Source organism: Dendrobates tinctorius, unplaced genomic scaffold, assembly GCF_039654945.1.
Source record: "Dendrobates tinctorius isolate UK_male_01 unplaced genomic scaffold, ASM3965494v1 ptg000165l, whole genome shotgun sequence".
Classification (NCBI taxonomy): domain Eukaryota; kingdom Metazoa; phylum Chordata; class Amphibia; order Anura; family Dendrobatidae; genus Dendrobates; species Dendrobates tinctorius.
Window position 1 is genome coordinate 3,515,881 of NW_027361832.1, and position 288,358 is coordinate 3,804,238.

The 288,358-nt window shown below is 45.0% G+C and overlaps 4 protein-coding genes across 12 annotated transcripts; 2 read left to right on the forward strand and 2 right to left on the reverse strand.

Annotated features, from left to right (window-relative positions):
• Positions 1-76,003: 76,003 nt before the first annotated feature.
• Positions 76,004-102,966, reverse strand: UQCRB (ubiquinol-cytochrome c reductase binding protein). Its single transcript, XM_073550417.1, has 4 exons — positions 102,809-102,966; positions 90,034-90,105; positions 89,789-89,955; positions 76,004-76,210 (listed from the first exon to the last, which is right to left on the reverse strand). The coding sequence occupies exons 1-4, from the start codon at positions 102,921-102,923 to the stop codon at positions 76,133-76,135; spliced, it is 432 nt and encodes a 143-aa protein (XP_073406518.1). The 5' UTR covers positions 102,924-102,966; the 3' UTR covers positions 76,004-76,132.
• Positions 102,967-107,220: 4,254 nt separating this feature from the next.
• On the reverse strand, positions 107,221-141,842 carry MTERF3 (mitochondrial transcription termination factor 3). Of its 6 annotated transcripts, none has more exons than XM_073550422.1 (9): positions 141,689-141,832; positions 139,401-139,488; positions 129,007-129,311; positions 127,379-127,531; positions 124,035-124,224; positions 111,113-111,260; positions 109,727-109,798; positions 108,872-109,033; positions 107,221-107,605 (listed from the first exon to the last, which is right to left on the reverse strand). In XM_073550422.1, the coding sequence occupies exons 3-9, from the start codon at positions 129,293-129,295 to the stop codon at positions 107,411-107,413; spliced, it is 1,209 nt and encodes a 402-aa protein (XP_073406523.1). In that variant the 5' UTR covers positions 129,296-129,311; positions 139,401-139,488; positions 141,689-141,832; the 3' UTR covers positions 107,221-107,410. The 6 variants fall into 6 exon arrangements, with proteins under 6 accessions (XP_073406523.1, XP_073406526.1, XP_073406524.1 ...); XM_073550425.1 differs by lacking the exon at positions 141,689-141,832 and adding an exon at positions 141,588-141,608; XM_073550423.1 differs by lacking the exon at positions 141,689-141,832 and adding an exon at positions 140,545-140,569.
• On the forward strand, positions 111,113-183,277 carry PTDSS1 (phosphatidylserine synthase 1). Of its 4 annotated transcripts, none has more exons than XM_073550419.1 (15): positions 111,113-111,250; positions 115,929-116,011; positions 141,955-142,068; positions 157,649-157,740; positions 159,365-159,409; positions 160,955-161,079; positions 164,873-165,031; positions 165,883-166,034; positions 166,573-166,714; positions 169,718-169,830; positions 171,986-172,051; positions 175,912-176,011; positions 178,243-178,311; positions 178,785-178,851; positions 181,342-183,277. In XM_073550419.1, the coding sequence occupies exons 1-15, from the start codon at positions 111,224-111,226 to the stop codon at positions 181,428-181,430; spliced, it is 1,443 nt and encodes a 480-aa protein (XP_073406520.1). In that variant the 5' UTR covers positions 111,113-111,223; the 3' UTR covers positions 181,431-183,277. The 4 variants fall into 4 exon arrangements, with proteins under 4 accessions (XP_073406520.1, XP_073406519.1, XP_073406522.1 ...); XM_073550418.1 differs by lacking the exon at positions 111,113-111,250 and adding an exon at positions 114,127-114,376; XM_073550421.1 differs by lacking the exon at positions 111,113-111,250 and adding an exon at positions 131,817-131,879.
• Positions 183,278-186,936: 3,659 nt separating this feature from the next.
• On the forward strand, positions 186,937-188,781 carry LOC141053055 (uncharacterized). The gene is made up of 2 exons (XM_073550383.1): positions 186,937-187,077; positions 187,191-188,781. Exons 1-2 carry the CDS (start codon positions 186,986-186,988, stop codon positions 188,395-188,397), a joined length of 1,299 nt encoding a protein of 432 aa, XP_073406484.1. The 5' UTR covers positions 186,937-186,985; the 3' UTR covers positions 188,398-188,781.
• The last annotated feature ends 99,577 nt before the right edge of the window (positions 188,782-288,358 follow it).

Genomic DNA, 288,358 nt, shown 5'->3' on the forward strand with positions numbered 1-288,358 from the left:
CTGAACATATGAACTGTGTCTAAATGAGCAGGATTAAGACAGGCGCTTTCTGGTATGGGCACGTGATGCAAGACAGCTCCTTATGTGCATGTCACACAAGAGAGGGGTGGGGTCTCTCAAATCATGCATAAGCATGAAAAAAACTGGATTAAAAACACACATGTGACATGCAAAAAAACGTATAGACTAAATACCCTGTGTTTGTTATTACCTTTTATCAGCACTTGCTGACTACTGTTATGTGTCTTATTGCAAGGTATTTTTGCACATTTGTCATTCTGTGCTTTTTGTTTGTGTTTCAGTCAGGGTGGAGTGAACATGGTCCAACAGACTTGTTCACATTGTGCATGTCACATGTGTGTTTTTAATCCAGTTTTTTTCATGCTTATGCATGATTTGAGAGACCCCACCCCTCTCTTGTGTGACATGCACATAAGGAGCTGTCTTGCATCACGTGCCCATACCAGAAAGCGCCTGTCTTAATCCTGCTCATTTAGACACAGTTCATATGTTCAGGTATTAAATACATTAGATAGGGACTGCTTCAATACGGGTTACCTTGACGTTGGTGAGGCAGCTTGGTATACATTTTTTTGCAAAAAAACGTATAGACTAAATACCCTGTGTTTGTTATTACCTTTTATCAGCACTTGCTGACTACTGTTATGTGTCTTATTGCATTGCCAAAATGATGAACGATGACGACTACTGGTTGGCCAGCATCCTGGATCCACGATATAAAGGCAAATTACAAAACATCATGCCACAGGAGAACCTTGACCTAATATTGGCTAATAAACAAGCAACTCTGGTAAATTGGTTGCTTGAGGCATTCCCAGCACACAGCAGCGGTGATGGTTCTCACACGAGCCGTACGGGCCGGGGGCAGCTTGGCAGAGGTGTTCGTGGTGCACACAGCAGAAGTGGCGTTGGAGACAGGGGTTTCATGACAATGTTGTGGACTGATTTTTCAAATACCGCTCACACAACTGGTAATACTGCATCGATGGAAAGTGACAGGAGACAGCAGTTGTCAAATATGGTTACAAACTACTTTTCCTCCCATATCGATGTTCTCCCACACAGGTCATTCCCCTTTGACTATTGGGCTGCTAAACTGGACACCTGGCCTGAATTGGCCCAATATGCCTTACAGGAGCTCGCTTGCCCAGCTGCAAGTGTGCTATCGGAAAGAGTCTTCAGTGCAGCTGGATCAATGCTGACAGAAAAAAGGACCCGTCTGTCAACCCAAAATGTGGATGATCTAACCTTCACTAAAATGAACCACGCATGGGTTTCCAAGGATTTTGTCCCACCTTCCCCTGATGACACATAGGGTGACAGAAAAATGGCTTGCTTTGGTCCACCTCTTCCTGGTACTTCACTTATTTCGCCTTTTGCATCAGCTGAATGTCCAACATCAACATATGCCACTTTCTAAAACTCCCTAACTGTGCTGCCTCCCCCCCCATGGCTGGGGTCAACACCTAGCGCACGACACCGTGCGAGTGCCGTTGCCCTGGACAGGTGGGTAGGCCGACTCTTGGGCGCGGGCACTGGCACAGGGTCCCTCATAGTGCAATCAAGTGTCTCTGACGGTGGTGGTGCACACCCGCCGTCAGACACACCGCTGTACTATGAGGGGCCCAGTGCCAGTACCGACGCCCACGAGTGGGCCCCCCTTGCTTGGGCAGGGCCCCAGCATTTGCAATCTTTACCTCTCCCTGCTCCTCCGCTGTGTAATCTGGGCCGTCAAATCCATACTGGGCCTAACACCGTCTGAGCCTGCCTCCTGAGACATATATTTTGAATGTGTACGCTATCCATACATGTTATCCAGGGATACGGTACCCTTTCTAACCTTTGTGCAATCACGTGCAATCCATACTGGGCCTAACACCGTCTGAGCCTGCCTCATGCTGTATAGACATATATTTTGAATGTGTACGCTATCCATACATGTTATCCAGGGATACGGTACCCTTTCTAACCTTTGTGCAATCACGTGCAATCCATACTGGGCTTAACACCGTCTGAGCCTGCCTCATGCTGTATAGACATATATTTTGAATGTGTACGCTATCCATACATGTTATCCAGGGATACGGTACCCTTTCTAACCTTTGTGCAATCACGTGCAATCCATACTGGGCCTAACACCGTCTGAGCCTGCCTCATGCTGTATAGACATATATTTTGAATGTGTACGCTATCCATACATGTTATCCAGGGATACGGTACCCTTTCTAACCTTTGTGCAATCACGTGCAATCCATACTGGGCCTAACACCGTCTGAGCCTGCCTCCTGAGACATATATTTTGAATGTGTACGCTATCCATACATGTTATCCAGGGATACGGTACCCTTTCTAACCTTTGTGCAATCACGTGCAATCCATACTGGGCCTAACACCGTCTGAGCCTGCCTCATGCTGTATAGACATATATTTTGAATGTGTACGCTATCCATACATGTTATCCAGGGATACGGTACCCTTTCTAACCTTTGTGCAATCACGTGCAATCCATACTGGGCCTAACACCGTCTGAGCCTGCCTCCTGAGACATATATTTTGAATGTGTACGCTATCCATACATGTTATCCAGGGATACGGTACCCTTTCTAACCTTTGTGCAATCACGTGCAATCCATACTGGGCCTAACACCGTCTGAGCCTGCCTCATGCTGTATAGACATATATTTTGAATGTGTACGCTATCCATACATGTTATCCAGGGATACGGTACCCTTTCTAACCTTTGTGCAATCACGTGCAATCCATACTGGGCCTAACACCGTCTGAGCCTGCCTCCTGAGACATATATTTTGAATGTGTACGCTATCCATACATGTTATCCAGGGATACGGTACCCTTTCTAACCTTTGTGCAATCACGTGCAATCCATACTGGGCCTAACACCGTCTGAGCCTGCCTCCTGAGACATATATTTTGAATGTGTACGCTATCCATACATGTTATCCAGGGATACGGTACCCTTTCTAACCTTTGTGCAATCACGTGCAATCCATACTGGGCGTGAGAACGGCTGGCGAGCTGTTAAGCAAGCTACAGCACCTGTCCAGACAAGTACAGGGATTCCCTAGCGAGGAGACTTATTTGATTGTTTTCAATGTTGGGACAGCAATTTTTGGGGAGCACTATACTCTGGAGAATGATAGATGGGGCCCACCATACACTGGAACATTCCAAAGGTGGACATCAGACACTGGAGCAGCATTTACAGGGCCCATTATACTCTAGAGCATTAGAAATGGGGCCCATTATGTTTGGAGCATTATTTAGGCCCATAAGACAGTGGAGCTTCATCCATGGGGACCAACATATACTGTAGCATTATGTGGAGCTCATCATATACTGTTTCAAACATTATATGGGACCAATGATTCTGTATGGAGAAATAGATGGGCCTCGTCATGAGATGTAAAAAGTGAGGTATTTTTCATTGTACTATACCGCTATTTATCTGCCGTATCGGAGCATGATGAGTTGTGGTATGTGTTAAAGGGGCGCTCTTTCGCCCAGGGCACATGAAAACCTGCAGCCAGCCCTCCCCCCCCCACAACTTTAGCCAAATAACCCCCATTTTTCAGTGCGTAACTTGTATTATGAAGTTAATTAAGGTTGACAAGCTTAAGTAAGAAGAATTGATGCTTTTGGCATTCAAATGGGCACTGTAGGTGTTTCCTGTCCTCCTCTCACTGCCGACTTTTATTCCCCATTGACTTACATTGGGTTTCGTGTTTCGGGACGACCCTGACTTTTCCCTATAATCGGACGATCTTGCTCAACCCGACTTTTGGAAAAGTCGGGTTTCACGAAACGAAACGCGACCCTAAAAAACCAAAAGTCGCTCAACTCTAACCGCCACCATTCCACCACGTGTGGACATGGCCTAAAAAGACGTTGCACATAAGCTGTAGGCCTACGGCCAATACGCACAAAATCGCCCAACGTGATCCTGGCCATAGGGGATCCACTTTAATGTCCCCACTTTAATTTGAAGTCCCCTTACTTCATCCATTGCAGTCGCCTCTCACCCACTCACTTCATCTGCAGTGCCGCTTCATCATTTGCAGCCCCTTATCCCCCCTTCCATTTCATCATGTGCAGTCCCCTTCCCCCCCAACTTCATGTGCAGCCCCACTCCCCCATCATCATGTGCAGTTAATTTTACCCCCACATCATGTGCAGTCCCCCTTACCCCCACTTCATGTGCAGTGCCCCTTACCCCCAATTCATCATGTGCTGTCCCCCTTACCCCCAATTCATCATGTTCAGTCCCTCTTACCCCCAATTCATCATGTTCAGTCCCACTTACCCCTTAATTCATCATGTGCAGTTCCCCTTACCCCCAATTCATCATGTGCAGTCCCACTTACCCCTTAATTCATCATGTGCAGTCCCACTTACCCCTTAATTCATCATGTGCAGTCCCACTTATCCCCCACTTCATCATGTGCAGCCCCACTTATCCCCCACTTCATCATGTGCAGCCCCACTTATCCCCCACTTCATCATGTGCAGCCCCACTCACCCCCCACTTCATCATGTGCAGCCCCACTCACCCCCCTTCATCATATGCAGCCCCACTCACCCCCTTCATCATGTGAAGCCCCCACTCATCCCCCCTTCATCCTGTGAAGCCCCCACTCACCCCCTTCATCCTGTACAACCCCAGTCACCCCCCTTCATCATAAACAGCCCCCAGTCACCCCCCGTCATCATATACAGCCCCCAGTCACCCCCCTTCATCATATACAGGCCCCAGTCACCCCCCGTCATCATATACAGCCCCCAGTCACCCCCCCATCATCATATACAGCCCCCAGTCACCCCCCGTCATCATATACAGGCCCCAGTCACCCCCCTTCATCATATACAGCCCCCAGTCACCCCCCTTCATCATATACAGCCCCCAGTCACCCCCCTTCATCATATACAGCCCCCAGTCACCCCCCTTCATCATATACAGCCCCCAGTCACCCCCCTTCATCATATACAGTCCCCAGTCACCCCCCTTCATCATATACAGCCCCCAGTCACCCCCCCTTCATCATATACAGCCCCCACTCACCCCCCTTCATCATATACAGCCCCCAGTCACCCCCCCGTCATCATATACAGGCCCCAGTCACCCCCCCTTCATTGTGTACAGCCCCCACTCACCCCCTCCCCCATTTAATTCATTTTATAAATTAAAAAAACTAAAAAAAGTTCCCCATATTTACCTCACAGCCGGCTCGCTCCCCAGCAGCGCCTCTGCTTTCAGCATCCTCCGGGACATGTCGGCGCGTGCACGATGACGTCATCGCGCACGCCCGACATCTGACCCGGAAGTACAGCCGGAGGGAGCCGGAGCTGAGCAGCCGTCAAGGTGACGGCCGTGCACAGCTCCCGGCCCCTCGTAGAATGTGACGCGGGCGGCTGTCTGCTGCCGGCGGTGTCACAGCACAGGGCACGGCCGGCCCTGTACAGGTGCTGGGGGAGCGGTCCGGGTGGCATTTGCCTCTCTGCCACCCGGCCCAGCCCGCCCCTGCCCCTGCCCCTGGGCCCCCAAAAAACCTTGGGCCCGGGGCGACCGCCCCATCCGCCCCTATTAAGATCCGCCATTGCTCTTCCTATCAGTCCCCTGGTCGAGCTCTCCACTGTTGTTAGTCCTCCGTACTGAGTCTTCTCCTCCTGAGCTCCTCCCGCGACTAGCCTAGCCTGGAACACTGTCCAGTCCTATTTATCCCCTTCCTCGTGAATTTCCCTCCTGGGTTCCTATCTCCCCGCCCCCCATGACTAAGTGGTTTCTAAAGCCCTAAGCTGCTGTCAAGTCCTGAACTACGCTCCCCCTGCCATCTTGTGGTCAAATCTAGGTACTGCACTCCTTTTCCATCTTCCCCAGCTGTTTCCCTTCTGTCATTGCCAATATCCGTCTATAGTGCACAAACCGTCCCTTCTTCCTTCAGTCAAGTCTGTCCGTCAAGTCACCTTCCCCACATATCAGTTGCCAGCAGGTGGTATATTAGGCAGCTCTTCCCTCCACATCTTTCCTGAACTTTGCATCTGTTGCAGTTAGTAACTTGTGATCTGGCAAGGTGATATTTTGCTCTGTTTATCCTGTTACCGACTCAGCTTGCCTTCTTGTCTTGTCTGATCTCTCTGATCTGTAACAAATATGTAGGTACTAAGGAATCTGATAGCGTGTCTGACAAACAAGTCTGAGAACAAAGCTGCAGCAAACAGATGTATTTAAACAAAACAGAGATGCAAACAGAACTAACATAGATATTCCTGCAATTGTAATTAGATGCTCAGCACAATAAATCACAGCAAACTGAATAGCGGGACGCAACCGCTAATACGAACCAGTCCAGCAAGGATATGACGCAGACAGAGTGCGCAAGACACTTAAATGAGGAAGTCCATTAAAGATATCAGTGGGTATGCATACAGTACTTAAACGTGGTTATCCAGCAAGGGGGTTAGTGGAAATGCACACAGTACTTAAACAAGGGAGTCCAGCAATAACTTGATCACACGCTGGTACAGCACTTGTTTGTGGGAGTCCAATAATACGTAGAAGAAGTATAGACAGGGGAAGGGCTCTAATGGTACCTTTAAGGGTTGACAAGTCCCGCTCAAGTCACGCACCACAGCCCAACAGATGTAGTCCAGAAGATGTAAAGAAGTTACACTCCTTATTGACCGCAGCCACTTCTGAGGCGAGAGACAGAACCCAAGTATTCTGGTCAATAGGAAACCCTGGTCAGGATCAGGAGCACACAGAAAATGGAAGACAGCTGAACGAGGCGAGGCAGCCCACAAAGTAATGGACATCAGTAGCATTGAGTTCACCAGCACAGCGGGCAGGAGCTCATGAGCCAACAGCACAAAATACTCAGGCAAGGAGGAACACAAGACCTGGGACTTAAATAACAGGACAGACAGGAAGTTCCATGACAGAGTGAGATAAAAGACTCCATCTTGGATAAGGGCAAACAGGCTCAAAAGGGAAATCCGGAATCCTCACACTTGTCTACGTATCCTGAACCTGTGCTGCCTGCCCCGAACTCGGATCTCCTGTCTTCACCCTTCTGTGCCCCGCCATTGCTGACTTGACCCATGGGTCAGCTGCTGCAGGTTTGTGGACTGCCTTAGAGTGGCACCTGGTGACTAGCTATGACCCAAGCCTAACCTCACCATCAGAGGCTCTAGTGAAATCCGGGTAATCACTTAGTCAAACCCCTCCAAGATAAGCCCAGCCAGTGGTGCAGTGAGTCCACACCCACACACAGTAAGTTCTGTTCATGTACCCCACTGACCAGTCAGAGACCCCAAATAAAACATGTCAGGACTCATTTTTGAAGTTGTGACAGCTCTGATTCTGCTTTAATTTAAATGTTGCTTTTATTTTTGGGCCAGCAAGGGTTAATGTCAGCTTCGTTGCTGGCAGCTGCTGTGTTTGCTGGTCAGCTGATATGGGTGGTGAACACTCCCACTATCCTTTAAATAGCCACATGATGCATCAGCTGACTTTTGGCAATAGAGTTTTTCTCTGGAGAACAGCCTAGGAGTTGGGAGCACTCTGATGCCAGCTGCTTGAGGTCCTGGTTCCATATCCTCTGCTGTGTGCAGCTTGCAACAAAAGCTTAAGCTACGTTTTACATTGTACCTTTCCTTTTCTGTCTCGTGCTTGTCACTACCCCCTGTGTTGACACCATATGCAGTGGTGATGCTAGCATCCTTGCCGACCAGTGCACTAGCCAGGGTATAGTGATGTGACAGCTAGGGACTAGGCACATGATGGAGGTGGGGGAAGGACCTGCATAGGGCATTAGGGGAGCTTAGGGATAGGCACAGATTGTTGGTTAGGAGGTGCCCCATCCCTCGTTCCCTATTGTTAGGGCCTTCCTCTCCCTTTTTCCATCCCGTTGAATGAGTGTTGTGCCATCCACTGGACTGCTCCCTGTTGGGTCATGACATATGAATGTCCTGTATGAGGAGATTAATTCTCAGTGTGAGCATCAACATTAGCTGATGCAGGCAATTTTTGTGATGCCAACTCAACTGCAGGATTTATCCACCTCTGTTTCCACTCTGTCTGGTGAAGTACCAAAGGCTCCAGATTCTGGTGGAGCTGCTGAGCTCCAGCTTCCACTCCTGTTAACCCCTTAATGTCTATGGACGTGCAGAGTCCATCATGGCAAGAGGTAACTTCCCGGACCATGACGGACTCTGCACGTCCTGCCTTTGAACTGTCACTGCGTGTAAACACGCAGTTTCAGTTCAGTGCCGACAGCTGTCTATGACATCTGAGAGGCACAGCAAGGGGGGCAGGGACCCTTGCACTCGGTCCCTGCACCTACAGCGCTGTGATTGGTCAGTCAATCTGACAGACCAAACACAGCAGTGATGAGCAGGAGAGGCTGAAATTTGAGCCTCTCCTGCCCTATATCAATGTAGGAGCTCAGTGCTGCAGTGGCTGAGCGTCCTGCACTGACAGCTAGGAGCGGAGCCCCCACCGCCCCTGGCTGTTAACCCCCTCACTGCTGCGATCGAGCGCGATCGCAGTGTTCAGAGTGGGAGGCAGAGGGTAGGGGGCTCCCTCTGCCTAAGCTCGGTGTCCCCACAATGTAATCGCAGGGCCCGACCTGTGCCATGATGACCCGGAGGTGTCATGACAACCTCCAGGTCATTTACCTATGGAAAGCTGGTGAGACCACACATGGTGTCACCAGCTTTCAGCATTGGTATAATGCATTACAATGCTGGAGCATTGCAATGTAAACATTTTTTAAAAAAAAAATGTAAAAAAAAAATTATTAAAAAATTATTAAAAATAATGAAATAAAAAAACCCTTAAAATTACACATTTTTATGTAAAAAAAATAAAATAAAATAAACAAAAAAATACACGTTTGGTATTGCCACGTCCGTAAAAATCCCATCTATAAAAGTGTCACCCTAGTTAACCCCTTCAGTGAACGCTGTAAAAAAAATCACAAAAAAGTAGCAAATTATACTTTTTCCAGGCGGTATCATCATACCGCTTGGAAAAAGTGCAATAACACGCGATCAAAAAAACGGATATAAATAAACATGGTACCGCTGACAACGTCATCTTGTCCCGCAAAAAACGAGCTGCCATACAGCATCATCAGTGAAAAAATAAAAAAGTTATAGCTCGCAGAATAAAGTGATGCAAAAATATTTTTTCTATAAAAGTTTTTATTGTGCAAAAAACACCAAAACATAAAAAAAGATATAAATGAGGTATTGTTGTAATCGTAGTGACCCGAAGAATAAAGCTGCCATACTAATTTTACCACATGCGGAACAAAGGGGGGAAAAAAAGCATTCCTAAATTGCTGGTTTTTGTTCATTCAAAAAATTAACAGAAAAATCAGAATAGAAAGCTATCAAAAACGTTATGTGCACGAAAATGGTACCAATGAAAATGTCAGCTCTTCCCGCAAAAATCAAGCCCACACATGACTCTGTAGGCCAAAATGTGGAAAAATTATAGCTCATTAAAATCATTTTTGTGGAAAAAAATATGATTTTTTAATTTTCACAGCTCTGCGTTATTAACTTCTGTGAAGCCCTTGGGGGTTCAAAGTGCTCATCACACATCTAGATAAGCTCCATGGGGGGTCTAGTTTCCAAAATGGGGTCACTTGTGGGGGGTTTCTACTGTTTTGGCACATCAGGGGCTCTGCAAACGCAACATGACACCCGTAGAACATTCTATCAAAGTCTGCATTCCAAAACGGCGCTCATTCCCTTCTGAGCTCAGCCATGCGCCCAAACAGTGGATCCACCCCACATATGAGGTATCAGCATACTCAGGACAAATTGCACCACAACTGTTGGGGTCCTATTTCTCCTGTTACCCTTGGCAAAATAAAAATTTGGGGGCAAAAAGATCATTTTTGTGGAATTTTCACAGCTCTACGTTATAAACTTCTGTGAAGCACTTGGGGGTTCAAAGTGCTCAAAACACATCTAGATAAGCTCCTTGGGGGGTCTAGTTTCCAAAATGGGGTCATTTGTGGGCGGTTTCCACTGTTTAGGCACATCAGGGGCTCTTCAAATGTGACATGGCGTCCGATCTCAATTCCAGCCAAAAAAGTCAAATGGCACTCGTTCCCTTCCGAGCTCTGCCATGTACCCAAATAGTAATTTGCCCTCACATATGGGGTATCAGTGTACTCAGGACAAATTGCACAATAACTTTTGGGTCCTGTTACCCTTGAGAAAATATAAATTGGGGGTGAAAAGATAATATTTGTAGAAAAAAATATGATTTTTTATTTTCACGGCTCTACGTTATAACCTTCTGTGAAGCCCTTGGGGGTTCAAAGTGCTCAACACACATTTAGATAAGTTCTTTGGGGGGTCTAGTTTCCAAAATGGGGTCACTTATGGGGGCTTTCCATTGTTTAGGTACATCAGGGGCTCTCCAAACGCGACATGGCGTCCACTCTCGATTCCAGCCAATTTGACATTCAAAATCTCAAATGATGCTCCTTCCCTTCTGAGCACTGCCGTGCGCCTAAAGATTGGTCTTCCTCCACACATAGGGTATCGGTGTACTCAGGAGAAATTGCACAACAAATATTGTGATTCATTTTCTCCTGATACCCTTGACAAAATAAAAAAAATTGTTTCCAAATAAAAATTTTGGGGAAAAAAGTTAAATGTTCATTTTTTCCTTCCACATTGCTTCAATTCTTGTGAAGTACCTAAACTGTTAATAAACTTCTTGAATGTGGTTTTGAACACCTTGAGGGGTGCAGTTTTTATAATGCTGTCACTTTTGGGTATTTTCTGTTATATTGACCCCCTAAACTCACTTCAAATGTGAGGTGGTCCCTAAAAAAATGGTTTTGTAAATTTTGTTGGAAAAATGAGAAATCGCTGGTCAACTTCTAACCCTTATAACTTCCAAAGAAAAAAAAAATTTGGTTCCAAAATTGTGCTGATGTAAAGTAGACATATGGGAAATGTTATTTAGTAACAATTTTTTGTGACATATCTCTCTGATTTAAGGGCATAAAAATTAAAAGTTTGAAAATTGCAAAATTTTAAAAATTTTTGCCATATTTCCATTTTTTTCATAAATAAACGCAAGTCATATGGAATAAATTTTACTACTAACATGAAGTACAATATGTCATGAAAAAACATTGTCAGAATCAGCAGGATCTGTTGAAGCGTCCCAGAGTTATAACCACATAAAGTGACAGTGGTCTGATTTCAAAATTAAGGCATGGTCTTTAACCTACAAAATGGCTTGTTCGTTAAGGGGTTAGAATGGAGTCCCCAAAGAGAGCCGCAAGTTTATAAACCAGTTCCAGGTTCACTTCACTCACCATGCTCATCTATTTCCTTTGGAACAAACCAAGATTGCCTTTATAGTCTCTTTCCTATCCAGACAAGCCCTGGTTTGGGCAAAATCCTATTTGGAAGCATGGAGGTCTAATTACCTGCGATTTAGGGAATTTCCTGGAGATGTTCTGAGTGGTGTATGAGGATCCTGGCTGTACTTCCTCAGCCGCCTTGTCCCTTTTGACCTTTTGACCCTTTGACAAGGCGCAGACACCATAGCCCAGTATGCTTTATGCTTCCAAACTCTAACTGCAAAGTTGGCTTTGAATGAAGAAGCCCTCATGGCGAACTTCTGGAAGGGTCTGTCTGGTCGTATTAAGGATGAATTAACAGGCAGGGATCTAGTATCTTCTCTGGATGTCATTATACAGTTGGCTACAAAGATTGATCTCCGTTTCCATGAGTGAGCTCTGGGACATGCTCAAAAATCACCTCATATCAGAAGACCACCCAGGCTGACTCCAACCTTCCAGTTCCCCTTGCTGTCACAAGCCACATCACCTACCATAGAGCCAATGCAGTTAGAGCCGACCAAACTGTCTGTTCAAGACTGACAGTGAAATGTTAAAGAGAACACGTACTGTGGTTGCAAAAAACATTGTTTGTCAGTGCCCAGTGAGGCCACCTAGGGTTGGTTGGAGAGATGTCTGTAGGTTAGAAAGCTTGCTCTCCAAAACTACTGACTAAAGTCACCCTGACCTGGCAAGGAGGCTCTATCTCCACAACAGCCCATTTAGACTCCAATTCCACTGCCAACTTCATCCATCAGGACCTGGTTTGTCAACTTCGGTTTCCTACATGACAACTACATCAACTTCTGGGGAGATTTCAAGTGCACAGTTTATTCTAGACAGCCCAGGAATTTACAGGAACTGGAGGTTTCTTGCCAAGAAGAGTGGGCAGCTTTACCATCTGAGAAAATAAAGAACCTCATCCACAACAAAAGACTTCAACCTGTCATTGAAGTTAGAGGGGGCACTACCAGGTATTAAGAAATAGGGTATGTAAACTTTTGATCAGGGTCATTTGGATGTTCTGGGTTATCATTATGATTTAAAAAGAGGAAACACAGTAGTTTGACAATAAATGGCTTTACCCAACCACTAACCATGAGCGGAGAGGAAGTTTTGGTGTTATCATTCATATTCTCTGAAAAAACGCCAAGAAAGCAAACATTCTGCTAGGGTAGGTAAACTTTTGAGCACAACTGTATTATCCTGTTTTTGAAGACCTCTTTTGTGAAAACACGGCAGAGGTCTTGCCACCCCCACAGACCTTACGATTTTACTATCGCCCTTCAGTCAATTACCTTTCCAGCCTGGGGCCGGATGCATCACTCCATTCCTGCCAGTGACTCGTACCATGTCGGAATACAACCAAGAAAATTTAGCCAAGGGTTTCATCTGTAAGTCTTCCGGTGCCGGCTTTTTCTTCATGACAAAAAGTTGTGGGTCCTTATGTTCCAGTATTGACCTTCGGGGTGTTAACAAAATCATCATAAAGAACAAGTAAACTCTGACTTTGATCTCTGAACTATTCATCAAAATCTGTGGTGCAAAGATCTTCACTAAATTGGAAGTGCAAGGGGCATACAATGGATTTGTATCTGCAAGGGCATTGGAAGACAGCCTTTGATACCCGTGACGGTCACTATGAGTATCTCGTCATGTGTTTTGGTCTGTGCAACACACCGGCCGTTTTACAGGAATTTGTGAATGATATCTTCCAGGACCTCCTCAATTTTTCCATGGTTGTGTATTTGGATGACATCCTGAATTTCTCATCTGAATTAACTACCCATAGAAGATACGTCCGTCAGGTTCTGCAGCCATCGTTTATGGGAGAACAATTTGTTTGCCAAGTTATCCAAATGTGTCTTTGAAAAACTCTCCTTGCCTTCCCTCAGCTACATTGTTTTCAGCCTCGTTCTCAAAATGGATCCTGAAAAGGTTTTCTGCTATTCTCTCCTGGTTTTGTCCCCAATGCTTGTGTGCCAGCCAGCAGTTCATGAGTTTTGCCAACTTCTAAACGCAATTTGTTCTGCACTTCCCATCCCTCATATACCTATTTCTACCTTAACCAAGAAGGTGGCTAATTCCAGAGTCAGCCATATTGCCCTTCCAGCATTTGAAAGAGGCCTTCACTCGAGCTCCAGTGATGCACCAATCCCGATCCTAACAAACAGTTTCTCCTGGGAATAGATGCCCCTGTATCGGTGTTGGGGCAGTTCTTCTACAAAGAACTTTTTTTTAGAGACATCTGGTTCTTGCGATTTTTGAGCTAAACTGTTTTCACCAGCCAAGTGAAATTATACTATTGGAAATCATGAAATTTGGCCATTAAGATGGCACTTGAAGAATAGTGACATCTGATGGAAGACTCCAGCTCTCCTGTAATAATTTACATGACCATAAGAATTTGATCTTTCTGCAGTTCACCCAACGATTAAATCCTCTTCAAGCCAGGTGGGCACTTTTCTTCGCTTGTTCAAGTTGCACTTCCATCAGGCGAAAAAGAATGTAAAAGCAGATGACTTGTCTTGAGCCTTTGACATGCCTGATTTCATGGAGGAGTCACAGCACATTATTGACCCAGCCAGGATTGTTGAAGCAGCCTCTGTTCTTCTGAAAGACATTTCCCCAGGTAAGACCTTTGTTCCTACTGCTAAGAGATGGAGTATTCTGTCTCTCAGTGCCTGCTGCCAATAGGTCTTGGTGCAGGTCTTTTACAGTCTCTCAAGAGTTTTTCTCCATTTGCGTCCTCAAGAGTCTGATGGTAACCAGTGACTGTTCAATTTTGATTTCATATCCAAGTAGTGTTGCTATTGTTCCTTTAAGTTTGCACTTCTGAAATATTCTCCCATCTGTGTCTGTAGGAACATTCACTACATTTGTATCTTTTGTATCCTTTCCCTTGTATGTTTGTCTCTTAACTTTTTGGACCACGCTCTTGACAATCCAAAATCATTAGAGAACTGGAGGATATTGCCCAGAAGGAATGGAATCTCCGTCGTAGGTTACAACAGCAATAGGGAGGTCATAGGTGGAGACATGGGGACAGAATGGAGAGACATGGGGCAGAATGGAGAGATGGAGTAGAATTGAGAGACATGGGGGCAGAATGGAGTCACATGGAGCCAGGTTGGAATGAAATGGGGCCAGGAATGGAAGAACATAAGGTGCCAGGAATAGGTGAACACAAGGGGTCAGGAATGAGACATGTGGGGTCCAGAATGCAGTATATATGGGAGCAAAATGTGGGACATTTTTACTGTAGGGGCTAATTAAGGGATATTTTTGTTGCTATGATGTATTTTATTTCTGAGGATACTGTTTTCAATGAAGGGGGGCTGTTACTGTGCAGGGTGACACTGTTGCATAGTGTAAAAGTTGGGGAAAAATGGGGAATGTGCTCTAGATAACTGTTATTTTCTGCAGCAATGAGTTCTAGCTGGAAGATGTGATGGCAGTCTGGACTGAATGAAGAAGTAAAGCGAAAATGAAGGACTTTGACTAGTGATGTACTGGTGAGTCAGTGTGTTACCTGTATTCTTACACTATATACAGGGCTCCTGTGTATAATGTCACTGGTGACCACTGTATTTGCTGTACAATAACACTATATTCAGAGGTCCTGTGTACAATGTCACTGGTGATCATTGTATTACCTGTACACTGACACTATACACTATATACTATATGCAGAGCTCTTGTGTATAATGTCACTGGTGATCACTGTGTTACCTGTATACTATACAATATATACAGAGCTCCTGTGTATAATGTTACTGGTGATCCCTGTATTACCTGTACACTGACACTATATACAGAGCTCCTGTGTATAATGTCACTGGTGGTCCCTGTATTACCTGTACACTGGATATATTTTACACATCCTCATCTTCTTGTGGATGAACATTCACATAAGGCTAAAACTATGTTTTCCTGCCTATGGTCCTAATTTACACAGAAATTAACTTCCAAGACAGAGTCGCCCCAAGCGTCTACTCAATACCTACTGTTGGTGAGGATGGAGCATTGTGCACAGTGTGGAAGGTAGGAGGCCCATTGATCATGCTGGATTTACATTGACATCACGTAAAAAGTTGGGTGCAAGTAAGACCCCAGGGACCATAGTTTGTGGCGCATATTCCCTGCTACATTTACAATGGTGAAAATTACACTTCATGTAGAAGTGGATACAGCTCAAACACCTGCAGATTGAGATAAATGGCAAAAGCAAGATAATCAGATATTTTAGATCTAGAATTGAGACATCAGATCCCAGACGTCTAATTGACCCCTATTAGTAACTTGTTCTTCCTGTACGGTGGAACAAAAGGTTATTTTATATCCCAGGATTAGCGCAGGAGTGGACAGTGATTTCATTCTTCACGGATGTCAAGTAACATAATAGTTTATCTAATGTTACAGTTATCAAAGCAGATTGCAATATCACCCCATTGAGCTTGCATAAACCATCATTTTGTTTGTAAAGAGATACTAGAACTAAATTCTATGTTATCTATATACTGTATGCTTTACAGTTTAATGTCATTTATTACTACCTCTTATCAAACTTTTCATTCTGTGGCAAGGACATAAAAGAAAAATTTCTCACCCCATAATTTTTCTATATTTCACACACAAAAAAGTTTGGCCACTTTAACAGAAACATACAAACTATGGCCCCGATTCATTATTTGTACTTTTTAAGTGACTTCTCTTTTGTCATGTTATATTCATTCCACTTTCTGTGCCACCTTCTTCAAAATAATATACTAGGGTTGATTTTTTTTCTTCACTAAATCAGATACTCTTTTTTTGGCACCTTTTTGGAGTAACCCGGTAGAATGTCACGTGCATTGGTAAGGTTTGAGCATGACTCCAGGCAGGGGTGAATGGGGTAAATTTGCACAAAAATTTTGTAACTTCTTACAAAGTTGCAAATGATGAATGGGCCAGAGACAAAGAGTAAGTTAGAATAAGAATAAGAAAAAAAACAAAAACTGCCTAGAAAAAAAAAAGCTAGACAAAAAATAGGCACAAATGCATTAATGAATCAAGCCCAATGGGTATTAATTAAAAGGGTATATCAGATTATATAAATGATCGCCTATCCAGTGCATAGGTGTTGTTACAACAGGATGGATTCACTGAGGCCCATACTGATCACCAACACAGGGGTAACTTCTTACCCTTTTTTCCCCAGCAGGAGCTCAGCTATAGTCATCAGTCTTATTGACTTTGAATGGAGCAGTAGTGCATATGCATGACTTCTCTGGGCCATGGTCTTGCAGTTGGGGCTAACAGGGACAGGGGTCCCCTATTTCTGCAATTGCTGTGGGTAACATTTGCAAAAAATTCCACCTGCACATTTTGACACAAAGCCTTCACAAATGAACCATATGTGAAACCACAGTGGTGAACTGGCCTGGTGGTCACGGACTGCCGATTTTTGCTGCTGGACAAGTGTTCTGCTAATATTTTTGGTCAATTCTAGTGAAGTGATTTCAAAAGCTGCAAGAAATTATTGTGTGCATCAAGATATTGTCGAAATTTCATTGATTCCATTCTTCCTTTTACCTGTGAAATCTTCCTTGTGCCTTTGGCTGCAACATAATCCCAAAACAAGATTGATCCGCCCCATGCTTAATGGTTGGTGAGATGTTCTTTTCCAGAAATTCTGTGCCCTTTGTACTGCACACATACTTTTGATCATTGTGGCCAAAAAGTTTTATCTTAACCTCATCAGTCAACAGGACTTGTTTCCAAAATGCATAAGGCTCATTTAGATATTCTTTTGCATACTTCTGACTTCTGATGACTCTTCCATGAAGGCCATATTTTTGCAGGTGTCTCTGAACAGTAGAACAATATACTGTACCACAACTTTAGAGTCTGTAAAATCTTTCTGAAGGTGTTTTGCAGTCAAGCGGGTTTCTGATTTGCCTCTATAGCAATCCTACGAATAGCTCTCAGTGAAATTGTGCTAGATCTTCCAGACCTTATCTTGACCTCCACTGTTCCAGTTAACTGCCATTTCTTAATTACATCTTGAACTGAGGAAAGGGCAACTTGAAAATGCTGTGCTATCATCTTATAGCCTTCTCTTTGATTTGTGGGTCTCCACCATTTTCCTTTTCAGAGTGCTAGGCAGCTGCTTAAAAGAACCCATGGCTGCTGTTTTTTGGCACAAGGTTAGAGGAGGCTGGGTTTTTATAAAGCTGGGAAATTTGCATCACCTTGCCTTTCCTAACAATGATAGTGAACAAACCTTAACCCTAACAGGCTAATTATGTTCTGAAACCTTGGTCAAAGTTATCTGAGCACACAAATCTCCAAACTTTTGCATCAACCCATTTTCTTGTTTGCAATTTTTAAAATGTAAAAAAATGACAATATATTTTTCTTTTTTGTTTAAAATACAAAGGAATCGTGTTATCTTTAACTTTAGGACTTTTAGAGATTATTTCATCTTTAACTTGCTTAACTGTTCTCAATAACAGTAATTGTGACCAAGAGTGCCAAAACTTTTACATGCGACTGTAGGTACCAGCATCAGTGCCAGATGAAGTGTGATTGACCAGTCTAGCCAGAGCCGATTCTAGTTTTGCTGTTGCTAGAGGCAAAATATCAAATGGCACCCCTTCCCACAGTGCAATTTAAACTTGCAGTGAACAAACACTTTTCAGTCATTGTACAGGGTGGGCCATTTATATGGATACACCTGGGTTGGCCATTTATAAAGTTGGATCCAAAGTGGCCGACTTCAAAATGGCCGCTATGGCACCACCCATCTTGAAAAGTTTTCCCCCTCCCATATACTAATGTGCCACAAACAGGAAGTTGATATCACCAACCATTCCCATTTTATTTAGGTGTATCCATATAAATGGCCCACCCAGGTATATCCATAAAAATGGCCCTCCCTGTACTTTGGGTTATGATTTTATGGCATTCACTCATTCATTGTTATTTAGTCCCTTCAGGGGACTAAGAATTGTCTGATTGCTTATAATCTATACTGCAATACCACAGTATTGCTTTATATAAAATAAATCATGTCTCCTATGAAGGAAAGTAGCATCAGAACTTCTATCAGTGCAGAAATACAGCACCAAAACCACCAAAAGTACATGACTACAGCACCAGAGCAACCATCGGTACATAAATGTGTAAGGAGAAGACCCGGACCAGGCCTACCTACTTCGTGTCGGATCCGGAACTGTCGGGGCTGTCACCCAGGTTTCACTGGGGAAGGCTTAAAGCCCCGGACCGACCTCTGCACCTAGGAGTAGGGGGCATGGCTAAGATAAAAGGGCCACAACGCACGGAAAATCAGCTAGTCGCCGCGGGAATGTGCAGCGTGCAGGAAGGCAGTGTCAGGGCTCCTGCGGGAAAGCCAACTGCCAGAGCAGGCCTAAACCAGCAGAGGCTAAAAGCCGCTATCAGAGACTGCTGACAACGTACCTGGTCCCCGCTGACATTGCTGACTGTGAGTGGCAGGACGCCCAGTCAAGATATAAGTGCGCGCACACACCGATGGGAGAATTGGAACACCCACTGTAAGGGGTTTCCCTTTGTACCTGAATCAAGTTGCTTGTCCCTGTACACCAGTGGTCCCCAACCTTTCTGACCTAGAGAGCTACATTCAGCTCTGAGAGAGGGTCACGAGCCACATCCCAGCTCCCTCCTCCCTCACAGTAGTGGCAATCAGAGCCCCCATTATGGGTATAATGATAACCAAAGCTTTTCCACAGAAATCCCCCAGAAGCAGTATAACAAGATCCAGTGGTCCCCACAATTCCTCCATTCAGTTTGATGCCATCCAGCATTCCCAACACACTGTCACATCCAGCTTCAGGCACCACCTCTCACAGGTAGTATCATCTTGTCTCCAGCATACCATACTTAAATTAAATCGAAACTTCTAGTACCAGTACTGTATATGCGCAACCAGATCTGCTCTTCTGTGCAGGGCTACTCACAAAATTCACCATTTTGAGATGTGCTCCTCATACCTGTTTGCTAGACCTGGAGCTATTACACCAAGTTGGCAGACTGCCGCGAGCCACAATTCATGGGACCGCGAACCACATGTGGCTCACGAGCTACAGGTTGGGGACCCCTGCTGTACACTGACGGGGATAGACTGTGCTCTGCCCGGCTCGTCGTTTCCTGACCACGAGGAATCACTGTCGCTGCCAGGGGCCAACACGTCATCTTTTCTAGGACTACACCAGACCACGAGGAATCACCGCCGCCAGGATCCAGGACGCCATATTTTCCAGGACCATATCGGACCCCTTACATGCCACAGCTTTGGCGCCAATATCCACAACCTGAACAAATTGCATTCTGAAGTCATCAGACTGAAAAGTTTGCTATTCTTGAACTTCCTACCCTATTCTGCACACCCATTTCCCCTGAGTTATGAACCATGTGTTTCTTTATACTGTTTTCCCTATTTTCTCACTGCGAGGAGTATACCTGTTAATTTAAACCCCAAGTTCACCCTTGCTCTGTCTCCGACCTGTTACTGCATCTTGCTACCTGCTCACAAATGCAACACTAGAGCAATCATCAGGGCAGAAATATAGCACCAGAACACCATCAGTGCATGAATACATTGCAACAAACAACATCAGTGCAGAAATACAGCTTGCTGTATATACATCATATAGGGGACATTGAGACTGCTGGATATACATCACATAAGAGAAACTGAGACTGGTGTATGCATCACAGAGAAGACACCAAAACTGCTCTATACATCACATAGGAGACACTGAGTCTGGTATGCAGTCATACAAACAAGAACCGTTGGCACTACCCTTGAGATACCGGAATGGTGCACAAGTAGGATCCCAATCCCAAAAACAACCTACAAAGAGGATGCACATACCGTTAGAATGTACTGTGAGCACTTTGTGAATAGGTTTTAAGGAAAACCTGAAAAGAGGGGAGGAATGGAGCTGATAAGACAACCATCCAAATTAGGTGAAGGTGAATCATATGACACCAGAAGACTGATCATACCAATGCTGCAGGGAGGTAACTATCGCCGTCCCACTGTGGGAAAATATAGAACGCTTAGTGACTGGCAGCAAAGTAATGTCCACACTGTCTACTAGTGTGGACAAAAAGGCAATCTTACCGTGCAATACTGTGGCGTGTGGATGCGGTATCCGCCGCGGATCCTATGGCGCTATGGTATGGAGGAGGTGGCAGTGTTAAATAGCCCGGGTATATTGCTGCTTAGCCTATCAGACGCGCGCCACAGGAAGTGGGTGGGCGTGTGTATGACTTTGTAGGTTGTTTTTTGTCTCCATGACTGTGTCCTCATTAGTACATTGTATCTTGTGCCATAATGTGACCGATGTCTCAGCATATTATGTAATTTTTTCTGTAAAAAAAACCCATGTCTTTCCATTGTAAATACTTTCTTTCATTTTGTTATTTTTGTTTAATTTTTCAGTACATTGATGAAGGTCATAGACCGAAACGTTTATGTATGTACTGCCATCTATTAAAATCACCAATTTTGCAACATCATTCGTTTGGGTGTGTGCCAAGTTTATATGCATTGATAGTCACGGATTGGGATCCTACTTGTGCACCATTCCGGTATCTCAAGGGTAGTGCCAACGGTTCTTGTTTGTATACTGTTAACCCTTACGTTGTGCACACCCTTTTGGGCGATGTCATCCCTCACATTCTCATACAATGCAGAAGAGACATCCAACATTATAGCACAATCTACTCTTCCTAGTGATTTTCTCAGACTTCCTCCCAAGGAGACCAGAGGTCGTGACTTGGAGAGGACACTTAGGCGGTGCACCAATCTGGAGTTACACTGTGTCACTCTCACTGAATACCTTAAAGTTCAGAGGATACCCAGGGGACTGCGCTTTCCCCTGCGTCCCACTCTCTTCAGCGAATCTAGTGATTTCTGTTCTCGTTTCGAACAAATCATTAATAAATGTTCATTTGATCTCATTACTCTTACTTTGGAGCATCTACATCTAGGAATCGCCAAGTGCAAAGAGGAAATCTCTAATATAGAAACCCAGCTCTCATCTTCCATCAGTACTGAGGACTTCAACAATCTGAAGAGAAAAATCAACGGGGCTATTGAACAACATCGGCGGGATACTGAGACAAGGAAAAGGAATAAATTTGCCCGTGATACGGACGACTACGAACGCAACAGAGTCTATAAATGGCGCGAATCCTACAGTTCCGGCAACTTCAACTCCCAGTCCAATTACAGATCCACTACAGACATCTCATCCTCAGGTTCGGATCACGACAGACACGGCTCGTCCAGTCATTTTTTAGGACAACGGCGCAGAACGACAAAAAGAAGAGGACCCGCAGGGGGAAGAGATATACACAGAAATACGGACTTCGGTCGCATTACTCGCTCACAGGTAACGACCCACTGGTAATTAACATTTCCTCAAAAAGTATAAGTATAGCTGAACACCGGGTACTACAAAAGGGCCTCTCCTTCTGCCCTAGCTACAGCTACAATACATTTAATCTAGACATGGACCTACAAAGGTTCTACAGGTCATTGAGATTGAAGGCGCACTTCTCTAACATCACTGATACACATTATACATCCGGCCCTTCTCATCCCCTTTTGATATCTTCAGATAATTTGGGCCTCAGGAACAAAAGCACCTTCAGACCACCCGTAGGTTCATATGCTTTGGAGACTTTTATTTCTTTTATAGATAGTACTTTCCAGAATTTACGAGACGACATCCATAAAAGACATTTACACTTTCCACCCAATCTCACTGCACTAGATCAACAAGCTCTAAAAAGCTTACAGGATGACAAGGATCTAATCATTAAACCGGCAGATAAAGGGGGAGCCATTGTTATTCTAGACAAGAGTATGTACCTGAGCGAAGTATATCGCCAATTAAACGATACATCAATTTATGAACCACTCAACAGGGACCCCACTAACGAAATTAAGCGTCTCATCCAGACCACCTTGATTAAATATAAATTATGCGGAGTCCTGGATAGCAAAACGTGCGAGTACCTAACCAAACAATTCCCCATCATGCCAGTCTTCTATATACTACCTAAGATACACAAAAACCTTGTTAACCCACCCGGCAGACCAATCGTGGCATCCACGGAATCCATCTTCTCTCCTATTTCCAAGTATTTGGAAAAAATCCTTACACCCCTCATCAAATTAACACCATCATTCTTACTGGATACAGGAGCCTTCCTGGACGTAATCCGTACCCTAGATCATATTCCTATAGATGCTATTTTAGTCACACTGGATGTGAAAGATCTTTATACGTCCATTCCCCATACTGAGGGCATTCAATCTGTACGGAGGCTATTGGAAATGTCCAACTTTCACCCTGAACAAATTGATTTATGTTGTGAACTACTGTCCATCATTCTAACCAAAAACTTTTTTCTCTTTGAGGACACACACTACCTGCAGACTAGGGGGACCGCGATGGGCTCTAATGCTGCACCCCCCTATGCAAATTGTTATGTGGCTCACTTTGAGGACTGTATTATCTATCGTGATGACCTCTTCCGCACTCACGCTATAGTGTGGAAGAGGTACATCGACGATATTTTTTGCATCTGGGGAGGATCATTAGAAACAATACACTCTTTTTTCTCCATGCTACAAACATCCTGGCCAGGTTTAAGCTTCACTATGACACATCATCTTAAACAGATTAACTTCCTGGACACACTCGTCATCAAAGATGAGACAGGTCATTTAACTACTGACCTCTACAGAAAACCAACTGACCGGAATAGTCTCCTTCACTATACGAGTTTCCACCCTACTAAAATGAAAGATGCAATTCCTAAGTCACAGTTCAAAAGGGTGCAAAGAATAGTGTCAGAGACAGAGACTCAGAAAATACGCATGGCAGAAATGCGTACTAAATTTCTTGAGAGGGGTTACCCCACAGACACTTTGAATAATTTGGATGCTCCTTCCCCCCGTAAACCAAAGGCTATGAATCGCATTGCCTTTGTTCATGACTACCACCCTTTCGCCTACCGTATACATTCCAGTATTAGGCGTCACTGGCATCTTTTAACAACAGCCCACCCACAGATAGAGGCTTTTAGGGAACCTTTCCTACCTTGTTTTAGGAGACCACGCAATGTGCGTGACATTCTAATTAAAGCCGACATCGGCTCTCCTAGCCCCCCTAAACATCAACGCTTTCTCTCTAATCCCAAATTCAGTACCTTCCCTTGCCTACAATGTGTGCAATGCAATAATGTACAGAAAGGTAATATATTTCATCACCCCCACACAGGCAAGAAATATAATATCCGTGAATACTACACTTGTGATAGCTCGTTCGTTATATATCTTATTAAATGTCCCTGCGGCCTTTTATATGTGGGTGAGACAACACAGCATGTTAGGGATCGCATATCAAAGCACAAGTCTACTATCAGGTGCAAGAATATGCTTCTTCCGATCCCTTTCCATTTCATCACAGCTGGTCACTCTATTGCCCAACTCAAATTTCAAGTTATAGAGCAAATCCATTTGCCACGTAGAGGAGGTAACCGGATCAACATCTTAAAAAGAAGGGAGGCCTTCTGGATTCATGAACTTGATACCCTGGCACCTAAGGGGTTAAATAAAGATTATGATATACAGGCTTTCCTCCAATCATAATGTTCTGTATTCCTACCAGTAGTTTCACTATGATATATCAGTACTATTGTTACTGTATACATTTTGCTATTATTCCCTCTCCATTTCTATTTTCATTACTATTTTCATGATGTCATTTTATTGTATTTGGACTAACGATGTTCTATTTCAATTACAGAACCCACAACTGTGAACTCTTGTTGAATCTTCACCACCTATCACTGAACAACCACTTTTGGCACTCCTGTTATTAACGCTGCGTCTGTAACCACGGTAACCTATTCCTCCTCACTACATAGCGCTCTAGCCTGACAGGCTGTGACACACTTCCGGGGCCTAATACCGACACGCCCCCATCCACGCCTCCTCTCAGCGCCTGGAGCGCCGGATGACGCTAGTCATACAAACTCCCACCCACTTCCTGTGGCGCGCGTCTGATAGGCTAAGCAGCAATATACCGGGGCTATTTAACACTGCCACCTCCTCCATACCATAGCGCCATAGGATCCGCGGCGGATACCGCATCCACACGCCACAGTATTGCACGGTAAGATTGCCTTTTTGTCCACACTAGTAGACAGTGTGGACATTACTTTGCTGCCAGTCACTAAGCGTTCTATATTTTCCCACAGTGGGACGGCGATAGTTACCTCCCTGCAGCATTGGTATGATCAGTCTTCTGGTGTCATATGATTCACCTTCACCTAATTTGGATGGTTGTCTTATCAGCTCCATTCCTCCCCTCTTTTCAGGTTTTCCTTAAAACCTATTCACAAAGTGCTCACAGTACATTCTAACGGTATGTGCATCCTCTTTGTAGGTTGTTTTTTGTCTCCATGACTGTGTCCTCATTAGTACATTGTATCTTGTGCCATAATGTGACCGATGTCTCAGCATATTATGTAATTTTTTCTGTAAAAAAAACCCATGTCTTTCCATTGTAAATACTTTCTTTCATTTTGTTATTTTTGTTTAATTTTTCAGTACATTGATGAAGGTCATAGACCGAAACGTTTATGTATGTACTGCCATCTATTAAAATCACCAATTTTGCAACATCATTCGTTTGGGTGTGTGGTATGCAGTCATGGCTGAAAGTGTTAGCAGCCTTGAAATTGTTCCGGAAAATGAAGTATTTCTCCCAGAAAATTGTTGCAAGTGACCATGTTTTGCTATAAACATGTTTATTTCCTTTGTGTATTGGAACAACACATAAAAATAAAGACAAAAGAGCAAATTGCATAAAATTTCACACAAAACCCCAAAAATGAGCCGGTCAAAATTGTTGGCATCTTTCCAAAATTGTGTGTAAACAACTTTTTTCAAGGATATGATGCTCATTCAAACTCACCTAGGGTAAGTAAAAGGTGTGGGCAATATGAAAATCACACCTGAAACAGGATAAAAAAAGGGGAGAAGTTGACTCAATCTTTGCATTGTGTGCCACACTAGGCATGGAGAAGAGAAAGAGAACTGTCTATGGACTTGAGAACCAAATTGTTGAACAATATCAACTACCTCAATGTGACAAGTCCATCTCCAGAGGTCTCGATGTTCCTTTATCCCTGGTAACAGTCATGTAACAACGTCATAGTGGAGTGGTGGTATATAAATCTTTAAATGGAATGTCCAGGCATACATTATTGATGACTTATCAATGAGAGTCCAACAGCAAGCACCCCCACAGTCAGTTGCTTACTCCGGTGGAACTCTTCAGCGCAGCGCCGTCCAAAGTACAGCTTCTGTTCTTTTGAATACAAGCCATGCTGCAGTACCAGCAGTGACTGACACAGTCCACTACACTCTGACTAGTGCTGCGCTCGCTCCTGAACTTGTACGTAACTGTTAATCAGTGGGGGCACTAGGTGTCAGACCCTCACAGATCTGCAATTGATGAGCTATCCTGCAGATGTAGATAGGTAATCGATATGTACAGTATGCCTGGACAAACCCTTTAATCTCTTATAGGGGTTTTCTCGTTGCAAGAAAAGTCTGTAGTTACTTTCGGTGACTGTAGACTGTTATTTTTTTTTTTCAATTTTCATCAACGTTTTGTCAGTTTTTACCATCAGTATTTCACCAATGAATGTTCGGTTAATAATAATTACATAAATAAATGACAAACCTCCTCTTCTCTATTACAAGTTAATCACGGACAGCACACGGATAGCACACTGATACCATCCATGTTCTGTTTGCGATTTTCACAGACTCATTCAAGTGTATGGATAATTTAAAAAAAAAAAAAAATGGACATAATATCCATGATTTTTTGTGGACCACTCAGTTCCCAAAAAGACATGGAACATGTGCACAGCCCTATAGACTTTAATGAGCATGCGTACACATCTGAGGCCTAAAAATGCACTGTGCGTCGGGACATTTCTCAGCATACATGCAAAGCATAAAAAATAATATCAACAGTGACTTATGCAGCGCCTTGAGAAAGTATTCATACCCCATGAACTTTTCCACAATTTTTCACATTACACCCACCCACAAGTATATATATATATTTTATTAGAATTTTATGTGATATACCAACACAAAATAGCAAGTATTAGGGATAAAGTTGTAGAAAAGAATAAAGCATGGTTAAACTTAAAAAAAAAAAAATTAGCAGAGCACTGTTCAATCCATCATCTAAAAATGGAAGGAGTATGGCACAACAGCAAACTTACCCAGAAATGGCCATCCAACTAAACTGGCATCCCAGGCAAGGAGAACACTTGGACACATGTTCACTCTGGAGGAGCCGCAGATATCCACAGCTTAGGTGAGAGAATTTGTCTACAGGACAACTATGTTAAGGACTGCGGAACGCACCAAATAATATGAAAGGAGTTATGAGGTGCGTTTGCAGTCCGGGGTCCACCGTGCAGAGATGGAATCTGCTGCTGAGTAATGGCGGAACTAGATGGTGGGTAAACGCTTGCTCACACATGGGTTAACTTCACCCAGTGTGAATAGAGGCGAACTCTGTTACTCCACAGAGCCGCTGAAACAAACGCCGGAGCCTGTTGAACTCACAGAGCTCGGCTGAGTGAGCGCTAATTAGGGTCACAGAGCCCTGTCCTAGAGACACCGGACTAGAGCTCCTCTAGATCATCAGCGCTCGGTGCCGCGGCTGCGGTGCCAGCAAAAGGTAATAATATATTTAATCGCACCAAGTGCACACAGTGCCACTTCGGTGGGCGCCACTAACCACCCAGGACGGGGAGGAAAGCATTCGAGGTGCACACGGTGGTCACAACTACCTGGTGTGGTATGACTGAGAAGAGAGAGAGAGGATTCAAAAAGATTTAAATAAACTGGAGAAGTGGGCAGCAACAAACAGAATGGTTTTTAACAGGGAGAAATGCAAAGTACTACATCTGGGCAATAAAAATGGAAAAAGCATATATAGAATGGGAGGAATAGGGCTAAGTGACAGCACATGTGAAAAAGACTTGGGTATACTAATAGATCACAGACTGAATATGAGTCAACAGTGTGATGCAGCAGCAAAAAAGGCAAATGCAATTCTAGGATGTATTAACAGAAGCATACAGTCTAGATCACGTGAAGTCATTATTTCCCTCTACTCCTCTTTGGTCAGACCTCATCTGGAATATTGTGTCCAGTTTTGGGCACCACATTTTAAAAAAGACATCAACAAACTGGAGCAAGTTCAGAAAAGAGCGACCAGAATGGTGACCGGTCTGCAAACCCTGTCTTATGAGGAAAGGTTGCAGGATTTGGGAATGTTTAGTTTGCAAAAGAGAAGACTGAGAGGAGACTTAATAGCTGTCTACAAATATCTAAAGGGCTGTCACATTGTAGAAGGATCAACTTTATTCTCATTTGCACAAGGAAAGACTAGAAGCAATGGGATGAAACTGAATGGGAGGAGACACAGATTAGATATTAGAAAAAACTTTTTGACAGTTAGAGTGATCAATGAGTGGAACAGGCTGCCACGAGAAGTGGTGAGTTCTCCTTCAATGGAAGTCTTCAAACAGAGGCTGGACAGACATCTGACTGGGATGATTTAGCGAATCCTGCTTTGAGCAGGGGGTTGGACCAGATGGCCCAGGAGGTCCCTTCCAACTCTACGATTCTATGATTCTATGATTATATGATTCTATGACTGTGCCCGTAGCAGGGAGGCACAGTCGGACGCTAGTGTGCGTAGACTACTGGGAGCACAGTGGCTTGAGCATAGCCACCCATTGGCGCTGACTCTCACTCTGAATCCCTAACCAACTTGCGTATCAAAGGTAGGGGAGTCTTAATGAGTCAGTCACCAGATACATGCATACATCATCATACACACAAATCAGCATAAGAGTCTATACTAGCATGCGGCCATGCGGCTCTTTTATAGCAGCGTCCTTCTGGGACCTTCCTGACCTTCCTGATGGTCCAATCTGAGCTGGAGAAGGACTTGAGCATGTGACCTCCGATCTCCAATGAGAGATCATCCCAAGAGCATGTTCAGTGGACGAAAGGAGGACTTAGTCCCTGGAGTGGCTCGCTGCTGACCAGCATGCGTTGCTATAGCTGGGCCAGAGGTGGCAGCAGCAACCAAACCTACAGAGCTGGTCTGCGCAGAGCGCCTGGATCGACGAGTCTGCTGAGTAGCCTCCTCTGCGGCTGGAGAGGAATGGGAGACTGCCGGATGCAAGGCTCTGGATCTCTGCTGTGCAGCTACAGAAACTCGACACCTAACAAACTATTAGTCATATACTCCACAAATTTGGCATTTATGGAAGAGTGACAACAGGAAAGCAATTTGTAAAAAGCCATGTAGTGGACACAGCGAGCAAGTGGAATAAGGTGCTCTGGTCAAATGAGACAAAAGTAGACCTTTTTGGGATAAATGTAAAACGCTATGTGAGGTGGAAAACCAGCACTGCACATCATACTGAAAACAGCATCCCCACTGTCAAACATGGTGGTGGCAGCATCATGCTGTGGGTTACTTTTCTTCAGCAGGGACATGCAAACTGGTCAGAGTTGAAGGGAAGATGGATGGAGTAAAATACAGGGCAATACTGGAGGAAAACCCGCTAGAGGCTGCAAAGGGATTGAGACTGACACATAGATTCACCTTCCAGCAGGATATGACTCTAAAAATACTGCCAGAGCTACAATGGATGGTTTATATCAAAGCATATTCATTGTGTGAATGGCCCAGTCACAGTCCAGACTGAAATCCTATTGAAAATCTTAGTCAAGACTTGAAAATTGCTGTTCACAGACGTCTCCATCCAAAGTCACTGAGTGTGCAAAGAAGAATGGGCAAAATTTCAGCCTCTAGATCTGCAAAGCTGGTAGAGACCTACTCCATACGACTTGCAGCAGTAATTACAGAGAAAGATGTTTCTACAAAGTATTGACTCAGGGGGGCTGAATACAAATGCACGTCACAATTTTCAGATTTATGTGTTTTAAAATATTTAGAAAATCATGCATTATTTCTTTAACACTTCACAAATACTTGCTACTTAGTTTTGGACTATATCACATAAAATCCAAATAAATGACATTTAAATTTGTGGGTGTAACAGGAAAAAAAAAGTGGAAAAGTTAATGGGGTATGAATACTTTTCCAGGGAGTGGATGTAACTTGGGGCTTGGACCTCTGATCTTTTAAGGCCCTAGCAATGCCCCCGGTCCTCGTAGGACATCATAGGTCCATTTCCATATTCCTTACCTAAAGTCATCCAAAGTAAACGACCCTTTATATATATTGTATATAACATACAGTATATGTACTCTCGGTGACCGATGCAAAACATTCCCAGGAGAAATGTAAAGAATCTAAATTCCAATTTTATTTACCTTTTTTTTTTTTTTTTACAAATTAAAGACGCCTTGATATCACGTCTCGTCTGTCTGAGGGTCGCAGCCGATCGACATCACTAAACGAAAATGTTTATTTTGAACTTGTTTTTGTGCTGCAGGAATCGGCTTCATTAGGTGTTTCTCTATAATATCACACGGTCATCTGGTATGTTTAAAGTGTGAGTTCTCATATAAAAGGAAATATGGTCATAACTGATTGGAGTAATAAAATCCTGAAACCAAATAACATCTCATAATTCATTACACAGCATATATTACATTTCATTACATCAGTACAGGACTTAGTTGTAAATTCTCCTGATGCTCATAAAACTCAAAGGTGTTGTCATCCTGAAAAACGCCGGTTGGGGTTGGGGGGGGTGGACGGGGAACAGGGCGGCTATCGGGAAGTAGACGGTGGCTGGCGGCATGGTCCAGAGTTTGATGCTACTGCCATCTAGTGGTCAATATTGATACTGTCTAAAGTAAGAGGAGCGGATGTATGGATTTCAGGCCAATAATAAATGAATGCGTATACATTAAATATGCAAATTGCCTCTTCAGAGAGGAAGAGGACTTGAACTCTATAGTGCCACCTGTTGGTAGTAGCGATCCTACAAGTCACAATCAACCCTTTAATGAGTCTTGTAATATGACTTATATATTAAATATATTTTTAATGACTGGTGGCTTAAATATAAGGATCCAAATGGGACAGGCCAGCAAAATACCTAAGATGTGTGAATTTACCACGGACTTGTCCGGACCATCCCTTAGGTTTGGCTCACTGTTTGAATTTTTTGAGCAGATTTTAGGCACAGATTTTACTGTACATAAAATCCGCAGCATTTTACAGTACCACCAAGTGGATGAGCTTTATCTTAATCTCATGTATTTGCTGCCTCATATCTATTTGGTGCGAATTCCGTGCAGAAATTTGTTTTTTGTTACATTTTCCAAATCTGCAGCGTGTCAATTTCCGTAGCAAAAATTCACCTATCTGCTACGGATTTTACTCATTCATTTCAATAGAGGCCCTAAATCCCCAGGTTATGCCTTTCCTGGCATTGTTTTGTGGTGGGTTTGCTTTTTTGGGTTTTCTTTTGAGCATTTCTGTGGCAAAGTGACAAGTCAGTGTGGAAAATGTGCGCAGATTTTAGATGAAGAAACGATTTTGATCAGTGTTTTTGATCTAAAATTCATCAATATTTGGTCAGTGTTACATTTTTTACCCTCAGTGATTTTTTCATATGAAAAAGCTTCTCTTATCCATTACAGTCAATGAAAAATAAGGGTCGTGTGCAACAATCTCAGGACAGCAAGAGCAATTTTAGCCAATAAAGCAACAGGGAACCATTTTGGGGAAAATATCCAGCAAACATTTACCAATGACAGCGCGCACCAAATCCAAAAGTAGAAATAGCTTTTTATTCCTTCATACAAGTGTAGAAAATCAGTAACATTTGCACCTGGTCTTTGGCAAGCTCACAATGCCAAGCGTAAACCGTCGCTTTAATTTTTAGTTCAGAAATCAATGTCTCGGAGAGATTTGCTTCTTTCTCCTCCTGGACTGATCATTCATTCTCAAAGTTCTCAATGGGTAAAATCTGTATTCAGTGAAGACAGATGTTCCCCATTACTGAGACAAGAGATGGCAGTTGTTGCCCATAAGATTCTGCTGCATGTTCTCCATAGAACTTTAGGTGCACCAACTAGAGTTGAGCGACTTTGGTTGGATCGGGTTTCATGAAACAAAATTTGTTTCAGATGAAACTGGTCCGACTAGGGCAAAAAAAAGTCGGAGTTTCGTCCGAAACCCGACCCCAATGCAAGTCAATGGGAAATAAAAGTCGGCATTGAGTGGATGACATTCATCCACTCAATGCCGCCTTTTAATCCCCATTGACTTGCATTGGGGTCGAGTTTCGGATGAAACTCCGATTTTTTTTGCCCTAGTCGGACAAGTTTCATCTGAAACAAATTTTGTTTCATGAAACCCGATCCGACCAAAGTCGCTCAACTCTAGCACCAACTGTCATCCCCTATCTCACTAATAGGAAACACTGCATTATTTGAAGATGCATTTTACCCATGTTGGCTCAGTGGTTAGCACTGCAGCCTTACAGTGGGGTCCTTGCTTCAAATCCCACCAAGGAATGGTACAAAAAACATCAGGCTAAAGCTAAAAGATTGTTTCTCCAAAAGTTCCCGCTTGCAACCATGATCTGCCTCCATGCTGTTACCATATGGGATTTGCGGTGCAATAACTTGCGCATTGACATTTTTTTTCCATAGCAGGAAAGGTATTCGCCATATGATCGCTCCATATTAGTAATTGATAATAATTGTGATCACTGTCATTAAATAAGTACATGGGAAGCATAAGGATTATAATGACCTGTGACAAATACTGAAGAGGCTGCACCCAAAACTGTATGGAGCAGACGTATTACACCTCTGCGTTATACAAGCCATTCATTTAGTGGCCTTGGCCTTCGGTACCTTGATTTCATACAAAGGTATTTTCTCACAAATTTTGAGAAAATCTTACAGTATGGTGGAATAGCATATGAGAGCGGTATCCAGGGTGTACATAGAAATTATGGTGCTCCATCATCCTAATTTGGCCTCCTGCCCCCCAAAAAAGTTGGTGGAATAGACCGGGTCATGGCACACATTTATAGTCGCAGGAGATCGTATCTCCCAACTTTTAAAGACAGTAAGAACGTCATGTATTGCTGCACTTACAATGTAATTTTCCCCTAATGAATCCCCTTAGTGATCTGACCCACTACGATAACCGTTTCATTGCCTGTATAATATATGATGCCAACAAAAATGCCCAAAAACACAGTATGATACCCCAACAGTAAGTTTCTACACCATAGCTTACACACACAGTGCCCTTGACACATTGCTGTCCTCCCTGTGTCCCCTCCCCACACACACACTGATCCCAACATAGTAGGACTGTCCCCATAGTCTTACCACACAGTATGATGGCCCACAGAATTCCATAAAATAGCTTGGTAGCCCTCACTGTCCATAAAACATAGTATGATGGCCTCCACAATTTCACAATAAAGTATTATTGATCCAACAGCCCTCTACACAGTACAATGGCACCCACACAGTATAATAGCCCTCTGCATATTATAATGACCACAAACAGCCCTCTACACAGTATAGTAGCCCCCACAGACTTCCTATCTTTCAGGACCAGAGTTTTTGGGTGGGTGGAGGGTTACTTTCTCTGTCTCTTCAGTGTTTGGGGAATGGACAGCTGAACGCTTTCATGGGAAGGTGTGGAGATACTCGGTGACACTGCTGGTGGTGGTCTTGTTGATTGAGATAGGGAGGAAGAGGCCGAGATCACCGCAGAAGAGGGAGCAGGAGGAGCCTTAGATCTTTCCTGGATTTTCAGGTGTGTACTCCACTGAAGCTTGTGATTTGAATCCAGATGCCTTGTCATGCAGGTGGTGCTCAGGTTTATGCCTTCGCTTCAGGCTCTGATGGCACAGCACGCAAATCACACGTCTATTGTCGTCAGCACATTGCCTGAAGAAATGCTACCCCAGGTAGCTCCTTAAAGCTGGCTTTAGTGTACTCAGTTCGTCAGCACAGTGGGCAGCAGCAGCCGACATCCTGGACAGGGGTCGGCTGCTGCGCTTTTGCACCATGCTCCCTCTTTTTCTGCGCAGCTGCGGGAGCGTGACCACCTCCTCTTCCCCCAATCTGTGCACATCACTCGAATGGCCTTCACTCCACGTTAGGTTGAGTAACTCATCAATCCCTTGCATCATCTTCCACCCACTCCTCACCAGTGCACTCCTTGTCGGCCTGCACAGCAGAAAGCCACGGAAGTTGGCACCTGTGTTTCGTCATCATTAGAGATGAACTGCAATGGTCGGCTGACCTAACACTAACCCTCCCAAGTATACGTTCTCCAACAGAACAAGTGGTTAGGCATCAGGGCACTCAATAAGAACAATATTAAGTGCCTGATGATAGAGGAGTCCCTTGTAAAAGCTGCGTCGAAACGCGCGTTGTGCACTGCGGTCTGAGTGGTAAGCAGTCTCCTCTATCATCAGGCACTTTATATTGTTCATATTTTGGCACTAAGCATTTTATTTCATTCTAAAATTCCTTTCAGTTTGTGTGCCTTGTTGGTAATTCTATGAAAATGTTGCTACCTGGCTCTTTTTTCATCCTTGCACTGTAGTATATCCAATGTGGATTTATATTTACATTTAAGGGCATAAGTGCAATAATATCTTCCGTGGTACTATTTTATTTATTTATCATTACCTGTCATCTTGTTTTTTACTTACATTTACCTTAGTACCCGGTATTATGCATTAATTCACTTCTGTGCAATATTTATTCTGCTGGCTGCTTATGTAACAATGTATTATACACTAATTTTTAAATTCTTTCCACTCACCGCATTTACTTTCTGTTGAGAGATTTTATGCTATTGTTCACTATTTCTTGTATGATAATAAATATATATGAAATTTACTATAGTCGCGTCTCCTCTATATAGGCTTGTCAGTCCTTCTATAGGTTTCACAACAATTTTTGATATATTTTTGTATATATATATTACTCTCCATTCTCCAAGCATGTGACAACAGAGCTTCTTTATTCAGGAACAAACAGAAACAATATATGATAAGCTTAATAGATCAGGAATAAATAATTTGTGTGTTTCTATCTGTGCAGTATCTACAGCAGGCTGCTTCTATCATACACAGACACAGGAAACCAGGAAATACAGTCACATGCTCTCCCTGTGTGAGCCTCTGGGAGTTTTTTTTACTTTTTAAGCAGCATACAAATGTAGCAACTAAACACTCATAGACAGGAATGGAGTTGTTGCACCAAACATATTCCAACAATCATTTATTTTGCTGGAGCTTATCTTATCTCTTACTGACTGCTCCATAGACTTACATTGTAAAAACCAGAGTGTGCAGGGTGATCTGGAGGGTCTGCAGAGGGGTTCTGTCACTGAGAAGAACAATGCTGGATCCTGGAGAGAGCGGTGGTAGGTGAGTATATTACTACACTCACACTACATTACATGCACATATACACACTTAGGCCTCATTCAGATGTATCATTTTTTAACGTACAAGAAAATAAGACAAATTATTCTGATCAGAGTTGAATCAGAGTTTGACCAGAGTGTCGTACGAGTGTCATCTCATTTTCTCATATGTGGAAAAATTAAAAAACAAAACAATTTCTCCACCTTCTAACATCTGATCGTCTGTAAAAATTAGATGACACTCGGATGTCATCTGAGTGCGGTCTGATTTTTTTCACAGACCCATTGACTTGCATTGCTGAATTTGATCCAACCCTCGGAACAAAATTGGACATGTTTCCGATATCTTCCATGGAACCCTTGGTCCGAGGAAAAAAATCGGTCATGTGAATGGCCCCATAGACTATCACACGTGAGAGTCTTATCCATCAAAAATACGGATAGCACTCGTAAGCAAAAATTAGACGTCTGAATGAGCGCTTAATAGAAAAAAATACAGATGAGTGCTTTAACCCCTTAATGACCGGAGCTTTTTTCGGTTTTGCGTTTTTGTTTTTCCCTCCCCTTCTTACCAGAGCCATAACTTTTAAAATTTCCATCAATATGGCTATGTGAGGGCTTTTTTTTTGTGGGACGAGTTGTACTTTTGAATGACACCATTGGTTTTACCATGTAGTGTACTCGAAAATGGGAAAAAAATTCCAAGTGCAGTGAAACTGCAAAAAAAAGTGCAATGCCACACTTGTTTTTTGTTTGGCTTTTTTGCTAGGTTCACTAAATGCTAAAACTGACCTTTTATTATGAGTCTTCAGGTCATTACGAGTTCATAGACACCAAACATGTCTAGGTTCTCTTTTATCTAAGTGGTGAAAAAATATTTCAAAGTTTGCTAAAAAAAAAAAAAAAAAAGGCGCAATTTTCCGAGACCCTTAGCGTCTCCATTTTTTGTGGTCTCGGGTCGGGTGAGGGCTTATTTTTTGCGTGCCGGGCTGATGTTTTTAATGATAACACTTTTGTGCAGATACATTTTTTTGATCGCCCGTTATTGCATTTTAATGCGATGCAGAGGCGACCAAAAAAAACGTAATTCTGGCATTTTGATTTTTTTCTCGCTACGCCGTTTAGCGATCAGGTTAATCCTTTTTTTTATTGATAGATCGGACGATTCTGAATGCGGTGATACCAAATATGTGTAGGTTTGATTTTTTTATTGTTTTATTTTGATTGGGGCGAAAGGGGGTGATTTAAACTTTTATGTTTTTTTTTACTTCTTTTTAATTTTTAAGCACTTTTTTTTTTTTACTTTTGGCATGCTTCAATAGCCTCCATGAGCGGGGTTTAAGGACCTTTGATAGTTGAGGGCCCATATGGAGATTTCACATTGGGGTCCATGAGCTTCAAGTCACATTGCTTTTCAATTTTTTTAGTAAAAAAAATATTGGGGGACAATTATTTTTTTTCCTGACAATTTTTTAAAAAAAAATCACTAATTTGTCAGAGATATGGAAAGACAGACATTGATTTTAGTAGGAACCATGCACCAGTATTGCAGGCGCTTTCATTGCATTTTCCCAAATATACTGTATTTTGGATACATAGAGTAAAGCAAAACTCAGCACTCTAATCAGAGTTATTTCATTGGGACTTTAGTCGCTTGACTTGTGTTTCTTTTCTTTAATCCACATTATTTCCTTTTTTCAGACTCCAGATCTTAATCTTATCAGTACAAAGACAGCGTATCACTAACGAAATCCCATTACTTTGTTGGACCTTCTGTGGTAGAGGTCTAGTTCCGCTTCCCATCCTGGGTCTGTGGGTTAGCAGGTTATCATACATCTCCCTAGGAAATGTCTAGAATTGACTTGCCTAAATTTGAAAAAAGTTGGAGCTCGGTTCCCACATGCAGTTGCCTAATTCAGCGTGCCATAGTAAGGGGGGAGCCTGATTTCAACTAATTAAGGAATAATAGCTGTGACCTATCCTCCTTTATGACTCGCGGGGAGGCTAGTGCCCCATCTCGTTGCTCCGTGGATTACAGTGTGTAGCACATTCAAGATGGGATTCTCCTATAATCTTGTCAGCAGGGGTTTTATTATTTGTAGGGCGCCCACTGAGCGGTGTAGATATTGCCTAGATGGGATTTTTCCTTCAGTTAGTTGTTTTCCCAAGATCCTAAGAAGTCAGCTGGAGGACATGGTTGCAATATTTTGTTTTGTCACACTATCGGCCCTTTAGGCAGAAGAGCCAAGTGTGAAATTAAGAGATCTTATTTCTGAGCTATTCACTTCCTTGCAAACTGTTAATGCTAGTGTCCCGTGATCCATCACATATATCCCAATAATTTGTGGGTTTGTATATTAGAGGATGGCATCTATAACATATACTTCCAGGAGTAGCTCCATGTGTAAGGGTGCGACAGAGGCTGTCGTATACCTGCCCCTGAAGACATCAATTTGTGTAGACTTTTATATGCGGTTTTATTGTATTTTATTGTGAAATGTGTAAAATGTGATAAATACTGATTCTGCTCTGTGGGTACTGTAAGGTAACACCTAAGGTAACTGTGTACACTCAGCTCAGGTGCAGGGAAAGTATAGAATATAGATTAGCGCTTAAGATAGAAATAGATAGTGATTGTACATACAGTGAGACAGGATACAGTTAATGTTTTGGGAATAGCCTATAATGGGAGGGGTAAGATTAAGTAAAAATGGGAACCACTTCCTGGTTTAGTTAAAGAAAGTGTGAGGTTCGTGTCAGGATCAAGCTCAAGGTGCGGTGGGTTGTACCAAACGTCCTGCTGATGTTCCTGTAACGTCTGGGTCCTATGGCCCAGACTAGGCACTGAGGAGTGTGCCTTAATTCCTTCCATACAGAGAATTCACAGTATTACTTAGATCATATAAGTACAAGTATCAATTGGACAAAAGTTTCACTGTTAACAAATCTGTACTTGCAAGATATAGTAAAATATAACTTTTATTAATTATTGAAAGCAAATAAATAAAATTTAGAAACACACCAACTTAATAGAACAGGATAACAAAAAAAGAGAGACTATGTCTCACCCTATTAATTCACTATGAAAACCCTGACTTGCCAAGGAGGTTGCCAAAACTAGGCACATCATCTGAGGGGAAGAGGAAGTCAGACGGGAAAACGCGAGAGGGAAATGGGAGATGTAACGGCTCTCGGGAGTGCTGTGGGGCTGGATGGTAAACCCTAAGGCTGATGAGAGAATATGAGGAGGGACATTCTGAGCTAAACCTAAGCAGAGGCAGGAAATGTTCTGTGTTGATAGAACTGGCATCGGAGGGTGCTGTGCTGATACTGCGTGTTGAAAACTTATATAATTGACCTGTCCAGTAAAGTGATCTTATTAAAATGAAGCGGATGTCCTCTGGTGTGTGTGCAACTGATACCGCAACCTTTCAAATCTTGTAATGGATGAAGGCAGTAGCAGAGTCATTAATTTACCTGCAATGCTCTGCAGCAAGAATACCGACCAATGCTTAAAGGAGTTGTCCACCTTTTGGGGATTTTTTTATTACTTAAATGCATGCAATTCGGTTGCATTTAAAATGTTGCCCCGCTTTCCTCCTATAGCCGCAGTATTACTCTGTCTATTGTTGGCTGTAGGGTCGGCCATATTATCTTTATTTTATCAGTGTGTTGGGGATATGACTTTGTGGTACTTACTCTTATACAGGTATGACAGCATTACTGCCATAGAGAGGAACAGAGGAAGCATTATTACTGTATAGGGTCACACAGGGGACACAAAAGAAGGGTACTTTTTTGTGTAAAACATAGAGGGAGAATTATTTCTGTCTAGGTCACTGATTGTAACATAATTTGATCTGTGTAGAGGTGGGAGAATGTGAGAAGGGATCCAGAAAAGCCACGGATACCAGGAGGTAGGAAGCGATTCTCAGAACTTTACTACGGAGAAGTGCAACCTGTTACAATTGTAGGTGGAAAAAAATGAAGCGTCCGTCAAATAGAGAACATGCTTGGTTTGGAATACCAGGCCTGACACTGGGTTCCGAACCTGAGCCAACAATGGTGATGAATAAGTGGAACAGGCTGCCACGAGAGGTGATGAGTTCTCCTTCAATGGAAGTCTTCAAACAGAGGCTGGACGGATATGTCTGAGATGGTTTAGTGAATCCTGCATTGAGCAGGGGGTTGGACACGATGTCCCTGGAGGTCCCTTCCAACTCTGCCATTCTATGATTCTATGATTACAACAGCCTTGCAGATGCCTATGAGGTTGCTAGTTCACGTCAGAAGACTTGAAGGTTGGCTGAAAATTATGATCCAAGCATACCTGTTTAACGAACATGTGAAATTAGCCAAAAAGAATGACTAACAACCCATGCAGTGCTAAGCTTGGGCTGGAAATTGGCAGACTGGATCATTGGAAACAGGTTTTCTGGAGATATAAATAATGTTTCAATATCTGGCAGTCTGATGGATCTGGGTTTAGCAGATGGTGCCTAGTGAAATGCATAGCACCTACTGCAATATTTGGTGGATTAGGGAAAAAGTAAAGAACTGTGTCTCAAGAAATGAAGGGCAATGTTAACACCTCAGCTTAACAAGACATTTTGAACACTTGCTTCCAACTTTTCTGCAACAGAGATGGTGATCGTCTGTTTCACATAGTGAACTCCATAGAGGCTTGGAGTGATTGGTTTTGGGTGGAAGAATTTGTTTAGCGATGTCCTCAAACCCATTTAACACATTTGGAATAAAGTGTTAAGCCAGATCTTCTCTTCCATCATCATTAGATGACCCAACAACTAATCTTTTAGTTGCATGGGCACATATTCCCACAAACACCTTCCAAAATTTGTGGAGAACCTTCCCCAAAAGAGTGGAGTGTACAAAAAGGATCAACTCCATATTAACAGTCATGATTTTGTTACGTCATGTCCAAGAGGCTCTTATAGGTGTTCTGGTCAGGTGTTCACATGCTTATGGCCAAGAACATGTAGATGTATAGACAAAGAATCAATATAGAAATGCAAGTCTGGCTTCACACATACAGTACTTGACCCCAATCAGATGGAATTACAGATAATTCATTATTGGGATGTTTGCTGGAGTTTGCTTGCCTAATACAGAAAATCTTTGACAAGAAATGTTCCTAGAAAAACAAGGCTGTGTTATTCTCCATAATTAGGTTTTCCCCTCTAATCCCCATCAGAGAGTCATCATTTGGATATAGCAATTATTACTAGAACCAGTCATTTCACCAGAATTATGGTAAATATTTTGTTTTGTAACTTACAGAACATGACCTCAGTAATTCTATGGGGTGCTATCCCTATAGCAAATCATGGCCTTCGCAAAGTTTGTGTCCCCAAATGAACTTGGACATGTGTTTGGATTTCCATGACCTTTCCTCCCACTGGAGTAAGGCTGGTTGCACAATTATAATGATGCTATAAAGAAGTAAATCCCTCTAATCAATTTAATGGCAGAATATCTCTACTATTTAAAGCCTCAACAAGAAACCCTTCAGAATGGAATTTTAAGCACCTATATCCCTCCACGTTCTATGGGATCACAATTCTGCATGGTACTGTACTGTTTATAAAATCGGCTTTCCCCCTCCATAAAGTCAGCATGGCAAGTGACCAGACTCATGATCGCAAAAATATGTCTCAAGTGCCAAGGTACTAATAAGGCAATGTTCACATTGAAAGGTTTTGGAAAACCGCTTTAGGTATGTGTACAATGCCTTTTTCAGACAGATTCTGCCTGGAATGTGCCTGACAAAGCACTGCAAACTGCCACAAAAATGAATATGGTGCACGGAAATATGAAAACCACATTTCTGTGCCCATGTTCAGTCTTTTGTTACTTATTTTAATCACTTCAGGTTTCAGAAAAAAGTTTGGGAAGAGGTTAAAAGTAGTATGTTCATCTGTATGCTCATCTGTGAGTGGCTTCCACTAGGAAAACTCTTACTAGCTATAGCTTAAATCATAGTAGAAAGATGCCAGGGACAGAAAAATCGACACAGGGCTGTTTCCTGAAGCTGCTTCTCCTAGGAAAACCTCAGCGAGCCAACTGGTGTCTTAAAGATGACATGTGCACCCTCAAAACCACCTGGAAAACTCTTCCAATTCATTGTTATGGGAAATCCACTTAGCTGAGCATACGAGAAGTATTTTTAGCCTTTTTTTTAGCAGAAGAGTCTTTAAACCACTTCTGATGGAAAAGAAAAGTGCACGTCACATCTTTGAGAAGATCCTGAAGACTTCACCAAAATTGTGGAGTAAAATTGGTCAAAATTTGCAACTTTTTTCATTTTTACACTACCTTTGGCCAACTCTGGCATGTTATGACCGAGCTGCTGTCTGGTTATGCTCCGGCACATTAGGAACAGTGTCCAAGTCCCAGCGTGCTATCAGGTGTGGGGTGCACCAAATTCACTTGTAGGCCGTGGGCCTCTGCTGTATCTGGGCCTCCATCCTAAGTTGCCACTCAGGGGACTAGTTCATTGCAACAAGCAAACGCTTACTAGTCAGTCCAAGTTCATAAAGTGGTAGCATGTGGGACAGGGCACAGCAAATCATATTCCTTACTTTCTTAGTACAACAGATCTTCAGTCCTACCATTCGTTCCTACTTAATGCCATCTCTTTTCCCACTGGCTCTGTTAGCCCCAGGGATCTCCCTTTCCTTTCAGCAGTGCACCCATGATCCATTAACTTCTGTCATGGCGGGCACCTGTCCATCTTCCCTGATACGCCAAAGGACATGATATGCCCAGCAGCCCCTTTATCAAACCTTGAGTTCTGGGCGCGAAAGGAGAGTACTCTCGGGATTCCAATATGGCATCCCACTGCCTCAAATGGTAGACGCATGCTGAATCTAGCAGCCCACTGGACTTGAACTTTGACTTGTTACTGCACTTCTCTATCTCTCTTACTATCAGGAAGTGCCCACCTTTTATTAATACCCACCCACTATTAGTTCCCACCCACTGGGCTAGTTCTATTATTAACTATGTCCTATCCAATCCTATACCTTTGCAAAACCACTTACTAATTAAACAGTACTTATATTATCCCTAATCAGCGTCGGACTGGAACACCTTGGGCCCACCAGAGAAAATCATTCTTGGGGCCCACTATGTAGCTGCATAGAGTTAAATACCAGACCACCAATTGTGCGGTAAAACACGCTAATATCCGGGTATAATATAAGGTTGTACATGTCTTAATTATGTAGCAGGAGTTGGGGTAGCCCCCTCATAGAATATAAAGCAGCCCCCTCATAGAATATAATGTAGACCCCTCATAGAATATAATGCAGCCATCTCATAGAACATAATACTGCCCCCCTCATAGGGTATAATGCACCCCCTCATAGGGTATAATACTGCCCCCCTCATAGGGTATAATACTGCCCCCCTCATAATGTATAATACTGCCCCCCTCATAGGGAATAATGCACCCCCTCATAGGGTATAATACTGCCCCCCTCATAGGGTATAATACTGCCCCCCTCATAGGGAATAATGCACCCCCTCATAGGGTATAATACTGCCCCCCTCATAGGGTATAATACTGCCCCCCTCATAGGGAATAATGCACCCCCTCATAGGGTATAATGCTGCCCCCCTCATAGGGTATAATACTGCCCCCCTCATAGGGAATAATGCACCCCCTCATAGGGTATAATACTGCCCCCCTCATAGGGAATAATGCATCCCCTCATAGGGTATAATACTGCCCCCCTCATAGGGTATAATACTGCCCCCCTCATAGGGAATAATGCACCCCCTCATAGGGTATAATACTGCCCCCCTCATAGGGTATAATACTGCCCCCCTCATAGGGAATAATGCACCCCCTCATAGGGTATAATGCTGCCCCCCTCATAGGGTATAATACTGCCCCCCTCATAGGGAATAATGCTGCCCCCTCATAGGGTATAATGCTGCCTCCTCATAGGGTATAATACTGCCCCCCTCATAGGGTATAATACTGCCCCCCTCATAGGGAATAATGCACCCCCTCATAGGGTATAATACTGCCCCCCTCATAGGGTATAATACTGCCCCCCTCATAGGGAATAATGCTGCCCCCTCATAGGGTATAATGCTGCCTCCTCATAGGGTATAATACTGCCCCCCTCATAGGGTATAATACTGCCCCCCTCATAGGGAATAATGCACCCCCTCATAGGGAATAATGCTGCCCCCCTCATAGGGTATAATGCTGCCTCCTCATAGGGTATAATACTGCCCCCCTCATAGGGAATAATGCACCCCGTCATAGGGAATAATGCTGCCTCCTCATAGGGTATAATGCTGCCTCCTCATAGGGTATAATGCTGCCTCCTCATAGGGTATAATGCTGCCTCCTCATAGGGTATAATGCATCCCCTCATAGGGTATAATACTGCCCCCCTCATAGGGTATAATGCTGCCTCCTCATAGGGTATAATGCTGCCTCCTCATAGGGAATAATGCTGCCTCCTCATAGGGTATAATGCTGCCTCCTCATAGGGTATAATGCTGCCTCCTCATAGGGTATAATGCTGCCTCCTCATAGGATATAATGCATCCCCTCATAGGGTATAATACTGCCCCCCTCATAGGGTATAATACTGCCTCCTCATAGGGTATAATACTGCCCTCCTCATAGGGTATAATACTGCCTCCTCATAGGGTATAATGCTGCCTCCTCATAGGGTATAATGCTGCCTCCTCATAGGGTATAATGCATCCCCTCATAGGGTATAATACTGCCCCCCTCATAGGGTATAATACTGCCTCCTCATAGGGTATAATGCTGCCTCCTCATAGGGTATAATACTGCCCCCCTCATAGGGAATAATGCACCCCCTCATAGGGTATAATGCTATATAGATATATAGATATAGTTAGATAGATATAGATAGAAAGATAGATGTAGAAATAGATAGATATAGAGATAGATAGTAGATAATGGATAGAAAGTAGATAATGGATAGATATAGATAGAAAGATTCATAGAGATAGATAGAGATAGATATAAAGATAGATATAGAAAGAAATATAGATAGATAGATAGATAGATATAGAGATAGATAGAAAATAGATAATGGATAGAAAGATATAGAGATAGATAGCTATAGATAGAAAGATATAGAGATAGATAGATATATAGAGATAGATAATAGATAGAGATAGATAATAGATAGAGATATACAGATATAATAATAATAATAATAATAATAATAATAATAATAATAATAATAATATAGACATATATAGATAGATATAGAGATAAATATATATAGATAGATGGCTATAAATAAAAATAGATATAGAGATATATATATATAGCGATAGATAGATATAGAGATAATAGATATAGAGATAGATAGATATAGAGACAGATAGATATAGAAAGATAGATATAGAGATAGATATAGAGATAATAGCTAGATATAGAGATATGTATAGAGATAGATAGATATAGAGTTAGAAAGATAGATAGATATAGAGAGAGATATAGAGATAGATAGAGATAGCTAGATAGATAGATGGATAGATAGATATAGATAATAGAGATAATAGATAGATATAATAGATAGATCTAGAGATAGATATAGAGATAGATGGATAGATCAATAGATAGATAGATAAAGAGAGAGAGATAGAGATAGATAATGAGATATAGAGATAGATATAGAGATATAGTGTTAGATAGAAAGATAGATATAGAGATAGATATAGAGATAGATATGGATATAGAGATAACAGATAGATATAGAGATAGATAGATAGATATAGAGATAGATAGATAGATATAGAGATAATATAGATAGATATAGAGATAATATATAGATAGCTATAGAGAGATATAGAGATAGATATAGAGATAGATAGGTAGATAGATATAGAGATAATAGATAGATATAGAGATAGATAGATATAGATATAAAGATAGATAGAGATAGAGAGAGCGGTAGATAGAGAGAGAGAGATAGATATAGAGAGATAGATACAGAGATCGATAAATAGATAGAGATATATATATATATATATAGATAATAGATAGAGATAGATAGATAAAGATAGATAATAAATATAGAGATAACAGATAGATATAGAGATAGAGTAAGATAGAAAGATATAGAGAGAGGGAGATATAGATAATAGAGATAGCTAGATATAGACATAATAGATAGATATAGATATAGATAGATAGAAAGATAGATATAGAGATAGATATAGAGATAGATGTAGAGATAGAAAGATAGATATAGAGATAGAGCGATAGATAGATAGAGATAGATAATAGATAGAGATAAATAGATAGATAAAGATAGATATAGAGATAGAAAGATAGATATACAGAGAGATAGATATAGAGATAGAGATAAATAGATAGATATAGAGAGAGATATAGAGAGAAATAGATATAGATATAGAGATAATAGATATATATAGAGATAGATATAGATATAGAGAGAGATAGATACAGAGAAAAGATATAGAGATAAATAGATAAAGATAGATAGATATATAGATATAGAGATAGATAGATATACAGAGAGATAGATATAGAGATAGATAGAGATATATAGATAGATAGCTATAGAGAGAGATATAGAGATAGATATAGAGAGAAATAGATATAGAGATAGATAGAGATAGATATATATAGATATAAAGATAGATATAGAGATAGATATAGAGATAGAGCGATAGATAGCGAGATATATAGATATAGAGATAGATAGATACAGAGAAAAGATATAGAGATAGATAACGGATAGATAAATAGATAGATAGGTATAGAGATAGATAGATATAGATATTAGATAGAGATATATATAAAGATAGATAGATATAGATGGTAGCTAGATAGATAATAAATATAGAGATAATAGATATAGAGATAGATAGACATAATAGATATAGAGATATATAGAGATAGATAGATGTAGAGATAGAAAGATAGAGCGATAGATATAGATATAGATAGATATAGATAATAGATAGAGATAGATATAGATATAGATAATAGATAGAGATAGAAAGATAGATAGATATAAGAGAGATAGAGAGAGAGATATATAGAGATAGATAGAGAGAGAGACAGATAGAGAGAGCGAGAGAGATATAAAAAAAAAATACAAACCACAATACTCACCTCTCCTCCTCGCTCCCACGCTGATCCCGGCTTCAGTGTCAGGAGCTGCCCCCTCTGCCAGACACACAGCGGGTGCGCGATGTAGTGACGTCATCGCCCACCGGCTGTGAGTCAGGAGCAGAGGGGACTGAGGGCGGCGCCGGCCCTGATGCAGAGCGGCTTACTGGGCTGGGGGCGGGGCCTCTGGGGGTGGAGACCTGAAATGATATTCACTGCTCCGCAGTGAATATTCATTTCTCTTTAGCAGCGGGGACAGGGGCTCCTGCCTCCTGACACCCGCTGCTGCTCCGCTGGCAGGGGCCCCCATAGCAGCTGCATGGTGTGCGACACACCACTGGCTGGGGGCCCCTGGAGCAGCGGGGGCCCTAGGCAACTGCTGGCCCTGTATGCCTGCAGGTGCCAGGGCCCACCAGATGCCAGGGCCCCCCGGAGAATCCACCGGTTCTCCGGTGGGCCAGTCCGACGCTGTCCCTAATCTAATCCCATGAATATCCTACACAATGCACTACTCACATGATACAATAACACTTTACATTACTTACATGCTGTACATTACCATAACACATTATATAAGATCTACATCACAATTTACATTACATGTAAAACCGCATGACACTATACACATAGCGCCATTGGTAGTGGTGCCAGTTCACCAAATGGGATAAAACAACTGAAAACTTCTGTGTGCATACCTATTCACCCCCCTACAGTAAGTACTTTGTAGAGGCTCATTTTGGGGCAATTACAGCTCCATGTCGCTTTGTATAAGTCTTTATGAGTGTTCCACATCTTGCCACTGGTTTTTTTGCCCATTCCTCAAGGCAAAACTGCTCCAGCTCCTTCACGTTAGATGCAAGAGGAAAAAAAAAAGTGATCCAGCTTGAGACGGAGGCGGCTGCAATTTACAAAGCTTTATTGGACAACTTAAAAATATGTTGGTTCTTTAAAAATTTCTTATAGCAAACACCAAGCACACCAGTGAGGAGGATCAACGCATTTCAACTAAAAAATAGTCTAAGTCATGATCACGCGTTTTTTTTCCTCTTGCTCCTAATTCATGTGGATGCTCACCACAGTCTGTGCTGGGCATTGGCAGGCTTGGGGATTGCTTTGCAGACGGGTAAGCTGACAACACTTTCTTTACTTCACGTTAGATGGTTTCCTCTGGTGAGCAGCAATCTTCATGTCTGACCACAGATTCTTAATTTGATTAAGGTCTGGGCTTTGACTAGGCCATACCAAAACATTTACACATTTCCCCTTAAACCACTCGAGTGTTGCTTTAGCAGTATGCTTTGGGTCATTATCTTGTTGGGAGGTGAACTCCCGTCCCAGTCTCAAATCACTGACAGACAAAAAGGTTTTGCTCAAGAATATCCCTGTATTTTGCACCAACTATTTTCCACTCGACTTGGGTCATTTTCGCCGTCCCTGTTGACGAAAAACATCTCCACAGCATGATGTTGCCACCATCATGTTTCACTGTGGGGATGGTGTTCTTAGGATGATGAGCTGTGTTGGTTTGGCGCCAGACATAGCATTTACCTTGGTGGCCAAAAAGTTAAATTTTGGTCTCATCTGACCATGCCACTTTCCTCTATACATTTGGGGAGTCTCCCACATGTATTTGGCAAACTCAAAAAAAGTCTTACAATTTTTGTGTGTAAGTAAAGGCTTTTTTTCTCCCACTCTTCCATAAAGACCACCTCTATGGAGTGTTCAGCTTATTGTGGTCGAATGGACAGATACTACAGTCTCTGCTTGGGAACTCTGCAGCTCCTTCAGGGTTACCTTTGGAGTTTTGGTGGGCGGCCCTCTCTTAGCAGGTTTGTTGTGGTATCACGTTCTTTCCATTTGATGATAATGGATTTGATGGTGCTTCACGGGATCATCAGCGATTGGGATATATATTTTTTTTTATAACCCAGTCCTGTGGCTTTTCAGGAAAGGTAAAGTGTATATACTGACTGACATGTGACGCTTTCACTAAGAATGTGACTTATGAAAGTAATTGCTTGTACCAGTAGATACAGAGATCGATAAATAGATAGAGAGATAGATATATATATATATATATAGATAATAGATAGAGATAGATAGATAAAGATAGATAATAAATATAGAGATAACAGATAGATATAGAGATAGAGTAAGATAGAAAGATATAGAGAGGGAGATATAGATAATAGAGATAGCTAGATATAGACATAATAGATAGATATAGATATAGATAGATAGAAAGATAGATATAGAGATAGATATAGAGATAGATGTAGAGATAGAAAGATAGATATAGAGATAGAGCGATAGATAGATAGAGATAGATAATAGATAGAGATAAATAGATAAAGATAGATATAGAGATAGAAAGATAGATATACAGAGAGATAGATATAGAGATAGAGATAAATAGATAGATATAGAGAGAGATATAGAGAGAAATAGATATAGATATAGAGATAATAGATATATATAGAGATAGATATAGATATAGAGAGAGATAGATACAGAGAAAAGATATAGAGATAAATAGATAGAGAAAGATAGATAGATATATAGATATAGAGATAGATAGATATACAGAGAGATAGATATAGAGATAGATAGAGATAGATAGATAGATAGCTATAGAGAGAGATATAGAGATAGATATAGAGAGAAATAGATATAGAGATAGATAGAGATAGATATATATAGATATAAAGATAGATATAGAGATAGATATAGAGATAGAGCGATAGATAGCGAGATATATAGATATAGAGATAGATAGATACAGAGAAAAGATATAGAGATAGATAACGGATAGATAAATAGATAGATAGGTATAGAGATAGATAGATATAGATATTAGATAGAGATATATATAAAGATAGATAGATATAGATGGTAGCTAGATAGATAATAAATATAGAGATAATAGATATAGAGATAGATAGACATAATAGATATAGAGATATATAGAGATAGATAGATGTAGAGATAGAAAGATAGAGCGATAGATATAGATATAGATAGATATAGATAATAGATAGAGATAGATATAGATAGATATAGATAATAGATAGAGATAGAAAGATAGATAGATATAAGAGAGATAGAGAGAGAGATATATAGAGATAGATAGATAGAGAGAGAGACAGATAGAGAGAGCGAGAGAGATATAAAAAAAAAATACAAACCACAATACTCACCTCTCCTCCTCGCTCCCACGCTGATCCCGGCTTCAGTGTCAGGAGCTGCCCCCTCTGCCAGACACACAGCGGGTGCGCGATGTAGTGACGTCATCGCCCACCGGCTGTGAGTCAGGAGCAGAGGGGACTGAGGGCGGCGCCGGCCCTGATGCAGAGCGGCTTACTGGGCTGGGGGCGGGGCCTCTGGGGGTGGAGACCTGAAATGATATTCACTGCTCCGCAGTGAATATTCATTTCTCTTTAGCAGCGGGGACAGGGGCTCCTGCCTCCTGACACCCGCTGCTGCTCCACTGGCAGGGGCCCCCATAGCAGCTGCATGGTGTGCGACACACCACTGGCTGGGGGCCCCTGGAGCAGCGGGGGCCCTAGGCAACTGCTGGCCCTGTATGCCTGCAGGTGCCAGGGCCCACCAGATGCCAGGGCCCCCCGGAGAATCCACCGGTTCTCCGGTGGGCCAGTCCGACGCTGTCCCTAATCTAATCCCATGAATATCCTACACAATGCACTACTCACATGATACAATAACACTTTACATTACTTACATGCTGTACATTACCATAACACATTATATAAGATCTACATCACAATTTACATTACATGTAAAACCGCATGACACTATACACATAGCGCCATTGGTAGTGGTGCCAGTTCACCAAATGGGATAAAACAACTGAAAACTTCTGTGTGCATACCTATTCACCCCCCTACAGTAAGTACTTTGTAGAGGCTCATTTTGGGGCAATTACAGCTCCATGTCGCTTTGTATAAGTCTTTATGAGTGTTCCACATCTTGCCACTGGTTTTTTTGCCCATTCCTCAAGGCAAAACTGCTCCAGCTCCTTCACGTTAGATGCAAGAGGAAAAAAAAAAGTGATCCAGCTTGAGACGGAGGCGGCTGCAATTTACAAAGCTTTATTGGACAACTTAAAAATATGTTGGTTCTTTAAAAATTTCTTATAGCAAACACCAAGCACACCAGTGAGGAGGATCAACGCATTTCAACTAAAAAATAGTCTAAGTCATGATCACGCGTTTTTTTTCCTCTTGCTCCTAATTCATGTGGATGCTCACCACAGTCTGTGCTGGGCATTGGCAGGCTTGGGGATTGCTTTGCAGACGGGTAAGCTGACAACACTTTCTTTACTTCACGTTAGATGGTTTCCTCTGGTGAGCAGCAATCTTCATGTCTGACCACAGATTCTTAATTTGATTAAGGTCTGGGCTTTGACTAGGCCATACCAAAACATTTACACATTTCCCCTTAAACCACTCGAGTGTTGCTTTAGCAGTATGCTTTGGGTCATTATCTTGTTGGGAGGTGAACTCCCGTCCCAGTCTCAAATCACTGACAGACAAAAAGGTTTTGCTCAAGAATATCCCTGTATTTTACACCAACTATTTTCCACTCGACTTGGGTCATTTTCGCCGTCCCTGTTGACGAAAAACATCTCCACAGCATGATGTTGCCACCATCATGTTTCACTGTGGGGATGGTGTTCTTAGGATGATGAGCTGTGTTGGTTTGGCGCCAGACATAGCATTTACCTTGGTGGCCAAAAAGTTAAATTTTGGTCTCATCTGACCATGCCACTTTCCTCTATACATTTGGGGAGTCTCCCACATGTATTTGGCAAACTCCAAAAAAGTCTTACAATTTTTGTGTGTAAGTAAAGGCTTTTTTTCTCCCACTCTTCCATAAAGACCACCTCTATGGAGTGTTCAGCTTATTGTGGTCGAATGGACAGATACTACAGTCTCTGCTTGGGAACTCTGCAGCTCCTTCAGGGTTACCTTTGGAGTTTTGGTGGGCGGCCCTCTCTTAGCAGGTTTGTTGTGGTATCACGTTCTTTCCATTTGATGATAATGGATTTGATGGTGCTTCACGGGATCATCAGCGATTGGGATATATATTTTTTTTTATAACCCAGTCCTGTGGCTTTTCAGGAAAGGTAAAGTGTATATACTGACTGACATGTGACGCTTTCACTAAGAATGTGACTTATGAAAGTAATTGCTTGTACCAGTAATTTTTAGAGGCTTCATAGCAAAAGGGGAGAATACATATGAGAATGCAAACTTTTGGTTATTTGATGCCATAAAATACATTTATGCCTTTATTATTCTCACTTCACTAGCTTAGACTATTTGGGGCTGTTGCATCACACACACAAATGAGATTACAGAAATATTTAAACACAAGTTGTAATGTAACAAAATAGGAGAAAAATCAGGATGGGGGTTGAATACTTTTGCAAGCCTCTGTATTAATGTGTGTGAATGGCCCAGTCACAGTCCAGACATAAATCCCATTGAGAATCTGTGTCAAGACTTGAAAATTGCTGTTCACAGACGCCTCTATCCAATCTCACTGACTTAGAGCAAGTGTGCAAAGACGAGTGGGCAAAAATGTCAGCCTCTTGATGTGCAAAACTGCTAGAGACATACCCCAAAAGACTTGCAGCAGTAATTGTAGCAAAAGGTGGTCTTACAGAGTATTGACTTGGCGGGGCTGAATACAAATGTACATCACAATGTTCATATTTATATTTTTGAAGTAAATCGAAAAACTTGCTGCATAGTGTACATTTAAGTTTGGGGGTGTAACGTGAAAAACTCCATGGGGCATGAAATATATATATACTGTACTGTATGTCAGCTCTTTTTCTTTTCCCTCTTGCCCCACGTTCTAATGATGTGGAGGATTTTACACCTGTGCTCTATATGGAAACCTCTGAGCTTATCCTGCAAAACTTTAGGTAATAAATTAAAGTTCTTTTGGAAAGCTTTTTCTTGATATTCCTGGCTACAACACCAAGAATCAAGTTCAACAGCTTTCACCGGTGTCCTGGAGAGGAGGGACGGAGTTATCTGCAGAGAGAAATCTATCTGCAATATTTAGCGCTACCTGTCACTTTTAATAGGCCACGTTCCATGATCTAAACACGAAAATGAGGTGTACGCTGTCAGAGCTTCTACCAAATGATGTACGATTAACACATTTTATTCCTGAGCTATCTTTCTTACTCTCCAGAGGAGGACTTATAATCAGTTTCTGGCGGCCGGGATAGCAGGAACACATCATTCTCGGGGTATGAGTGCTTACACAGGCCTCGTCCTCCATAGAGGAGCTGGAGATGTGTGAGGGAGAAGGATGACTAGCAGATGGATCTGCTGTGGCTTATGGGCTCACAACACTCATCCGTCCCATGGGAACTATTTAGTTGCAGGAAATGAGGCAATCAGAAACAACAGGTACTTTATTCCACGCAACCATTTAATATAATATCATTCTACAATTTATGGCCAAAGAACGGCCAGGAATCACCGCGAGAACCAGCAAACAATTATCTTCTTCCACAACGTAATTTCATATTAGTTAAAGGAGCTGTTCCCTTCCAGTTATAGAGTTTAATTTATTTTTTCCCCTTTAAATCAATAGTAAACGTGAAAGTAAAAACCTTTGTAATATATCTTACCTAAGAAATCTGATTTGTCCAGCTAAACTGTTCATTAATTCTCAATTCACGGGTAGAATGTGTCTTCCGTGAATAGAGATTTTCCCATATGACAGTTGGTGCTCATAAAATCCTATGGAGAACTGTAATTGTCACTTCAGGAGAACATGCAGCACAATATCTGTGTACGCCTCTAGCTCCTCCCCCCTCCATAAAATCTTATGAGCCCCAACTGCCATCTCAGTTATGTCAAGGTCTGTTTTCACTGTGTGCAGATTTTACACATGAATTGAGGGTGATAAATCAATCCAAGGGGGAGAAAGAAGCAGGTTTTCGTAATAATATAGATTACAAAGCAACTTATTTTCATGCGTACTCTTGATTATGAATTAAAAAACAGTGGCACTTGGACTGTCCTTCCCTGGTGAGCCCCTGCCACTGCTCCCATTCTCTGGGACTTATGTCACGTTGACAGCCCAGGAGCCCAATCACAGAGCTCAGCAGCTCTGCTAATATAGACAGAATGGCGGCACTGTTCAGATCAATGATTGGTTGCTGCACCATCGACATGCTGTCAGTACCACAGCCAATGCCAGATACTGGGAGCTGCGGCAGAGACTCGCCGGCGAACCTGGGGAAGGAGAGTATAGCAATTTTTATTTATTTTTTTTTTCATACAAACAGCGCTCAGGGATGAACTTGAAGTGTAACCACTTTTAGACAAGAGTATGGAGACTTCTTGTCGGCAGACATTTCCCTATGGCTCTGTGGTAGAGATTCCACTTGTCATCATAGGTGCATTAAGAGAGACCTGCATGTTGGAGAAATTTCAATGCAAAAAGAGTTGTCATCTGACATGTAAGGCCCAGGCCCCGAAATATTGATCAGGATCTGAGGATTTAATAAGTATAAGCTATAATAGCACGAGACAAACACTAAGTGACATTATTCAATGTGAAAACCTCCTACATCCTTCAACAAATTAAAGCATAAGAATTCACCGGACAGAAATCGAATGAAAAGAGCAGGATAGAGAATGGAGAGAAAGGAAGAGCAAAGAACAGATGAAAGACTAGGTAGCAAGAAGGGAAATGTGGAGAGTGTTTCTCCGATTCCAAACACCTGACTGAATCGCCCATCAGTTCACTACAGAAAGCAATCTCATCCTCCGAAAATTGGATCCGTGTACTGTGCATGTCGTGCCTCTCCCTTTGATGTTGGCTCTGGCACTGAGCTCACATCTTTCCCGGCACATGTCAGCTGTTTTAAACAGCTGACATGTGCCCTTAACAGCTCCAAGTGGAATCATGATTCACCCGCGGATGTTAACCTGTTAAATGCCGCTGTCAATCTCTGACAGCGGCATTTAATGTGATCGCGCCAGAAGCACATCACTAATCCCGCTCATCGGTGCCCGTGTCACATACCGAGGGGTCACCGATGGGTTGGCATGCATGGCAACCTAGGGTGTGCAGCAGACCTCTGTGGTTGTAATTGCAGGATTGCTAAGAGCATCGCCCAGTGGTTGACACTCATTTTCTGCTACACACAGGCGATCTGATCATCACCTGTGTGTAGCAGAGGCGATCGGATGATCGCAGCTTCTAGTCTCCCATGGAGACTATTGAAGCAAGTGAAAAGTAAAATAAAATTATTAAGAAATAAAAAAAATAAAAGTTCAAATCACCCTCCATTCACACCATTCAAAATAAAACTATTACAAAATTAAATGTACACATATTTGGCATCGCCGCATTCAGAATCACCTGACCTATCAAGATATAAAAAGAATTAATCCAATCGGTAAACAGTGCAGGAAAAAAAAAAGTCAAAACACCAGAAATAAATTTTTTTGGTGTCCGCAACATTGCATTAAAATGCAAAGATGGGCGATCAAAAGCTCGCATAAGCATCAAAATGGTGTCATTAAACACATCAGCTCGGCACGCAAAAAATAAGCCCTCACCAACCCAAGATCATGAAAAATGGAGACGTTACGCGTCTCGGAAAATGACGCAATTTTTATTTTTTTTAAAAAAACTTTGGATTTTTTTCACCACTTAAATAAAAAGAACCTAGACATGTTTGGTATCTACGAACTCATAATGACCTGGAGAATCATAATGGCAGGTCAGATTTTGCATTTGGTGAACATGGTAAAAAAAAAATCCAAAAAACAGACGTGGAATTTCACTTTTTTTTGCAATTAAACCAAACTTGAAATTTTTTCCCGTTTTCCCGTACACAATATGGTAAAACCAATGGTGTCATTCAAAGGTACAACTTGTCCCCCCAAAAAAACAAGCCTCTCACATGGCCATATTGACAGGAAAATAAAAAAGTTATGGCTCTGGGAAGAAGGGGAGCGAAAAACAAATGCAAAAACGATAAAGGGCTGCAATGTGAAGGGGTTAAAGCGCTAACACGTTATAATTAATTAATATACACTATATACAACAAAAGGTAAGAAAAAAACTAATACCTCACTGCTCACCTCTCCGTCCACCTCTGCTGCTTGCCATCCCCAAAGGTTCCTCCATGCCTCTTCTTTTCGTGGCTGCACGTTGAAACCCAGGGCTTCTTCAAGTTATGATGGGACATCTCTGCACCCGACATGCGCTGCAGCCTTACAACACACTCTAGGCCGGGCGGTAGTACAAGGATCGTTTGGGGGTAGCAAGATGCAGGGGAATTGACGAGGTGACAGATGGCGTATTAGATCCTTTTCTACATCCTACACAGACCCCACAGCATAATGAGAGACGTTCAATTCACAGAGACTCAGTTTGTTGTGAAAAGACTTTCCTGGTAAAATCCACATGAATCGGGCAAATTCAAATCAGGTCTGATGCGCCTCATCTCTACTCTTCATTGACCCGGATCCATGACTTTCAATTTTACTCAAAGTTAATTGAAGGACTCCTGAAATAGTGTTTCAGGCAGCAAAGAACATATGAGATTAGTTTTTGGGTGCATGTCGGGATATCAGGTATAGTTCTTTTGAGTAACGCCTCCGAGAGATTGGGGAAGGGAGACAATGGTGACTGTATAAGGTAAAAAAAAAAGCATATCCAAAAGCATTGTACACAGGAACAGCAGATATCTAAGAGCAAACCTTCATGCTATCCTTTCAAAGATCAATACTTAATAACATACCATGTGTAGCATGACTGTCATCCTATCGCAACTTCAAAAGAGATAAAGCATTAAAAACTTGTCCACAGTTTATCTGTGAGGAATGAAACCCATCTGTTTGGGATGAATACACTTAGATATAAAGGAATTCAAACAAGTGGAAAATATTTTGGCACAGATTTTAATTTTATTGCTAAATAAATTGGCAGATCATTTTTTTGGTCGGAGTGTTTTTGAATGCACATTTTGATCAAAGCATGCGTGCCCACCTGCCAGAGGCAAACGAGAGTGCCCACCTTCCAGATGCAAGCGTGCATGCCCAGCTGCCAGAGGCAAGCGAGAGTGCCCAACTCCCAAAGGCAAGCGAGAGTGCCCAACTCCCAGAGGCAAGCGAGAGTGCCCAACTCCCAGAGGCAAGCGAGAGTGCCCAACTCCCAGAGGCAAGCGAGAGTGCCCACCTGCCAGAGGCAAACGAGAGTGCCCACCTGCCAGAGGCAAACGAGAGTGCCCACCTGCCAGAGGCAAGCGAGAGTGCCCAACTCCCAGAGGCAAGCGAGAGTGCCCAACTCCCAGAGGCAAGCGAGAGTGCCCAACTCCCAGAGGCAAGCGGGAGTGCCCATCTCCCAGAGGCAAGCGAGAGTGCCCATCTCCCAGAGGCAAGCGAGAGTGCCGAACTCCCAGAGGCAAGCGAGAGTGCCCAACTCCCAGAGGCAAGCGAGAGAGCCCAACTCCCAGAGGCAAGCGAGAGAGCCCAACTCCCAAAGGCAAGCGAGAGTGCCCAACTCCCAGAGGCAAGCAAGAGTGCCCAACTCCCAGATGCAAGCGTGCAAGCCCACCTGACAGAGGCTAGCGAGAGTGCGTATCTCCCAGATGCAACCGTGCGTGCCCACCTGCCAGAGGCAAACGAGAGTGCCCACCTGCCAGAGGCAAGTGAGTGCCGACCTGCCAGAGGCAAGCGAGAGTGCCCATCTCCCAGAGGCGAGAGTGCCCAACTCCCAGAGGCAAGCGAGAGTGCCCACCTGACAGAGGTAAGCGAGAGTGCCCACCTGACAGAGGCAAGCGAGAGTGCCCACCTGACAGAGGCAACCGTGCATGCCCACCTGACAGAGGCAAGCGAGAGTGCCCATCTCCCAGAGGCGAGAGTGCCCAACTCCCAGAGGCAAGTGAGAGTGCCCAACTCCCAGAGGCAAGCGAGAGTGCCCACCTGACAGAGGCAAGCGAGAGTGCCCACCTGACAGAGGCAAGCGAGAGTGCCCACCTCCCAGATGCAACCGTGCGTGCCCACCTGCCAGAGGCAGTAAAAACTAGATTTTGCCCTGCACAAACAAATCTCTGAACAGCTACACTGATGTTAAAATAAAAAAGTATTAATGCAATACTCCTCACTTCCAGGCAGATGCCCACAAATGTGTTATAGTGGTCAATCTACAGTGCATTGATGCATTTTTTCTAAAAAAAAAAATGCCACCTGTGTTTTAAAGGGATTTTGTCAGCAGTTTTTTTGTTATGTAATCTGAGAGCAGCATTATGTAGGGGCAGAAATTCAGTAATGTGTCAGTTATTGGGCTGCTTGCTGCAGTTTTGATAAAATCCCGCTTTTATCTACCACATTTCTGAATGCTGAGCTGTGTATATCCCCGCCCACACAACTGATTGGCTGCTTTCTGTGTACATTGCATATTGACAGAAAGCAGCCAATCAGTGGTGGGGGTGGGGACTAGGGGACACAAGACACCTAGTCCTGTAGTGATAATCTCCTGCTGACAAAACACCGATTTTATTGAAACAGCAAAACACAGCGTAGGAATTTTAACAGCGCTGGGAATCAGGGTTTCATCTCATACCTCATGGTGCTCTCAGAACACGTAGCAAAAACCTGCTGACAGATTCCCTTTTAAGTGGCTTAAAACATAGACACTTTTACATACATATTAGCAGCCAAAAAACACTAACAAAAATGTGTGTAAAGGCAGCCTTATGGGCTGGCTGTTGGGGATGTCACTGTAAGGCCAAGATCACATGACCATATTTTCAGTCCATGACACAATTGACAACACTTGGACCAATGTTATCAATAGGACTATGCAAATGAGTGTTTTATGAAAAAAGTAGCATTCACTAGTTTATTCTTTACGTTGCTTGAGACTCATCCATTCAAGTCTATGGGAGCACAAAAAAAAATAACCATACTGATCATCCATGTAGCATCTGAATTTTACAAGTACAAAATTGCAATGTAACACCGGAAACTATACTTTGTTTTATGTTAATAACTGATTATGTATAAAAACGGAGGCCGTATGGATGACAATACAGAGGAAAAATTGTCCACGTTTTCTGGATGAAAAGTGGATGATTTTTTTCATACGCTCGTGTGAATTAAACCTTATGGGGGCGCTCTGTTACATGTGATCGCCATTATCGGAAAATAAGTCTGCCACGCTCACTTAACCCCATGACCACCCATGGGTATGTCAGAAGGGTTCGAGACAACAAATAGAACACAAACTCTGACTACATTAGATCCTATACATTATACTCAGACTCCTGAGCCATTTACAGCCCTCGATGACCTTTTATCAAACCCTCGGGCAGATTCCCAAATTCCTTCTTGTGAGCATGAGCACGCAGTGATAACTACTGAGCACTATGCAATGAAAGATTACGTCCTGACACCAGTGACAGCATCAGGATGTACTTTGTAGGTGGAGTTGGCTCACAATTTGTACAGCCCCTGAGGGATGGTATAAATATCAAAATGGCCCTTGGCAGGAAAATAAAAATAGAAAAAAGGAGATTCCCCATCCCTTTTATACAGGGATTGAATCACCATCAAATATCACCTGATCCAGGTCTAGAAGGAAATACCCATTACACTAAACATATAGACATGACACTCCAAATCATGATCTAATCATCAGACGTCGCTACAATACAGAAGCGATTAAGGGTTTGTCCAGCATTTTAAAAACAATGGCTACTTTCTTCCAAAAAACAAACAAACCCCACAGCGCTGCACTGTAAACAGGTTGTGTTTGATATTGCAGCAAGGGCCGGCGTTAGGGGCAGGCAGCCCAGGCAGCTGCCTAGGGCCCCCGCTCCCCCAGGGGCCCCCAGCTAGCGGCACATCACGCAGCCACTGTATGCCAATACAGTTCAAAGCAATGATGGAGGAGAGAGCGTCAGCTGACGCTCCCTCTCCAGTCATTCCCCGCTCTGCCTCTGACACACAATGGGTGCGCGATGACGTCATCGTGCACTCACTGTGTGCCAGGCAGAGCAGGAGACAGGAGCAGCGCGGGCACAAGGAGAGGTGAGGAGTGTTTTTTTAATGTAAGGAGTACTGGACTGTGGGGCCATTCTCTGGGGGGGAGAGATGGCTGTATACCACAGTTCTGTGCTGTATACCATGTGGGGCTGTATACCATGTGGGGCTCTGCTGTATATCATGTGGGGCTGTGCTGTATAACATGTGGTGCTGTGCAATATGCCATGTGGGGCTGTGCTGTATACCATGTGGGGCTGTGTTATATACCATGTTGTTGTGAATTCCCTGGCTCAGACTTCTGAGCTGAAGCTCCCCCTGCTCCCTCCGGTGGTTACTGGAGGTAGTAAAGCTGACCTGATTGACAGAGGTCTGCCACCTGGTGATGATGATGACTGGGGATCTGGGGTTACCGACTAGAGTATTTAAGTCTGCAGACTTCCTGCAATCCCTGGTGGTGATAGCTTTCCTGTTCATTCATAGGTCTGATGTCTCCTGCCCTGATCCTGCATTTGTTCATCTAAGTGGTTCATTTTCTAATCCATGCATCTGATCTGGTTTTGTCTAACTCTGCTTTGTGCGTGTCAGCTTGCTCCTCTGGGTCTTTGCTGGATCACCGCCCATATGTTACAGCCTGAGTTAGTTTGTTCAGTCCCCTGTTATATTGGTCTCTTTTGCTTTGCTGCCAGTTCATACCAGAGTGCTGATATAGTGGGGGCGAAGTCGTGTGACTTCAGTGTTTTTTTGTACATCAGACGTGTTGGATTTTTCAGGGCTTTTGCGTGATTGCAGACAGTGTCTTTCCTTTCCTATCCTGCCTAGTCAGTTTGGGCCCCATCATTTGCTAAGTCTATTTTTCTGCCTGCGTTTGTGTTTCATCTTGTCTCACCGAAAATATGTTTGGGGGCTATCTATTCCTTTTGGGGTCTGCTCCGGGGCAGTTTAGATTTCACCTTTCTTGCTTTAGGCTTAGTTAGCTCTCCGGCTGTGCCGAGGCGTCTAGGGCATTGTAGGTACGCTCCACGACTACTGCTAGTTGGGTGGATAGGATCAGGTGTCTGCAATCCGCTTAGTTGCCAACCTCTCTGGTTTTCCGGTGGCTTAGCCTGTTCCTGCAATCCTCCTTGGTGACCCATTCATAACACCATGTGGGCTGTGTTATATACTATGTGGCTGTGTTACATACCATGGGGGGTACATTATATTCTATGGTGGAGGCTGTGTTATATAATATGGGGGCTACATTATATTCTATGGGGAGGTTGGCTGTATTATATTCTATTTGGGGCTACATTATATTCTATGGGGGCTGTATTATATTTATTACATTCTATGGGGGGAGTGATCGCATCATACTCTATGAGGCTACATTGTATTCTATGGGGGGGCTGCATAATATTCTATGGGGGCTAGATTATATTGTATGGGGGCTTCATTATACTTTATGAGGGGGCTACATTACATTCTATTGGGGCTGCATTATACTATATGAGGAGGGCTACATTGTATTCTATGGCGGGGCTATATAAGGGGCTGCATTATATTCCTTGGGGGGCTGCATTATACTCTGAGGGGGCTGCCATGTATTCTATGGAGGGGCTGCATTATACTATATGAGGGGGACTGCATTATATTCTATGGGGTGGTTACATTATATTCTCTGGGGTGGCTGCATTATGCTCTAAGGGGTGGCTGCATTATACTATAAGAGGGGGCCATGCAATATATTGTATGGCGGGGCTGCATTATGCTATATGGGGTGGCTGTATTATACTATATGTGGGCTGCATTATACTGTATCGGGACTAGGGGGAATACGTTATACTATGTGAAGAACTATGGGGTGCATTATACTATGGGAGCTTATATAAAATGGATGACTGGCAGTGTATTATACTATATGGAGCACTATGAGGAGTGTATTATACTATATGGAGGACTGACCAGTGTATTTTAATATATGAAGAGCTATGAGGAGTGTATTAGACTATATGGAGGACTATGGGGCACATTATATTATATGGAGGACTATGGGGTGTAAACTGTAGATGTGCTGCTGATAACATGATACTGTATGGGGACAGATTGATCCATTAGTGATTGTTCTGTCCCCATCATTCTTTCTCTGACGGTGGAAAGAGGCCGGGAAACAAGTGTTGAATGACTTCAGTATTGTCAATCACACTCATTTAGCAGCCTGAACTCAGCGCATATAAATACAATTAAAATGCTTCTGTGTGATGTGCAATATGTTAGCATTTGGGGCCCCATTTTAAACTTTGCCTAGGGCCCCACTTTGCCTAAAACCGGCCCTGATTGCAGCCCAGCCCTATTCGCTACAATGGAGCTGAGCTCCAATACCAGACACATCCCATGGACAAGTATAACTGGATCCTATTCTTACCCAGGTCATTTGTGGTCTAGCCATAGAGATGAGGCTTCAGAATAGTTTCCTATTCCAAGTGTTTATCTGGCACATGGGCATACAGACTTTGATCAAAATGTCTCCAAAGAATCTTTTGATTTTCCCTGTAACAATAGTTGAATTCATGTGTAAAACATGTGCAAAGTGTGATACAGTGGGTATTGCAGCCACAACAAAATTGCAGCTTAACTTGGATGTATTCTGTTAAAAATGTTAAAAATAGCTTTAACGTTACAGTAATTACTACTGATAAAACCACAGCAAGCAGCACAGTTGGCGACACATCGCTGGAATCAGGGTCTCTGTCCTTATATAATGCTGTCAGATTACATAACAAAAACCTACTGACAGATTCCTGAAATATCACGTAGTAGAAAACCCATTCAATGCTGCATTCATGCAGAAAAGGTTTACCAAAATTGGCTGATTTAGGAAAGGTGTAGAAAGAAAAAAAAAAATAGAATTAGACATAGGCTGAGTCAGACAGCCGTATAACTCGTGCGAGAATCACATCACACTGCATGGACTGGCCCGGTACCTCTCCTGACCTGAGCAAGACAGCATGATGGATTACTATGTAGCTGTTAAGCTCAGGTCAGGAGAGCCGACAGCCAGTACGAGGTTTACGAGGCCAGTCCATGCAGTGCGATGCAATTCTCGCACGAGTTATGTGGCCATCTGACCCTGCCCTTAGTCTAATTCTGTTTTCTCTAGTAAACCCCCACGACAGCACACCTAGAGCAGTACCCAAGAGTAATGTTTAGGGAGGGACTATAGCTCGGAGGATTCTTCTCCTGAAGGCCCAGTCCTCTTCAGGCATCAGGTCTAGCCTGTACTGCTTGGAGAACGTATGGACCAAAGACCAGGTAGTAGTTCTGCATATCTGCTCGATGGAAGCCCAGGAGACAGATGTTTCTCTGGTAGAGTGAGCTGTAAATTTCTCTGGCGGTGAAAGGCCCTGGATGTGATGTGCCTCCGAGATTGCTCTCTTGATCCAGTTGGTGATCGTAGACCTGGAAGTCGTCTTCCCCTTATTCTGTCCTAGAACATGAACAAACAGGTTTTGGTCCTTAGTAGTTTTTTCCATCATCTGAAGTTAATGAAGTACAGGTTCTCCGAGCGTCCACTGTGGAACTCTCCTTCTTCCCTACTTCCTGATCTTGATAGAAGGAGGGAAGAATTATCTCCTGAGACTTGTGAAACTCTGAGACCACTTTGGGAAGAAATGATGGATCCTGTCGCAGAATAATCCGGTCCTGTAAGATTTTCATGTAGGGTTTGTTGATCGAGAGAGCTTGTATTTCACTCACTCTCCTGGCTGTATTTATTGCTACCAGGAAGGCTGGTTTCCAGGAGAGTCTGTCTACGTCTATGGATGAGAAGGGCTCAAAAGGTGGTATTGTGAGCCCCTTCAGAACCACATTGAGGTCACAGGACGGTACTAGATTCGTAGCTCTTGGACGTACGCGAGATGCTGCTGTCATAAACCTTCTAATCCATCGGTGGTTGGCTAACGTCAAGTCAGAATATGAGCTTAGAGCTTCAACCTGGACTTTGAGGATGCTAGGTCTGAGACCATTCTCTAGCCCCTCTTGTAGAAAATCTAGGATCCGTGCTAACTTTGGTTGGTGTGGGTTAGATTGTTCGGGTGCAATCTATGAGATAAAGGTCTTCCATATCTTTTGGTATATAGCGTTTGTTACTGCCTTTCTGTTTTTCTGTAGTGTCCTAATGACCTTTTCTGACAACCCTATGGTCTTCAGGATTGAGAACTCAGAAGCCAGTGTGAGGTAGCACTGTCATTCAAGGTTGGGGGACACTCGCTTGGCAGCCACACAATCAGATCCAGCACGGGTTTTCATAAGCAATAACAAAGTCCATGAGGTTTATTCGTCATCATAAACCACAGAAGCAACATAAAATGCATTACAGCATAGCGTCCATTATAGCTTCACTCTGGTTAAGCCTGTGGTCACACACAGGTTACTCAATGTCCATACTCAGTCTCATCATTATCTTACCCACGTCAGGGTTCTCTCATGGCTGTTGCTCCACGCTGCAGACATCCACTCTCTCCTCTGGGACTCTCAGACGCTGGCAGCCATTACACCGAGCCAGATCCTTCTCCTCGCGGGACCTTCCAAACTGGACCAATCAGGTCCCAGCATTCACTACATGTAACCTACCCTAGCCACATTATATGGTCTATAGTCATGCCCACCGGGTCACGTGACTATGACCTTATCACAGGTCCTTCACACACTCATAGCCTTTTAATACAGGCGTTTTCAGACACACCCCTGGGTGGGTTTGTAGGTAACCAGAACCCACCCATCTCTCTAGTTACCTGAAGACGTCTCCCTTATACTTAGAAACAACACCTCAGCAATGATATTGCTGATCACACATACCCAAGTCTCCATCTCAAAGCCACCCACTTTGAGATACATAACTATCCTTCAGGATTCTGCCACTCATCCGTTCTCTTGGGACATCCACACAGCGCCCCCTAGTGGACACAGTGGTCATTACACCACATGCCTCGCCCCTCTGTTCAAACTTGTGGGGTTGAACACACAATCTTACACCAGGATCTCGAGATCGGGCACTCATTACACCTTGCCCCATAGGTCGACAGAACCATCTCCATCTGTCATACGGCCTCATCTCTGCGTTAGGCCTCCCCCGCCCCCAGCGCGTCAAAATATCGGTCATTGTCTTTGACCCTCCAGTTGCTGTCTGTCTGCGTCATCAGACACTGTTTAGTCACCACCCTCCTAGAGTGTGCGTCGTCACCTGACCGTTCTCCCACTGATCGGCTCTCCCGGTTGGTACGGTCATCAGTCTTAATCGGTCCTACTGTCTGGCCTGCGTCTGACTCATTCAGCGTCTCACAGGAACTAATGTCTCTCAGCTTCGCACGGCCCATTGAACTGCCACTTGCTGACATTCTTCGGCCACCTGTCCTGTCACTACTGGGAGGAACCCTTCGGGTCCTTACATCTTGGGTTGGAGGCGGCCGCCACCTGGTATTCCATACTTCTTTATTAATTCGCTGACGGTCCAGCCTCAACTGCTCAATTTCTTGCAGGTACCCCACTCGATACTCCACGAGCATTCGAAAATCTCTCAGGCTCTCCATGTAGCCAACCACGATGATGGGAATTCTACCCACTTCACTGGATAGCGGGTCTTCATTATCAGGAGGGATCCTCACCCTCACCACACTGGAGATATTAACAAGGTCTTGCATCACCTTCCCGGATCTTCCAATGACTCTCCCAATCAGAGCTTTGGGTACCGGAACCACATCTTTCCGCAAACCCCGCCGATCCATAGCCTCCCTGGCTAACTCCAGGCGTCGAGCAGCTTTCACATTACTCTGCCTGACCAACTGTTTGACATGGAGACACTGCAAATGCATCTCTTTCAGGACAGCTACTCGGTTTGATGTATCTTCTCTGGCGGATATTATCACTAACTGCCGAGTCTCAGGTGCCCAGTGCACCTCACACGCCTTGACCGCCTCCTTGAAAGCCTCATGTACACCTTCCTCCACACAGGCGTCTTGCATGTCTTCTGGAACGTCAATCACAGTCTTGAAGGACGTGGTCTTGCTCTCTTCCAGGCCAGGAGGCTCTGGCCTTACCACGGACACTTCCCTCACTACAGTTGACCCGACCGGGTGACTGTCTTCTTCAGTTCTTAACTCATCAACTTCACCTGGTTGGATCACTTCATGACCCTTGGCCACTGGCAGTTCTGTCTTATTATCACTCACGCTCACCCGTGGTAAGTCTTCGTCCAACTTCTCTCACAGAAGACTTTTTATTACTCCTCTGAGTTCCTCCATCTCTTCCTTGAGGTTCTTGTTCACACTTTGCCAGGTGGACAGGTGTCCTCTGAGCTCCAAGATCTCTTTCTTGAGCTCCTCGACCCTGTGCTCAGCTGTTTGTCTCAGGACTCTTTCTCATTTGACACACTCATTCACCTCCTCTCTGAGGGCCTTATTCAGTCCTTACCACATTACCATGTGGCCTTTGAGCTCAGAGACTTCTTTCTCTAGCCCTGCTATTCTGTGCTCCCTTTCTTTCTTAGAGCCACAGTCACCCCCAGAGATTAAGTCATCCCACCAGTTACTCACTAACCGTGTGACTACTTCTGCCGTCTTATTATCCAGGTCAGTGTCAGTTTTGTCACGAGTTTCAGTCAGCACAGCACTAGATTCTGTCCTAGTGGTGGCTACTGGCAACAACACGTCACAGTCACACCACATCGTACGGTGAACCCCCAAGACACTCTCAATCCGTGTGTCAGCTCCGCTCTTTTTGTTTACCACACCATTCTCATTCACACTGTGGTACCCTTCAGTTGACGTCAGGTCAGTAAATTCATCTGACGCAATTCTTTCTCTGGTCGCCCCTACGTCTGGCCTGTCCATGTTAGGAGGCGTCAGCGTCTTCGTATTGGCTAGTCCAACAGTAGGAACGTCTCCACCCTCGTGGCATATATCATCAAACCTGACAAAGTCCCGGCCCCACTCCAAGGCATACACTAAGTCTGATGGTATACTGCCCCCTTGGCACTCACTGCCTTCGAGCGCCTCAAACATTATTCTGTCTACCGCATAGTTCACTGTAACCCCATGTGCACAGCGAACCTGGACCTTTTTCTCGGTCAGACAGAAAGTGAGAGGAGTTCCTACCAGCGTCACCTGACTCGTTGAGTCCAACCGTCCCGAGATCCCTTCCCGGCGTAGCCTCACAGTGCACACTTGCGGCCAGTCATCACCCGGAAAGAATATCCCACATTCTGGAAATGACATACATGAACACTGCAGTTTCCCAGATATATCCACTGAGCCAACCAGTGCTGCCATTTCTTCAAACTCGGCCCCTTTCTGGACCACCACCCCAATTTGGGTTACTTCCTCCTTCTGAGACTCCACCCCTTTTTGGGTTACCACCCTAATTTGGGACTCCACTCCCTTTTGGGACTCCACTTCTTTTTTGGTTACCACCCCAATTTGGGACTCCACCCCTTTTTGGGCTACCACCCCGATTTGGGTCACCGCCCCCATTTGGGACACCACCCCCTTTCGGGATCTCCCCATGTCTGTTATACCGGTCTTCTCAGAACACAGTTCACACCACACAGTTTGTCTCTTACGATACCACACAAGTCTTTGTTGGCACCACCATAGCTCCTGCTGTTACCGATCACCGGCACCACCGGCTGCTGTTCACACACAGCGGCTGGTGTCACTGCAGCTTCTGCTGCGCCGTCTTTGTGGACCCGCCAATCCGCCGGAAGCCGCTTGTCACCTTCGCAACCCCGCCGAGTTACCGGAAGCCGCTTGTCACCTTCGTGACTCCCACTGAGCCACCGCAGGCTGAGTCGAGAAAAAAGAAGAAAAAAAAACACACCACAAAACTCACGTGTCCTGACTGTGTGCTATCCAGGACGCTCCTGTCTCCACCTGAGACCGTAACACACAGGGCGCACCGGGTGAGATTCAGGGAGCGACCCTCCTCCCAGGGTCACCCCACACATCGGCCTCACCAGGTCCAGGGGCTCGTCGGGTGCTCTTCAGGACATCTGTCTCCGCCTGAGACTGCCCAACACTCGTGCCTCACCAGGTCCAAGGTCACACCACGTGCTCCTGGGATCCGACTCTTCTCCCAGGGCTGACCCTCCAGGACCTTACCTCACTGAACCCTCCAGGTACTCTGTCCTCCTCACTGACCCAGGTCAGTACCACATGAACACCTGTCCGATACCTGTCGGCCACATGGGTCACCGTTTTACTCATTGACCCAGGTCAGTACCACACGAACACCAGTCTGTTGTGAGTTCATTTTCCCCTTCACCGTCGACGTCTGATGAACTCCCTCTTCTGGTGAAGGAAGGTAGTGAGGCTGATTACTAAACACCTGATCTGGTAGATGATGACTGGGTAACAGGAAAATCTGACTGGATATAAGGCAGCCGACGCCCTTCTGAGTCGCTGGTGATTTATCTGCTGGATTCTTGGAGACCAGTCTGATTCCTGCTTCCCAAAGATAAGTTTTTGCTCTGCTATTGAACTTATTAGTTTTGTTTATCTTGTTTTTTGGAGTTCAGCCATCACCGGTCGGGGGTGTGCGGAGTTCCATTTTTGTCTCTGATCAGTTTGTCTCTTTGCTCTGTCTTCAGAATTTACCTGAGTGCTGATATAGTCTTTTTGAAGTCCTAGCGACTTCAGGGCCTGTTTTTCCTATCAGACGGTTGGGACATTTTTTGGTAGGGTTTTTTACGGATTGCAGACAGCAGCTTTTCTATCCTGTCCTTTTTAGTTAGCTTGGGCCCCATCGTTTGCTCAACCTATCTTTCTATCTGTGTTAGTGTTTTCATCTTGCTTCACCGTCATTATATGTTGGGGGCTGCCTATTGCTTTGGGGTCTGCTCTGGGGCCGTTTAGATTTCCCCTTTCTTTCTTTACGCCTATTTAGTTCTCCGGCTGTGATCGAGGGGTCTAGTGCATCGTAGGAACCTCCCACGGCTACTGTTAGTTGTTGTGGATAGGATCAGGGGTCTGCAATCCGATAGCTACCAACCTCTCCGGTTTTCTGGACTTAGCTTGTATTTTTGTTTTTTCCTCCTACGGTGACTCATTCATAACACCAGTCCGTTTCTCCTGTGTTGCCCACACAGGTCCTTGGGTACCTCTTCTCCGCAGAGGCACCCTAGCAATCACCAGTCTCTTTCTCCTAGGGAAGCGGCTGCACTTGGCTCACCGATGCGGACAGTGCCTTACTCACTAGGCCGCCCCACGGCTTCCAGAACCACAGCCGGACAGTGGCTTCCCCACTTGCAGGCCGTCACAGGCTCTGCTCACACGTGGCCGGTCAGCAGCACATCATTGCTCTTTGCCACCGAATTTTGCAGTCCTTATCCGTTGCTCCCAGCAACAAGGCTACACCACTGCCCATAGCGTTCTCCACCAATTGTGAGGTAGCGCTGTCATTCAAGGTTGGGGGACACTCGCTTGGCAGCCACACAATCAGATCCAGCACAGGTTTTCATAAGGCATAACATAGTCCATGAGGTTTATTAGTCATCATAAACCACAGAAGCAACATAAAAAGAATTACAGCATTGCGTCCATTATAGCTTCACTCTGGTTAAGCCTGTGGTCACACACAGGTTACTCAATGTCCATACTCAGGCTCTTCAGCCTCATCATTATCTCACCCATGTCAGGGTTCTCTTGTGGCTGTTGCTCCACGCTGCAGACATCCACTCTCTCCTCTGGGACTCTCTGACGCTGGCAGCCTTTACACCCAGCCACACACAGGCTGTTAGTGAGGAGATCCTTCTCCACACGGGACCTTCCAAACTGGAACAATCAGGTCCCAGCATTCACTACATGTAACCTACCCTAGCCACATTATATGGTCTATAGCCATGCCCACTGGGTCACGTGACTATGACCTTATCACAGGTCCTTCACACACTCATAGCCTTTTAATACAGGCGTTTTCAGACACACCCCTGGGTGGGTTTGTAGGTAACCAGAACCCACCCATCTCTCTAGTTACCTGAAGACGTCTCCCTTATACTTAGAAACAACACCTCAGCAATGATATTGCTGATCACACATACCCAAGTCTCCATCTCAAAGCCACCCACTTTGAGATACATAACTATCCTTCAGGATTCTGCCACTCATACGCTCTCTTGGGACATCCACACAGCGCCCCTAGTGGACACAGTGGTCATTACATCACACCAGACACTCATATGTAATCTCTCGAGATCCGGATGGAAGATTGGCTTGGTGAAGGAGGCTTCCGACCAGGGGTAGCTCTACCTGTCCCTCTATGCTGAAGTTGGGAAGGGTACCGAACCAGCTTCTTTTGGGCTAAAATGGTTATACCAAGATTATCTTAAGCTTTCCCAACCTTACTTTTTGTAGAACCCTTGGTAGGATTGGTAATGGAGGGAAGGCATAAGTCATTCTGAATCCCCATGGGTGGGCTAACGCATCTACATGGATTTAGTGAAAAATATTGATCTTTTGTGCTCTGTCCACTTGTAAAGAGATCTGCCTCTGGACTGCCCCACTTTCTGGTCATTAACTGAAAGACCTCTGAGTCTAGACTCCATTCTCATGGATAAATTTCTGTTCTGCTCAGAAAATCAGCCTGTATGTTTAGAGCACCCTTTATGTGCAGAGCGGGCAAGGAGAGGTGTTGTTCAGAGCATGAGAATATTCTGGCTGATGTTGCCTTCTGGTCCTCGTGCTTTGTACTTCTTGATGACGAAGATGGGCAACTGTTGACATGTTGTGTGAGTATACAGTGTGTCCGTAAAGTCATGGTGCACTTTTGACCAGTCACAGTAAAGCAACAAAAGACGATAGAAATGTGAAATCTGCACCAAATAAAACGAAAACCCTCCCAGTTTCTGTAGGATGATGCGGCAGCATATGCACATGCGCAGATGATGACGTAACACCGTGTAAACAGAGAACCACAGACGTTATTCACTGTGTTACACCAGACGTCCTTACCCGTGAGTGGCAAGAACATCACTATCGTTTGGATGTGTGTAGGGCAACAAATGGAGCCCACATCGAACTGCAGCTCACCTCCCCCCCCCGTGATCCGGTACCTACTCCTACTGCTGGGGTAAGAGATCTTCGTGAATGTGCCGCTTATATTTTTTTCTCCTATAGGGGAAGAAGTGCTCTGGTAAAGCGAAAAACAGGGAGTGCGCCCTTTGCAGTTGTCACTTGCCAGACGCCTACCCTAAAAAACTGTCAGTCATGTATACGGCAGACGGTAGGGGAAGGGAAAAAAAAAATAGCGGTAGTCCCAAAATTACCATACATACTTCCTTACACTTTCCCCACTTCTGCAGGTGGCGGAAGAAACCCCTGACTTTGCTACGAGTCTAAGGGAAATTATCAGGACGGAAGTTAAAGCTCTAAAGTCTTTATCCGAAGGGGAATCATCTAAGAAGAAAAAGAGAGTGAGTTTCTCAGGATTGGATTCCTCAGCTGGCCCTAGAGGAAATGAAGATTCCTCAGAGTCCTCAACTTCTTCTGCATCCTCTTCAGAGGAGGACTCCAGTCGTTTCTGCTTGAATCTAGAACAGGTGGATAAGTTGGTCAAGGCAGTTAGGGCCACCATGGGGGTAGCAGACCCCAGGAAATGTAAATCGTTCCCATTAAATGACAAGGTCCAAAACCTGATCAGTAGGGAATGGAAGAAACCAGAAAGAAAGGGCTCCCTACCACCGGCTTTTAAGCGACGATATCCCTTTGAGGTCCCCTTGGTGAACAGATGGAATAAAGCCCCGAAATTGGACACACCAGGGGCTAAAGCATACATAAAATATGCTATTACCTTTGACGACATGGCTTCCTTGAAAGATCTGCTGGACAAAAAGGCAGACTCCTACCTGAAAGGGACATGGGTAATGTCAGCTGGCACCCTAACTCCTAAGGCCGGTAGTAGCGGCTACCTGCACAGCCTGATCTATGATGGTCTGGCTGGACCAGCTTGAGTCACAGTCAGAGGATGGAGCCTCGAGAGAATCTATCTTGAAGACCCTTTCCTACCATCCAGAATGCTGCAGCCTTTTTAGCCGATGCTTCAGCAGATTCCGCAAGGATGGCGGCCAAAGCCGCAGGTCTATCGAATGCAGCCCGAAGGGCTATATGGCTGAAGTGCTGGCCCGGAGATATCCAGGCCAGATCCCGTCTTTGCTCCATCCCGTGTGAGGGAGAACATCTCTTCGGTCTAGTTCTAGATGAACTTCTGGAGAAAGCCGGGGACAATAAAAAGATATTCCCTACCCTGCCAGCCCCTTCCTATAGACGTCCCTTCACTGGGAAGAGATTTTTCCGTAGAAGGTCATCCAGAGACCGAGGCAGATGGGAAGATAAGAAGAAAGGTACCGGGTTTATGTTTGGAGGGGGAAGCCAGGAAGCATCCCGTGAGACCAAGAAGCCTCCCCAATGACTAACGGCTCCGGTGGGAGGTAGACTTTCGGCCTTCTACCAAGCCTGGTCACTGATTTCAAACAGTAACTGGATCCTGGGGTTGGTAGCCTCAGGTCTAAGGCTATAATTTTCCTGTCCCCCCTGGAACAGTTTTAAGGTCACCCCGCTCAGGTCTTCCCTATCGGAACAAGCTGCCCTAGAGACCGAAATCCGTGACCTATGCTATAAAAAGGTCCTGATAAAGGCACCAGAGGCAGAGAAGGGCAAAGGCTTCTATTCCCCTCTATTCCTGGTCCGTAAGCCGGATGGGTCTTACAGGACCATAATCAACCTGAAAGCACTCAATAAATTCCTGATCATTTGCCATTTAAAATGGAAAAGATTAATTCTACAATAAAGTTACTATTTGAAAACTGCTTTATGGTGGTGTTTGATTTAAAGGACACCTACTACCATATACCCATCCATGCGTCTCATCAGCGTTTCCTCAGAGTGGCGGTTCATTTGGAGGGGTCGGTACAGCATTTCCAATGTTGCCCTTCCCTTTGGTATTACGGTCGCCCCCCGAGTGTTCACTAAAGTTGTAGCGGAGGTTATGGCCCATCTGCGTGAAGCAGATATCCTGGTAATCCCCTACCTGGATGACTTCCACATGGTAGGCAAAACAGCAGACCATTGTCGGGATCAATTGCAAAAAGCAAAATCGGCTCTGGAACTGTTAGGGTGGCTACTAAACATTAAAAAGTCCCATCTACAGCCCATGAGAGTTCAGCAGTTCTTGGGCCTAATCCTAGATTAACAGAATCAGGAGTGTTGTCTGCCACCCGAAAAATTAATTTGCCTACGTTATCAGGTCTTGAATGCCTCCAATAACTCCATGTCCCTTAGGAAAGCAATGTCTCTCCTAGGTTCCCTCTCGTCCTGCATCCCCGCGGTCCGGTGGGCCCAGTTCCATACAAGGGTTCTACAGGGCGAGGTTTTACTTCATCAAAAAATCCTGGGGGGTTACCTAGAGGACCAGTTGACTTTGTCCCAGCATACTATAAAATCCCTTGGTTGATGGCTAGAGGAAAACAATCTAGCCAGAGGGGTGCCCTGGGAATATAAGGTAACCCGGGTAGTCACCACGGACGCAAGCCCTACTGGTTGGGGGGCCCACATGGGGGAGGTCTTAGTCCAGGACCTATGGGATCACCATCAGGTGGAAATGTCCTCCAACCTGAAAGAGCTAACAGCCGTAGAGCAAGCGGTTAAAAGCCTTCTTGTGTATCTACAGGGTCACCATGTTTGAATATTCTCCGACAATCAGGTCACCATGTTCGAATATTCTCCGACAATCAGGTCACCGTGGCTTACATCAATCACCAAGGTGGGACTCATTCTAGACCCCTGATGAATGTAGCAGAGCGGCTGTTCTAATTGGCAGAGCAACATCTTCTGTCTAACAGCTCTGCACATAAAAGGAAAACACTATGGCGGACTTCCTAAGCCGCAACCTTCTAAGACAAGGGGAATGGTCCTTGAAAACCTCCATCTTCGACCTGATCGGAGAAAAATGGGGGCAGCCAGAAGTGGACCTTTTCGCCACCAGGGAGAACAGGAAGGTGTCTCAGTTTTGCTCTCTAAATCCCAGAGAAGGGCCTCTGGCAGTAGATGCTCTTCTGATAAAGTGAGACTTCAGGCTAGCATATGCCTTCCCTCCCCTCTCTTCTACCCCTGGTGATGAGGAAAGTCAGGAAGGACAAGGCGAAGATTATAGTGATCACCCCGATTTGGCCCAGGAGGGCATGGTTCTCATGCCTCAGGATCATGTCGGTGTCCGACCCATGGGTCCTACCAGACATCCCGGATCTCCTATCCCAGGGCCCAGTTTACCATCCTCAGGTGGCTGGCCTACATCTGACGGCGTGGATTTTGAAAGGTTTCTCCCCAGCCCTAATTAACACCCTGCTTAAGAGCAGAAAACCAATTACAACCAAAATCTACGTTAGGATCTGGAAAAGATTCCTTCAGGTTTCAGGGGTTGTAGCAGGGTAGTCCACACCGATAGCGCAGATCCTAGAGTTCTTACAAAGAGGTCTGGACATGGGGCTTTCCACCAGCACCGTTAAAGTACAAGTGTCAGCCTTAGGGGGATCAGTAGATTTATTAAAGGCAACAGGCAGGTCCAGACCGGTAGTAAGAAATAAATTTATACCATGGGATCTAAATCTAGTCCTCACGGCCATGACAGAGGTCCCGTTTGAACCTATCTCATCAGCCTCCACCAAAAATTTGTCTCTTAAAGTGGCTCTTCTGGTAGCACTGACGTCAGCCCGTAGAGTGACATCCAGGCGTTATCTAGACTTCCTCCTTACATACAATTCAGGGACGACCGTGTAATACTTACACCCGATCCAGCATACTTGCCTAAGGTAGCCTCCATAGAACACAGGAGATAGTCCTTCCATCCTTCCTCCCTAAGCCATCGAACGAAAAGGAAACTATACACTCTAGACGTTAGGAGATGTCTCCTAGAGTACCTGGCAGTTACCGATCCCTGGAAAAAAGATAATGCCTTGTTTATCTCCTATCAGGGCACTAGGAAGGGCCTTAGGGCTTCAAAAAGCTCGTTAGCTAGGTGGATTAGGGAGGCCATTTCGTTATCATACACCTCGAAGGGCAGGTCGGCTCCTGGCAAGCTGAGGGCGCATTCCACCAGGGCCATGGCAACTTCGTGGGCAGAGAGATCGGAAGTCTCGATCGACCAATTATGTAAGGCAGCTATCTGGTCCTCTCCGAGCACCGTTTACAACCATTATAGACTAGACCTGGGTGCTTCCTCAGACCTCTCCTTTGGTGTAAGGGTTCTGCAGGCTGAGTCCCTCCCTAAGTAATTATTACTCTGTAATTCTCTCAGGTGGTGCTGTCATGGACGACCTAATAAAGTCTTACTCACCGGTTAACGGTATTTTTCGGAGTCCATGACAGCACCCGTATATTCCATCCCTTTAGTTTAAATTTGGGTGTGCACTTCTTCCTCTTATATGTACACTGGTAATAAATATTTGAGTATTGTACATAAATTATGCGATTAACCCTGGTGGTCCTCTTTGTGCTCTGTAAACCAACTGATGCGTGGGAGAGGTGCCGCCCTTATGTATCTGTAGGATTTCCTGTTCCTGAAGGGCGGATCCCCTCTCTCAGGTGGTGCTGTCATGGACTCCGAAAAATACCGTTAACCGGTGAGTAACCAAGACTTTTTAGATACTCTCGCAATCTGGACGTCGTCCTTTGGAATCTCTGACCAGAATGATGCCATTTTGTCGTTCACAGGGAACCTGTCCTTTATCTCTGCTGGATTAGTTCGCCCTCTAGCACCAGGTCCTGGATGGTTTTATGAATGGGAATCACCTGCTTCCTAGAACGGAGACCCGCGAGCATTTCTTCCTGTACAGTCTGGGCAGTCTTTTCCTCCTTGCTGCCGTAAGTATCACCTATGTATCACCTGAGGAAAATATAGCTCCTGTTGGAAGACCTCTGGGTCCAGGCTTAATTCGCCTTCTTCCAGAGGTTTGCCTGGGATCGACGTTTCATCACGAGAATCATCATTCCGTTCCTCCTCTAGATTAAACTTCCTCCTTTTAGCTTATGAAGGGACACTGGGAGAGGAAAAAGCAGCCAGGGAGGTTTTTATCTCCTGTTGGATTAGGCCCTTAATTTCTTCTATCTAGGATGGTTGCCCTTCCCTGATGACTTTCTCAGTGCACTCTTTGCATGTTGTCTTAAACGAAGATGTCAGCTTTTTTGTACAGACTGTACATCTCCGTTAAGTCTTGGACTTGCTTCCTGGTGCAAATTCCTCGTCCCACTAAAGTAATGGGGAGAAGGAATAATACGGCTCTAAACCTGCACACAGGTAAGAGGCTGCTCACACTGCTGTTCACCCTATCTGCTCTAATACTGGAGATACCAGAGGTGCTTAGGTAAGAAGAGGCCGCTGACATTGCTGTAATCCCTGTCTATCTGAATGCTGAGCATCTGCTGTGGCCTGAAGATTAACTATACCATGTATTGTCACAGCAGCAGAGCTTCCTACTGAACATGCTCACTGGCACCTACGTCCTGACATTCGATTCTACTACAGGTTTCTATCTGCATAACAAGATGGAGTCAAATTTAATGTTTCAAAGGGATTACCTCCCAAAACTTTGAGAGATTGATTTGCTAATTAAAATGAATAAACTAAACTAAGCGCTAAACTAAACTAAGCGCTAAACTAACCTGATGTATGACAACTGTATTTTTTTCTTTTCCTGGAGAACCCCCTAAGCACTGGCAGTAGTTTTTTGAACAGTTTATTATAGCCAATTTGTGGACTCTATGGTTTAAAATTAATGAGAGCAGTGAGAATATGCAGAAATGAGGATTGAAAAGTTTTCTTTATTAACTGTAGTTGAGACAGCAGTGTAAGAGCTCGAAAAGTTCAATACGCCAGTGTGTACATGAGGGATAAATACTATAAAAAGATTTCTGGACAGTGATGGGCATATCATTTCTTGCCCCATTCCTCCTTTTCTTTCCTCTCGCGGACTACTTCTCTGATGTATGGCTGCAGATAAGAAACATCCTATTGGGAAAAAAAAAACAGAACTTGGTAAATAATGGGACATAGCCTGGAATACATGATATAGTGGATAGAAATCTGAAATTACAAGTAAAAGTCAACCGAAAAATGGCTTTAGCTTAACTAAATGTTACACGGAGATCAGGAATCATAAGTGGGTGTGGGCTGCATCAGACTCCGTGGTCTTTGGACCAATCTCGGATCACAGTGCATAGACTGGCCGCACACCTCCTGACCCGAGCACAACAACTTCATATATTTCCTTTGCATTGAAATCTGAGATCGATCTTATGATCATGAATATCTGAAAGAGGCCTAAGAGATTACAAACTCACAGCGAGGTACACCGGGCGCTCATGGCTTCTGTTTTATAATCATCGGTCAAGGTGCACTCCAAATATACAGCTTTGGAAAAAATTAAGAGACCACCACATCAAAACTCTGTCATGGGCAGCCCATTCTCCAGACCTGAACCCCATTGAAAACCTCTGGAATGTAATCAAGAAGATGATGGATAGTCACAAACCATCAAACAAAAGAAGAACTGCTTAAATTTTTGCGCCAGAAGCAGTGTGAAAGACTGGTGGAAAGCATGCCAAGACACATGAAAGCTGTGATTAAAAATCATGGTTATTCCACAAAATATTGATTTCTGAACTCTTCCCGAGTTAAAACATTAGTATTGTTGTTACTAAATGATTATGAACTTTGTTTCTTTGCATTATTTGAGGTCTGAAAGCATTATTTTTTTTAAATTTTGACCATTTCCTTTCTCAGAAAAAAAAGCTGGATTACTTACGGGTAATGCTCTTTTAATGAGTCCACAACAACACCCACTGGAGAGCGAGGGATTCGCCCATAGGAACAGAAAACCTACAGAAATAAAAGGGGCGGTCCGCCTCTCCTCCTCAGTTGGATTTCAAAGTACCAGGAGGACTGTCAATTATTAGGCAAACATTATCCTTAAATTTTTTTTTTTTTTTTTTTTTTACTTATCAACTCTATATCTAAGTAAGTGTATATGTGCTATGTTAATTTCAGGGAGGGAAGTGAGTGGGTGCTGTCGTGGACTCATTAAAAGAGCATTACCGGTAAATAATCCGGCTTTTTACTCTTCACCACGACAGCACCCACTGGAGAGACTTTGAGACCTTCACCTGGGAGGGACCACCGTGCTGAGGACAGCTCTACCAAAGGCTAGGTCAGAGGATGATGATAAATCGAGCCTGTAGTGGTTATAAAAGGTTGAAGGAGCCGACCAAGTTGCGGCCTTACATATGGACTCGATTGGGACGTCTCCCCTTTCCGCCTAGGAGGATGCCATAGCGCTAGCGGAATGCGCCGATACCGTCCGGAGGATCTTCATTTCTCGCAGAGTATGCCAGACAGATTGCGTCCCTAATACATCGGGATAGGGTACCCCTCATGACTCCATACCCCTTCTTACGGTCCTGTAAGGAAATAAACAGAGCCCTACACTTCCTCCAGCTTCTAGACCTCTTGTCGAGTTGAGAGCTGTTGTAATAAATGAGTCAAGGGGGACATGATGAAATTCTATTTTTAGCCCATACTTGTCTTCCCCTACAAAATGGTTGCCTCCTGAACACCCTCCAATAGGATGGAAGAGAGGGCTTAGGAAAACCTTTTTTCCATTCCTTCGCCTTGGTAAGGAGCTCATCTAGGGTCTTCCCGAAGAAAAACTCACCCTCACAAGGGATAACGCAGAGCTTTGATTTAGACTGCGTGACCCCCTTCCAACTTTTGAGCCACAGGGCACACCTGGCATTGTTAAGTAAGCCCGCTGTCCTGGCTGCTAGACGCAATGAATATGAACGCTGCTGCACCCCGGATCAAGGGAATGGCGGCACGTAACTTGTCTCTGGAGATTTTCTGGTCTATCTGCTGGTCGAGTTGATCAATCCAAACCAGCATAGATTGGGCCGCACACGTGCTGGCCACTGCTGGCTTAAATATGCTGGTAGCTGCCTCCCAAGCTCTTTTCAGCGAGGCATCTGCTTTGCAGTCGGAGCACATCCTTTAAATATTCCTGCGTCCTCTACCGGCAAGGTTGATTGTTTTGAGGTAGAGGTGACTGCTGCATCCATTTTCGGGACCTTAGTCCAAGTTAGCAGCTCCTCATCACTAACGGGTACCTCCTTTTTGAGGCTGAAGAGAGGTAACCTCTTTGATCTTGTTTCTCGCACTCTTTTTTAATTAAGGATTTGACCACCGAAATCACAGGAAAGGCTCTACTTTTCCCTCTCTGCTAGGCTTGCGAACGTTACATCCTGTGTTTGAGGTCTCTTCACCTCTGTACACCCCATAGTATTTCTGATGGATTTAACTAAATTATCCATGCTTTCTAGGGGGGAAGCATGAACGTCCTTCCATATCTGAAGAAGATGGTGATGAGGATGCCAATGAGGAATCGGAGGCTACTCCTTGGTCATCAGAGTCCAAGCTTGATATGACCAGCTTTTTTGCTATGAGTAGGTATACTCGACTGACTCAGGGCTTGTAACTCCTCTCTAATCATTGCCCGTATGTCCATGGCTGCTTCCTGCATGGTTTCGCTAATACATCCCTGACACAGCCTTTTGGGGTAGGAGTCAGGGAGAGGGCGTCTGCAAAGGGCACATTCCTTATTCTTAGTTTTTTTGTTATTTTCTTAGTCTAAAAGGAAAGGGAGAGATGTAGCGAGAGAAAGAGTCAGCTTGATAGGCAAAGATTATACACTCACCCAGTGAAGCTGTAGGTACCGGATCAAGAGGCCGTGGTACAGATTTGGTACCGTGGCTTCTGTCCGTGGAGCCCTTGATGGAGTGGTCCTTGGACAAGCTTGCTGCTGCAGTATTACCAGCCGGGGGATGAGTGCTTTGTCCTGGAGACATGTTTGCACCACAGCCCCCAGTGCTGAAGAGGCTTTTAAATGAACCACCCTCAGATTTCCACGGCCCCGCCGCCTGTACCGCCTTCCTTCCTGTTACCCCCCGAAGTCCCCGCTCTATTCCGGGGTAGGAACGCTATGGTGTGCGCAGCCTGACTCAGCCCCCGGGACCGTGCCACGTCACTCATCTGGGGAACTCCCTCCAGACTAACCAGGAAGTTCCCCTTTACCACTTCCGGGGCGGAAGCGCCTGCCTGTATGTGCGCAGTCCAGCAATGCTCCCAGGACCGTGGGCGCCACTCAGCTGGGAAACTTCCTCCGGAGTAACCCGAAAGTTCCCCCTTACCATTTCCGGCGGTAGCTCCTGTCTGTACGTGTGCGGTCCCGCCATGCTCCCGGGACCGCGCCAAAGCCAACGAGGGGAACGGAGGTCGGCATCTCCCCCTCCAGCCCCGCACACATACGCGGGTCAGGACGGCAACATCCGGACCCCAGCGACGTGTCCTCTGCATAAACCCCCGGCGGCCTTCCCTGGACCCGGTGTTCTGCGATCCGTCAGACGAGGGGGGAGCCGGAATACAGCACTCCCCCGCCGCTACTTCCAGAGCGCAGTCGCTGCTGTTCTCGCAGATACTGCGCAGGCGGCATGCTGATCCAGGTACTTCTTCCTTGTAGGATCTTCCTGCGGTTCCCATAGGAACAGAAAACCAACTGAGGAGGAGAGGCTGACCGCCTTTTTATTTCTGTAGGTTTCCTGTTCCTATGGGCGGATCCCTCTCTCTCCAGTGGGTGCTGTCGTTGCGAAGAGTAAAATACAAAATTTATTGCTTGGAAATTTGGAGACATGTTGTCAGAAGTTTGTAGACTAAAAGAGCAATTTACATTTTACTCAAAAATATAATCTATACAGAGAAAAATCAGGCAAACTGAACATTTGAAGGTGGTCTCTTAACTTTTGCCAGAGCTGGATATACACATCTCAAAAGTGGTAAATGCACCTAGATCCTTAAAGTAAAGATTCCCTGGGAGATACCAAAATCGTACACCACTGGACAATGGAGAAAACAGACAAATTTTATAAAGAAAACATTCTTTCCTTTAAACACACATCTGTGTAATACAGACCAGTTTCCTCTCTCATGTGTCATCTATTTTGCACGTTTGTTTTCTCATCCATTTTTAAAAACTGAAGCAAGTAGACGGAACTTGTTAATCCATTGACTCTTCTCAAAAGAAAACTATAGATTAGTTAAAAACGGATAAAAAAAACCCAAAGTATAAATGAAGTCTTAATTTTTTCATCCGTGTTGAACAGATCCCCACATTTCGCCTGAACCACAAGCAGCATAGATCAGACACTGGTTATGTGTTCTTGACTAGTCTGGGCACAGTCTCAGGCTGACTGTCAGGGAAAGACCGGTTGGTTAAAGGGTACAGAAAAGGGAAAAGTTGGCCAGAGGCCTATCTCAGACTTGGCAGAAACAAATCGTCCTCGGCCATCTTCTCAAAGCACGATTACACTACTGCAACAATTCAGAGTAAAACATATCTGACTGCAATCATACAGCCAGCGTCTTATGCATGCTGCACATGGTTTGGCCAGCACGAATCTAAAGACAGGTTACCTTTATCGACTGAATTTGATCCTCAAAAAAAAAAAAATAGGACATGCTCCAAGTCTCATACAACAGTTTCTAAAATGGATAAGTGTATGGATCAATGAAACTATGGGTCAGCATGCTGTCCATTTAAGCTTTTCCTGAAATATCATGGACTGCTACATCCCATGTCCAACCCCTGTGTTTGATGCAAGATCGGAAGCTGAGTCCCCATCTTTCCTGGCAGATGATGGCTGCATAACACACCCATCATCTGCCTCTAAAGGCAGCAGGTGGGGCTGAGCTTTCTACCACTTAAATGCCATGTGTGAACCAGGGGAAGGAAGGGGTGGACAGGTGCATTCCCAAATGGCCATTGTCACCCTTTTCCCACAACATGATCTCAGGGTGCCGTTGGGTTAACCATGGCAGACAAAAGTCTAAATGAGTTAGGAAATGCAACACAACCCCTGTGAAGACCAGCCTGTGCCTAGTCTTCATGGGAAACTGATTTATATTATATACTGCAATATTGTGGTATTGCAGTATATATTATAAGCTAAGAGGCAATTGCAGATTCAAGTTTCCTAAGGGGATCAAAAACAAACACATTAAAAGTGTAATGAAAAAAACCCCAAACATTTAAATCCTCCTACTTTCCCCCGTTATAAATTAAAAAAAAAAAAAACATTTGATATCGGCATAAATAGTGTAATGAGGAAGAAAAAAAACCCGACAAAAGTTACAAAAAGTCCTCACACAGCCTCAATCGAAAAAATGAAAATGTTACGCGTCTCGGAAAAAGTTTGGTATTGCTGTAACTGAACTGACCTAAAGAATCATTTTGCCAGTTCAAATTTATGAATAAAGCACTAGACAGTTTCCATTAGGAACTGACATAAATCTCACCAAAAATGAACTAGAATATAAAGCAATAGGTGGAATATAAAATATAACCTTTAATCAATTAAAAGTACTAATCATGTGTCACCCCTGTGAAAATAAAAAACAGCATACAGCTGCTTATCAAGCATATGGGCCTTCACTTAGAAAAAGAAGAAAGGCCAAACCTGAATAAGAGAATATAGATGGTCACCTAGAGGTTTGTTACATAGGTGAACAAAAACATCTAAAGGGTACAGCAATCGAAATCAGTTTACTCATAAATGCCATAACCCATTTGCACATATATATAAAAATTCATGCAGTTGCCAAAAAGGTCTCTAAGGACCAAAAATTGACGGTCAGGTGAGAATAATAATAAAAAGGAACAATCTCACCGAATAGACAGATGAGTCAGGAGTCCGGGAAGATCCTCTGTTCAATCCAACTGGAGGATACAATAAGGGAAGACAATACCTTGTCACATCCCTAAAACCTGATGTCAGCTAATCCCCAGACTCCTGCCCTAACAAGGGCAGTCCACAGCTGACCCCGACAACACATGCCCTGCACTTTAACTGAGGCGATGTCCCGACGCGTTTCATCCAAGTACAATCTTCCGGGGGCTAAACTTGTAAAGTGCCATAGTGCTAATGAGGAGACGAAACCTTCCACTCCCTATGCTGTCCGCGGGTAGTGGAGGAAGGAGGGCATATTTATAGATAACCTCATGTGGAGTCACATCTAAATGGTAACAGCTGTTACAAAATTTGATTACCTCATATGTCGCATCCATAGATCCCTGACAAGCGCCATTAATCATGCCATTTCCGGTCATGGAGCGCACGCCGGAGAGAGGGCATCAAGAGCGTTGCTCCACCTCTAGTGCAACCTGACAAGAGCAGCCGGCTTCCGGTACAAAACATCATGCGCGCGTCTCCAGCGGCGTCAGTGCACCCAGAGATAGTGGCAGACTTCCGGTTCAAAGTGGTAACGCAAAACGTTCCACATGTACACGTGACTCTGTTTACGGCACCAATATACATCATGAAAAAGCGGCCGATTTTCGGTCCACCAGGTATGACGTAGGGCGGACAAAACTCCACCCACCAGACTCCCAATATATCATATGCACCCTACCTAAGCGGCCAAACTCGCCGCATCCATCAGATGTATGGGTGCATCAGATGTCAAATATCCGGCTCATAAGAATGTATACATCATAGAAAGGCGGCCAATGTAAAGGCGGCCAGATATAACATGGGATGGACATAACTCCGCCCACCAGACTCTCAATGTGTCATGTACACTGTAACTAACGGCCAAACTCACCACATCCATCAAATGTATGGGTGCATCAGGTGTCCAATATCCAAATCACAGGGGACTAAAAGGGGGCGGGCACCACTACTCCGCCACAGTCCCGGCGCTTCATGTGTGACAGGGTATTGTCTTCCCTTATTGTATCCTCCAGTTGAATTGAACAGAGGATCTTTCCAGACTCCTGACTCATCTGTCTATTCGGTGAGATTGTTCCTTTTTATTATTATTCTCACCTGACCGTCAATTTTTGGTCCTTAGAGACCTTTTTGGCAACTGCATGAATTTTTATATATATGTGCAAATGGGTTATAAAAGGAGAGATACAGGGCGCATCCACTGTGTGAAATCCGTATAAAACAATTAAAATGGTGGAACATTAAGGAAGGTGCTCACCTATTGGGGTTGTGAGGAAGTCACAACACCCATGAACGCTTAAGAAGCAGCAGCAAGTCTGCACAGGGTCCTAGGACAGAATTGCAGAAATGACGTGGAAGTGCAATAAGGACTGCGCTTGCTTCTGGTAGAGTAAAGGGTTCTTTATTCAGCCAACGCGTTTCCTGAGCCTGCTGGCTCACTTCATCAGGGCAGATTACATTGGAAGACAGTGAAACATACTTATAGACAAAAAAGGCGCCAATACAGGGTCAAACAGAATCAGCAAAGGTAAAAAAAAACAAAACAAAAAAAACAATGAAACTTTATTACAAGCATAAAAAACACAACAATAAGAGTATATATAGAAAAGAAAGAATAAAAATATGTAAAAGTACAAAAAATTAAAATATAAAACAGAGTGCTATGGATCACGGGGTTAAAACATGGCTATAGTTAAAAAAGGTGAGTCCTCAAGGGGTATTAGAACCTGGCTCATAAAATGCAAATGGAAGGTATTAGTCCACTAGACCATAAAGCTTGACTGTGGTGGTGTGAAGAGTAAATTGAGGGGTTGTTTGTCACTTTATTTAGGAAAAAAAAAACAAACAATATAAGCAAAGGTCAAAAATGGTAAAGAATAAAAACAATGAAATTACAAAAATAGAAAACACAACAATAAGAGTCTATATAGAAAAGAAAAAATAAAATTATGTAAAAGTACAAAAAATATGAAACAGAATGCTAAGGATCACGAGGTTGAAACATGGCTATAGTTAAAAAAAGGTGAGTCCTCAAGGGGTATTAGAACCTGGCTCATGAAGTGCAAGTACAGACTATAAAGTGCAGATGTAAGGTATTAGTCCACTAGACCAGCTTGACTGTAATGGTGTGAAGAATAAATCTTTTCCCCCTCTTCTATCAAATAAAAGCATCATTGATAATATTGAGGCCATAGGGACCAATTGTCTTTAATTTATAAATCCAATAGACCTCTTTTCTATTCAGTGCTTGGGTTCTATTGGAAACGTGTTCAGGGATGTGTTCTATAGGAAAAATGATGGCTTTAGAAAAATCTCTTTGGTGAAATAAATCAAAGTGACGTGACAAACCGTGTTTTTGATACCCAGTTTTAGTGTTGTGTCTATGAGAATTCATTCTACAGTGAAGGGGCTGTGTGGTTCTGCCAACATACAATTTAGGACAAGGACAAAGGATGACATAGATGACAAAGGAAGACACACAGGACAGGTGGTTAGTGATGGTGAATTTTTCTGAGGTGAATGGATGTGAAAAGATGAATGTATTATGAGCAATATTACTGCATAAGCTGCACCTGGGTTTCAGGCATCTGAAAATGCCTGGTGTCAAGCCAGTGCAGTTATCAGGAGTACACTGGGTCAATCTGCTAGGGGCCAGATGGTTTTTTAGTGATCTGGCCTTCCTAAAAGTGACAGTAGGTCTATCAGGCAGAACTTTATTGAGTATTGGATCTTTTTTGACAACATACCAGAGGTCACCTAACATATTTTTTATCTCTTTATGTTGGGAGTTATAAGTAGTGATGAAGTTGGCATGTGCATCCTTTTCTTTAGATCTCTCACTTAAAAGAGTTTGCTGATTAAAATTTTTAAAAACATTATTAAAAGTAGAATGAACCAATTGGGAGGGGTATTTTTGAGCAAGGAATCTTCCCTTGAGGACCTCAGCTTGATTATTAAAATCCTCGTCCTCTGTGCAATTCTTTCGGATTCTCTGAAATTGATTATGAGGGATGTTAAAAAGCCATTTGCAATAGTGGCTACTCTTAAAATGGACATAACTATTGGAGTCAACTTTCTTAAAAGAGGTTTTAGTATGAATTTTGGAATTTTTTATAAAAGTGATATCAAGAAAGTCCATCTGGGTATTACTAATGTGGGGGGTAAATTCCAAACCCCATGTGTTATTTTAAAATAATTTTATTGGCATGAGTTGTCGCTTTTCCCTTTTTTTCTTTGCTGCCAATAAAATCGAATGTTTTTAATTTATCTTCTCACCCCCTGTCCCCAGAGGAGGAAGGGTTGCTAAGCAAGGGATTTTCTTTTTGCCCGACAAATAAAAGCAGTGGTTTTGAATTATTTCTTGATGCCCAGAAATACATTAGGAAACTTACCCTACTGAGACATTTTGAACTCAAAAAAGTTCACTCTAACCCTGACACTTCAAACACTACAGTTGTCTCTTCCTTCCACCTTGATGTCAGAGGGAAATCCTCATTCTACCCACTAGAAAGCAGAGGACATCATATAGAAACATTCTCTGACCTCCTATTGGATCGTCTAAATGCACTACCCACCCAAAATATACCAGTAAAACAAAATTTGTCCTCAAAAGAACGTGTGGCACTGGAAAAATTAGAGAAAAACACTAATATCGTGATCAAATCTGCAGACAAAGGTGGAGGGATAGTGATTCAAGATAAAACTGACTATGTGAACGAGGCTTTTAGAATTTTATCTGACAAAAAATTTTATTCACCCATCCCCCAGGACCCCATCCCCCAAGCCACTGTTTTTTACAATGATTTTATTAAAAAGGCGCATGATTCTGGGGTTCTTAATGACCATGAAAAAAAGTTTTTAACAGTCAAGAACCCCTCCACTCCCTTCCTGTACCATTTACCCAAAATACACAAGAATACCATTAATCCACCAGGAAGACCCATTATTTAGGGTATTGACTCCCTCACCAGTAATCTATCATTTTACATAGATAGAATCATGCAGCCTCATGTCTCACAGCTCCCTAGTTTTTTAAAGGATTCTACACAACTGATCAATTTAACTAATAACACACCTTGGAAAGATTCTTATGTTTTTATTTCTTTTGACGTATCTGCTTTGTATTCCAACATTGATCACCAACTGGGTTTGAGCTGTTTTAAAAAATTTCTTTTAACTGACAGTCGACTGTCTGACCCTCAAAAGGAATTTATTTTTAATGGGATGGATTTTATTTTACATAATAATTTTTTTACTTTCTTGGGGGATTTTTATCATCAGATCAGAGGCACCGCTATGGGATCACGGGTCGAGCCAACTTATGCTAATCTTTTTATGGGGGTCTTTGAGAATGCTTTTATTACTATTGATTCATTTTTAGAGGGTATTGTTTTATATAGAAGATACATTGATGATTTATTCTTAATCCTGGACACCGGTCACGTTTCAGTTGATGCTTTTATTTCTTCTATACAAAATAACACATGGGGTTTGGAATTTACCCCCCACATTAGTAATACCCAGATGGACTTTCTTGATATCACTTTTTTCATAAAAAATTCCAAAATTCATACTAAAACCTTTTTTAAGAAAGTTGACTCCAATAGTTATGTCCATTTTAAGAGTAGCCACTATTCCAAATGGCTTTTTAACATCCCTCATAATCAATTTCAGAGAATGCGAAAGAATTGCACAGAGGACGAGGATTTTAATAATCAAGCTGAGGTCCTCAAGGGAAGATTCCTTGCTCAAAAATACCCCTCCCAATTGGTTCATTCTACTTTTAATAATGTTTTTAAAAATTTTAATCAGCAAACTCTTTTAAGTGAGAGATCTAAAGAAAAGGATGCACATGCCAACTTCATCACTACTTATAACTCCCAACATAAAGAGATAAAAAATATGTTAGGTGACCTCTGGTATATTGTCAAAAAAGATCCAATACTCAATAAAGTTCTGCCTGATAGACCTACTGTCACTTTTAGGAAGGCCAGATCACTAAAAAACCATCTGGCCCCTAGCAGATTGACCCAGTGTACTCCTGATAACTGCACTGGCTTGACACCAGGCATTTTCAGATGCCTGAAACCCAGGTGCAGCTTATGCAGTAATATTGCTCATAATACATTCATCTTTTCACATCCATTCACCTCAGAAAAATTCACCATCACTAACCACCTGTCCTGTGTGTCTTCCTTTGTCATCTATGTCATCCTTTGTCCTTGTCCTAAATTGTATGTTGGCAGAACCACACAACCCCTTCACTGTAGAATGAATTCTCATAGACACAACACTAAAACTGGGTATCAAAAACACGGTTTGTCACGTCACTTTGATTTATTTCACCAAAGAGATTTTTCTAAAGCCATCATTTTTCCTATAGAACACATCCCTGAACACGTTTCCAATAGAACCCAAGCACTGAATAGAAAAGAGGTCTATTGGATTTATAAATTAAAGACAATTGGTCCCTATGGCCTCAATATTATCAATGATGCTTTTATTTGATAGAAGAGGGGGGAAAGATTTATTCTTCACACCATTACAGTCAAGCTTAATGGTCTAGTGGACTAATACCTTACATCTGCACTTTATAGTCTGTACTTGCACTTCATGAGCCAGGTTCTAATACCCCTTGAGGACTCACCTTTTTTAACTATAGCCATGTTTCAACCTCGTGATCCTTAGCATTCTGTTTCATATTTTTTGTACTTTTACATAATTTTATTTTTTCTTTTCTATATAGACTCTTATTGTTGTGTTTTCTATTTTTGTAATTTCATTGTTTTTATTCTTTACCATTTTTGACCTTTGCTTATATTGTTTTTTTTTTTTTTTTTCCCTAAATAAAGTGACAAACAACCCCTCAATTTACTCTTCACACCACCACAGTCAAGCTTTATGGTCTAGTGGACTAATACCTTCCATTTGCATTTTATGAGCCAGGTTCTAATACCCCTTGAGGACTCACCTTTTTTAACTATAGCCATGTTTTAACCCCGTGATCCATAGCACTCTGTTTTATATTTTAATTTTTTGTACTTTTACATATTTTTATTCTTTCTTTTCTATATATACTCTTATTGTTGTGTTTTTTATGCTTGTAATAAAGTTTCATTGTTTTTTTTTTTTTTTGACCTTTGCTGATTCTGTTTGACCCTGTATTGGCGCCTTTTTTGTCTATAAGTATGTTTCACTGTCTTCCAATGTAATCTGCCCTGATGAAGTGAGCCAGCAGGCTCAGGAAACGCGTTGGCTGAATAAAGAACCCTTTACTCTACCAGAAGCAAGCGCAGTCCTTATTGCACTTCCACGTCATTTCTGCAAATGGGTTATGGCATTTATGAGTAAACTGATCTCGATTGCTGTACCCTTTAGATGTTTTTGTTCACCTATGTAACAAACCTCTAGGTGACCATCTATATTCTCTTATTCAGGTTTGGCCTTTCTTCTTTTTCTAAGTGAAGGCCCATATGCTTGATAAGCAGCTGTATGCGGTTTTTTATTTTCACAGGGGTGACACATGATTAGTACTTTTAATTGACTGATTAAAGGTTATATTTTATATTCCATCTATTGCTTTATATTCCAGCTCAAATTTACCATAAAATGAATACTGTAAAAACAAAACCCAAAAATCTATCGCAGGGTTTATTTTTTCACCACATTTGAATTTTTTCTTCCATTTTCCTGGTCATTTCATGGTAAATTAAATGCTGTTCAAGTTTAGAAATCTTCCTGCAAAATGCAAGCCATCATACAGCTATGTCAACATAGGAAGGGGATTAAAAAAATAACTAATGAAAAAAATATAGCACTAGGAAAAATATAGCGGATGTGTGACGGCAGCCTTGGTCTTGATGTATCTTAAAAGGGACAAACTGGGCAGCATACAGCCCTGATTACTGCAGTAAGGTCTTGTGCACAGTTGCGCTATAGATCCACAGCACAGCTATAACCGGTCCTGAAAAGACGTAACAAGTTTATAAACTGCGTACAGTACCCTGTATGTGCCAATGTTGTGCATTATTGCTGAAAGTCCAAGACCCTGTTCAGACCAGGATTTAAAGGGAATGTCACCTCATTTTTGGCCTATAAGCTGCGGTCACCTCCTTCAGGGGCTTATCTACAGCATTCTGTAATGCTGTAGATAAGCCCCCGATTTAACCTGAAAGAAAAGAAAAACAAGTTAGATTATACTCACCCGGGAATCCGGTCTGGCGCCTCCCATCTTCTAGAGATGACGTCCTCCTTTTTACTTCTGCCGCGGCTCCTGCGCTGGCGTACTTTCTCTGCCCTGTTGAGGGCAGAGTAAAGTACTGCAGTGCGCAGGCGCCGGACCTCTCTGACCTTTCCTGGCGCCTGCGCACTGCAGTACTTTACAGGAGCCACGGCAGAAGTAAGAAGGAGGACGTCATCTCTAGAAGATGGGAGGCGCCGGACCAGACCGCGACATCCACCCCCCGGTGAGTATAATCTAACTTGTTTTTCTTATCTTTCAGGTTACATCGGGGGCTTATCTACAGAATGCTGTAGATAAGCCTCTGATGGCGGTGGCCGCAGCTCATAGGCCACAATGGGGTGACAGATTCCCTTTAACACAATGTCACGCATGTGTAAAACTGCTAAGTGATCCATAAAGTTATTTTGCCATATAACGAAGATGCTCGATGAGGAGTGCACTAGGAGCCAACGTTGTATACGAGCAGAGATAGGGTCTACATGGACGACTGGGTGCACAGTGAGGAATCCTCACCTCTTCATATTTAGTCCACTGCTCCTTAGGGAGGATGGTTTTCTTCATATCTAGATCCAGGGCTCTCTTGATGCGGAACATCCGGTCATCGTACATTTTAGCTGGCAGCCTCCTGATCGCCTCTTGTACATCGGGGGTTTCGTATAATGTGTCATCGCGCATTAACCCTATGAAGTATAAGCCAATATTCAGCAATCCTCTCTGCACTAGAGCAATTCACCAGGCGATACATAACTTCACTTTACCTATTTTGTTGAATCCAGCGAGCCCATAGTACCACTTGCATATAGAGTCCATAAAGCGGCCCGAAGCCTGAACTGGAAGATAACACAAGTCAAAGAATGAGGATCACAAAATTAACAATATATTCATCTGTACAAGGCACAAGCGGGAACCTTGTGCCTTATCTACAATTCAGCAAAACCAGGACCGAATCCCAGCACTTTAAAGAAACCCATCTTCATGTGTTAGACCTTAGACAAACATCTAAGTAAAGCATCTAAAACATTGATTAGGTCCTCACCTTTGCATTAAAAGCCCGTTTTCTACAAATCAATAGGCGACTGCTTAAGCAAACATGCTCGGCCTCATGTCTCTCATTGTGACTGCTTCTCAAAATAATGATTAGTGATCACTCCCTGAGGAAGCTCGTGTGAAACGCAGGTTGGAGTGAGGGGCAGTGGCAGCGATGTCAACAATATAAACCCAGGTCAGTAATCTGAGCACATTGTTTGTGGTCTCACATCATAACCTTTTTATATCTAATCATTATTTCTGCTCATGCAATTCCTACTGTAACCTCTTGTACTTACTAGAGATTCGTATCATGACCTGTATCTAGGCTTATGTCATGTATGGTTTAGTAACCTCTCTGTGCACTGTACTCTATATACAGATATCTTAATGTTACGAGTAGTGTTGAGCGATCCCGTTCGATACCCAAAAATATCGTATCGGATGGTATCGCCCGATACGAAAAAAATATCGGGTATCGCCGATTCCGATACCGGAAGTCCCATTCAAGTCAATGGGACTTCCGGTATCGGAATTAAAAAAAGCCCTTTATTTCCTTGTTGGCTAATTCTACATAATTGAAAACAAATAAGAATCATGTAGAATGTATTGTGGGAGGTGGAGGAGACATTAAAAGCATAGTGGTTTATTCAAATCACATGGCATAGCATTAATTCCAATTTTTTTCAGTACGTTCGGAGTTAAAAAGATATTGACTATGTTAACCTTTTTTATATTTTGTCAGATATGTATGTTTCACAACTTCCATGCTCTTCACTTTCTTTTGTACTTCTCCCACACTTTCTCCTTCATGATCCGCAGCAGTAGCATTTTTTCATCAACTTTTTCTTTACCTTATTCATCTTCTTCTTCATCTTCTTCCCATTAATTTTTTTTTCCATTCTTCATATTCTTCTTATTCAGCTATAATCAATTTTAATATGCCATTTCTTCATCTTCTTCCTATTCTTCTTTGTCTTCATTTTCTTATGGTGACAGGCATTCCTGTAGTACTTATCTATAAAAGTTATAAGATTACACCTTACGTTCTGCCTGTCACTAAAGATTTACAACAGGATTTGTCCGCATTCAGTTTGGCCTGCAGCAGCAGGCATTTTCCAGGGGCACCACGAGGAGGAACGGACTCACCCCCATTTACTGCTTAGTCTTCTTCTGCTTATAATTTTGATTTCTTCTATGCTGATTTTTAGTCTTATGCTTAATGTTCTTCTGCTTTCTGTTCTTCTGCTTTTGCTTCTTCTGCTTCTTGTTCTTCTGTCTTTTGTTCTGTATCTTGGTGGTTGTCTTCATGTTCTTTGTCCTCTTGGTATTATTTAGGGTCATATTTCTGGTCTTCTTTGGTGTGGTCTTCAGGGTCGTCGTCATCAGGGTCGTCGTCATGGAGATCAATAAGGATTACCAAAGACAATTTCAAAAAGCTTGATCTTGGAAATGTAGCAGAAGGTACAAGAAGGCTGAGAAACTGGCGAGAACCAGCAGACAGTGCTGGCACCCAGATGGGTAGCAGAAGGAACAAGAGCCAATAGCACTACCGAGGACCAACTGACGGTGCTGGACCACGGTTACTAAGCAGAAGGTACCTGTGCTAAAAAGCACTACCAAGGACCAGCTGACGGTGCTGGACCTCGGATACCGAGATGGAGGCACCTAGGCCAAAGGCTGTGGCGAGAACCAGCAGACAGTGCTGGCACCCGGATGGGTAGCAGAAGGAACAAGAGCCAATGGCACTACCGAGGACCAACTGACGGTGCTGGACCACGGTTACTAAGCAGAAGGTACCTGTGCTAAAAAGCACTACCAAGGACCAGCTGACGGTGCTGGACCTCGGATACCGAGATGGAGGCACCTAGGCCAAAGGCTCTGGCGAGAACCAGCAAACAGTGCTGGAACCCGGGTGGGTAGCAGAAGGTACCCATTCAAAGCAAAGTAGCCAGGCCGCAAGCCGGCCGCAGTTACCGAAACCCACAGTCCTACAGGGGGTCCATGTCCCATTGGCACTACGGATCCAGCCTTCAGTGCCAGTTCCCGCAGCCCACATAGGAGTCACCTAAACTGCAGGCACCGTAGAGTCGGCTAACCCGGCCGCAAGACGACAGGACAACGAATTGGTGGCATAGTGACCTTGACACTACCCGGAAACCGCAGGCGTGCTGAAAACAGGCTGGGCAACAGGGAGTACCCGTGCCAAAGACACTGCCGAGAACCAGCTGACGGTGCTGGAACCCAGATGGGTAGCAAAAGCTACAAGAGCCAATGGCACTACCGAGGAACAGCTGACGGTGCTGGACCACGGTTACTAGGCAGGAGGTACCTGTGCTAGAAAGCACTACCAAGGACCAGCTGATGGTGCTGGACCTCGGATACCGAGATGGAGGCACCTAGGCCAAAGGCTCTGGCGAGAACCAGCAGACAGTGCTGGAACCCGGGTGGGTAGCAGAAGGTACCCATTCAAAGCAAAGTAGCCAGGCCGCAAGCCGGCCGCAGTTACCGAAACCCACAGTCCTACAGGGGGTCCATGTCCCATTGGCACTACGGATCCAGCCTTCAGTGCCAGTTCCCGCAGCCCACATAGGAGTCACCTAAACTGCAGGCACCGTAGAGTCGGCTAACCCGGCCGCAAGACGACAGGACAACGGATTGGTGGCATAGTGACCTTGACACTACCCGGAAACAGCAGGCGTGCTGGAACCAGGCTGGGCAACAGGGAGTTCCCGTGCCAAAGACACTGCCGAGCACCAACTGGCGTTGTTGGAGCCCAGGGACAATCATGGTGTAGGCCGAGGCCTACTTGGTGGTAGTTTTAGATTGCTTGTAGGCTACAACAGACTGTCAACGTGCTCCAATTAGGCATCTGTCTCCACTCTGTTTCCAGGATTTCACGTGACCACCAACACTGCCAGTTTATGCGTACAGCAGCCGTCTGCCCAATCCACACGTGTTCCTGTGTTACTGGGATTCTGTAATGTCAGCAGATCCCCTGATGTGTGTCTGCCACTGTCTCCTGCTCTGTCCACATTCCCACCGCTTGCAGTGGGAAGGTGGACAGCGCAGGAGACAGTGGCGGACACATATTGGGGGATCTGCTGACGTTACAGAACCCCAGTAACACAGGAACACGTGTGGAATGCGTGGACGGCAACTGTGAGCAGGAACTGGCGGTGTTGGAGGTCAGGGGAAATACTAGAGACAGAGTGGAGACAGAGGCCAAATCAGAGAATGTTTAAATCTGAAGTAGTTACAATTTGGAGGCAGCAGCAGTTTGCCCTCCACACAGCAGGGGATCAGCTGACGTTACCGAACCCCACTTTCACATGAACGAGTGTGTTTTTCTGTGTGGACAGCACTTCCGAGCACCAACTGGCGTTGTTGGAGCCCAGGGACAATCATGGTGCAGGCCGAGGCCTACTAGGAGCCAGGTGTAAAGCTGAGGTATTTTGACTTTGGAGGGAGCAGGACACTTTGCCCTCCACACAGCAGGGGATCAGCCGACGTTACCGAAACCCACTTTCACATGAACGAGTGTGTTTTTCTGTGTGGACAGCACTTCCGAGCACCAACTAGCGTTGTTGGAACCCAGGGACAATCATGGTGCAGGCCGAGGCCTACTAGGAGCCAGGTGTAAAGCTGAGGTATTTTGACTTTGGAGGGAGCAGGACACTTTGCCCTCCACACAGCAGGGGATCAGCTGACGTTACCGAACCCCACTATCACATGAACGAGTGTGTTTTTCTGTGTGGACAGCACTTCCGAGCAACAACTGACGATGTTGGAGCCCAGGGATAGTCATTTTGTAGGCTGAGGACTACTTGGAGGCAGTTTAAGATAAGACGTTGTTTGAATTTGGAGGCACCTGCAGTTTGCCCTCTACACTGCAGGGGATCAGCTGACATTACTGACCCCCACTTTCACATGAACGAGTGTGTTTTTCTGTGTGGACAGCACTTCCGAGCACCAACTAGCGTTGTTGGAGCCCAGGAAGAACCAGGGTGCAGGCCGAGGCCTACTTGGTGGCAGTTTTAGATTGTTTGTAGGCTACAACAGACTGTCAACGTGCTCCAATTAGGCATCTGTCTCCACTCTGTTTCCAGGATTTCACGTGACCACCAACACCGCCAGTTTATGCGTACAGCAGCCGTCTGCCCAATCCACACGTGTTCCTGTGTTACTGGGATTCTGTAATGTCAGCAGATCCCCTGATGTGTGTCTGCCACTGTCTCCTGCTCTGTCCACATTCCCACCGCTTGCAGTGGGAAGGTGGACAGCGCAGGAGACAGTGGCGGACACATATTGGGGGATCTGCTGACGTTACAGAACCCCAGTAACACAGGAACACGTGTGGAATGCGTGGACGGCAACTGTGAGCAGGAACTGGCGGTGTTGGAGGTCAGGGGAAATACTAGAGACAGAGTTGAGACAGAGGCCAAATCAGAGAATGTTTAAATCTGAAGTAGTTACAATTTGGAGGCAGCAGCAGTTTGCCCTCCACACAGCAGGGGATCAGCTGACGTTACCGAACCCCACTTACACATGAGCGAGTGTTTTGTCTGTGCGGACAGCACTTCTGAGCACCAACTGGCGGTGTCGGAGCTCAGGGAAAATCAGGTATTAGGCCGAGGCCTACTTGGTGGCAGTTTGCGATTGTTTCTAGACTACTACTAACTGTCAACGTACTCCAATTAGGCCTCTGTCTTCACTCTGTTTCGAGTATTTCCTCTGGCTTCCAACCACGCCAGTTGCTGCTCTGAAATGCCGTCTGCACAACCCACACTTGTTCCTGTGTTACTGGGGTTCTGTAACAGCAGCTTCTCCCTAGAGGTGAGTCAGGAAATGTCTCCTGCTCTGTCCACATTTCCACTACAAGTAGTGGGAATGTAGACAAAGCAGGAGACATTGCCGTGCTCAACTCTGGAGATGAGCAGATGTTACAGGACCCAGGTACCACAGGAACAAGTGTGGATTGTGCAGACGGCACTTGAGAGCAGAAACAGGCGGTGTTGTAGGCCGGAGGAAATACTCAAAACAGAGTGGAGACAGAGGGCAAATCAGAGAACATATTAAATCAGAGGTAGTCAGAAGTTGTAGGCAGCAGGAGAGTTTGCCGTACACAGCAGGGGATCAGCTGACGTTACCGAACCCCACTTACACATGAGCGAGTGTTTTGTCTGTGCGGACAGCACTTCTGAGCACCAACTGGCGGTGTCGGAGCCCAGGGAAAATCAGGTAGTAGGCCGAGGCCTACTTGGAGCCAGGTGTAAATCTGAGGTTGTTTGACTGTGGAGGGGGCAGGACACTTTGCCATACACAAAGCAGGGGATCAGCTGACGTTACCGAACCCCACTTACACATGAGCGAGTGTTTTGTCTGTGTGGACAGCACTTCTGAGCAACAACGGGCGTTGCTGTAGCCCAGGAAATAAAGTTCAGGTCATAGAAACATGAACACAACAGGAGACCTGGATCCTGTTGCCAGCCAATTATTTATTCTGGAAGAGGACTAGCAAATTCAGGTGAGATCCAGGCCTTGTTCATTTTCACAAAAGTAAGCCGGTCAACAATATCGGCGGATAGTCGCGTGCGACGGTCTGTTACCACACCACCTGCAGCACTAAAGACACGTTCCGATAATACACTGGCAGCAGGGCAAGCCAGCACCTCCAATGCATACTGGCTAAGCTCTGGCCATGTATCCAGCTTAGAGACCCAATACTTGAACGGGGAAGAGCCGTCTGGGAGAACACTAACAGGGCACGACAAGTAGTCTGTCACCATCTGACGGAAACGTTGCCTCCTGCTGACTGGAGCCGTCTGTGATGGTGTAGCCGTTTGTGGCGGTCCCACAAAACTTTTCCACATTTGGGCCATACTGGCCTTGCCTTGTCCTGCGGCACTGCCTCTGCTACCTCTTTGTGTAGAGCTTCCTCCACTGCCTCTACCCACATGGCTGCTTTGAAAAGCACTACCAGCAACACTTGTGGGGGGAATGGAGAACATGATGGCCTGCACAAGTGTTTCTTGGTACTCCCGCATTTTTTGCTCCCGGTTCAACTGTGGTATGAGGCTTTGTAAGTTGTCCCGGTAGCGAGGATCTAGGAGGGTGTACACCCAATAATCAGCCGTGTGGAGAATGTTGGCGATGCGGTGGTCATTTAACAAGCACTGCAGCATGAAATCAACCATGTGCTGCAGACTGCCAACTGGACCGGAAACGCTGTCCCCAGCTTGAGGCAGCATCTCCCCACCCTCGCTGTACACACTGACTACTAGAGCCTTGTGTACCTCCTTCCTCTGGAGAGATGTGTTCCTCCTCCTCCATTGACTCCTCCTCATCCTCCTCACTAAGTGTCCCCTGCCTGGGCCTTTGTGTGGAAGCACGTTGCGCAGACTTGCCAGAAGCAGATGGCATTTCTGACTGCTCATCCTCGACCTCTTCAAAAACCTCCTAACTTAGTGCTTGTAAGGTTTTTTGAAGCAGACAGATGAGGGGGACAGTCATGCTGATTAGTGCATCATCTGCACTGGCCATCCGCGTGGAGTCATCGAAGGCACGCAAAACTTGGCAGATGTCCCTCATAGTGGCCCATTCAGTGGTGGTGAAGTGTGTCCGGCGCACAGTGCGACTTGTTTGCGCCTGATGCAGCTGGTACTCCATTACTGCTGCCTGCTGCTCACACAACCGCTCCAACATATGTAACGTTGAATTCCACCTGGTGGGAAGGTCACATATGATGCAATGTTCTGGCAGGCGGAATCGGCGTTGCAGAGATGCAATGCGCGATCTTGCCATGCTGGAACGCCGCAAGTGAGCACACTCTAGGCGAACCTTGTGCAGCAGTGCATCAAGATCCGGAGAGTCCCTCAGAAAGCTCTGCACGACCAAATTGAGCACGTGTGCCAGACATGGTATGTGAGTGAGGTTGCCTAGGCCCAGAGCTGCCACTAGATTTCAGCCAGTGTCACTCACTACCAAACCTGGCTGGAGATTCGCTGGCACAAACCACACATCGCTCTCCTGCTTGATGGCATTCCAGAGCTCCTGTGCTGTGTGGCTCTGATTCTCCAAAGAAATTAATTTAAGGACGGCCTGTTGACGTTTGGCCACACCTGTGCTCATATCTGGCCTAACAGGCTCACGCAGTGCTGATACCAAGGAACTAGAGTAGGAGGAGGACTCAATATGTACAGACTGCATTCCTGCAATCCTTGGAGTTGGCAGAATACGTACAGAGCCACTCTCCAGATCTGTACCCGGCTCCACAACATTGACCCAATGGGCAGTGAGGGAAAGGTATCGTCCCTGTCCATGGCTACTGGTCCACGCATCGGTGGTCAGGTGGACCTTGCTACTGACAGCATTTAGTAGCGCATTTTTAATTTTTCCCTCCACATGCTTTTGCAGGGCAGGGACAGCTTGCCTGCTGAAATAAAAGCGGCTGGGCACATTGTATTGTGGAACTGCCAATGACAAAGTTCCGGAAGGTGTCAGTCTCCACCAGCCTGAATGACAGCATCTCAAGGGCCAGTAGTTTGGCAATGCCGGCATTCAGAGCCAGTGCTCGGGGATGGTTTGCCGAGTATGGCCGCTTTTTCTCCCATGCCTGTGCTACCGATTGCTGGTGAGTGGCCTGGGAGTGTGCTGATGACTGCGAACGTGGTTCAGTGGGTGGAATTTCACTGGGTCTCTGGACAACAGTGGCAGTGGTTCTTCCATGGCGTTCCAGTGAGGAAGCCGAACCAGCTGTGTGTGAGCTGGAGGAAGAGGCTCCAACACGAGCTGAAGAGGTGGTAGGTGCTGCTGAAGGTTGGCCTACATCTTCAGTGTGTCTGTGTAACTCCACCTCGTGCTTGGTACGCACGTTTCCACATATTTGTGGTATTGAGGTTGGTCACATTTTTCCCTCGTTTCACTTTCTGATGACACAGCTTGCATTTGACAAAGCAAATGTCATCTGCAACTGTGTCAAAAAAAGACCACGCACTGCAAGTCCTGGGAGCGCCCGTTTTGTGTTTTGGAAGAGGATTGCTCCTCACGGGTGCCAAAGTGGAGGCTACAGGCAACCAAGTCTGCCCCCGCCCTCTCCCTCCTCTTTTGGCCGTTCGGGGAATCTCTTCCTCAGAGCTGCTCCCACCACCTTCCTGTGGCTGACGCCATGATGGGTCAATGACCTCATCATCTCCACTCCCCTCTTCAAGCAGCGGCTGGTCCTGGGTTGTCTCGCCAGCACCGTACGCACCAGAAATTGGCAACTGAGTCTCATCATGATCAGATGAGCACTGAGGTGTGCTGACAATAGGCACTGGCCCACCCGCCTCTTCAGATTCAGAGGGACAAAGCAGTTGCGCATCACTGCATACTCCCTCTTCTTCACGCTCTAGAATGCTGCTTGGCTGGCCACCTCTTTCCAAGCTAACAGATTCTGAGAACAGAAGTAAAGATTGAGATGGCTCCTGTCCAGGGCTCTCAGACTGCCTGGGCAATTTGGCAGGTGGTGAAGAGACAGATGGTTGCTCTTCAGTGCTCTGGCCTTGGGAGGATGCAGAAGTCATTGAAGTGGATGCGTTAGCTGCCATCCATCCGACAACGGCTTCAATTTGTTCGTCACGCAGCAGTGGGGTACGGCGAGGTCCTACAAAGCTGCGCATGAAGGACTGTTGCCTGGTAAAAGTGGGGGATGCCGGGTCACTGGTGGCCGCAGCAGACACCGAATCCCCACGTCCTCTCCCTGCTGAATCCCCCCGTCCTCGACCACGTGCCTTACTCCCTGCCTTCTTCATCTTGGTAGACTGATAAAGATAGGCAGAAAAGTAAAAAAGGGGTGGCTTAGTGTTCTTATTCCTGAACACCTGCTAACCAGTATAAGAAACACTAGTTTGGCTAAGAGTGTGTGTACCAGGGCTGTGGAGTCGGTAAGCCAAACCTGCGACTCCGACTCCTCAATTTCCCTTACACCGACTCCGACTCCAACTCCGACTCCGACTCCACGACTCCGACACATATTGCTTATATTTAAGTGAAAAATTTATTGTAGTACAATGTGAACCTCAGACATTTAATCATTTTTATGATCCAATAATCAAGATATTTATATAGAACAGAATATATATTGGTGTACTACCCGGTTTTCATTCTTTTTGGTACAGATACGATATGGATAGACAGAGATGGATAAATGGATAGATAGAGCAGATTTCTAATCTGCTTTTGCTATTGAAAACATAATCTATGAGCTCAAAAACCTTTCAGGTGATGCAGTTTTTTAAAAAGATGATCAGCTTTTGCAGCTGAAAAACGTATCCTCAAAAAACACAGGAAAAACGCTGTGTGTGAATGTAGCCTTAGATCAGGAATATAACAGCCATTTATAGGACATTTCATAACTTTCCCAAACTCCTATGAAAAAATATTCAGCACATCCTGCATTGAATTACTGTACCCAATTTATTATATATTTTAGGAGTCGGAGTCGGTCCATTTTATACCGACTCCAACTCCGACTCCACCAAAATGAGCACCGACTCCGACTCCACGACTCCACAGCCCTGGTGTGTACTACACTTTAATATGATCTAATGTGGCATAGACAACTGTAAAGTGGAGTGTTTGGTGAACTTTATTTCCTTTTTTTGGGGGGGAGGGGGGGGAAGGAAAGGATGTGACCAAAGTTTGAAAGCTATAGTATCACAAACTTTTTGGAGCGATTACAATGCAGGAAGCTAACCTACAATGCAATTGATGAGGCTCCAAAAAATAGGGTGATACTAGCCTGGCTGGCCCTGAAGGGCACAAGCCAGCAAAAAGGCTCCTCTATCTAATCCTATATAGTGTTTGCAACCAACCAATGACAATGGATGCAGTTGGAAGCACACTAATATAGGAGCAAAAATCTGGCTAAATTAGCTGCAAAAAAAGGACTATGTATGAGGCAGTGACGCACGCTGAGCGGACTACAGCTAGCGGTGGCTGTAGAACACACTGCAACGTGAGCTGCACTCACACACAGAGAGACCTATCAGACAGCCAAAAACAGTGCAGAGAAATGGGCTATAGCACTGAAAGGCTGCTGAAAGGCTCCGCTGTCCACTCCTTTAGTGTTTGCAACCAACGTATATGGATACGTATGGAAGCACACCATACAGGAGAAAAAAAAAGCAGCAATAAAAGAAAAAATGTGTATGAGGCAGAGACACACGCTGGGCGGCCTACAAGCAGACGTGCCTGCAGGACACACTACACAGCGTGGGTCTGCACTCACACAGCCCTTGCAGACAGCTGTGAAAACAGCGCTGCTAGGGAAAAGCAAGCTACAGTGGTGGTTTATGTAGCCTGGGTTAAGCACTATATGTTTTGTGGAATCGCTATTTCTAACTGTCCCTCACAGTCTTCAACAGCAGCCTGTCCCTAACTGAATTCACAGCAGAGTGACCAGAAATGGCGGCTGCAGCGCTTTTTATAGTGCATCATGACATCATTTCAGCAGCCAATCACAGCCATGCCAGTAGTTAACATGCCTACATGCCTAACAGGATGTGCCCACACTTCTGAGGATCCCCATTGGCGGAATCAAATCGAGCGGGCTCCTAGCATTATGGGAACTTCCGATTCCGGTATTCGATATGAAAAAAGTATCGGAACTAAGTATCGGAATTCCGATACAGCTAATATCGGCCGATACTTGCGGTATCGGAATGCTCAACACTAGTTACGAGTAACTGATTAAGGCTATGTTCACACATTGCATTTTTTCAGTTTTTTTTATTCTTGCAATGTTTCAAATGCTTACAAAACGTAGGTTTTGCTTAGATTTTTGCTCACAAAAGCTGCAAAAACGCAACGTATGAACATAGCCTAATTCTCTGTGTGCCCTTGCACATAGTATCTGCCTTTCTGCAAGGTTTCATATGGTTCTTGCTGCTCCGCCTCCTCTTAATATAATTTTGGTGGTTTTTGTTTAATAGGTCTTGTAATTATGTTTTTTTCCTTTAATTAGTCTTGTCATTTTGGTGCCTTTAATAAAATAATGAATTTGTTGATTAATTGGTTTATTGATTTTTTTTTTTTTTTACAAAGCACTTTTTTGGCTGTATAATACAAAAGGTAGAGACATAATCAACATTTCAGATGCTTTACAACATAGATGATATTAGTTTAGGGTCTATAATGGTGACAAGTTACCTTTAAAAAGCAATGACCTTCTATATGCTAAGCATTTTATGAATATATGAATCAGCATAATTTTCTCTATCGCTGCAGAACTTGGATATCAGCAAGCAGCACATGTTTAGGTGCCCAGGTTGTGTTTAATTTGTTGTTTATGTCTATTGTGATGAAAAGGATTTTCTCAGAATGGTTAAATGTTGGGATAATGTAAGCAACCACTTCCTAATCCGTGGGGTCTCAAGGACAAGAACCCCTATCAATCCTCAGAATGAAGAGTACTTGGTGGTGGGGCGTGTTGCGGCTCAGGGTGACTAGAGTGGATATCAGTTCCTTAGTTTTTGGGATCCCGATGCTTCACTCTTCACCACTTGGAAAATGAGGACACCTCTTAATACATAATTTAAGGTGAGTTTTAAGGTGAGAATAGCGCTTTAGCACCATCACATGTAACATATATGTAGGTCACATGCTGTGTGCAGGTGTATGGGAGAAGGCTCAGTATCTGAATCCTCTCCATACACGGCAGGTGCCAATTGTGTTACACAAGAGGCACCTGCTTGTAACACCGGAACGAGCTACAACCGGTGTCATTTAATCCACTGAATGGTTACAATCACACGGCGAGACAGTGACTGAGCTGTGCCCGCTCCGTCACCATCTTGTGCCAAAACAAGTGCAAACCCCCTAAAGCTAAGTGTAAAATAAATAAGGTTATGAACATATGAACCCCCTTTCAGTTATATACATTCACCACACATGTGGCATCCGGAAAAGTCCAATATATGAAAATTGATGAATCTGTACACTAAATGCCTTAAGGATAAAAAAGAAAATAAAATCCAAAAGCTAAAAATACAGAATCACTGTCTGTCAGGTGTCGCACCGCCCAAAACAAGAAGACTAAGGCCAGGTGCCCACGATCTGGAAGTAGCACAAGCACGTAGCTTCCAACCAGCATAAAGTCCGGATCGTGGGTACATACCCTAAAAGACTACATGTACCCCAAAAGTGTCAGATCACCACCCTCAGCCAGGGCCCGAGTATTATCACACGACCATAACCCCCCCTGACATCACATGACAGTCTATGGCTGCAGGACCCCATTAGTGACCGTGTCCCTCACATCCACCCTCCAATACTGAAGCACTGCCATGTTATCAGGGACACCAGCCCCGGGTCAACTGGAGGACAAACAGGACGTCTCCTCCGCCCTTACTGCGAGGAGTTGCGGCTGCAGAGTGAGCACGCCCGGGCGCGGCATAGCCCTCACGGCTGCCCACCCTGACACCCAGAGCCGCCACCACATTACATCACACAGTCACTCGTCCTCACCTGGTGCCCTCGCCGCCATCTTGCTGAGAGCAGACAGATCTGTGACGCAAGTGTCAGTGCGACGAGTGACGTCATCATCAGCATCCGCGTAAGGGCGGAAGCTGTAAGGAAGCATTGGCGGAAGTGCCTGTCACGTGTCCTGCTCTTCTCTTTGGAGCATGCGCAGTGCGGCACTTCTGCTGTAGATTTAGTAGAAAAAAAAGGAAACAGGACCGAACCACGCGCCGCACATTAACCCGTTCATGCTCTTCGCTCTCGTCCCATTATTCACACTCCTTCTGTCCCTTTCTCTGGCGCATGCGTACTGAGGCGCTGAGTTCTCAAGATTTTCTTTTTTTTAGTCTTTTGCCGATAACGAATGAAACTGTATAAAGGGGGAAAAAATGGAAATGTGTGTTTATTTTACAGCAGGGAACCTTCCAGGTGATGCACGGTGGTTGATCCACGGGCAGCACGTGTCACACACTGGCTGTATAATTAGCTCTAGAATATGGAAGAAGCATGAATTTTGATTGGACGGTTTCTACTCCAAAAACTCATTAAAAAAAAGTTCTTCTGATTGGTTTCTTTTGCTGCGTTCTTTGAGCCAAAAATGTTGGCGCGCTCCAGGTATCCGGGTCACCATGGCAGCTTAGTCAGCGCTGTAGCGTGCCGAATACGCAGGGACCCGATCACATTCGCTCATCTCTAGTTACAAACTAATCAGCTCCAATCTATCCATCGTATATGGCCACCAGGTGTCTATGGAAGTTGTGCTTGTAACTTCTAGTCGCTTCTCGTGATTGGCCAGAACTATGCGATGTTCTCACAGCCTGGATCTGGCTAGACTTCATTGTTCTTTTGACAGCAGTGCTCGGTTTTCTCCGGTGCTCAGTGTAAATTAGGAATCAGTGGGGTGAAGTGAAGAACCATATATAAGGTCTTACCTGTACAATCCAAATTAAGAAGCATTAGGGTCCATGCAGACATCCGAGCCCGGAGCACAACGCACACAATGGCCGCGGATCTCCTGCCCGGAATTCGACTGCCTTATAGGCAGATCTAAAGCCGTTGAGTTTGGGAGACTGGCAGGCAGTCTGTGTATTGTGGTCTGTGCTCTGATGTCTGCATTGAACCCTAAGGGTGTGTGCACACTAGGGTGACCGGATCTCATATGGGGGGGAAAAAATGTCAGAATCTTGTTCGTCTGGACCCCACAAAACGATTCCCCTTTCCAGATATTGAGAGAGCCAAAATTTGAGCTCGATCAAACGACGTTAACCCGTGCCGCTCGTCGCTCAAAGTTTGAAAAAATCCAAATTGAGGTATTTTAAGATTTAAGTATTTTGCATAGTCTGTTAGACTATAAAGAATGTGACAACAACATTGCAGAAATAGCCCTGACCAAATTTTCGAACCATTTGTGGTATTTGAATGCAGAGTTGGTGGGATTATCGTTTTTTGATCCCACCATTACAGACAATGAAAAGTTGTTAATGGCTAATAAATTGCTCAGTAGCACAGATGAACCATCAGAGCACGCTAACCTACATGAGTTGATAATTTTACATAGTTATCTAATCTATTCTAGAGCTTTTGTTAAAGTAGTTTTTGAAACGTCAGAATATAATGCTCGGCATTTGCTTACAACTTGCAGGACATATTGCTTTTGTTCTTCATCTTTTGTCAGAAGGTCGTTAAAGTCGGTTACTTCCTACCTATTTTAATTTTTCTTTCCTAACTTTTGGATTTACAACCCTAGCATGCTCTGATGGTTCATCTGTGCTACTGAGCAATTTATTAGCCATGAACAACTTTTCATTGTGTGTAATGGTGGGATCAAAAAACGATAATCCACCAACTCTGCATTCAAATACCACAAATGGTTCGAAAATTTGGCCAGGGCTATTTCTGCAATGTTGTTGTCACATTCTTTATAGTCTAACAGACTATGCAAAATACCTAAATCTTAAAATACCTCAATTTGGATTTTTTTCAAACTTTGAGCGACGAGCGGCACGGGTTAACGTCGTTTGATCGAGCTCAAATTTTGGCTATCTCAATATCTGGAAAGGGGAATCGTTTTGTGGGGTCCAGACGGACAAAATTCCGACATCGATTTTTTGCGGTCACCCTAGTGCACACGCTACGGATTCTGCTGCGGATTTGGCCCTGCAGATCCGCAGCAGTTTCTGCAGTGTACAGTACAATGCAAGTCAATGGATTTTCAAAAACGCAGTGCCCACAGTGCGTTTTTTTCCACGCGTATTTGCTGTGGTTTTAAAACCGCAGCATGTCAATTCTTTCTGCGGATTCCGCAGCAGTTTGCCACCTGTTCCATTGTCCAGGTGTCAAACCGCAGGCAAATCCGCAGGTCGCTTTACCTGCGGATCTGCGCAAATTTGCAGCGTGTGCACTTACCCTTAAGCTACAGTCACAATATCACTATTTGTAAGCCAAAACCAGGAGAGGGTGATAAATACAGAAGTGGTGACGTGTTTCTATTAGACTTTTCCTCTGATTGGTCAGTATTTGACCTCAGTATTTATAGCCAAAACCAGGAGAGGAACAAATACTGAACGTGTGAACGTGGCCTTCTTCCTATGGTGCAATTCCTGCCAAAATCTGCCCCAATATCTGTGTTCCATGTGGAATCACTTGCCTCCCCTAGACTATCGGTCACTATATATATATATATATATATATACACACATACACGCACAGTACAGACCAAAAGTTTGGACACACCTCATTCAAAGAGTTTTCTTTATTTTCATGACTATGAAAATTGTAGATTCACTCTGAAGGCATCAAAACTATGAATTACCACATGTGGAATTATATAATTAACAAAAAAGTGTGAAACAACTGAAAATCTGTGTTATATTCTTGGTTCTTCAAAGTAGCCACCTTTTGCTTTGATTACTGCTTTGCACACACTTGGCATTCTCTTGATGAGCTTCAAGAGGTAGTCACCAGAAATGGTTTTCACTTCACAGGTGTGCCCTGTCAGGTTTAATAAGTGGGATTTCTTGCCTTATAAGTGGGGTTGGGACCATCAGTTGTGTTGTGCAGAAGTCTGGTGGATACACAGCTGATAATCCTACTGAATAGACTGTTAGAATATTATGGCAAGAAAAAAGCAGCTAAGTAAAGAAAAACGAGTGGCCATCACTTTAAGAAATGAAGGTCAGTCAGTCCGAAAAATTGGGAAAACTTTGAAAGTGTCCCCAAGTGCAGTGGCAAAAACCATCAAGCGCTACAAAGAAACTGGCTCACATGAGGACCGCCCCAGGAAAGGAAGACCAAGAGTCACCTCTGCTGCGGAGGATAAGTTCATCCGAGTCACCAGCCTCAGAAATCGCAGGTTAACAGCAGCTCAGAATAGAGACCAGGTCAATGCCACACAGAGTTCTAGCAGCAGACACATCTCTACAACAACTGTTAAGAGGAGACTTTGTGCAGCAGGCCTTCATGGTAAAATAGCTGCTAGGAAACTACTGCTAAGGACAGGCAACAAGCAGAAGAAGAGACTTGTTTGGGCTAAAGAACACAAGGAATGGACATTAGACCAGTGGAAATCTGTGCTTTGGTCTGATGAGTCCAAATTTGAGATCTTTGGTTCCAACCACCGTGTCTTTGTGCGACGCAGAAAAGGTGAACGGATGGACTCTACATGCCTGGTTCCCACCGTGAAGCATGGAGGAGGAGGTGTGATGGTGTGGGAGTGCTTTGCTGGTGACACTGTTGGGGATTTATTCAAAATTGAAGGCATACTGAACCAGCATGGCTACCACAGCATCTTGCAGCGGCATGCTATTCCATCCGGTTTGAGTTTAGTTGGACCATCATTTATTTTTCAACAGGACAATGACCCCAAACACACCTCCAGGCTGTGTAAGGGCTATTTGACCAAGAAAGAGAGTGATGGGGTGCTACGCCAGATGACCTGGCCTCCAGTCCCCAGACCTGAACCCAATCGAGATGGTTTTGGGTGAGCTGGACCGCAGAGAGAAGGCAAAAGGGCCAACAAGTGCTAAGCATCTCTGGGAACTCCTTCAAGACTGTTGGAAGACCATTTCCGGTGATTACCTCTTGAAGCTCATCAAGAGAATGCCAAGAGTGTGCAAAGCAATAATCAAAGCAAAAGGAGGCTACTTTGAAGAACCTAGAATATAAGACATATTTTCAGTTGTTTCACACTTTTTTGCTAATTATATAATTCCACATGTAATTCATAGTTTTGATGCCTTCAGAGTGAATCTACAATTTTCATAGTCATGAAAATAAAGAAAACTCTTTGAATGAGGTGTGTCCAAACTTTTGGTCTGTACTGTACATAAACAGTATGTATTTTCTGTGTATGCATATATATACACACAATGTATTGCAAGCACACGCTCACACTATATATACTGTATATACGCATCACGTTGTGTATATAAATGTATTGTGTGTTACAGTGTGTACAAACTTTTTTACAAAATCTTGCCTCAAATATTATTTCTAAAATGTTCACTTGTTAAATGTATTTTAGATTTGTTCTTCCTAAATAATCTTGTAGTCTGATACAAAACATATAAAGGCAATATAACCAGAATAACAGCGATTTCTGTCATTTCTTCACAATTGTTTTTGGAATTGTTCAAAGTCCTGTGTGGAAGCCTTGGCAATTTCTTCACAGAAGGTTTTGTCAGGCATAGACACCAGTTTATCTAGGGAGACATAGTTGGGTTCTTTTGGGTCATAGATTCCTCTTCCAAGAAATGTCAAAAATTCATGTCTTTCCTTAAGTTTCAAAAGGCTGGTATTAAACACCTGTAAAGCAAAAATGATATCGGTGATGCAAGGGTAAAACACATTGAAAAGTTGTAAGTTATTTTTTTTTTTTTTACACAACTGGATATTGTGCACAAATTATGACTTTCCGTTTTCATGCCAATCCTGGCCAGATCTGCGAAAGTGAGCAGAGCATGGCCGGGGCGAGGTGATTCCCGCCACACAAATTCTTTAAAAGTTAAGTCACTTTGGTGAAACAACTACACCAGACATGTACTCTAGTACCATGATGGTCTTCTCCCTCCCCTATGTGACTGTCACCACATGCTTCAGATTGGCCTCAGTGCCAGAATGGAGCCGTGGGGAAAAAAAAAAAAAAAAAACCAAGACGAGAGGACAGGCAAGTGCAAAGGGTTCCTTTTCCTTTATTTTAATCCTTTCTTGGCCCTCAAAAGAATAGAGCAAAGTGGTAACTGAACTTATGGAAATCAATTCTCCCCATCAGATTCTGGAAGATCAATTAAATTTGGAACAAATTTAACTTACCATTTCAGTAATTCACCTCCACCCAAAATACATGTAACAAGGCTTAAAAGGGTTGTCCAAAAAATGAGACCAACTACCTGCCTGGTCCATGCGGCGCCGGCTCATAGCGGTCACTGGCCTCTCCTGCCGGCGATTCACCTGTTCTACGTCAACAGAACAGCTGTTCTTCTTCAGGGCTGCTCTGTAGACAGGCCGTGACCGCAGGCATCTTGCTGATTTGACTGTTGACTCCCTGCAGTTAGGCCTGAGGAAGCTGTCTCTCAATCAGCATGACATCGGCAGTCCCACTATCAACAGAGAAGAGGAGCTCTGTTGACGTGACACCAGCAGAAGCTGCTGAATCACTGGCAAGAGCGGTCTGTGACCTTACTGAGACGGCAGAGAGCAGCGTTGGGCATAATAGGCAGGTAGTTAGCGATCATGCATATATACATGACCTGAAAAATATCTCTCCAGCTAAACTCACACGATCAAAAAGCAGCCATATTGCCCAATCTATGTTGCAGCCTCAATTTCCAGCCCACGGGGTTCCTGGCAAGGTACACTGCAAAAAGCCCGGTGATTGCAGTGGTCACCTGTTGTAGATGTGATGTCAACAAAGCAGCCATGTTAACAATCACCGCTTTATACCATGCTTACGTATTGAACTGATGTTCGGTTTCAGAAAATTTGACAATTCTGCCGGGTGTGAATATACCCCGATACACATTCTTACAATTTCTCGAGATGTGAATAGAGATCCATGCCAGGTAAAATTACCTGTGGGAAATGGGTGATCATGTGGTGAGGAATCCCCATTGTATTGTGCACGTAATCAAAGGTTTCAGTAAGTTTCCTCTTGTTACCAGCTAGCATCTTAGGGACTTTTAGAGCAATGTGTTGTATTTCATTTTTACGAAATCCAAATTCTATTTCAAATACCTAGAAAAGCGGATAGAAAGAAATAATTTAATAAAGGTATGGCTTAAAAATACTGATGTAAAATACTAAATATGCAAACGTGGCCTTACACAAATCCTCATAGACTTTAATGGCAAAAAGCGACCAGCAGAACGGACGAGAATAAGACGTGTTCTAAGTCTCACCGATTGGAGACATGGAATCATATTTAGGAAGTGGGGAACCGGCTGTCTATCAGCATAACTTCAGCAGTGATGACCCCTCAAAAAAGCAAAGAAGCCGCTGCTATGTTGATGTGACATCAGCAGAAGCCACTGAATTGCTGGCAGAGATCAGTGTAGGGCACAACAGGCAAGTAGTTAGCAGCTACTGGTCTGTTAGTTATTAAGGCCTGTAGTAAAAAAAAAATGAAATGGTCCTCTATGACCCCTTTAAATCCTACTATTCCAACCAGGGCTGTGGAGTTGGTAAGCCAAACCTCCGACTCCAACTCCTCAATTTCCATGATACCGACTCCACGACTCAGACTCAACAGCCCTGATTCCAACCATGCCGAAATGATGTCCCCAACTACCAATAACTTATAATAATGATTATTTTGCTACTACTTTGCTACAGACAAGATGTTTTGTAACCTCATCCGCTTCCCAGAAACTGATCTGCTGCACTAATGAAACGAGAAGTTAAAAGACAATTGAAAGTTTCCTCCACCACCTTAAGATTCTCTCTTATAGGTTCCAGGCTGCCAGTTATCATCCTTGGAAGACGTGTCACTAACTCTCGAGTCTGCAAAAAAGGTGAAAGAAACATACACAAAACTTAGAATATTTTACTTGCAGAAAAAAAAACACAGCAAGGGCGCGAAATTTCAGAACTCTCATTGATTAGGGCGATACTGTAAAACGCGAGTATTTCATGCACCAGGTACACAATGTAAAATATGCAGCAAAAATGCCAAATGTGTACATACCCTAAGACTGCCATTTTACTCAGCTGTCTTTGGGAAGGGCGCGCTGGAGCAAGATGCTGCAAATTTGTTATAAAGCGTGTGCCTCTTAATGCATTTTGTGCATCTCTCAGCTGCCGCGCAGAACATTTCTATAGAAATTTAAGACATTTTTGTGATGCAAATTGTCCTGCGGCTGTGCTCGGCCAGGGGCTTCTTGGCTAAGCTCAAAACACTGGAGGGATTAGAATAAAAAAAAAAAATGTCAAAGTCTTTGTGCTACAATATATTTCTGACATTTTAAGAAGTTTTATGGCAGAATTCTGGCAAAAACATTTTGACCAATCCGTGCCTGGCTGCAGTTACTCATGAGCTGAACTTTAGATCTCATTTAGAGGCTTCTTTTTCCTGTAATTATAATGAAAAAAAAAAAAAAACAATTCTATTGCCTCCATTAGTGCCTCAGTTTCATCCATCATCAGGTTTTCTCAAAAGTAAAAAAAACAAACTAATAATAATAAAAAGATTTGCAAGATTAAATTTGATTCATTACTTGGATCAAAAACAGACATATCACCAATCTTTTTGGGGGGAAAAAAAAAAAAAAAAAAAAAGTTAAAAAAAAGACCAAATATTATGGGTACGTTCTATACATGGAAAAAAGACCTCTTCAATTTAGTAATTAGCAGGGGGTCTCAGCACCTCGACCCCCACTGACCCAGACTCCTAATATGTCTCTAACAAGTCAAAAGTTTTGTTAAACTATAGTTACATTTTGAGTGGAAAAGGTATATATTGCCGTAAATGTAATGGAAATACATGTATTATACACTACTAGCAAAAATATATAAATAACGAATGTCTGGAATGCGGGACGGGACGGACAGACGAGCAGTTTATTGAATGACAGCAAGCAGAGATCTTGAAAGGTGTTAGAATGGGGATGACTTCATGAGTCAAACAACAACTGCAGAAAAACAGATAACTTAGAACCAACTTTGGGGGCACGAGGGGTTGCATTTCCCACACTGCCCCCCCCCCCCAATTATTTTTCCAGGTATTCTGGGATTGCTGTAGGTGGCGCCATTCACCAAGGTGTAGAAGGAGCTAAATCCAGGAAACTCTCGGCATACGGGAAGCCAGCGCGTTCTTACCTTCTCTCCGCTGAGTCCCAGCTCCTTCTGGAAGAAGCCCAGGCGATTATCCAGCCTTTCCACAGAAAAGTTGAGTAAATAAGGGGCGCGGGAGACAAGTCTTGCAATCGCATGCCTGCTGAATTTTTTAGACCTCAGGTAAGCCACCCTACAACAATAAGACATTACCTAGTAAACTGCAGGCAGGTGTAAGAAGGCGCTCGCTGCTCAATGAACACGTCTGGTTATAAAAACAGACCGGGTTTCATGTTGTGAGCAGAAAAGTATTTCGAGATGCGGCACAGAGATGTGTCCACTGGAAGGACCGCCGGCTGAGAATATGATCAAGGTCTATTAGAAAACTTCCAGCTTTCATGTTCCGATAGGATGGGAGAATATGGACATATTGCATCACTGCAGTAGGGGGGCTACATAAAACATGGGGGCGAGACTTAGTCTAGAGAGGGCCAGAAAGTGCCCACGCTTCCCCCAATAGGCCCTGCCTGCACCGTATCACAGGGGTAATAGGACCCTAGATGATAATAAGCTGGCACTACACTGCGGGGCCATTGTAGCAATGTGGGGGTCTTATTAAAACTGATATAAAGAGGGCACTTGATGTAATGTAGTCACTTACACTGGGCAATAATAATTTTTATTTCGTTAGCGCCAACATATTCCGCCGCACTTAACATTATATTGTACAAAGAAGAAGATAAGACACTACAGAGTAACACATACAGTAAATCATCAAATACCAAGAGGAGTGAGGGCCCGGGGGAACATAAAAAGGTAAAATGAAGTGCTTGTATTGTACGGTCCAGCCATCAGTATAATAAACAGGGTATTCCCATAACGCTGCATGAACCGGTCACCGGCCATTGTGTCCATAACTACAGGTCTAAAGTGCTACTGAGTGCGTGGAAGAGAGAACAGGGGATAGTTACCATAGTTAGATTAGTGAGGTGATAGGCCAGTCTAAAGAAATGTGTTTTCAGGGAACGCTTCTAACTGTGGATACTGGGAATTAACCAGATTGTCTGGGGTAGCGCATTCCCGAAAAATGGTGCAGCATAAAAGAAGTCCTGATCCTGAACCTGTGGTAGCTGCTCGAGTCCTGGCATGATATGCATAACCAGAGTTTGCTGACGGCTCATTTAAGCAGCTAAGCCAGTGTCCGCCTCTGTTTATGCGTTGATCATAAAAGAGAAGAGGGCTGGCATAGTTATTGAAAATGAGCCGTCAGCCAGCCCCCTTCGTACATAACTCTGGGTATGTACAGACACAGGAAAAAATGTCATGTGTCAAGCACGGGGCTGGAAGTGAAGATGTCCAAACTGGAACTGCAGCAGCCACCAGAGGATTGCAGCACCTGTCAAAATAAGCTATATGAGCAAGTCATTCAAAGGAAGTAAAAAACGTGTGTCAGCACCAAACCATCAACCTATATGATTTTCCTGGTGCTTTGTGGGCTCTGAGCTTAGCTCACAAGCGTTGAAAGGGTTTACTGGTTTTTGAAAATCCATATCCCCCAGCTGCAGTATGTTTAAAAAGTAAAAAAATGCTTTACTAACCCTCCCCTGGTCCGGCATAGCGTCTACGTCGCTGCAGCCAATCAGTGAGCCCATCCGCACTAATTGGTATATGTCTACGACACTGGAAAAAGCCTCTGAGCTCAGTTATTGGCTGCAGCGATGTCGACATGACATCCAAAATTGCAAGATAGAAGTTTGCGGCACTCACCAGGAGCGCAATCTCTCACCTCCAGGATATGGCGCTTAAATTGTGGGAGGAGAATGGGGAGCAGACGAGGCTATGGAAATTTAGCAAGTGGTGAGCTTCAATTGTCCTCTCCCCGCTCGTACATACAGTTATAAAGACTTAATAAATATAAGAAACTCAAGCTTGACCGGGCACCGATAGTAAGGCTAAGTTCACACTAGGCGATTTTTCACTTGTGTTTTTATGCTAATTTTCAGCTGCATTGTACAGTCCCAGCAAAGCCTATGAGATCTCAGAAATCTCATGCACAGAGCTTGGTTTTTTCTCATCATTATTTTATACTTTAGAGCGTGTCACTTCTTTCACCGTTTTTTTAACCAATTACCGTAACTTGAATGGGTCGAGAAAAAATGTTGAAAAAAAACCCCCGGTATCAGGTTTTTCTGCGTTTTTTGTGCCACAATCTGATTCTACGGAACAGGATTTTTTTTTTCCCAACACTAAACTTTATCAGTATGCCAAAACTAACGCAAAAAAAACGCAAGAAAAACCAAGGAAAACATGTTTTTCTATAGCTTCTGTCCTACAAAGAGATCAGATTTTGCTGCAGGAAAAAAAAAAAATGCTGAAAAGACGCCTAGTGTGAACTTATCCTAAAAGTCTCTAACATTAAGGCGATAAGGAGTTTTTGGAGCAGAAAAACTTGTTACCCACCTTTTTAAAAAAAACAAAAAAAAAAAAACCTGTACACTTACGCCCCCCCTCCACTCACCCCATCGTGTTCAAAGTGGAGACGCTCACAGCGTCCGTTTTTGTCTGCAGTGCTGACGTTCCGTCAACGACACTGCAGCCAATCCATGAGGTCTAATAATAGACACAGAGAACAGCGGCGGAGAATCAGTGCTGGACCCGGGGAGCGCGAGTAAAGCATCATTTGCTAGTACAAGTCATGAGAACATCATGTCATGGTTTCAAATACCGGTATGTAGAGGATTTCCCTTTGACCAAATAAGTGTTAATAAGACTGACTAGTATTGCCAGCTTATGAGATTACTCCAAATTCATTCCATGGACCAAGCAAAGAAATCGAATAAACGTGAAACATGAGACTAAGTCTCACTAAGTGGAATATAAAGTGCGTCCGTGTTACGGGAGCGCTGCTCTGGGGGAAGAGGATGGTAATGGTCGGAGATAAGCGTGTGTTCGTGATCCACCTGCGAGCACACACCCTGACATTGTGAAACCGGCTGTTGGATCTCACGTCCCATAATCACTCTGCACAACAAGGAGCTTTGTGTAAATTTTGGCAGGAATTCTGATAGGAGCGCGCACGCAAACATTTGTCCGGACTTGTTTGGAGTGCACCGTCGGGAACAGAACAGCTTATACGATGAGGAAACACGCCGCTGCTTTCCTTACAGCAAGTGCACAGGCTTCCACGAAATTCTGCTGCTAGTCATCCATAAGCCATTGCTCAAGGTTATCAAGAATCACATGCTGGAGAGAGAGGGGCACACAGCGTCCTTCACCCGCAATCATGGGACAGAAAACATCCCATGTATGGTAGGTTCAGCGCTCACTGAATTCTCCTGATCCACGGACTCTCTTCTGACCGTCATTCATTGCAGCTGCCATAAAGTGCTCACATCCCGCTGAACTGCTAATGCCGATAATGGGACTGATACACTACATGCGCCAGAATTCTGGCAATTTTAAAACAAAATTATTATGTGTTTTAGGCAACCTTTTCTAATGCCGAACAAGCTAGGCATGGTTTATGAGAAAGAGGTGTTGGTCTTTGCCCCCAAAAATGCACTCAGGAGCGCTCACCGGAACCATATTGGGTACACAAAGTGAACTAGTATATGGTCACACTTTAAGCCTCTACCTAATTGCCAAAAAAAAAAAAAAGTGTCTAGAACACACAAATGTGGGGAATGACATGTATCCCAGGTTTGTTTGGTGCACATTCAGTGGGAATTGCAGCACACTGATCTTCATAAATTTCCAACATTATTCCTCCTCACTCTTTTATGGGATGTCTGATATTGCAACTCATCATTATGTACATTAATAGGCTTTTATTGATAGTAGCACAAATAAGAATATTCCTGATAGGACCTCCATGATATCTAAAATGAGGAAGCTCATTGAAGAGATCAGAGAACGTCCCTCCAGGACTAATGATCTGCTACTCGATCTATGGCAGTTAGGGGGCAGCACACCTGGGTGCATCCATATCTACCTGTGAGTTGTATGGAGTGGCACCACACAGCTGTTAGAAGATACAGGACACCAGTGAATTCTTTTAAAGTGAACCTGTCAGCGGGATTTTGCTAAGTAAACTACAGGCATTGTCAGGTTGCGCTGTTATACTGATTAAAATGATACCTGGGGTGAAGAAATCCGTCTTGTGGTTCTTGTGTAATCAGTGTTATGAGTTTTCAGTTAATGATACGCCCGTGCTCCAGGGCAGGACTGTAGGCAGAGTCTTATCTTCCTCCTCTAAGCCAGAGAAACCAAGTAAAGACCTGCCCACAGGCTAACCCGAAGAACAAACATGTTCCTCGTCATAGAGACAGATAGAGACGGTTTATTCTTCAGGGCGGCCCATGGGCAGGTCTTTCCTTGGTTTCTCTGGCTTAGAACAGGTAGATAAGACTCTGCCTACACGTGTGTTGTGTTTTCCAATAAAGCATTTTTCTACGGTTATTATGTGTTATCAGATTTAATTGGTGTGTAGGCCATTCTTTGCTTGGTCTTTTTTCTCTTACAAGACTCTTGCTTACAGTCCGGCCCTGGAGCACGGGCAGATGATTAACTGAAAATGTCTAACACATTACACAACAACCACAAAACGGACTTCATCACCCCAAGCATCATTTCAATCAGTGTAACAAAGCCAACCTGACAGTTCCTGAAGTTTACTTAGCAAAATCCTGCTCACAGTTTTGCTTTAAATATTTTATTTATTCATTTTTCACAAGACAGAAAATACAGAGAATTAAAAAAAAAAAAAATAAATAAAAATAATACTGGGATCCAAACATTGAAACAATCTTACTAATATGTCAAGTACAACAAGGTGAAGCTGAACTTCTCCCTTACATTACAGAGCGAGCCTAGTACACACCATGGCTGTCAGTCTACTTCTACCCACATAAAGACGAGACTATACCACATGGCAGCTGAAAACAGGTACGGTAAATTATGTGATGTGTTATGTCCCAGTTAGTTTTATAAGAAAAAGTATCACAGAAGTTTGGCAACCATTAGATGTGATGGCGATCACAGCCGTATCCCATCGCTTCCTGACTGATTTCGGTGCAACTGTGGGGCCCCCTGTATCCTCCTACTCAAAGACTGGGCAGAGTATGCCAGGTTTTACCTTGGTTACTTTTTGTTTTAGAGGTAAAGACCTTGTAAAGTGAACTGGTGTCATAAATCCTCCCCTGTGATTGAAACGGTGACTGTCTAGGACCACTCCATTCATAATGGGGACTCTGGTCCCCACCGTCTCAGAAACAATAAGGATCTTTTGCAGTGGGACCCCCCCCAGCAATCACAATTTTCAAACATTAATTGTATTGGGGGTCCCGTTATATCTTATTTTTGGTAGACATTTTGTCGACTTTAAATCATTTTCCATTAGCCATAGAGATGCGGGCTAAAGTTACAATCGTGGTGCTCAAATCAATTAATGCTGTAACTGATAAATTTGTTTTTAACTGGAAAAGAGACGTTTGTTTGGCGCTGAAACGCGTAGTTAAATAAGAAAAAATTCTACTACTACAGCAGCAAGAACTGTTTCTCAAGCCACACAGCCGGTTTTTAAAGTGTTTCCCCCCCCCCATTGGTGAACATTTTAACAGCTGACAGACTATTACACTGACCCATCCTTAACCCCTTCACCACCAAGGGTGGTTTGCACGTTAACTCCCGGGCCAATTTTTACAATTCTGACCACCGTCCCTTTATGAGGTAAAAACCCTGAAACGCTTCCATGGATCCCGGTGATTCTGACATTGTTTTCTCGTGACATATTGTACTTCATGTTAGTGGTAAAATTTCATTCATATAACTTGCGTTTATTTGTGAAAAAAATGGAAATTTGGCGAAAATTTGCAAAATTTCGCAATTTTCCAACTTTGAATTTTTATGCCCTTAAATCACAGCGATACGGCACACAAAAAACTAAATAAATAACATTTCCCACGTGTTTACTTTACATCAGCACAATTTTGGAACCAAAATTTTTTTTTGTTAGGAAGTTATAAAGGTTAAAAGTTGACCAGCAATTTCTCATTTTTGCAACACCATTTTATTTTTACGGACCTCATCACATTTGAAGCCACTTTGAGGGGTCTATATGATAGAAAATACCCAAAAGTGACACCATTCTAAAAACTGCACCCCTTAAGGTGCTCAAAACCACATTCAAGAAGTTTATTAACCCTTCAGGTGTGTCACAGGATTTTTTTTGAATATTTAAAAAAAATGAACATTTAACTTTTTTTCACAAAAAAAATACTTCAGGTTCACTTTTTTTTATTTTACCAAGGGTAACAGGAGAAATTGGACTGGAAAAGTTATTGTACAATTTGTCCTGAGTACGCTGATACCTGATATGTGGGGGGGAACCACTGTTTCGGTGCATGGCAGAGCTCAGAAGGGAAGGAGCGCCGTTTGACTTTTTCAATGCAAAATTGGCTGGAATTCAGATCGGACGCCATGTCACGTTTGGAGAGCCCCTGATGCACCTAAACAGTGGAAACCCCCCACAAGTGACCCTATTTTGGAAACTAGACCCCCCACGGAACTTATCTAGATGTGTGGTGAGCACTTTGAACCCCCAAGTGCTTCACAGAAGTTTATAACGCCCGGGCGTGAAAATAAAAATAATTTTTTTCCACAAAAATGATTTTTTTTGCCCCCAATTTTTTATTTTCCTAAGGGTAACAGGAGAAATTGGACCCCAAAAGTTGTTTTGCAATTTGTCCTGAGTAGGCTGATACCCGATATGTGGGGGTAAAACACTGTTTGGGCGCATGGCAGGGCTTGGAAGGGAAGGAGCACCATTTGACTTTTTCAAGGCAGAATTGGCTGGAATTGAGATCAGACGCCATGTTGCATTTGGAGAGCACCTGATGTGCCCAAACAGTGGAAACCCCCCAATTCTAACTCCAACCCTAACCCCAACACACCCCTAACCCTAATCTCAGCCCTAACCCTAGCCCTAACCCCAACCCTAATGGGAAAATGGAAATAAATACATTTTCTTTTAATTTTATTATTTTTCCCTAACTAAGGGGGTGATAACGGGGGGTTTGATTTACTATTTATGGCGGTTTTTATGGTTGGCGGCTGTCGCACGCTAAAAGACGCTTTTTATTGTAAAAATAGTTTTTGCATCACCACATATTGAGAGCTATAATTTTTCCATATTTTGACCCACCGAGTCATGTGAGGTCTTACTTTTTGCGGGACGAGTTGACGTTTTTATTGGTACTATTTTCGGGCACGTGATATTTTTTGATCGCTTTTATTCCGATTTTTGGGACGCAGAATGAACAAAAACCAGCGTTTCATGAATTTCTTTTGGGGGGGTGCGTTTACACCGTTCCGAGTGCGGTAAAATTGATAAAGCGGTTTTATTCTTCGGGTCAGTACGGTTACAGCGATACCTCATTTAGGTCATTTTTTTATGTTTTGGCGCTTTTATGCAATGAAAACAATTTTATATAAAAAATAATTATTTTTGCATCGCTTTTTTTCTGCGAGCTATAACTTTTTTATTTTTTCTCTGATGATGCTGTGTGGCGGCTCGTTTTTTGCGGGACAAGATGACGTTTTCAGCGGTACCATGGATATTTATATGCATCTTTTTGATTGCGCGTTATTGCGCGTTATTGCGCTTTTTGTTCGGCGGTATGATAATAAATCATTTTTTGCTTCGTTTTTTATTTTTATTTTTTTAAGGGGTTCGCTAAAGGGGTTAACTAATGGGACAGTTTTATAGGGCGGGTCGTTACGGACGCGGCAATACCAAATATGTGTACTTCTATTGTTTTTTTCTTTTTTTTATTTCCAAAAAATGAATTTATTGGGGAATATTTTTTTTTCTAATTTATTTAGCTATTTAATTTTACACTTTTTTTTTCTTTTTTAACTTTATTACAATGTCCCAGGGGGACATCACAGATCACTGTGACAGATCAGCGATCTGTCACAGGCACTGCTGCAGACTTCCTCATGCCTGCGCTTTGCAGGCACTGAAGAAGTCAGGTCCCTACAGGCCCCCGAAGGTCCCCGTCGCCATCTTGGATCCAGGGACCTGTAGGGAAAGAGACCCCCACAGCAGCGCTGCACATTGCACTGCGGTGGGGGGCTTAGGGAAACACGGAGCGAGCCCCCTCCCTGCCGATGCTTCCCTTTAATCCCCGATACACCGCGATCGTGTTTGATCGTGGTGTGCAAGGGGTTAACGTGTCGGGGGCGGTCACGGACCGCCCCTGACACATTGTGCCGGGTGTCAGCTGTGTTAATCAGCTGACACCCGGCCGCGATCAGCGGCGCTCACCACGTGGGCGCCGCTGATCGTTATGACGTAATATTCCATCCATGGGAATTAGGTCCAGGGTCACATGGACAGAATATTACATCCATTGTAGGTAAAGGGTTAAAGGGAATCTGTCACCCCATTTTTGCTGTATAAGCTGCTGCCATCGGGGGCTTAGCTGCAGTATTCTGTAATGCTGTAGATAAGCCCCCGATGTAACCTGAAAGATAAGAAAAACACGTTAGATTATACTCACCCGGGGGTCGGGTGTGATGGGTGTCGCAGTCCGGTGCCTCCCCCATGTTCTAGCAATGACGTCGCCCTCCTTGCTTCTTCCTCGGCTCCTGCGCAGGCGTACTTTATCTGCCTTGTTGAGGGTTGAGGGCAGAGTAAAGTACTGCAGTGCACAGGCGCCGGGAAAGGTCAGTGCGGTCTGGCGCATGCGCACTGCAGTACTCTGCTCTGCCCTCAACAGGGCAGATAAAGTACGTCTGCACAGGAGCCGAGGGAGAAGGAGGAGGAGATCATCGTATGAAGATGGGAGGCGCCAGACGGGACGGCGACACCCATCAGACCGGACCGAATGCCGGGGTGAGTATAATCTAAATCTTTTTTCTTATCTTTCAGGTTACATCGGGGGCTTATCTACAGCATTACAGAATGCCCCTGATGGCGGTGCTGGCAGCTGATAGGGCTAAAATGGGGTGACAGATTCCCTTTAAGTCTTCCAAAAGACAGTAATCTTTCGGGGGATGATAAGGAGGCCTCCATACACAAAAGATGGTCAGCTGATCCTGCAATAAAAAAAAACAAAAAAACAGCAGATTCGGCCTCCTTTTATGTAATGTATATGGGAGCCTTAAATGTTATCGTCCATGTGCATCTTTAAAGGAGTTTGGCAGGAATTAAGAAAGGGCCTTTCACCGGGTCTAAAGTGGCCAATCTTTGTTCCTATTTTATTATTGCTGTTCCCGAGTATTCTGGCATATTTATATACACTGCGTTCCAAATTATTATGCAAATTGGATTTAAGTGTCATAAAGATGTAATTTTTTGTTTTTCAAATAAACTCATAGATGGTATTGTGTATCAGGGCTCTTTGGATCACTGAAATCAATCTCAAATGCCTGTGATAATTAGTTTACAAGATGAGCTCTATTAAAGGAAAACTACTTAAGAATGATGTTCCACATTATTAAGCAGGGCACAGGTTTCAAGGAATTTAGGAAAGAAAAAGGATCTCTCTGCTGCTGAAAAGCATCAAATAGTGCAATGCCTTGGTCAAGAGATGAAAACATTAGATATTTCCCAAAAATTTAAACGTGACCATCGTAATGTTAAGAGATTTGTGGCTGATTCTGAGCACAGACATGTTTGTGCTGATAAAGGCAGAATGAGGAAGGTTTCTGCCAGGCAAGTTCATCGGATTAAGAGAGCAGCTGCTAAAAAGCCATTACAAACCAGCAAACAGATATTTAAAGCTGCTGGTGCCTCTGGAGTCCCTCGAACCTCATGGTGTAGGATCCTTCAAAGGCTTGCTGTGGTGCATAAACCTACTATTCGGCCACCCCTAAAAAGTGTTCACAAGCAGAAATTGTAGCAGTGGGTCCAGACATACATGAAGACTATTTTTCATGCAGTCTTGTTTACTGATGAGTGTCGAGCAACCCTGGATGGTCCAGATGGATGGTTGGTGGATGGCCACTATGTCCCAACAAGGCTGCGACATCAGCAAGGAGGTGGAAGAGTCATGTTTTGGGCCGTAATCATGGGGAAACAGCTGATGGGGCCCTTTAAGGTTCCTGAAGGTGTGAAAATGACCTCTGCAAAGTACTGTATATAGAGTTTCTGACTGACAGCTGTCTTCCATGGTATAAAAAGCAGAAATGTTCCTTCAGGAGCAAAATCCTCTTCATGCATGACAATGCACCATCTCATGCTGCAAAGAATACCTCTGAGTCATTGGCTCGTATGGGCATAAAAGGAGATAAACTCATGGTGTGGCCACCATCTTCCCCTGACCTCAACCCTGTAGACAACCTTTGGAGTATCATCAAGCAAAAAGATCTATGAGGGTGGGAGGCAGTTCACATCAAAACAGCAACTCTGGGAGGCTATTCCGACTTCATGCAAAGAAATACAAGCAGAAACTCTACAAAAACTCACAAGTTCAATAGATGCAAGGTGGTATCAAAGAAGGGTTCCTATGTTAACATGTAACTTGGCCAGTTAGGATGTTTTGGAGTTAAATAGCTTTTTTGTTCAGTGAATGTGACCTCCTAATGCTGCAAATTCCACAAATGAGCATTTTCAGTTCTTTAAAACATATCAAATGTTTAGAAATTCTACTGTGCCTAATAATTTGGAACAGTGCAATTTGAGTTTTTATTCATTTTGGAGATTATACTGTTATCATTGGGAGGTTTCTTCAATAAAATTCGATGTATACTCTAACGGGTGATGACCTTTATTAGACTGACTGTCATTTGTACTGACTATTTAGGAAAATCATAGAAAAATATCATTTGCATAATTTGGAACACGGTGTATGCGCCTGTTTTCATGCTATTTTTATACGGTCTTTAACAAGGGGGCGTTACAAAGTCGATTATCTGCTGTCACTTAACAGGCTATTATGCATAATTACCAAGGGAGCGTAGCTTACATGGTAACGATCATAAGAGATTTGCACTAGATAAAAAGGCCCATATCTCTGGAACTGTACGGCGGATTTAAAAAACAAAAGGAATACTGAGGGGAACCGCGGGAATAAAATAAGAATCACAATTAGACACTTAACCTGGTGAGCAGAAGATACATTTTTTTAATGTATGTTTGAAGGCAATGGATACCTTTGACGTGCAATATCATTTTTTTCTGTTATCTTTTAGCTAATAAAAGTGCACTAAATTTTATACTGCAATCTTTATTCATTTTCAGAGCCCTTGATATGCACTTTCAGATTTTTTTCCCTTGTGGGAGTATTCCTCCCAGTAATATGGGCTGGATGTGAGGTCTGGGTATATCCAAGGTGCTGCTGTCTTCATCAGCTCATATATGAGCACAGCTTCTATCCTGCACTTATTTTCTCTTCATTGATTTCCTCCTTGACTACAGCCAGATTTCCCTACTCTCCACGCCCACACCAATCAATGCAGATTTATGTACGATTTTCCCCCCCTCCATGCTGCGATCTCTAACACTTAGAAATGGGAAGGGTAACGGGACTTATGTGCTGTCACTACAATCCTTTTGAAGCTCCACGAGATTTTCCCTTACTAATCAGCCGTGATAGGAGACGCTGTGCTGAAAACCGCAGAGAGCGTCTTATAAAAGAACGCGTCAGAGTCACCCCGACACTGTGCACACGTTACCGGAGTTCACCCTGTTAAGTGTTTCAGGTGTCGGCTGAACAATAGTGATTGACCCAGCAGTTGTCTCCCCCACACATGAGCGCTCGCTACCAGAGAGCTGCCGACACAACATTTTTAGAGGTGTCTTATCTCATCGGAAAAAGGATAGCCAGTATGAAAACAGACATGCCTGATCCTTATCTCCCCTGACATCATCTGTCGGGAGAGGGTTAGCAGCCCCCCCCGCACACACTGGATTATCGCCAGAACCTGTAAAGCTCAACAGGTTCAGCCAACGTTAGCTGTATCTGCTCACATTTGCGTAGGAAGCCCTGCTACAAATCTGGCAGAGAAGCAGAACGCAAGACACAATGAAAATGTGAACAAAATTTAAAAAAAGAACAAGTTGGAATCCTAAATTGTTTCCTAAAGCTAGCACAGTGTGTCCGGAGGTAATTAATTCCAGCATTTTCAATGTCAGTCTTGACAGAGACCACTGGGGTAAGGTGCTGCAAATGTATTAATAAATGAGCGCCTCGTACATTACTGGTATAGTTTGCGGCACTTTTGTGGTGTAAATTATAATGAATTTGTCGGATCTAGCCAGTTTCACTAAATTTCGCTCACTTTGCATAAGGATGGCTGACCTGGCGTAAAAATGGCACAAAAATTCAGAGACATTTCCAACATTTTCAAGTCACAAATTGTTTGATGAATCGTGCCCCAAGTACTATGAAAGATTTATGGTAAATTGACATATTGATGGTCTTAACTCAATAGTGCCATATAATTGGTACTGGCTGCACCTGACAAATAGTCATTAGTTATGAGCGAGCGAATGTGCTGGGATAAGGTGTTATCCGTCCATTCTCGTGTGCTGAGTGTCTTCTGTGTGCTCGAAAGATATGATCCGCGTCCCCGCGGCTGCTCGACAGCCACAACACATGCAGAGATTTCCTATTTGTCAGACATCGCTGCATGTGTTGCAGCTGTCGAACAGGCACGAGACATGCAGCCGCGGGGACTCGAACATAGTATTAGATCACGCCGAAGTCACTCGGTTAACACCCGAGCATGGCGGATAACACCTTCTCCGAGCACGCTGACTCATCACTAATAGTCATGGGTCCACATCCAAGACCCCCACCCATCTCTAAATGAAAGGTGTTACTAAATAAGTGGCAGTATCACTCGATCTGCACTTCCGATAATGGCCAGGCACTGCCGCTCTTGCATCCATCAGACGTTTATGGCACGTTCTGTGGATTTGCCATAAATGTCTGTAATTGATGATAAATTAGATCAATACCTTGCATGCAGATTATCCAGATCTTCACTGAGGATAAATGGATTTGTAGTCAGGAAGGCTCCCAGCTCATTGTCTGCTACACCCACATCTTTCAGGAAAAAGAGGATTTTACTGATATCCTTTTCAAAGTCCAACTTCAAGAGAAACGTTCCCACATTTGGTCGCTTTTCTAGCTTTGATAAATCCACACCTGGGAATAAAAATGTGTTTTCTTTCTAAAGAAAAAAACGACCATCAATATAACAAGCATCCTTATTCTGCCCCATCGTGCATACATTTCTCCTGAGGTTATGCCATGAACATGTGAGATAGAATCCGTCGGAGCCAGTTATTTCCATGGATGCTGTGTAGTACATTGATCAAGTTCAACATTAGGGAAACAGGGTAAAGAACAAGAGCGAGTTGTACGAGATGGATAAATCTATTTAGCCTCCTTATTTTGAATTAAACATTGGCTTTAGGAAATGTGTGCAAAAGTTTTAGGCAGGTGTGGAAAAAAATGCGGCGAAGGAAGAATACTTTAGAAAATAGAAGTGTTAATTTATAGTTTATACTGATCAATCAATCAATAAAATGCAAAGTGAATGAACAAAAGAGAAGTCTAATTCACATCAATTTGTCTAGGTAAACTTTGTACAAAGTTTTTGAAGGAACACAATAGTTAGGCAGTTCTAAACATCTTGGATAACCAACCAATGATCTTTTGAGGATGTAAGCTTGTGCAAATCCTTCTGTTTCTTTTTTTCTTAGAATTCCAAACAGATTTGATGACCAAATCAGGGCTCTGTGGGGACCATATCATCACTTCCAAGACTTTGTTCTTCCGTCTTGTCACAGGTCATACACCATGGCAAGAATGAGCACAAACACAGACACAGGTTAGTTATATTGCATCAGCAAGGAGTCTCCTATGCAAAGATTTCAAAGTTGTGCTGTTCAAGCTCTTTTGAAGAAACGCCAATAAATGGGCAACGCTGAGGACTGTAGGCGACGCAGTGCTTGGCCAAGGAAACTTTGTGCAGCAGATGAGAGACAAATCTGACTTACGATCTTTCGAAATAGGAATATGTCCAGCAGTGTCATCAGCTCAACTGGGTGCAAACATCTACTGAGAAATCTGGCTACTAGTGGTCTCCGTAGGACAATTGTGGCCAAAAAAGCCATAACTTTGACATGGAAATAAAGCCAAGTGACTCAACTATGCATGAAAACATAGGAATTGGGGGTGAAGAAAAATGGCGAAAATGTGAAATAGCTATCTGTAATAGAAAGCAGTTTGTTCGCTTAATAGCTGGTGAGTGATGCAATAATGAGTGTCTGCAGGCAACAGTGAAGCATGGTGGAGGGTCCTTGCAAGTTTGGTGCTGAGTTTCAGGAAATGACGTTGACGATCAATAGTTTCCTCATTGGTGAAAGCACAGGCAGAAACTAATCCATTATCCATCCTGTATCACCATCATGGAGGCGCCAGCTTAGTGCCAAAATTTATTCTGACCTCAAACATACAGCCAATGTCATTAAGAATAAAGAGTCCTGGAAGTGATGATATGGCTCCCACAGAGACCTGATCTCAACATCATAGAGTCTTTCCAGGATTACAAGAGACAGTAGGCTTTGCACAAGCGACATGGAGAGAAGATCTGTGGTCAGTTCTCCAAGATGTTTGGAACAACCTCCCTGCCGATTTCCTTTAAAAAACTGGGAGCAAGGGTACCGAAAAGAATCAATGAAGGCAAAGTGCAGTCACAGGAAATAATGACTGGGTTTAGATTTCTCTTCTGGTCATTCACTTTGCTTTTTGTTAATAAAAAAAGACTATTAACACTTCTAGTTTTGAAAGCTTTCTTAGTTTGCAGTGTTTCTTTTTTCTACACCTGCCTTCAGCTCTTGCACAGTACTATACATCAGTTAATCCACTAATTTCAGTAGGCTGGCAGACTATATAACGTGTATGGGGGGCCCTGCAGCAGATGTCCAATAAGGGTAAATCCAATCCATTTTTTCCCCTATAGATGAATTTATTTCCCCTTTTCCTACTGAGAACACAGGCACACTAGGCCACACAGTGTAAGGGGGGTACGTCGGGAGAGAGTGGTGGGCTACACTAGATTTTGTTCTTCTCTTTTTTTTTTCTCTCAAATTTATGATTATATTTAAAAGAAGCAACATCAGAACAATGCCACAAAAAAAATATCAGCAATGATGACGCAATACCTTATCGATTTCATTTATGTACAGCTCTGGACCAGAGATGCGAAAGATATACTCGCTCCTGTGATTGTTTCTCCTGCATCTCGTCCAAAGTTGATCATAAATCAAGTCAGTCAGGTCAGCGCTCCGGCTGCTCCTGAGCTCATGTCACTGACTTGGTTTATGATGCGTTTGGAAATGGATGTGCAGAAAAAAAAACCCTCGCTCCTGTGATAAAACAGGCAGGGAAATGCGCTACCTCACAGAAAGCAGGTTCTATGTTATCTGTATAATCACTTATTATTTCTCCCCTGGCCAGTAGATGTGGTATGTGCAGTCCATGTTCAGACTCAGCTGTACATAGAAGGGGCCCTTGTATAAGATTAACTCAGCACAGAAACATTTCCATTAGGATAGCACATCTCATTGATGGAATAAAGAGAAATTCCATGTCTATTAGTTAAAATGTTCCTTCATCATGTGACAACCCATTTAATAAATGCATTGGTCATGATCTATCCCAGCAGAACATCTTATTGGCATCTCTGCTACTTAAAAAAGTTTGTCAGCACAAAATGACTGTTCAAACCTGTCGAGGTAGCTATTTAGGGAGGGCTAATTAACCCTTCACGGTTGATCCAGTGATTTCCAAATTATTCCACAGTGTTGCTAGCAACTCAAATGACCACACGGAGACAGGGGTCTCTGTACGGGAGGATCGAGACAGAGAACATCTTATTGGCATCTCTGCTACTTAAAGTTTGTCAGCACAAAATGACTGTTCAAACCAAGCACCTTTCTACCTACTTGCTTTCCTTCTATCTCTGAATACAGGGTCCTGTAAAGCCAAAGCTGTCAAAAAAAAAAAAAGTAGGTAGGAAGGTGCACCGAACTGCTTGGCCACCCAAAGGTGCAGTGAGTACTTGTGCATGGTTTGAACAGTCCTTTTTCTGCTAACAGACTCCCGTTCAAACCGACGAGTCTGTTGGTGCGTATGTCACAGAAACCTTCTTGTATGTCTATACAGCGGCTAATGTCAGAAAATATTCCTAGTGTAAACGGCTGTAAAACAAAAAAGTGAGTAGAGCCTTTGAAACGAGAAATGGCCCTGAGAATATGAGGGAATTAGCTGTAGATAGCGAGTGCCCACTCACCAAGCAGAACCAGCTTCTGTAGAGTTTCCGAACTATCCACATAGTCTCGAAGTGTAAAGGATGATGGAGGGATTGGAGGAACTGGTATCATGGCCATAACTTCATCTTCTGTCATAGCATCCAAAGGAGATAAAGAAGGAACATCCTCCAGTGCTTGGAAAGGCAAAAGAGACAAAAATCAGATGCTTCTACGAGCTATTAATAATATATATGTACAGGGGTATCATAATATACTCTCTGCTGACTCCCACAGAAATTAATGGAGAGAGCCACGACCATGCATGGTCACCTTCTCATTAATTCTCCCCATAGGTAGGCATGCATCTAACCAGTGTGACTACTGTTTTGCAAGAAAGTGCGAGTCCACCTTTGTGAACAATTTTTTTTTTTTTTAATTTAAATTCATGCATTTTAGAGCTAAAAATATATATATATTTTTTAAATTGGGTTTCATTAAAAATGTTGCACCATTTGGATTTTACAGGCTCTTTGTTTTTCTGGAAGCTCAACTTTGATGTGGCCTATGCTCATAAAACAGCTGAAAGGAGCTAAGAAAAATACAGACAAAAGAGTTGCAAACTCTGCAGACTGTCAGAAAGAGCTCACTGACAGATTCCCAGTTAACTCATTCTGCAGCCAGCAATAGACAGTACAACACAGAGGCTATAGGAGACAACTGGAGATAAATGTTTAATGAAACACAATTGATTTTTAGTCCCAAACACATGCATTTAAGTAAAAGAAATATACCCGGATTATATGACGCACTTTATTCTCCCCAAATTTTGGGGGAAAATGGGGATGTGTCTTATAGTCCGAATGTAGCTTACCGGATGGGGTGGATGTGGTGAAGCGGGATCCCAGGAGGCACAGTTGCTGCTGCAGGAGGATGGCGCAGGCAGGAGTGGGGTGATGCTGCAGGCCCCAGGCTGGAAGGAGGGTGTGTTCAGTGTTGCGAGGATTCGGCGTACCCTGTGCTTTCACAAAATGTTAGCAGAGTCCCTGCACTTCCCATCCTTTTCACTGTGGTGGACACTGGGGAAATTGGCCACTGGAGGCAGCGAATGTGCAGAATGAGATCCCGGCTCCTGAGATTTTGTCTCACGAGATCTCAATCTGCGCATGAGCCGCCTCTGACAGCCATTCTCCCTGAAGGCCACCGCAGTGAAAAGGATGGGAAGTGTGAGACTGCGCCAAGATTTTGTGAAAGCACAGGGTACGCCGAATCCTCGCAACACTGAACACACCCTCCTTCCAGCCTGGAGCCCGCAGCATCGCCCTACTTCTTCTGACGCCACCAGCTTCCTGCAGCAGCGATCCTGCCTCCTGGGACCCCGCTCCACCGCAGCGGCCCCACCCCAGCAAGCCACCGTAAGAGCGGAATATAGGGTCTACCACCATTTTATGTAAAAAAAGAATTTCATATTTTCCTCCCCAAAATTTGGGATACATGTTATGGTCTGATGCATCTTAGAAAGTACGGTGTATGTATTTCTATTGTTCCCATTGGTGGATAACTGCAGTGACCGGAACCAGAGCTTCTATTCTATGACAGCAGCTGACCACTCATCCACCTTTTTGACTTCCATGGGCGACACAGTTTTTGGGGGTGATCAGCGCTTTTGTACCTTCTGGATCCTTTTCCACTCGGGGTATTCCATTGGCCTCCTGTTGCTTTTGGCTGATGACAGGCAGATTGTTTTCTGGGTGAGGGATCTTTACGCCATCCTCCGTGCTGGATTGAGTACAGACGGCCCAAGACTGGAAAATATGTCTACTCGCTGTGTTTTGTAGAATAGAAAATGGAAGTGATGGAAAAAGATCATCTGTCTTCAGCTGCCTGGGGGCTGTGACCGGCAAATGACGCAGAGCTGCAAGTAGGGATCTGGCGCTCCTCCGACAGATGCTCAGAGCCATCCTTCACTAAGCAAACCTAGGAAAACAGGAAACTTCTGATTAACCTTTCCAACACCTGGAGAGGTTTCTTTTTTGCTTCCTTATTTCAAGAGCCATAACTTTTTATTTTTCCTTCTACATAGCCGTACGAGGAACACCATTTGTACTTTGGAAGGACACCATTTATTTTACTGTATATTGTACAGAAAAAGAATCTTAAAAGTTGAAAAAAATTCCGAAGCTTATAGAAAAAAAAAAATTGCATTTGTGCCGTCATTTTTCTGAGACAAGTACGGTAACTTTATTTTTTCATACACAGAGATGTGTGAGGACTTATTTTTGTTTCCGTGTCCTAAGCTTGGGGAAAATTTAACATTTTGATCACTTTTTATTGAATTTTTTCAATGGAGGGGAGAGGTATATATTGACAGCAAAATTCTAGCATTTCATTTTTTTTTCTTTTGGCTTTTAAAAAAGGTACAGTTTCAATAATTTTATATTTTGAAACATGACTTACAGACAACGATACCTGTTTTATTATTTTTTTTCTTTATTTTTTAAAAGAGTGAATTTAAAACACATGCATACGGTATATATTTTTTCCCATTTTTCAAGACTTTTTTTTTACATATATTTTTCCATTCTTAAAAACTTTTTTTTTTTACTGTATTTTTTTTGTCTCCCCTAAACGACTTGAAACTGCAGTTGTTTGATCGCTTGTACTACATGCAGCCATATTACCATATTGCAGTATATAGCGTATTTATGGCTCCTTAGGAGGACCAAGATGTTAACACATTGCCTCCCTGAGCACACTGGCCACAATTAAAAGTCACCATCAGCAATCTGAACTAGATCCGATGCGTTTATGGGCAGATGCTGGCTGTATGACACTGCCAGCATTCACCAGCTATGGTGTAGCCTCAGCTCCTGGGCATGTGACCTGTGACAAAAACCAAAGTAACAGGCTATTAAAGGGTTGATGAAGCATTTAGGGCTTAGATAAACCAAACAACTCATTCCCCCCAAGATATGTTCATTTACAGCACTGGTGGGAGTACGTAGAAGATTAAAGGGAGAGGCCAAAATTCGTCACCCCATTGATGAGCGTAGATGGGTGGCCGTGGTAAGCAAGAGAGTCTATAAACACCTGCCATGAGTGAGCTAAGTTTTAGGCTTTGGTCACAAGGAGAGGAGCTTCAAAAACTTTTGAAAAACTCTTCCAATCCACGTTAATGGTAAATCCACAGTGACGTTCATAAAAGGAGTTTTTTGAGTGATTTTTTTTCTCTGAGAAGGTTCTGAAAAACTTGTGATGTGAAAAAAACATGCATGTCACTTTCTTTGAGGCTATGTGCCCTTCCCAGAAAACGTGCGGTTTATTTCCGCGCGTTTTTTGCACAAAAACTGCGCGTTTTTGATGCGTTTTTTTTCGCGCGTTTTCTGGAAACATTGGAAATGGCTAAAAAAGCGGAGCTATGCGGAAATTAATGAGCATGCTGCGTTTTTAGCCGCTAAGCGTTTTCTGAGCAGAAAAAAAATATGCATGCATTGACACAAAAAGCCAAAAATGCATTAAATTTAATGGGAAGCTTCTTTTAAGCGTTTCTGCAGCGTCTGATCTGCCTCAAACGCTGCGGAAACGCTTACAAAAACGCAACGTGGGCACACGGCCTGAAGTAGGCACTGGTTGAATTTGCTCCAAACTAAGGACTCTCCAATCAAAAAGTTGCAAAAAAAAAAAAAAAAAAACCTGAAAAAAAAAACCACAGCTCTTCCAAAACTGCTTCAGGAAATGAAAAAAACTGGAGTGTTTCCAAAAGTGGTTTCCACTCGAGAAAAAAAAACCTTGAATTTAAAAAAAAAAAACCCCAAACAAATCAGAATTGGTCTACATTGCAGGGTTGTTTTATCACACATCCATAGGACCGGCTCCAACTTTCTGATTGCCGGCGGTTTGGCTGCTGGGACCATCACCGATCCCAAGAATACGGCTCTGAAAAGCCCAGTGGGAATCCACCGCCGGCTGTAGCTTTATTATTGTATTTTTAGACCCCCGTATATAACATAGGGGATAACCAGGGGACTGCTGACACTTTTCCCATTCTCGGCTGTCAGCTAAGCCAGGTTGTGATGCCCACAGGTGCAGCCTCGGGGTGACAAGTCCGCATCAGACTCCTCACACCATCCCATGCCCCTCCGCTCATTAGGACTCCGCCGCCGCTCTGCAATCCGCTATATAGGAACGGGAACCTCTAGGCAGAGAAATTATACTACATTTCTAATTGGAGGCATTTCCTAATATTATTATTACACCTACTACATATTGAGATAGGATCTCGGAGATGGGAAGACCCCTTTAAGCCGTATGACCCAGGTGTAATGGCCAATATAGAAGTGAAAGTGTAGGGCCAAGTTGGAAAACCAGAAGATCCATAAGTCTCCTTCTATCCAATGAGTATGGCTACCCTCCTGTATGAAGTATTTTGATTGTATCCGGCCATTGTCTAATCTGTGTATTAATTCCTCTGGGTTCTTACAGACCTCTGCTTGCTGTGACTGAATAACAGTCTTGATTACGGTATTTTCTACGAGAAACTGACAGGTGAGTCCTAACCATGCGATCATTTCCCAGGTGCACGGCTCGGCTTTGGTGAAATCACGTTTGGCCTTACAAAATCCGTCACAATATTCACAACGTAATTCTGCAGGAAAAACAAAAGACGCGCAGAGCTGTATTCGCAGATTTCAGATTTGCAATGCTATTTGTTGGCGTCTGCTTGTAGAACGTCACCTAGAAGCCCATAGAGGATACTCGCATCCTAAATTTACAACTGGTAGCGTGGACATGTAAACCACGGACGGGTTGCACATTTTTTTTTCCAACCTGTAAAAGACCACATTGTGTGATCATCGCATGTTCAGGACAGATTTGCAATCTCTCCAAGAAAAGAATTGTTGGGTTATTCCTAAGTTGTGCCCCTCTGTAGTCCCAGCAATCCGGAGAATGACGCTCTGCAGCGCCACGACTCGAATGGAGCAGAGGTGTAAACGGCCAATGACAGCGACACTCATTGTCTACGAGACTCCAGGAAATAGGTGAATGCTGTACTTTCTCTGTAAGTTACATAGACAATGAATGAAGAAGAGGCCGAGCAAATTCTTCTCTGCTCCATTCAGTAGGAGCTACACAGGGGCTGGGTCCCGGATTACAATGGTTCTTGTGACCACAAGGGCTCCCAGCTGTCAGGACACCAGTCATCAGTAGGTTATGCCCTTCCCTATGGACAACGTACTATCTTGGCAATAACCCTTTGTAGCTCAGATTTATCGGCAAGCAGAGATCTTATGACAACTGAGCATGTTTGCCAAGGCGATGCCAACAGCTTTCATCAAGCAGAAAGCCATAATCATCCAGACTTCGGGAACTTGCAAAGAATATGAGAATATGAGCATTGCTTGCACGTCACCTACCATGCTACTGAATTCCCGCAGGTCAGGTTACACTGAGTAAGGAAGAAGCGCAGCGGGCAGGAGATTTCTATAAATCCCATCCATCTTGCTGGAACCATAAGACGATGTGTTTTTGATGCAGTGAAAATACACAGCAGCAAGAACTCAAAAAAAACCTCAAAATTCGCACAGAGACTTATACAACCGGCTGCCAAGTCTTACTGCTGCAATCAAGGCTAGTATAAAGGGGTTGTCCACTACTAGCGCAACCCCTTCTTGATCAAAATGTTTGCCCCCCCCATAAAACAATAAATCCTATACTCCCCTCCCGTGCCAGTGTCATTACGGTGGCATCAAGTGAGGGGTATGAGAAGTTGTCCAGTAGCGGGCAACTTTTTTAACCCCTAAGATACCACTGTCAATACCGATATTAGCATTACAGAGGTTGGAAATGGGGTACAGATTGCATTGTCACCGATACCAGGCAGGACTGCAAAGAACCATCACAAGTGCATGTAACATCACTGACGCGATTCAGACGAGGTGTGTAAAATTATATACATACACCTCATAGTACATGTAGAGATGGCTCAGGAGTAAGGGCACATATAGTCTGATCCATACACACGTCTGAGGTTGTGTGCCAAGTACAGGGTGATTTTATACGGAGGCAGCAGAGGCGGCAGTTTTCTCTTACTGCGATATTACAGTATATCGCACACATATGCAGGATCGAGTCTGAGGCTAATAAAATTTAAAAAAAAATAAAATAAATTGTATATACGCCATGTGGGCCTAATACAGTCCACCTTTACTTTTTTGTTCAACCTGGAGTGCTTTTTCCATTTTTTTTTTATCTATATATATATCTAGCTATATATCTATCTCTCTATATATATCTACACTGCTCAAAAAAATAAAGGAAACACTCACATAACACATCCTAGATCTGAATGAATGAAATATTCTCATTGAATACTTTGTTCTGTACAAAGCTGAATGTGCGGACAACAAAATCACACAAAAATCATCAATGGAAATCAAATTTATTAACCAATGGAGGCCTGGATTTAGAGTCACACACAAAATTAAAGTGGAATGTAATGGCCTAAAAACAAGTCAAAATGAGGCTCAGTATTGTGTATGACCTCCCTACAATGCCTGGGCATGCTCCTGATGAGGCGGCGGATGTTCTCCTGAGGGATCTCCTCCCAGACCCGGACTAAAGCATCCGCCAACTCCTGGACAGTCTGTGGTGCAACGTGGCGTTGGTGGATGGAGCGAGACATGATGTCCCAGATGTGCTCAATCGGATTCAGGTCAGGGGAACAGGCAGGCCAGTCCATAGCTTCAATGCCTTCATCTTGCAGGAACTGCTGACACACTCCAGACACAAGAGGTCTGGCATTGTCCTGCATTAGGAGGAACCCAGGGCCAACCGCACCAGAATATGGTCTCACAAGGGGTCTGAGGATCTCATCTCGGTACCTAATGGCAGTCAGGCTACCTCTGGCGAGCACATGGAGGGCTGTGCGGCCCTCCAAAAAAATGCCACTCACCATTACTAACCCACTGCCAAACCGGTCATGCTGAAGGATGTGGCAGGCAGCAGATCGCTCTCCATGGCGTCTCCAGACTCTGTCATGTCTGTCACATATGCTCAGTGTGAACCTGATGTCATCTGTGAAGAGCACAGAGCGCCAGTGGCGAATTTGCCAATCCTGGTGTTCTGTGGCAAATGCCAAGCGTCCTGCACGGTGTTGGGCTGTGAGCACAACCCCCATCTGTGGACGTCAGGCCCTCAGACCATCCTCATGGAGACACATGTGCAGACCCATGCACATTTGTGGCCTGCTGGAGGTCATTTTGCAGGGCTCTGGCAGTGCTCCTCCTTGCACAAAGGCTGAGGTAGAGGTCCTGCTGCTGAGTTGTTGGCCTCCTCCACTTCTCCTGGTGTACTGGCCTGTCTCCTGGAGCGCCTCCAGCTACGCTGACAGACACAGCAAACCTTCTTGCCATAGCTCGCATTGATGTGCCATCCTGGATGAACTGCACTACCTGAGCCACTTGTGTGGGTTGTTGAGTTTGTCTCGTGCTACCACGAGTGTGAAAGCACAACCAACATTCAAAAGTGACCAAAACATCAGCCAGAAAGCATTGGTACTGAGATGTGGTCTGTGGTCCCCACCTGTAGAACCAGTCCTTAATTGAGGGTGTCTTGATAATTGCCAATAATTTCCATCTGTCGTCTATTCCATTTGCACAACAGCATGTGAAATTGATTGTCAGTCAGTGTTGCTTCCTAAGTGGACAGTTTGATTTCACAGAAGTTTGATTTACCTGGACTTATATTCTGTTGTTTAAGCGTTCCCTTTATTTTTTTGAGCAGTGTGTATATATATATATGGCCTCTTTCACACTTACATTTTTTCTTGTCATTTAATATCCGCCAAAATGGCGGAAAGCGGATCCGTTTGTAACTGATGCAAACGGATGCCACCGGACCGTTTATTTGACGGATCCGTTGAATGCAGAATTTTAAAGGAGAGAGAGAAAGAGAGAGAGAGAATTTTTTTTTTCCACCGCCAGAAAGGATTTCAGGGTTAAATCCCCGGCTGACTTCCTTTTTCCGGGCATGCGCACTGTAAAATGCGGACCCTACAGCAAAAAAAAGTTGCAGGGTCCATCCAGGCATGCCAGCGGACGCAAACATTTTGGCGGATCCGCAAAATAACGGATCCAACTGATGGCCATCCGTCAAGATCCGCCGGTAATGCAACTCAATGGGGAAAAAAACGGATCCGCAAAAAAAATGGCGGCTCCGTTTCTTTCAAAAACTGGCGGATTTTGACTGATGGTCAAAAACGGAAGTGTGAAAGAGGCCTAAGCTGAAGAGCCCGGCGCTGCCCGGGCATAGTAACTAACTGTGGTTAGTTATAGCAAATTATAATTATCCTCCATCCCATAGTCCAGTGCCCATACACCCATCATACATATCCGCCATCCCATGGTCAACCATTATGACATCATAATGAGCGGCGGGGCTTGCAACCTATGACATCAGCGTCGCCATGGCAACTATTATGACATCATAATGAGGGGCGGGGCTTGATACACACTTTTTCCCCAATTATGTAGATAGGGGCAAAATTGTTTGGTGAATTGGAAAGCGCAGGGTTAAAATTTCGCCTCACAACATAGCCTAGGACGCTCTCGGGGTCCAGACGTGTGACTGTGCCAAATTTTGTGGCTGTAGCTGCGACGGTGCGGATGCCAATCCCGGACATACACACATACATATATATATACACACACACACACACACACACACACACACACACACACACACATTTGAGCTTTATATATTAGATATATATATAAATACAAGGTGGCCCGATTCTATCGCATCGGGTATTCTAGAGTCTCTGTTAAGATAAAAAATAGTGATATACTCACCTCCTTATGGCCCCCGGACTCTGTCCCTCCTCTCCACGCTCCCAGCATCTTCCGGTCCCAGTAATGCTTAGCGCGAAACACCGCCTATGACGTCGCGCTCGTGAGAGAGTGACGTCATCTCCGGCCCTTCTCACTAAGGCTAGTTTCACACTAGCGTTTTTGAGCGCAGCGACGGCCTGCGCACGGCCGCCGCTAAGCCCCGCCCCCTGCCGCTCCTCCGCCGGTAGCTCCGCCTACCGGCGCATGACGCTGCATGCGCCCTGCGTCCCCTATCTTTATCACTGGAGGCGCAGGCCGTGCGCAGTATGCGTTTGGCGGCGCATGCACCTTTTTGACGGTGCGTCGGCGCAACCAAACTGCAGCAGGTTGCGTTTGGCGCAGGTCGGCGCACCGTCAAAAGGACGCATGCGCCGCCAAACGCATACTGCGCACGGCCTGCGCCCCCAGTGATAAAGATAGGGGACACAGGGCGCATGCAGCGTCATGCGCCGGTAGGCGGAGCTACCGACAGAGGCGCGGCAGGGGGCGGGGCTTAGCGGCGGCCGTGCGCAGGCCGTCGCTGCGCTCAAAAACGCTAGTGTGAAACTAGCCTAAGCATTACTGGGACCGGAAGATTCCGGGAGCGTGGTGAGAGGAGGGACAGAGTCCGGGGGTCGTTGGAAGGTGAGTATATAACTATTTTTTATTTTAACAGAGACTCTAGAATACCCGATGCGATAGAATCGGGCCACCATGTAGTGTATTATACTTCTGTTACACCCGGAGCTGCTGTCACTGTTCTGCTGTTACCTAATGTATTGTACTCCAGTTACACCCAGAGCTGCTGTCACTGTTCTGCTGTTATATAATATATTGTACTCCAGTTACTCCCAGAGCTGCAGTCACTGTTCTGCTTTTACCTAATGTATTATACTCCTGTTACAGCCAGAGCTGCAGTCACTGTTCTGCTGTTACCTAATGTATTGTACTCAAGTTACACCCAGAGCTGCTGTCACTGTTCTGCTGTTACCTAATGTATTGTACTCCAGTTAATCTCAGAGCTGCAGTCACTGTTCTGCTTTTACCTAATGTATTGTAGTCCAGTTACACCTAGAGCTGTAGTCACTGTTCTGCTGTTACCTAATGTATTGTACTCCAGTTACACCCAGATCTGCACTGTTCTGCTGTTAACTAATGTACTCCTGTTGCACCCAGAGTTGCAGTCACTGTTCTGCTGTTACATAATGTAGTGTACTCCAGTTACTCCCAGAGCTGCAGTCACTGTTCTGCTTTTACCTAATGTATTGTAGTCCAGTTACACCCAGAGCTGCAGTCACCGTTCTGCTCTTACCTAATGTATTATGCTCTTGTTACAGCCAGAGCTGCAGTCACTGTTCGGATCTTACCTAATGTATTGTACTCCAGTTACACCCAGAGCTGCATTCACTTTTATGCTGTCACCTAATGTATTGTACGCAAGTTACACCCAGAGCTGCAGTCACTGTTCTACTGTTACCTAATATATTGTACTCCAGTTACACCCAGAGCTGCATTCACTTTTCTGCTGTCACCTAATGTATTGTACTCCAGAATATGTACAGGACTGTGTAATGAGCAACGCAGCAGTGATGCCTTTAACGGCTGTAATGTGCCTGTACAATAAGCAATGCAGCCGTGTTGCCACAACGACTAAGCAACTGTCGCTGATTGGTTGCAGCCTAACTGCCGTGACCAATCAGCGAGGTGGGATTTCCATTACAGACAGAATTAGACAATTATATAGTAGACTAGATTAAGGCCCGATGCTATCGCATCGAGAGGATAGTGACACACCTCTTGCCATGTTAACCCTCAACACACCACACCGCCTCAACACACACTCCTCTCACCTTTCACCATCTCCACTCACGTCCACTCACTCTTTCACTCCACATACGACCCTTTCTCTCTCACTCCATCTCTCATACTCACACCGTCATCGTCGCTGCCCCGACATCTTCCTCCGCCGCCGCGATCCTGGATCCAGACGTTCTCCAGGCCGCCGACATGTTCTTGCGGCGACGCCATCTTGGATTTCGTGAAATCCCGCGATATTCAAGATGGCGTCGCCGCAAGAACATGTCGCTGGCGTGGACGACATCGGGATCCAAAATGGCGTCGGCGTAATCTCACGAGATTTCGCCGACGCCATCTTTTTGGATCCCGATGTCGTCCACGCCAGCGACATGTTCTTGCGGCGACGCCATCTTGAATATCGCGGGATTTCACGAAATCCAAGATGGCGTCGCCGCAAGAACATGTCGGCGGCCTGGAGAACGTCTGGATCCAGGATCGTGGCGGCGGAGGAAGATGTCGGGGCAGCGACGATGACGGTGTGAGTATGAGAAACGGAGTGAGAGAAAGGAACGTATGTGGAGTGAAAGAGTGAGTGGAGGTGAAAGGTGAGAGGAGTGTGTGTTGAGGCGGTGTGGTGTGTTGAGGGTTAACATGTGCGTGTGTGTGGTGACGTCACCGGTTACAACCAGGGCTGTGGAGTCGGAGTCGGTGCTCATTTTGGTGGAGTCGGAGTCGGTATAAAATGGACCGACTCCGACTTTTAAAATATATAATAAATTGGGTACAGTAATTCAATGCAGGATGTGCTGAATATTTTTTCATATGAGTTTGGGAAAGTTATGAAATGTCCTATAAATGGCTGTTCTATTCCTGATCTAAGGCTACATTCACACACAGCGTTTTTCCTGTGTTTATTGAGGATACGTTTTTCAGCTGCAAAAGCTGATCATCTTTTTAAAAAACTGCATCACCTGAAAGGTTTTTGAGCTCATAGATAATGTTTTCAATAGCAAAAGCAGATTAGAAATCTGCTCTATCCATTTATCCATATCTGTCTATCCATATCGTATCTGTACCAAAAAGAATGAAAACCGGTTAGTACACCAATATATATTCTGTTCTATCTAAATATCTTGATTATTGGATCATAAAAATGATTAAATGTCTGAGGTTCACATTGTACTACAATAAGTTTTTCACTTAAATATAAGCAATATGTGTGGGAGTCGGAGTAAGGGAAATTGAGGAGTCGGAGTCGCAGGTTTGGCTTACCGACTCCACAGCCCTGGTTACAACTGGACGGAAGTTGTTATAACCGGAAGCTGCTTAGGGCATTTATTATTATAGATATGATATAGCTCTACGTGTATATCTATATATATCTATATATAGCTCATATCACCTCAATAAGTAGTGATCATATCTGAACCCCGTCCGCATAACTGTTTGAAATACCAAAATATCAGAATATTTTTCCTTGACGGTGAACGCTGAAACAGAGAAAAAATAATGTAAATGGCGGAGTTACATTTTTTTGTGTTTTTTTTTAATTAACCCCCCCTCCAAAAAAAAACAAAACATAAGCTGGAATAACACTCAATAAGGTGATGATTCCATCTGCAGATGACACTGACCAGATAACAATCCTTCAGCTCTATAGACAGAAAAACGAAAAACTAGAGAAGCACGACCGACCGCCACACTCCTCACCTGCCTCCTCCGCCCTCCACACACCTCACCTGCCTCCTTACTCTGTGCCCTCCGCACACCTCACCTGCCTCCTTACTCTGTGCCCTCCGCACACCTCACCTGCCTCCTTACTCTGTGCCCTCCGCACACCTCACCTGCCTCCTTACTCTGTGCCCTCCGCACACCTCACCTGCCTCCATACTCTGTGCCCTCCGCACACCTCACCTGCCTCCATACCCTGTGCCCTCCGCACACCTCACCTGCCTCCATACTCTGTGCCCTCCGCACACCTCACCTGCCTCCTCACTCCGTGCCCTCCGCACTCCTCACCTGCCTCCTCACTCCGTGCCCTCCGCACTCCTCACCTGCCTCCTCACTCCGTGCCCTCCGCACTCCTCACCTGCCTCCTCACTCCGTGCCCTCCGCACTCCTCACCTGCCTCCTCACTCCGTGCCCTCCGCACTCCTCACCTGCCTCCTCACTCCGTGCCCTCCGCACTCCTCACCTGCCTCCTCAATCCGTGCCCTCCGCACTCCTCACCTGCCTCCTCACTCCGTGCCCTCCGCACTCCTCACCTGCCTCCTCACTCCGTGCCCTCCGCACTCCTCACTCCGTGCCCTCCGCACTCCTCACCTGCCTCCTCACTCCGTGCCCTCCGCACTCCTCACCTGCCTCCTCACTCCGTGCCCTCTACACTCCGCACTCCTCACTTGCCTCCTCACTCCGTGCCCTCTACACTCCGCACTCCTCACTTGCCTCCTCACTCCGTGCCCTCTGCACTCCTCACCTGCCTCCTCACTCCGTGCCCTCCGCACTCCTCATCTGCCTCCTCACTCCGTGCCCTCCGCACTCCTCACCTGCCTCCTCACTCTGTGCCCTCCGCACTCCTCACCTGCCTCCTCACTCTGTGCCCTCCGCACTCCTCACCTGCCTCCTCACTCTGTGCCCTCCGCACTCCTCACCTGCCTCCTCACTCCGTGCCCTCCGCACTCCTCACCTGCCTCCTCACTCCGTGCCCTCCGCACTCCTCACCTGCCTCCTCACTCCGTGCCCTCCGCACTCCTCACCTGCCTCCTCACTCCGTGCCCTCCGCACTCACCTGCCTCCTCACTCCGTGCCCTCTACACTCCGCACTCCTCACTTGCCTCCTCACTCCGTGCCCTCTGCACTCCTCACCTGCCTCCACACCTGCCTCCTCACTCTGTGCCCTCCGCACTCCTCACCTGCCTCCTCACTCCGTGCCCTCCGCACTCCTCACCTGCCTCCTCACTCCGTGCCCTCTGCACTCCTCACCTGCCTCCTCACTCCGTGCCCTCTACACTCCGCACTCCTCACTTGCCTCCTCACTCCGTGCCCTCTGCACTCCTCACCTGCCTCCTCACTCAGTGACCTCCGCACTCCTCACCTGCCTCCGCACTCCTCACCTGCCTCCTCACTCTGTGCCCTCCGCACTCCTCACCTGCCTCCACACTCTGTGCCCTCCGCACTCCTCACCTGCCTCCACACTCAGTGACCTCCGCACTCCTCACCTGCCTCCACACTCTGTGCCCTCCGCACTCCTCACCTGCCTCCTCACTCTGTGCCCTCCGCACCTGCCTCCTCACTCAGTGACCTCCGCACTCCTCACCTGCCTCCACACTCTGTGCCCTCCGCACTCCTCACCTGCCTCCTCACTCTGTGCCCTCCGCACCTGCCTCCTCACTCAGTGACCTCCGCACTCCTCACCTGCCTCCACACTCTGTGCCCTCCGCACTCCTCACCTGCCTCCTCACTCTGTGCCCTCCGCACTCCTCACCTGCCTCCTCACTCTGTGCCCTCCGCACTCCTCACCTGCCTCCACACTCAGTGACCTCCGCACTCCTCACCTGCCTCCTCACTCTGTGCCCTCCGCACTCCTCACCAGCCCTCCGCAGATCACTGCCCACGTGGGTACCAACATTGCAGAGCACTTCCTGTTTGGACTGTACCACGCTGTACCCGCAGGGGGGGATTCTTACTTACTGTGCTTGTACACTGATTAGCTGCGGCTCACAGTGTGGTAACAGGGCTCCTGTACATCCCCAGAGATGAGCGCTGTACACAGCACACGGGTAAGGGGCAGACGTGCCTGAGCTGTGGCTCCCTCCCCCTCTCCTCCGCTTGGTGCGGCCCGCGCTGTGACTGTCGCTTCCTGGGCTGGGCGGAGAGGGCGCTCGCAGGGACATGGCGTCCTGTCTGCGCTCCAGGACTCTCAGCAAAGATGATGTCAACTATAAACTTCATTTCAGGATGATCAACGAGCAGCAAGTGGAGGACATCACCATAGACTTCTTCTACAGGCCGCACACCATCACTCTGCTCACCTTCACCATCATCAGTCTCATGTACTTCGCCTTCACCAGGTAAGGTGGCAGCAGCCTACTACAACTCCCAGCAGAGCCCTGCGTGCTGATTGGTAAATATACAAGTGCATGTTAGATAAGCATCATCACTGGGCGGACTACTACCCCCATGATGGACCACTAACCTTGTCACTGGGCGGACTACTACCCCCATGATGGACCACTAACCTTGTCACTGGGCGGACTACTACCCCCATGATGGACCACTAACCTTGTCCCTGGGCGGACTACTACCCCCATGATGGACCACTAACCTTGTCACTGGGCGGACTACTACCCCCATGATGGACCACTAACCTTGTCACTGGGCGGACTACTACCCCCATGATGGACCACTAACCTTGTCACTGGGCGGACTACTACCCCCATGATGGACCACTAACCTTGTCACTGGGCGGACTACTACCCCCATGATGGACCACTAACCTTGTCACTGGGCGGACTACTACCCCCATGATGGACCACTAACCTTGTCACTGGGCGGACTACTACCCCCATGATGGACCACTAACCTTGTCACTGGGCGGACTACTACCCCCATGATGGACCACTAACCTTGTCACTGGGCGGACTACTACCCCCATGATGGACCACTAACCTTGTCACTGGGCGGACTACTACCCCCATGATGGACCACTAACCTTGTCACTGGGCGGACTACTACCCCCATGATGGACCACTAACCTTGTCACTGGGCGGACTACTACCCCCATGATGGACCACTAACCTTGTCACTGGGCGGACTACTACCCCCATGATGGACCACTAACCTTGTCACTGGGCGGACTACTACCCCCATGATGGACCACTAACCTTGTCACTGGGCGGACTACTACCCCCATGATGGACCACTAACCTTGTCACTGGGCGGACTACTACCCCCATGATGGACCACTAACCTTGTCACTGGGCGGACTACTACCCCCATGATGGACCACTAACCTTGTCACTGGGCAGACTACTACCCCCATGATGGACCACTAACCTTGTCTCTGGGCGGACTACTACCCCCATGATGGACCACTAACCTTGTCACTGGGCGGACTACTACCCCCATGATGGACCACTAACCTTGTCACTGGGCGGACTACTACCCCCATGATGGACCACTAACCTTGTCCCTGGGCGGACTACTACCCCCATGATGGACCACTAACCTTGTCACTGGGCGGACTACTACCCCCATGATGGACCACTAACCTTGTCACTGGGCGGACTACTACCCCCATGATGGACCACTAACCTTGTCACTGGGCGGACTACTACCCCCATGATGGACCACTAACCTTGTCACTGGGCGGACTACTACCCCCATGATGGACCACTAACCTTGTCACTGGGCGGACTACTACCCCCATGATGGACCACTAACCTTGTCACTGGGCAGACTACTACCCCCATGATGGACCACTAACCTTGTCACTGGGCAGACTACTACCCCCATGATGGACCACTAACCTTGTCCCTGGGCGGACTACTACCCCCATGATGGACCACTAACCTTGTCACCGGGCGGACTACTACCCCCATGATGGACCACTAACCTTGTCCCTTGGCGGACTACTACCCCCATGATGGAACACTAACCTTGTCCCTGGGCAGACTACTACCCCCATGATGGACCACTAACCTTGTCCCTTGGCAGACTACTACCCCCATGATAGACCACTAACCTTGTCCCTTGGCAGACTACTACCCCCATGATGGACCACTAACCTTGTCCCTGGGCAGACTACTACCCCCATGATGGACCACTAACCTTGTCCCTGGGCAGACTACTACCCCCATGATGGACCACTAACCTTGTCCCTTGGCGGACTACTACCCCCATGATGGACCACTAACCTTGTCCCTGGGCGGACTACTACCCCCATGATGGACCACTAACCTTGTCCCTGGGCAGACTACTACCCCCATGATGGACCACTAACCTTGTCACCGGGCGGACTACTACCCCCATGATGGACCACTAACCTTGTCCCTGGGCAGACTACTACCCCCATGATGGACCACTAACCTTGTCCCTGGGCAGACTACTACCCCCATGATGGATCACTATCCTTGTCCCTGGGCAAACTACCACCCCCATGATGGACCACTAACCTTGTCCCTGGGCAGACTACTACCCCCATGATGGACCACTAACCTTTGTAGATTTTCCTTGGGATTGTCCCGCTCCTCTGATCTGTCCTGTGTCTCTGGCTCTTGGCAGAAGGTGAGGGGGGGGGGAAATCAGCAAAAGCACAAAGTTGGGGATTTACCAGGTGGGAAAGGATGAAAAGAGGAAATTCCGGGAGCTGCAGCGACGTAGGGGAGCGATCCCGGAGGACATAGCCGTGCCGGACGGCCGGTATCACCCTGTGTCAGATAAATGTCACCGCCACCTGACTGCTGGAGTGTATCCTGTATATAGAGAAATGTCGCTGCACAGGGGGATTAAATTGATAAAAAATAACCTTTATTCTAAATATTTATTATGTTATTATAAATGCAGCTTATTTGTTATCAGTTTAGTCCTCTCATATGTCAGAGACTCAGGAGTGCCAGCCTTTCTACAGATCTATAGATAATCGACATCCTGAATCGATCTTTCTCGGAGCAGAAGGCGACCCCTGTGCCGGGCGCGGCGTCACTCTGCAGGTTGGGGAATGGCTGAGTGTGCACAGCCGGAGCTGTGTTGTTCAGTGTGATGTTAGGATGTTGAAGGCACAATACATTATTATTATTATCACCGATAGGGCCTCATTCAGACCTCAGGGTTTTGGACATGTGCGAGAAAAGCGGAGCAAGTTTCCCCAGAGTTTGGTCAGAGTTTCCTCACGGATGAGAGGAAACAAAAAAGGGTTTCTCCACCTTCTCTTATCAATCAATCAGTGACAAATATTGTAGGCGTTAAATTCAGTACAAATGATTTTTAGTGATGAGCGAGTATACTCGTTACTCAAGATTTCCCGAGCATGCGCGGGTGTCCTCCGAGTATTTTGGCGTGCTCGGAGATTTAGTTTGTGTCGCCTTAACTGCATGATTTGCGGCTGCTAGACAGGCTGAATACATGTGAGGAATGCCTGTTTGTTAGGAATCCCCACATGTATTCAGGCTGTCTAGCAGCCTCAAATTATGCAGATGAGACGACACAAACTAAATCTCCGAGCACGCCAAAATACTCGGAGGACACCCGAGCATGCTCGGGAAATCTTGAGTAACGAGTATACTCGCTCATCACTAATGATTTTCGGGAGGAGCAGATTGTGATAGGTGACACTTTATTATTCCTAAATCCGACAGTGGGCACAGGAGATTGGTGACACGAGTGCTGACTGTGCTCTCATAGTATGAGCCGATTCTTTCAGAAAAGGAGAAGATAGAGACAAAAAATTCTCCGTCTTCATTGTGTCAGTGTGCTGAAATCATCCTGCACTCAGATGTCATCTTGAGTGCAGTCCAATATTTTCCGCACATTCATTGACTTGCATGGCCAAGTGCGATCCAAATATCGGATCAAACTCAGACTTGATGGTATTTACTTTTATTTTTTTAATGTATATTTTTTCCTTGGACACTTTCTGCCTGAGGAAAAAAATCTGACATGTGCACGGCGCCATAGAATAACATTGGTCTGAGTACGATTCAGTGTTTTCTCAGATCGCACTTAGACCGATAATTCTGTCGTCTGCCCAAGCCTTAGATGTACTGATCTTGAGTGGAGCTTTTCATTTCTAATGATGCAATTTTTCGGAAGTGGATTGTTGGCAGCTCACACTTCAAGCACTAAGTGGGGCCCCAGCGTAAAATTGTGTCCTTAAGATAAGTACATACTGTGCAATCTATGGCCCCGAGTATGTGGCCGCCCCTCCTCATTGAGCGTATGTGGCGGTCACACTCATTGCCGTCAGAACCAGTTGGATGTTTTTTGCGACATGGTGTCGCAGTACTTTTCGGGTCATGGAGTGACTCAGTCCGATTTCGTTACGCTGCGATCGCCTATCTCTGGTCACAGACAAGGTCGGCGTGCAGCTTAGTGGCAGGGTCATAGGACGCCATCTTCAGCACTATTTAGTTTGTGCAATTTCTGACCTTCCTCAGTCAGTGTTGGAATTGGAACAGATCAGCCACGTCTCATAACGTACGTGGCACATACAGTGAGGTCCAGAAATATTTGGACAGTGGCACAAGTTTTGGCATTTCAGCTGTTTTCCAAAACATATTCAATATACAGTTAGTTAATCAATATGGGCTTGCCTTAAAGTGCAAACTCTCAGCTTTAGGCCATGTTCACACATTCAGTATTTGGTCAGTATTTTACATCAGTATTTGTAAGCCAAAACCAGGAGTGGAACAATCAGAGGAAAATTATTGTGACGCTGCAAAGAAGCGAGCGCAAGAGTGGACCCTCTGGACTATGGAACTGACCTACCCCTGGGCGAGCGGACCTAGTGGAGGCCGACCCCTATACAGGGATTGTCAGGAGCAAGCCCAGAGGTCACAGAACCACGGCAGCCGATACGAAGAGGGGCGGCTCAAGCAGAGAATGGGGAGCGAGGCTGAGCAGAGGCTTACAGGGAACAGGAGCCGGAGACACGGATCCCAGGACACAGGCGGGTGCAGGAGGAACTCCGGAAGTGGACATCAGGACTGGACTGCAGAATGGCTGCAGCGGGAGGTGGCTGTGAAGAGAGTAAGGGTATATAGCGGGCTCGAAAAACACTAAGGAACGAGAGTGCAGGAGTACACAGGAAAACTGTAGAGACGCGAGCGCACGAGGCAGCAGGCGTAGGCCCGGGTTATAGAGTGGATATGAACTGAATAACCAGGCACCTCCCCATAGAGGAGGTGTCCAGAAATAGCCCCTGACTAACCCGGATTGGCTATCGAGTTTCACAGGGCTGGTGCATCCGAAGAAATAACAATGCTTGAGAAAGGTGCAGGTGCCCTTTAAGGGACCCGACCCATGCGCAGACGCCTGGAGACGCAGCGGGACTGTGCAGGAGCAGCGTGCCGGGACCCAGGGGAGAAGCAAGAGGGACCGTTACCCGCAGCTGACCAGGTACGTGATTGAAGGGCAGGGGCGGCAGGCACAGCAGCAGTGACAATTATAATAGAAGCACGTGCACCACTTCTGCATTTTCACCCACTTTCGATTTTGGCTTACAAATGCTGATGAATGTGTAAACATGACCTTACTTTGAGGCTATTCATATCCCAATTTTAGTAAAGGTTTAGGAATTACCGTTGTTTAATATCTACAGTGCCTTGCGAAAGTATTCGGCCCCCTGGAACTTTTCAACCTTTTCCCACATATCATGCTTCAAACATAAAGATACCAAATGTAAATTTTTGGTGAAGAATCAACAGCAAGTGGAACACAATTATGAAGTTGAATGAAATTTATTTGTTATTTTAAATTTTGGGGTAAATTCAAAAACTGAGAAGTGGGGCGTGCAATATTATTCGGCCCCTTTAACTTAATACTTTGTTGCGCCACCTTTAGCTGCGATTACAGCTGCAAGTCGCTTGGGGTATGTCTCTATCAGTTTTGTACATCGAGAGACTGAAATTCTTGCCCATTCTTCCTTGGCAAACAGCTCGAGCTCAGTGAGGTTGGATGGAGATTGTTTGTGAACAGCAGTTTTCAGTTCTTTTCACAGATTCTCGATTGGATTCAGGTCTGGACTTTGACTTGGCCATTCTAACACCTGGATACGTTTATTTGTGAACCATTCCATTGTAGATTTTGCTTTATGTTTGGGATCATTGTCTTGTTGGAAGACAAATCTCCGTCCCAGTCTCAGGTCTTTTGCAGACTCCAACAGGTTTTCTTCAAGAATGGTCCTGTATTTGGCTCCATCCATCTTCCCATCAATTTTAACCATCTTCCCTGTCCCTGCTGAAGAAAAGCAGGCCCAAACCATGATGCTGCCACCACCATGTTTGACAGTGGGTGATGGTGTGTTCAGGGTGATGAGCTGTGTTGCCTTTACGCCAAACATATCGTTTGACATTGTTGCCAAAAAGTTCGATGTTGATTTCATCTGACCAGAGCACTTCTTCCACATGTTTGGTGTGTCTCCGAGGTGGCTTGTTGCAAACTTTAAACAACACTTTTTATGGATATCTTTGAGAAGTGGCTTTCTTCTTGCCAATCTTCCATAAAGGCCAGATTTGTGCAGTGTACGACTACTTGTTGTCCTATGGACAGACTGTCCCACCTCAGCTGTAGATCTCTGCAGTTCATCCAGAGTGATCATGGGCATCTTGGCTGCTTCTCTGATCAGTCTTCTCCTTCTTTGAGATGAAAGTTTAGAGGGATGGCCGTGTCTTGGTAGATTTGCAGTGGCATGATACTCCTTCCATTTCAATATGATCGCTTGCACAGTGCTCCTTGGGATGTTTAAAGTTTTGGAAATCATTTTGTATCCAAATCCGGCTTTAAACTTCTCCACAACAGTATCACGGACCTGCCTGTTGTGTTCCTGTCACGGGGTTACCGTGACAGAACAGAGCCAGAAGACCGCAGCCTCTGACAGCTCCTGCTTTGCCGCTGAGAAGAAGCACTTCTCCGGCGTATTAAGGGTGTTTGTTTTCTTTCAGCAGGACAGGGGTTAAGGGCCTGTCACACTAAGAGATATCGCTAGCAATATCGCTATAACTAGTGACGTTATAGCAATATTGCTAGCGATATCGCTGTGTGTGATACTTACCTACGACCGGCTCCCCCGCTGGTTATCGCTGATCGCGCGAGAACGTTCAGGACGGTTTCTCGTCGTCAGCTTCCTGCTGGGCTTCCTGTGGAGAGACGAGCGACGCGTGGAGCCGGGCGGGAGGACGCAGGATCGCCTGGTGTGACAGGTAAGTAGCGATTCCCGTCCCCAGCGATGTCGCTAGTGAGATCTGCCTGTGTGGCAGCTCACTAGCGACCACTTAGCGATACACCAGCGATCCTGACCGCGTCATATCGCTGGTCGGGATCGCTGGTACATCGCTAAGTGTGACAGTACCTTTAATCCGCCATGTGGAAATCCCTGCTTGTAGCTGTGCTTGGTTAACCACTCCTCTCTCCTATAAAAACTAGGTCTGCTGGCCAGATCTTGTCTGAGTTAGCATTTGCTACAAAGATCTGGATAGAGAAGCTGGTGTTTGGAGTGCTGGAGGAGTTTATTGTGCGACGGTTGCTTGGTTTGTAGGCTTGGAGATTCCTCATCCATTCCTGCTTTATTTTCTACCCCCGACCTTCACACCCTGGTGTATACCTCTGTTGTTTGTGAGAGTATTATTTGTTAGTGGAATTTTCTTTTACCTTTGTCTCCTTCCCCTGTCTGTCAGGTTGGTGTACTTCGGTACATGGTAGTGCCTCTCTTCCCCGGGAGGGGGGAAGGGGACAGACGCAGGGCTAAAGCTAGGAGACAGGGCTAAGGCGGAGGCCCCGGCATCCTCGCCATCTGAGGTATCCCGGGGAACAGGGCGAGTTAGGGTGCCCCCTAGTGTCAGGGCCAGGAAAGGTGCCCCTGGTCCCAGTTTACTCGCCAGTCAACCGTGACAGTTCCTTGGTCTTCATGATGCTCTTTGTGCTTCCTACAGAACCCTGAGACTATCACAGAGCAGGTGCATTTATACGGAGACTTGATCACACACAGGTGGATTATATTTATCATCATCATTAGTCATTTAGGACAACATTGGATCATTCAGAGATCCACAATGAACTGGAGTAAGTTTGCTGCACTGAAAGTAAAGGGGCTGAATAATATTGCATGCCCCACTTTTTAGTTTTTGAATTTCCACAAAAATTTAAAATAGCCAATAAATTTCGTTCAACTTCACAATTGTGTCCTACTTGTTGTTGATTCTTTACCAAAAGTTTACATTTGGTATCTTTATGTTTGAAGTATGATATGTGAGAAAAGGTTGAAAAGTTCCAGGGAGCCGAATACTTTCGCAGGGCACTGTAGCTGCCTCTTTTCATAGGGACTAAAAGTAATTAGACAATTATCTCAAAAGCTCTTTAAAGAGGTATTCTCTTGTTAATCCATCATCAGTTAAGCAGGTAAAAGGTCTGGAGCTGATTCCAAGCGTGGCATTTGCATTTGGAAGCTGTTGCTGTGAACCCACAAGATACAGTCAAAGGAGCTCAATGGAAGAGAAATAGGCGATTATTACACTGAAAATGAAGAAAGCAGAAATGTTAGGAATGGTCAAATCAACAGTTTGATACATTCTGCAAAAAAAGCCGTTCACGAACATCCACCCAAGAACACTCTCCTGTGAAAAGATGTTTCAGTATCTATCTACCAGAGAAGACTTTATGAGAGAAAATACAGAAGGTTCACTACTTGGTACAAACCATTAATCAGCCTTAAAATAGAAAGGTTGTAATAGACTTTGCCAGAAAAACATCAAGAAGCTGCTAAGTTCTGGAAAATAACTCACAGTACAGATGAAAGTAAGATCAACCTGTACTCGAATGATGGGAATAAGAAAGTATGCAAAAGACTTATAACGGCTCATGATCCAAAGCACACTACATCCGGTGTGATTGAATGTGCATACATGGCTTACAATGGCACTGGCGTCCTTGCACGTTTTCCCTCCCCCGCCACGGGCCCTGTCCTACACTTCCTCTCTGACTGCAGCCCGAGGTCCGCGCATGGCTCACAGATCTCCGAGAACTATGTTTCTTTAAAGAACAGCACGCGCCGTAAAGTCAGTTTTCTGCACACTCACTAGTTGTCAGGTCCCTAGTATCCAGCAGTTTACCTGTTCTGTAACTGGTTGCCCGTTCTTGCCTTGTGTCCCTTTATTCTAGCCATGCTCGCCAGCACCTGCCTGTTTATCAATTAGCCATAACAGCCTGTATATCAGTGATACCTTTCTGCACCTGCCGTGCCAGTCTGTCTTCCAGTCATACCTGTCTACACCTGCCTTGTCTTCCTGTATTCTTGTCTTGCCTGGCTGTACTTATCAAGTCCACTCAGTCTTGGCCATTTCGTCTATATGCCCCTTTGGGGGTCAGCTGCTGTGTGTCCGAGGTCTGTCTTGGAGTAGCACCTGGTGTCCATTGGGATCCAAGTCCATCAGGGGCTCTAGCAAAAAGTCAGGTGTTCTCGTAGTCACAACCCTCCAGGGTCTTTTCAGATCATGGTGCAGTGGTTACACCACCCTCGTTAGAGTTTGCTCAGGCTATGGGATCTCTCAGACCTCTTATCAGAAAAGACCATCAGGACAAAATCTTCTCCTACGTGCGGTCAGTGACCACCTGGATACGCTGACATCTGTGACTGCATCCGCACCTCCCCAAGCTACGGCATCCTCGGCCGTGATCCATCAGCCTGCCAGTTATGTTCCTGGTTCTGGACCCCATCTGTCAGCTTTTCCACGTGACCCTGCCCTATGATGCAGGTTTATCAATCAATGCATGATGCACTTTGAACTCTTGGCCCATCAGTTTGCTCCAGATCAGACCAAAGTGGCTTTCATTATGTCCCATCTCACTGGCAAGGCTCTGGCTTGGTTCAATCCCCTATGGGAGCGAGGTGACCCTCTTGTCACTAACCTTCAGACTTTCTTAGAAGCCTTCCTGAAGTTTTTTGTTGAGCTTGGTTGTGTTTCCTCTGTAGCCTCCTCACTTCTCAGATTGTGTCAAGGTAACCTTACAGTGGGCCAGTACGCCATCCGCTTTCAGGCCCTGTCCATCGAACTCTTATGGAACAACAAGGTGCTGGTGGCCACCTTCTGGGAGAGTCTTTCCGGAAGATTTAAGGACGAATTTGTTGGGCGTGATATTCCCACCTCACTGAATGACCCAGTATCTCTGGCTACCAGAATCAGCATCAGGTTTCAGGAGATCTCCAAGAAGGTGACCTGCGACAGAAGAGTTTTGGGCTTGGCATCCTACCATTCAAAGGCAGATCAAGCCGCAGACTTTGACATCTTCCTTTCTGAGTCCATTGACCAGGTGAAGCTGGCCAAGCACCGTCAGGAGGACTGTCGGGCCGATGGGAGGTGTTTCTATTGCAGCAGTCTCAAACATGTAATCCGTTCCAATCCCGAAAAACTTCAAAGCCTAGGGTTCGTTGAGGTGTCTACCCTGGCAAGGACTACTCTCCTCCTCCCCTGACTCTCCTAGTATCTGTTTCCTGTGGTGACATCTATTTAACTGAATCGGCCTATATGAAACCTAGTTCCTAAAGGAAATTTCATGTAATAGGCCATTGTGGAACAGTATCATATCCACATCCCACATCTGCAGAATCCTTTGGTGGTATCATCTGTGGATGGGAGCCCTCTTTCTGAGATCATTCTTTTTGTTACTGGGCCTGTGGAACTTTGGGTAGGAATGTTACACTCGGAGAAGATTCCTCTCTATGTGCTGTTTGGTTTGTCTCATCCTCTGCTTCTAGGTCTGCCATGGTTACTAAAACACCAGCCTGTTTTGTATTGGAAATCCGGAGAAGTACTCCATTGGCATCAGAAGTGCCACGAGAGTTGTCTAGTTCCAATTTGTCCGGCTCAATCTCCGGCTACTCCATCAAATGTAATTGTCTTGACTTCTGCTTAAGGATGTACGCTGATGTATTTGAGTATTTGAAAAAAATGGTGGCTGATACGCTACACCTCATAGTCCGTATGACTGCCATATCGACCTTCTTCGTAGCTCTTCTTCTCCAAGAGGCCAAATCTACCCCCGTCTCAGGCTGAGACCCGAGCCATGTCTGAGTATATCAAAAAGAATCTTGCCAGGGGATCTTTCTGGAAGTCATCCTCCTCGGCTGTAGCAAATTCTACTTTGTAATAAAAAGGATGGATCACTTCAACCCTGCATCGATTATAAGGGACTCAACGAGATAACGATCAAGAATAAATGCCCTCTGTCCCTCGTTTGAGTTGTTAGATCGCCTCAAAGTTCCCAGAGTCTTGACAAAACTCGACCTGCGGCAGGCGTATAACCTGATCCGAATACACCAGGGGGACGATTGAAAGACTGCTTTTAACACACAAGATGGCTATTATGAGTATTGCGTAATGCCCTTTGGGTTCTGTAATGCCCCTGCAGTCTTCCAAGAACTTGTGAACGATATCTTTCCGGGATCTTCTCCATTCATGTGTGGTAGTTTACCCCGACTACATATTGATATTCTCTCCCGAGCTACCCACACACAGGAGGGATGTACGCCAGGTTTTGCAGAGATTAAGGAAGAGTCACCTGCACACCAAGTTTGAGAAGTGCATCTTCGAGCAAAACTATCTTCTGTTTCCAGAGTATATCATCTCTGAGACTGGACTGAGAATGGATCCCAGAAAGGTGATCCTGTACTGGCAGCCTAAAAGCTATCCAGCGGTTTCTCGGATTCGCTAAGTATTACCGCCAGTTCATTCCACATTTCTCCTCTCGAACTGCTCCCATCTCTGTCCTGACCCTTAAGGGGGCTAACCCTAAGGTATGGACTCTGGAGGCAGAAAACGTCTTTGTCGCCTTAAAGGAAATCTGTCACCCCTTTTTTTTCGAATATGAGCTGCCGGCACCGACATCAGGGGCTTATCTACAGCATTCTGTAATGCTGTAGATAAGCCCCCGATGTAACCTGAAAGATAAGAAAAAAGAGTTAGATTTATACTCACCGGGGGGGGGGCGGTCCAGTCCGATGGGTGGCGCAGTCCTGTTTGGCGCCTCCCATCTTCATATGATGCCGTCCTCTTCTTTCCTTCCTGTCGTCGCTCCGGCGCAGGTGCACTGCTCTGCCCTGTTGAGGGCAGAGCAGAGCCCTGCAGTGCGCAGGCGCCAGGAGAGGTCAGAGCAGAGGACGGCATCGTATCAAGATTGGAGGCACCGGACCGCAACACCCATTGGTCCAAGACCAACTGAGTATAATATAACTCTTTTTTTCTTATCTTTCAGGTTACATCGGGGGCTTATCTACAGCATTACAGAATGCTGTAGATAAGCCCCTGATGTCGGTGCCGGCAGCTCATATTTGAAAAAAGGGGTGACAGATTCCCTTTAACACAGGCCTTCTCCTCCACTCCTGTGCTGCATCGACCAGACAATAATAAGCAATTCTTTTTGGCAGTATGGGCCTTAGTTGTTCTTACCCAGAAGTCTCCTTCCAGCCTTATTGCAACCTGCGGTTTCTTTTCTAAAATCTTCTTAGCTCCAGAAGGCAACTACTCAATAGGCAATCGAGAACTGTTGGCGATAAAACTGGCTCTGGGTCCGTAAGGCGGATGCACTTTCTCGGTCCTTTCTGTCTTCCAACCAGGAGGAAGATTATTGAGCCCTCCAAACTGGTTACAGTTGCTCCAGTGGCTTTGTTTCTGGTCTCATCCGGAAAAAACTTTTTCGCTGCACCAGACAGGAAGCAGGTTCTTCACTGGGGTCACTTGTCTAAATTGGCTGGTCATGTTGGACAGAAGAAAACAGCTTTTCTCATTTTCCAACATTGTTGGTGGCAGAATCTGTGCAAGGATATTGTGGACTTCATTTCTGCCTGGCCTTCTTGTGCCCAGAACAAGACTCTGAAACAGCTTCCGATTGACTGGCTACTTCCTTTGCCTGTACCATCTGCTCCCTGGCAGCATATCGCAATGGACCTCATTGCCGATCTTCCAGTATTGGCCTTATGTACCATAATCTGGATAGTGGTGGATCACTTCTCTAAGATGGCCCATTTCACACCACTGTCCGGCCCCCTGTCTGCCCCTGTGCTTACTGAGAAGCTCATTCAAAATATTTTCCACCTTCATGGTTTACCTCTCTAGATAGTCTCTAATAGTCATCCAGTTTACACCTCTCTTCTGGAGAGCTACCTACAAACTACTAAATGTCACCTTGGATTTTTCTTCAGCCTACCTTCCACAATCCAATGGCAAGGTAGAGCGGGTCAACCAGAACGTGGCCAATTTCCTGCTGCATTTTGTCAATACTCACCACAATGGTTGGGCTGAACTTCTGCCTTGGACTGAATTCTTCTACAACAACCATGTGAGTGAATCCTTGGCTAAATCACAGTTTTTTGTGGTCTATGGTCAGCTTCCCAATATTATGTTCTCTGTGTCTTCTACCACCAACATTCCTGCTGCTGAAACCCTCATCAAGGGCTTTTCTAATATCTGAGAAGACACCAAGACCACTTTGTCTCTTCATCCGTTCAGAGGACTTCAACAATCAGACAATTTACATCTGGATCTGCCTCTTTTTCATCCAAGGGATAAGGTTTGGCTGTCTTCAAGTTATGTCAGTCTCAAGCTACCCTTGTATGAATTGGGTCCTTGCTTCATCAACCTGTTTGAGATTCTCAGATAAATCCTGTAGCTTATAAGCTCAAACTTCCGACCTCTTTACAGATCTCCCAATTCATTTCACGTGTCTCTCCTCAAGCCTGTCGTTCTCAGTTCTTTCTTCAAAGATCCAGGTACCACTTCTGCTCCAGTCAGTACTGAAGATGTTTTTGAGGTTGAGAATATTCTGGATGCAAAAAAGGTAAGAGGGAAAAACTTTTTTCTTGTGGATTGGAAGGGGTTCGGTCCTGAGGACAGGTCGTGGGAGCACAGGGAGAACATCCATGCCCCTGTACCTCTGGAAAGATTTCTTGCGGGTTTCAAGAAGAGGTAGTGTAAAGGGTGGGGTACTGCAGTACTGGCTTCCCTACAAGTTCCTCTCCCCTGGCAGGGACGCTGACACACTCACTGCCGTGGCCCATACATATGCATCTGGATGGCTTTTTGACAGGCTTCACTGACCTGCCCCCTATTTTACAAAATGCATATACTATTTTGGGCATACAATTTTTTTTTTTTTTACATCCAGCCAAATGGCATCAGTGATGGCGCTGTAGCATCTATTTGTTATAGATGCTACGCTACTGCGCCGCCGGTGCCATTTTGCTGCAGCCATTTTTTTTTTCCTCCAGCAAAATGTCTGCGCTTGCACACTAGCAGTAGCATTTATCGGTAAGAGATAGCTTCTACTACGCAGGTGCTGGCTTCATTTTGCTGTATGTAATTTTTTTTTTCTAAGCCTCACAATATTACATGCAGTTTGTAAAATAGGCAGCAGGTCAGTGAAGGATCAGTGACTTGTCATAAGCCCATACAGTTGCTTATGTAAGTAGAGCACCACATAAAGCCCTGCCCCGTATCTCAAGAATATCAGACAAGACGTATTTCATCAACCAAGGTATCTTTTATTCAGTATAACGGCGCCGACCTGACACACTGTAGGTTATGGTGCACAATCCTGATGGCAATTTTGTTTTAATGCAGTTATCCAACCAAAGATGAGGCCATAACTTGTCCCAATAATGGGGCTGTAATAGACCTACAGTGCTGTATTATGATTAGTGGCCAAAGCTGAATACCTCGGACATCTCATGGTCAAACCAGGGCGTGATCCACTGCCCACACTGTTGTATAGTTGATCAGTGATATTTTAATGGCCTGTTTAGATTGTCCATAAAGCTTTCTGTGCTCACAGAATATCATATTATCGGCAGCACGTCTCAGGTTTAAACAATGTATACATGTGCTGCCGAGAATTATGATTTTTAGCCAAGCTTAAATATTATCTCACCCATCGTACTAGCATTCTGCTGGCTTGTTTGGTGATTGCCGTCCTGCTTGATAGGGCCTATAATCAGGAACATGGCTCCTTATTGACACTACTTCCCCAATTATTGGTGATTAGAGGTATAACTTAAAGGGGTATTCCCATCTCCAAGATCCTAACCCAAGTAGGTGTAATAATAATATAAGCAAATACCGCCAATTAGAAATGTAGTATAGTTTTCTATGTGTTAAATGTATTTTAAGAACATTTTGGCTATGTCCATTTCCTCATGTGCAGGCATTGCAGGACCTTAGGTATCCATGGTTCTGACCACTAGCAGCTAGCTAACTGTCACTTTATGAATGGACGTACCGGTAACTATGGATATCTAAGGTCCTGTAATAACTGCATTTGAGGAAAGAGACATAGCTAAAATGTTCTTAAAATACATTTAACACACAAGACCGATTTTAAACAGTAGGTCATTTTCTGATGTCACATTTTCTTTTTAAATAGTTTTTCCACTCTCAATGAAAAGTATGCCATCCTGATGAAAGAAGTCATACTAACCTCCAGTACCTGCTCTGAAGGTCTGCATCATTCAGAATGGATGACGTCACCACCACCCCACCCTGCAGCCAATCAGTGGCGTCAGTTGTGAGCTCTCGGGTGGTCATGATGTCATCACTTGATGGGTGTGGCGGAGGGCGGATTCCCTAGAGCGGAGGGCGGATTCCCTAGAGCGGAGGGCGGATTCCCGGGATAGGTATAGCTTCTTTTGTCAGGATGGCATGGCACTGGTAACTTGTAAGATAGAACAGCCATCGAATATTGATCATCTATCTGAGGACGGGGAACAGCACAGAGGCCTTCGGCGTGTAGCAGCCCCAGAGCTAAGAACAGCTGATCGGTGGCGCTGCGGGATGTCAGGCTGCCATCAATCCTGTGCATAGGTCATTATTATTAGATGCACAGATAACCCCTTTTAATGTTGAGGTGTGATGGCGCTTTATGCGGTCCTTTTAAACTTTTTCTGTGTTGTAGGGAAGACAACAGCCCAGAAGACAATATATGGAGAGGGATCCTGTCCGTCATCTTCTTCTTCCTCATTATCAGTGTTCTAGCCTTCCCCAATGGTAATGTATCCTTCCTCAGTGACTTTCATTCATATACATTCACTGCGGCACCACGGGCATTGAATATTACAGTATCAATGGAAAAAAGAGCAGTGATTGTTTATCTTTTTTTTTAACCTGTCATTGTATGGAAAAATGTTTTATTGTGACGGGAACCCCCATTCACATCATGAGTGTGCCTTTTAAAGACTAGAAGCTTATCATGTACCCTATGGATATAAGATGAGTTGCAGCCCCTTTAAAACCCCTCCTCGAAGTGTGACGCCATTGCACGTCATCGCACGTCTGGTGCCTGGCGCAGAGCCCGCACGGTGCCCAGGAGATGCCGGCTGCATGAAGCAACCAGCATCTTACCGTAACCGCAGCGGCACTTAAATAGGGCGTCCATTCACTCCCGTGCCCCCACCATCCCACAATTCAATCAGCTAATGGGCTACCGTATAAACGGTGCATGCTGACGACCCCAGCTGTATTGCAATATATAGTGTTGATTGAAATGATTGTTCCGTAAAAGGACTAAAAAAAAATAAATATTGTGTTTTTTTAAATCGCCGTCACGCCCATTTCCCCAATAATGCTAATAATAATAATGAAATAAAAAATGCTTTTGTTATTGCCACATCCCTAAAAGTCCAATCTATCAAACTATAAAATTATTTAACCCATACTCTAGACACCGCAAGAGGAAAAAGAAAAAAAAATTGCATGTAAAAAGGAAAAAAAAAATAAGTAAAAAGCAGTCAAAGCTTCAAATGTGTCTTAAAATGGTATCCATACAAAAAAAAAAGTCCGCTCTGTGGACGAAAAAATAAGTTATGTGTCGCAGACAGTGACGACACAAGCCAAATGTCATTATTTATTTTAATTTTCCAAAAAGTGGTTAGAAGAAGTGACCTGCTGTGCTCCACGTACATTGTAGGGGGCGGAATCTGCCGGCAAAAAGATGCCGTGTACACGTGACCTCAGACTGATTGTTTGTTTTTTTCCTAAGTATTTTTTTTTTACTGCTCGGATACATTTTAAAATGAATTAAAAAAATAAAAACTGGAACTAATGGAAAGGTTGTGAAGACGTACGGTACGTGGTATAGTTCTTGTTCATCCTAATGGTGGTCCATGTGTCATCCATATGTCTTTATTTTTCTTTTTTTTTTTTTTCCTCATCAGTGTGCTGAATTATTTTTTTTTTTCCTATTTTTGGACCATGCCCCCATTTTAACCATCAGTGGGCCATAAGTCTTTCTTGTATCCCAGGGGGGAAAAAAAAGGCCACATTTGGATGCAACGTGGTGGTCGACGTCAGTGCACTGCCTGTTTCTTTTTTTATGGATCCATTGACTTGATTTTGGCAGTTGTCATCTGCAGATCAGGTCAAAATCGGACATGTCTACCTTCCTATTTGCCGACCAATGATCCAAAAAATGTTTTTCTAAAAGTCTGCGTGTAATAGTTGTTCCTCCCACGGCTTCGCCCTCCGTTTGCTCAGGCTCTTTCCATCTCGTGACTCTTACGACACAATCCTCAGTGTGTACTCTATATATCTGTAGATTCTGCTTTGAGCCTTTCGAGACGCCGCCGCTCTCCAGGATGAGTCTTCTCACGAGTCTTTCTTGACCTTTTTGCAGGTCCCTTCACGAGGCCGCACCCTGCGCTGTGGAGGATGGTGTTTGGTAAGTGATACTTGACAGAAGCCTCTGATTAGGTGATATCGTACCCTACGAGACACGAATTATCACGTTATGCCGTATTCTGGAGTCACAAACCCCAGACGCTGTCCTGAAATGACCCCCACAGTCCGTGACTTCCTAGGAATGTTTTGGGCAGCTGTTCTAGATAAATGTTCAGGTTTCTGAGATGTGGAGGTGAATTATTGAGGCCCGGCTGCCATGCTGGTAGTATTCACCGCCGGCCCTGAGGATCCCTGGTAATCACTCAGACATGTCTAACCTCAGCCATGTGAGGGATCACGTACGGAGTGACGTCTGAGTCTTTCCACTATGTGATCTGCTGAAAATCACAGGGTGTTTAGTAACTGTGGTTAATTCTTGGTCGCACACATGGGTTCGGGCATCACCGCTACATGTACAGTGGAGATGTATGCTTTGTCGGCACACGTTTGTATCGTTAGATTTTCAGCCTTGTTTGAACCTGTGGCTGCTTTTACTAACTAAAAAAATGTCCATGGTGTGCTGGTTTGTAGTCCTGTTCCTGGGGGTGTTTGAGGCGCCGATTCAGAAAACGGCAGTGGATAGTCCACATCAGCTCTAGCTTCTGAGATGTATACGTGGCATTCATCCATCTCTAACTCTAGGCCTGATTAAACTATTTGTAAAGGTTTTTAAAAAAAGACTGTTCCTACATTGAATACATGGCACATAAGTTACCTGGACTTATCGTGGACATAGTGAAGGCACAAATCAGACGAATTATGAATCACCCACAATTCATGAATCGAATCATGTCCTCTTCTTCATTTGCCTTTCATTGCTCTCTACGCCCTCGCCCTTCACTCTCTTCGCCTTTGCTCTCTTCGCCCTCGCCCTTCACTCTCTTCGCCTTCGCTTTCTTCGCTTTCTTCGCCCTCGCCCTTCGCTCTCTTCGCCCTCTTCCATCGCTCTCTTCGCCCTCTGCCTTCACTTTCCGCTCTCTCGCCTTCTGTGTGTCAGTGCTTAAAGTTAAAGGGGTTGTTCACTTTGTAAAAAAGTTTACCCTGGTCTCTGTTTGGCTGCTGCGGTGATATCACGTTGACGGCACTGCAGCTAATCAATGAGTTCAGCAGCTTTGAGTGACCCGCGCTTTCTACATGGGCAGAGCCATTGAGGTCAGTGATTGACTTCAGCTCTGTTGACGTGATGTCAGTTCTGCGGCCAGATGGGGATCTGGCACCGGATCTGGGGTGAGTAATATTTGAGATGTGTTTTTTTTTTTTTTTATATAGTTGCCCCAATCGGTGAGCCATCCGCGGGGTCATGGCTGCCCAAGAATTGTTGGTATGCATGGTGAATGCAGTGTAATGGTGGACACCTCCAGAGATCTTGTGGTGTCCATGCCTCAATGAGTTGGTGCTGCCTCGACAAGATATTTATACCCACACAATATCATGCAGATGGTTTTGCTGTAATATCTGTGAGCCTTCTGTATAAATGGTGTATTACTTCTTTACTGCCTTTTGTAACATTTTTATTCTAATCTTTTTTGTATATTTTGTCTTCTAGGCCTCAGTGTCCTTTATTTCCTATTTTTAATATTTCTGCTCTTCCTGAACTTCGAGCAGGTGAAAGCGGTCATGTACTGGCTGGATCCAAACCTGCGCTATGCAACAAGAGAAGCCGATATTATGGTGGGGAATCATCACAATCAAGTGTGTTGTGTGTCATTTCTGAGAAAGATGCTTATAGGGTGTCCTTTGCATGTAAAGGGAACCTGTCAGAAACATTACCCCCCTTAAATCATTTATACAGTTGTGTAGCCCTTTAAAAGATAAGCCAGGTCGCCCCTGTGATTTCGATGACCCGCGGTCATCCCTGTGATTTCAATGACCTGCCGTCACCCCTTTGATTCCGATGATCCGCCGTCACCCCTGTGATTCCGATGATCCGCCGTCACCCCTGTGATTCCAATGATCCGCCGTCACCCCTGTGATTCCGATGACCCGCCGTCACCCCTGTGATTCCAATGACCCGCCGTCACCCCTGTGATTCCAATGACCCGCCGTCACCCCTGTGATTCCAATGACCCGCCGTGACCCCTGTGATTCCGATGACCCGCCATCACTCCTGTGATTCCGATGACCCACCGTGACTCCTGTGATTCCGATGACCCGCCGTGACTCCTGTGATTCCGATGACCCGCCGTGACTCCTGTGATTCCGATGACCCACCGTGACTCCTGTGATTCCGATGACCCGCCCTCACTCCTGTGATTCCGATGACCCGCCCTCACTCCTGTGATTCCGATGACCCGCCCTGACTCCTGTGATTCCGATGACCCACCGTGACCCCTGTGATTCCGATGACCCGCCATCACTCCTGTGATTCCGATGACCCACCGTGACTCCTGTGATTCCGATGACCCGCCGTGACTCCTGTGATTCCGATGACCCGCCGTGACTCCTGTGATTCCGATGACCCGCCCTCACTCCTGTGATTCCGATGACCCACCGTGACTCCTGTGATTCCGATGACCCACCGTGACCCCTGTGATTCCGATGACCCGCCATCACTCCTGTGATTCCGATGACCCACCGTGACTCCTGTGATTCCGATGACCCACCGTGACTCCTGTGATTCCGATGACCCGCCGTGACTCCTGTGATTCCGATGACCCGCCCTCACTCCTGTGATTCCGATGACCAACAATCATTGCATGTGTTGCGGCTGTCGAGCAGCCGCGGGGATTTGAACAAATTATTCGAGCACGCCGAAGTTACTCGGTTAGCATCTGAGCATGTAGATAACCCCTTATCCCAGCACGTTCGCTGATCACTAGTCTCTACAGATATCGCTAAAAGTTTATTTCCACCGCCCCTTCTCAACTTTGTGCCATACACCTGCAATAGAGGTAAATGACACCCCTGCCCTGTGTGTTTCCCACATTATGATGTTGATTTTAGAAATTTGCAATAGAAAAGACCATCGCTGAACATATTGCGACTGGATCGGCACACGCCTGTAACATAGGGGGGAAAAAATATTTCCTAACTTGGAAACCTACTCATGAGAGACCCTGGAGTAAAGGGGTTTTAAGCGGATCTGTCACCAGATCTCACAATGCAAAACCATAACTTATTAATTATATCCTTTAGAGCTGATGGGTCTGGTGTACTCACTGTGAAAATCTGTGCCAGGATAGTTGTCTAATCCGGATATTAAGTCCAGCATTAGGGTAGATTCACACAAGCGTACGAAAAATCTGAGTTTTATCCAGAAAACTGTAGACCGTGTTTTTTTTAACTTGACATCCATTTTATTACTCAGCGGCTATTAATCATTTACAGGACCAATTATAGTTTCTTATGCAATGCATCCGTAAATATCTGATGCTATACGGTGCCTCTATATGGAATCTTTTTTTTTTTTGTGTGTGTGGACTTAAATGTCCGAGTCTCATATCATTTACTAAAGAAATTGGTTCATGCTGCGATTTCCTCTTTTAATGCACAGATTTGGCCTGTGAAGACAGTCGCTCGTTACATTGACCCATTGAATACCATTGGTCTGAGTGCATTTAGTTTATTTACAGACAGCACCAAAAAATAAAGGGTGTAGAGCTCAGGGAATCAAATATATTCAGCTTTCACCGCCCATCCTGACTGACAGCTGCAGCTTGCTCTGAGCAGTGTGAGATCTCAGCATGGAGGAGAGACATTGAGGAGCTGCTCATCAGGTTGATGGATGAAGATTTAAAGGGAATCGCCCTTTTTTTCCCCTATTAGCTGCTGGCATAAACATTGGGGGCTTATCTACAGCATTATAGAATGCTGTAGATAAGCCCCCGATGTAACCTGAAAGAAAAGAAAAACACGTTATATTATACTCACCGGGGTGGGCGGTCCGGTCCGATGGGTGTTGCGGTCCGGCGCCTCCCTTCTTCATGCGATGACGTCCTCTTCTCCCGTCCTGAAATGGCTCCGGTGCAGGCGCATTGCTCTGCCCTGTTGAGGGCAGAGCAGAATTCTGCAGTGCGCAGGCGCCAGACCTCTCCCGACGCCTGCGCACTGCAGGACTCTACTCTGCCCTCAGCAGGGCAGAGCAGTGCGCCTGCGCTGGAGCCATTTCAGGATGGGAGAAGAGGACGTCATCGCATGAAGAAGGGAGGCGCCGGATGGGACGGCGACACCCATCGGACTGGACCGCCCACCTCCGTGAGTATAATATAACTTGTTTTTCTTCTCTTTCAGGTTACATCGGAGGCTTATCTACAGCATTACAGAATGCTGTAGATAAGCCCCCGATGTCTATGCCGGCAGGTGAAAGGCCAAAAAAGGGTGACAGATCCCCTTTAAACTCTTAAAGGGGATCTGTCACCCTTTTTTCCCCTATTAGCTGCCGGCATAGACATCGGGGGATTATCTACAGCATTCTGTAATACTGTAGATAAGCCTCCGATGTAACCTGAAAGATAAGAAAAACACGTTATATTATACTCACGGAGGTGGGCGGTCCGGTCCGATGGGTGTTGCAGTCCGGTCCGGCGCCTCCCTTCTTCATGCGATGACGTCCTCTTCTCCCGTCCTGAAATGGCTCCGGCGCAGGCGCATTGCTCTGCCCTGTTGAGGGCAGAGCAGAATTCTGCAGTGCGCAGGCGCCAGATCTCTCCCGACGCCTGCGCATTGCAGGACTCTGCTCTGCCCTCAACAGGGCAGAGCAGTGCGCCGGAGCCATTACAGGACGGGAGAAGAGGACGCCATCGCATGAAGAAGGGAGGCGCCGGACGGGACGGCAACACCCATCGGACCGGACCGCCCACCTCCGTGAGTATAATATAATGTGTTTTTCTTCTCTTTCAGGTTACATCGGGGGCTTATCTACAGCATTACAGAATGCTGTAGATAAGCCCCCGATGTCTATGCCGGCAGGTGAAAGGCCAAAAAAAGGGGTGACAGATTCCCTTTAAAAGGATTATACAACCATTCGTGCATGAATTTATAAAGTAAGCACACTAGTCTCATCGGGTCCAAGAGATCTGCTTACTAGTGTATGCAGTTGGTTTTGTAAAATCCAGGCAATGTTTGGGATCCGATCAAAGATGACAAAATCAGCTGGTACTCGCCCTCACTGGGTCCATTGCTAGATCTCTTCCGCTTCTCCGACCTCAGTATTTTGGCACATCGACAGCACACCTGACCGCTGCAGCCAATACCTAAGCTCAGACAACTTCCTTGGCCAAGGTGCGGAGCTCACTGATTGACTGCAGCGGCGAAGAGGCCCCACTGGACCACGGGAGGGTGAGTTTTTTCTTATTTTCGTGATGGATAACATTTGAGGTCCAGTTTTTGTTTTATAAATGGAGAACCCCTGTAAGGACATTACATATCTCCATCTACTTTATTTGAAAAAAATATTTCCATTAAAAAAAAATTAAGAAAATGTAAAAATAAATAATGGCTGTATTTTGTTTTGTGTTTTAATCAGGAATATGCAATTAATTGCCATGTAATCACCTGGGAAAGAATCCTCAGTCACTTTGATATCTTCGCTTTCGGCCACTTCTGGGGCTGGTCCATGAAGGCCCTACTGATCCGCAGCTATGGCCTCTGCTGGACCATCAGCATCACGTGGGAGCTGACGGAGGTACGTGCTCCGCAGGGGCTTGGAGAGTTCTTGTAGACTTTGCTATTCCATATACTAGCATCTAGGAGGTAAGACTGTATTCATGCCGAGTTTATGTTCAAAAACTGCATGTTTTTTTAAGGGGAAACCACTTTAGGAAAAAGGTCATCTTCGGGGGGAGCTTTGGGAGAAGTTTTTCGGCTCCTGATGCAGTTTTGACATATTTTCACACAGAGTTTATTAAGGAGTTTTTTGGAGCAGAAACTTAGCGGGAACTCTACACATCTCAAAAGTTTCTGCTCTGAATACTCAGCAAAAAGACTGTATGAACATAGCATAGAAGAGTTTTAGTACAATTTTTTTTTTTCCTGAAGCATTTCTTTACAGTCTTCTGATGGGGCAGTGCCTAGTTTGGAGCAGATTTCTACAGAAGTTGCTGCAAAGAAGTGACTTGCACTTTTTTCCCACATCGCTAAAACCTCTATTGGAAGAAAATGGCTCAAAAATTGAATAGAAAGAAGTTTTCCAAGCATTTTTTTAGGAGGATTTTGGAGCCGGTTCGCTCCAAATAAACCTCCCCAAAATTCTCAGCGTCAATATAACTTTTTAAAGGGGTTTCTACTTGGACGTGTCTGTTTTGGGGATGCAGCAGCTGTGATCGCTATCCACCCAGAGACTATGGAGCGTTTTCTTCCATGGGGTGATGTGGTCACATGGTGGCGACCTCCGATCTCTCGGCTGGTGCACTAATCTGGATCTAGTGTCACGGATGCTTGGATTACAAAGAATCATACATGGACTCATCTGATGCATTGAGGGTGTCTTCTGTGGCTTTGCTCTTGTAACCCGTTCTCTCCTTCTTCTTCCTTCAGCTGTTTTTTATGCACCTTCTTCCTAATTTTGCTGAATGTTGGTGGGACCAAGTTATCCTGGACATCCTCTTATGTAATGGAGGCGGCATCCTTCTGGGCATGGTGGTCTGTCGCTTTTTGGAGATGAGATCTTATCACTGGGCAAGTTTCAAGTAGGTGCAACTTCGGGGGAAGCCTTTTTCTCTGCACATTTGCATGTCTGCTGTTATTAAAGTGCACCGTCACTGACACGTCTCCCCGCTTCTCTGAGGGGTCAGAATAAGAGGTTGGCCATGCTCCACTCAGCTTCATGCTCCTTATGTTAGGAGATATATAAAGTACAAATATATCAGAGTATTTTGTGCCTGTGTAAGGGTTTTCCATTTCTTGCCCAGGTAGAGTATATAAAAAAAAAAAATCCTATACACTCCTGGAACAATGACATTTCCCTACTCCTTCACACTTACCACAGTGTTCCCTGAAGGTCTAGCAGCATCAGCATCCAGAGGGGGCGTCACGTGATCATAGTGAACAGCAGTAGATTGGCTGCAGCGGTCAGGTGTCGCCCTTCCCAGATGCTGATGCTCCAAGACTGGCGAGGGACACAATGGGAAGTGCAGAGGAGCCGGTACTCCAGAAGATGAGTATAGGATTTTTTTTTTGTGGGAACGCTCAGCGACCTCCAATATTTGCCTGTTCTTTCTCATTAAGGGACATTCACACGACCACCGGGAAAATAAAGAGGGCTGTGTTACAGTTTACCCCGGCCAGCTGGATCTACGTGCGTTGGTTCGACCCTAAATCCTCTTTTCAGAGAGTGGCTGGAGTCTATCTGTTCATGATCATCTGGCAGGTAAGGGCGTCCGTCTGTGCCGATATTGGTGGCTCTTACTGATTGTGACCGTGTTACCAGTACAGCGCTCCCTATGGTCACAATGTTATCCACATGCAATGATCTTTGCTGCTCCATATTCACAAAAATCCATATCCAGTGCTACAGACAGTCTGGAAACCTGAGGATCCATCCAGCCTACAAGGGGCCGTATACTGATAAAATGCCAGATTGCTGCCGTGCACGTCCTGATTGGCTGCTCAGTAATATTTGAAATTGTCATAAAAGTGTATAGAGAGTCGCACATAAGCAGCCCCCTCTCCGTTCCCTGCAGAGCAAGATATGGTCCTGTTCCTGATATGGGAACATACATGCCAGTCTGAAAAAAAAAACATCTCCGAGAACAAAACCGTGAAATGCCCCGATCATGGTGCATGGGACAGAGCTCCAATATCTCCAGTGAACAGCCTTGTTCTCTGGATTTGTGGGTATCCCAGAAATTGGCCCCCCACCGATCAGCAAAATATAACTTATTCTGTGGACAGGTGATAACCTGTCCTGTTTGGACCGACCCTACAAGCCCTAAACTTAGTCTAGTCTCCCATCATGGACACTAACCATATACACCGGGCTCCATTCACCCCCACGGAGGTTAATAATATGTCCACACGGCATCTATCGGCGTACTGCAAAGAAAAGGTAAGGAGCAGCATAGTAGACTAAACTTTTCCATGGGAAAATTACACAGTAAATAAGTCTACGTTTTTATGCCGTGGGGCTCGACAGACGACGTATCCTACTGTTTACCTATAAAGTGACAGATGTGATAGTGTGGGGTGGATAGGCTCTAATAGGTCAATGAAGGACTGAAGTGATGGACATTATTTACAACCAAAAATATGACATTTCTATCACATGCAAGGACCAGAGCTGTGTTGGAAGCTTTACCTTTTACACAGACTTGTCAGAAGACGTCATCTGCGTGGGGTCTGTGCCTTGCAGCCCTCCAACCATGGTTACTAGAAGGAAGAGCCCACAATTTACCTTCTGACTATAGATGTCCAAGTCTGTAGTCATCATCGACCAATCATTACTACACAAACTGCGATGGGCGGTGAGGAGACGAGCAGAAGGTTCAGAGGGTCCTGCCTCCTTCATTCTAGTAATTGGAGAGGGTCTCAGAGCTCAGACCCCCTCTGTTGACATGGCCGGGGTGATCCTCCGTGGTAAGGAGCCCTTATACGTTACATATTTGCTGTAAACACTATTGGATGACTGTAGAATGAAAGCATTTCGGACCGGTTGGATGAGCAATCGCTCTATAGGCTGCATGTCCATCGTCGGTCACCATTTACAGTTTACATGTATTGCATAATTGATAGAAAAAGTTAATAAAGTTTGTTTAAAAAAAAACCATAACATCTTACTTTGGCACAGCCTCTGAACTCAGATCGGCAGCAGCGGTGATGTGTGTTGTACACGTGACATCATTGCTGCAGCTAAAACACCGAGACCTAAAAGGTGACCGGGAGGGATAGGACCTGCTCTTCTCTTTTTTTTTTTTCCACTTTCTTATCTATTTTTATTCCATACTAGCTGAAGAGTCCGGCGTTGCCCGGGCATAGTACTTAACTGTGGGTCCTGCTGTCTTCCTTAACAGCCCCGCTCTCCACCCGCCATCACACTCTCTCCTTCCGCAGCCCCGCTCTCCACCCGCTGTCCCGTTCTATCCCTCCGCATCCGCGCTCTACATCCGTCTCTTCGTCCACAGCCCTGCTCTCCCGCTCTCTCCCTCTACAGCCCCGCTGTCTTCCTTCCTCCACATCCCCGCTCTCCATGCATCACACGCGGTGACGCCGGGACCAGGAGAGAGGTGTGTGGATTGTTAGTTCGGCCGGAGTGGGCGGAGCTAGAGTGGAGCTGCAGCGCATGTGATTGGGCAGCCTGTGGGGGGCGTGGCCTAGGGCGGGCACAGTGGGTGGAGCTTGCATAGTGGGAGGAGCTAGAGCAGAGCTGCCGCGCGTGTGATTGGGCGGCCTGCGGGGGCATGGCCTAGCGCTGTAGTAGGCCGCAGTAGAAGCCGGGGACTAAATTTAGGCCGGGAAGCTGCAGGGGAGAGGGGGGGTAGCACAGTTGGCGACGGGGAGCGCCGACTGAGCTGGGACAGGGTTGGGAGGGTGCCGGCACTATTCGGCCCCTGTCCTGAAGACGGTCTTCCTCCACAGCCCCGCTCCCCATGCACTGTCCTGCTGTATCTGCCCTCAGCCCCGCTCTGCTGCTTCGCGATTGGTTGGTGATACACACACACACACACACACACATTCAGATTTATATATAGATGTATATTAAGCCTATGAACACTGTAGGTGAGAATGTTATCATTTTACAATGAGGGACTTTAGGCCACAACGCAGTCAGATTTATAACGATGTTCCTCCTCGTCTCTGTGGCTGTGATTCCTTTCCTAAAATCCTGATGCTTCATTTTACAAATAAAACCTTCCGGCAGAGGATACAGCGCCGACTCTAGCTGCAACGCATGGCGTGCGGCCGAAGATCGCAGCACAGACACTCTACATGAGCATGTTGGGACTGGTAAAAATGGCTGCATCACCACTCGCAAAGTTACCGTGAAACCACTGATTTTCTGCGACTTGCATGTTTCGGCATCTTGAGGATTGAAGTGCCGCGATACGGTGCGATCTGGCACCACTACACTGTGGTGTTTGGCCGCACAACCAAAGACAGCCTCACGTTTTGTAGAGTGAAGCATCAGGAAAGAAGTCGCAGACACACGAAGGAAAACCATCCTCTATCTTCTTATTAAAGGGATCTTTTTGGTAACCAGATTCCTTTAACAGACCATCATGAAGAGAGAAAAAGGTGTGGGCAGACATATCGGAAACCCATTGGAGAGGCTGATGTGTGGCACCCTGGGGGTTTTTATGTCCGGGGTTATAAGATTTTGTGTTTTCGCTGTGCTCGTTCCCGTACACAGAGTATTTTCCTTTTCCTTCCCTTGCAGCTGACGGAGCTGAATACATTCTTCCTAAAGCACATCTTCGTGTTCCAAGCCAGTCACCCGCTCAGCTGGTGCCGGATTCTCTTTATTGGGATCATTACGGCTCCGACAGTCAGGTAATGGACGAGATGGATCATAAAGGAAATGCACGGAGTATCGCTTCTTACAGGCTTCACCTCCCCAACCTACAGGTCATGAAATTACCAAATCAGATCTTAATTTATTAAAGCAATTGTCCTCAGAATAGGACAACCATATCCGATCAGTGGGAATCCGACACGACCACCGATCAGCTGCGAGCAAGAATAGGAGCAGTTCTGCAGCAGCGACTATGTCATTAACCCCTTAATGACCGGAGCTTTTTTTTTTTTTTTTCGGTTTTGCATTTTCATTTTTTACTCCCCTTCTTCCCAGAGCCATAACTTTTTTTTTTTTTAGTTTTCCTTCAATATGGGCATGTGAGGGCTTATTTTTTGCGGGACGAGTTGTACTTTTGAAAGACATCATTGGTTTTAGCATGTCATGTACTCAAAAACGGGGAAAAGATTCCAAGTGCGGTGAAATTGCAAAAAAAAAAAAAGTGCAATCTCACACGTGTTTCTTGTTTGGCTTTTTTGCTAGGTTCACTAAATGATAAAACTGACCTGCCATTATGATTCTCCAGGTCATTACAAGTTCATAGACACCAAACATGTCTAGGTTCTTTTTCATCTAAGTGGTGAAAAAAATTCCAAAGGTTGCTAAAATAAGAAATAAAATTACGCCATTTTCCAAGACCCGTAGCGTCTCCATTTTTCGTGATCTGGGGTTGGGTGAGGGGTTATTTTTTGCGTGTCGGGCTGACGTTTTTAAGGATACCATTTATGTGCAGATACAATCTTTTGATCACCCGTTATTGAATTTTAATGCAACAAATTAAACGTAATTCTGGCGTTTTGATTTTTTCCCCACTACGCCGTTTAGCAATCGGGTTAATCCTTTTTTTATATTGATCGGGCGATTCTGAATGCGGTGATACCTAATGTGTGTATGTGTGATTTTTTTTTTTTTTCGTTTTATTTTGAATGGGGCGTTAAACTTTTTTATTTTTTTCTTATTTTTTTCAAAACTTTTTTTTTTAAATTTTGGCATGTTTCAGTAGCATCCATGGGAGGCTAGAAGCTGCCATAGCCTGATCGGCTCTTCTACATATAGTTGATGAGCAGATCGCCTCTATGTAGCTGAATTACAGCATTGCTATGAGCGCCAACCACCGGGTGGCGCTCATAGCAATCTGGCATCAACAACCGTAGAGGTCTCCAGGAGACCTCCGGTGTTTATGCCTACGCATTGCTGACCCCCGATAACGTGACGGGTTGGCAATGTGCGTATTTCCGGCACGGCGGCCAGAAGAGCTTGTTAAATGGCGCTGTTAGCGGCATTTAACTAGTTAATAGGCGCGGGTCGATCGCGATTCCATTCGCACCTATTGCAGTCACATGTCAAAACAGCTGACATGTCCCGGCTTTGATGCGGCCTCACCGCTGGAGCCCTCAGCAAAGCAGGGGATCCGACCTTGGACGTACTATTGCGTCCAAGGTCAGAAAGAGGTTAATATAAAAATGCTGGAAACCCCTTTTCTAGCACTATAGATTGCAATATTACAAAAATTATTTTTACCCCGCCAAAAATGCATGCATGTAAAAGTAAGAAAAAAAAAATTGTCCCCAAAAGTGGACAACCAGTTTTCACAACTAATATTTCTTTCTTCTGAATAACTTTAGTGACCAGTCCAAAGTGTCAGACAGATAAAAGAATTCCTAAACATTTCGGTCCTCCCCAGCTAAATTCCCGTACATCGGCTACTTGTGATTAGTGACCACGTATTCCGGTGTTGTGGTGTCAGATTATCTGGAATCGTTGCTCCTTCCATAATCAGATCTGTCACATTATTGTATTGATTCACAGACGTGTTCGTGGCTCCGAGTCGTGTCCGTAGGTGCTTCACATGGAGACAGATTTATCTCCCACTGAAGCCGATGACATCCGCTCCCAGGGGCTCGTGACCACTTCATTCTGGTGTCCTTTGGGGTCCCATCTCCCAGACCCCAACGGATCACAAATCTTGGTAGTGATGTGTATGTTCTCTAAGCCATCGTTTCAGCGCAGATCTTCTGATGGAGGTTTATTGACTCTTCTGTTGATATTTTCCAGTTTTACCCCTTATACACCCCCCGCTATATACCCCCGGTTCTGAGCCGCACTTACCGTCCTTCCTCCTATATTTTACAGGCAATACTACGCATATCTTACAGATACACAGTGCAAAAGAGTCGGTACCCAGTGCTGGGTGTTCGGGTGAGTAGCATCTTTGCATTGAGCTGTCCCTCTATTTCTCCTCCTGGCACTGGATGAATGAGGAGACAGCCAGGCATTGCCATTTCTCTTGTTCTCTTGATCATTTGGTTTGTTCCTTGCAGTTAGTAGGCCGATAATACGTGGAGGCAGGAGGGGAATGGCTTGGCCATGACCTGACTTGTTGTCAGTGAGCTCATTACATCATATGATTAAATCTATTGCTTTCCTGACCTCAGATTCTCTCACCGTAATTTATGATTTATAGGGTTATCCCCATCTCCAAGTTCCTATCCTAATATGTAGTAGGTGTAGTCATAATAATAATAGTAGCAAATACCTCCAATTAAAAATGTAGTATAGTTCGCCTGATTTGCTACGTCACTTACCCCATAAGCAGGGCATTGCAGTAGCTTAGGTATCCATGGTTACAACCACTAGTAACAAACTGTCAATATTTGAGTGGTCGTAACCATGGATACCTAAGTTACTGCAATATCCTGCACATGGGGTAAGTGACCTAGCAAATCAGAAGAACTATACTACATTTCTAAAAGGAGGTATTTGCTAATATTACTGAAAATAAACATATTTCTTATTGGGATAGGATCTTGGAGATGGGAATGCCTCGTTAACATCCACTTACGAAGTACCTGGTCTCCTAACATCCCTATGAATATTAAAGTCAGCCAAACCAACTACTTTTAGCCGACCCATTTAGGGAAGAATTGTTTTGTTCTCCTGTGAGGTAAGCTGCCGCCTGTGATTTCTGAAACTTTAGTTTTTTGATAGCAAGGATAGTACAGTCTGCAGTGTTATACCTGCCGCCATATATACCCAAACCGCGAGGGATCTTATTAAACAGGTCATCAGTATCAGACTGGTGGCGGTGCGACACCCTGGCTGCCCCCACCGAGCAGTTGTTTGAGGCGGTGGCGGATGTACACTGTCTATGGAGCTGGTAATAGTATATAGAAACTTAGCACTCAACTTAAGGATAATCAAGGAAGATTTATTGTAGTAGGAAGGAAAACGCAGCGGATCCCACGTCTGGAGGCACGTATGCCGCTGTTCCACTTCTAATTAAGCTTACCAGCCAAGCCTGAGGACAGCATGTCCCAAGACTGAGCACACCAAGCTATTCAATAGGTGCATATCCTATTGCAAGAAATCTAGCACATACACGTAACTGAAGAAGGTCATTTGTTGACCGAAACGTTTTCCTTCCTACTACAATAAATCTTCCTTGATTATACTTAAGTTGAGTGCTAAGTTTCTATATACTATCTATACAGTTTGGGAACCTAACTTTAGCACCACCCTCTAGTTGTGCCCATGTTGTTTTGTTTCACGTTTTTTATGGAGCTGGTAAAGCACAACTCCGTACACTTTGTAGTCAGTGATCTCAATAGTAGACAACTCCTATAAAGTCACTGGCTTCTGTCCGGATTCACCACTTCATATCTGAACACGAGTCCAGAAAAGCTCTGACTATAACAGAAGCAGTGACACGAGTGCTATCCCGACCAAAGCGGAGACCTCGCCGAACAGTAAGAGCCATCATCTGCCAACACTCAAAGCTTCGGGAAGGGAAGAATCTACTGAGAGTCTCATGGAAGAAAGTGCAAAGTTGTATCCATGGTCCAAAAGTAACTTGGTGTAATGTTCTGGGAGAACGGGACAACCCAATAGGGACTTGGCACCTTCTGCCCAGTATGGCGGTGTGAGACAGATATTGTTCTGCTGCTTTGGGAACTCGAACTTGTCATTTTTTTAAGGATCTATAGATTCCACCTGGGGATAGAGAAACTGGCCACTGTGTGTGGAGGGGATAGAGAAACCGGCCACTGTGTGTGGAGGGGATAGAGAAACCTGCCACTGTGTATGGGGGGATAGAGATACCGGCCACTGTGTATGGGGGGATAGAGAAACCGGCCACTGTGTATGGGGGATAGAGATACCGGCCACTGTGTATGGGGGATAGAGATACCGGCCACTGTGTATGGGGGGATAGAGATACCGGCCACTGTGTATGGGGGGATAGAGAAACCGGCCACTGTGTATGGGGGGGGATAGAGAAACCGGCCACTGTGTATGGGGGGGGGGAATAGAGAAACCTGCCACTGTGTATGGGGGGATAGAGAAACCGGCCACTGTGTATGGGGGGGATAGAGATACCGGCCACTGTGTATGGGGGGATAGAGAAACCGGCCACTGTGTATGGGGGGATAGAGAAACCGGCCACTGTGTATGGGGGGATAGAGATACCAGCTACTGTATGGGGGGATAAAGAAACCGGACACTCTGTATGGGGGGGATAGAGAGACCGGCCACTGTGTATGGGGGGATAGAGATACCGGCCACTGTGTGTGGGGGGGGCATAGAGAAACCTGCCACTGTGTATGGGGGGATAGAGAAACCGGACACTCTGTATGGGGGGGATAGAGAAACCGGCCACTGTGTGTGGGGTGGATAGAGAAACCGGCCACTGTGTGTGGGGGAATAGAGAAACCGGCCACTGTGTATGGGGGGATAGAGATACCGGCCACTGTGTGTGGGGGGGGGATAGAGAAACCGGACAATCATGGGGGGGATAGAGATACCGGCCACTGTGTTTGGGGGGATAGAGAAACCGGCCACTGTGTTTGGGGGATAGAGAAACCGGCCACTGTGTGTGGGGGGGATAGAGAAACCGGACACTCTGTATGGGGGGATAGAGAAACCGGCCACTGTGTATGGGGGGATAGAGAAACCGGCCACTGTGTATGGGGGGGGTAGTGAAACCGGCCACTGTGTATCGGGGGATAGAGAAACCGGCCACTGTGTATGGGGGGATAGAGATACCGGCCACTGTGTATGGGGGGATAGAGAAACCGAACACTCTGTATGGGGGAGATAGAGAAACCGGCCACTGTGTGTGGGGGGATAGAGAAACCGGCCACTGTGTGTGGGGGGATAGAGAAACCGGACACTCTGTATGGGGGAGATAGAGAAACCGGACACTCTGTATGGGGGAGATAGAGAAACCGGCCACTGTGTGTGGGGTGGATAGAGAAACCGGCCACTGTGTGTGGGGTGGATAGAGAAACCGGCCACTGTGTGTGGGGTGGATAGAGAAACCGGACACTCTGTGTGGGGGGATAGAGAAACCGGCCACTGGGTATGGGGGGATAGAGAGACCGGCCACTGAGTATGGGGGGGATAGAGAAACCGGCCACTCTGTATGGGGGGGATAGAGAAACCGGACACTCTGTATGGGGGGGGTAGAGAAACCGGACACTCTGTATGGGGGGGGTAGAGAAACCGGACACTCTGTATGGGGGGGGGGTAGAGAAACCGTCCACTGTGTGTGGGGGGATAGAGAAACCGGCCACTGTGTGTGGGGGAATAGAGAAACCGGCCACTGTGTATGGGGGGATAGAGATACCGGCCACTGTGTATGGGGGGGATAGAGAAACCGGACACTGTGTATGATCTTATAGGTCAAGAGCGCCTCACAGAAGGTCTCCTCTCCAGGACTCCGTGTTATGAGTTAGAGTGTAGCGACGCCTTCCTACCACTACATCATGGCATGCTCGGAGGTGTAGTCCCCCCAGAGCTGGAGTGCAGTTCATCTGTAGACGCTGGATATTTATGTAAATGGCAATGTCCTCCACATACTGACTGACACCCAGTTATTGGAAATAGGAGGGCAGAACTGGTTAAAATCCACTTCTGTCTTCTTAATACTAAATCTGGAGTACTGTCCTGAGATGTTGGTCTTTAAGAGGTTAATATATTCGGGCCATATGTATTAGTGAAGAGATGACTACAAGCGTAACATGTAAAATGTCCTTCTGATTCAGTGATGTGTTATTTTACAGAGCAATCGCCTTCCTAGAAGCCATCGTGTGTATTAAGTTTGGGCAGGACCTGTTCTCCAAGACCCATCTGCTGTACGTGGTGCTGTGGCTCCTGTGTGTGGTAGGTCGTCGTCCAGCTGATGTGTATGAAATGGTATATAATTGTAGTAAATAATAATATTGCTCAGACGTGCCCAAAGGCAAGGATGCAGCCCCCCTATGGTGGTCCTGCCAACCGCACATCCGTATCGATCATGACACAGGAAAGGAGCATCCCCCTCTGCTGTATGACTGTGTGACCAGTGCAGAGTGTGAAGGGGGCTGGCTCTCACGTTGTAGTAGCCAAGCCAACCCCCTTGTGTCACAGCTGACATGGCCTGGCGCGTACATGTTATCCTGCAGAGAGCAATAATTTGCTGCATTGGTGTAGACGGCACATGATAACTGCAAGGAAGTAAACTAAGACAGTCTAGGAGCAGTAATAACTGCGTCTTCTAAGCGGTTATGTACTTGATTATCATTGTTATCTCACCTGGGTGGGAAATGCCATGTAAACAAATGCCACAATTTCTCCTTTTTTTTTTTTTTTTGGTTATCTCGCCTCCCCAAAAAATGGAAGAAAAAAATGATGAAAAAGATTAAAAACTAATTCTTCCAAACAAAAAAAAAAAAGCAAAACAACAGAGTTTTATGGAATGAAAGTCTTGGCAGTTAGGGGTTAAACACGAGGAGTTTCACCTTTTTGATCTAGATCTGTCCTCATTGGTCGCTCACCATCCTCCTCTGACCTCTTGCGATCATGCATTCAGCATCCTCCCCTGACCTCTTGCGATCATGCGTTCACCATCCTCCCCTGACCTCTTGCGATCATGCGTTCACCATCCTCCCCTGACCTCTTGCGATCATGCGTTCACCATCCTCCCCTGACCTCTTGCCATCATGCGTTCACCATCCTCCCCTGACCTCTTGCCATCATGCGTTCACCATCCTCCCCTGACCTCTTGCCATCATGCGTTCACCATCCTCCCCTGACCTCTTGCGATCATGCGTTCACCATCCTCCCCTGACCTCTTGCGATCATGCGTTCACCATCCTCCCCTGACCTCTTGCGATCATGCGTTCACCATCCTCCCCTGACCTCTTGCGATCATGCGTTCACCATCCTCCCCTGACCTCTTGTGATCATGCATTCACCATCCTCCCCTGACCTCTTGCGATCAAGCGCTCACCATCCTCCTCTGACCACTTACGATCTTGTCTGCCTTTGCAGCAGCTGCCTGGCACTGGTCGCTTCACTGCTAATTTCCAGTAATGTTTTCTCATCCTGGGGACATAATGACGTCCTCTTATATAATCCTTTAACTACCACCAAATCACATAAAATAAAGGACAGAATGTTTATCAAATTATGTTTTAAGCGTTAATAATAGACAATTATTAACACAACTACAAAAGACAAAACAATTAAAAACAAAACATAAAAGGAAAATGGACAGTGTGGTCAAACTAATAAGTAGCATGAAACCAGAAAAAAAAATCTGGCAATGTAACAAAGTAAGAGAGGCATAGGATTGTAGTCGTCACAGATTACAGAAACATAGAGTTTATATAGCCGCACAATGGATAATAGTATAACTAGTCCCTGAATATATGGAGCACTGATGCTGCAAAAATACAAACATATCACTGGGAGATATCAATTTGAAGAGTTAGGAGACCCCCTACATTAGCGCTCAGATAATACAAAGTATCAACTGAAACTAAACTGAAGCCTGTACCCACCATGTGCCATTATGCATAAAGACCACTTTTCCAAGTACCCCGACGCGCGTTTCACAGGTAGTGTCATCAGTCGATTTTTAGACTGATTTCTATTACCTGGTGGCACATCTGTGACAAACCAGGTAATACAATTACTTGTGGCCATTTTCCTTTTATTTGGGTTTTATGTTTTTTTGTTTGTTTGTTTTGTCTTTTGAAATTGTTTTAATAATGTCTACTAATAAAATTTAAACATATTTTGATAAAAATTATGTACTTTATTGTACTTTTGTTTTATGTGATTTGGTGGTAGTTATAGGATTACGGTAAGTATTTTTTTTTTGTTATTTTTTTAGTACCCCAAAATGTAAATTAAATTGGATTATTTTGAATATTCATTACATTTTCCAGTTTTGGCTCTTAATGTGATCTTAACCTTCAGTTCCCACTTCTCTTCTGGTGGCTCTATATAAAGTGTTTTTTTTTTTCCCTCGTCAGTAATGTTGTCCTTGGTGAATGTATGACGTCGCTGTGACTGTTGTCGTGTGGTTATTAAGTAAGCTAAATGTGTTTTCTTGGTGTCCATTGCAGGCGATTACAACGTTCCTCTGCCTCTATGGGATGGTGTGGTACGCCGATCACTGTGGACAAAGGCAGAAGGTATCGATATCATGGCAGGAGATTATATCAGCTGGCAATGATCCCCTTTAGCCCATTTGCACTTGATAACATAATAGTAATGCTCTGGGGAACGTGGAAGTGTAAGGACACAGACGCAGGCTGTGCTGCACAGCCAGCACTTACCTTCTGACATCAGCGACCAGAGCTGGCTCCGATCACTGTTGTTTTAATATTTAAAGGGGTTGTCCACCACTGCCCATTCTTAAATGCTGTAGTCCCCCCCGTAAAATAAAATGAAAACCTTGTACTCCCCTTCCACACCAACTTCAGATCTCGTTATGGGGCTCACCGGGAGTCCTGGTAAGTTATTCTAGTTCATGGGTCTTCCGAGGCAAAGTCCAGCACTGCCGACGGGAACTTAAGGACCGAATACATCTACTGGACGTCCCTGGTGTCTTCTACTCCTTTTATAGGTTCCTGTCTCTGACATGTCTCTTATTTCTTCTTTCCAGAGCTATTCTGAGTGTGAGGACAGCACGTATAACACCGATGTTCCCTGGCATCACACAGAGAAGACGGGTAGGTGATATTTAAAGGGGTATTCCCATCTCCAAGACCCTATCCCAATATGTAGTAGTTGTAATATAATAATAATAATAATAATAATAATAATAATAATAACAAATCCCTCCAATTAGTAATGTAGTATAGTTCTTCTGATTCACTGTGTCTCTTTCGTCATGTGCAGGCATTTGCAGTCGCTTAGGTAACGAGCACTGACATAGTGACAATTAGTTAGGTAATTGCTACTGGTCGTAACCGTGGATACATGCAATGCCTACACATGAGGGAAGATACATAGCTAATCAGAAGAACTATACTACATTTCTAATTGGAGGTATTTATTATTATTATTATTATTATTATTATTATTATTATTATTATTATTATTACAACTACTACATATTGGGATAGGATCTTGGAGAAGGGAATGCCCATTTAATAACGTCTATCACTCACCATAAAATATAATACTAGTAGCTATAAATGGGTCCATAAATACACATGGAAAAGTAATATTGAAGATATTAGTTTTTTTTTTTTTTTTTTTATTTCAGACCCCCTCTCATTTCGCCCAAATGAAGAAAAAAAAAAAAAAAAAAAGCTTTACACCCCCCACCCAGGTCCAGTGATAAGTATGTACAGCAGCTCTTAACGTCTGCAGCTCTGACACTTGGCACTGGACCTGGGAAGGGTGTGTATAGCAGGTTTTTGCTGGTTTAAAACAAACCGCAGCTGGAGAACAGAAATTTTCCCAAACCTGGGAATCTCTAGAAATAACTTCTTACGGTAATAATACACTGGGCTTCTTCTGTATCTTTTTGGAAGAGGAAGATGAATAGTAATAATACTAAAGTAGGGGCGTCTAGGAGATGGTGGCACTTGAGCGTCAGGGGGATTCTGTGCTCTGGCTCCAACATGGCTGCATCGGCAGCGCCTCCATAGTGCAGGCTATGCGCACTATTATTGGGGGCCGCTGATGGGAGGGGTGTGATCAGATGCCCCTCATCGGTACAGAACTTCCCATCACAATGTATTAGTAAGTGTAAAAATAACATTCAAGTTGTCAGCCCCTTTGATGGAGACATATTTTGGCGAAACTTTATTAGGTAGAAATAGAAAATCCTTTATCATTTTTAACTTTTTTTCTTGAAGAGAATCTTTTCCAGCCTTAAGATACAGGAATAAGCATGGACTGAATATGACGAGGAGCCTTCCTCCTGTTATACAGTGGATTTGTGCTTGTTTGGGGCATTCTTCTCCAGAATAATGTCTGAATTCAGGCGTCGTACATGGTTGTTAAATGTGTCAGATTTGATGATTCCGTATGTCCTTGTGCCACTTTCATGAGGTCTTATTCCTGTGCTACTAGATGGCGCCCCAGGCCCACCCTAAGACTTTGCCTTCTATAATTTGTTGCTGTTCTCCATTTTTTTTCGCTCACTTTTTTGGCTCCCGTCTGCACATTTTCGGACGCTTCCTCTGACCCGTCTGCACATTATCGGCTCCCGCCTGTGACCCGTCTGCACATTATCGGCTCCCGCCTGTGACCCGTCTGCACATTATCGGCTCCCGCCTGTGACCCGTCTGCACATTATCGGCTCCCGCCTGTGACCCGTCTGCACATTATCGGCTCCCGCCTGTGACCCGTCTGCACATTATCGGCTCCCGCCTGAGACCCGTCTGCACATTATCGGCTCCCGCCTGTGACCCGTCTGCACATTATCGGCTCCCGCCTGTGACCCGTCTGCACATTATCGGCTCCCGCCTGTGACCCGTCTGCACATTATCGGCTCCCGCCTGTGACCCGTCTGCACATTATCGGCTCCCGCCTGTGACCCGTCTGCACATTATCGGCTCCCGCCTGTGACCCGTCTGCACATTATCGGCTCCCGCCTGTGACCCGTCTGCACATTATCGGCTCCCGCCTGTGACCCGTCTGCACATTATCGGCTCCCGCCTGTGACCCGTCTGCACATTATCGGCTCCCGCCTCTGACCCGTCTGCACATTATCGGCTGCCGCCTCTGACCCGTCTGCACATTTTCGGCTGCCGCCTCTGACCCGTCTGCACATTTTCGGCTGCCGCCTCTGACCCGTCTGCACATTTCCGGCTGCCGCCTCTGACCCGTCTGCACATTTTCGGCTGCCGCCTCTGACCCGTCTGCACATTATCGGCTCCCGCCTCTGACCCGTCTGCACATTTTCGGCTGCCGCCTCTGACCCGTCTGCACATTTTCGGCTGCTGCCTCTGACCCGTCTGCACATTTCCGTCTGCCGCCTCTGACCCGTCTGCACATTTCCGTCTGCCGCCTCTGACCCGTCTGCACATTTCCGTCTGCCGCCTCTGACCCGTCTGCACATTTCCGGCTGCCGCCTCTGACCCGTCTGCACATTTTCGGCTGCCGCCTCTGACCCGTCTGCACATTTTCGGCTGCCGCCTCTGACCCATCTGCACATTTCCTTCCTTTTGTTAATATTCGCACTGTAATTCCTTTTTCTTTTACAGAAGTTCCGGTGAGACACAATGAAGGCTCCACGACGTCCCGGAGGAAGAATCGCAGGGGGAAAGCCACCAATGGCATCGGAAAGAAGTAACTGTGAGACAGAAGGCAGACTTTACTACCGGTCCGCGGGCTGAACCTGCTGATGACAATCTGCGTCCCCCAATTCACAGAGCATGAAGAAGGACGGACTGGTCATCAGCAAGACCGCGACTCCGGGGGGCTCGGGACCCCAAGTGACTGTGAATTTCCAAACCATTCACCTTTTCTTGCTATTCTGACCCTGGACCCTGCTGTCCTTTGTCTCCCCTGGCAGTAGGATTCCAGCGTGGTCACAGCGGCTCCTCACCGTGCTGCACGGCGGAGACCATCCTTTCGCTCCATGACCCGCAGACTTTTTGTGATGCGCTGCTTGCTTTTGACATTTCTTTCTGTCCGTCGGCGGCTTCGATCCCCGCTGACTCTTCTCATCCGTTTTACTGTATAGTGTGATCTTACCAATGATTGCTGCTTTTTTTTTTTAGTACTTTACACATGCTCTGGGACAAGTCCTGCACGATGTCCTGCTTGTAATCTGCGTGAACTAAGGATTTTTTTTTAATTTTTAGGGCCCACCTAGATTCTGCTGTATCCAGACTGCAGACCACTTCTGTACCATTACGTGTAATGTAATGCACATAAGGAGCTCCACCTTCCATATCGTTACTCCCCACCTCCATATTTTTAGGGGCAAAATTCTGTGCTGATTTATCTTAATATATCTTTATAACGATCAGAGATCTGGTCCAAAAGCTCCAATTCCCCAGTATCGATGGATCTAAAAGTTACAAGGGCACTTCCTGCAGTCTCCACTAGAGGGCGCTCCCTGCAAACAGTGCTGTGTTCGCTTTTAACCCCCTCCCGCACTTTGCAGTGTGTTGGTGCAGTGTTGGGGTCTGGCGCCGGCTGAGGAGCAGAGCCCAGTCCACATACAGGGCAGGTGTCCGCCGTGTTATACAGCTGCCTTATGTCCTTAATCGTACTGACTAGAAGTCTAGTCGTCACATGACCGCCTGCTCATGGCACTGCAGAATCCTGAGAGCATTCAGAAGTCTGCAGTCACATACAATAAGACAAGCTTTGGACAACTCCTTGAAGCCCCCCAAAATTGTGCTTTTTATTTTTCACCTCTCTTGGAAACGTTTCATACAATATATCTGGTAAAATGAACAGTTTCGCTAAAAGCTACAATTTGGCCCAAATAAAAATAAGCCCTTGCATGGCTCTATCTGCGAAAAATAAAATAAAAAAATCTAAATGATTGCTCTTGGAAGAAAAGGAGGAAAAATTAAAAAAGAGCAAAAAAAGAAATAAAAATCTACATGGGGTTACTGTGTGCAGTAATCGCCCTCTGGTGGCGGCTACAGGCATTTTTAGGTTTGATCCTTGCAGTGGATTTGGAGCTCAATATCAGAAAAAAGCGGTAATAATCTAGCTTAAGACGTTAATGAGGACAGATTTTCGAGCCTATCTAAATAAAACAAATAATAAAAAATGGCTTTCAATATCGAACATTAAGTTCCAATCGTCGAACAGTGTGCGACATCTGACAGCCGAGGAGGCCGAACCTCTCCCCATAGTATTCAACGTTCCTGTTCCCCTCGGTCTCCTGTATGTCTACGGTTCTCGTCTGTTTTTTCTTAGATATTAATCCATTTCTGCTCGCTCAATCAGTGGCGTATTCTCCATCTCCAGAGAGCAGGCTGGTGGGAGAAATTACTGATTAAGTTGCCAAAATGCTCTCTCTCCAGAAGCTGCTGTACAATCCGGGTTACCACGCTCGTCGCCGAAGGGGGCCGCTGATTTGGGCAGCGCTGGAGTTTGTGGCAGCTGCTGTATGTCTGCCGCCATTAGTGGTCTAAACGTGGAGGTACAGAATAAACTGTTGTAAAAAAAAAATAAGTGCGTCTGTCATGTCATTCCACCTGCACCTTAGACCTCGTTCAGACCTTCGTTTTTCAGTTTTGAGACTCACCCCAATTCTGTTTTTCATAAAGTTTACTGTTTTAGCGTTTTTTTCAATCTTTTTAGAAGTTTTTACACATCCAGTTTATACAAATTCTCAATATTCTGTTGTCTTGGTTCTGAAGATATCAGCTAATCCGGACTGATGGCTGCCTCTTCTTGTATAATCGGCGCTAGCAGTTTATCATAATTTTTGGGTTTTTGTTTGTCTACTCGCATTTTTTTAGGATTAACCACATGGGATTGAGATCTGGGGGAGGGTGGGGTTTTTGGCCATGGATCCAAAATTTCAATGTTTTTGTTCACTGAGCCACTTAGTTATGGCTTTTGCCTTCAGACATGATCTCCATCATACTGGAGAAAGCATTGGTCATCATCAAATCGCTCCTCTCGATCGTTGGTAGAAGATGCTCTTGGAGAAGGTTTAGATCCCATTCTTTATTCATGACAGTGTTCTAAGGATAAATTGCGAGTGATCCCCCTCCATTGATGAAAAGCCCTCACACCAGAGTGGTCTTGGGAAGTACCGTTGGCAGGACGCCTGGTAGGCCTCACCTTTTCTTCTCTAGACAATCATTTTTCCAGATGTCTCAAAAAGTCTGAAGACATCAAAGAAAATAACTGCATGTAGTACAAAGAGTGGACTGCAGAGGACAGGGGGAAAGGTATTATCTCTGATGAAGGCTCTTCACACTGTTTGGGACATTTAGACGAATGTATGTCCAGAGAAGAAAAGTCCTGTGTCTGCCAACAGTAATCTATCCTAAGACAATTCATCTGTGGGGGCTTCTCATCCATGGAGGGGGCTCACTCACAATTTTACCCAAGAATGGGATCTAAACCTCCTCCAAGAGCATCTCCTACCAATGATTCAGGAGAAATTTGGTGACGAGCAATGATTTTTCCAGCATGATGGAGACCATGTCACAAGGCAAAAGTGATAACGAAGTGGCTCGCTGTACAAAGTATTGAACCTTTGGGTCTTTAGCCTGGAATCTCCCCAAATCTTAATCCCATCCCTCAAAAATTGAGTGGACAATCAAAAACCCAGAAATTGTGATAAACGCCAAGTACAGATGAGACAAGAACGGGTGGTCATCAGTCAGAATTTGACTTATATACAGCTGTCAGGACCAAGAGCAGAAGTTTGGAAAAATAAGGGACACAATGAAAATATTGAGACAGCAGAAAAAAAAAAAAACAAGAAAAAAAAGGAGCGCCAGCCAGAGAGCACAGTGAGTCCACACGGAAGGTGGGGAGTTGTAGGATTGAAGCTCCACTTACCTTGTAGGGGAGATAAAGATTCCTATCCCCTCTTCTTCCCGGTCAGCCTCTCCCCCTTGCACATAGACCATGTAAGACCATGTAACGGCGAGATTGTCGATCCAGCAAGAGACTCGCAGAATTAATTTAATGGATGAAAAGGAAACTTTCACAATTCAATAACAAAAAAAAAACTGGAAGAGGCTGACCTGGAAGAATGAGGGATAGGAATCTTTCTCCCCTCTGCGAAGTAAGTGGGGCTTGAATCCTTCAGCTCCCCATGCTCTTCGGCTGGCGCTCCTTTTCTTTGCTTGTTTCGTCTGTCTTACATTACAGCACCTGATTAGGATGACTGTACCCGGTAACAGAAGGCTGATTGAGCTGTAGTGAACCATATTTTTCAGACTATAAGATGCACCTCAAATTTTGGGGAGGAAAAAAAAAAAAGTATAAGATGCGGGTCCGTCTTACAGTTCGAATTTAAGGTAGCTTAGCTGGCGGCGGTGGAGTGGGGCGGTCACAGGTGGCATGGTGCCTTCCTCAGGAAGCCGACAGCGGGAAAAGTGGGGCAATGCTACAGGCGCTGAGTGGGAGGAGGGGGGTATCCCTGTGGTGCGATGCAGCGGGTCTTGTGTCGGCGGTGAGGCACAGCAGAGTGCGTTGCGTAGTGCAGGGTTAGGCCTCTTTCACACATCAGGTTTTCGCCGTCAGGCGCGATCCGGCGCTTTTGACAGAAACCGGATCCGGCGAAATGCAATGCCGGATCCGGTTTCCCCCCCATTGACTTGAATTTGCGCCGGATCGCTCCGGATGGCCATGCGTTTCATCCGGTTTTCGCCGGATCCGGCAATGTGTCTCGATCCGGCATCTGGAAAAAACGGCTACTGTAACGTTTTTTGTCTCCGGCGAAAAAGCCGGACACGCCGGATCCGGCGCGTCCGGCTTTTTCACACAATGAAAGGATATGAGCGCCGCAATGCGCCTGATCCGGCGAAAGCCGGATCCGGTGGCCGGATCCGATTTTTTTGGCCTGAGCATGCTCAGTAGCTCTGCCCACAGGAGATATATAAAAGCAAGACAATGGGACCCTCAGCCACACCCAACATGCCACCCAAGAAAGCAACCAAGCGCAGCAGGAGAAGGCAGGAGACCACTGCAGCACCACCACCACCCCAAATGGAGCAGCAAATGGAACATGCTGAGGAGGGGAGGCCAGCAGCAGATGAGAGACGGTAATTATCAAATCCCCCATTCCTCCAAACTAGGGCTATTGAATATCAAGATATTCATTGGCCCTTTGTTTCTCTTTATTCAACAGCCGCCCAATAGATGCAGCAGCAGCAGCAATGGCAGCAGCTGGAACACCACCCACAGGCATGGAGTGTGGCCACCAGGAAGACAGCACATCATCTTCTGGGAGCCCTCCCTCGCATCGTCAGCGTTTGACGGTAAGTTTTTATTTCCAAAATCCATCTTCTCTGTAATATATGTCTATTCATTGCCTTTTATTTCAAAACAGGATTCACAAGATGAAGAGGAGCTCCCAGAAGAAGAAGGAAGGGGTGGACAGACACCTGGAGTGGGCTCACAATTGGTAAGTTTTTTGCATCAAACGCAGAAACACAACATCACACTACACACAACACATAGAAAACAATGTTCTGCAGACCACACACAGCAAACAAATGCCTACATCCAAAGACATAACATTTTTTGTTTTCTTCTCTAGTCTTCCCAATCTGGTGCTCGGCCAAGAGGTCCTCGCAGTGCCTCCCAGGGTCGTCGGCGACAGCAACGCGGCGGTCACCAGCGTGTAAGTATAAATATTTTTGCTTTGTTTTTTTGCACTTTTTATTTCATTTCTTTTGTGGAGGCTAATTATGTTATTTTTGTCTTTTTCTTTAACAGCCTTCCCAGCGTGCTCCCGACTCTGACGGTGAGGATGGAGGACTCGATGTGGACCACCTCATCGATCTCGTCAGAGAAAGGGAGCCGCTCTGGAATATGGCTGACCGCCGCCACGCTGACCTTATCGTTACCCGACGACTCTGGGAGGAAATCTGTTCGCTCCTTGTGGGCCGCTGGGAGGACCTCGATGTTCGGGCCCAGATTAAAGAGCGTAAGTATATACAGTACCGGTTGCTTGATGTAAACCAGTGTTTCCCGAACTCCAGTCCTCGTGGTCCCCACGGATCATGTGTTCAGGATTTCTATTTACTATGGAAATCCTGAAAACATGACCCCTGGGGACCATGAGGACTGGAGTTTGGGAAACACTGATGTTGTATACTAACCACTTTGTCCTTTCTCGTTTCAGGGAACAGAATTGTGAATCGGTGGCGGTCTGTGAGGGATCGTTTCAAGAAGGAGTTCAATAAAGAGATGCGGGCCCCGAGTGGATCTGGAGGACGCAGGAGCAAGTACAAGTACGCAGAAGCCCTGTCGTTCCTCCGGGAAACAATGGTCACTAGAAGGTAAATATTACACACCACATGTGAAAAAAAATGTTAGATGTAAATTTTTTTTTTCAGCCAGGGCCATGCCATGTCAGTATTTTAATTTGTTTTTTTTTCTCTTTATTCCACAGCACAGTGAGCAGCACTCGGGAGCCTGCACGATTGGACCCTTCTGAGGCGATCCCTGAGGAGACCGGCACCGAGGGACACTTCGACCCATCTGTCCCATCCACCAGCACAGGAGCATCGTGGCCGCCTACATTACATGAAGCTGCTGGTGAGGAGATCGCTTTCCCTTTACCCCACCCTTCTGCCCCTGCCACCTCTAGTACACCTGCGGGTACTGGGCGGCAGCAGCAGAGGGGTCAGGAAAAGACTTATGCGCCAGAGTTCTTGCATCTGAATGCATCTTTCCAGAACTGTCGAAAAGTCTTGTCAGAGCAAATCTCCGCAGGCTATCAGCAGATCAACTCCAGCATTCTGGAGGTGAAGACACTTCTGCAAACCATGCATTCAGAAGCAAGATCTTCGCCAAACCACACCTTTTTCAGGTCTGTTGTGGAGCGCATGGAAACGCTCTCTCCTGCCCAGCAGATGCATGTAATGCATTCATGTCACGCTGCTCTCCAGCAAGTTACCTCCCAACCTCCTCCTCCCACCACAGTAGTTCCTCCACCTGCACCCCCTCCAGCCACTTTCCATCCTCCCCCTCCTATTACATCTACACCCCCTCCAGCCACTTTCCATCCTCCCCCTCCTATTACATCTACACCCCCTCCAGCCACTTTCCATCCTCCCCCTCCTATTACATACCATCCACCTCCCCAGCACCAGCAACCTCCCCAGTACCAGTCATCTCCCCAGCACCAGCAACCTCCTATTACATACCATCCACCTCCCCAGCACCAGCAACCTCCCCAGCACCAGCAACCTCCCCAGCACCAGCAACCTCCCCAGCACCAGCAACCTCCCCAGTACCAGCAACCTCCCCAGCACCAGCAACCTCCCCAGTACCAGCAACCTCCCCAGTACCAGCAACCTCCCCAGTACCTGCAAACTCCCCAGTACCAGCAACCTCCCCAGTACCAGACATCTCCCCACTTCCAGCAACCTGCCCCGTACCAGACATCTCCCCACTTCCAGCAACCTGCCCCGTACCAGACATCTCCCCACTTCCAGCAACCTGCCCCGTACCAGACATCTCCCCACTTCCAGCAACCTGCCCCGTACCAGACATCTCCCCACTTCCAGCAACCTGCCCCGTACCAGACATCTCCCCACTTCCAGCAACCTGCCCCATACCAGACATCTCCCCACTTCCAGCAACCTGCCCCGTAACAAACTCCTTCCCCATACAACTTGCCATCAACATCATCTGCTCCTACAGTCCCTGCCCAACCCTCCACTCCACCACCCACCACCTCTTCTGCTTCCCACATGTCCACCCATTCTGTAGTTTTTTCCACACCTTCACCTCTAACTGTTCCTTCCCCACCACGATCCCAGTCCTCTCTCCACACTCCCAGTGTCGAAGTGTCCCGCAGCCCCTCCAGCAGTATTTCCACCACACACTACACAGATTTATAATGTGTGTATTTAAATATAAATGACCAGTTTTATGGTTTCAGTTTTATGGTTTCAAAGCTTTATTAAACAAGTTTATTAAAATTTTAAAAAAGTTTACTAAAAAAAACATTTTTCAATAAAAGTTAAATTATTTTACACTGGTTGTCTGTCATTTCTTTCTGCGGCGAAAAAGGTTAAATACAGGGTATTTAAAAGGTGAAATGGTATTCAAAACCAGGTATATATAACTGTGGGTAAATTTTAGCTTTTTGCCACAGTTGTGTTCCTGGTTGTGTTTGAAGCAAAGTATTTCACCTAAAAAGTTGTGTTTATTGTTGGTGATTTCCTAACAATGTACACAACTTTTGTTAAAAGGTGAAATACTTAGCATAAAACACAACCAGGTACACACCTGTGGCCTAAAGCTAAAAATAGTAAGACCATGACAAGATAGCCAACTTTGGTTGGCAAAGGTATATACTGTTGGTACAGAAGGTACACAAGTTTGGTTAGGGCACAAATCTTTCACACTCTGTCATCCTGCCAGTGTACTCTGCCTTGAGGTGACATAAAGTATAGTGCAAAATTGTCCCTCATTACTGAAACCGTCACAGAACTTCTAGTGGTAATGTCATGGTAATCTTGCAAGGTGGTTTCTTCAGAGGTGTCCTCAATGGAAATGGGTTCCTTGCAGATAACAAAATTGTGGAGTACCACGCACGCTTTGATCACCTCGTCCACAGTTTCTGTCTTGAGGTTGATCGCAGTCAATAGGACCCGCCATTTGGCTGTCAGAATACCAAAGGTACATTCAACCATTCTTCTTGCTCTTGTGAGGCGGTAATTAAAAATGCGTTTTGGTCTTGTCAATCCTCTGCTAGAGTACGGTTTCAAAAGGTGTTCTGACAGCTGGAAGGCTTCATCCCCTACACAGACAAATGGCATAGGTGGACCAGATGTTTGCGGCAGCGGTCTAGGTGGTGGGAACTGGAAGGTGTTTCCATACAGTTTACGCCCCATGGCAGACAGTTTGAAAACTTGAGAGTCATTGGAGCGGCCATAGGCCCCAATATCAACCGCAATAAATTTGTATTCCGCGTCAGCGATGGCCATGAGGACAATTGAAAAATATTTCTTGTAATTGAAATATTCCGATCCTGATCCAGCTGGCTTTACAATGCGGATATGTTTCCCATCCACAGCGCCCAAGCAGTTTGGAAACTGACATATCTGTTGAAACTTGTCAGCAATTTCAATCCACCTCTCTGTTGTGGGCTCTGGTAAAAACTCTTCAGCTAAGGAGTCCCACAGTGCACGGCATGTGTACTTCACAATTCCAGATATGGTGGAAATCCCGAGTCTGTACTGGAAATGCAGTGACGAAAGGGATTCTCCAGTTGCAAGAAATCTGTGGGGAATTAAAAAACAATAAATTAGTTTTAAATCACAGCATTACATACCAAAACTGAGCTATAACACTTGGAGATACAAACTACCACCAACAAGATTGCAGTGAAAGTGTGCTCTGATGCGAGCATATCCAATAAATGTGGCTTACCTTAAAGTCACCATCAGACGCTCTGCGGGTGAAACAGAGAAGCGGCAATAGGTGTCCGCTTTTCTTATGAGGTGTGCAATGCGCTCCACCAAGTAATCAAAATTCTCCATTTTCATCCTAACATATCCAAAAAATTTATCCGGGTTTCGTCGAAGGTCCATGCAGAGTGTAGAATAGACCCCACGCGTCATTCTCTTGGCTGTGATGGGGTGGATCCACAAACGTCGTCTACGATGCCTGATGCGCTGCTGTCTCGCTCTCTCCTTCTCCAGAACAATCACCCTCAAACAATTCGCCTCCGCTATAAAATCCGCAAAATTATTCAAAATATTTCCAATGACAACATCCATCTTCGCCAGTAACTTGCTCTTCTCTCCAACCTACACTTTCTTCTCTACAACCTGTCAAAGAAGGGCTGTAGGAACATGCTATATCTAGTTTTCCAGTAGCCAATCCCGTTCGGAAGGCCACAAGGGTCAATTTTAAAAACCGGATCCGGCGTAATCCGTCGAAAAACGGATAGAAAAACGGATGAACCGGATGAGACGGATCCGGTTTTGTCTGTCAAGAAAAAGACGGATCCGGCAGAAAACCGGATCCGTCACATCCGGTTTTACTAAACATTTGCCGGATCCGGCGTTCCGGCACGACGCCGGATCGCGCCTGACGCCGAAAACATGATGTGTGAAAGTAGCCTTAGCAGGCGGCGGCAGAAGTGCGGCAATGCTGCGGGCCCAGTACTGGCGGAGTGCAACATTGCTTTCCTGGCGGCCATTATCCTGAAGCCGTGGGCCGCTTCCAGCAGCGTGTACGCAGGTTTGGATTTGAGCAAAGCCTAAGGGCCCGCAGTCTTGCCATACTTCTGCCGCCGCCGGCTTCCTGACGAAGCGACCCCCGCCAGTAAGCCTGCATTCAGACTATAAGCGGTTTGCTGTTTTTTTCCTTACTCCCTCCTCAGACGCGTCTTTTCAGCCTTTTTTTCTTGCTTCTTACAATGTAAATATTGAATCTGTCCACGAACTTCATGTATTTGTCAAAAGTGTAAAAACTTCTGACATGCTAAGAATTCAGCTTCAGTCACCAGAAACATCCGACTAAAAGATCTAAACCCCGAAGCAGAAAACTTTTGTGAAAACCAAAATATTTGTCTCAAAACTTTTGGCCACAGCTGTATATGAAATGCACAGTACTGGAAAGTAAAACCCTTTTGTTGTTGCGGGGGGGTTTGTGTTGTTTGTTTTTTGTTTGTTTCTTTATTTCCTGACTTTCCGACAGAAAGAATATTGAGTCTGGTGACCTGAAAGTGGCTTCTGAGTTTTAATAACAAGCTCTAAGCTTTAATATTCAAGCAGCCGTCATTGAAAATCATGAATTTGTCATTGGCATCTAAGAGGATAAGTAAATGGCTGTTATGTAATGACTATAATACTCCATTATTATCAGTGTGACATGCGGGTGGCGCTCTCCACATCAGAAGTTTTCCATCCATCCCGCAATCATTTTCCTACAAGAAGAGCAGACTCCGCACATAAGGTGATGAGCACACAAGATTTTAATATATAAGATCTCGCCCTCGTGTCCCGGGTGCGATGATGAGGCGTTCGCTGATAAGCCCTTTGTGCTGATCCGGAAGGTGCCACAACGCTGATTCTGCCATCGTCACTGATGGGAGACGGCGGAGGAACTTTCCATTCTCGGGAAGATGTTATTGGGATGAGCGGATTTTCTATATACAGAGAACAAAGTAATAAGAATAGAAAAGAGGACAGTTCCTCTAATTAGTGTTGTGCTCGGAGGTGCGACAGCCCGAATCGATGCCTAGGTTTTATATGAAATGGCAGCACCATGCTGAGCGTCCTAGGCAGTCCCATGTAACACAGTTTAATAAAAATGCATTAACCTCTGAGCAATCTGATGTTGTTTTATTAAGGTAACTGGAAATCCAATATGTGCTGAAAGTTATTCTAAAAGTATATGAAGGATCTCAACAGTCCCTTAACTTTTTGGAAGTCCAATGGACATGGATCTTGCTCCTAGTGGTCCACCGGAGTTCACTGAGATCAGAGGAGGTCAACTAGCATCGGTGAACCTCATGTAATTCTCGGTCATTGTTTCATTTGAAGATTGAGAGGGGTTGTCCATCTGTGGTAGGCATTTGTTTTATCCAAAATGCATGTATTTAGGGCTAAAAATAATGTTTGCAGTTCTATTTAATTCTCTTGCAACCTTTTGTTACTGTTTCCCTGCATATTCAATTTTGATATGGTCACAAATCACCTGAGAGGAGCTCGAAAAAAGAGAGATAAGAGTTATAAATTCTCCCACTGGAATAACAGAATGAGCTCACTGACAGTCCCAGTCAACTCATTCTGCAGTCAGCAATAGACAGTACAACACAGGCTACAAAAGGCAAATGCTGTAAAATAGATTTTAAGCTTCAAACACATGCATTCAAATAACAAATAAGAATGTCCTGAAAGGGGGACAAAAAAATATACAGACAAGTGCTTCTCACTAAATTAGGATATGATCAGAAAGTTAATTTATTTCAGTTCTTCAATACAAAAAGTGAAACTCATATATTATGTAGAGTCATTACACACAGAGTGATGTATTTCACGTGTTTATTTCTGTTTTAATGTTGATGATTATGGCTTACAGCCAATGAAAACACAAAAGTCATTATCTCAGTAAATTAGAATCATTAACTAAAAACACCTGCAAAGGCTTCCTAAGTGTTTAAAAAGGTCTCTTAGTCTGTTTCAGTAGCTCCACAATCATGGGGAAGACTGCTGACCTGACAGATGTCCAGAAGGCAGTCACTGACACACTCCACAAGGAGGGTAAGCCACAAAAGGTCATTTCTAAAGAAGCTGGCTGTATCCACCATATTAATGGAAAATTGAGTGGAAGGAAAAAGTGTGGTAGAAAAAGGTGCACAAGCAACCGGGATAACCACAGCCTTGAAAGGATTGTTAAGAAAAGGCCATTCAAAAATTAGGGGGAGATTCACAAGGAGTGGACTGCTGCTGGAGTCATTGTTTCAAGAGCCACCACACACAGATGTATCCAGGACATGGGATACAAGTGTCGCATTCCTTGTGTCAAGCAGCTCATGACCAATAGACAACGCCAGAAGTGTCTTACCTGGGCCAAGGAGAAGAACTGGACTGCTGATCAGTGGTCCAAGGTGTTGTTTTCAGAAGAAAGTAAATTTTGCATTTCATTTGGAAATCAAGGTCCCAGAGTCTGGAGGAAGAGTGGAGAGGCCACAATCCAAGCTGCTGGAGGTCTAGTGTGAAGTCTCCACAATCTGATGGTTTGGGGAGCCATGTTATCTGCTGGTGTAGGTCCACTGTGTTTTATTAAGACCAAAGTCAGTGCAGCCGTCTACCAGGAAATATTATAGCACTTCATGCTTTCCTCTGCCGACAAGCTTTATGGAGATGGAAATTTCATTCTCCAGCAGGACTTGGCACCTGTCCACACTGCCAAAAGTACCAATACCTGGTTTACAAACAACAGTATCACTGTGCTTGATTGGCAGCAAACTCGCCTGACCTTAACCCCATAGAGAATCTATGGGGTATTGTCAAAAGGAAGATGAGAGACACCAGACCCAACAATGCAGACGAGCTGAAGGCTGCTATCAAAGCAACCTGGGCTACCATAACCCCTCAGCAGTGCCACAGGCTGATCGCCTCCATGCCACGCCGCATTGATGCAGTAATTGATGCAAAAGGAGCCCGGACCAAGTACTGAGTGCATTTACTGAACATACATTTCAGTAGGCCAACATTTCGGATTTTAAAATCATTTTTCAAGCTGGTGTTATAAAGTATTCTAATTTAGTGAGATAATGACTTTTGTGTTCTCATTGGCTGTAAGCCATAATCATCAACATTAACAGAAATAAACACATGAAATAGACCACTCTGTGTGTAATGACTCTATATAATATAGGAGTTTCACTTTTTGTATTGAAGAATTGAAATAAATTAACTTTTTTGAGATTCTAATTTAGTGAAGCACCTGTGTATATCCACCAAAATTACATCCTATCAATGAATGGCCTGTAGTGGAACACATAGAGCTCTCATAAATAGGCAGGGGAGTACATGTTTAAATGAGGGTGCATACAAGGGAGCTGCTGTGCTGTGTGAGGTAACTGCGGCGCCAAAGCCCGACGCGCGTTTCGGACTAGACAAGACTCTGACGAAGATGTCATGATGTCACTAATGGTCCTGCTATACTTTTTGACATTGGTAACTGCTCTGATAATGCAGGACTGCTATAATCATTGCAGTTTCTGCTTGTATTCACATCACTGGGGGCCCTTCTGGGGATGGGGGCCCTAGGCAATTGTCCAGTTTGACTCACGTAACGTTGGCCTTGTATACAGTACTATATACAGTTGAAACCAGAAGTTTACATACACTATATAAAAAGACACATATGCATGATTTTCTGAAAATATGACATGAAATCAGAATAAACCTTTCCCGTTTTAGGTCAATTAGGATTACCATAATTATTAATATTTGGCAAATGCCAGAATAATGCGAGAGAGGGAATGTTTTAAGGCATTTGTATTACTGCAAAGTCAAAAGTTTACATATCTTTAATTAGTATTTGGTACCATTGCCCTTAAACAGAATGACTTGGGTCAAACTGTTTGGGATCTCCTTCCACAAGCTTCTCACGATAGTTGGTCGGAATTTGAGTCCATTCCTTCAGACAAAACTGGTGTAACTGATCCAGGTTTGTCAGTCGCCTTGCTCGCACCGGCCTTTTCAGCTTTGCCCATAAATTTTCAATAGGATTCAGATCAGGGCTTTGTGATGGTCACTCCAAAACATTGACTTTGTTATCCTTAAAGGCACTGTCACACTTAGCGATGCACCAGCGATCCCGACCAGCGATATGACGCGGTCAGGATCGCTGGTGTATCGCTAAGTGGTCGCTAGTGAGCTGCCACACAGGCAGATCTCCCCAGCGACATAGCAGAGGACGGGGGTCGCTACTTACCTGTCACACTTGGCGATCCTGACGTCCTCCCGCCCGCATCCACGCGTAGCTCGTCGGCACCACAGGAAGCCCAGCAGGAAGCTGATGACGAGAAACTGTCCAGGACGTTCTCGCGCGATCAGCGATAAGCAGCGGGGGAGCGGTCGGAGGTAAGTATCAGACATAGCGATGTCGCTAGCAATATCGCTATAACGTCACAAAACCTGTGACATTATAGCGATATTGCTAGCGATATCGCTTAGTGTGACAGGCCCTTTAGCCACTTTGTTACCATTTTGGCAGTATCATAGAATCATAGAATCGTAGAGTTGGAAGGGACCTCCTGGGCCATCTGGTCCAACCCCCTGCTCAAAGCAGGATTCGCTAAATCATCCCAGTCAGATGTCTGTCCAGCCTCTGTTTGAAGACTTCCATTGAAGGAGAACTCACCACTTCTCGTGGCAGCCTGTTCCACTCATTGATCACTCTAACTGTCAAAAAGTTTTTTCTAATATCTAATCTGTGTCTCCTCCGCTTCAGTTTCATCCCATTGCTTCTAGTCTTTCCTTGTGCAAATGAGAATAAAGTTGATCCTTCTACAATGTGACAGCCCTTTAGATATTTGTAGACAGCTATTAAGTCTCCTCTCAGTCTTCTCTTTTGCAAACTAAACATTCCCAAATCCTGCAACCTTTCCTCATAAGACAGGGTTTGCAGACCGGTCACCATTCTGGTCGCTCTTTTCTGAACTTGCTCTAGTTTGTTGATGTCTTTTTTAAAATGTGGTGCCCAAAACTGGACACAATATTCCAGATGAGGTCTGACCAAAGAGGAGTAGAGGGAAATAATGACTTCACGTGATCTAGACTGTATGCTTCTGTTAATACATCCTAGAATTGCATTTGCCTTTTTTGCTGCTGCATCACACTGTTGACTCATATTCAGTCTGTGATCTATTAGTATACCCAAGTCTTTTTCACATGTGCTGTCACTTAGCCCTATTCCTCCCATTCTGTATATGCTTTTTTCATTTTTATTGCCCAGATGTAGTACTTTGCATTTCTCCCTGTTAAAAATCATTCTGTTAGTTGCTGCCCACTTCTCCAGTTTATTTAAATCTTTTTGAATCCTCTCTCTCTCTTCTCTTGTATTAGCTATCCGTCCTAGCTTTGTGTCATCAGCAAATTTAATCAGATTACCCTCAATTCCTTCATCTAAATCATTGATAAAGATGTTGAACAATACAGGGCCCAGGACAGAGCCCTGTGGTACCCCACTTGAGACATTCTTCCAACTGGATGTGCAGCCATTTACGACCACTCTTTGGGTCCGATCACTAAGCCAGTTATGAATCCACCTAACAGTTGCCTTGTCCATTCCATACTTAGTCATTTTTTCAATAAGGATTTTATGAGTATGCCTTGGGTCTTTGTCCATTTGGAAAACCCATGCCCACCCAAGCTTTAACTTTGTGGCTGATGTCTTGAGATGTTGCTTCAGTATTGCCACATAGTCTTCTTTTCTCATGATTTCTCTATTTTGTGAAGTGCACCAGTCCCTCCTGCAACAAAACAACCCCAGAACATGATGCTATCACCCCCGTGTTTCACAGTTGGGATGTTGTTCTTAGGCTTCTGAGCTTCTCCCTTTTTCCTCCAAACGTAACAATGGTCATTATGCCCAAAAAGGTAAATTTTGGTTTCATCAGACAACAGGACATGTCTCCAAAAATTAAGGTCATGTTATGGTTGTGGACAGGGTTCCTTCTTTGTCCTCTCATGGTTAATTTTGTATGGCCTCCTTTTGGTTTGGGGAGAAATATATTTAGCCACCTTTGTCTGGGGATCCTTGTCAGTGATACATCTGTCTTGGCTGTGTGTCTGACTGCTTGGTGTGCTTGCATACTGTTTAGTCTGATTGCTTTCTCGTGTATGACCCGGTCTGTTTTCTCGTTCTGTGCATTGCCTTGGGCCTTTGTGCTTGTTGTCTGTTTCTCGTTCTGACCTTCGGCTTAGTACTCTAACTTCCCACCTGTCTGCCCCGGTTGTACTGCACCACTATCTCCGGCTTCCCAACCTTTTTGCTATGTCCTGACCACTCTTAGCGTCTCACCCTTTGGCACTTTATCAACCTCCCGGCTTGAGTTCGACTACTCACCGCCGCTATTCAGCATCTGGCTCCGCCTCCGGCCACTCCCCCGGTGGTCACATGTCTCTTGTCCTGCACTCCGGCAGGTAAGCTCACCGCAGCGCTCCTCAAACACTCTTTGTCCTTCTGTAACACGTGCACAGACTCATGCTGTAAGTTTGCAGCAGGGTTCTTGATAGGTCTTTGTTCCTGTGTGCATTTGCAAACATTAATATGGCTTTTTAATGTTTCTTTTGGAGTAATGGCTTCTTCCTGGCAGAGTGGAATTTCAGCCCATGTTGATACAGTACTCGTTTCACTGTGGACATTGACATAATCTTACCAGCTTCTGCCATCAACTTCACAAGGTCTTTTGTTTCTGTCCTTGGGATGATATGCACATGTCGGACCAAAGCACATTCATTTCTGGGACACAGAACCCGTCTCCTTTCTGAGCGGTATGATGGCTGGACATTCCCTTCTTGTTTGCACATGCTTATAATTGTTTGTACAGATGAACGAGGCACCTTCATGTATCTTGAAATTGTACCCAAGGATGAGCCAGACTTGTGCAAGTCCACAGTTCTCTTCCTGATATCTTGGCTGATTTCTTGAGATTTTCCCATGATGCTACACAAAGAAGCCGTGTGTTTCAGGTGTGCATTAAAGTACATCCACAGGTGTGCCTCTTATTAACTCAGATGTTGCCAAAAAAACGAAAATCAGAAGCTTCTAAACACATGACATCATCATATTGGCAGTCCAGAATTATTTAAAGGCATAGTAATCTTGGTGTATGTAAACATTTGACTTTGCAGTAAGTAATAAAAATGCCTTAAAACATTCTCTCTCTCATTATTCTGGCATTTGGCAAATATTAATTATGGTAATCCTAACTGACCTAAAATGGGAAAGGTTTATTCTGATTTTATGTCAGATATTGAGAAAAACATGCAGATGTGTCTTTTTATATAGCGTATGGAAATTTCTAGCTTCAGCTGTGTGTATATGTATGTCGTCGTACGATTTATATAATTTGATTTCATTTAAAATCTACATTGAGACCATTTGGTTTCAGAGTATTCAGTTTCATTATCCACTCAAGTTCTTTCTTTTTTAGTAATCAAACTCGATCTCCACCTCTTCACAAAGCTGATATGGTAACTATAATCCAAAATTGTAACTTTTTCTCTATAGGATATATACTGTATATATACACACACTTAGAGTGTAGTACAGGGGAAATGCCACAAGATGTCAACACAAGCCAAGAATTAAGGAACACAGAGCAGCAGAAGAAACACATTAGTGCAAATAGCTCCAGAAATGATGAGCTTGCTTGAAGAGGTTGTTCACTACCTTTTCTTTGATGACCTAGATAGGTCATCAACATCTGTTGGCCAGGTTCCGACACTTGGCACCCCTGACGATCATCTGTTATCAGTGTTGACAGGGCTGCCACTAGAAATTTTGGGCCCCATACTGGCAACAATTTTCAGGACTCCCTTGAGACTCCACCCAGACTCCACCCCAGCCCCGCCTCCACCCCTCGAACTGTCCACAGTCCTACCACTCTCTCTTGGAAAAACTCCACTACTCACCAATCACACATTAACAGTTCCCATCACCATATCACACATATAGCCAGCAGCTTTTGTTTTTGCCAAAAGATTTTTTAATCTGCCTCCACGACAAGGTAGACTCATTAGGCCGGGCCCTACTCTACTTTAACTTATTAAACATTTTTTAAAATATGCAATACAATTTAGGTATACTCTTATTTATTTTTCAATTTTTAAATGACCAATAATATCATATACAAGGAACAAATACCGCCACAACATGTCAAGACCACATATTACCACCACAGTGACCGAATAATATCATGTACAAGGACAAATACCACTGCACCAAGTCCAGACCACATATTACCACCACATGGTGACCGATAATACCTCATACAATGAACAAATACCAACACAACATGACCATACCACATATTACCACCACACAGTGACCGAATATTAGTACATACAAGGAACAAATACTGCCACACCATGGCCGGACAACATATTACACCCACATAGTGACTGAATATTACAATACTGATCATTAATAAAAAAAAACAATACTATCACCATAATTGCAATTATACACAGGAGATCTGAACTTAATATGCAGTGTCTGTGTACAGGTAATACTTTGATCACCAGTGATATTATAAACAGGAGTGCTGTGCATAGTGTACAGGTAATACAGGGATCACCAGTGTCATTATACACAGGAGCTCTGTATATGGTGTCAGTGTACAGGTAATACAGTGATCACCAGTGACTATACACGCGGGAACTCTGTATATATTGTCAGTGTAAAGGTAATACAGAGATCACAGGTGACATTGTACACAGGACCTCTGTATATAGTATACAGTGCATAGTTTCAGTGTGCATGTAAAACACTGACTCACCAGTGACGTCTCTAGTTGAAGTCTTTCATCTTAGCTTTTCATCTTCATCCAGCACTGACTGTCATCATTTCTTCCAGCCAGGGCTCAGCTCTGCAGGAAATAACACAGTTATCTAGAGCACCGCTTGCAGAACACATTACTTTATTTTTTCCAAACTTCAACACTATACCAGATGGAGAAAAAAGGCGACATAGTGTCGCTCTGCACAGTAACAGGACCGCCCCCCATTTAAAACAGTATCCTCAAAAAATAAAATAAATACATCACTACAGTAATACTATCACCTAATTAGCCCCTATTGCAATAATATCCCCATCCTGACCCCCCCATGTTTCTCATTCCTGGCCCAAGCCATATGTTCTCCCATTCTGCCCTCATGAGTACCCATTCTGCCTCCATATGATTTCCTCATCCTGCCCCATCTGTCTCCATCTTGCCCCAACTGTTTCCATCCTGCCCCATCTGACCCATGATCCTGTCCCAGGATCCTGCCCCATAATCTTGTCCCAGCTGTCTCCATCATATCCATTCTGCACCATGATCCTGCACTATGTCTCCATCCTGCATCATGATCCTGCCCCATCTGTCTCCATCCTGCCCCATGACCCTGCCCCATCTGTCTCCATCCTGCCCCATGACCCTGCCCCATCTGTCTCCATTCTGCCCCATGACCCTGCCCTATCTGTCTCCATCCTGCCCCATATTCCTGCCCCATCTGTCTCTATCCTGCCCCCATGTCTCAATCTTGCCCCGTCTCTCTATCCTGCCCCCGTGTCTCCATTCTGACCATGTCTCCATTCTGCCCCTTGTCTCCATTCTGCCCCATGTCTCCATTCTGCCCCAGGCAGGATAGAGATACATGGTCCATGTGTCTCCATTCTGCTGTCGAAACATATTGTGGCTTTCCGCTTTCAATAAAAATAAAAACAAAAACTTTCTCCTTACCTGACGCGCTCCTTGGGCGCTGTTTCCTCCAGGTATTTCAAGCGCGGACTCGCCGGCGAATGACAATGACGTCATACGTCGGCGGCGTGCACACTGACGTCAGCTGCCAGCCTCCGATTGGCTGGTGATTTTTAACTATTACTGTGTGGGCCCGCACAGCAATAGAGTTTAACTGAATCTTGGACGCAGGTTCGGTTTGTGCACCTACAGAATCCTGCTGCTGGGGCCTGATGAACAGAAGAGACGGGACCCGATGTGGGCCCCCTCTGCTCATCGGCCCCATATGCCAGTCAGGGCAGTAATGCCTTGATGGTGACCCTGAGGATAAGTTCACACGTAGCGGAACTCCCATGGAAGTTACCGCGAGCATTCCGGAATTACATTCGGCGGGAAAATCGCATTTTAAATTCCTGCGATTTTCCCGCGGAAAAACTAGCGATTTGCAAGCGTAATTAGCTTGCAGAATGCTAGCATTTTCCAAGTGATCTATAGCATCGCTTGGAGAACTGATTGACAGGTTGGTCACACTCGTCAAACATAGTGTTTGACTAGTGTGACCAACTTTTTACTATTGAGGCTGCCTATGCGGCATCAATAGTAAAAGATAGAATGTTAAAAGTAAAAAAAAAAATAAAAAATCATGTTATATTCACCTTCCGGCGTCCCTCGCAGCATCCACAGGCCTCCGCGATGCTACGGCAGGTCCCGTTCCCAGTGATGCATTGCGGCAATGACCTTTGACGTCGCGGTCTCGCGAGACAGCTACAGTATCGCGAGACAGCAATGTCAACAAAGGTCATTATCGCAATGCATTACTGGGAAAGGGACCTGCCGCGTGTATCGCGGCACAGCCACATGCGGAAAGTAAGCAGAACAATGCATTCCTATGAGGGCGGAATTGCCGCAATTCCGCAAAATAACGAGCATGCTGCGGATTTTTCCGCGATGCGATTCCGCCGCGGGAAAATCCGCAGCTTTAGCACAGCATTGTGTATTCCCATAGGAATGCATGGGATGCTGTTTTTTTGCGGCAAAATTGCGCGTTAAAAACCGCCACGAAAATACCGTGACGTGTTGACAGTGGCTGCCAGCTGGAAATACTCACGGAACTGGTTATCTGGTAGTGGCAGCGGCAGGGCACTACACATGCGCCTCCTATTGCATTGACTATCAGAAGACAGCAGTAGTGGACAATCTCTATAATTACACTATTTGCGCAATTATTAGGCAGTGAATATTTTGGCCACATCATCATTTTTATACAGATTTTGTAACTAACTCCATGCTGTCTAAATGTGAATGCTTATTGGATCAAATGATGTGTAATGAGGGGGGATGTGGACTAAAAACATGACACCCTTTATCATGGTGTGCAGAATTATTAGGCAGCTTGTTTTCCTCTGGCAAAATGGCCCAAAAAAGAGATTTACCAGACTCTGAAAAGTAAAAAAAAAATTTTTATAAGTCTTATAGAGGGAGGCAGAACACTTGAATTGCTAAGATATTGGATCGTGATCACAGAACCAGCAAATGTTTTGATGCAAACAGTCAACAGGGTCGCAAAAAATGTGTTGAGAAACAAAGATGCAGTAGTGTAGAATCAAACGTGAAGCGACCAGGAAGCCATTATCCTCCATTGCTGTCATATTCCAAGAACCTGGAGGTCGAGGAGTACAAGGTGCTCAGTGCTCAGACACGGCCGAGGTAAAGGACGCTGAAACCCGACCACCACTGAACAAGACACAGAAGATAAAAGTAGACATCAAGAGTTGTTATAACTCGTTATTTCTGCTATTGTGATAATCCAGAAAATGATTGTAATTACAGATGTCATTCAGAACCTTTCACATCATCACAACCTTTCATATCATCCACACCCAAAATCAAGAAAAGTACTTAAGAATTCGCCCTGATTGAACAGCGAATACAAAAAGTCACATTGAAAGGAAATAAAAACCTTATTCTTCTTGGAATATGTTCATTTTTCTACTCTCGCAAGCTGATAATTTACAAGCTTTGTTCTTTGACTTTCTAATCAATAATTTTACTGTGTAACTTCTAAGTGAAGTTGTTCTTGCAGCGTTCTGTCGGCCAAGGGTTTACTAGACGAGAAAGTCAGTGGTCGTTTACTATTGATGTTTCCCACTATTGATTTCTACTTTTGTAGTAACTTTGATCAAGGAATGTCACATGCACGGTGGGTCGTTTCATTTCATTATTATCAGTATTGTTATTATCGTCACATCTCAGGATTTCTTTTACTTTTCTAAACCTGTCTATGAATCGGGTTAGAACCAGTGTATTGGGTGGGGGTCTGACTTTTAGGACCACCACTATTGAGAGGCATGCATGTTCTTTCTTTAAAGATGTGAATTGTATTGTAAGAATTTGAACAGGCACTTTCTGATGCCACCGTTCAAGTCTATGGAGAGGGACTGCGTATGGTTGCTCTTCAACTGAGAATGGGGACTAAGGAACCCTTGATCTTGATAAAAGTGGGGGTTCTACAGAGAGGCTGAACATTCATCTTAGATCACTTATCTGTTATATTTGTAGACAGTTATCTCTCTCAATCACTTATACATATGCATGATTAGTGTAACAACTCTGCTGGCATCGCTGCATGGCCTCCCATCTCCTACACACCAACTTACTCACTGCTCCAGGCCATGCTGTGATTTCTGTCTGCCGCCAGCTCCATGCTCTGTGCCGCTTGTCTCCTATCTGCTCTGTGCATGTTTCCTGGCTGTGTGCATAGGGGGGCGGTGCCAGAACTCTCTGGTTCTTATGGAGTCAGGGTGCACCTGTCTAATGTGTCCCTGACCAATTACCAAGAGCCCTCTAGTATTTAGGGCTGCTGCACCCAGTGGAACCTTGCCTGTGCATTGTGTTTACTCAGTTAGTGTCTTGCTACTGAGCTGCCAGGTCTTGCTCTGTGTTCCTCCTTCTCTGAAGGCTTTACTCCTTGCTTTGCTTGCTACTTGTCTGTCTGCCCTCCAGGAGGCAGAATATCCTGGTCTCTGTGTCTTTATTCATGCCTTGCTTTGTACCTGTGTTTATTCTGGTCCCTGTGTCCTTGGCCCTGTCTTGCACTGTTACCTTGTCTGAAATCTGTCCTACCTCTGTCTGCCTGTCTCCCTGTCACTCTTGCAGCTCTGTTCATGCTCCGCTCTCTTGCGACTCTGCCTGCTCTGTACTCTTGGGGTTCTGTTTGGTTCTGGTTCTGTTGCTGCAGATCCTCTTGCTGCTCTACTACTCTTCACTTCAGTCTTGCGGCTCTGCTCGTGCTCCGCGCTCTTGCGACTCTGCCTGCTCTGTACTCTTTAGGCTCTGCCTGTGCTCCGTACTCTTGCGGTACTGCTTGGTTCTTCTGCTGCAGACCCTCTTGCTGCTCTACAACTTTTCTCCTCAGCCTTGCGGGTCTCCTCCTGTGTGAACAGGTCCAAGCCTGTTTCATCATACTCCACTCTTTCCTGTCTGTACCAGTATTAGCACCCGCTGTGTGAACAGGTCTCTACCTATTCCTTCACACAACACACCTGCCTGCCCTGTGTCTCAGCCATACCTGTTTGCCCTATGTCTCAGCGTACTTGTTTGCCCTGTGTCTCAGCCGTGCCTACCTGCCCTGTGTCTCTGCCGTGCCAGCCTGCTCTGTGTCTCAGCCGTGCCAGCCTGCCCTGTGTCTCACCTGTGCCAGCCTGCGTCTCAGCCATGCCAGCCTGCCCTGTGTCTCAGCCGTGACAGCAAGCCCTGTGTCTCAGCCATGCCAGCCTGCCCTGTGTCTCAGCTGTGCCAGCCTGCCAATGTCTCAGCCTTGCCCGCCTGCCAGTGTCTCAGCCGTGCCTGCCTGCTCGTGTTTCTGCCATGCCTGCCTGCTCGTGTCTCTGCCGTGCCTGCCTGCCAGTATCTCAGCCATACTCTCCTGCCTGTCTGTCAGCCACATCTGTCCTAACGTTCTGTCCCCCAACGGAATCAGCAGACACAGCCAGACACCACCCTGGAGTGGCACCTGGCAGCTACCTGTCGCACAAGCCTGACCTCACCATCAGAGGCTCCAGTGAGAACTAAGGTAGCTGTCCTAGTCACGCCCCTTCCAGGGTAGTCTGCTTTGTGGCACAGTGGGGCCACAACCCCCTGGCTCACGTCCACCAGTCAGGGCATGAGCGTGACACTTAGCTTGGAAGAGTGTGAAGTCAATAGTAAGAGGGGTATTAATCGCTACCAGACCTCCAGCAGGTGGCTTATCTTCCAAGGATTGAACAGCTAAAATCTAACTGATCCTTATTGCACCTGAAATAAGTCAGGAGGCCCTTATACATTTTGGATGGTTAGCTAGTCTTATCACAGTTGGAGGATTTTTGAAATAGATATACAGTTATGTGCAAAATAATAGCAGTCTGACATCACTAATGTGTTTAATCACTGTTTTTGGCAGAAAAGATCATGCAACATGGGAAAGAAAATATGACTAGGCGTAGGCGAGTAATGGACATCCAGCAGAATCAACAGTCATGACGCATGTTGCTAATTGGGTGTAATTGACTCATTTAATGAAAGGGGATATTCTAATTTATAGCAATGAGGAGCTCAATTAGTGCGGTCATTCATTCTGTGAAGAAATAGGTGTCAATTATGGCCTTTATTTATAGAAGGAGGGAAGTAAATGTTGTACCTGCTTATGCTGACTCCTCCTGATAACTGCGAGTCCCAAGTGTTCTAACTATCAGCTTCTTAGATAATTGTATAACTTGTACTCACAAAACCAGACGTCCTCAGATAGTTTTAACTCCACTGCCAATGCAACTGTAGAAAGACCAGGAGAAACGATGCTGATTTCTTCCAAAATCTTGTATTAGTTTACAATGGACAGTAGGTAAAAAGGAGTAATTTGTACAGGGGAGTACACATGCGTCTTGAGTAATGGCTGCTGTAGGCTAAACTGAAGAAGAAGGGAGGAGGAACCTAATACAGAGCTCAACTACAGAAGGGACATAGGGACAATTTTCTCACAGTCTAATTCTACCTAGCAACAACAGGGAAATTTGCTGATAGGAGGAAGGGTCAGGCCGTGTACTGACACATGAAGAAGGTTCGGGTTTGAATGTTTGTGGTTCATTTGACTGACTGTGAAAGCTAGAATCTGCTGGTGGATCGATGTCCTGATGCTCAAGAGAGAGATGGGTGCTGACGGGAATGTTGTTGGTGGTCAAGGGTTCGTTGGTTTGGCTCAGCACGTAATTTCTTGTGCGCTTAAGTGGGTCTTCCATGTCGAGTTTGTACGAATTGATGCTGCCTCCTTGGCTCCCACCTAGAGCCTGCTCGAAGACCTTTAGCTTTGCCACGGCTGCTGCATGTTCGTATTCCTTCTGCAGGACTTCTATTTCCGCCTTCTTGCGTGCAGATTTGGCTTCCATCTCTGTTTTCTTGCGTGCATATTCAGCTTCCATCTTTGCTTTCTTGCGTGCGGATTCAGCTTCCATCTCTGCTTTCTTGCGTGCAGATTCAGCTTCCATCTCTGCTTTCTTGTGTGCAGATACTGTTTCCTTCTCTGCTTTCTTTTGGGCAAAAATGGCTTGCACTTTCGTAGATTCTGCTTCGGCACGCGCTCTTATGAGCTGTTCATTGAGGGTTGAGTACCTTGATGGGCTTGACTTGGTTTAGTGTTTTGAGCTCCTAGCAGACCTGGATCTGTGCGATGTCACTTATGACATTTGTGGGATTTTTGCTTCTGTTTGTTCACAATGTCTCGCACGGTGCTATCTCGTTCGGCATTGAGCTGTTGGAAGACCTCGCATTCTTTTAGCGATTCTGGCGTATTTAATTTCCATAGCGTTGAGATGTATTTTGTGCAAGTGTCTTTGTAAGTCTGGTATGCAGAGTACAATTGTTCAAGGGCTCCCTCTGCTGGTAACTCATGAGAGGCATACTGGGAGATGCTGTTAATGTGACTCTGCAGTCTTTGCCATAAGATGGATATATTACAAGAAAGTTCATGTTTAATGACTTCAAGGTTCTCCTTGACTTTCCATGTAGGATTGATTGATCTTTTGGATATTTCATTGCGAACTGTGAGAAGTTCTGTTTCCATTTCTTGCTGCTGCAGGACTGGCAGCGAAAGGGTTCTTTTGGTCTGGGACATAGTGGCAGGAGTGAAGGGTGGGGACTGTTCTGCTCCTGGTTGTCAAGGAGACCAATACAATGTTGCAACTAGACTGAGCTGGATAGCACAGAATGATACAAGTCTATGTAAGCTGCAGCTTCTCAATAGCTTATAGATGATCCTTTCTCTTGATTACAGGCTGTGAACTGTTCTTAGTAACAGGTTAAATCTTTGTGCAATTTTCTGAAGTGAAGAGCACAGAATGTCTGCAGCCATGTAAGCTGCTGCTGTTGTGGCTTTACATTAGCCTTAAAACAGTCCTCTTCTAGGATTACAGCTGTATACTGATCCTGGTCACAGTTACCCCTTTTTACTATTTTGACTCCTACTGATGACTGCGAGTCCCAAGTGTTCTAACTATCAGCTTCTTAGATAATTGTATAACTTGTACTCACACCACCAGGCGTCATCAGTAGTATTAACTCCACTGGCAATGCAACTGTGGAAAGACCAGGAGAAACGATGCTGATTTCTTCCAAAATCTTGTATTAGTTTACATTGGACAGTAGTAAAAAGGGGTAATTTGTACAGGGGAGTACACATGCGTCTTGAGTAACGGCTGCTGTAGGCTAAACTGAAGAAGAGGGGAGGAGCAACCTAATACAGAGCTCAACTACAGGAGGGACATAGGGACAATCTTCACACAGTCTAATTCTACCTAGCAACAACAGGGAAATTTGCTGATTGGAGGAAGAACTAAACACAGAGGGAAATATGCATTACAGGTTGTTCCCATTGGTGGGACACAACACTGCTGGTTTTAGCCCTTGTTCAGTGAGTAAAATGGGTCATTCCAGACATTGTACCAAAGAAGAAACAACTTTGATCAAGAAGTTGATTGGAGAAGGGAAAACATATCAAGAAGTGCAGGAAATAATTGGCTGCAAAGCTAAAAAGATTTCCAATGCTTTAAAATGGAAAACAAAACCGGAAACACGTGGTAGGAAAAGAAATCCTGCCATCCGCATAGATCATAGAATACCAAAAATGGCGAAGAAGCATCCAATGGTCATCTCCAGAGAGATCAAAGAAATCTTCAGTTACATGTTAGTCCTGCAGACATCAAAAGACGCCTACATGAAGACAAACTGTTTGCAAGAAACCCTCGTAAAGTACCATTGCTGAAAAAAACGCGTGTTGAAAAGGTTACAGTTTGCCAAAGAACACAGTGACCGGCGTAAAGAGAAATGGAGAAATGTTCTATGGACAGATGAGAGCAGGATTGTTCTCATTGAGTCTAAAGGCAGCAGACAGTTTGTGAGATGACCCATAAACACTGAATTCAAGCCGCAGTAACTGTGAAGACTGCAAAGCATGGAGGTGCAAGCATAACGGTATGGGGATGTTTCTCCTACTATGGAGTTGGGCCCATTTATCGCAAACCAGGTACCGTGGACCAGTTTGCATATATCAAAATACTGGAAGAGAGCATTATGCTGAAGAAAAAAATGCACTTGAAATGGGTGTTTCAGGAGGACAACGACACCAAACACACCAGCAAATGGCCAACATCCTGGTTCCAGACCGACAAGCTGGAAGATATAAAGTGGTCGCTCAATCCCAAGACATCAACCCGATTGAGAATTTGTGGGATGACATCAAAATGCTGTTTTTGATGCAAAACCTAAGAATGCAAAAGAAATGTGGAATGTAGAGCAGTCTGCTTGGGCTGGAATATCTGTCCACAGGTGTCAATGTTAGTTGACTCGTTGCCATGCAGATATAAAATCAGTTATCAGAAATTATGGTTACATAACTAAATATTAGCTCAGTGACTGACAGAAAAGCGAAGTCTGGGAACAAATTTCAGTTTATACCGTAAATATTTGAGTTTGTAAACGAAAATGCATAACCTTCTATTTTTTTGAGCTGTCTATAATTCCTTTTTCTTCATTTTCACTTTCAAAATTGATATTTTGTTCATGCTTTCATGATTTGAGCCCCGTGTCCAAAGGTCTCTCTTCTACATAGAAAGACACCAGTATCCTAAATTGTACATGATATTTAGGGGCCTTCTTACACTTTCTGCATTAGGAAACCTGATGAACCTGCTTGAGCGTTTGTTTTTTCTTATGTTGCTGTTTTGATGGTTATTTTATAATCATCCAGAGTCATTCATGTGCACATGTTATGTTTTTGCAGAGTTTTTTCTGCATCAAAAGCCAGAGTGGTGGGAGTTAAAAGAATGTGTGCAATATGTGATTTTTTTTTACCCATTTTACTTGTGGGTTTTTTCTGCCATTCATTTGAATTGGTGAAAAAAACACTGCAAAAACGCTCTAAAAATTGACATTCTGTTAGTTTAAACAACACCGAGCAGCCCAAAAAATGTCAGGGTGAAAAAAAGCAAAAGTGTGCATGAGATTTTTGAAGTGCAATTCAGTTTTATGGTGCTGGAAAATGCAACATTTTTGGCACAGAAAAAAAAAACCACAGAAAATAAATGCCAAATGCGAATATACCCTTACAGAGGTTTCTGAGCTCACATTTCTTATAAAGATGAAGAGTGGAGGGGCCGGAGAGGTGAGCGGTATAAAGGTTTTTTTTATTTTTTATATCTTTCTTTTATTATGCTCTGTGGTCCGGGTTGGCACCAGAGCATAATAAGGGACATTCATTCGCAGAGAATGACTTTGCTGCTAATCAAATTTTCCAGGAAAATCTTTGGGAACAGGCGAATTAGATTTTTGTCAGATCCACTCAGCTCTACTCTTTATAATGGGGACTTAAAGGGGGGATACAAAACCAAAGTTGTCTATTTAATTCAATAATCTAATCACTTTTATAATATATTTTAATTCAAATTTTCTTATCATTACATCTCCACTCTGTTGCTGATTTTTCTTTTTTACTTTCCAATGATGTAACATAGTAACATAGTTTTGAAGGCTGAAGGAAGACCTTATGTCCATCTAGTTCAGCCTATTTTTAGTGCAGCTGTTCTGCATTGTTGATCCTGGGGAAGGCAAAAAACCCACAGAGTAGAAGCCAATTTTCTCCATAGGGAAAAAAATTCCTTCCCCTAAGCTGGGTCAACCATCTACCTATAATATTCTGTTATTCATAACCTTCTATACTGTTACTCACAAGAAAAGCATCCATTCCTTTCTTAAATTCATTCAGTGAGTTGGCCATCACCACTTCCTCAGGAAGAGAATTCCAGAGCCTCACTGCTCTTACCGTGAAGAACCCTCTTCTATGCTGGTGCAGAAATTGTCTTTCCTCCAAACGAAGAGAATGCCCCCTTGTTCTTGTCACAGTCCTTGGTACAAACAGGTCATTGGAGAGATCTCTGTATTGCCCTCTGATATACTTGCACATATATATTAGGTCTCCCCTAAGTCTTCTCTTTTCTAGAGTAAATAGACCTAATTTTGATAACCTTTCTGGGTTTTGTAGTGAACCAACTCCATTTATCATTTTAATAGCCCGCCTTTGAACCCTTTCAAGTTCAGTAATGTCTTTCTTGAGCACAGGCGTCAAAAATTGTACACAATACTCCAAGTGTGGTCTGACGAGTGATTTGTACAGTGGGAGAATTATGTTTTCATCTTGTGTCCCCAGACGTATTAAAATCCCCAGTGCATGCTGGGATACTCAAGGGGATCATCATCAGGCGTCCGGGGCTGCTGTCACTGCCACATGACACAAAGCATCACCAGTGATGTCAGTTTCAGGGGCTGGGCTAGTCCCAGCTCTATTCATCATGTGTTGGTTGACAATTCCAATACATACTCAGTATGAGCTCCCTGCTCACTATTCCTTTGATTGTGATGCGACAATGTGCTCTCTTGTTGGCTCTAATGAGAGTAGACGAGCACACTGCCAGCATGGCAAGCAGACATCAGCCCAGCTCCCGAAACAGATGTCACTGATGAAGGCCCATGTCAGGGTGTGGTCGGGACATAAGTTTTGGAGGCTGGGTCAGCCTCTGTTCTCCCTGCTTGCCTCATTTTCTCCTTTTCAGGAAACACTGAATGTGCACTCCCTTGCCAGCTCATCACTATTCATTAGAACCAGAGAGTGAGCGCACTGTCACTGCACATAGAAAAGGAATATTGCACAGTGAGTAGGGAGTGCTTACTGAGCATGCGTTGGAGTTGACAACTGACACATGCTCAGTAGACTAGGGACTAGCCCTGACCCTGAAACAAGCATCACTGTTGACGCTTCAATTCACTGTGGGGAAAGCAGCTGTGACAGTGACCGCAACCCCCTGATGACATCTTGTTTGATTATCCCATTATGCACTGGGGATTCTCAGAGGAATCATCATTGGAACGGAAAATAAAGATTTAAAATAAAAAAGCAGGAAATGGAGTAGAGAGGGAACAGTAGGGAATTATAATAGGAGTATATTATAAAAGTGAAAAAACAGAAGAATTCAGCAGTTGAAGCAACCAGAGCAGGATTCAATAATGAAGAGTAACGTCCAGCGAATAATCAAAAGATAAAATTAACTTTTAATACCAATAATGGTTAAAATTCCGTTTAGATAATGTACAGCCCAATACACACACTGGCTCAATGCCGCTAATGATCAACGCGTTTCGACCTGTGGGTCTTAGTCATCACTAGGACCCACAGGTCATAACATAACATAGTCATGACTAAGACCCACAGGTCGAAACGCGTTGATCATTAGCGGCACTGACCCAATGTGTGTATTGTGCTGGACATTATCTAAATGGAATTTTAACCATTGGTATTAAAAGTTACATTTTATCTTTTGATTATTCGCTGGACGTTACTCTTCATTATTGTATATTATAAAAGTGGTTAGATTATTGAATTAAATATTTAGGAGTAAATTCACCTTTGCTTTCAGACCACTCCTTTTAAGGGGACCTGTTACCTGGTCAAATAGGGTCAGTTTTTGCTTATTTTAATTCACACTGCTCCCCTGTTTGTTTTTTTAAATCCGCCATACGGTTCCAGAGATATGGACCTTTATGGAACTCATAGGCTAATTAGGCAGAGCAGACTAAATACCTGCCCCATGAGAGTCCTGTGAGCCACATCCCTTCGGGAAGACCATAAAAATCTGCCATAAATAAAGAGGCTCACATCTCTGGAACTATAAGGCAGATTTAAAAAAAGAAAAGAAAAAAAAAGCAGAATACTCAGAGGAGCAGCGAGAATAGAATAAGAGCAAAAACTGGCCACTTCTGACCCGGTGACATATCCTCCATAAATCTGTATGAATACTTTTCCATTCGTGAGTTGGTGTCCACTGTATTCAGCCAATGTTTTTTTGCCTCCATTAGTTATTTTTAGGCACGGTTATTGTTTTTAGCTTTGAACCTTTTTTTCTTTTGAAGTCGCCACATTTCAGCAGGTGGAGCTCTCTATGTAGAGGCCAAAATCTTAAGAGACTTAGAAATGTATTGCTTCTGGCCACAAAAACTCCAAAGACTCATATCCAGTCCAAGTAAATCACTTGAGTCCCTGTCAGCTGTTCTCCATATGTTGAATACTTTTGCATTCCTTCTTGCTCAATGATAATATCTGACTTTCCTTTTAAAGTGTTCTGTCCTGCAAAAAAGAGGAATTTGAGGCTAAAAGGAAATGTTTGTATCCATATCTTATAGCTACTGACGTCTTAAAACAATAAACTGTAGGCATGATAAAGTTACAGCAGAATAATATTTGGCTTGAAGGATTGAATAAGTAAAGAAATACCTTGTTTTGCCTTCAACTTTTCTTATAAGTTTCTAAGGAACTCTACAAAGTTATTGGAAACCCATAAGAGGGAACAATTCTCCTAATAACTATAAATTAGGAAATTGGTGTTTTGTGCAAACGAACGTTCTTTGAACTTGCAGTTGGAAGGCGTCTGACTACTTACGTTTGTGATGTAGAGGTTGTGATTCCAGTGAAATGCTGGCATATGTAACCAGGGCCGCCATCAGGGCATTACTGGCAAATGGGGCCACCTCTTTTTGTTTCTGATCACCGAGCTCCAGGGGCAGGATCCTACCGGATCAGTAACTGAACGTGCGTCCTTAGATGCACGCTCAGTTACAATCTATTGCCATGCGGGAAGTCACCGGCTTATATATGGTATTATTTGGTTACTATGTGGTGGTAATACATGGTCTGGTCATGGTGTGATGGTATTTGTCCCTTGTATGTGGTATCATTGCTCATTTTAAAAAATATATCTGACACATTCCCTTAAAGAAACATAAATAAAAATATACCTAAAAATAGGTCTAGGATATTTTAAGAAATATTAAATAGGTTAGAGTAGAGTAGGGCTCGGCCAAAAGAGCCTACCTTGTCCTTGTGACTGCTTAAAAAATCTTTTGGCCAAAGCAAAAGCTGCTGGCTATGTATGAGATACGGTGTTAGTTGCGAACTGTTAATGTGTGATTGATGAGGACGTGGTACAGAAGTGGAGTTTTTCCAAGAATGGGTGGTGAGACTTTGGAAGGTTCGAGAGGTGGAGGCAGAACTGGGGTGAAGGCGGAGCATGGGTGGAGTCTCAAGGGGGCCCAAAAAATTTTGCCAGAATGGGGTCCTGAAATTCCTGGTGGCAGCCCTGCATGTGCCATCCATGTGATCTTGAGAATGGGTTACTTAGAATCTATTTCTGGTCTCAGATCTATTCACCGAAAGATGCTGACACGGGAGATATGTCGCTCATTATTTTCATACCCCTTTGTAATGTAAAGTAAAATAAAATACCCAAATACAAACTGATAAGGCAAAACAAATAACCCACAGGGACAGAACTTCCTGAATAACGGGGCGAGGTGATAATCCTGGATAACACAATGTTTTACTTGTCAAATTTTCCATAGTTTAGAAATAATGATGTCTGTTATTCTTGTCTTATGTTTTCATACTCTACATCAAATGTACCAGATGTTTTCCATTGAATGATTTAATGATGAAGACATTTCTCTTACAGTGTAATAAAAATGAATTGCATTTCAGGGGAATGATTGCAAATACTTTTTATAGATTAGCAAACAAATGAACACAGCAGAAAGAAATAATAAAATTGCACCAATCCACATGTGATCCACATATAATGAATAATTAAATTAACTCGTGCAAATATTCATACAGTTCCAATCAAATAGCCTTCCTGATATGTCACAAAATTAGAATGGAAACCATTCAATTCTATAATAAAACAAACCACTATGTATGGACAATTCAATAAAACAAAGGGACACCATATAGCTAAAATTCTATATAATCTTTATTACATCGGATTTAGGCAATTATAAACTTGTGCAAACAAGTGCCAAGGACATACAAAATATTAATCTAAAATCAGAACATATACTTATGAAAAAATAATAAAAGAGGTCTGTCAAAAGATTATAATGGATTAATGATCTATCACAGCATCACACACATATTGATATAACAAATGTGCAAACCTATAAACAGTGGTATATGAAAACAAAAAAATTATGTATAACACAAAAGTGATTATACCCGCAATTGGGTTGTAAAATAATATGTTTATGCATCAATGATATGTCTTTGTGATAAACTCACATCCCAAAGTGATAACCCATAACATAATACTCAATAATGTGTGAGCCGATTAAAGATGTTACATACCCGTGGTATAATGACAGCCTCAAAAGTAATGCCCGGCACTCCCCTGAGCCCGGGGAGTGCCGGGCATTACTTTTGAGGCTGTCATTATACCACGGGTATGTAACATCTTTAATCGGCTCACACATTATTGAGTATTATGTTATGGGTTATCACTTTGGGATGTGAGTTTATCACAAAGACATATCATTGATGCATAAACATATTATTTTACAACCCAATTGCGGGTATAATCACTTTTGTGTTATACATAATTTTTTTGTTTTCATATACCACTGTTTATAGGTTTGCACATTTGTTATATCAATATGTGTGTGATGCTGTGATAGATCATTAATCCATTATAATCTTTTGACAGACCTCTTTTATTATTTTTTCATAAGTATATGTTCTGATTTTAGATTAATATTTTGTATGTCCTTGGCACTTGTTTGCACAAGTTTATAATTGCCTAAATCCGATGTAATAAAGATTATATAGAATTTTAGCTATATGGTGTCCCTTTGTTTTATTGAATTGTCCATACATAGTGGTTTGTTTTATTATGCCTAAAAAGAAAAAAGTATTATAAAATTGATACCTTTATTGACTAAACAAAAAAATTATATTTGCAAGCTTTCAGAGCATAGAGGCTCCTTCATCAGATGAGTATACAAATGAATTACTGAAATAAGAGCACAACAGATGTTACAATAGGACATCTATGCAAAGGGTAAGTGGGGACATGCATCGTAAAGATAAGCCAAAGTTATTAAATTAAGGGATTTTTTTTTGCAAATGCAAATGTGGTGGGAGTGATGGTTTCTGTACTGAACATGTGAACTGTGTCCACGTAGAGAGTCATAAATCTAGGGGGAAGATTGAATTGTAAGGGATGTGAACAGGACCAATGCCATCGGTCCAGAATACGCTCTGGAGCTGGAACTATCGGGGCTGCCATCACTGTTGCAGGGGGGTGACTTGCCTGGGCAGAGAGAGGTTGAGCACTTGACAGAAAGGGGTGTGGGAGGAAGGGAGACTTGGCGGGAAGGCGACTACAGAGCAGGATGAAGGTTGACTCTCCTCAAGTGCCGCCATTGACACCAGCCCTTCGCAGACTGTCCACTTGTTACTCCCTTTTCCCAGTATCCCTCCACGAATGAGACCCGTAACAGGTAATGCAGCAGACGTACCGACCTCCCCTGGATGTTGTGATCCTGCACGAGGCCTTGTCACCACTGCAACCTGTGCGGCGTTGTGCTCCGAGTGTACCGCGTCACTCTCTAGGAACCCACAGAAGGAACTGTACTCTCTCTGCAATGGACCCAAGTTCAACGGATCCAAATTCAATGGACTCAAGACCAGCGTACACGGATACTTCGGCATGGTCAGGAGACAGTGCATCTTATTTCTACACAGCAAAGAACTTTGTTCACGGACTGTGACACCGTCGGGAGCTGTTCCAACCGCTCTCCAACAAAACCTTCAATCGATAAGTCATTACTTTCACTTTTATCCTCTTGTTGTGTTTTGCTGTATAGTTTACTAGTTGCTTTAATACCTCTGTGGAGCCCCTGAGGGTTCGGTCGCCACAGAGGTACTGCACCTCCTCCTGAGGTGTAGTATCCCACTCTCCAGGTAAAATGGTAACACCTGACCAGCTTCCAACACCTGCATCCCACACAACATAGTAGTGTAGCAAAGCACCTTTGGTGGCTCCCTGCTTGGAACACGAAGAGTGCTGGGAGGTGGGTTGAGCTTAGACTGCACAAGAGAGCGGGAGAATATTAGGACTAGGTTAGTCTGTGAGAGAAAATCCCCTGAGAGGGATGGAGTGAAGGAGGTGCTGCAGCAGACTCCTGTGACCTGGAGCTGCTGGCACGGGAAAGAGAACTAGAAAGCCTGATTCTCCAGAAGGAAGAAAGATTAGTGCGGAACGTAAGGTGAAGAAGAGAACTAAGGACTAGGGTCGGAGAGGAGCCCTTCCTCAAGTTCTAAGCGCGTGGCCGGGGTCTGGTCTCCGAGGTTGTATGGATACTGATGGTCCTGCAGCAGACATCGGAGAAATAGAAGATGTCACCACTTTATTCCCACTTAAGACTTGGGGGCACAACAGCAACGTGAGTGAGCCGGGACTTGATAGCAAGGAGTCCCCGAAGCAGGCTACAGCTGTCTGCTGCACAAGTAGAGTGCTAAGGAACATCTGAAAGGAGGAACTTCAGTGTAACTCAGTACTGTGAGTACCTCAAATAAGCGCTATTGTGGAGACGTTCAGAACAGGCACACGAAAGGGAGAGCTGGAAAGGTTAATTCCATCTGCCTGGGAGTTGGCTGAGCCCCTGATCTGGAGACCGCAGCATTGAAGCGGGCACCTGTCTGTGCCAAGAACGTGAGTAAAAGAACTGGAACTGTATTTATCTGTCTCCTTGCTTTCTTCCTGCGCCAACCCACTCAGCACTGCTACATCTCTGTGCCTAACACTGCACCATCTACTTCTCACTATCTCCTCATTTGCCAACCTCATCTACTCTGCCCAGGGACTACAGCCCTACCTGTGGAGGGCTACAACATCATTGCTGCACCACACCATCTGTCCCAGAGAAGCAGCCCTGCAGCGCTGGTCAAGCTGACCAGAGACCACAGGTGGCATCACGAATCATCTCAATGACTTTATCCCCATCACTCTACCCCTTTTACATGGACGCCCAGGGCCACAGACCGGGTCACTGCCACTGTGACAACTCCCATTGAAACCAACGGGCCCGGTACCGAGTACCCCACGGCCCTGGTGGGCCATCCACCTCCCTGCATATTCAATATTTGCTTAATTAAAGAACTTTTGTTAACCCCTTCTCTGCCTCCTGCTGCTTCCTGCATCCGATGTATCTGTACAGAGTCATTTTGTCAAAGACTTGAACATCCTTCAGGGGAATGATTAATAGAGGGACAGAGGATGCCTTTAAAATCTTTTTAGATGTGTGTCTATATACACTGCTCAAAAAAATAAAGGGAACGCCAAAATACCACATCCTAGATATCACTGAATTAAATATTCTAGTTGCAAATCTTTATTCATTACATAGTGGAGTGCGTTGAGAACAATAAGACATAAAAATGATCAAAATAAATCAGAATTAATATCCCATGGAGGTCTGGATTTGGAATGATACTCAAAATCAAAGTGGAAAATCAGATTACAGGCTGATCCAACTTCAACGCAAATGCCTCAAGACAAGGAAATGTTGCTCAGTAGTGTGTATGTGGCCTCCACGTGCCTATATGACCTCCCTACAATGCCTGGGCATGGTCCTGATAAGGCAACGGATGTTCTGCTGAGGGATCTCCTCCCAGACCTGGATTAAAGCATCAGTCAACTCCTGGACAGTCTGTGGTGCAACGTAGCGTTTGTGGATGGAATGATACATGATATCCCAGATACACTCGACTGGATTCAGGTCTGGGGAACAGACATGCCAGTCCATAGCTTCAATGCCTTCATTATGAAGAAACTGCTGATAAACTTCAGCCACATGAGGTCTAGCATTGTCCTGCATCAGAAGGAACTCAGGGCCCACTGCACCTGCATATGGTCTCACAATTTGCTCTGAGGATCTTATAGCAGTACCTGATAGCAGTCAGGCTACCTCTGGCTAGCACATGGAGGGCTGTGCAGCCCTCCAAAGAAATGCCTCCCCACACCATTACTGACCCACTGCCAAACTGGTCATGCTGGAGGATGTTGCAGTCAGCAGAACATTCTCCATGGTGTCTCCAGACTATGTCACGTCTGTACTCAGTGTGAACCTGCTCTCATCTGTGAAGAGCACAAGGCCCCAATGTCGAATCTGCAAATCTTGGTGTTCTCTGGCAAATGCCAATCGCCCTGCATGGTGTTGGGCTGTAAGCACAAGGGTCACATTCTTACAGAAACTAAAATCCAAGATCAGCTTTTTCAGCTAAAATGCAAAGAAAGAGTGTACAGTGCTAGACAAAATCTACATAAGAACTATATCGATGTATGGCATAGACGTCTTGGGCACAGGGACCCAGAAGCAGTAAGGTATAGAAATCAACCAGGGTAATCAAATGATGAAGTGCACTAGCTGTCTTATGCCGGTTTCACATGTCAGTGGCTCCGGTACGTGTAGTGACAGTTTTCTCACGTACCGGAGACACTAACACACGTACACCCATTCAAATGAATGGGTCTATGCAGATATCAGCATGTTTTCAAGGACCGTGTGTCCATGTGCAAAACACGGAGACATGTCCATTTGAACACGGACACACGGCCCGCAACACATGCTGCACATATGCAAACGGAGAACAGTGTACACTGTCCTCAGTGAGCACAGACGGCCGCAGGAGAAGTAGCACTACAGTAAGCGCTGTTCCCCTGCATATGGTGCTGAAATCGGCTGTCATTCTCCCTGCTTTGCCGGCAAAAGCTTGAGCAGGGAAGAATGAATGAAAAAAAAACGACGTGTGTTCCCCTTATATTTTTAACCAACCCGGCAACACTATACAGGTGCAGGCTGCTATTCTCAGGCTTGTAATGGGCCATGAATAAGGCTCCCCTAGCCTAAAAACAGCAGTCTGCAGCTGCCTAGAAAAGGCGCATCTACTAAATGCGCTTATTCTGGAGCTTTGTCGGGTTCTTCCCACTTGCCCTCTAGGGTGGCAAGTGAGGTCATAAGGGGTTAATGTCACCTTTTCCTCTTAATAGGCAAAAGGTGCATAAGGTAATATTCGGAATAAGTATTGAATTTATCTATTCACATGCTGGATCTCCTACTACTTCAGAACATTCTGTGTCTTGTTGAGTGGTGGTCGGGTTTCAGCCTTCCTTACCTCCTCCATGTTTATGAGCAGTGAACACATTGTACTCCTCGGCCTCCAGGTTCTGGAATATGACATATGGATAATGGCTTCCTGGTCATTTCACGTTTGATTCTTTTCAAATCTTTGACTGTTAATATGCATCTTTTTTTTTCCACAACATGTTTTTGTGACCTGTTGCTGGTTCTGTGATCACAGTCCAAGATGTTAGTAATTTCTAGAGTGCTGCATCCCTCTGTAAGACTTTTCACAATTTTAGATTTTTCCAAGTCAGTTAAATCAATTTTTTGGCCCATTTTACCTGAGGAAAGTGAGCTGCCTAACAATCCTGCACACCTTGATAAAGGGTGTTGTATCTTTAGGCCCCATCATTCTCGTTGCACAAATACCCATCATCTGATCTGCTTCATCCAATAAACATTCTAGGTTAGAAAGTGTGAAGTTGGAAAATCTGATAAATCAGAATCATAAAAATTATGATTTGGTCAAAATACCCACTTGCCTAATAATTTAGCATACAGTGTAAGTGAAAATTTATGCAAACAGCGTTTAGTCATCCAGACCATTGTGTTACCAAAATTTATAGCTTTTACAATTGAACAAAAAGATTCACCAGACTGTGAGCCAGCATTCATGTCAGCACGTGGCGTCCTCTCTAGGGCAATGCAAACTTCTCTGGTGGGCGCTCAAATGCCAGAATCCATGGCACCTTTGGTGATTTCTAGGCCACCCCGGCATCTCATGTGTCTCAGGGCTGGCAATCTCAAGAGGCATCTAGTAAAGCCTTATGAAGGTGTTCATACTGCTCTGGCCCAGGTGCAATGCAGTGACGTCGTAGACACCGGATTAGGGTCCTGAAAATATTTTTTTCAACTCTAATGGGTTTATTAATTAAATGATCCATACTGAATATGCAGATATTTATCTACATACATAGAATACCAGCAAGGACGAGATATCAAAGCAATTAATTTATGAATTAAAAGTGTCTAAACTTTTTTTAATCATTTGGGTACAGAAAAGAAATACATTGTCCACACTGCGTCCTTATTTAAAGCTTATTGACCCTTTTGCATTAATTTTATTTGCATGTAATGAGGCGTAAAAACTTTCTTGCTGTTTTCATTGCTGGGCTTCTGCAACTTGCATTAGTTTCAATAGATTCCATTTGATCATTAGTGTCAATTTTATAAGATGAGTTCCATGTCGGATTGGTCTCCATGCCCTTTTTTCTCGCCTTCTCATCCAAGCTGAAATCTGATTTTTTTTATATGATCTGACTTGAGCTTTGATGAACTTTCAGGAGAAGACAATAGAGACTGGAGAGTGAGCTGACAGAAAGCCAGTCTGATGGATTTGACTGTGAACAGCATCCAGCAGCTTGCACTGTAATGGGATACGTGCAAGCTTCAGAAGCCAAATAGTTAGAAATTTAAAAAAGTTCTGTTTTAAAAAACTTAAACCTCATAATACATGGCATACAAATGATGTAACAGCTTCTGTGGTGGTGTGATATGCTATGTGGGTATCATTTTGTGTATATTTCTATTTTATGGATTTCCATAGTGTTCTCTTGTTGCCCTGTATCATTTCGCGTATTCCCATATTGTTTAGAGTCTCAATTACCTTCCAAAAGACTGATAATTGAATTAGCTCACTTACTGTCTGCAGCCTGACTGTGTCTATGCCTCTTGATGAACCCCCTGTAGTCCCTTAATCCTCAAGGCACCTTTGTCAGGTCTGGGAGGCCTGAAAACCGCCCCAACCTGTCTGACTACCCCTGGACATAAGGAGGGGGCTGGGGAGGACAGGAGCTGTTCAAGTGAGACCCTGTGTGGTGATGATCGTGTGAAGACAGCAGTCAGAGAGAAGGGGAAGCATATGGACCCATTTTATCCTCTGTCTGCTGGATTATTGGATTCTCATCTCCTTGGACATTCATCCTGTTACTGAACTGCATTCGTGTTCTGGACTATTGTATCCTCAGTGTGGTGGATTGTTTATGGACCTTTTAGTTTTGCCTATAATAATGGTCTTGGGATTGTTCACACTTCCCCCGCTCTGTTGATTGTGTGGTATCGGAGAAGGACCCCTTGACAACTGGTGGCAGCAGTGGGATCAACAGAGTGTAACCCAATGGAGAACTACCAACAGAGTAAGTACAGAAATTGGACTGTATTCAGTTTACAGGAGACAGCCAGAGACCTGGGCCTGAACTACCAGGGACTGAATAAAGAAGCCTTAATTGACTTACTGGTGGGTGCTAGCCTGGCCACCTCCTCCAAGATGTCTGAAGAGCAAGCGCTGGAGACAGGGATCCCCACCCCAAAAAGCCAGTGGTTGGTGTGGTACGAAGAAGAGAAAGCGGTTCTGGGCCCCGGCGTCTCTCAGGAGTATAAAGAGGAGGATGCCCACCGGGCACAGCGGAAACAAGAAGCAATGGAGCTGAAAGAGGGAGTAATACAATATGTAGTGGAAACCCAACGATCCGGGAGCCTGTACAGATCACCCAGACAGAGTTTAAGCCATTTGATGAGGCTTCTGGAGATGTGGAGGGTTTTTTCGAGGACTTTGAGCAGCAGTGTGCTGTGATGGAGGTGCCACACTCTGGCTGGATGCGTTTGTTAGTGGGACTCCTGATGACAATCACGCCTAACCATCCTGGGACCCAACAGTTCCGACCACGACCTGGGGGTATCACAGGGAGGAGATGTTATGGGTGTGCGCAACCTGGATATTTGCAGTTTGGCTGTCCCTCAAGGATTCGGAGGGAGCCCCACACAGCCCCACCTCGTCCAGTGCATCTTGTGCACTCCATCCCGCCTGAGGAAGAGCTACCACCACCCCCACCAGAGTGGACCACCGACCACAGCACCATAGATACCCCTCCTGGAGGGAACGGACTCCGTCCTTTAGCTACCCAGAGCAACGTCAACGCCACCTGCAGGATGTCTTAATTGACGGATACAAACTGTCAGGATTTAGAGACACGGGGGCATTCCTGACTATCGCTGACCCCTGTATGGCTCGACCCGAGGTAATTCACCAGGGTCCAGGAATTCCCATTGTCCTGGCAGGGGGTGCCCGCAAATATATACGGCGAGCTTCTGTGTGTCTGGATTATGGTTGTGGAGAAAAACTATGTTGGATTGGAGTTATGGGAGGACTTCCTGCAGATATCCTCCTTGGGAATGACATTGGGGAGTTACAGTGCCAATTTGTGGGAGCAGTCACCCGAATACAGGCCCTTCAAGCACTACATCATCCAGACCTCACCAGGGAGCAACCACCACGAACTGCATCAGAATTGGCAAGCAATACGTTCGCTGCTACTACATTGGGAGAGTCTTGGGACAGAGAGGAGTTTAGGAGAGAAATAGAGGGTGACTCTGCCTTAGCAGCCCTTAGGCAAAAGGCAGAAACTGGGCACATGCTTTAGGCTTATGTAGTCCTCCGGTCGTGACGAGGCGTCTAGGAACATCGTAGGCACGCTCCACGGCTACTGCTAGTTGTGTGGTAAGATCAGGGATCTGCAATCTGCATAGTTACCAACTTCTCTGGTTTTCTGTGGCTTAGCTTGTTTTGTTTTTTTCTCCTCGGTGACCCATTCATAACACAACTCATTGTCCCTCCTAAGTACAGGGCACAGCTACTCCAACTGGCCCATGACATCCCCTTGGCTGGACATCAAGGGAGGAAAAGGACTGAAAAGAGGCTCACCCAATGTTTTTACTGGCCTGGCATCTCGCAGTCAATAGCCCATTGCCGCACCTGCGATGTGTGCCAGCGAATGCGGCATCCAGGAGCTCGACATAAGGTACCCTTGCAATCCCTGCCCATAATTGAAGAACCATTTCAACGTGTAGCTGTCAACATCTTAGGTCCTCTGGCCCACCCCAGCTGGTTGGGGAAAAATATATCCTGACAGGGGTGGACTATGCCACTCGGTATCCTGAAGCTGTGGCCCTGTCCAGTATTACAGCAGTAAAGATAGCCGAGGCCCTTGTTACCATCTTTACCCGCGTAGGGTTTCCTAGTGAAATATTATCAGATCAAGGCACTCAGTTCATGTCAGATCTGGTCTAGTCCCTATGGCATACCTGTGGTGTTCGAGCCATTCGCATGACCCCATACCACCCGCAGACCAACTGACTATGTGAACGCTTTAATGGAACCCTAAAAAATATGCTGAGGGCTTTTGCTGACGTTGAAAAAGAATGGGAAAATTACCTGCCACATCGCCTCTTTGTCTATCGGGAGGTTCCCCAAAAGTCCACAGGTTTCTCTCTCTTCGAACTATTGTTTAGCCGGAAAGTCCATGGGCCTCTCACTCTTCTGAAAGAATATTGGGAGGGAGACATCTCAGATACCGGAATGCCCATCGTTCCCTATGTTCTAGAGTTCAGAGACCGTCTCGCCCAGCTAGCTACCTTGGCTGAAGAACATCAGCGAATGGCCCAGTCCAGACAAAAAACCTGGTATGACCGTAATGCCAGAACCCGGGAATTTATGGAAGGACAACAAGTGCTCATGATTACTGTTTGCCCTGCCAACAAGCTTCAAGCAGTGTGGGAAGGCCCTTACCAGGTTGTCAAAAAAATTAATGACACTAACTACGTTATTGCCCTGGATTCTATTGGTCTACGACAGAAAACCGTCCACATTAACATGCTGAAAGAATACCATGACTGATCTCTGCCTGTTCTAGCTGTCTGCCAACCCCCTAGTGATACCACTGACAACGAATGTCTCCCCGATCTTCTCCTGGTCGCCCAAGCGGGATGATCATTGGAACAAGTTCTCCTGGGCTCCCTTTTATCGGATATACAAAAGGAAGATATTGGCCGAGAGCTGCTGCTTTCTCCTCAAAGCCGGGGAAGACTACTCTCACCAGCCACCTTTTGGAAACCCCCGGACAACGTCCCATCCAGCAGGCTGCCTACCGGGTTCCAGAGGCTGTTCAAGGCATGATAAAGGACGAACTGGAGGAGATGAAATGACTGGAAGCTGTTCAGCCATCTCACAGTTCTTGGGCCTCTCCTGTTGTCCTGGTACCCAAGAAGGATGGTATAACACGATTCTGCATTGATTACAGATGATTAAATGATGCCACCAAGAGTGATCTTTACCCCATGCCCAGGATTGATGATCTATTGAGTTGTCTGGCCAGTGCCCAATTTGTGACCACGTTAGATTTGAGCAAGGGGTACTGGCAGATACCCCTAACGGAGGACGCTCGGGAGCGCTCGGCCTTCATTACTCCATTTGGGCTTTTTGAGTTCCTGGGAATACCCTTTGGGATATAAAACTGCCCCCACTACTTTCCAGAGACTGGTAGATCGACTGTTAGAACAATGTCAAGACTTTGCCTCTGCTTACTTGGATGACATTGCCATTTTTAGCACAACCACGGAGGAACATCTTAAACACTTGGGCATAGTGCTAGACTGTATCCTTACTGCAGGACTGACCATTCACCCTGATAAGTGCCAAACAGGGATGGCTGAGGTGCAGTACCTCGGGCATAGAGTAGGGGGTGGGACCCTAAGGCCTGAGCCTGCCAAGGTGGAAGACATTAGCAACTGGTGTAGACCCCAGACTAAAAAGCAGGTATTTGCATTTTTAGGAACTGCTGGTTACTATCGAAAATTCATTCCTAATTTCAGCACCTTGGCCAAGCCCCTAACTGACCTGACCCGCAAGAACATGCCTAGGAATGTGACATGGACGACTGCATGCGAGGACGCCTTTTCAGCATTAAAAAACGTCCTCATCACTGCTCCTGTCTTGGCTGCCCCTGATTATAAGCCCCGGTTCCTCGTGCAGACAGATGCATCCACCTTTGGAATTGGGGCAGTACTTAGCCAAGTGAACGCCGCCTGAGAAGAACATCCTGTTGCTTTTGCCAGTCGGAAACTACTGGATCGGGAAGTTGCCTATGCCACTATTGAAAAAGAGTGCCTTGCCATTGTATGGGCGCTAAATAAAAAAATTGCAGCCATATTTGTATGGCAGAGACTTTACAATTGCTACAGACCACAACCCCCTCACATGGCTGAACCGCGTATTGGGGGACAATGGAAGATTGCTGCGGTGGAACTTGTCCTTACAACCCTACAGCTTCTCCATCAAATACAAGCGGGGAAGCCAACACCAGAACGCCGACGGAATGTCTCGACAAGAAGAACCATAGGCTCCCCAGGCCGACCTACCCCTGCCACTGTACAAGGAACTATAAACAATTGAACAATGTGGACTAAAGTGAGCAGGCCATAGGTCTGTGTAGACCTCATGACATGCTAACTTATTATAAGGGGGGAGAGGTTGTGTTGGTGTAATATGCTATGTGGGTATCATTTTTTGTATATTTCTATTTTATGGATTTCCAAAGTGCTCTCTTGTTGCCCTGTATCATTTTGCATATTCCCATATTGTCTAGAGTCTCAATTACCTTCCAAGAGTCTGAAAGTTGAATTACTGTCTGCAGCCTGACTGTATCTATGCCTCTTGATGAACCCCCTGTAGTGCCTTAATCCCCAAGGCACCTTTGTCAGGTCTGGGAGGCCTGAAAACCGCCCCAACCCGTCTGACTACCCCTGGACATAAGGTGGGGGCTGGGGAGGACAGGAGCTGTTCAAGTGAGACCCTGTGTGGTGATGATCGTGTGAAGACAGCACGTCAGAGAGAAGGGGAAGCATATGGACCCTCTGTTTGCTGGATTATTGTATTCTCATCTTCTTGGACATTCATCCTGTTACTGAACTGCATTCGTGTTCTGGACTATTGTATCCTCAGTGTGGTGGATTGTTTATGGACCTTTTAGCTTTGCCTATAATAAAGGTCTTGGGATTGTTCACATTTCCCTCGCTCTGTTGATTGTGTGGTATCAGAGAAGGACCCCTTGACTGCTTCCATTACTTTTAACCTTGAAATATTCTCCAACAAGTCCTTACATTATTGTATTCTTGTGTTGCTGGAATTTGATGAAGGTATTGGTCTAGATCCATGTCAGTAGGGTGGTGCAAATGGTGATTTTTTTTTTATTATTAAGTCCCTTAGTTTTCAGTAACTAGTTACCCCACAAGGTATTTTAAAGGGGTTGTCCACTGATGGGCAACCACTAATTAATTTGTTCAAAGAGGTGAAAAAAAATAAGTACAAATAAAAATGTATAAAAAAGTGTCCAATGCCAATCAGCTAGGGTGAAAGCTGCTGCAAATCAGTTGCAGCGTTCACTTTTTGTCCAAGTGTAAGAAAAATAGGGTGGAAGACCCGCGGGGTACAGCACTGAGTATGGATTAGCGGTGCCAGTCTGGGAGGTAAGTGTTAATTTTTTTTTATCTCCCTGGACCCACTAATAAGGGGCTGTCCACTTGTGTCAATCACTATAATAGAGTGATTGAATGGAAGTGACTAAATTACATGATCATAGAGTCATTGAATGGCACCACCATACAGTGTCAGAATAATATTACAATGCAGAAAATAATTGATCTAAAAATCAACTTTTTCTGGTTGTGTACATTGAAAAGCATTCCATACACTTCTCCTACAGCCATATTTTAACTTGACTTGGCACCTTGTTGTTCTGCTCCCAGATTGAAAATGAACAGAAAAAAAAAGCAAAACACTTACAATTCTTTCCTTGCTTATAGAGGAATCATAATGCACTCGCCCCATCTAATCTAAAAAAGAAAGGGAAATAATGGAAGACTAATAAACGGCTTTGGGTCAATTGTTAACAAAAGATTAAAGTAAAAAAGACAAAGTAGGTAAACATAAAAACTTAAAGAGAAAATCATTACTTTGTATATACAAAGAACAGCAGGATATTGTCAATTATTTTATTTTAGGACTGTAGAAAAAAAAAAATTAACGCTCAAAAGAACAACCAATGAGTAGGAAAGCTGAAATGGGCTGTGTAAAAACAAGAAAATAATATGCCGCTGGAAAATAGAGAACGAAAAAGTCCTGTTTTCATTAAAACAAGAAGGCAGCAAATATAAAAGGAACACAATGGGGTTTACATCACATCAAATAATTGGTAAGAACGAGACGTTCTCACTTTCTTCTTCATTGTCACAAGTCAAACAGTTTTTACAATGAGGGTTCAGGACTTCTGAACAAAGAGCAGCGGCAAAACTTTTTGATTAAATGTAACAGTTGACCTTTTTACATTTTGCTAATGAATCATTACCAATCTTCAGCCGTAGCCGACAGACAGAACAAGTGCCATATTCCCGCTCTTCTAAAAGCACAAGAGTCACTAAGTCGTGCATTATAGCGACAAGCATATTTAGGTTATAACAAGGCTCTGATTCTCATACAAATATATGGTGAGTCCACAGGAGAAGCCATAGGGATGTGTCAATCAAACGAAAATACAATGTATAAATTCATTTTTTCTTTTAAATAAACGGAATCAAGTTGCAAATTCATTCTAATTTACTGCAGGATATTTCTGCACAATTGTCATTCTGTGCTCTCTGTTTGTGTTTGAGTCAGTGGGTGGTATGAACAGTGTCCTACCGACTTGTTCATATGTGTGCATGTCACATGTGTTTTTAATCCAGTTTTTTCCGTGCCTATGCATGATTTGAGAGACCCCACCCCTCTCTTGTGTGACATGCACATAAAGAGCTGGCTTACACCACGTGCCCATACCAGGAAGTGCCTGTCTTCATCCTGTTCATTTAGACACTGTTCACATGCTCAGGTTTTAAATACATTAGATAGGGACTGCTTCAATAGGGGTTACCTTGACGCGGTGGAGCAGCTTGGTATACATTTTTTTTCAAAAAAAGTATCGACTAAATATTTTGTATTTGTTATCATCTTTTTATCAGCACTTGCTGACTACTGGTATATGTTTTACTGCAGGATATTTCTGCACAATTGTCATTCTGTGCTCTCTGTTTGTGTTTGAGTCAGTGGGTGGTATGAACAGTGTCCTACCGACTTGTTCATATGTGTGCATGTCACATGTGTTTTTAATTTATATAAAGATGCAAATTCAGTAAGAACAACCCCTAAAAATGTACTGTAGCAAAGGAAAACCGGTTCCCAAATGACTTTGCTTGTTCACTGCCTGTAACATGTATACAGATTTAAAGAATGCTTTTCAGCAGTGGAATAAGTAGAAAACTGGGGGCTCTAGAACTTAATGAAAATTGCACTCCAACCGAATCTGATGCTGATGTTAACCCCCCTCCCTCCCCAATCACAAACAATCTGGAGTTTCTTTTGCCTCCACACCTTTTGGCCTATTGCACATCACCATTTTGTTTTGTTAAAAGTGACTTCCGTCAGGAAAAGGTGGCTCTGCACAGGTCCTTGCCATTCAGTAGCAAAGGAAAGGAAAAGTGTTACTCACCTCTCCAGGCTCAGGCTCCACCTCTTGGTTCCTTCCCTTCAGACTATTTCTCTTTGTGCCAGTGTAAGGGGGTACGGAGGCTAGTTCATGCCCCACACTCCTTGATTACGTCCCTGAGAAGCTGGTATATTTTATATGTCTTAAAATATTGCCATATATATTTTAGTGTTAAACAGATATAGGGAAAGTGTAGGATTTAGATTCAGCCTACTGGGGGGGGGCACAATAGAGTAAGATAGGAGTAGTTTAGACCAATAGGATTTAGCGAGTTAGGAGTGGCCAACTAGGAATATTTGGGGAGCTTCCTGGGGTTAGTCAGGGCTTGGAGCCAGGACAGGACAGTTGTGTCCTGTAGCATTTAAGCTGGGGAGCCCAGCCGTCCAGGGGCTGAGAGTCACACGGCAGTGGAGGAATACAGGGCAGCATCAAGATGGTAGCAGCTAACTTTGTGGGAACAACCCTAAACATGCGGGATCTATGACCTAGCAAGGAATGGAACAGCCATACTTCACCTTTGGAGAATGAAGCGGGCGGGAGACTTCTGAAGCGGGTTAGTCTGACCAGGAAGCTGCAGTACCGAAGGCAATGGTACGACCCTGCGATATTCCTGGAGAAGCGAGGGACAGTACAGGGAACAGGATGGTGATATATTGTGAAGAACCTTGTGCTGTTTTTGAGACTAAACTGGACAGGTTGAGTAAAGTTGTTTTGTTGAAACTGGATTTGGAGTCTGACTGTCGATGTGTAGTGCTGAAGGAAAAGAAAGCCCAGCAGTCCAGGGGGGACCCTGCCTTACAAGTACAGTAAGTGCACTACAGAAGGGACAGCGCGTTTATGTGATGGAGGGCCAGGGTGTGACAGAGTAGCCACTGTTAGCCACGACTACCCCCCTGGCCTCTGTTTCACAAGTCCGCCCCAGGTTACTGGTGTTGACCTGGCAACCACCATTGACATCATCACACAAGACCTTTTAAAGCAGACTGAGAAAGATATGTGCTGTCTGAGTATTCAGTTACTACATGTACTTCAGTAGTTTGCTTTAGCATCCACCTCAATCAGATGGCTAATCGTCTCTTCAGCAAACCCCTAGTTGTTAATTAACTATTTGCATTTGATTCCTACCTCAGACCTGCGGTTTACCATTTGTCTGCTGTAAGACTAACAAACTCTTCTCTGATAATACTGGTGCTGTTCACATAACTCTGATGCAAAGTGTATAATATTCTCTGCAAATAAGTATCCAGCTTACCTGCTCATCATTACTGTTCTGAAGTTAACTATTTGTCTGCTTAATGCACAAATATATACCATTCAGCATCTGTCTATTGATAGCTGATACTGATATTTTTGAGCCACATCAAATCCCTGTGATGTAAATAATGATTCTTTAGCAACCCACTGAATAAAGAAGCAATGGCATTTGGAAACACAAAACTCAGTACGATGGCTAATTTAAGGATAAACTTGGTGTGACCTATCTGGGAGTCAGTGAATTCCTGGGTGAGCCCCAAAACCAACCTTTGACCTGTGGAGTGGTATGTAGGGCTGCAATAACTTGCATCCTCCTAAACATTGTGAAAAAGCTTGTGGGTCCCAAAGCAAAATCTCCAATTAAGCCCCAAACAATCATGGGCAGTTTGATGACTCAGTGGTTAGCACTATAGTCTTGCAGCACTGTGATTTGTATATTCTTCCCGTGTTTGCGTGGGTTTCCTCCATGTTCTCCGGTTTCTTCCTATGCTCCAAAGACATACTGATTGTGGAAAACCCATTTAAAAACGTTCATGATTTAGGCTGTTCATGCTAACATAGACTGTGTCTATAGTGGAGCCATAACAACAACAACCATAACACATCATCATTTTCAAATGGATAGTTGCAAAATCTGATAGATCAAATTGATAATTGGGCTTCATGCATGTTTGGTAGAGAAGAGCAGAGTTACATGGTGGAACATTTTTGTTTTCTTGGGGAATCCTTACAGAGTGCAGTCCGCACTATGTGAGGATTCACAAATCTGCAGTCACAAAGAGTGACTGCAACCTAATAACCTAAAGCTGGACAACCCCTTTAACTTATGTTCATTTTGCTCTAGGCTCAGGAGAGAACTCAGAGAATAGTAATGTGCATTAAATAAATAATCACTGCTCCCATCATTTAAAGACATCTACAATAAATGGTAAATATTAACCATTTAAGGCTAGTTTCACACTAGCGTTCCTTGGAGCTGCGTTGGGCTGCGCACGGCCGCCGCTAAGCTCCGTCCCCTGCCGCGTCTATGGGCGCATGACGCTGCATGTGACCCGCGTACCCTATCTTTAGCATTGGGTATGCAGGCAGTGCGCAGGTATGCGTGTGCTGGCGCATGCATCCTTTTGACGGTGCGCCAACCTGAGCCAAACACACCCTGTTGCATTTTGGTGCTCTCGGCGCACCGTCAAAAGGAAGCATGCACCGGCAAATGCATACCTGCGCATGGCCTGCATTCCCAATGCTAAAGAGAGGGTACACAGGTCGCATGCAGCATCATGCGCCCATAGGCGGAGCTAACCGGAGGAGGCACGGCAGGTGGCGGAGCTTATCGGCAGCCGTGCGCAACCCGACGCAGCTCTAAGGAACGCAAGTGTGAAAGTAGCCTAATCTAAATAGGCTGTAGTAATAAATAAATTCTGAAATAGTTAATTTCTTAGCATATTTTTATATATATAGTTGCTTATTTTTAAATATCGAGCTGTAAATCCTATCCATAACATATATTTGAAAGAAGTTACTCTGCTTACAGCCACCACTAGAGGGAGCTTACTACATATAGTTTCATTATAATAAAACAGTATGCCGTAAGCGCCCTCTAGTGGTGGCTGTATTCAGATAGAATCCTATCATTTATAGAGCTAAATAACTTGGTGTATTTTATGTCACAACTCACTACAGCTCGATTTGTTTCTAAGTAATATAGATTGTACTTTCCATGAAATTATTTAAGCATTTGTTTATCTATGTCCACTGCTCAACCCTGTTTAATCCAATGTCCTATAAAGAAAAAAAAGAGAAAAAAAAGTTGCTGAAGACCTGACCTGACTGATTCTGCCATTTGGCTCTCGGCTAAGTAAAATGCCGTCATTAAATCTTCTAGAGGTCAATGCTGGATATTCATGAATAAGAAAATTCAGAAGCGTTAGATAAGGATTTCATGGCGTGACAAGCGAAATGCCGGTTCTTTTTAGGGGGAAAGATCAAGTGACAATAACGAGTTGTTGCCATGAGAACCACGTAATTTAGGTCCAGGACAATTCTGCATAATAAGTAAAATTACAGAAAGGCTGGAATAATAGAATTACTGTGGATCGGTGTAAATGCCGCGAGATAGATCTCAGTGTAAAGTTCACACAAAAGGGAATTTAAAGTGAGCAGTCTGCTTGGGAAGAAACGCAAAATGACTTGCACGTTTCAAAGGTCACTAACAAGTAAAAGTCATAGCGTGGGATTTAGTGCACTCTTTCCTTTTTTATATATCTTCATATGAGAAAGAAAAGGAAAACAACTCAGATGATGGTCTTCACCAAGTAGCTAATTAGCAATTCTAATAGAAATCACTGAAAACAAACTCCAAGAATAAAACTTTTAGAAACCTCCAATGGCACAAGAAAAAATGACATATAGAGCAAGTATGAAAGGTGCAGCTGTGTGTAAGTGTAATACTGATATGATTCACCTCCCTAGCTCATTTTCAAAGCCTAAACTTTAAATACTATGTAACTCTCAACAAGTACTTATGGGAAAAGGCCAAATTCCAGAAAAGCTAACATTGAGTTGAAAGATCCAACAAGTTGCTGACTGACTAGGAAAATACAGGGAGACATTTGAGTTTATGCACCAACCTGAGCCACAAGTCACAAGCTCTGGCTGATGCCATCTGTATTCCATAATTTGCAACTTTTTAAACTTTCCCTGATGTTCATGTCACTTTTCTGAAAGTGGATGAAACATATTGAAAGAGGGCAAGGCCATGATAAATCATAGGGCAAATCTATGTCAGCCAATTTCAGATTAACACAAAGGCTGCGCCTCTAAATATTTCATGTGCATATTACCCCACAGTGCTTTCCATTAAGGCGGTGGTGTAAATAAATTCTCCCCAAAATGTCAAATGTAGCTATTAATATGGAACCTGTCATACCCTAAAAAATTTAACCTGCAGATATGGAGTTAATCTACAGGTTAATAACATTCTAAATCAATGTGGCCGCCTCACTGGAAAGAAATTAACTTTATTAGGGTGAGTGCACACGCTGCGGATTCTGCTGCGGGTTTTTTCCCGCGGAAACGCAAGTAAAACCGCAGGTAAAGTGACCTGCGGTTTTGCTGCGGTTTGGCCTGCGGTTTTGCCCTGCGGTTTCACACCTCTACTATGTTAAAGGTGTGAAACCGCAGCAGAATCCGCAGAAACAATTGACATGCTGCAGAAAAAAAACTGCAGCTTTTCCGCAGGTAAAAAACCGCAGCGTGAGCACTGCGGTTTTGAAAACCCATAGGCTAACATGGTAAAGTACCATGTCTGCGGAACTGCTGCAGTTCTGCAGGGCCAAAACTGCAGCAAAACCGCAGCAAAACCGCAGCGTGTGCACATACCCTTACTTTCAGCAGCCTCTGGCTGTTAGTCATTGAGGCACGGCCAGCGCAGCATCAGTCATCATTCAGTCCATACTGAGTGGCGGGTGTATCCACGCCATGGCCTTGACTGACAGCCGGCTCTGTACTGATGGACTGCTGAGCTGGCTGTCAGTCGGTGCTAAGGCGTGGTTACAGCCGTCGCTCACTATGTACTGAACTGTTACTGAAGCCGCTCCGGGTGCTCCTCTGTGACTTAAAGCCCAAGGCTGCCAGGAGAAATAAGGTTAATTTCCTCCCAGCAAAGCTCTCAATGTGGCAGCCACCTTGCTTTAGAACCACATAAATGCAAGTTTGTAGTGTTTTTTGACGTGACAGGTTCCCTTTAAAGTGGTGTTCCTGATCAAACAATCAGGTTTTAGCAGTTCCCGCAACTACAAGAAGTGTCCAATTTCAGAGCCTGAACAGCACAGATCAGTATTGCAGCCTAGATCCCATTCACTTTAACATGAGCTATGCTGCAGTACCCCAGAACGACCAATACACAGTGTCTGGAGCTGTGATGTTCGAGCTTCATATGCTGTGAACTTCAGTCATTTGCAAAAAAAAATAGGTTATCACTATCTTAGTCTTAGACAATCCCTTTAATAAACAAGGTCATCCACAACCTGGCCCTCTCATACACTTCTGCATTAATCTTCAAATACCACTTTCTCTCCTCCAGTCTTATGATATGTATAATACTAATGCCCCTTTTAAAGACCCAGGCTGGCATCATCACTAGGTAAAGTCAGGTAAAGTGAAAAAGTACACTACTGTGCACTGATATTAGGAAAGGGGGCCTCTCATCTTGGGATTACAGTTATCCACAAACACATTTAATTCATTTGTTTTAAAATAAGACGCAAAAAACAGACAGAACTTGGAAGAAAAATCAGCGGTGTTTATTTAGGGTTAACCAATCTATTACTATCAATCCGACAGGAAATAACACTTATTCAACCATTTAATAAAATTTAGGCCAACTATTATACCAATACATTAAAAAAGTCTCATGTCCACCCAGCGTTAGCCGGGCGACCCCAGAAGCCGAAAGCCGGACTGAATCCAGCAAGTCCCCAAAACAAAACTGCTTTTTCAACCAAGTTCTGGATGCCTAAATTAAATATATCTAACCCTATGTGGGATAAGTGAACTAAATCCACTCTGTAAAAACCGTTCACAAAACCCTCCAGGTCCAAATGTCTGTAAAAAATACCCCCATTGATTGCCATAAACTTAGCCATACCTCTGTTAAGTCTTTTTTTTTAAGTTAAGTCCTCAAAATCTGATTGCCATAACGAATGACCATTGAATTGACATAAAAATTCATGCCAAATTCTTAAATCCTCAAGGGGCTGGTTTAGTAAGGCGAATGTGAGAAAAGGGAGAAGTTAAACCTTTAATAGTTGCATGCAACCTTCTAGCAAAATGTCTATCTATGGGAATAACAAGGACTACAAAAACCAGCATACCAAGCAACAATTGCATATCTCTCAAAAAAACCTTCTTGGGTGACAACATCAAATCAGTTAAACTATTAATTTAAAAAAAAAAATTGCTGACGAAAGCCTGAACTTCATAGGAACCATATCTATTGTGATACAGAGGAAATCTAAACAAATACACGGAAAAAAAAAATCTTTTCAGCAGCTAGCAGAACGTCAAAATTATCCATGAAGCTGGTGTAGGTTTGTAACAATCCCATACAACTATCCGAATCAAAACTACCAATAAATAAAAAATCTTCTAATTAATGTAAAACCTCTCCACTAGACTTACACATGTCCCAAACTACCCAATCTAAAAAGGCTGAGAAAGTTCCAAAGTAAAAACAAGAAAGGGTTAAACCCGTGGGTAACGGTTTATCAAAATAAAAAGTTAAGCCCAATTGGAGAAATTGATAAAAATGAAATGCTGTCTTGATATCAGCCTTGACCAAAGTTATGTAACAATTCTAATGCTTTATCAAATACGGTAATAATAATAATAATAATACATTTTATTGCTATAGCGCTGACATATTCCGCAGCACTTTACATTTCAGAGGTGACCTGTACAGACAATAGACATTGCAGCATGACAATAATCACATAGATTATAACAAATACCAAGAGGAATGAGGGCCCTGCTCGCAAGCTTACAGTCTGAGGAAAGAGGTAGACACGAAAGGTGGGTGGTAACACATATGATACAGATGCATCAGACTTATCGACTGAATGAAGCTTTCAGTGGATAGCTTATATTTAAAGACTCTATAGAAACAGGGTCTGTTCCTTTTGATTGGCGGCAAGCAAATGTAGTACCAATATTCAAAAAGGGGTGTAAAAGGGAACCTGGAAACTATAGGCCGGTAAGCTTAACATCTGTTGTGGGTAAAATTTTTGAAGGGTTTCTAAGGGATACCATTATGGAATATCTCAATGTTAATAAATGTTTAACTCCATATCAACATGGATTTATGAAGGATCGCTCCTGTCAAACTAACCGGATCAGCTTCTATGAGGATGTAAGCTCTCAATGGACCAAGGAGAATCATTGGATGTCATTTATCTTGACTTCTCTAAAGCATTTGACTCTGTCCCACATAAAAGATTGGTAAGTAAGATGAGAAAGCTTGGGCTAGGGGAAAATGTGTGTAGATGGGTAGGTAGCTGGCTTAGTGATAGACAACAAAGAGTGGTTATTAATGGGGCATACTCAGATTGTGCCAGGGTTACCAGTGGGGTACCACAGGGTTCTGTATTGAGCCCCCTACTATATAATATATTTATTAATGATCTAGTGGATGGCTTACATAGTAAAATATCAGTATTTGCAGATGATACAAAACTATGTAAGGTAGTTAACACAAAGGAGGACAGTTTGCAACTACAGACAGATGTTATGAATGAGTCACCGAAGGAGGAAAAAACAAAAATACAAGCTAAGTCCAGAAAACCGGAGAGGTTGGTAGCTATCGGATTGCAGACCCCTGATCCTATCCACAACAACTAACAGTAGCCGTAGGGGGTTCCTACGATGCCCTAAACCCCCCAATCACAGCCGGAGAACTAAATAGGCCTAAAGAAAGAAAGGTGAAATTTAAACTGCCCCAGAGCAGACCCCAAAGCAATAGGCAGCCCCCAACACATAATGAAGGTGAAGCAAGAAGAAAACACTAACACAGATAGAAAGATCGGTTGAGCAAATGATGGGGCCCAAGCTGACTAAAAAGGACAGGATAGAAAAGCTGCTGTCTGCAATCCGTAAAAAACCCTACCAAAAAATGTCCCAACCGTCTGACAGGAAAAACAGGCCCTGAAGTCGCTAGGACTTCAAAAAGACTATATCAGCACTCAGGTAAATTCTGAAGACAGAGCAAAGAGACAAACTGATCAGAGACAAAAATGGAACTCAGCACACCCCCGACCGGGGATGGCTGAACTCCAAAAAACAAGGTAAACAAAACAAAACTAATAAGTTCAAATAGCAGAGCAAAAACTTATCTTTGGGAAGCAGGAATCAGACTGGTCTCCAAGAATCAAGCAGAGAAATCACCAGTGACTCAGAAGGGCGTTGGCTGCCTTATATCCAGTCAGAATTTCCTGTTACCCAGTCATCATCCACCAGATCAGGTGTTTGGTAATCAGCCTCACTACCTTCCTTCACCAGAAGAGGGAGTTCATCAGACATCGACGGTGAAGGGGAAAATGAACTCACAACAGACAGATTTGAGTAAATTGGAGAATTGGGCTGAAAAATGGCAAATGAGGTTTAACACAGATAAGTGTAAGGTTATGCACATGGGAAGGAGAAACAGATGCTACAATTACTTACTAAATGGGAAACTGCTGAGGAAATCAGACATGGAAAAGACTTGGGCATCTTAGTCAATAAGAAGCTAAACTGGAGTGTCCAGTGTCAGGCAGCTGCCACCAAAGCAAATAGGGTCATGGGATGCATTAGAAGAGATCTGGGGACACAAGATGAAAACATAATTCTCCCTCTGTACAAATCACTCGTCTGACCACACTTGGAGTATTGTGTGCAATTTTGGACGCCGGTGCTCAAGAAAGACATTACTGAACTTGAAAGGGTTCAAAGGCGGGCTACTAAAATGATAAATGGAGTTGGTTCACTACAATACCCAGAAAGGTTATCAAAATTAGGTCTATTTATTCTAGAAAAGAGAAGACTTAGGGGAGACCTAATATATATGTACAAGTATATCAGAGGGCAATACAGAGATCTCTCCAATGAACTGTTTGTACCAAGGACTGTGACAAGAACAAGGGGGCATTCTCTTCGTTTGGAGGAAAGACAATTTCTGCACCAGCATAGAAGAGGGTTCTTCATGGTAAGAGCAGTGAGGCTCTGGAATTCTCTTCCTGAGGAAGTGGTGATGGTCAACTCACTGAATGAATTTAAGAAAGGAATGGATGCTTTTCTTGTGAGTAACAGTATAGAAGGTTACGAATAACATAATATTATAGGTAGATGGTTGACCCAGCTTAGGGGAAGGAATTTGTTTCCCTATAGAGAAAATTGGCTTCTACTCTGTGGTTTTTTTGCCTTCCCCAGGATCAACAATGCAGAACAGCTGCACTAAAAATAGGCTGAACTAGATGGACATAAGGTCTTCCTTCAGCCTTCAAAACTATGTTACTATGTATGAATTAGTCTGAAGTTATTAGGTTCCTTCTTAGGAACCAGACCAATGGGAGACTGTCAAAAATTTTCAAATGATGGAGCTAAAAAGGGGCCCTCAACCCTTCCCTTGTTTATCTCCATTTGAATCTACCTGTCTATTCAAATGAACCGATTTTAAATTTATTTGCCCATTTACAACCGGAGCCATTGAAACCAGTGACAAAAAACACTGAAACCTTCAACTGGTTCCGCTCACTGACATGAGACCTCTAGCCATGGAAATATTTTTGCTATTTTCACTCGTGTCACCACCTTTTAAAACTGGGTCCTTAACCATCGTCTGTTGTGGAGAATTGTTAGCCGTTTCAAAACAACTGTACATTGGGTGGCCGATAGTTCCACTGACCCCATACCAGGCGAGACCCACTGTCTCCCAACCTTTGGTTGGCCCACAGGTTTAGTTTCTAGCTCCAGTATAGTCTGTAGTCACAGTCCATGCTCCTCCAGACAATGGAAACCCCGACTGTAGAACATGCATCCAGTTCCATCCAGTAACAAGAATCGTTAGGATAGTCCCTCAAATCCAGACACAAGATGCCACGATCATAGCACGTGTATCCAGCTCCAATTAACTTCAGCAGAGCTTGTTGTCACTTGGCTGAGTTGGTGCTGCAGTGCTTACAGCTTGTGAAGACTGCTGAGTAATAAGAACATAAAGGTTCATGTCAGTTTTGCCAGTAAATATCTTGATGATGTCCAAGACTTATGGGAGAATACTCTGGACTGACGAGACAAAAATTGAACTTTTTGGAAGGTGTATTTCCCATCACATCGGACATAGAAGTAACACAGCATTTCAGAAAAGGAACATCATACCAACAGTAAAATATGGTGGTGGTAGTGTGATGGTCTGGGGCTGTTTTGCTGCTTCAGGACCTGTAAGACATGCTGTGGTAAATGGAACCATGAATTTTGCTGTCTACCAAAAAATCATGAAGGAGAATGTCTGCCATCTGTTTGTGACATCAAGCTGAAGCACACTTGGGTTATGCAGCAGGGCAATGATCCAAAACACAACAGCAAGTCCACTTGTGAATGACTTAACCCCTTAACATCCAATGACGGACACAGTCCGTCAATGGATGTCTCCCCCGCTTTGATGAGGGCTCCGGCGGTGAGTCCGCATCAAAGCCTGGACATGTCAGCTGTTTTGAACAGCTGACATGTGCCCACAATAGGTGCAAGTGGAATCGCGATCCACCTGCCCCTATTAACTAGTTAAACGCCACTGTCAAACGCTGACAGCGGCATTTAACCGGCGCTTCCGGTCGCACAGCCGGAAATGCGCACATCGCTGACCCTATCATGTGATCGGGGGTCAGCGATGCATTGGCATAACAACCAGAGACCTCTATGGTTGTTGATGCCTGATTGTTATGAGTGCCATACGGTGGTCGGCATTCAGCAATGCTTTATTTCTGCTATATATAGGTATATAGGTGATCTCAACATCAGGCTATGGCAGTTTCTAGCCTCCCATGGAGGTTATTGAAGCATGCCAAAAGTAAAAAAGAAGTTTTTAAAAATATGAAAAAAATAAGAAAATACAAGAGTTCAAATCACCCGCCTTCGTCCCATTCAAAATAAAACAATTAAAAAAAAAATCAAACATACACATAATAGGTATCGCCGTGTTCAGAATCGCCCTTTCAATAAAAAAATGATAAACCCGATCGCTAAACGGTGTAGCGGTAAAAAAATCAAATCGCCAGAATTACATTTTTTGGTTGCTGTGACATTGCATTAAAATGCAATAACAAGCAATCAAAAGAATGTATCTGTGGTATCATTAAAAACGTCAGCTCGGCGTGCAAAAAATAAGCCCTCACCCAACCCCAGATCACAAAAAAAGGAGATGTCACGGGTTTCGAAAGATGGCACAATTTTTTTTTTTAACAAACTTTGGAATTTTTTTTCACCACTTAGATAAATAAGAACCTAGACATGTTTGGTGTCTATGAGCTCGTAATGACCTGGAAAATCATAATGGCAGGTCAGCATTAAGTCTGGGATTGCACTTTTTTTTTTGCAATTTCACCATACTTTGAATTTTTTACCCATTTTGCAGTACACAATAAAACCAATGGTGTCATTCAAAATACAACTCGCCCCACAAAAAACAAGCCCTCACATAGCCATACTGACGGAAAAATAAAAAAGTTATGGCTCTACTAGGAAGAAGGGGAGGGAAAGATGAAAATGCAAAACCAAAAATACCCCTGGTCGTTAAGGGGTTAAGAAAAACAAAATTAAGACTTTGGAGTAGCCTCCTGACCTTAATACGATTAAGATGTTGTTGCATGACATTCAAAAGGCGTTTCATGCTCTGAAACCCTCTAATGTGGTTGAATTAAAACAATTCTGCAAAGATGAGTGGGCCAAAATTCATCCAGAGCGTTGTAAAAAAAACATTGCCAGTTATAGCAAACACTTGATTGTAGCTATTAGGTTTAGGGGGCAATCATTTTTTCACACAGGGCCTTTAAAAACTGCATTTTGTGTATGCTTGTGTTATCTTTGTCTAGTATTTAAATTTTTTTGGTGATCTGAAACATTTAAGTGTGACAAACATGCAAAAGAATAGGAAATCAGGAAGGGGCAAGCACTTTTTCACACAACTGTATATGAAGAATATCTAAAAATAGGAACATAATTTTTTTTTTAATCAGATAATTTTTATTAACAAAGTTCAAATCAACAGACAAAAACAATTTGGTCAAAATGAACAGGTTCACATATTTCCACTCTACCCCTCCCTCCCCCCTTATTATATATATATGAACAGCCAATGAACAAGAAAATACATTAATATAGCATTAAATCAGCCTCTTTCCCCTTTTTCTTTTATCATAAATACATCTATAAAATTCACGCAACGTTGGTAGTTCTGCATTTATCCAATATCTGGTGATTAGTTTCCGCACAATATACAATCATCTGGATATTGCCAGCTTATGACAATTATGCACCAGAATCTCCTCCACATATCCCAGAACACACACCACAGGGTCCCTCTCAATTCTACAACCATATACTCCTCCAAAAAACCTAATTTATTAATATATCAATCATCTTGTTTTTTTAAACAAAAAAATTAGGAAAAAATTTAATCTAAACATTTATAAAAAAAAATAGAAGAAACAAAAAAAAATGATAGAACAAAAAAAAAAAATGACATCACATATCATTTATACAAAACAGATCGTTGATATAAAATTCGAGCAAAAAGTCAGGAAAGGTATAGAAAAAAGAAAAAGTGAGGACATGTTATCTGAAAGTATTTGCTATGCAAATGAGCACCACCCACTACTAGCATCGGAAAAGGTATAAATAAGCTGCATGTTTCATTCCTGAGTTATTCACCTGACCTAGCTGAAACCAGTTGTGTTTTTTCTTTACATTTTAATTAACCATATTGAAGAAACCTGGAAGCACAGAGTGGAAGCATCAATTTCTTGTATTTTTTCTACAACTATAAAGTAAATAAGATATTTGCTTCTCAGTGAATGTACATTGCTCCATTCAACAAGATGTACTGATCAGGAGAGTCCTTATAAGTATAAACAAGTCAACATAAATCATCAATAAATACAAACATATATCTTTGTAATATATATTGTAAGGGAAAAATTATTATTTCTGCCCTTATGAGTGTCCTTCACTTCCACACTTCTCTTAAACTGTTCATTCATTCTGAATCCATTGCTAAAAATTGTCTTCATACACTTCACTGAGAGATCAGGTTACTTTTGCTGCCAATATACTGTACATCCATGGAGAGAGACTAGATACTGTGATCTCTTCCATACACTGCAAAAAAAGAGAAGAAATTCTGACCCCCTTTTTTAGTATAGTAAGCCCTCAGACGAAACAGGAATATGGTTGTCACGCCGCCTCCGCATACTCACTCGGCCTCCGCTCCCATGCCGCAGCCCCCTGCCGCCCGACAGCTACGGCGGTCCCTTCTGACAGGCTCGCGGCCGACGGGGTCTCTGCATGCAATGCGCATGCACCATAGGCCGCGGCCGCGCCTCCCTCCTGTTACTTGTGCTCCGGCAATACCCTGACCCAGAAGCACCTACGGACCAATGACAGACCTGACAGGGCCATATCAGGCCGCTCCCCCCGAGGGAGGAGCCTGATCGTTGTGATTGCTAGCACACTGGGCCCTGTTTCCTCGTGTGCTCTCTGCAGTCTCGCAGTCCAGGCTTCCGTGGTCCCTGCAGTAGCCCCGCAGTCTGGTGCTCCGTGGATCCAGCTATCTACACTCCAGTCCTGCCTCCGGTGTTCCTGCTCCATCCTGCTATCCTCACTTCAGTCCTTCAGTCCTACTCCAGTCCTACCTCCGGTGTTCCTGCTCCATTCAGCTATCCACACGCCAGTCCTTCAGTCCTACTCCAGTCCTGTCTCCGGTGTTCCAGCTCCATCCTGCTATCCACACTCCAGTCCTACAGTACTACTCCAGTCCTGCCTCCCGTGTTCCTGCTCCATCCTGTTGTCTATGCTCCAGTCCTGCAGTCCTACTCCGGTCTAGTCTCCAGTGATCCCTGTTATGACTGGGTTACCGAGGAGGAAAACAAAACCAAGCTAGGCTGGTTTCACACTTGCGTTTTTTTGCGCTGTATTTTAGCGCTAAAAAACGCATGCGCTTTTTTTCCCTATATTTTGCATGGGATGCGCTTATGTGCGCATACACATGCGTTTGTATGTGTTTTTATGCGCATGCTTTTTTTGTGGTGTGCGCTCGGGCGCACAAAATGCATCCTGTTGCATTTTTTGGGCGTCCAACTTGCCTCAAAAAAACGCATGCGCGCGCAATGCATTTTTTTACAGCAAGACACCCACTATAAGTCTATGGGTGCGCATATGTGTGCATTGGCATGCTCATGTATGCGTTTTTTGCGCATGCGTTTTTTTGTTGACCATTGGTTAGACAATGGAAATTAGGGGTTTGGGTTAGAGTTAGGGTTAGGGTTTGGGTTAGAGTTAGTATGGTTTCGTTAAGGGTTAGGGTTTAGGGTTAGTTAGGGTTTAGGATTAGGGTTTGGGTTAGTAGGGTTTGGTTAAGGGTTAGGGTTAGGGTTAGTATGGTTTGGTTAAGGGTTAGGGTATGGTTTGGTTAAGGTTAGGGTATGGTTTGGTTAAGGGTTAGGGTTAGGGTTAGTAAAGTCATGGTTTGGGTTAGTGTGAGGGGCCAACTAATGTTGGAAAAAAATGCAAACGCGGTAAAACCGCACTAAAAACGCATACAAACGCATAAAAAGCTGCGTTTTTTTCATGCATGCTCATAAAAATGCTTGATAAAATGCAGCATTTGTATGCGTTTTTTCCATGCGTTTTTTTGCGGGAAAAACGCGCTGCAAAACAAAGCAAGTGTGAAAGTAGCCTAAGTGACAGAAACCCAGAGAGGTTGGTAACTATGTGGATTGCAGACCCCTGATCCTAACCACACAACTAACAGCAGCCGTGGAGCGTACCTACAATGATTCTAGACGCCTCGTCACAGCCGGAGGACTAAATAAGCCTAAAGCAAGAAAAGGGAAAATCTAAACTGCCCCAGAGCAGATCCCCAAAGGAATAGACAGCCCCCACACATGTATTGACAGTGAAACAAGATGAAAGCACAAACACAGGTAGGAAAATAGTCTGATCAAACGATGGGGCCCACACTAACTAGAAAGGACAGGAATGGAAAGATACTGTCTGCAATCATGCCAAAAAACCCTGCAAAAAATGTCCAACACTTTTGATAGCAAACAAAACCCTGAAGTCACTAGACTTCACCCACTATATCAGCACTCTGGCATATTCTGAGAACAGAGCTGTCATGGGAAGCCTAGGTAACTTTAGGCTGAAACCCCGGGGCCCCTGCGGTGTCTCTCAGACTAGGGGAAACCCTGTCTGTCCCTCAACCCAGGGTTTACACTGAAGGTGTGCCTGCCTGGGCCTCCACCCTGTCCTTGTCTCCTGTCCAGCCCTAAGCTGAACCCACCACCCTCCAACCAGTGAGGAGACCAAGCACCAGACCCCACAAATAAGTATGGACAGGGATAACGGAAATGCACCACACCGCGTACACACAGGGGAATACAGTAATGTGCAAGGGCAACCAAATAACACAACACAGGGAGGTAAAATGGCAACAATGGAATATACTACACCAGAAACCGTATGCTCCTTAGACCACCACTCCAGATCGGTATCGCTTAGCACAAGGCAAGAGCTATAGTCAGCGACGCCCATAGTCACACAGGGCAATTTAAAGACAGAGGGCGTGGCAAAGCCCTCAGCCAGAATCACAGCCTGGTTAACCCAATCCAAGCCGGATCAGAAGACCAACCAGTGCTGCTGAGAACCATGTGGTAGGATGGGGTATTACCTCTGTCTGCCGGACACCCTGGTGCGAACAGTGTCCGACATGACAGTACCCGGCCTTCTACGAGGGACCCCAGGAACCTCACAATGTCGAGGACCCGGCTTGTCCAGATGGCGGCGATGAAACACTGTAATCAGTCGGTCCACATGTATGTCCGAGGCCGGCACCCAAGTCCTCTCCTCAGGACCATAGCCACGCCAGTGGACCAGGTACTGTAGAGTGCGACGCACTACCCGAGAGTCAACCACCTTGGACACCTCAAACTCCAACGTGCCATCCACCAAGACGGGAGGTGGTGGCACGGGAGAAACATCAACAGACCCACGACTTTCTTAAGTAACGCCTTGTGAAACACATTATGTATCTTGTATACGGCAGGTAACTCTAAACGAAATGCCACAGGGTTGATAATTGCGGAGATCCTAAATGGACCAATGAACCTGGGCCCCAACTTAAGCGATGGTATTTTGAGTTTGATGTTCCTTGTAGACAACCACACCCAATCACCCACACACAGGTCCGGACCAGGCACACGTCTACCGTCAGCCACACATTTATACCTAGAACCTACATCCAGCAAGCGCTGCTTTACTCTCCTCCAAACGGATGACAATTGTGCTCCCAACTGGTCCTCCTCAGGGACGCCCGCAGAGCTCCTTTGGCGCAAGGTACAGAATTGGGGATGTTGACCATAAACACAAAAGAAAGGAGATTCCCCAGACGTTTCCTGATAATGATTGTTTATCGTGAATTCAGCCAGAGGAAGAAACGCCGACCACTTTTCCTGATTGTCAGACACAAAACAGCGTAAGTATTGTTCCAGGTTTTGGTTCATACGCTCAGTCTGCCCATTCGACTGAGGATGGAAAGCCGATGAATGAGACAATTTAATCCCTAGGCATGAACTAAAAGCTTTCCAAAATTTTGCCACAAATTGTGTACCTCTATCAGATACAATGTCAGACAGGACACCATAAAGTCTGACCACCTCACGAATAAATACCTGAGCAAGGGTCTTCGCATTGGGCAAAGATGGCAAAGCAACGAAATGCGACATTTTAGAGAACCGATCAACTATTACCAGAATGACCGTGTTCCCAGCCGAGGAGGGCAAATCCGTAATGAAATCCATGGAAATCTCAGTCCATGGCTTACTGGGCACACCGAGAGGATGCAATGTGCCAGCAGGACGGGAGCGTGGTGTCTTGGCCCGTGCGCACGTGGTACAGGCTGACACATATGAGGCCAAGTCCTGCCGGATTTTGGGCCACCAAAAACGACATGATACAAGTTCCAGAGTGCCCTTAACTCCTGGGTGACCCGCCAGGACAGTATCGTGATGTTCCCCTAACACTTTTAAGTGTAGGTGTAGTGGCACAAATGATTTATTAGGAGGCAGATCCGGCGGTACCTCCTCCTGAGCATCAGCAATCTCTGCCTCAACCTCTGACGAGAGAGCCGAGACCACAACTCCCTTTTGAAGGATAGGCACCGGATCCTCACGTGGCTCTCCACCCGGAAAACATCTGGACAAGGCGTCCGCCTTAGTATTCTTAGAACCTGGTCGGTATGTCACAAAAAAATTGAACCGGGTGAAGAATAACGCCCAGCGAGCCTGTCTGGGGGACAGGCGTTTAGCAGACTCTAAATAAAGCAGATTCTTATGGTCTGTTATAACAGTAATCTGATGGACAGCCCCCTCCAAGAAGTGTCGCCATTCCTCAAATGCCAACTTGATGGCCAACAATTCCCTGTTACCAATATCGTAATTACGCTCGGCTGGCGACAGTTTCTTGGAGAAGTAGGCACATGGATGCAATTCGCCCAAGGATGGACCCTGAGACAGTACCGCCCCCACTCCAACCTCAGATGCATCCACCTCCACGGTAAATGGTAGGGAGACATCAGGCTGAACCAGGATGGGAGCTGAAGCAAAACTGTTCTTGAGGAATTCAAACGCGCGCACAGCAGCCTCAGACCAGTCAGAAAAATTGGTACCTTTTTTAGTCATGTTGGTGAGCGGCTTAGCAATCAGAAAAATTCTTAATAAATTTCCTATAATAGTTTGAAAAGCCCAGGAATCGCTGAAGCGCCTTGAGATTATCAGGCCGCTCCCACTGCAGCACCGCTTGCACCTTAGCGGTGTCCATTTTAAACCCTGAGGCGGAAATTACATAACCCAAAAAAGGTAATTCTTGGACGACAAATACACATTTCTCAAGCTTGGCATAGAGCTTGTTTTCCCTAAGCAACTGCAACACCTGCCTAACATGCTCTATGTGTGCATCACGGTCACGTGAGTAAATAAGAATGTCATCAAGGTATATAATAACAAATTTCCCCAAGAGATGAGAAAAGACATCATTTATGAAATGTTGAAATACTGCTGGCGCGCTCGTCAACCCAAATGGCATCACCAAATTCTCAAAATGACCCTCAGGGGTATTAAATGCTGTCTTCCATTCATCCCCTTGACGGACTCTTATGAGATTGTACGCCCCCCTGAGGTCAACTTGGAAAACCATTTGGCACCAGACACCTGGTTGAACAAATCGGGTATCAGTGGCATCGGGTAGGGGTCACGAACCGTAATCTGGTTGAGTTCCCTGAAATCCAGACACGGGCATAATCCGCCATCTTTCTTCTTGACAAAGAAGAACCCCGCCGCCAATGGAGAAGATGAAGGCCTGATGTGCCCTTTGCTTAGACTTTCTGCAATGTATTCTTTGAGAGCTTGCCTCTCAGGACCTGAGATATTAAACATCCTGGCTTTTGGTAACTTGGCCCCCGGTTTTAACCTAATAGCACAGTCATAGGGTCGGTGCGGTGGCAGCTCTGAACAACCTCTTTCAGAAAATACATCAGCAAAGTCCAGCAGTGGCTCCGGGATGCTGGGAGTCACAGCGGAGATACACGTGGCCAGACAACTATCCTGGCAGTATCTGCTCCACTGAATTATGTCCTGGGTTTTCCAATCAATCACCGGATTGTGCATAGACAAACATGGAAACCCCAGAACTATCTGAGCAGGTAAATTACTGAGCACCTTACATGTTACCCACTCAGAGTGTAGGACCCCAATGTGGAGTTTTACATCAGCCACAAACTCTTTAATCTCCCCTTGTGAGAGAGGGGAGGCATTGATGGTAACCACCCGGATAGGATTAGGCAGCGTCTCCACCTTAAATCCTGCAGTACGCGCAAACTTTTCATCAATGAGATTAGCGGCTGAACCACTATCTACAAATACAGTAATTGACAGCTCTTGGCCCCCGATAACTACCTTGGCAGTGAGCATACACTGGGAGACCACCACGGAGGATATGCAAAGGCTCAGACTAGACACCTCCAAACCCTCTGAGCCTAGCAGTTTTCCGCCGGCATGTCTTTCTTAGGTACCAGGGGGCAAGCATTAATAAAATGTCCTTTTTTGCCACAAAAAAAACAGACCCCTTGCTTTCTGGGCAAGGGACATTTATGCTTGTTATTATGTGTATGTGATATACCAGCGATCTGCATAGGTTCCACGGATTCACCTGAGGCAACCTCACCAGAGACTGCCCCTCCCCCGACAGGCAATGTCTCCTGCGACCTCTGACGAAAGCGTTGATCAATGCGTACTACAAGCACCATAGCAGCCTCCAGAGAAGCGGGAGACTCATACATTAGCAGAGCTTGTTTAACCCTTTCAGAAACCCCATGCAAAAATTGACTCCTTAGTGCAGGGTCATTCCATTGCGTGTCCACAGCCCAGCGATGAAATTCAGTACAGTAATCCTCCGCCAGTCGCTCACCCTGGAGTAGAGAGCGTATTTTAGATTCTGCTAACGCCAGTCTGTCAGGATCGTCATAGATTAAACCCAGAGCAGAAAAAAAAGGTCTACGGACTCAAATGCAGATGAATCAGAAGGTAGTGAAAACGCCCATGCTTGTGGGTCACCACCCAGCAAGGAAACTACCAAGCCCACACGCTGAGCCTCATTTCCTGAGGAGAGAGGACGCATGCGAAAATACAATTTGCAGGATTCACGAAATACAACGAACTTACAGCGATCACCAGAAAATCGACAGGGAGAGGCAACTTAGGTTCAGCTGCCCTGACTGCTGCCTCAGTTTGCACAGCAGGAACTGAGAGGCCTTGTTGCTGGACCGCCCCCCTCAGTTCAGTGACCTGTATGGACAGAGCCTCCAGCTGCTTGGTTATGGAGACTATAGGATCCATGGTAAATAATTCCTTTTTTTTTTTTTTTTTTTTTTGGGCCGACTATAATGTCATGGGAAGCCTAGGTAACTTTAGGCTGAAACCCCGGGGCCCCTGCGGTGTCCCTCAGACTAGGGGAAACCCTGTCTGTCCCTCAACCCAGGGTTTACACTGAAGGTGTGCCTGCCTGGGCCTCCACCCTGTCCTTGTCTCCTGTCCAGCCCTAAGCTGAACCCACCACCCTCCACCCAGTGAGGAGACCAAGCACCAGACCCACAAATAAGTATGGACAGGGATAACGGAAATGCACCACACCGCGTACACACAGGGGAATACAGTAATGTGCAAGGGCAACCAAATAACACAACACAGGGAGGCAAAATGGCAACAATGGAATATACTACACCAGAAACCGTATGCTCCTTAGACCACCACTCCAGACCGGTATCGCTTAGCACAAGGCAAGAGCTATAGTCAGCGACGCCCATAGTCACACAGGGCAATTTAAAGACAGAGGGCGTGGCAAAGCCCTCAGCCAGAATCACAGCCTGGTTAACCCAATCCAAGCCGGATCAGAAGACCAACCAGCGCCGCTGAGAACCATGTGGTAGGATGGGGTATTACCGCTGTCTGCCGGACACCCTGGTGCGAACAGTGTCCGACATGACAAGAGCAAAAAGAGGCCAATCAAATAAGGGACAAAAAGCAAACTGGCACATACAGTATCATGAGTGGAAATTCAGCACAGCCCCAGCCGGGACTGGCTGACCACACAAAAACTTAATAGACAAAACCAAATCAAATGTGCACATTAGCAGAGAAAACTTAGCTTGAGAAGACAGGAACTGAGCTGGAAACCAAGACCTCAGGAGGCAGGAAAAAATCACCAGCATGGGAATAGGGAGTCGGCTGTCTTAAATCCAGTCTGAGACTCCAGATGTCCAATCGTCGTCCTCATTATCAGGTGGCAGGTCTCTGTTAATTAGATCAGCTTCATTACCTCCTCCACCACCAGAGGGAGCCCGGAAAGAGAACTCACAGCTCCTCTGTCAGCACAAACAGTTCCCTCACCAGAAACCAGAGGCAGGCCAGAAAATGAGTTCACAACAGATCCCGCTCTGTTTTCTACGCTTCAGTCCCGCACTCCTACTCAAGTCCGTCCTGAGCCGCCCCTCTCGGTACTGGCTATCGTGGTACCCGAACCCCTGGGCCTGCTCCTAACAATCCCTGTATAGGGGTCGGCTCCACCTGGCAGCTTGCCCGGGGCCCCTCGGTGCCACGGTCCAGAGGGTCCACTCCTGGAGATTTGTCTCCTGACCAGCCGTGGTAACAGTACGATCAGGCCATGGACTCCACCGGTACTACTGCTGCTACCCAGAAGGAGTTGCTCTTTTTGCGGGAGAATCAGGGATGCATCATGTCCGTCATGAAGTCTATGGACTCCCGTTTGTCGGCCCTGCAGGTGGCTGATCCTGGAAATGCCACTCAACTGGCCAGTCTTCAACAGGAGCTGGGTCAGCAACGAGATACTCAAGCCCATATTCTGAGTTACATGGCCTCCTTTGATAGCCGCTTGTCGGTCCTCCAGTCTGCCACCGTGATCCCGACTCCTCCCCCCGTGTCTACAGCTCTCCCGGCGCCCCGCCTCGCCAAGCCGCCGCAGTTTACTGGTGATCCCAAACTCTGCAGGGTATTCTTAAACCAGTGTAGCCTCCATTTTGAATGGTTGCCTCAGCAATATCCCTCTGACCGGGCCAGTGGCCTTTATTATGTCCCATCTGGAGGGAGGGGCCCTGTCTTGGCTGAATCCTCTCTGGGAATGTGATGATCCCGTTGTCTCTCAGTCTTCCGGTCTTCTTGGATACTTTTCGCAGGGTTTTTGACGAGCCGGGTCGGTTAGCATCTCTCATCGAGTCTCTTTTTAACCTACATCAGGGTTCTCTCACGGTCGGGCATTACGCGATCCGCTTTTGCACTCTCGCCTATGAGCTCGGCTGGAACAACGCGGCTTTGGTAGGGGCATTCTGGCACGGCCTTTTGAGCAGAATAAAGGATGAACTCGTGGGTTGGGATACCCCGACCACCTTGCAGGACCTTATCTCGCTGGCCACGCTTCCAGGAGCGTGCCTGGGAGTCAACGAAAGACAAGAGGTCCACCAGGCCAGCGTCCTTTTCCATCCAGTCTGTCAGTACCCCTCCTGCCAGGTTCTCATCTCCCTCCTTGGTCGAATTCATGCAGGTAGATCGCCTCAAGTTGGCCGAGTTGCGTCGGAGAGAGAGGCAGGCACAAGGTCTATTCCTCTATTGCGGAGGCTCGTCACACTTTGTCCGTACCTGTCCTGAGAAACAGGGAAACTCCTCCACCTATGTTAGGTAAGAGAGGCCTCCCTAGGTGCTAATGATTCCTCTCAACATCTTACTATACAGTATCTGTTATTTTGGTTTCAGGGGAGAGACGTGGGTCCGAGGTGGCCTATGTGGATTTGGGCTCGGCAGGTAACTTCATCCGGCGTGAAGAGGTGGACAAATACCAGATTCCCGTGGTTACCCTATATAATCCTCGCCTGATTGCCGCAGTGGATGGCAAACCGCTACAGGAGACAGTCACCTTGGTCACTGAGGAAGTGGAGTTGCAATTCGGAGCCTTACATCGAGAGAAGATAGCCTTTTACGTTCTGCCCAAGCTCTCCCATGCGATTCTACTCGGTCTTCCATGGTTAAGGACTCATCAGCCTGTCCCTGACTGGTCGTCAGGGGAGATACTCCACTGGGGGCACCCGTGCCAAGCTCACTGTCTGTCTCCTGTCCATCTAGCGGACGCTCCTTGGCCACCCCCAGACCTTCCGGGCCTTCCTTCAGCCTACAGTTCCTACGCTGATGTCTTTGATAAGAAGCAAGCAGAGGTTCTTCCTCCACACCGGCCTTTTGACTGCCCAATTGAACTAGTCCCCGCTTCAACCCCCCCAAGGGGCAGAATCTACCCCCTGTCTCCTGCAGAGACCGTAGCCATGTCCGAGTACGTCTGGGAGAACCTCGCCAAAGGCTTTATACGGAAGTCCTCCTCGCCCGCGAGAGCCGGGTTTTTCTTCGTCAAGAAAAAGGACTGATCACTACGGCCGTGCATTGACTGTAGGGGCTTGAACGAGATTACCATCAAGAACAGGTACCCTCTTCCACTCATTCCGGATCTATTTGACCGCCTCAGAGGGGCTCGGGTCTTCTCCAAGCTAGACCTCAGGGGAGCCAATAATCTGGTCCGTATCCGCGCAGGTGACGAGTGGAAGATGGCTTTCAACACTCGAGACGGTCATTACGAGTACCTGGTCATGCCCTTTGGTCTCTGCAATGCTCCTGCAGTGTTTCAAGAGTTTGTCAACGAGATCTTCCGGGGCCTCTTGTACTCCTGTGTGGTCGTGTACTTGTCTTCTCTCTGGATCTCTCGTCCCACAGAAAGAGTGTCCGTCTGGTATTACAGCGTCTTCGGGAGAATCGCATGTATGCCAAGACAGAGAAATGTCTCTTTGAACAGACCTCTCTGCCGTTTCTGGGATACATTATATCCGACACTGGATTAAGGTCGGATCCCGAGAAGCTGTCTGCCATTCTCAAATAGCCTCGCCCCGTCGGAGTATGGGCGATACAACGGTTTCTCGGATTCGCCAATTATTACCGGCAATTCATCTCTCACTTTTCCATAATAACCAGACCTATTTCTGCTCTCAACCGTAAAGGGACTACTCCCAATGATTGGACTCCTGAGGCGGAGGAGGCCTTTCAGACCCTAAAATGGACTTTCTCCACGGCCCTAGTGCTGCATCGTTCCGAGAGCAACCGACCCTTTGTACTCGAAGTGGATGCTTCCTCGACAGGTGCCGGGGCAGTATTGTCCCAGAGATCTGCCTCCGGTCGTCGGCACCCCAGTGGCTTCTTCTCTAAGGCCTTCTCTCCATCCGAGTGTAACTACTCGATCGGCGACCGGGAACTCCTCGCCATAAAGTTGGCCTTAGAAGAATGGCATCATCTCCTGGATGGGGCTGTCCATCCCTTTGTAATCTTCTCGGATCACAAGAATCTGGCCTATATTCAGTCTGCCCAGAGACTCAACCCTCGTCAGGCCAGATGGTCCTTATTTTTTGCCTGATTTGACTTCGAGCTCCGTTTTCGCCCCGGCAACAAGAATACCAAAGCCGACGCTCTGTCCAGGGTCTTCCAGCCACACGAAACAGTGGAGGAACCTTCACATATCATTGACCCCACTAGAATCATCACAGTGGCTCCAATGAACTGGCTTCCTCCGCGTCCTGACAAGACTCTTGTGCCCGAAAACCTCAAGCTAAAGGTCATTCTATGGGGGCACTCCTCCAGACTGGCCAGCCATGCTGGAACTAAGAAGACCCTTGCCCTTATCACGCAACACTACTGGTGGCCCACGCTTCGCCAAGATGTGCTCGATTTCATGGCCTCTTGTCCCTCCTGTGCAAAAAACAAAGTGCCACGACGACCTCCGTCCGGCTTGTTGCTGCCGTTGTCCGTCCCTCCGGTTCCTTGGGAAAACATTGCCATGAATTTCATCACCGACCTACCCCGTTCTTCTGGCTGTACAGTCATCTTGGTGGTGGTGGATCGTTTCTCCAAGATGGCCCACTTCGTCCCTCTGCCCGGTCTCCCCTCGGCTCCTGAGTTGGCCAAATTCTTCATCAGATTTTCAGACTCCATGGACTACCTCAACGCATTGTGTCTGACTGAGGGGTTCAGTTCACCTCCAAGTTCTGGCGGGCACTGTGTAAGCTCATAAACGTTTCCCTCAACTCCTCCTCTGCCTACCATCCACAGTCTAACGGGCAGGTGGAGCGTACCAACCAGACGTTGACTGGGAACCTATGTCAATTCTCCAACGCCCACCAGAATGACTGGGTTGACTTACTCCCATGGGCAGAGTTCGCCTGTAACAACCATGCTGGCGAGTCCTCGGCCAAGTCTCCGTTTTTCATTGTGTTTGCCAGACATCCTGGTGTTCCCATTCCGATAATCCCTGCCTCCGAGGTACCAGAGATTGGATTCCCCACCGTATCGTGTCGGGGACAAAGTCTGGCACTCGTCCAAATTTATCCGGTTGAAACTGCCTTCTTACAAGTTGGGTCCACGCTACATCGGTCCGTTTGAAATTCTTGGATGTATCAACGAAGTCGCCTACAAATTGAGGTTGCCTGCTTTGCTCCGGGTCCCGAACACCTTCCATGTCTCTCTCTTGAAACCTGTGGTACTGAATCGCTTCCATTCCGTGTCTGATCCTGGTTCTCAGCCGGTTGGTGCCGATGATGTCTTTGAGGTGGAGGACATCATCGCCATGAAGGTTAGAGGTAGGACTCTGTTCCTTATTGACTGGAAGGGCTTAGGTCCTGAGGAGAGATCCTGGGAACCTCGGGAGAATATCAATGCTCCCCGTATCCTCAAGAGATTTTTTGCTAATCTCAGGGGAGGGCGGCTTAGGGGAGGGGGTACTGTCACGTCACCTCTGCATACTCACCCGGCCTCCGCTCCCACCCCACAGCCCCCTGCCGCCCGACAGCCACGGCGGTCCCTTCTGACAGGCTCGTGGCCGACGGGGTCTCTGCAATGCGCATGCGCCATAGGCCACGCCTCCCTCCTATTACTTGTGCTCCAGCAATGCCCTGACCCGAAAGCACCTACGAACCAATGGCAGACCTGACAGGGCCATATCAGGCCGCTCCCCCCTGAGGGAGGTGCCTGATCATTGCGTTTGCTAGCACACTGGGCCCTGTTTCCTCGTGTGCTCTCTGCAGTCTCGCAGTCCAGCCTTCCGTGGTCCCTGCAGTAGCCCCACAGTCCAGTGCTCTGTGGGTCCAGCTATCTACACTTCAGTCCTGCCGCCGGTGTTCCTGCTCCACCCTGCTATCCTCACTCCAGTCCTTCAGTCCTACTCCAGTCCTGCCTCCGGTGTTCCTGCTCCATCCTGCTATCCTCACTCCAGTCCTTCAGTCCTACTCCAGTCCTGCCTCCAATGTTCCTGCTTCATCCTTCTATCCACACTCCAGTCCTTCAGTCCTACTCCAGTCCTGCCTCCGGTGTTCCTGCTCCACCCTGCTATCCACACTTCAGTCCTTCATTCCTACTCCAGTACTGCCACCGATGTTCCTGCTCCATTCAGCTATCCACATGCCAGTCCTTCAGTCCTACTCCAGTCCTGCCTCCGGTGTTCCTGCTCCATCCTGCTATTCACACTCCAGTCCTACAGTCCTACTCCAGTCCTGCCTCCCATGTTCCTGCTCCGTCCTGTTGTCTATGCTCCAGTCCTGCAGTCCTACTCCGGTCTAGTCTCCAGTGATCCCGCTCTGTTTTCTACGCTTCAGTCCCGCACTCCTACTCCAGTTCGTCCTGAGCCGCCCCTCTCGGTACCGGCTATCATGGTACCGAACCCCTGGGCCTGCTCCTAACGATCCCTGTATAGGGGTCGGCTCCACCTGGCAGCTCGCCCGGGGCCCCTCCCTCGGTGCCACGGTCCAGAGGGTCCACTCCTGGAGATTTGTCTCCTGACCAGCCGTGGTAACAACGGTGCATATTATACTGCAGTATTGAGCAGTGTAGCTGTGAATCCAGTGTACTTGATAAGACCACAAAACATTTACAAGAAGCAGCATCACTGTCTCTGGGTGTCCTTTCTGTCTCACAATATGCAGCTGCTGGGGAAGAGATTTATAGCTGAGTATCCAATCCTTCTCACTGATGGGGGTCCTGAGTGAATGATTCAGTTCTATAATCCTTTATATCCTTTTGCCTTAATAAGACACTGGTTGTCATCATGAAAAAACTCTTTTAATGCATTATTCTAGCCAATAACACTGTTATAGTGAAGTGTTATATACACATAATTCTATGTGATATATGGAATTGGAGGTCAAGAGCAAGCAATACTAGTGGATGTTCAGTGCTATTGGTTGGAAATCTTTAAAGGGGTAGTTCTTATCTTATTAAATTAGGAAAATTGCAAAGTGCTTGTAAAAACAAGCAACTTTGCTATTTACCTGTTATTAAAAATCTTACTGCTCATAGACTACAGCTCACTGGCTACGGTACTGGCCGATCCACAATCTATCAACGGTGGCCAGTCTCCTTAGCAAGAAGTCCACTCTTCCATGTTCTTTGGCTTAGAGCCTGCAAGCATTGAATTGACCATTTTCTTCTGCGTTCCTCTGATTCTAGAGAGGTAAAGCTGCCTTTGCTTGCAACATTGGAGAAATTGCAGTTTGGCCCCAAGGTATGACTAAGCTGCTGTTCTGAATTAGCAATCTTCAGAACTTACCGTTCCCTGGCAAAAATGAAGCTGGAAGGTTGACAGTGAGTGAAACTCTCACGAAGTTTAGATGAACCCTTCAACAACAACCTAAGGGGATTGATGCCATATCTCTTTACTATAGGATTCCTTTAATCACGGGTTTTTACAGCTCTATCAAGAGCCTTTAAATATGTTATATAACCAATAATAAAGAAGAGCTTTAAATTATAATTTTACAATACAATAGTGTTAAAATACAGTAGATATCTACTAGCCCCATAGGCCCCATCATTTCTAAGGCATATTTACTGTAGTTTTTACTATTTTTTTAAGATATCATAAATGTCTCATCTTCTGCTATTTTTGCAAAGAATCACTGAGTGTTTGAAAATAAAAATATGGCAACATTCAAGGGCGAGCAGATAATAAAATAGATACGAATATGAAAACACATCAAAGGGATATTATGTGCCTCTATCAACCCGCAACATGTGCACCATCATAAATGTGCTCCTCCAGTTATAAAGTTGTTACATTAAACAGGAAATGTAAAGGGGGAACAATTTTAATCTTTCAGCTTCCATTTATTGTCCGTCTGAGGGCTTTATCTATAGCCAGTAGAGTAATATTCCTTATGAGTTATTGGAAGTCCATTCACTGATGATGTTAATGTCAGTCATGATGGCGAAACTCAGGAACTTGATTCACAACAGTCACATCGGTAACAATGTAATTTGACTTTATGTTGTCATAAAGGAAGGTAAAACAATGTCTTCCATCAATATCTAGTATATAAACAGTACCTGATGCACGTAATAACTCTTCTGCAAGAAGATGGTAGATAAAACAAGGAGTATCTAACATATCTTTGCACTCAACATCCACATAAAAAATTAAAGATACCGCTCTTTAAGATCTGATCTTCTGGTCTTCAATGTTTTGGAGATGCAAATTTCATTGTAGATGTTCCAATCTTAAATGTGATTTAAACAGTCAGTGTCATTTCTACAAACAAATCAGAGAAATCTGCTTGTTTCTTCACTTATTGCTTCTTTCTCCACTTATAAGCCACGTCATCTCATTTTTTCCTTCTGAACTCATCATTCACTCTGAAAAAATAAAATCTGATAAAAAAAAGACAGATAGCCGTCTCACTGAGGGATCAGTTTACAGCTCAAAAGATAAGTGTTCATTCAACTACCAGAATTGTTTCTTAAAATCCAAGGATTATTTAAACATGGTTAAAAGATATAGAAGACCAGAATACAGTAGAAACAAGATTAAATAAATGATGACTTTTGCACAGTGTCAGGACAGTGTAGTGAGTCTGCGCTCCATAACAATCATGTCATCTAATGGTGAGCTGGCTATATTTTTAATATTAGGTGAAAGGTCACAGCTGCCTGGTAAAAGACTGGTCCAAAATCAAACTAAATTTCATTCTAAATCCCTGTCTATTTAGTTCCATAATCTAAGTTATTTTCTAATATACTAGTATTAAATATTCCTTACTGTTCTCTAACTTCACTATCTAACTATAGACCTGTTTCTAATCTTCCCTTCAGCTCTAAACTCCTGGAACGCCTGGTCCACTCCAGTCTTATCCGCTATCTCTTTGATAACTCTCTTCTCGACCCTCTCCAATCCGGTTTCCGCTCTTTACACTCTACTGAAACTGCCCTCACTAAAGTCTCTAATGATCTACTAACAGCTAAATGAAATGGTCATTACTCCATGCTAATTCTCTTGGATCTCTCTGCAGCATTCGACACTGTGGATCATCAGCTCCTCCTCACTATGCTCCGTTCCATTGGCCTCAAGGACACCGTTCTCTCCTGGTTCTCCTCCTATCTCTCTGACCGCTCCTTTACTGTATCTTTTGCTGGCTCCTCCTCCTCTCATCTTACCCTTGCTGTTGGGGTTCCTCAAGGATCAGTCCTAGGCCCCCTCCTCTTCTCCTTGTACACTGCCCCTATTGGTCAAACAATCAGTAGATTTGGTTTCCAGTACCGTCTCTATGCTGATGACACCCAATTATACGCTTCTTCTCCTGACATAACGCCTGCCTTTCTAGAAAACACCGGCGATTGTCTAAACGCTGTGTCCAACATCATTTCCTCACTATATCTGAAACTGAACCTGTCAAAGACTGAACTCCTTGTGTTTCCTCCCACTACTAATGTACCTATTCCAGACATTGCCTTTTCCGTGTGTGGTTCCACTATTACTCCCTAGCAACATGCCCGCTGTCTTGGGGTCATACTTGACTCCGAGCTTTCCTTTGTCCCCCACATACGATCACTGGCTCGCTCTTGTTATCTGCACCTCAAAAACATTTCTAGAATTCGACCTTTTCTTACTTTTGACTCCGCAAAAACTCTTACTGTTTCTCTTATTCATTCTCGTCTCGACTATTGTAACTCGCTTCTAATCGGTCTCCCTCTTACCAAACTATCCCCCCTCCAATCTGTCTTGAATGCTGCTGCCAGGATCATATTCCTCGCCAATCGTTACACCGATGCCTCTACCTTGTGCCAGTGATTACACTGGCTACCCATCCACTCCAGAATCCAGTACAAACTTATTACCCTCACCCACAAAGCCCTCCATGGCTCAGCACCACCCTACATCTCCTCCCTTGTTTCAGTATACCATCCTACCCGCACCCTCCGTTCTGCTGATGACCTGAGGTTAGCATCCACAATAATCAGAACCTCCCACTCCCGTCTCCAAGACTATACACGTGCTGCGCCAATTCTTTGGAATGCACTTCCCAGGTCAATACGATTAGTCCCCAATCCCCACAATTTTAAGCGTGCCCTGAAAACTCATTTATTCAGGCTGGCCTACCGCCTCAACACATTAACCTAATCTATCCCTGCATGGCACAGCCAAAAGTTTTTACCATAACCAGGTTCCCCGCATCATGTTCCCACATGCTTTATGCATCCATTAGCCCTCTGCATCTGTACTGTTACACACTTAACATTATGGCTGGTCCATACAATCAGGGCAACTGTTACCACCCACCTTTCATGTCTCCCTTTTTTTTTCCTCATAGAATGTAAGCTTGTGAGCAGGGCCCTCATTCCTCTTGGTATCTGTTATGATCTATGTGATTATTGTTATGCTGTAATGTCTATTGTCTGTACAAGTCCCCTCTGAAATGTAAAGTGCTGAGGAATATGTCGGCGCTATAGAAATAAAATGTATTATTATTATTATTATTATTATTATTATCTAACAACTATTGTATTTTTTTCTATTTCCTGTGTGATGATGCTTCACTCAAGAATCCCAGTGCATCACAGCTCCTGCTGCTTATCTCCCCAGTGTTGGGTTCACAGCTACACTGTTTAGTACTGTTGTATAATATCTACCATGTTGCTGCTGCTTATGAACATGTACTAGATATAGACAATGGAGTAGGAATCCCTGTGTAAGGTCTCTTTCACACGTCCGTATATTTCCAGTACCGGAAAATCCAATACCGGAGATATCCGTGTGTCCGTGTGTGTAATACGTGCGGCACACGTGTGGCCACCGTGTGCCGCATCATTACCACACAGACGGCTGTCGGGTGAAGAAACTTTACTGTAAGCGCTGCAGGTGCTGAACGCGACTCTTATTCTCCCCTGCTATGCCGGCGATCGGCGAGAGCAGAGAAAAATGAATGAATGAAAGAACCGACATGGGTTCCCCCTATGTTTTTGAACCAACCCGGCAAAACTCACAGGTACGGGCAGCTATTCATGGATATGGATATGGGCCTCCCAGCCTAAAAACAGCAGCTCGCAGCTGCCCAGTAAAGGCGCATCTATTAGATGCATCAATTCTGGAGCTTTGCCCAGCTCTTCCCACTTGCCCTGTAGTAGTGGCAAGTGGGATTAATGTTTGTGGGGTTAATGTCACCTTTCAATTGTAAGGTGACATCAAGCCCACGGCTTAGTAATGGAGAGGTGTCAATAAGACACCTCTCCATTACTAATTCTATAGTTATTAAGGTGTTAAGTAAACACAAAGGCAGAATAAAGTATTTTACTGAAATCAAACACCACACAGTTTTGCCATCTTTATTGTTCTGCTAATCCAAGCGACGCCCTCGATCTCCTGTAAAAAGATAAAAAAATAAACCAACAATATACCATACCTGTCCGTCACTCTGTCACACTACATAATCCATATCTGGGGAATAATAAGTTTACAACTGGAGTGGTGCTAAATGCGGCTGTAAACTACTGGTGAATGAATGAGAACCTGCGGGCGCAGGCTCAGTGACTAGCGGTAACGTCACTGAGTCTGTTCTCACTGCCGGCCTTAACTCCTGTGACCTCTGGACCATGGGAAATTGCAAGTAATGAGGTCTCTGTGACAGATCTTGAACTGCCGTGACCTCACAAAAACTGAAGTAATGTGGAAGAAAAAAATTAACATTTAACTTTTTTCAACAAAAATTTACTTTAGACCTAAACTTTTTTTATTTTCACAAGGCTATCAAGAGAAAATCGATAACACAATTTGTTGTGCAGTTTCTCCTGAGCATGCCAATACCCCATAATTGGGGGAAATCCACTGTTTTCTCAGAAGGGAAAGAGCACTGTTTGACTTTTTTAACGCAAAACTGGCAGTAATCGAGAGCAGACGCCACGTCGCTTTCGGAGAACCCCTGATGTGCCTAAACAGTGGAAACCCCCCCACAAGTTACCCCATTTTGGAAACCATATCACTAAAGGATTTTATCCAGTGGTATAGTGAGCATTTTGAAGCCACAGGTATGACACAGAATTTGATAACATTAGGTTGTCATACTGAAAACGTTGTCAATAGCCTTGAGCGCAAGTGCTCGCTACTCCAGTTTGCATTTGGTGCTCAGGTATGCATCAAATATTGCAAGTGCTCGAGTGACATGCTTGATTCCATGCCCACTTGTTTTGTGGCTGTTAGTCACCCGAAAAAACATGTGGGGATCCGCGATACTCCCGATGCAAGCTACAGAAGCGAACACTTGCACTCAACACTAGCCGTCATATTGTCACTTTTTTTTTACTTTTGAAAACCCCCCAAATCTAACCCCAACCCTTACCTCTAACCCCAACCCTAAGGCCTCTTTCACACATCAGGTTTTCGCCGTCAGGCGCGATCCGGCGCTTTTGACAGAAACCGGATCCGGCGAAATGCAATGCCGGATCCGTTTCCCCCCCATTGACTTGCATTTGCGCCGGATCGCGCCGGATGGCCATGCGTTTCATCCGGTTTTCGCCGGATCCGGCAATGTGTCGCGATCCGGCGTCTGGAAAAAACGGCTACTGTAACGTTTTTTGTCTCCGGTGAAAAAGCCGGACACGCCGGATCCGGCGCGTCCGGCTTTTTCACACAATGAAAGCCTATGAGCGCCGCAATGCGCCTGATCCGGCGAAAGCCGGATCCGGTGGCCGGATCCGTTTTTTTTGGTCTGAGCATGCTCAGTAGCTCTGCCCACAAGACATATATAAAAGCAAGACAGTGGGACCCACAGCCACACCCAACATGCCACCCAAGAACGCAACCAAGCGCAGCAGGAGAAGGCAGGAGACCACTGCAGCACCATCAGCACCACCACCACCCCAAATGGAGCAGCAAATGGAACATGCTGAGGAGGGGAGGCCAGCAGCAGATGAGAGACGGTAATTATCAAATCCCCCATTCCTCCAAACTAGGGCTATTGAATATCAAGATATTCATTGGCCCTTTGTTTCTCTTTATTCAACAGCCGCCCAATAGATGCAGCAGCAGCAGCAGCAATGGCAGCAGCTGGAACACCACCCACAGGCATGGAGTGTGGCCACCAGGAAGACAGCACATCATCTTCTGGGAGCCCTCCCTCGCATCGTCAGCGTTTGACGGTAAGTTTTTATTTCCAAAATCCATCATCTCTGTAATATATGTCTATTCATTGCCTTTTATTTCAAAACAGGATTCACAAGATGAAGAGGAGCTCCCAGAAGACGAAGGAAGGGGTGGACAGACACTTGGAGTGGGCTCACAATTGGTAAGTTTTTTGCATCAAACGCAGAAACACAACATCACACTACACACAACACATAGAAAACAATGTTCTGCAGACCACACACAGCAAACAAATGCCTACATCCAAAGACATAACATTTTTTGTTTTCTTCTCTAGTCTTCCCAATCTGGTGCTCGGCCAAGAGGTCCTCGCAGTGCCTCCCAGGGTCGTCGGCGACAGCAACGCGGCGGTCACCAGCATGTAAGTATAAATATTTTTGCTTTGTTTTTTTTGCACTTTTTATTTCATTTCTTTTGTGGAGGCTAATTATGTTATTTTTGTCTTTTTCTTTAACAGCCTTCACAGCGTGCTCCCGACTCTGACGGTGAGGATGGAGGGATTGATGTGGACCGCCTCATCGATCTCGTCAGAGAAAGGGAGCCGCTCTGGAATATGGCTGACCGCCGCCACGCTGACCTGATTGTTACCCGACGACTCTGGGAGGAAATCTGTTCGCTCCTTGTGGACCGCTGGGAGGACCTCGAAGCTCGGGCCCAGATTAAAGAGCGTAAGTATATACAGTACCGGTTGCTTGATTTAAACCATTGTTTCCCGAACTCCAGTCCTCGTGGTCCCCACGGATCATGTGTTCAGGATTTCTATTTACTTTGGAAATCCTGAAAACATGACCCCTGGGGACCATGAGGACTGGAGTTTGTGAAACACTGATGTTGTATACTAACCACTCCTTTCTCGTTTCAGGGAACAGAATTGTGAATCGGTGGCGGTCTGTGAGGGATCGTTTCAAGAAGGAGTTCAATAAAGAGATGCGGGCCCCGAGTGGATCTGGAGGACGCAGGAGCAAGTACAAGTACGCACGAGCCCTGTCGTTCCTCCGGGAGACAATGCTCACCAGAAGGTAAATATTACACACCACATGTGACAAAAAAATGTTTAGATGTAACTTTTTTTTTCAGCCAGGGCCATACCATGTCACTATTTTAATTGTTTTTTTTTCTCTTTATTCCACAGCACGGTGAGCAGCACTCGGGAGCCTGCACGATTGGACCCTTCTGAGGCGATCCCTGAGGAGACCGGCACCGAGGGACACTTCGACCGCCCCGGTACATCTGCACCTTCCCAGCCTTCCCACACATTCGACCCATCTGTCCCATCCACCAGCACAGGAGCATCGTGGCCGCCTACATTACATGAAGCTGCTGGTGAGGAGATCGCTTTCCCTTTACCCCACCCTTCTGCCCCTGCCACCTCTAGTACACCTGCGGGTACTGGGCGGCAGAGGCAGAGGGGTCAGGAAAAGACTTATGCGCCAGAGTTCTTGCATCTGAATGCATCTTTCCAGAACTGTCTAAAAGTCTTGTCAGAGCAAATCTCCGCAGGCTATCAGCAGATCAACTCCAGCATTCTGGAGGTGAAGACACTTCTGCAAACCATGCATTCAGAAGCAAGATCTTCGCCAAACCACACCTTTTTCAGGTCTGTTGTGGAGCGCATGGAAACGCTCTCTCCTGCCCAGCAGATGCATGTAATGCATTCATGCCACGCTGCTCTCCAGCAAGTTACCTCCCAACCTCCTCCTCCCACCACAGTAGTTCCTCCACCTGCACCCCCTCCAGCCACTTTCCATCCTCCCCCTCCTATTACATCTACACCCCCTCCAGCCACTTTCCATCCTCCCCCTCCTATTACATCTACACCCCCTCCAGCCACTTTCCATCCTCCCCCTCCTATTACATACCATCCACCTCCCCAGCACCAGCAACCTCCCCAGCACCAGCAACCTCCCCAGCACCAGCAACCTCCCCAGTACCAGCAACCTCCCCAGTACCAGCAACCTCCCCAGTACCAGCAACCTCCCCAGTACCTGCAAACTCCCCAGTACCTGCAAACTCCCCAGTACCAGCAACCTCCCCAGTACCAGACATCTCCCCACTTCCAGCAACCTGCCCCGTACCAGACATCTCCCCACTTCCAGCAACCTGCCCCGTACCAGACATCTCCCCACTTCCAGCAACCTGCCCCGTACCAGACATCTCCCCACTTCCAGCAACCTGCCCCGTACCAGACATCTCCCCACTTCCAGCAACCTGCCCCGTACCAAACTCCTTCCCCATACAACTTGCCATCAACATCATCTGCTCCTACAGTCCCTGCCCAACCCTCCACTCCACCACCCACCATCTCTTCTGCTTCCCACATGTCCACCCATTCTGTATTTTTTTCCACACCTTCACCTCTAACTGTTCCTTCCCCACCACGATCCCAGTCCTCTCTCCACACTCCCAGTGTCGAAGTGTCCCGCAGCCCCTCCAGCAGTATTTCCACCACACACTACACAGATTTATAATGTGTGTATTTAAATAAAAATGACCAGTTTTATGGTTTCAAAGCTTTATTAAACAAGTTTATTAAAATTTTAAAAAAGTTTACTAAAAAAACATTTTTCAATAAAAGTTAAATTATTTTACACTGGTTGTCTGTCATTTCTTTCTGCGGCGAAAAAGGTTAAATACAGGGTATTTAAAAGGTGAAATGGTATTCAAAACTAGGTATATAACTGTGGGTAAATTTTAGCTTTTTGCCACAGTTGTGTTCCTGGTTGTGTTTGAAGCAAAGTATTTCACCTAAAAAGTTGTGTTTATTGTTGGTGATTTCCTAACAATGTACACAACTTTTGTTAAAAGGTGAAATACTTTGCATAAAACACAACCAGGTACACACCTGTGGCCTAAAGCTAAAAATAGAGACCATGACAAGATAGCCAACTTTGGTTGGCAAAGGTATATACTGTTGGTACAGAAGGTACACAAGTTTGGTTAGGGCACAAATCTTTCACACTCTGTCATCCTGCCAGTGTACTCTGCCTTGAGGTGACATAAAGTATAGTGCAAAATTGTCCCTCATTACTGAAACCGTCACAGAACTTCTAGTGGTAATGTCCTGGTAATCTTGCAAGGTGGTTTCTTCAGAGGTGTCCTCAATGGAAATGGGTTCCTTGCAGATAACAAAATTGTGGAGTACCACGCACGCTTTGATCACCTCGTCCACAGTTTCTGTCTTGAGGTTGATCGCAGTCAATAGGACCCGCCATTTGGCTGTCAGAATACCAAAGGTACATTCAACCATTCTTCTTGCTCTTGTGAGGCGGTAATTAAAAATGCGTTTTGGTCTTGTCAATCCTCTGCTAGAGTACGGTTTCAAAAGGTGTTCTGACAGCTGGAAGGCTTCATCCCCTACACAGACAAATGGCATAGGTGGACCAGATGTTTGCGGCAGCGGTCTAGGTGGTGGGAACTGGAAGGTGTTTCCATACAGTTTACGCCCCATGGCAGACAGTTTGAAAACTTGAGAGTCATTGGAGCGGCCATAGGCCCCAATATCAACCGCAATAAATTTGTATTCCGCGTCAGCGATGGCCATGAGGACAATTGAAAAATATTTCTTGTAATTGAAATATTCCGATCCCGATCCAGCTGGCTTTACAATGCGGATATGTTTCCCGTCCACAGCGCCCAAGCAGTTGGGAAACTGACATATCTGTTGAAACTTGTCAGCAATTTCAATCCACCTCTCTGTTGTGGGCTCTGGTAAAAACTCTTCAGCTAAGGAGTCCCACAGTGCACGGCATGTGTACTTCACAATTCCAGATATAGTGGAAATCCCGAGTCTGTACTGGAAATACAGTGACGAAAGGGATTCTCCAGTTGCAAGAAATCTGTGGGGAATTAAAAAACAATAAATTAGTTTTAAATCACAGCATTACATACCAAAACTGAGCTATAACACTTGGAGATACAAACTACCACCAACAAGATTGCAGTGAAAGTGTGCTCTGATGCGATCACATCCAATAAATGTGGCTTACCTTAAAGTCACCATCAGACGCTCTGCGGGTGAAACAGAGAAGCGGCAATAGGTGTCCGCTTTTCTTATGAGGTGTGCAATGCGCTCCACCAAGTAATCAAAATTCTCCATTTTCATCCTAACATATCCAAAAAATGTATCCGGGTTTCGTCGAAGGTCCATGCAGAGTGTAGAATAGACCCCACGCCTCATTCTCTTGGCTGTGATGGGGTGGATCCACAAACGTCGTCTACGATGCCTGATGCGCTGCTGTCTCGCTCTCTCCTTCTCCAGAACAATCACCCTCAAACGATTCGCCTCCGCTATAAAATCCGCCAAATTCTTCAAAATATTTCCAATGACAACATCCATCTTCGCCAGTAACTTGCTCTTCTCTCCAACCTGCACTTTCTCCTCGACAACCTGTCAAAGAAGGGCTGTAGGAACACTCTATATATAGTTTTCCAGTAGCCAATCCCGTTCGGAAGGCCACAAGGGTCAATTTTAAAAACCGGATCCGGCGTAATCCGTCGAAAAACGGATAGAAAAACGGATGAACCGGATGAGACGGATCCGGTTTTGTCTGTCAAGAAAAAGACGGATCCGGCAGAAAACCGGATCCGTCACATCCGGTTTTACTAAACATTTGCCGGATCCGGCGTTCCGGCACGACGCCGGATCGCGCCTGACGCCGAAAACCTGATGTGTGAAAGTAGCCTAACCCTATCTCTAACCTTAACCCTAATTGTAACCCCGATCCTAACTGCAAATAATGTAGAAAATTTAAAAACATTTACTTTATAATTTTTATCTAACTAAGGTGGTGACAAAGGGGGAGGTTGATTTATTATTTTTAATTTTGATAACTGTGAAAGGGTCTATCACAGTGATCAAAAAGAACCAATAGGAAAAATTCCCAGAGGATGGAACAGGAAGGTTGGGGTATGGCGGAGTTACATGGGAGGGCTCGGGAGACCCCATTTCTCTCTTCTCTGATATGCTAGATAATATCATAGGAGAGAGAAATTAATTGTAAATTGGACTTTATTTTGTGATAGCGTGACAGCGGATCGTAAAAACTGGCCTTGATCATGTTCTCAAGGGTCTCGGCTACTTAAAAACAGCATTGAGGAAGTACTAGAGATGAGCAACTTTTCCTTTTTTCGGGTCGAGTCGGGTTTCATGAAACCAGACTTTCTAAAAAGTCGGGTCGAACGAAATCGGCCGACTATAGGGAAAAGTCGGGGTCCGACTGAAACACGAAACCCAATGCAAGTCAATGGGGAAGCAAAGTCGGCAGAGAGTGAAGGACAGTAAACACACCTACAGTGCCCATTTCAATGCCAACGACATCAATTCTTATAACTTAAGCTTGGCAGCCTTAATTTACTTTATAATAATAGCTTACACATTGAAAACTGGGGGTTATTTGGCTAAAGTTGTGGGGGGGTAGGGCTGGCGCCAGGTTTTCGTGTTCCCTTGGCCAAAGAGTGTCAGTGCGCCCTTTTAACACATACCACATTTCACAATGCTCCGATACGGCACAGAAATATAGGTATAGTACAATGAAAAATACTTCACTGCTTACATGACATGACTGATATTATCTATTTTAAATTCTACAATAGCTCAAAAAACGTACAGTATATTACTCCATACAGTATTATGGCCACCACTTAGTGCGCCATACAGAATAATGAGCCCCATATATTTCTCCATACACAATAATTGGTCCCATATAATGTTCCATACAGTATATGATGAGCTCCACATAATGCTTCAGTATATGTTGGTCCCCATGGATGATGCTCCACTGTCTTATGGGCCCAAATAATGCTCCATAGAGTCCATATATAATGGGCCCCCATTTCTAATGCTCCAGTGTATAATGGGCCCCGTAAATGCTGCTCCAGTGTCTGATGTCCCCCATTTGGATTGCTCCAGTATATGTTGGTTCCCATGGACGATGCTCCAGTGTGTTATGGGGCCAAATTATGCTCCATATATAATGGGCCCCATTTCAAATCATCCAGTGTATAATGGGCCCCGTAAATGCTGCTCCAGTGTCTGATGTCCCCATTTGGAATGCTCCAGTATATGATGGGCCAAATGGATGATGCTCAAGTGTATAATGGGCCCTATATATCATTCTCCAGTGTATATTGCTCCCCAAAAAATGCTCCCAACATTTTAAAAAAGTTAAATACCTCTCCTCGTTGGGCCCTCCCACCAGCAGAGACACTTTTGCGTGCTATGAGGGGCCCTGTGCCACTGCCGTCGCCCACGAGTAGGACCCCCCCACCTGGTCAGGGAACCGGCACTTTCATTTGCACCTTCCTCTGTGTCACTGTGTAAGGTGGTATAGTATGCGGGAAGGGGCACCTGAGTTTCATCAGTGTCACATTCTGGCTCTATAGAGTGCGAGAGGAATGTTGTGCTGTGGGTGAATGTACCAGCGGAATCATCTAGCAGTGGCTGTGCATCAGTGCACTCCATCTCCGATTCATGTTGGACTGTGGAATTCAGAATTTCACTTGATAACAGAGGCATGGCCTGTGAAAAGAGCTCCATGGAGTAATCTGAAGTGTGGGCTGCCGCATCATTCACTTTTAGTGGGGGTGAAGGAGACAAGGAAAGGGGTGGTTCCTGACCAGAAGCCTTCACTGTCGACTCTGCTTGCAGTTTTTGTAACTTCAGAAGAGGAGGCAATAGAGCTGGAGGCTGTTTTGGCAATGTAAGCCAAAACCTGTTCCGGATGCTCCGGCTTTAAAAGCAGTTTACCTAATCCCAGAAAAGGGAGCCTTAAAGGCCTTCTTGCGCCAGCTGATGATGCAGGCTCCACACCTCCTGCCTTAGTTACTATTGTGCTTTTGCCAATACCAGCAGATGTACCACCACCACCACCATCAGTACCAGCTGGCCCCCCACACCCACGTCCGCGGCCTCTTCCACCATACGTAATAATTTTTGTGAAAATGGACTAAAAATACCAGCAGATATATGGTACTGTTTCAGAAGCGGACAGCTCATTACAGTCTAGGGATAATTGCAAATCTCCGTATATATTTCATGAGTCAGACACAAATGGTCACAGGCTCAGTATGGATTAGACAATCATCTAAAAATTTGCAAAAGGGTACAGTATCACTAGATACAAGGTATATATAGTATAGTTTAAACATACTGAATCTCTGTATGCATTTCAGGAGGCAAACACAGACGCTCTCAGACCCAGTATGGATCCGACAACAATATCGAAAGTTGAGAAAGGGTACTATGGCTCCCCTGACGGTACGGTCGCCACAGAGGTACTGCACCTCATCCGAAGGTGTGGTAACCCACCCTCAGGTAAGGAGGGATCACCACTCAGGATTCCTAACCCCGCACTCAACGCACACACTAGTTAGTCAGTGCTTTCTGGGTGTACCCGGCGGGAGGATGGCCTCATCCCAGACTGACTAGGAAAGGGTGTTGGGGGTTAGTGTGGAAGGTAGGTACAGTGGGAAGAGCTTAGGTAGTGGAGTGATTGTGGGCATCCAATCAGAGAGAGCAAGCTGACAGTTGATGGGTGGAGCTAGTCTGAGGTAAATGGATCTTTCTAGCGAGTTGTCTGTCGGTGACAGGACAGAGTAAGAGCAGGATTGCTGTGAGAGAGCTGAGGGTCAGAGAAGAGAGAAAAATCTTGTCCAAGCTCATAGACTGGAAGGAAGGGGTCCTTGGGGCACGGGAAGTGCAATAAGCCACCTGTGAAGCCCGTTTCTGGAGAAGGAAGGACCAGGCCTCGTTGGGGAAGGTGGCTCCTGAAAGTAGTGGAGAAATACAGGGCTCAGCTAGAAACACGGAGGTTGAGGTAACTTTATGTGCCTCAGTCGCAGCCACATTCAATACTCAAAAAGGCAGCTGTTGGAATAAAGGACCCCGGAGCCTGACCCACGTCGCCCGGTGTGATCCGTGGCTGCCGGCTTGGGACACTGATTGCGAAGGTGCACAGCAGGAAGGAAGGGAGATATCAGCGCAGAGACACAGCCTAGAAAGGATACACAAGGAGGAGTCTTGAACAGGTGTTCCTGATCTAGCTTGGAGTTTGCCGGACCCCTCCCTCAGTTTTTTGACAGCTTCAGGCCTGCTCGATAACCGCTGCTGCGATGAAGATGCCTGCTGCGGATCCTTCTCCTGTTCTGACCTATTGTCACCAGCACCCTCTTCCTCCAATGGATGCCAATCCGGGTCAACAACTGGGTCATCCATGACCTCGTCTTCAATGTCATCTGCACCTTCCTCTGTACCTTCCTCTGTGTCACCGTGCAAGGTGGTATAGTGTGTGGGAAGGGGCACATGAGTTTTATCAGGGTCTGCTTCGGGCTCAGTAGACTGCAAGGGCAATGTAGTGCTGTGGGGGAATGTACCAGCAGATTCATCTAGCAGTGGCTGTGCATCAGTGCACCCGACGTCAGCTTCATCTTGGACTGGGGAATTCAGGATTTGACTTGATAACCCAGGAATGGTATGTGAAAAGAACTCCATGGAGTAATTTGAAGTGTGTGCTGCAGCATCCTTCACTTTTGGTGTTGGTGAAGGACACAACGAAAGGTGTTGTTCCTGACCAGAGGCCTGCACTGTCGACTCTGTGCTTGCAGTTTTTGTAACTTAAGAAGAGGAGGCAATAGAGCTGGAGGCTGTTTCGGCAATGTAAGCCAAAACCTGTTCCTGATGCTCCGTCTTTAAAAGCGGTTTTCCTACTCCCAGAAAAGGGAACCTTAAAGGCTTTCTTGTGCCAGACGATGACACAGGCTCAACAGCTCCTGCCTTAGCTGCTATTGTGCTTTTGCAAGAACCAACAAATGCACCACCACCATCAGTACTACCTGCCCACATCCGCAGCCTCTACCACCATACTTCCTCATGTTTGGGAAAATGTACCAAAAATACCAGAAGAGAGATGGTACTGTATGAGGAGCGAACAGCTGTGTAAGATGTATTCAAAAATTAAATCTCCGTATATATTTTGTTAGTCACAGACCCTATAACAGTATGTATTTGACCGTAATCCAACAAGCAGATATACGGTACTGTATCAGAAGTGTACAGCTGTATATGCTTTTAGTGAAACTAAAAATCTCCGTATATGTATTTACATAGTGTCACACACACACGCTGACTCTGTATAGATGTGACTGTAATGCGAACAGCAGATATACAATACTGTTTGCGAATCGACCAGCTCAATATGGTGTATGAAGAAATGGAAATGTCCGTATATGTATTTACGGAGTGTCACACACACATGCTGACTCTGTATAGATGTGACTGTAATGCGAACAGCAGATATACGATACTGTTTGCGAATCGGACAGCTCAATACGGTGTATGGAGAAATGGAAACGTCCGTATATGTATTTACGGAGTGTCACACATACACACGCTGACTCTGTATAGATGTGACAGTAATGTGAACGGCAGATATACAATACTCTTTGAGAATTGGACAGCTCTAGATGGTGTCTGTATGGAAAATTGTAAATCTCCGTCTATTTTTATACGGAGTGACGCGCTGTCTCTGTATAGATTTGACCGTAATCTAACAGCAGATATACGATACTGTTTGAAAAGCAGACAGCTCTATACGGTGTAGGTCTGGAAAAATGGAAAATCTCCTTGGTTTATTTTTCCAGAGTCACACACAGATAGCTTCACTGTTTGGAAAGCGGACAGCTCTATACGGTGTAGGTCTGGAAAAATGGAAAATCTCCTCGGTTTGTTTTTCCAGAGTCACACACAGATAGCTTCACTGCTTGAAAAGTGGACAGCTCTATACGGTGTAGGTCTTGAAAAATGGAAAATCTCCTCGGTTTGTTTTTCCAGAGTCACACACAGATAGCTTCACTGTCTGAAAAGCGGACAGCTCTATACGGTGTAGGTCTGGAAAAATGGAAAATCTCCTCAGTTTGTTTTTCCAAAGTCACACACAGATAGCTTCACTGTTTGGAAAGCGGACAGCTCTATACGGTGTAGGTCTGGAAAAATGGAAAATCTCCTCGGTTTGTTTTTCCAGAGTCACACCCAGATAGCTTGTATTTGTCCGTGATACCAGCCGGTACACGGTAGTGTGTGAGGAGCGTACACCGCTATAGGGTGTGTGAAAAAATGAACGCTCGGTAACTGAGCAGAACAAAATAATAAAAGTTGGAGTGCTTTGAAAAAAGCAGTTTGAACAGCAGTGTGCACACACACCAATGCAGCTATCAGGTAGCCTTAAAAGGCAGCCTAATCACCACCAGCGCTGCTGCACACAACAAAAATCGTCCCCTTTCACTGCACACTAACTATACAGTGAAAGGCGCTAGCAGCAGAAGCTTTTTTTTTTCTTCTTCCCTGCCTAACGCTCTCCCTATTCAGAATCAGCAGCAGCACCTCTCCCTATTCTAAGATCGGCAGAACTAAGATGGCGGTCAGTGGTCACGGCCTTTTATAGGCACTGTGACGCCACACAAAGCCAGTCAATCACTTGCATGCCCTTCTCTAACATGGTGGGGGCCGCTGCCGACGTAATCGCGTTGCCCACACTGTGCGTCCTTGATGATTGGCAAAGAAAAGGCGCTGGATGCATTATTTGAAACGCGACTTTGGCGCTCAAGTCGGCGACCTCAGGGCCGACCTCATGCTATGGTCGGGTTTCGATCGGTAAAACCCAACTTTAGCAAAAGTCGGCGGATTCTGAAATTTGTCGACCCGTTTCGCTCAACTCTAATAAGTACCCTTTACTGCGTATAGACAGTCGCAGGTACGAATTTGGGCTAAAATCCAGTCCTGGCATTTGAAATCACACAGGCCCATGCTGGTCCCATCCTCCAGCACTAGATGGGATATATTACTAATATTACCCTGGATGGAGGAAAGCAAGATTTACTACAAGACCAATATTTCTAATGATACCTCTGTTACAACTCTTAACAGTATGGGTGCCTTGAGAAAACCGATTCTGTTAACATAGCAGACAAGGTGGTCCACCACCAGACAGACCCTTCTGGCATTTGCCAGAATTGCCAGATGGCCAGTCCGGCCCTGGATGGTCGTTAAGGGGTTAAATTGGCCACATCATGAAATAGTGGCTGCAGAGCTGAATAAAATATAGCTCTTATTTTTTTCTCATGTCCGTTGCAGAGATGTAAGTTTTTAACGTTTAGGTTATAATTTATGATAAGTTCAACAGGGCATTACTAGAGATTCTTCTCTGGGGAGTATACTTTGTCCCCTGCATGACACTGACCAATCACAAGTAGGAGACATCGTAAAAGGGAAAAAAGAAATTGAAATTTGCAGCTACTCTATAGTATAGAGCAGGGCTGAGTATGATTACTAATATTTCCAAATCTGCTCTTCCAGAGCAGTCAATGTGGGGGAGGGAAAATATACAAGAGCTGAGTGAGATAGCCAGATTTTTGACATTCTTCATGTAAACATACAACAGTTTACTCTGAAAAGTCACCTGAAACAACAGGTATAAGTGTTTTTTCATTTCATAAAGTGGAGGCAGATCGCTAGGATTTGCTATTATTCTTGGACCTTCTTGGACCTCCACCAATTCTCAGACTGAAGGGACTGCAGCCTTGATTCAGTTTTCTATTCTTTCCTTGTATACCCTGCTGTGCAGAAAACTGCAGCCGGCACCATTCACTTGAAGTGAACGCAGTCCCACCTAGAGATGAGCGACTTTGCCTTTTTTCGGGTCGAGTCGGGTTTCATGAAACCCGACTTTCACAAAAGTCGGGCCGAACGCAATCGGCCGATTATCGTGAAAAGTCGAAGGCCGACTGAAACACGAAACCCAATGCAAGTCAATGGGGAAGAAAAGTCGGCAGTGAGTAGAGGACAGGATACACACCTACAGTGCCCATTTTAATGCCAAAAACATCAATTCTTATTACTTAAGCTTGTCAACCTTAATTTACTTTATAATAATAGGCATTGAAAACTGGGGGTTATTTGGCTAAAGTTGTGGGGGGGTAGGGCTGGCTTCAGATTTTCGTGGGCCCAGGGCCAAAGAGTGTCACTGGGCTCCTTTAACACATGCCACAATGCATGATCCTCTGATACGGCAGAGAAATAGCGGTATAGGACAATGAAAAATACTTCACTTCTTACATCACATGACTGATATCCATTTTAAATTCTCCAATAACTCCAAAAACGGACAGTATATTACTCCATACAGTATTATGGCCACCGCTTAGTGCGCCATACAGTGTAATGAGGCCCATATATTTCTCCATACAGAATCATTGGTCCCATATAATGTTCTATACAGTATATGATGAGCTCCACATAATGCTACAGTATATGTTGGTCCCCATGGATGAAGCTCCACTGTCTTATGGGCCCAAATAATGCTCCATATATAATGGGCCCCATTTCTAATGCTCCAGTGTATAATGGGCCCTGTAAATGCTGCTCCAGTGTCTGATGTCCCCCATTTGGAAGGCTCCAGCATATGATGGGCCTCGCGGATGATGCTCTAGTGTACGATTGGTCCAAATAATGCTCCATATATAATCTGCCCCATTTGCAATGCTCCAGTATATGATGGGCCCTGTAAATGCTGCTCCAGTGTCTGATGTCCACCTTTGGAATGCTCCAGTGTATGGTGGGCCCCATATATCATTCTCCAGAGTATAGTGCTCCTCAAAAATTGCTCCCAACCTTTAAAACAATTAAATAAGTATCCTCGCTAGGGAATCCCTGTACTCTGGACTCCTCGTCGTCCCCATCTTCCATCTCTCTGCACTTGGACTGTTTAGGCAGAGGGCGTACAGACGTGATGTCATCACGCTCTCTGACCAGAATGTCACTGTCAGGAAACGCGGAAGACGTCACGGCGGTGGAGCAGGGAGAGGTAAGTATTTCACCTTTGCATGTGCTGTGATCCTGAGCAAGCGGGGGGGGCCACTTGTTGGCAACGGCACTGGCACAGGGCCCCTCATAGTACGGCGGTGTGTCTGACGGTGGGTGGGGGTGGGAGTGTCTGACGGTGGGTGGGGGGCCCTCCCACCGGCAGAGACATTTGCGGGGCCCTCCCACTGGCAGAGACATTTGCGTACTATGAGGGGCCCTGTCCCAGTGCTGTCGCCCATGAGTATGCCCCCCCACCTGCTCAAGGAACCTGCACTTTCATCTGCACCTTCCTCTTTGTCACCGTGTAAGGTGGTATAGTATGTGGGAAGGGGCACCTGAGTTTCATCAGGGTCAGATTCTGGCTCAGTACACTGCGAGGACAATGTAGTGCTCTGAGTGAATGTACCAGCAGAAAAATCTAGCAGTGGCTGTGCATCAGTGCACTCCATGTCAGATTCATCTTGGACTGGGGAATTCACGATTTGACTTGATAACCCAGGCATGGTATGTGAAAAGAGCTCCATGGAGTAATCTGTAGTGTGGCCTGCCGCATCCTTCACTTTTGGTAGGGGTGAAGGACACAAGGAAAGGTGTTGTTCCTGACAAGGAGCATCCACTGACGACTCAGTGCTTTTATTTTTTGAAACTTCAGAAGAGGAGGCAATAGAGCTGGAGGCTGTGTCAGCAATGTAAGCCAAAACTTGTTCCTGAAGCTCCGGCTTTAAAAGCGGTTTACCTACTCCCAGAAGAGAGAGCCTTCAAGGCCTTGTGGAATCAGATGATGACGCAGGCTCAACACCCCCTGCCTTAGGTGCTATTGTGCTTTTTCTACTACCAGCAGATGCACCACCACCACCACCATTAGTACCAGCTGGCAACCCCCACCCACTTCCACGGCCTCTTCCACCTTACTTCCTCATTTCTGGGAAAACGTAGCTAATAGAGTTGAGCGACTTTTGGTTTTTTAGGGTCGAGTTTCGTTTCGTGAAACCCGACTTTTCCAAAAGTCGGGTCGAGCAAGATCGTCCGATTATAGGGAAAAGTCGGGGTTGTCCCGAAACACGAAACCCAATGTAAGTCAATGGGGAATAAAAGTCGGCAGTGAGAGGAGGACAGGAAACACACCTACAGTGCCCATTTGAATGCCAAAAGCTTCAATTCTTCTTACTTAAGCTTGTCAACCTTAATTAACTTCATAATACAAGTTACGCACTGAAAAATGGGGGTTATTTGGCTAAAGTTGTGGGGGGGGAGGGCTGGCTGCAGGTTTTCATGTGCCTTGGGCGAAAGAGCGCCCCTTTAACACATACCACAACTCATCATGCTCCGATACGGCAGAGAAATAGCGGTATAGTACAATGAAAAATACTTCACTTTTTACATCTCATGACGAGGCCCATCTATTTCTCCATACAGAATCATTGGTCCCATATAATGTTTGAAACAGTATATGATGAGCTCCACATAATGCTACAGTATATGTTGGTCCCCATGGATGAAGCTACACTGTCTTATGGGCCCAAATAATGCTCCAAACATAATGGGCCCCATTTCTAATGCTCTAGTGTATAATGGGCCCTGTACATGCTGCTCCAGTGTCTGATGTCCACCTTTGGAATGTTCCAGTGTATGGTGGGCCCCATCTATCATTCTCCAGAGTATAGTGCTCCCCAAAAATTGCTGTCCCAACATTGAAAACAATCAAATAAGTCTCCTCACTAGGGAATCCCTGTACTTGTCTGGACTCCTCGTCGTCCCCATCTTCCATCTCACTGCACAGTATTTTAACTTTGCAAGTGCTATGATCCTGAGCAAGCAGGGGGGGGCCCACTCGTTGGCGACGGCACTGGCACAGGGCCCCTGATAGTACGGTGGTGTGTCTGATGGCGGGTGGGCCGAACCTGCACTTTCATCTGCAGCTTCCTCTTTGTCACCGTGTAAGATGGAACTGTATATGGGAAGGGTAACCTGAGTTTCATCAGGGTCAGATTCAGGTCGTGTAGCGTGCGAGGGGAATGTAGTGGTCTGGGTCAATGTACCAGCAGATTCATCGAGCAGTGGCTGGGCATCAGTGCACTTGTGTCGCCCCCAGGAGTACGGTCGCCACAGTGGCATTACCTTCTTCCTAGGGAGTGTGATGTCATGCTTGGGAGCAACGAACGATCTCTCTAGCAGGTTAACTGATTGGGCGGCGTTATTCCCACGAGTCATGACCCTCCAAACAGCGTTCATGAAGGCAAAGTGTTTGTTTTACGTGGGCAGTATGGTTGCAAAGCTGAACCTTAAAGGAATGTCCAGAAGGGCACCACCAGGAGTGGAGCCTACGGTTAAATTCGACTCCACCTGGGAAACCTCAACCATGCCAGCTACAGAACAGATGCACACATTGCAAGCTTAATTCCGTTAACGAACGAGACTCCGTCATGCCCCGCGGTCCGAGTCTGGCTTACTAGAGGGACACGTGAGGCTCTGGCACATGAGATTGGCCAATAACTGGTGTGTCATGCCCTTACATGTCCGTGGCTGCATGTGCGCTACACTGAAAAGGCCAGCGTTTGTCGCTTACAGGTGCAGATAACCCGCTGAACAACGTTAGTGATGGGGATCACTGATTACAATTATTACCCGCGAACAATGATTTCCCAGTAAGTGCAGGTCAACCGCAGTTCCGGAATTAGGCCTAACCGTCATTCCTGAAAAAATGAAAAACTTACGTGTGCAAACCACAGGTGCTGTAGCTTGCTTAACAGCTCGCCAGCCGTTCTCACGCCCAGTATGGATTGCACGTGATTGCACAAAGGTTAGAAAGGGTACCGTATCCCCAGATAATATGTATGGATAGCGTACACATTCAAAATATATGTCTATACATCAGGAGGCAGGCTCAGACGGTGTTAGGCCCAGTATGGATTGCACGTGATTGCACAAAGGTTAGAAAGGGTACCGTATCCCCAGATAACATGTATGGATAGCGTACACATTCAAAATATATGTCTATACATCAGGAGGCAGGCTCAGACGGTGTTAGGCCCAGTATGGCTTGCACGTGATTGCACAAAGGTTAGAAAGGGTACCGTATCCCCAGATAACATGTATGGATAGCGTACACATTCAAAATATATGTCTATACATCAGGAGGCAGGCTCAGACGGTGTTAGGCCCACTATGGATTGCACGTGATTGCACAAAGGTTAGAAAGGGTACCGTATCCCCGGATAACATGTATGGATAGCGTACACATTCAAAATATATGTCTATACATCAGGAGACAGGCTCAGACGGTGTCAGGCACAGTATGGATTTGACGGCCCAGACTACACAGCGGAGGAGCAGGGATAGGTAAAGATTGCAAATGCTGGGGCCCTGCCCAAGCAAGGGGGGCACACTCGTGGGCGTCGGTACTGGCACTGGGCCCCTCATAGTACGGCGGTGTGTCTGACGGCGGGTGTGCACCACCACCGTCAGAGACACTTGATTGCACTATGAAGGACCCTGTGCCAGTGCCCGCGCCCAAGAGTCGGCCTACCCACCTGTCCAGGGCAACGGCACTCGCACGGTGTCGTGCGCTAGGTGGTGACCCCGGCCATGGGGGGGGAGGCAGCACAGTTAGGGAGTTTTAGAAAGTGGCATATGTTGATGTTGGACATTCAGCTGATGCAGAAGGTGAAATAGGTCAAGTCCCAGGAAGAGGTGGACCAAAGCAAGCCATTTTTCTGTCACCCTATGTGTCATCAGGGGAAGGTGGGACAAAATCCTTGGAAACCCATGCGTGGTTCATTTTATTGAAGGTTAGATCATCCACATTTTGGGTTGACAGACGGGTCCTTTTTTCTGTCAGGATTGATCCAGCTGCACTGAAGACTCTTTCCGATAGCACACTTACAGCTGGGCAAGTGAGCTCCTGTAAGGCATATTGTGCCAATTCAGGCCAGGTGTCCAGTTTAGTGGCCCAATAGTCAAAGGGGAATGACCTGTGTGGGAGAATATCGATATGGGAGGAAAAGTAGTTTGTAACCATAGTTGACAACTGCTGTCTCCTGTCACTTTCCATCGATGCAGTATTACCAGTTGTGTGAGCGGTACTTGAAAAATCAGTCCACAACATTGTCATGAAACCCGTCTCCAACGCCACTTCTGCTGTGTGCACCACGAACACCTCTGCCAAGCTGCCCCCTGCCATTACGGCTCGTGTGAGAACCATCACCGCTGCTGTGTGCTGGGAATGCCTCAAGCAACCGATTTACCAGAGTTGCTTGTTTATTAGCCAATATTAGGTCAAGGTTCTCCTGTGGCATGATGTTTTCTAATTTGCCTTTATAGCGTGGATCCAGGATGCTGGCCAACCAGTAGTCGTCATCGTTCATCATTTTGGCAATGCGGGGGTCCCTTTTTAGGATCTGCAAGGCATAATCTGACATGTGGGCCAATGTTCCCGGTGTCAATGATGCACTGCGAGTGCTGGTTGGAGGAGCACTTTCTGGCAAATCCACATCCCTCCAGTCACGCACAAACCCTGTACCAGACCTTGCCACGCCAACATTTTCACTTGCCCCACGAGATGCATCCTCCTCCCCTAAGTAATCATCCCCATCATCCTCCTCCTCCTCCTCTTCTTCCTCCACCTCGTCCAGGAGAGGTCCCTGAGCAGACAATGGCTGAATGTCATCAAGGATTCCCTCCTCCTCTTCCTCCTCATCAACATTGGCTGCAGAAGCCTGCTCCTTAAGGTGCGTCAAAGTTTGCATGAGCAGACGCATAAGTGGGATGCTCATGCTTAGGATGGCGTCGTCTGCACTTACCAGCCGTGTGCATTCCTCAAAACACTGAAGGACTTTACAGAGGTCTTTCAGCTTCGACCACTGCACACCGGTCAACTCCATGTCTGCTCTCAAAGTGCCTGGCTGTGTATCCTCCCACAAATGCATTATGGCCTGCCTCTGCTCGCACAGCCGCTCCACCATGTGCAGGGTGGAGTTCCACCTTGTTGCAATGTCGATAATGAGGCGGTGGTTGGGAAGGTGGAGCAATCGCTGCAGCTTCTGCATACGAACGGAGTGTACAGGCGACCGGCGGATGTGCGCGCACAGTCATTGCACCTTCTGGAGCAGGGCTGTTAACTCCGGATAATTTTTGAGGAAGCACTGCACCACCAGGTTCAAGGTGTGAGCCAAGCAAGGTATGTAGCTGAGTTTTGAAAGGGCTATGGCTGCCACAAAATTACGCCCGTTATCACTAACTACCTTGCCTGCCTCAAGATGTACACTGCCCAGCCATGACTCAGTTTGTCGCTTCAAGTACTCGGCAGCACCTCGGCGGTGTGTCTGTCGCCCAAACACATCATCTGCAACACTGCCTGCTGACGCTTTCCACTAGCTGCTCGATAGGGGGACACCTCGTGTGCAACAGTGGCAGCTGCAGAAGGAGTGCTCGTACGACCCCGCTCTGTGGACGAGCTTTCGCTTCTGGAGGAGGAGGAGGAGGAGGAGGAAGAGGGTCGAACGCCTACAGCCAACTGTTTCCTATACCGTGGGCTAGGCAGCACTGTCCCACCACCGCTGTCCCCTGTGGACCCTGCATCCACCACATTAACCCAGTTCGCAGTGATGGACACGTAACGGCCCTGGCCATGCCGACTGGACCATGCATCAGTTGTGAGGTGCACCTTTCCACTCACTGACTGCTTGAGTGCATGGACAATGCGGTCTTTCACATGATGGTGGAGGGCTGGGATGGCTTTGCGAGAGAAGAAGTGGCGACTGGGTAGGTCATAGCATGGTACTGCATAGGCCATGAGTTCGCGGAAAGCTGCGCTTTCCACCAACCGAAAGGGCATCATCTCAAACGAGATTAGTTTGGCAATGTGGGCGTTCAAACCCAGTGTACGCGGATGAGAGACTGAGTACTTTCTTGACCTACTCATAGTGTCTGGGAGGGGGAGCTGGACTTGAGAGCTGCATATGGTGGAAGTAGCGGTTGACAGGGCGGACTGAGAGAGGGTTGATGATGGTGATGGAGTTGGTGTTCTTTCTGATGGCCTAGAATCAGTCTTTCGTTGATATAACAGTGGGATTCCCTGACTGCTGTGGCCTTGCAACGACACCTCAACATTTGCTGCTGTGCTAACCGGTGGGCTTACAGTGGGGGAAACAATGTAGCGTTGCTGACTACCTTCGTTGTGATCAGTTGCACATGTGGCACTTGAGGTTTGGTGTTGTGTCCACACTTGCAAGTGCATGCTGGTTAAATGTCTAAGCATGCAACTGGTATTCAAATTTTTCAGATTTTTCCCTCGGCTAAAGGTCTTTGCACACTTCTTACAGATAACCTTGGCTTGATCATGAGGATTTTGTTCAAAAAAGTGCCACACTGCACTCTTCCTACTTTGGCAGACATTTTGCGGCCTAGCACACTGTGATCTTTTGACCCTCTGGACAAGCTGTCCAGCAACTCTTTTGATGTTTGGAACCTGTCTTTGGAGTGCTCCGGGCCTGCCAGATAACAGCTGTTGCGATGTCGATGTCTGCTGTGGATGCTCCTCATCTGAGCTATTGGAAGCAGCACCCTCTTCCCCCAATGGATGCCAATCTGGGTCAACAACTGGGTCATCCATCACCTCCTCTTCTATGTCATGTGCACCTTCCTCTGTGTCACCGTGTATGGTGGTATAGTGTGCGGGAAGGGGCACCTGAGTCTCATCAGGGTCAGAATCTGGCTCTGTACACTGCGAGGACAATGTAGTGCTCTGAGTGAATGTACCAGCAGAATCATCCATCAGTGGCTGTGCATCAGTGCACTCCATGTCAGATTCATCTTGGCCTGGGTAATTCACCATTTCACTTGATAATCCAGGCATGGTATGTGAAAACAGCTCCATGGAGTAATCAGTAGTATGGCCTGCGTCATCCTTCAATCTTGGTTGGGGTGAAGGACACAAGGAAAGGTGTGGTTCATGAACATGAGCCTCCAATGACGACTCAGTGCTTTTACTTTTTACAACTGAAGAAGAGGAGGCGATAGAGCTGGAGGCTGAGTCAGCAATGTAAGACAAAACTTTTTCCTGATGCTCTGGCTTTAAAAGCGGTTTGCCAACTCCTAGAAAACTAAGCCTTCGAGGCCTTATGTAGCCAGACGATGACGCAGGCTCAACACCTCCTGCATTCGGTCCTATTTTGCTCTTGCCACTACCATCAGATCCACCACCAACACCATCATTACCAGCTGCCAACCCCCGCCCAATTCCACGGCCTCTTCCACCAGCCTTCCTCATTTTTGGTAGAAATGGAGACAAAATCCAACAAACTATATAGTAATGTAAAACAAGGTACAAGGTGTCTATAGGACAGGGGAGATTTTGAATTTCTGCAGACACTTGTGGACACTGGACACTTTTGGATTGTGTGAGGCCCAATGAATATCTGAGCGCTATGTGACAGGCTCGATGGCACAGCTGTGACAAAAGTGACGAGAGGATAAGGGAGATTTTGAATTTCTGCAGACACTTGTGGACACTGGACACTTTTGGATTGTGTGAGGCCCAATGAATATCTGAGCGCTATGTGACAGGCTCGATGGCACAGCTGTGACCAAAGTGACTAGAGGATAAGGGAGATTTTGAATTTCAGCAGACACTTGTGGACACTGGACACTTTTGGATTGTGTGAGGCCCAATGAATATCTGAGCGCTATGTGACAGGCTCGATGGCACAGCTGTGACCAAAGTGACTAGAGGATAAGGGAGATTTTGAATTTCTGCACACACTTGTGGACACTGGACACTTTTGGATTGTGTGAGGCCCAATGAATATCTGAGCGCTATGTGACAGGCTCAATGGCACAGCTGTGACAAAAGTGACGAGAGGATAAGGGAGATTTTGAATTTCTGCAGACACTTGTGGACACTGGACACTTTTGGATTGTGTGAGGCCCACTGATATCTGAGCGCTATGTGACAGGCTCGATGGCACAGCTGTGACCAAAGTGACTAGAGGATAAGGGAGATTTTGAATTTCTGCACACACTTGTGGACACTGGACACTTTTGGATTGTGTGAGGCCCAATGAATATCACAGCTCTATGTCACAGGCAGAAATTGGCTAGTGTATCACAAACTACAAGGTGTATGTAGAATTGGGCAGAATAGGATTCTCCCTAGAGTGCAGGTCTGTAAGAACGGAACATGTCCTCGTTTTATTCTCACAGAGTGATACACTGATAGCTTCACTGTGGCTGTGATAACAGCCGTTACACGGTACTGTGTGAGGAGCGTACACCGCTGTATGGTGTGAAAAAATGCACGCTCAGTACCTCAGCAGGACAAAAAATTGGGATTGCTTTTAAAAAAGCAGTTTGCGGAGCAGTGGGTAAACAGCAATGCAGGAATGTCAGGAAGCCTTAGAAGGCAGCCCAACAACCAACACCACTGATACACCACTATATAGCCTCCCCTTGCACTGCACACACAGTGACTGATGTGTTGTACAGGCAAAATCGCTAGCAGCAGAAGCAGTTTTTTTTCCTTCTCAGCAGGACAAAAAATTAGGATTGCTTTTAAAAAAGCAGTTTGCGGAGCAGTGGGTAAACAGCAATGCAGGAATGTCAGGAAGCCTTAGAAGGCAGCCCAACAACCAACACTACTGATACACCACTATATAGCCTCCCCTTGCACTGCACACACAGTGACTGATGTGTTGCACAGGCAAAATCGCTAGCAGCAGAAGCAGTTTTTTTTTCTTCTCAGCAGGACAAAAAATTGGGATTGCTTTTAAAAAAGCAGTTTGCGGAGCAGTGGGTAAACAGCAATGCAGGAATGTCAGGAAGCCTTAGAAGGCAGCCCAACAACCAACACCACTGATACACCACTATATAGCCTCCCCTTGCACTGCACACACAGTGACTGGTGTGTTGTACAGGCAAAATCGCTAGCAGCAGAAGCAGTTTTTGGTGTCTTCTTCCCTGCCTAACGCTCTCCCTACAAAATCATCATCATCAGCAGCTCTCCCTATTCTGAGATCAGCATGAGTAACATGGCGGTCGGCGTGCACGCCCTTTTATACCCCCTGTGATGCCCCCCAAAGCAAGCCAATCACTTGCATGCCCTTCTGAAAGATGGTGGTGACCCGTGCCTATGTCATCACGTTGCCCTCAGTGTCCGTGGATCCTGATTGGCTGAAAAAGAGCGCTAAACAAACTTTTGAAACGCGACTTTGGCGTGTAAGTCGCCGACCTCGTGGCCAACCTCATCCTAGGGTCGGGTTTCGTTTCATGAAACCCGACTTTGCTAAAAGTCGGCGACTTTTGAAATTTTTCGACCCGTTTCGCTCAACTCTAGTAGCCAAAATACCACCAGCTATATGGTACTGTAAAACAAGGTACAAGGTATATATAGTATTGGGGAGACTTTGAATCTCCCTAGAGATTTTTGGAGGCTGAACTAATATCTCAGGCCCACTATAGATTACACCTCAATTTAACAGGCTGAAATAGGCTGGTGTATGAGAAGGTATAAAGTGTATATAGTAATGGGGAGAATTTGAATCTCCCTAGCGATTTTAGGAGGCTGATTAATTTATTTCAAGCCCACTATAGATTACACCTCAATTTAACAGGCTGAAATAGGCTGGTGTATGACCAGGCACAAGGTGTATATAGTATTGGGGAGAATTGGAAGCTCCCTAGAGATTTTAGGAGGCTGACAATGATGCTCTCAGTCCAAGTATGGCAGCAGGCAGCCTATTAAGCAGAACTGCTGCACACAAAAGTGTGGAAAAATGAACGCTTGGTAACTGTGCAGAAAAAAGGAAGAAAAGTATTTTTGCTTTTAAAAAAGCAGTTTGCACAGCAGTGTGCAAACAGCAATGCAGCTATCAGGGAGCCTTATAAGGCAGCCTAATAACCAACAGAGCTGATGCACAAAAATATATCCTCCCCTGTCACTGCACACAAACTGTTGTGTTGTACAGTGGAAATCGCTACCAGCAGAAGCAGTTTTCTTTTTTTCTTCTTCCCTGCCTAACACTCTCCCTTATTCAGAATCACTACAATCCAAGAGAAAAAGGAAGTATGGATAACACTGTAGAAAAACATGCAGTAAGCTAAAAAAAGCGTTTATTAAGTCATATAAAATACATACTCATTGTATGGATCACAAAAGGTATACATAGATACAATGTGCACAATGGAACCACCAGCAGAGGTATCACATAGACAAAAGTATAGGGAAAGTGTTACTATTGTATGATTCTATTTTGGTGCACTGAATGATTATCTGAAAAACAATACTGACAGTATAAAATGTATAGTTACATAAATGCACCCTTCTTAAATATGTAAATACTGAACAAAATCCCCAATAACATAATTTATCATGTGATATGAGATAATTATAAAAGGATGAGCTGTCAGGTAGCATATGTAGATAATAAGCCACCAGCTAAATCCTCCCAGACTAGCTAGTGCATGGCAGAACTAAAGAAGGCTGACAATTTGTAAGAGAATTGTATGTCCATCTTGATCCAAAAAGTGCTAAGTGCTAAGTGGAAACTGCAATAAGGTAAAGGTATTATATAGCCTAGTGGAAATGCATGGAAAACGAATCACAAAGTCAGAAAGCCTCCTACCATGGGAAGAACATATCGCTATGTGGAAAAGTGCAACTGCACAGCTGAAATAATTAAATATGCATAGCAGCTCAATGTGAATACCTGACCTGTCGGTGGCAGCCGTTCCCCGACGCGCGTTTTGCGTGAGCTTCTTCAATAGGGGGTAAATGAAGAAGCTCACGCGAAACGCGCACTTTTCCACATAGCGATATGTTCTTCCCATGGTAGGAGGCTTTCTGACTTTGTGATTCGTTTTCCATGCATTTCCACTAGGCTATATAATACCTTTACCTTATTGCAGTTTGCACTTAGCACTTAGCACTTTTTGGATCAAGATGGACATACAATTCTCTTACATATTGTCAGCCTTCTTTAGTTCTGCCATGCACTAGCTAGTCTGGGAGGATTTAGCTGGTGGCTTATTATCTACATATGCTACCTGACAGCTCATCCTTTTATAATTATCTCATATCACATGATAAATTATGTTATTGGGGATTTTGTTCAGTATTTACATATTTAAGAAGGGTGCATTTATGTAACTATACATTTTATACTGTCAGTATTGTTTTTCAGATAATCATTCAGTGCACCAAAATAGAATCATACAATAGTAACACTTTCCCTATACTTTTGTCTATGTGATACCTCTGCTGGTGGTTCCATTGTGCACATTGTATCTATGTATACCTTTTGTGATCCATACAATGAGTATGTATTTTATATGACTTAATAAACGCTTTTTTTAGCTTACTGCATGTTTTTCTACAGTGTTATCCATACTTCCTTTTTCTCTTGGATTGTAGTATATTATAGGAAGCTTTATATAGGCCTTGTTATTTGAGAAACTTTTTCAGAATCAGCAGCAGCTCTCCCTATGCTAAGATTGGCAGAAGTAAGATGGCGGTCGGCATGCACACCCTTTTATAGCCCCTGTGACGCCACACAAAGCAAGCCAATCACTTGCATACCCTTTTCAAAGATGGTGGTGACCGCTGCACATGTCATCACGTTGTCCACAGTGTGCGTCCTCCATCATTGGCTGAAAAAGGGCGCTGGAAGCATAATTTGAAACGCGACTTTGGTGCTCTGGTCGCCGACCTCATGGCCGACCTCACGCTATGGACGGGTTTCGTTTCATGAAACCCGACTTTAGCGAAAGTCGGCGACTTATGAATTTGACCAACCCGTTTCGCTCAACTCTAGTCCCACCAAATACATGGACTTAACTCGATAATTAATTTACTGGTTTGGATGTTTCATTTACACTCCCAATGACTTTACATAACGGATTTGTTCAGAATAACCTTGTTTTGCCTCTGAAGGATGCTATGTTGGTGAGCGTAATATTGGGCTGTTTTATAATCACATCTGTTCATTACTGAGTGCCCTTTAACTAAAATGATGACATTTAAAAGTGAAATAAACATTATATTAAAGTAGAAATGTCAGTTTTAGGGAAAAGGAACAAAAATCGGTAGTAAATGACATTTTAGGGAACTTTCTAAATACAGTAGATCCATAAAGCTGTACCTCTGTCTGAAGAACTTATTATATAATCCTGGTTTTTAAGGGATATTCAGCTGAGTATGTTCTGAAGTATTGTGAGGTTTTAGTCTTAGGCACAATTTCCTGGCTTGGATTTTTTTTTTTACATAGTTTTTTGCCACTCAGTCATAACATTTTCCTGCAACTGACACTAGAGAGAGCTCATTGCAATTATATTTTTAGTCCTCCCATTGAGCAGCTGTATACAGTGGGTATGGAAAGTATTCAGACCCCTTTAAATTTTTAGTCTTTGTTTCATTGCAGCCATTTGGTAAATTTTGACTGAAAAAAACAGAAATGTAGAATTTTTTGCAAATTTATTAAAAAAGAAAAAATGAAATATCACATAGTCATAAGTATTCAGACCCTTTGCTCAGACACTCATATTGAAGTCACATGCTGTCCATTTCCTTGTAATCCTCCATGAGATGGTTCTACTCCTTCATTGGAGTCCAGCTGTTTTTAATTAAACTGATAGGACTTGATTTGTAAAAGCACACACCTGTCTACCTGACCTCACAGCTCACAGTGCATGTCAGACCAGATGAGAATCATGAGGTCAAGGGAACTGGCCAAGGAGCTCAGAGACAGAATTGTGGAAAGGCACACATCTGGCCAAGGTTACAAAAGAATTTCTGCAGCACTCAAGGTTCCTAAGATCCCAGTGGCCTCCACAATCCTTAAATGGAAGAAGTTTGGGACCACCAGATGTCTTCATAGACCTGGCTGTCCAGCCAAATTGAGCAATCGTGGGAGAAGAGCCTTGGTGAGAGAGGTAAAGAAGAACCCCAAGATCACTGTGGCTGAGCTCCACAGATGCAGTAGGGAGATGGAAGAAAGTTCCACAAAGTCAACTATCACTGCAGCCCTCCACCAGTCGGTCCTTTATGGCAAAGTGGTCCGACGGAAACCTCTCCTTAGTGAAAGACATAGGAAAGCCCACATAGAGTTTGCTAAAAAACACATGAAGGACTCCCAGACTATGAGAAAAAGGATTCTCTGGTTTGATGAGACGAAAATTGAACTTTCTGGTGATAATTCTAAGTGGTATGTGTGGAGAAAACCAGGTACTGTTCATCACCTGCCCAACACAATCCCAACAGTGAAACATGGTGGTTGCAGCATCATGCTATGGGGGTGATTTTCAGCTGCAGGGACAGGACAACTGGTTGCAACTGAAGGAAACATGAATGCGCCCAAGTACAGAGATATCCTGGATGAACACCTCTTCCATGGTACTCTAGAACTCAGACTTGGCCAAAGGTTCAGGTTCCAACAAGACAATGACCCAAAGCACACAGCTAAAATAACAAAAGAGTGGTTTCAGAATAACTCTGTGACCATTCTTGACTGTCCCAGCCAGAGCCGTGACCTAAACCCAATTGAGCATCTCTGGAGAGACCTGGAAATGGCTGTCCACCAACGTTCACCATCCAAACTGACGGAACTGGAGAGGATCTGCAAGGAAGAATGGCAGAGGATCCCCAAATCCAGGTGTGAAAAACTTGTTGCATCATTCCCAAGAAGACTCATGGCTGTACTAGCTCAAAAGGGTGCTTCTACTCAATACTGAGCAAAGGGTCTGAATACTTATGACCATGT

What these genes read in the sequence shown, in the direction of transcription:
- UQCRB (XM_073550417.1), bottom strand. Translation starts at nt 102,923, where the DNA reads ATGCTTCCTTACAGCTTCCGCCCTTACGCGGATGCTGATGATGACGTC. An exon ending in CGCTGGATTCAACAAAATAG is followed by an intron (nt 89,956 to 90,033) that starts GTAAAGTGAAGT and finishes TATACTTCATAG; the next exon opens with GGTTAATGCGCGATGACACA. An exon ending in AGTGGACTAAATATGAAGAG is followed by an intron (nt 76,211 to 89,788) that starts GTGAGGATTCCT and finishes TTTTCCCAATAG; the next exon opens with GATGTTTCTTATCTGCAGCC.
- PTDSS1 (XM_073550418.1), top strand. Translation starts at nt 114,308, where the DNA reads ATGCTGGAGAGAGAGGGGCACACAGCGTCCTTCACCCGCAATCATGGG. An exon ending in TATCACTGGGCAAGTTTCAA is followed by an intron (nt 166,035 to 166,572) that starts GTAGGTGCAACT and finishes TTTCTCATTAAG; the next exon opens with GGACATTCACACGACCACCG. An exon ending in ACCCAGTGCTGGGTGTTCGG is followed by an intron (nt 172,052 to 175,911) that starts GTGAGTAGCATC and finishes GTTATTTTACAG; the next exon opens with AGCAATCGCCTTCCTAGAAG.
- MTERF3 (XM_073550424.1), bottom strand. Translation starts at nt 129,295, where the DNA reads ATGGCTCTGAGCATCTGTCGGAGGAGCGCCAGATCCCTACTTGCAGCT. An exon ending in CTGGATAATCTGCATGCAAG is followed by an intron (nt 111,261 to 124,034) that starts GTATTGATCTAA and finishes TTATTGTTGTAG; the next exon opens with GGTGGCTTACCTGAGGTCTA. An exon ending in TGGGACTCAGCGGAGAGAAG is followed by an intron (nt 109,799 to 111,112) that starts GTAAGAACGCGC and finishes CCTTTTTTGCAG; the next exon opens with ACTCGAGAGTTAGTGACACG.
- LOC141053055 (XM_073550383.1), top strand. Translation starts at nt 186,986, where the DNA reads ATGCGGGCCCCGAGTGGATCTGGAGGACGCAGGAGCAAGTACAAGTAC. An exon ending in GAAACAATGGTCACTAGAAG is followed by an intron (nt 187,078 to 187,190) that starts GTAAATATTACA and finishes TTTATTCCACAG; the next exon opens with CACAGTGAGCAGCACTCGGG.